General features: G+C 43.9%; 16 protein-coding genes and 1 long non-coding RNA gene across 39 annotated transcripts in view; 9 read left to right on the top strand and 8 right to left on the bottom strand.

Annotated features, from left to right (window-relative positions):
- CERS4 (ceramide synthase 4) overlaps window positions 1-7,032 on the bottom strand; it is a gene marked incomplete at its 5' end in the record, with an annotated part of 21,058 nt that extends 14,026 nt beyond the window's left edge. The window contains 4 exon segments of the mRNA XM_080633992.1: window positions 1,520-1,693; window positions 2,868-2,909; window positions 6,900-6,960; window positions 6,963-7,032. Of these exon segments, the coding sequence (XP_080490118.1) occupies window positions 1,520-1,693; window positions 2,868-2,909; window positions 6,900-6,960; window positions 6,963-7,032 (347 nt within the window).
- A 9,538-nt stretch (window positions 7,033-16,570) lies between these two features.
- On the bottom strand, window positions 16,571-20,086 carry USE1 (unconventional SNARE in the ER 1). 3 transcript variants are annotated; one of them, XM_080633930.1, is made up of 8 exons: window positions 19,786-20,086; window positions 19,522-19,571; window positions 19,266-19,344; window positions 18,607-18,759; window positions 18,369-18,387; window positions 17,611-17,641; window positions 17,230-17,392; window positions 16,571-17,028 (listed from the first exon to the last, which is right to left on the bottom strand). In XM_080633930.1, the coding sequence occupies exons 1-8, from the start codon at window positions 19,885-19,887 to the stop codon at window positions 16,846-16,848; spliced, it is 780 nt and encodes a 259-aa protein (XP_080490056.1). In that variant the 5' UTR covers window positions 19,888-20,086; the 3' UTR covers window positions 16,571-16,845. The 3 variants fall into 3 exon arrangements, with proteins under 3 accessions (XP_080490056.1, XP_080490057.1, XP_080490058.1); XM_080633931.1 differs by lacking the exon at window positions 18,369-18,387 and having other exon boundaries at window positions 18,612-18,759; XM_080633932.1 differs by lacking the exons at window positions 17,611-17,641; window positions 18,369-18,387 and having other exon boundaries at window positions 17,230-17,416; window positions 18,578-18,759.
- A 339-nt stretch (window positions 20,087-20,425) lies between these two features.
- MYO9B (myosin IXB) lies at window positions 20,426-62,482 on the bottom strand. Of its 3 annotated transcripts, none has more exons than XM_080633903.1 (40): window positions 62,377-62,482; window positions 52,886-53,779; window positions 45,279-45,373; window positions 43,868-43,930; window positions 43,643-43,742; window positions 43,395-43,495; window positions 42,995-43,124; window positions 42,433-42,522; window positions 42,076-42,192; window positions 41,700-41,834; window positions 39,662-39,783; window positions 38,989-39,130; window positions 38,548-38,743; window positions 37,984-38,059; window positions 36,315-36,425; window positions 35,434-35,473; window positions 34,773-34,895; window positions 34,568-34,648; window positions 34,267-34,377; window positions 33,625-33,747; window positions 33,004-33,153; window positions 32,730-32,896; window positions 31,409-32,344; window positions 30,801-30,867; window positions 30,311-30,441; window positions 29,628-29,782; window positions 29,305-29,495; window positions 28,774-28,872; window positions 28,111-28,287; window positions 27,559-27,600; window positions 26,899-27,010; window positions 26,660-26,730; window positions 26,009-26,201; window positions 25,645-25,773; window positions 25,136-25,241; window positions 24,284-24,415; window positions 23,227-23,350; window positions 22,027-22,166; window positions 21,628-21,755; window positions 20,426-21,486 (listed from the first exon to the last, which is right to left on the bottom strand). In XM_080633903.1, the coding sequence occupies exons 2-40, from the start codon at window positions 53,720-53,722 to the stop codon at window positions 21,050-21,052; spliced, it is 6,480 nt and encodes a 2,159-aa protein (XP_080490029.1). In that variant the 5' UTR covers window positions 53,723-53,779; window positions 62,377-62,482; the 3' UTR covers window positions 20,426-21,049. The 3 variants fall into 3 exon arrangements, with proteins under 3 accessions (XP_080490029.1, XP_080490030.1, XP_080490031.1); XM_080633905.1 differs by having other exon boundaries at window positions 21,366-21,486; window positions 21,616-21,755; XM_080633904.1 differs by lacking the exon at window positions 42,433-42,522.
- Window positions 62,483-63,162: 680 nt separating this feature from the next.
- HAUS8 (HAUS augmin like complex subunit 8) lies at window positions 63,163-69,381 on the top strand (the record flags this gene model as incomplete). Its single annotated transcript, XM_080634187.1, has 10 exons — window positions 63,163-63,232; window positions 63,314-63,387; window positions 63,661-63,757; window positions 64,416-64,529; window positions 65,301-65,377; window positions 65,964-66,035; window positions 66,539-66,697; window positions 67,248-67,389; window positions 68,082-68,223; window positions 68,985-69,381. 10 exons carry the CDS (start codon window positions 63,163-63,165, stop codon window positions 69,103-69,105), a joined length of 1,068 nt encoding a protein of 355 aa, XP_080490313.1. The 3' UTR covers window positions 69,106-69,381.
- Window positions 69,382-78,211: 8,830 nt separating this feature from the next.
- On the top strand, window positions 78,212-123,321 carry CPAMD8 (C3 and PZP like alpha-2-macroglobulin domain containing 8; the record flags this gene model as incomplete). The annotated part of the gene is made up of 42 exons (XM_080634104.1): window positions 78,212-78,294; window positions 80,460-80,611; window positions 81,306-81,328; window positions 82,376-82,541; window positions 82,676-82,728; window positions 83,181-83,198; window positions 84,159-84,213; window positions 84,342-84,455; window positions 85,241-85,325; window positions 85,526-85,634; window positions 85,880-86,107; window positions 86,279-86,449; window positions 86,824-86,952; window positions 89,147-89,336; window positions 89,827-89,999; window positions 90,109-90,258; window positions 90,372-90,533; window positions 92,005-92,147; window positions 93,096-93,158; window positions 95,901-96,132; window positions 96,689-96,842; window positions 97,426-97,568; window positions 98,034-98,085; window positions 98,766-99,064; window positions 99,488-99,713; window positions 100,262-100,438; window positions 102,911-102,992; window positions 104,496-104,652; window positions 105,101-105,175; window positions 107,137-107,302; window positions 107,771-107,857; window positions 108,158-108,294; window positions 108,647-108,802; window positions 109,178-109,240; window positions 109,621-109,859; window positions 111,644-111,731; window positions 115,935-116,009; window positions 116,617-116,722; window positions 116,813-116,923; window positions 117,482-117,694; window positions 118,150-118,224; window positions 123,152-123,321. 42 exons carry the CDS (start codon window positions 78,212-78,214, stop codon window positions 123,319-123,321), a joined length of 5,550 nt encoding a protein of 1,849 aa, XP_080490230.1.
- Window positions 123,322-126,243: 2,922 nt separating this feature from the next.
- F2RL3 (F2R like thrombin or trypsin receptor 3) lies at window positions 126,244-129,995 on the bottom strand. Its single transcript, XM_080634008.1, has 2 exons — window positions 129,848-129,995; window positions 126,244-129,254 (listed from the first exon to the last, which is right to left on the bottom strand). The coding sequence occupies exons 1-2, from the start codon at window positions 129,936-129,938 to the stop codon at window positions 128,179-128,181; spliced, it is 1,167 nt and encodes a 388-aa protein (XP_080490134.1). The 5' UTR covers window positions 129,939-129,995; the 3' UTR covers window positions 126,244-128,178.
- Window positions 129,996-133,953: 3,958 nt separating this feature from the next.
- On the bottom strand, window positions 133,954-148,167 carry SIN3B (SIN3 transcription regulator family member B; the record flags this gene model as incomplete). 2 transcript variants are annotated; one of them, XM_080633966.1, is made up of 19 exons in its annotated part: window positions 133,954-136,628; window positions 136,983-137,187; window positions 137,587-137,681; window positions 137,964-138,056; window positions 138,304-138,477; window positions 139,025-139,194; window positions 139,681-140,275; window positions 140,501-140,684; window positions 140,945-141,183; window positions 141,531-141,647; window positions 142,332-142,539; window positions 143,256-143,374; window positions 143,839-143,928; window positions 144,406-144,528; window positions 144,777-144,920; window positions 145,258-145,521; window positions 146,237-146,390; window positions 147,405-147,511; window positions 148,069-148,167. In XM_080633966.1, 19 exons carry the CDS (start codon window positions 148,165-148,167, stop codon window positions 136,398-136,400), a joined length of 3,411 nt encoding a protein of 1,136 aa, XP_080490092.1. In that variant the 3' UTR covers window positions 133,954-136,397. The 2 variants fall into 2 exon arrangements, 1 of the variants encoding a protein (XP_080490092.1); XR_013958456.1 differs by having other exon boundaries at window positions 136,490-136,628; window positions 136,847-137,187.
- Window positions 148,168-148,267: 100 nt separating this feature from the next.
- LOC308229876 lies at window positions 148,268-162,759 on the top strand. Its single transcript, XR_013958479.1, has 4 exons — window positions 148,268-148,380; window positions 156,145-156,216; window positions 161,290-161,412; window positions 162,620-162,759. It is a non-coding gene; the product is annotated as an uncharacterized lncRNA (long non-coding RNA).
- Window positions 159,483-165,781, bottom strand: TMEM38A (transmembrane protein 38A; the record flags this gene model as incomplete). 4 transcript variants are annotated; one of them, XR_013958478.1, is made up of 7 exons in its annotated part: window positions 159,483-159,645; window positions 161,093-161,446; window positions 161,752-161,869; window positions 161,969-162,056; window positions 162,653-162,837; window positions 163,368-163,524; window positions 165,520-165,781. XR_013958478.1 is itself a non-coding variant. In XM_080634192.1 (7 exons), the coding sequence occupies 6 exons, from the start codon at window positions 163,882-163,884 to the stop codon at window positions 161,225-161,227; spliced, it is 837 nt and encodes a 278-aa protein (XP_080490318.1). In that variant the 3' UTR covers window positions 159,483-161,224. The 4 variants fall into 4 exon arrangements, 3 of the variants coding, with proteins under 3 accessions (XP_080490318.1, XP_080490316.1, XP_080490317.1); XM_080634192.1 differs by lacking the exon at window positions 165,520-165,781 and adding exons at window positions 163,818-163,971; window positions 164,343-165,509 and having other exon boundaries at window positions 159,483-161,446; XM_080634190.1 differs by having other exon boundaries at window positions 159,483-161,446.
- SMIM7 (small integral membrane protein 7) lies at window positions 165,680-167,919 on the top strand (the record flags this gene model as incomplete). Of its 2 annotated transcripts, XM_080634193.1 has the most annotated exons (5): window positions 165,725-165,855; window positions 165,938-165,979; window positions 166,069-166,121; window positions 166,739-166,829; window positions 167,280-167,919. In XM_080634193.1, exons 1-5 carry the CDS (start codon window positions 165,830-165,832, stop codon window positions 167,293-167,295), a joined length of 228 nt encoding a protein of 75 aa, XP_080490319.1. In that variant the 5' UTR covers window positions 165,725-165,829. The 2 variants fall into 2 exon arrangements, with proteins under 2 accessions (XP_080490320.1, XP_080490319.1); XM_080634194.1 differs by lacking the exon at window positions 167,280-167,919 and having other exon boundaries at window positions 165,680-165,855; window positions 166,739-166,833.
- A 570-nt stretch (window positions 167,920-168,489) lies between these two features.
- On the top strand, window positions 168,490-188,652 carry MED26 (mediator complex subunit 26). Of its 4 annotated transcripts, none has more exons than XM_080633869.1 (3): window positions 168,490-168,830; window positions 185,085-185,159; window positions 186,492-188,652. In XM_080633869.1, the coding sequence occupies exons 1-3, from the start codon at window positions 168,756-168,758 to the stop codon at window positions 188,184-188,186; spliced, it is 1,845 nt and encodes a 614-aa protein (XP_080489995.1). In that variant the 5' UTR covers window positions 168,490-168,755; the 3' UTR covers window positions 188,187-188,652. The 4 variants fall into 4 exon arrangements, with proteins under 4 accessions (XP_080489995.1, XP_080489996.1, XP_080489997.1 ...); XM_080633870.1 differs by lacking the exon at window positions 168,490-168,830 and adding an exon at window positions 172,614-174,671; XM_080633871.1 differs by lacking the exon at window positions 168,490-168,830 and adding an exon at window positions 174,684-175,006.
- A 2,352-nt stretch (window positions 188,653-191,004) lies between these two features.
- Window positions 191,005-197,855, top strand: SLC35E1 (solute carrier family 35 member E1; the record flags this gene model as incomplete). Of its 2 annotated transcripts, none has more annotated exons than XM_080633846.1 (7): window positions 191,005-191,401; window positions 191,667-191,737; window positions 192,253-192,390; window positions 192,784-192,909; window positions 193,406-193,651; window positions 194,084-194,332; window positions 194,418-197,855. In XM_080633846.1, 6 exons carry the CDS (start codon window positions 191,005-191,007, stop codon window positions 194,315-194,317), a joined length of 1,212 nt encoding a protein of 403 aa, XP_080489972.1. In that variant the 3' UTR covers window positions 194,318-194,332; window positions 194,418-197,855. The 2 variants fall into 2 exon arrangements, with proteins under 2 accessions (XP_080489972.1, XP_080489973.1); XM_080633847.1 differs by having other exon boundaries at window positions 194,402-197,855.
- On the top strand, window positions 194,332-210,819 carry CHERP (calcium homeostasis endoplasmic reticulum protein). 4 transcript variants are annotated; one of them, XM_080633842.1, is made up of 18 exons: window positions 194,332-194,564; window positions 198,419-198,592; window positions 199,076-199,257; window positions 199,893-200,030; window positions 200,244-200,395; window positions 200,737-200,848; window positions 201,200-201,289; window positions 201,914-202,148; window positions 202,491-202,669; window positions 203,070-203,466; window positions 205,258-205,496; window positions 206,327-206,460; window positions 206,751-206,837; window positions 207,029-207,283; window positions 207,399-207,515; window positions 207,928-208,022; window positions 208,563-208,748; window positions 209,495-210,819. In XM_080633842.1, exons 1-18 carry the CDS (start codon window positions 194,492-194,494, stop codon window positions 209,530-209,532), a joined length of 2,883 nt encoding a protein of 960 aa, XP_080489968.1. In that variant the 5' UTR covers window positions 194,332-194,491; the 3' UTR covers window positions 209,533-210,819. The 4 variants fall into 4 exon arrangements, with proteins under 4 accessions (XP_080489968.1, XP_080489970.1, XP_080489969.1 ...); XM_080633843.1 differs by lacking the exon at window positions 194,332-194,564 and adding an exon at window positions 197,974-198,336 and having other exon boundaries at window positions 209,495-210,816; XM_080633845.1 differs by lacking the exon at window positions 194,332-194,564 and adding an exon at window positions 197,974-198,336 and having other exon boundaries at window positions 207,134-207,283; window positions 209,495-210,799.
- A 179-nt stretch (window positions 210,820-210,998) lies between these two features.
- LOC308229869 (uncharacterized protein C19orf44) lies at window positions 210,999-215,655 on the bottom strand (the record flags this gene model as incomplete). The annotated part of the gene is made up of 8 exons (XM_080634186.1): window positions 210,999-211,203; window positions 211,547-211,713; window positions 211,838-211,933; window positions 212,578-213,049; window positions 213,402-213,478; window positions 213,817-214,147; window positions 214,407-215,024; window positions 215,518-215,655. 8 exons carry the CDS (start codon window positions 215,653-215,655, stop codon window positions 211,117-211,119), a joined length of 1,986 nt encoding a protein of 661 aa, XP_080490312.1. The 3' UTR covers window positions 210,999-211,116.
- A 399-nt stretch (window positions 215,656-216,054) lies between these two features.
- Window positions 216,055-220,075, top strand: CALR3 (calreticulin 3). Its single transcript, XM_080633965.1, has 7 exons — window positions 216,055-216,276; window positions 216,831-217,034; window positions 217,743-217,837; window positions 218,324-218,533; window positions 218,846-218,989; window positions 219,335-219,427; window positions 219,540-220,075. The coding sequence occupies exons 1-7, from the start codon at window positions 216,195-216,197 to the stop codon at window positions 219,702-219,704; spliced, it is 993 nt and encodes a 330-aa protein (XP_080490091.1). The 5' UTR covers window positions 216,055-216,194; the 3' UTR covers window positions 219,705-220,075.
- A 1,286-nt stretch (window positions 220,076-221,361) lies between these two features.
- EPS15L1 (epidermal growth factor receptor pathway substrate 15 like 1) lies at window positions 221,362-264,994 on the top strand. 7 transcript variants are annotated; one of them, XM_080634046.1, is made up of 26 exons: window positions 221,362-221,439; window positions 226,428-226,470; window positions 226,689-226,774; window positions 227,127-227,174; window positions 227,880-227,975; window positions 228,525-228,587; window positions 229,512-229,637; window positions 231,181-231,240; window positions 231,577-231,813; window positions 232,543-232,700; window positions 233,158-233,314; window positions 234,263-234,325; window positions 234,726-234,811; window positions 235,277-235,349; window positions 235,888-236,049; window positions 236,871-237,068; window positions 237,333-237,497; window positions 239,024-239,150; window positions 239,273-239,350; window positions 239,694-239,830; window positions 240,893-240,953; window positions 241,301-241,383; window positions 242,735-242,867; window positions 255,069-255,167; window positions 255,243-255,274; window positions 259,647-264,994. In XM_080634046.1, the coding sequence occupies exons 1-26, from the start codon at window positions 221,410-221,412 to the stop codon at window positions 259,791-259,793; spliced, it is 2,748 nt and encodes a 915-aa protein (XP_080490172.1). In that variant the 5' UTR covers window positions 221,362-221,409; the 3' UTR covers window positions 259,794-264,994. The 7 variants fall into 7 exon arrangements, with proteins under 7 accessions (XP_080490172.1, XP_080490170.1, XP_080490169.1 ...); XM_080634044.1 differs by having other exon boundaries at window positions 239,273-239,323; window positions 255,069-255,274; XM_080634043.1 differs by having other exon boundaries at window positions 255,069-255,274.
- Window positions 264,995-271,207: 6,213 nt separating this feature from the next.
- KLF2 (KLF transcription factor 2) lies at window positions 271,208-273,621 on the bottom strand. The gene is made up of 3 exons (XM_080634297.1): window positions 273,525-273,621; window positions 272,478-273,369; window positions 271,208-272,095 (listed from the first exon to the last, which is right to left on the bottom strand). Exons 1-3 carry the CDS (start codon window positions 273,597-273,599, stop codon window positions 271,920-271,922), a joined length of 1,143 nt encoding a protein of 380 aa, XP_080490423.1. The 5' UTR covers window positions 273,600-273,621; the 3' UTR covers window positions 271,208-271,919.
- Window positions 273,622-280,369: the final 6,748 nt, after the last annotated feature.

The raw sequence follows: 280,369 nt of genomic DNA, 5'->3' as shown, positions 1-280,369 counted from the left end.
AACTGGAGAGTCCTGGTCAATGCAGGACACAGGCTTAATCTCCAACTTCACACTGCAAACGTGTCCAAGGCACTGACGGACAGTGAGTACTTGAAGGAGTTCTGGATCCAACCCTGTCTTGTGGACCAGCAAGATAAAAACGTGAGTCACTTGTGTCTTAATGGTTACCCTACAGCACCCTGGTTCCCACATCAGTGGAGGTAACCAAGACATCTCTGTCCTTGGGAAAGAGCATGGTAAAATCCATGGAATTCCTGGAATGAACACTAAACATATTGTTTACAAAGAAGAGATCTGGACTCCAATTTTGTATCAGCATAAAATGATTATTTAAAGAATCATTGACGTATCTGTGTTTACAGAAAAATCCTGGCTCTAATTGGGGTTTTCATTAAAAACATTTTCATCACAACAGAGCTCTGAATCATTTCAGCTTCTACCAACTTTTCCAATCTGTTCCTGATAGCACAGAGAATCTGCAGAAGAAACATCTTCCTAACCTGCAGAGGTGTGCTTCCATCTGTCATCTTTCTTTTTAAATAGATGACACTTTAATTGTCTTGCCTTTTTCTAAGCTTCAAAGCACTGTAGATCTGACTAAACTATTTCAGAGGATTACCTCTTCCATCAGCAGCAAGGAACAGGGATTTTTCAGTCCAGTGAGAATCACTTTGAAGAGTATTCAGGATCATGAAAGGGGACTTACTCTGCAGTCTTCACAATGGCTGACACTATGGTAAATCTCAGTTACCCACCAGCAAATCATATTGTGTTGCAGACACCATGCAAACTATAGACTAAACTGCATAAGGCAATAGCACCAGCTCAGGATCTTACGAAACTCTGGGTCCATGAACCCTGCAGGATTTCTTTGCCATAACCCCCAAATTTTCTGTGCTGAAGAGTAATATGCAAAACACTTAGATGGTTCTGGAAAGAAAGAAGCAGCTACAAATGTCTTTACATGGCACCCCTAAGGGAATGACACTCCTGACTCCAGAGCAGTGGGTCTGTGACATGCACATATTTGTGCGGCTGATCCTGAGGTCAGATGACTCAGCCTAATCTAAGGCATCTTACTGAGGCTTGTCTGTCAGGTGTGATACCCCAGGTCCTCATTACCCACGATAAAGGAGACTTAACTGTATTTGGGTAGTCTAAATATGGTTCCCGCTGCACTCGACCCAGAAACTGCCACTAATATGCAACAAAACACAAAACAGCTTGTCTGCCTTCTAAAACACAAGCATAAAGCTCATTTAGGGCCTATCTGGTTTAACTCACATGGCTCATAATCAGACCTTAAAGGTAGGTTTTGTGTTCTATGTTCAACACACTACTTTAGCCAGTACACATGGCTGAAAAGGAAACGCTGAAAAATGTCCCTCAGCAGACTTTATGAGCTGGAATTTCTGTGGACCTCTTCAGTCATACACTGGCCCAGACACTAAAGTCAGCTTTTGGACCTGAACTGCCAGCATTAACCCTAAAAACCCCCAAAGAGCACTAAATAACTTACCTTTCAAAGACACAGCGAATGACAACCAAGATTAAAGCAAAAGGGATACTGAGCAGGACATCACGAGGCTGAGGGTAATGGACATCTTCAGACTCTTGCATGTCCTCCCAAGTGATTCCTGGGGGCAGCCAGAACTCATGGTGCCAGAGCCACTCATAGAGAGAGTGTGCCATCCTGGAAGGAAGAGAGAGCAGAATGAACTGAGGGCAGCCTTGCACCCAGCAAACCTGTCAGCACAAGCCACTGAAGTAAGGAAGGATTACACAAGCTCGCTGAGCTTGCATCTGGCTGTGAAAGCAGAAGAGGTGTGGATTGCACCAGTGCCCAAAGAACTGATAACCTGCTCCCAGATTTTTTATCAGGTGGCTCGGTGACTCCTGGCACAGAACCAAAAAAGGGCTAAAATGGAGAGAAATGCCTCAGAATTCAACAGGGTCATTCTCAGCAAGGTGTATCTGAAGGTTTTCACTTGAATACTGCAGCTTCTCCAGTTGACAGCTTCCTTTGTAGAGACTGACAGCTTGGTACCATGAGGATGCAGCAAGTCTGCTCCAGGGCTGGCTGCCAGCTGTCCTTTCATATGCACATATCTGTGTTCTTTAGTCTTTGATCTTTTGCATTTGTTTCTATTTATACACTGTGGCTGCCCCATCCCTGGCAGTGTTGAAGGCCAGGTTGGACGGGGCTTGGACCAACCTGCAGGAAGGTGTCCCTGCCCGTGGCAGGGGTTGGAACTGGATCAGCCTGAAGCTCCCATCCAACCCAAACCAGTCTGAGATTCTACGACTGCAGTTCCACTTTGTGTACGTGTGCATGCATTATAACTAATGCTATTCTGAAACTTCACCTTTGAAAAAGAAGGAAAGATCCATCTTTTCCTTGAAATGATTAAGGAAAATACTTCCAGGTAAGAAGTTTTGTGCTACGTGGTAAGCTGGATTTGTAATGCAATTTCAAAGACCATGCCTGAAGGTGGGGTTTACATACATGATCAGAGCAGCATAAAAGGCAGTGGGATGGGTGTAACAAAGAATTCAACATGAAAATACTGCTGTGAGATAATTCTACCCCATACACAAATATGAACTGCACCACCCTCCAACAGAGGCTGCTCATTCTAGCTGATATCAACAAACATCCCAAACACAAGCTCTGAACAGAAGTCAAACAAGGTTTGGGCAGGCATAGAACAAGGAAAGAGGAAACAGGGGAATGAGATGCCACTGAGCTCATCTGAACAGCACACATAAAATGCTACCTTACAAACAAAGGGGAAAAGCATGTAACTCAGATAATGCATGTAATTTAGGTAGCAAGTGTCTGACCTGAATATCACAAAGCATCTCACCTGGTGGAGGCCCAAGCCCTGGTCTGTTTTCTGCCAGGAGAACTGCTTAACAGGCTGGCTGCCGTGCTCAGCCTCAGAGCATGTGAACCATGCTTATAGGATGTCCCCAAATCATCTATAGACTGTGTGAACACAAAGCTCTACAGTTGCAGTGCAGAAAGTACCTATGTCCGAGTAAACTGTGCAAGCATGGGCTTATCCTACAATGAATTCAACACACCAGCACTACGAAGCATGGTGACAGTGTTCCAGAACGGCTCATGCTCATCAGATACATACTGGATATCAGCTTGGAGAAGTCAGGTTCCTACGCAAGGTGCCTGAATTACAAAGAGCTTTTTAAGGCATGAAAGACGCCAACCTCAGAGGTGTTGGTAAACCTTATTACCTGTTAAAAATCTCCGCTCTTGTCAGCAAAAGCATCAGGAACACCTAGAACTGCATTTCCCCCCTGCTTCAGCTCTGCAGGAACCATGTGGTCAGTAGTCCAGGGTTCTCTGCCAGTGCAAAGGCAGCAGGCAGGTTAGGGAAAGCTGCCACAATAGCGAGCTTTGCAATTACACAACCAAGGAGTCTCCCTCCAGAACACGAGATGTCTGGCAGCAGCACAAAAAGCTGCAACACATGCTTGGTAAAGCTGAACTCTGCCAAGGGCTCTCTGTGGGGAAGATATAAAGCAATCCTTCCAATTTGCTTAGGGGAAATATTCTTAGACTCAAAGTGCTAAGGAAGTAAACAGCCATTATCTAATATACTCTCATGTGCTAACTATATATAGCCAGGATCACCTTCCTGGAAGACTTCTTTATGTCTGCAGCTATCTTTACACATGGTGAAAATACAGAGATGGCTTCATATAGTAAGGGCAGAAGTTTCTTTCTGCAATTCACACAGGCCAAGTTCCCAAGTGGAGGCAGCTGGAAAGCTGAAGACAATGGTGTGTCTAAAATGTCCTTTGAGCACTCACAGGAAAGCATCAGCAGGCCCCTTTCTTTCTCCAAAGCTCTTTATGCCTCACAGAGCATCCTGTGTTATTGGTTGGAGCTTTGTAATAATACACAGCACCAAGCCCTCCAGCACTGAATGCAAGTGTAACAGAGACAGCCTCTCACACGGACAAGTTCAGCAGGAACAGAGGGAAAACCCTGTAGTACATGCTCCCCTACTTGACACTGAACACATCAGCATTAGGAGTTCACGCAGTGCTCAAGGCCAGGTTGGAAAGGGCTTGGAGCAACCTGGTCTAGTTGAAGGTGTCCCTGTCTGTGGCAGGGGGGCCCTTCCAGCCCAAACCATTCCATGATTCTATGACAAGGCTAAAAGGATTGAAACAATTGGACTTTGTGCAACCCAGCAGCCCTATCCACATACTTACTTTGTTCATACTTGCCTTTCCTTTGTTTTTAAACTTAGGGGTTTTATCTGAATCCTTAGCGTTACAAAGGTCTCTGCTGACAGGCTGCACTGAGCTGCCCAAGGAAAGCCCGTGGTGGCCGGCAGGAATGCACCTACAGCACCTGCACATTGCAGCAAAGAGCAGCACTGAAAGGCTTCCTGAACCCCGAGCCACAGACAGGAACTGGTACTGAAACCCCTTACGGAGAGATTTATGTCCAGGTTCATTTGCAAAGCACAGCGTCTAGCTAGAAAGGTCACTCTGTGTCTCATAGAGAAAATGGCTAAGCAGGTTTAGCCAGAAAATGTAACTGTGCTGACATGGTCAAAGAGTTATTCTGCTGATTCACTTAGAGAATCAATTCCCAAACTAAACATTAAAATATAGGCACATGAATACTCATGTGGATTTACATATGTGAATATTAGAGATAAGGGTGGAGAAAAAAGAGAGAGCAGACTGACGAGTCTTTGTGGAAAACTGGATAATCACCCTCTCACTTTAATGATGACCTGGTGTAGGTACCTACCCTACAGTTTAGACTCACAGAGTGGTTTGGGTTGAAAGGGACCTTAAAGCTCATCCAGTTCCAACCCCTGCCATGGGCAGGGACACCTTCCAATAGAGCAGCTTGCGATGGTAATTTTGGTCTTTGCTGTAGGAATTCCCACCCCAATAGCACAGAAGATTCAACTTCTCTCCAAATTCCCGCATAGCACTCACTAAGTTGTTTTCTCATCCTTTCTGTCTCAGAAAGCTGTTTATTTTAGGAACGTCCAAGACTTCATTGGGCCACTTTCAGCTGTTTGCTATGACAAGCAACAATGATCCCCTCATTAGGGGTACCAAGCTGTATTAGTGGTGTTTCTGCATCAATTGTTCATACTAGAAAGCTTTTCCTAAGCCCTCTGGTAGGTACATAATAACCCCAATAAAGAATGTGAATGAGAGGAGTGTCTAGCATAAACATCCATGTTTTTAATACAAAGCTCTGCTGTTAGCCCCCAAATACAGAACTTAGCCCACTGTGCTATTTCATTCCTCTTAGTCTGACTATGAAGGCCTTCCAGTTCTTGATGATACCAGAGCTGGTCCATTGTCTGTAGGTGGATTATACAAGGTTTGTGGGTGAACAACGCCACAGGCACAGACAGCTCCAAAGTGGCTCTGGGCCAAGCTTAGGTCTGCCAAGTCTTATTTAGCTTCAGTGCAGCATCATACTAATGACATTGCTGCCAGAACCAGCACAGGTATTCCTGCCAAAGACTTCCTGGTAAAGGCAGTTTCCCAGGACTTAAATAACCACCAGCAGCACAGTGCTGCCACGGGGGAAGTGCTCAGCTGATGTGGAAGCAGCCACATTACTGCTTCATTCAAGTTGGTTTATGTTTGTCATGAGGCTAGGGCTGAGATAATGAAAACCCACAAAGCCACTTAGATCTTGATGTGCTGGAAACCACAACGGAGAGGCTTGTCCTTTCTGTCTTAGAAGAAGCTGGGGTCAAGAAACAGAGTCCTCTGGTTCTGAACACCCTGATCTAGTTGAAGATGTCCCTGCTCATTGCAGGAGGGTTGGACTAGATGACTTTTGAAGGTCCCTTCCAACCCAAACTATTCTATGATTCTATTATATTTATAATGGTTCTCTGCTATTTTAAATTGGAAGAGCCACTGTATTCCAGTCCTACTCTGGTCAATTCTTCCTGAACAGCGTCCAAAGGCCATAGCTGAAATTCATTCAAGAAAAACGGCTCTCTAAGAATGTCCTCCCATGGCAAACAATCAAACCAAACCAAACCACCACCAAACCCACACCACTTTCCTTACAGTTCCAGCCCATGAATCACCACTGACCATCACTCTCGTGGCATGCTCTCTCCTCACTCTGTCCAAATAACTGCCCTACAAACCCACCTCCATTTCTTTGAACATCTTTTGGAGATGATTAGAAGTCTGTTTGCTCTGGCCATAACTGATGCAGAATCCCCAGACACATGGATGGATTCTGGTATGAACCTTGGGTACCGATCTCTCTTTACCTGCATCTAATTCGACTTCGTTTCTCTTCTGCACCCCAGCTTTCTCATCTCTCTCTTGCAATGACCAGTTATCTTCAACTTCCTGGCTTTCAGATGTTCGCCTCACCTAGATCTACCAGCTGACATTTCCTAGTGATCTATTTCATGTCTGCTGCCCACCCATGCATCAATTCATTTTGCTGTTCTTCAACTGCTTCAAGGAACTTCCCACCATTTGCTTACTTCCCCCACCAGTCCACCAGCAGCTTGATTCTTCACTGCTAACTTTAAAAGCAGAAAGGTAAAATTCACCTCCAAACCCCTTTGCCTAAGAAAACATCTCCTTTTAGCCCTCTAAGAGCTGGCTTGCCCTGCCTTGCTTCCTAGACTTCCCAGCTTTTCATCAACATTAACCCTATCTCACACTTTGGTGCATGCTGGACATGTGCTTCCCCGTTCCAAGGCAACAATTTTCATATTCAACCTCTTTTGAGAGATCGTTGCCCCAGAAAAAGCATAAAATGCTCAAACAAATGCTACAAGTTGCAAACAAAAAGCCCAGCAAGCAGGCAAACTTGCTTACCTAGCTCTGCATCTTCCTTAGCCAGCATAAAATACTTACAAACTTCCATACCTTGTGCCCCGCTTAGCAGTTCCTTTGCTGCTGGGTTGCTCTGCCTGCGAGTGTCTGACTCCCGAGCAGATTGCCAGGTCTGACCCACAGCGCAGGTGCCAGGCTGATGTCACCCATTCACATCAGGATGCAAATGAGACAGCTCTACTCATTCCATCATCCCTCACCGAGAGGGATGAGGACAGCTCCCTGGGTTTGCCCAGGAAAAAACAAGTACTGGTTTAACCAGTTAAAAACAAGAAAAGGCACCGAGTGCTTTCTGGCTTCACCATGCCCCTGGTCAGAAGGTATTCAGAGCAGCAGGCCCAAGTTCTCTTACTCTCCCTTTTACTGCCAATGTACTTTCAACAGAAGCCCTTCTGTTTGCCCTCACTCCAGCTAAGGTCTGGCTTTCCTATCTCCATTCATCTACACACAGGCAACACTTCTATATTCCTCCTGGCCGTCCACCCCCACTTCCACCGTCCTGATCCTTCCATTCTGTGTTTGAGCTCAGCTAACAAGTCCATGTTCATCTCTGCTGGTCTCCTACCATTTTGTTTGCCTTCTTGCATGCTGGGATGGACCACACTTGTGCTTAGGTGAGGCTGCCCTGCAAGATCAACCAACTGGCTGGGCCCGTTTGCCTACCACTCTGCCATGAGATCCCACCAAGTAGATGCCAGAACAAGGCAAAACCTACCCTCCTGAAATGTTAGGAAAGTACATCAGCCATGACAAGTGCCCAAGTAAGGCAACTGCGGCATCTGAAGTACCAGCTAGAACACCTCCACGAAGTACATAAAGACATTCCCAGAGCTACGTGTGTACCTTGAGAGAGCACAAATGCAAAATGCAAGAAGGAGGCACCTAGAAAATCCAGATGAGCTACTCAGCAATTGCTCTGGGTATTTTCTTCCATTCTCTCTTCTAATGCCTGCTATTTCCTCCAGTCTTGCTGTAGCCTGACTGCTATCACATGATTTAACTGAGGACGAAAATGAAGTTACAGGTCTCAGGCCACACCGAGCTAATTCAGGCTGGAAAATCACACAAAGCTATCAAGAAGGAGCTTATTTCTACCTGACCTGCCCATGTCTCCTTTCTCTGAATTCATCAGTACCAAACTCAGCAAGAGTCAGGCAGCCCCAGTGAGACCTTCTCCTTCAAACAGTTTTCATAGAATCCTAGATTAATTTGGGTTGGAAGGGACTTTAAAGCCCATGCAGCTCCAACCCCTGCCACGGGCAGGGACCCCTTCCACTGGAGCAGCTTGCTCCAAGCCCCTGTGTCCAACCTGGCCTTGAACACTGCCAGGGATGGGGCAGCCACAGCTTCTCTGGGCACCCTGTGCCAGCGCCTCAGCACCCTCACAGGGAAGAGCTTCTGCCTAAGAGCTCATCTCAGTCTCCCCTCTGGCAGGTTCAAGCCATTCCCCTTGGCCTGTCCCTACAGGCCCTTGTCCCAAGCCCCTCTCCAGGTTTCCTGCAGCCCCTTTAGGCACTGGAGCTGCTCTAAGGTCTCCCCTTCAGGAGCCTTCTCTTCTCCAGGCTGACCCAGCCCAGCTCTCTCAGCCTGGCTCCAGACCAGAGCTGCTCCAGCCCTCGTAGCATCTCAGTTGTGACAAATGAGACAAAAGGGACGAATGCGGGTGACTTCTCTGCCCCAGATTTAGCAAAGAAAGAACAAAGTGGAATTGGATCATCCTGAGCGCCAATGCAGATTAGGAAAGTTCTTTATCAGTTGGGATGCATTTGGGAAGTGGAAGGAGGCATCCTGTACTACAGCCGACTACACCTACACGATGCAGAGCGGGACTTTTCACACAGTCCTCGTTCTCCACCCTCTTGCAGGAAACACACAGGCTTTAATTACTCTGTATGAGCTGGCTGTGAATCTCAGTATCACCACTTCCATCAGTTTCCCAGGTGTTTGTTCCCACAAACTCTCCAGCCTGTTCCAAAGCTTGGAGAAAATAAAAAAAAGGAATTTAATTAATATTTTTTTTAAATGAGTCACTTCCAGCTCTCAAACCAGCACGTCTTCATCATTTTTAATTGCAAAACACAAAACCTTGTTTGAGAATGACATCTACGTTCCCAACTATACCACAAACGCAAAACACATTCAAAAGCATTGAGAAAGAAACAGCCACCAATAGAAAGCTGTGCCTTTCTCCAAGATCAAAAGAACTGTGCCTCCCTTTTCACAATCGGCACTGCTTCATGAGAAATGCAATCTACCAGATGATGATGATTATTGAAAAACAAATCTGGACGTGAATCAGTCTTGATTAGAAAGATAACGTGAAAGCCCTGTAATAGTGTCAGGACCCGCGGGAGCAGGTCTTGGCAAACATGGAGAGCTCATAAAGCAGAGCGTAACAAGCTCTTTCAGCAGGCACTGTCCTCTTCTTTGCTGAAATATTATCTAACATCAAAAGAACCTGTCTCCAACTGTGCTTTACCACTTACATAAATAAATCATGATGGGACAGTATGTTATTTGTCAGGATATTGAAGGCTGCAACCACCCCATGGTTTTTATCCAGCCCCTCTGGCGTTATGGGATGGTCTCTGGATGGGATGTACACTGGGACATCTTCGCAATCGCTCCTGCACCATATCTGTTTCACGCTGGGCCAATCTCTCTCCAATACATGGATTAATCCCTCTGCGCTGCAGGCAGCTGTTTGGCCCTGCCTGAGCTGAGACAATCAGGCCTGCACCAGCTTCAGCCTGGAGTGACAGCCACAGCCATTTGGATCCCCCGCACAAAGTCAGAACCTCTCAGCCCTGGTTCATGCTGGCTGAGCTCAGGGGTTATTTTTAAACCACAAGATACCAAGGATCGCTTTCTCCTTGCTTCAATTGAACACAAAGAACTTGATAAGAAAAATCACACAGAAATTATGATTTTGGGAGTTCTGCCTTTGTGCTTTTACCTCAGCATCATCTCTGAACAGAAAACTTGATCTTCTCTTTTGAAAACATTACACACAAACTTTGACATAACATCTCAAATCCTCTAGAAGGAGGTGACCTTTCTTATATGTATGACAAAGATGAACAACAAGGAAGCAGCTGCCCCAAAAACTCTGATATTTTCACCCAGGAGTGAAAATACCAGCACTTGCTACAAAAACGTAACCTAAGCACAGCCTGCAGTTTATCTCTTTAAAGTTTTATTTGCCTTATGTATTTTGATTTAAAGCCTTGGTGCTTGTGGGGCTGGAAGGCCGTGTCATACATATCATACCTATGTGCTTGGCCATCTGTGCAACAACCTCCCACAGCAAAGTACTTGAAGAACTTCATACACTCACAGACTGGTTTGGGTTGAAGGGACCTTAAAGCTCCTCCAGATGTGTTTCCTTTAAGAGTCTATCAATGGGTGGAGAGATCCACTACAACCCTTCAAATGAAACCGCTGCTCTTTCCAGTGTGAAAGAACTCCCCTGCTGAGACGGGTTCCTTATAACACAGAGCCAGTGTAAACCAACACTGCCATCAAAGACTAGAGCCTGGCCTCCACCCGTTCCTGGCCATCACTCTCACTTCACTGCCGAAACCCCTCTACTCAACACAAGAATGTGTAAGGTTTCACAGAGAACCAGGCTGAAAAAAAGACAATCCTTACAATTTCTTTACTTTGACTTGGGGTTCATTTTACTCCCTGCTGGTTCCTCAATGCAATTCATGACCTGGCTTCAAAATCATTGTGCAGGCTTAATGCAAGGTAAAAGAGAAAAGCACAAGTGGCTGCAGAAATGCAGCTCAAACTCATCAAACTGTTCTGTTGCAGAAAACACCTCCACTGAGCTCCAAGTGTCCAACTGCTACACCATCCATACCTGGAAATATCTAGATTCATAGCTTCAAGTCTTTACTGGCTTCTGCAAAAGGACCCTGAAAACAAAAACCAAAACAAAACACAAAATTCAGCCTAAATATATTATATATGCAGCCCCAGGCATTTTCCGAGTGTATATATGCAATGAAATTGCAGCGACACTTAGCATCACATCACAAAGAATCATAGAATCCCAGAGCAGTTTGGGTTGGAAGGGACCTTCAAGCTCATCCAGTTCCAATCCCTGCCACGGGCAGGGACCCCTTCCACTGGAGCAGCTTGCTCCAAGCCCCTGTGTCCAACCTGGCCTTGAACACTGCCAGGGATGGGGCAGCCACAGCTTCTCTGGGCACCCTGGGCCAGCGCCTCAGCACCCTCACAGGGAAGAGCTTCTGCCTAAGAGCTCATCTCAGTCTCCCCTCTGGCAGGTTAAAGCCATTCCCCTTGCCTGTCCCTACAGGCCCTTGTCAAGAGATCCTCATCAGCTGCCTTTCAGGAAGATTCTCAACTGCAGGAACGATCAATATGGGTGTTTTGGTGTTTACTGACACTGCTGGGTCTATAAAAAATTGGCTGTTGTCATGATCCTGACTCTTCAGAGCTCATGCTCTCCTTCAGACAGACACCACTTCAGTTCTGCACTCAAAAGGATGTCAGAAAAGCCTTTGAAACCACAATAAAAACGTCTTACATCAAGCTGGTGACTCCATGGGGACAAAAGGGACTCCCTCAAGTGGAGAAGTTTCAAAAAGGAGCCTTCCTTAATTCTGCCAAAAAGAGTGCATGGTAAAAATCTGGCCTTTGAAACCTGTGATGATGTCTGCACGAGTACGTACCCTCAGGGCTTCAGAGTTTAGACAGGTCCATGTCCCCAGGTAAACTTGGGAGGTAAGAGCAGAGAATTGACACGTCCAGAAGCAACATCACTTGTTTCTCTTGGTAGGGAAGGGTTTCCCCAGCCACTTAGAACATGATAACAGAGACCTTTCACTTTAATCAGAGCTGAAAGGAGCATTAGCTCCTCAAGCCCAGCCTGTGGAGTTAGCAGCAGGAATCCAGTCTTTGCCATGTGTGAACAGAGAAGCCGAGTTTCTGAATCCCTGGGTGACACTGTACAAATAAACCCAGCTTCTGCAGGTTCAGGTGGTCCATAACAGGAGGGCAATGTAATAACCACTTCTCACTGTGTGTATTTGCTCTCCTTCCTGCCGGGAATGCTATCAATCTGAGAAATTGCCACTTTCTGCTTTATCTCCCTAGTATAACTCTAACATGAGAGGGGAATAAGCTTAGTAAAAATCCACATTTCATAGGAATTTCACAGTTTGCACAAGCTATCAGGGACTCCTCACTCAGCACATAAAAAGCACTGTGGGCTTCACATCTGATGCACTTTTCAGTGTCACCAGCTTCTTCGCTGCTCTGAACACAAGCGTCTTGCAAAGCCTGTTACCTTCCAATATAGAGCCTCCAGTTAACCACACAGCAGCTCTTCCCTATAGATAACAATCACAAACACACAAACCCCCCACATAGAAATGGGGGAAAAGCTCCTCTGCACGTTTCTGTCTCTCGAAGTCTCCTATCTTGATAACCCTGAGCTCGTAAATGCATCAGTCGCCGGCACAGCCTCACATCTCGGAACCAGTCGTCCCTGGTGGCCACAGGAGAGCGGCTCCTTTAGAGGACGAACATCACCACGTCTGTCCTCTCTAAGGCACCTTCCGCCCGACTCCTGCAAAACTTACCTCGAACACTTCGCGTTACACTTGTAAAGCCAGTAATTACCTTTAAATGCTGATAAACGGTGTAGATTAAGCCAGCATTTCCAAGCCCGGCTAATTAAAATCCAGATGCCTGACTTCACAGAGCATCGGTATCTATCCCCGGCACGCTCATGCTCTGATCCCTGATTTTATTCTGACTCTTCTTAAAACCCACCATCCCACCTGGCTTCCAAGGACTCCAGAAGTGCAATTTGCCATGGCGCAGTTGGTTTTCTGGCAACTTTAACGTAAGATAACGATTTTATCTTCATGCTGCCTGAATCGCGACCACGACACAAACCCGTTGTTAAACTATTAAACACGTATCCTTTCAGCCTCGCGGCTTCGCCATCCTGGCAACTGCTTTTGTTACCAGCAAGAAAACGTCCCCCCAAGTTCTTCATGCGAAGGGTTAAGAGCAAAGTATTGAAGTCTCCGCTAAAAGCTACCTCAGGAGGACAGAACGGCTTCCCCTGAAGGACCGCTACGCTCGGGCGCCTGCCCTGACCTTCCTCAGCTCAAAGGCAGCTCGATGGAACCCTTTCCTTCTGCGCTTCTTTCCGTACAACAGCACGAAAGGGTTTTCTTCTCCTCGAGGCTTCCCCAAGAGCCCACCCGGCCGGGCAGGTGAGAGCCGGCTCCCCGCAGCTCTTCCCTCAGTCCCGGCTCAGGACCTCCATGAGGAGCCGGTCCCCGACACCCCCTTCCCACCGTGGTTCCTGCAGGCCGAGTGGGACCCCCCGGCCCCGCCATCCCCTCCCTGCTCAGGCACTGCCCCGTCCGTTCCCCCCCACCCCGGGCACTGCCCGCCCCCTTCCCTCCACTCCCGGCACCACCGGCCCCACGGGCTCCCGCCGTTACTTCACCCGCTCACCTCCAGCCTCCCCCGCCGGGGCGGCGCCGACCCGGTCTCCGCGGAGATCCGCGCCGCGCCCGGCCTCTGCGCGCCCCGGGCGGAGCGAGGAGGTGGCGGCCGCGGGGCGGGGCCGGCCCGGGCTCTGCTCCGGTTCGCTCCGCTCCCCGCTGGCGCCGGCCGGGCCTGGCCTGGCCTCTCCGCCCCCTTCCCGCCCGCGTCCCCCGGCTTAGGGCTGCCTGGCTGCGGGTGGGGCAGCGCTGAGGGCCCCGCGGCCGGGCCTCCCTCAGGCGGGGCCATCAGCGGGGCACCCCTGGGCCTGCTGGAGACGGGCGGGTTGCGGTGACCCGGGGCGCTTGAGCCTGCCCGAGCCGTGCCAGGAGGAACGCACCGGGCCGGTGACAGGGCTCAGAGGGGGTGCTCCGACAGGGAGGGAAACTGGGCCTGGTCCCCTTGCCCCAGAGGGTACGAACACAGAGTGGAGTGGAAGGGAGCTTACACCTCCGCTAAGGCCAGGTTGCCCCAAGCCCCGTTACACCTGGCCTTGAACACTGCCAGGGAAACAAGAGCTGGAAGGTACAGCCCATGCTAGGCCATGAATGAGGTGACAATGCTGACATGGCAGCCCTAATTCAGATGGAGCCCACGCAGAACGTCACCAAAGACTTGATTTTCTGTCCTGTCATTGCAAGGTAATACAGCCCTTTACCCGGTGCCAGTTAGAGCTGCTGAAGTAAGAATGAAGTGGTAATGAACTCAGCGAGCAGTTACTCTATAGGAACCTTTCACGAGTGCAAATAAAACCCCAAAGGAGGTGATTCTTCTTCATGAGAAAGAACCACAGAATGGTTGGGGTTGGAAGGGACCGTCAAAGGTCATTTTGTTCCAGCCCCTCTCCAATGGGCAGGGACATGTTCAACTAGATCAGTTCTGGCTCCTGCTGCAATCCTGCCCCTGCTCTGCTGAACCAGCTTCTGCTCCTTTCCCTCTTGGGCATGCTTCCCCCCTTTTCTTGTGCCTGTGCCCTCTTCTTGTACCACCATTACTCTGCTAAAGCTCTTTACAATAACTCTGCTATTTCCATGCCTGAGCACGTGCTCTATCACTTGTGTAACACCACATTTAAGTACATGTATGAATGCATGCACATGCTCTAAAATCCAAACATCACGCATCAAGCAGGACATAGATCAGCCTATAACCACCTGAGGGGGTAACGCTGGAACCCATTCCTGCAGTTCCTCATTTCACCTTTTGCCAATGATGAATGGCTTTAGTTTAACCCAGGGTTTTCTTCACAAGTGGAGAAAAAGAAGGAAACGAAAACATCAGGTCCTTCAGCAAATGCAGCTGCTCTTTACATGGAAAAGCTGTTAAAGTACTACTTACTAGTTCAGTCAAAACAAGGAGCAAGAGCTAATCCTGTGGACCACAGCTCTGGGATCCCTGCAGCGCAGCTGTGCGGAGTTTAAGCCCAGAAAAGAAGTAAGAATCTCCTTAAGATGATGTATTCCATCCTCCTGCCTTACACAGGCCAGAAAAAATCCTACCCCATCATTCTTGCTTTCAAGCCTCAGGAGGGCAGGTCATGTGTACTATTATTGTTTGTCAGTGTGCAATAATGCTTTCCTGGCGCACTTTAAGACTGTTCTCTCATCTTACTGAAACGCTGTCCATCAGCTCTTTATTTCCAGACTTTTCTAAAGCTGTTAGTCAGCACAGTTATAATAAGCATGGTTATAAATACCTGTGTGGCTAGAAAGGTTAATTTGAAAACAAATACAGTGACTTGTTCAAATTTTCTCGCTTACACGTTTCAGTCTCCACCTTCCTTCCCCATCAAACATTACACAATCAAGCTCGCAGCAGAGTGATGGCTTGAAAGCAGTTTCTGCTTCAATAGCCAGGTTGACACAAACAGATTGGTGTTGTGGCAGATGGATCAGCGACTATAGTTGCTTATGGCTGCTTAGACACCTTCCACTAGAGCAGCTTGCTCCAAGCCCCTGTGTCCAACCTGGCCTTGAGCACTGCCAGGGATAGGGCAGCCACAGCTTCTCTGGGCACCTTGTGCCAGCGCCTCAGCACCCTCCCAGGGAACAGCTTCTGCCTAAGAGCTCATCTCAGTCTCCCCTCTGGCAGGTTAAAGCCATTCCCCTTGGCCTGTCCCTACAGGCACTTCTAAGAAATCCCCCTCCAGATTTCTTGTATGCCCCCTTTAGAGATTCACCAGCACACTGCCCTGCAGCATCAAAGTATAGAATCATAGACTGGCAAGTTGGAAGGGACCGCAAGGATCATCTGGTCCAATCTTTCTATTGAGTTACTATCAAGATACTGGTGTAGTTACTGAGAGCACAGCAGGAAGAGCTTCACCAGGGGTGACCATTCCCCATGAGCTGGAGCAGGACCCCAATACTGTCTCAATGGCACAAGCCTGTAAAGCTCCATCTCAGAATACAAAGCCTTGTTGAAAAGCCCTTAACCATGCCTGTCCTCTGTTGTATAAATCATCAGTTTTGATCTGTGACTGCTGAATATTGCCCCTCACTCCCACAGCCATAAAAGATAAGGTTTTTTGGATATGTACCAAGACATCCAAAAGGGTTTGAAACAAAGATGGACTCAGTCCCTTAAACATCAGGCTTTAAGTTGTTCCCTGAAATAATTAGGATTTTAGGTACTTAATAAAACATCACTTATTTTAGAACATCAGTCTTTGCCAATGGGGACAGCACCCTCGTGTGGAAAACCAAAGCACAGCCAGCCTGGCTTGCTCTTGATCAAACCAATGAACATCTGGTTGTGAGAACATACGCGTAAACAAAAAGGAAAGCAAAGATTGCGACAGCAAGCAACTTCAGCCCTTCTACATTAAGTTTAAACTGCAGAAGACTGTAAAGTCCAAAGTCCAAAATACCCACCTGGGAAAAAGGCGAGAGAATTTGTGTTCCCTACTGATACTCTCAATCTGGCAGCATTCTCTTTCTACCCCCTACAGCTGTGTCTCTACAAAGTGTGGTTAAATATCCTGTTGGCAGCAATGTCTTAGTTCAGTACAGAAAGCTGTAAAGACAGGAAAAGTTCTGTGACTTCAGCTGTTCCTTATATTTGACCGAGTAAATGCCTTTTAGGAGCTGTACCATTTGCTACAGCCACATTAAAAGCAGAACTGTATGGATCCACTAAAGAACTCAATAACAGCTCAGCATAAATTGCCATCTTTATCCCAGTTCTCCCCTGAAGAGGCAACAATATTCACAAGGTAACAAAAAAAAACCAAGTACCCAAGTGTAGAAAGCCCTCCCCACAAAACTCTTCCCCGAATCCAGTAATTGAATAAGAAAGAGATGCAAGGGTAGGCCATGCACAGCCTCTCTGAGGACAGGGTAGGTGGCAAAGACATTGATTGCTGACAGTTATCACAGCAACTGAGCTTTCCAACTGCACTTCTGGCAGTTTTAAGTAAAAAACTAACAGTCATTTTAGTTTGGGGAAAATCCTAATGAAGAGAATCATGCTGATGAAAATAAAGCAAACTACAATTAACATTATCCATAAGAGCCAGTTGACTGATTTCTTTGCGTGCTGTTCCAGGCGGTCAGATTCATCCTTCAGCTTCTCAAAGTTCTGGTCTGCCATCCTCAGAGAATGCGATAGTGTCTGTGGAGCAAAGAGAGCAAATGGTTTCAAACCTAGATGTGGAACTTCTGACCACTATTTCTTCCAGCAGAGGAAAGGTTCATCTCCACTACAGAAGCAGATAGGTACTGCCTCCAAGTCTCCCCCCTCCCATCAAGTTATAGGTAGAGTATTTAACATATTAGCACTTAACCTATGGTTTAGCACTTGCACATGCCCTACCTGGTTATCTTGTTTTATCACGTTCTGTGCAGCCAGAGTGTTGTTTTTGAGACTACGAGCCAAGCTCAGCATTTCTTCAGCTAATTTCTCCTGCATGTCCTGATGATGCTGCAACATAGCATCCAGCTCCACTGCTGACTGCTTCTCATCGGACACAAGCCCTCTGCAAGAGCGTAAGGGGAAGAAACTGGGATTTAGACTTCTTTGAGGGTTGATGTCCAAAGGTGTCCCCAGACTCTGCACCTCTGACAACAAGGACAGATCAGCTGCTAGTTTCTACCTGCAGCATCTCACCCAAATGGAAGCACAACTGGGATTTAAAGGTCATTGGGAAAGCAGTTGCTGAAACACTGAGCATCAGAATGAGGAATTCTGACTTACTTCCGCTTCCTTAGGTTTAACTCCTCAGAATCTGGAGAAAAAAGAAAAAGAAAGAAATTTGTGTTTCAGCATGTTATAAATTCCCATGCAATCACAGGTTGAAGAAATAGGTTTTCTGTAAGGGATTTTCCAATGTCCAAATCCTACTTGGCCCTCTGCCCCAGAAAACATGGATTTCAAAAGCTCACCTGCTGTCCATAGGGAAAAGCCAACACAGAACTTCAAAAGCAGGGTTGAAAGAAGAGAAAGCTCAGATGAATCATATCCCTGAGGGCCTGCTTTAAGCCTATGTGCCTCAGTGTTCCCTTTCAGGACATGTTAGGTTGGCCTAGCTCCAACCACTACAATAGTAGCTACAGAAACTGCGAATTAATTCCTACCAGTTTCCTACATGAATAACATGGCTGTGTATTTGGGAGGAATCAAACAACACCTACTCTAAGCTCCTAAAATCACATGAAACAGCAGCTACAATAAAGATAAATTGTCCTTGCTAATTCTATAATTAGAATGTCTGTTCCTGCATGAGTTCTAGAAAAATGGGCTCCTACAAGGCCCTGCTTACTACAGTGGTAACAACACTTGGGCTTTCATCTGTCAGGGGTTGTAGTTTTGTTTGGTTTTCAAATCTGCCATCTTGAATTGAGCCACTAAATTAAAACTACGTTTTGGCCAATCTCTAATACGTGACCTTTCTCCTTCTCTCCTTGTAAGACTCAGGTTAACTAAAGCTAGAAAAAACAACTGATTAAACTTACCATCTATAGCCAAGGGGTCCTCGGAGGCAAAAGGAGAAACAAAACAGAGTATTATAAAGGGCCAGTGACAACAGACAGTCCTCCAGGCCTAGCATAGTACCTGTGCCCAGTATTTAAACTATCCAAACCAGAAAAAGGTGACTCCCCACCCAGCCTGGGGCACATCTGAGGCACAGCCACCAAAGGCAGCAGAATGCAAAAAGAGCCACTCTAAAGAAGCAGCAGCACCAAAACATACTGTACCAAGCAGCTCACTCCTCATTTTGCCTGTGCAACGAGCTTTTGTTTGCAGATGAACTGTTTTGGTGGCTGGGGTTCTCTCTTTAGTTGTTGTAGGGGTGCGGCCAGGGGCCAGGAACTGGTTTGCCAGAGCCTTTTCAGTTGAGGAAGGCTGTGATAGGAAGAAGCAATGAGAAGTCAATGAATAGCACATTCTGCAGCATGAGGCCAACAGTGGGGTGACCACAAGGATGTGGGGAGCCTGTCTCAGCTGCTGTCCACAGACCAGCGAACTCTGCCTGGCCCTGCACTAACCGCATCAAGGCTTGTTGGCATTTCAGAGCCTGCCTGATGCACGTGGCACCATCCAAACCAGGGGTCAGGCCTCAAGGACAGTACCTGCCCCTGCATCACACATCAAAGAGGTGAGAAGGATGTAGGGAAGATGTACTTTGCTTTCGAAGAGGAGGAAACAAGTTTCTCCTTTCATACCACACCTCCTTTCTACCTAAAGGCAAAAAACCAACCTATTTATTCATGTTTTCACAAGGACTGCCTGCAAAGATTTTATTAAGAGTTACTTTGAAATGTAGAACAAAGGCAAACATAAGAACGAGGCAATAAGGTAACCATAAACAGAGAATACCGGTTTTTACAAGCCAAACTAGTCGATCTTACCAATTTTTCAGCTTCTAAAAGCCCCTTCAGGAAGTCCACTTTGCGAGAGTATTCATTCAGCAGCTCTGGGGCTGGCTTGCTGTCAGCAATGAAAACAGTCACATGAAAACCAAACGTTATCAGGATTTCCTATTGTTCAGGCTACTTTCCCAATAAAATAAATGGAAGAAGAGCCCCTATAAACGGCTCTTAAAGAAGCGTTTTGATAACAAGCCCACAAGAGAACCTCACCCGGCCGGTTCAGAGGGCGGCTCACCTGCTCTGCTTCTTCAGCTCCTGAAGCATGTCCTCAAGAGCAGCCACATACTGGGGAAGAAGAAAGCTTTTAAGCGACGACATTAAGGCGAAATATTCTGTCTGACAAAGGCAGCCACGGCTGAGGGCGAGACCGCGCTTTCATCCCTCCATAGCGCTCACTGCCTCAGTCTGTATCGAGAAGCCGAACCGCGCTGCTACAGGGACAACGCGGCAGGAAGGCCCCCCGGCCGGGCTCCCCCCACCATGCCGGGCCGCACCTCACCTTCTCCAGCCGCCACTCCTCGGGGTCCCGCCGCTCCGCCGCCAGCGCCTCACACCGGCTCAGGAGCCGCATCAGGTTCAGCTCCAGCCGCGTCGCCGCCATCGCGAACGGCCGCTACCGGAAGCGGCCTCAAGCGCTACTTCCAGGCGGCGGGCGCCATTTTGGGGCGGGGCACGGGCAGCGCTGGGCGGGCGCTCAGCACCCTCACAGGGAAGAGCTTCTGCCTAAGAGCTCAGCTCAGTCTCCCCTCGGGCAGGTTCAAGCCATTCCCGTTGTCCCGTCCCTACAGGCCCTTGTCCCAAGCCCCTCTCCAGGTTTCCTGCAGCCCCTTTAGGCACTGGAGCTGCTCTGAGGTCTCCCCTTCAGGAGCCTTCTCTTCTCCAGGCTGCCCCAGCCCAGCTCTCTCAGCCTGGCTCCAGAGCAGAGCTGCTCCAGCCCTCGCAGCATCTCCGTGGCCTCCTCTGGCCTCGCTCCAGCAGCTCCACGTCCCTCTTGTGCTGCTGCCCCAGAGCTGGATCAGGACTGCAGGGGGGTCTCCCCAGAGCGCAGCAGAGGAGCAGGATCCCCTGCCTCAACCTCCCAGTTGCTGGTGTTGGCTCCCAGTACGCTGCTGGCATACTCCAACATGGAGCAGGGTAGACACAATACGGATTTCACACCAGTGCCATGGAGGGCTGGTGCGGAGCCAAAACGCTTTCTGTATGATGGCACCTTGCCCTCAGGGGCTGCACTGCACAGATGCACTTCAAAGCCTCCTTCAGAAGAGATGGTTCATCAGACGAGACAGGCATCAATAACCTAACACGTGTACTTTTAAAAGTGCAATGTATTAATAAACGTTTTTATATAGTTTGGTCTCAGTTAAGACTATTACAACATGAACAGTTCTGTAAACCACACAGAAAGTTGTCATAAAAACATAAAAAAAAGAAGGCAACACACACCGACCCAAACTCACTGCTGGTCCCATTGGAGTCTGTTGTAAGGCAAATGGAAACAGGCACGGCAGCAGAATCAGGGGACTTCTGCTGTACGCTCAACCCATGTATTTTACTCACCGTAAGTTTTATGTTCTACTTTCACTGCAGGGTTTTAATTTAAAAGTGAGGAGTATTCTCTTGAAACAACCTTACTTAACCCTTACAGTACTGCAGATTTCCAGGCCACCTTCCCAGCAGCCATGTAAAACATGAACAAGGTCACAGCCTCCAAAGGGTTAAAGCCAAGGCTGCAGTCAACTTCAAAGAAGTCCAGACAGCATCTTTCACTTCTCTATACAGGGAGTGTGAGAGTACGGGTCCGAAAACCTCCGTTTGACTTTCGCTGTTGGTTCGTATTCATCCAAGAGTTCCTGAGCGTGGGCCACGGCAGACCCTTGTGCAATGTACACCGAGTGGATTTGATCGGTTCGCCTCGCTGGCTGCTCCCTTCGTCTCACCGGTAGCTGAGGCTCTTCGTTAGCTGAAATCCTGCCCTGGGATTCTGTACACTTGAAAAGGCCGGGAGGAAGCTTTATATTTGCTGTTGGTATCACTGGAGTTCGACGGGGCACTTTAAGCCTGGACAGTGTTAAAGATGATCTGTGTCTTGAAGGCAGGGATGCAGAGGGAGAATTTGAAGAGGTTTGTAAAACAGAAGGCACTTTGCAAATGTCTTTGGCAGGCTTACTGGAGCTCTGAGTATGGCAGCGTAATCCAGTAACTGCTTTAAAGAAACAAAATCCTTAGATACCGAAAGCAAGTAAGCTGATGCAAGCAACTGTGACCAGATAGCATCTGGTCACCTGGCTTTATGTGGTGAAAGATGGAGAATAAAAAAAGCACACACTACCTTAATACTGACCTTCGGTATCCATCCGTCCTGTTCGATCTTCAAGCAGGCTCTCTGTGCTCGCTGAGGTCTCAGAGTCTACATTCTCCTCATCAGAGCCTCGCTGATCAAGCTCAGGTAACCGGTAAGTTATATCTTCCCTGCATCAAAACAGAGATTGTAGCACTCTAAAGACAGAGCCTCTGATACGAGCAACTTTGTGCAGCCCATGCTCAGAGGTAAACCTGCCTGCATGCAGTCATTACATATTAATTCTCATGGGTTTTCCTCTCAGCTACTTCTTTGTACTTTCCTTTAAGGCCTATAGACCAAAATTAACTGGATCATTTGGGACAAAAGGTATACTGCTTTACTACCTGTATTACCTCCAAGTGCACAGGGCATGCTCTGCAGAGATAAAGGGTCACTTACTTTTCTTCTTTTATTGACTGTATGCGATCGATGAGAATCTCCTTTTCCCGGTTATCTGCTTCAGAAACGTCCTCCTCTTCATGCAACGAGTCCAGTTCTGAGTTGCCACTGTCACTGCCTTTGACCTGTAAGCTTTTACCCTGCAAGAGAAATTTACATGTAACACTTCTCATAAGTCATAAGAAGCTATAGAAGCTATACAAGTCTTGCCTGTCTACTAGTTGGCAAGGTGGAAGACAAATGAGTAGGCCAAATGAAAAGCTGATGGAATTGATGGGGAGTTGTTAGTTATCCATACAAACACCTCAAAAAGCAACAGAAATTTTTCTGTTCACCTCATTCCTGGGGTTTTGTTCTTTTCAAGCGTAGCAATTTGATTTGCCAGTCTCAGATTAGTTTTAGTAGTCACTTACAAGTAATATTATTACATTGAATACATGTTACATTCAGAATGTCTATGACAGAATAGGTCAGGAGCCCTGCATGCAGGCTGGGGAGAAACTGGCACCAATACATGCAGTCTTGATTGTTCAAGAGCATTTAAAACCAAGTGACAATATATGTAGTAAGTATTTTAGTCATGCAATAGTACCATAAGGAAAAAGACACCCCAACACATGCATTCTTAACACAGGCAGTGTACATACCAGCATCCCCTCATAAGGGGAAGAAAACCCAAGTTTTACAGGCCAGAGCTAGGGAGAGATCAAGACCAAATTCACTATATGAGGCTTCTGATCAGAGTTTGGTTTGGTTTAAATCAATACAACAAAACCAAAAGAAACATAGAATCATAGAATAGTTAGGGTTGGAAAGGACCTTAAGATCATCTAGTTCCAACCCCCCTGCCATGTATCTGCCCTATTAGAACACAGCATATTTTTGTCCACTATCCGCCTGTGGAGTGAAGGATCTCCTTTGCCATGTAAAAAGTTCAGCAATCTGAGTTCTACTGCGTGATTTTGACCACAAGAGCGGATCCCCACCCCTGCACCCTTCATTTACCAAACAGACTACAGTGCAGCTGTGTATTTAGCTCCTACCTACAGCTTTGGGTAAGTCCAAATCCATTTTTTTCTTGCAATTGATCTTTGACTTACTGAATGGGATGGACAGAACAACTAACATATCCCTTCCCAAGAAACTGGTGAGATGCTTTCTGCCGGATGGCGTGGCTTGGTGGTTTGTTTCAACACTTACCATGTTCTGCCGAAGCAAGGAGAGGCGTCGAAAAGCAATGCTCTCAGCTGCTTCCAGCTGATTGATTTCATCCATTTTTATCTTGTACTTCCTTATCTGTTCCTTTATGAGCATCTCTACACACCTGGAGAAAAGGGCAAGAGTTTATTAAGCAGCCTCTTTCTTTAAAGGCTCTGAAGACAATGACAGTGGGATGAGATACCTCTCCAGGCTTGGGGATGTTTGCCACACACGCACACGGATGACATGCAGTCAAAGTGTCCCAATGGCATGGGAACAGGTCGAAGAGACCAACACAGCAAGCAAAACAGGACAGACTGTTGAAGACACTGGCACATGTTCTTCCTGGGCTAACCAGAGCCTCTCATGCTGACTGTACACAACAATGGTAAGTAAACAGGTATTACCATGCCCACTAACTGCTGCTTCTGCCCATCCTTCCTGTGCTGCCACAGACTGGTAGATACAGAATGACCCTGCAATTGCCCTCTTCCACTTCTGTGGCCCCATGGGTCAGGAAGAAGTTACAAAAAGCTGCAGTTTTTCAAACTTTGTTTTCATTGGAGGCAGACACAAGGCCAGCCATGCAGTGAGGATGGTGAGGAGGATTCAGAGAGCCAGAGCTGCTGGAGGGTGAGAGGAGATCAAAGAGGCTCAAGGACTGAACCCTCTTCAATTCAAGGAACAACACAGAAGAAACAATCAGGGGTTTCCAAATATGCAGGAAGGCAGTTTAATTCTACCTCCTGCTGTTTATTATGGCTTGTATATCAGTAAAATACATACGATTAGTGTACAATCCCCACAAAAGATTATCTTGATGTAAAATACAAACCTGCTATTTAAGACTTAAGTTACCCTACTTCATGCTTTGTAAACTTGAGACAGGTGGAAAGACTTTGAGAAGGGCATATAAATGGACAGCACTATCAGAGCCAGAATTTAGCAACTCTTAACCCTGAGTTTCTCAGCTTGATATGAATAAGCTTGCACCAAATACAAATGGCCTTCCATCATATTTCAAAGTACTACTTTGCAGCAGACTGCTAAAACTTACATGGTTGTTTTTGAAACATCTTTCATGCTGGTTAAAGGGTCAGAGGTATCAGGACAACGCAAAAGGCACGGAGCAAAAACAATGGCCAAGGCGTTGGGTGACATCCGGTTGACATCTTCTATCAAAGCCACTCTGAAAGTCAATGTTCAGGGGAAAACCAAAACAAAACAGATTTTAAGCCTTGCTAGGATAGAAGCAAACTGATCAAACTTTGTCAGAGCTCCCAAACAGCATGTATGGAAATCTGTGGGGTACTAAGTATACAGAGCAGTCCAAAGAAGTTTCAACATTAATTCACACCTAGGTATTCAAAGTCTCATACATCAGAGAAAGGAACAGGAGCCATCCAGGCTAAGCTAATCTGGTAACCTCTTAAAGCAACTCTGGTGATTTAATGCCTCCTCCTTAAAAACACCTTTTCTCTCTGTTCAGAAGACCACCTGGAAAATTCTCAAGTTCCTTGGATGAAAGCAGCCCCTTTACCAGTATCACTTATCCCTGCTCCTAAAACTAGTGTTTGTGCAAGCATTTATAATCCCTATGCAGTCCCTACCAAGTACACTGACATCCTCGGTTCACTGTGTACTCATCTGTATAAATCCTGGTGTTCAGGAAAGACTCACCTAGGCTTTCAGATCTACCTTGTCTTCAAAGTTGTTCTTACCTAATTTGATACAAATACACCAGATGGTAGAAGTAAGCACAACTATCAACTTCAATTCTTTCAGTTCTAGACCAGCAGCACAATCACTACACTGACACACTGGGGTTTAAGATTCTAGGAAGCTTCCAAGAGGGACTCAAAAACATCCCATGGAGTTTCTCTCCAAATGAAGTGATTAAATCCATTACTTGACCAGATGGAAGATGAGTCGCTCCAAGGTATTATGATTTGCTTGTGGAAGCTGTTCAAGGACACTGTAAATGGCACTGAGTTGCTCCTGCTTTTCTGGTAGCTCTGCACGAAGGGAGAAAGCACAAGATGATAATTGCTGCGCAACGCCAGTGAGAGGCACTTACTGACATTGTCTCAAACACAGGAGATTAAATTCTTAGAGGTCACACTGCCATGTCATTGTTATAACTGGATATTAAAGTAACCCTCAGGGCACTGCAATTTTCCTGCTTTTTCAGAGCTGCTGTGGCGAGCAATCATCAAGTGACACATCCACACCTCCAACAATATTTAGAATGCCTTAATGAGGAGAAATTCCCTGAAAAGTGTTCTAAGTAAGATGTCTAAAATCATTGCTGCAAGTACACTGTAAGGAAACTCTTGCACCAGCATGAGCACCTTAAAAGTTTATTTCCCAAGGGCATGATAAAGAGAAAACACTGCTTTGAACCATTCTAAGACCTACCTACAGCTCGGAGAAAGTCATTGTACTGGGCAGATGTCATCAGGGGATCCGGTAACTCCCGGAGCCATTGCTTAAGGACACCCGTGATAGTGTGAATAGGATAATTTTCCAGTTTCACCGAGTTTGGATCTGAAAAGAAAAGGTTTTATTTAGAGCAGTTCATTCCTCTGATGTACACAATGGGAACCCCAAAGTAGTAAGATTAGAAATAGTCAGACCTCCTCAGCAAAGAATCCAAGCGGCAATTTGAAAGGAAAAAAAAACCAGTCTGCTGATAGTGATTTATAAGTATTAAGCAGCTTTTTCCATTCAAATGGCAGGGAAAACTGCAAGGAAGTCAAAAGAGCAGACAACATTGCCTGACCTGCTTGCAGCAACTGTTTCAGCTCCTTCATTCGATTTGCTGATCCTGATTTCCTGTAAATGCCTTCTGTGTAGAGGCCGTGCATCTCCACGTACTCTAGCAACTTCTCCATGACAATGGGGACTGAATTTCTCTCACTGGTCAGGGAACTCACACACACTCCAAAATGACGTGGTTCTGTGTCCTGTTCATTCTGGAATTTATACAGGTCAAGCACTGTGAATACCTGTTCCCAAGCTAGAACATTCCATTGCTTCATGCTATAATTAGCTTATGCTTCTAGAAACAAAAGCTAAGTGTTTTATCCTAGTTGGCTATAAGCCTTTGATCACAAGGCAGATTTCCTGAGCTGCAGCAATGAAGAAGCACTGTAGTACACACAGAAGGGTTTCTTTAACAGTTTTGTCCAACACAGCACACACATTCTAAGCAGAAGTTCCCAAATTAGCTCAAGTATCACCTTTTAGAAGAGTGTTCGGTTCCTGCAGCTGCAGGGCCTGCCTCTATGTGCAGACAGAGAAGGGAACTGTTTAAGCAATTTTTAGTCAGTGCCTGGACATTCACTGTTCATTTGCTGAGTTAAAAAAGGCAGCATTTTGCATGTATCACTTACGGTATCAGAGTTTCGCATCCCAAATCTACAGTTCTTACCTTTTTCCCACAGGATGTACAGCTGCTCTGGATTTTGGACATGCATTTCTTGTGACAAGTCAACTTGCAAGCTAGAGGAAGAAGCAATTGTTACAAGCCTTCCAAATCACATTAGAGTATCTTGTGTTATTCACTTACTATATAAACTGCATCTACTGCTCACTCATCTGCACCGGGCAGTTACAAACAATCTGCACATACTGGCAACTAAGTGGCACAAATGAGGTGTTTTAACTTACCACTGCAGAGGCAGGCCTTTTCCATGGGCCAGATGTAGGATGAGCAGTGCTCACACGATTGCCGTATGTTCACTTGGTAGTTTGTGAATACATGGCCACAGTGTTCTACAATCTGGTGGGAGACAGGAAGGAACTTACGGACTTTTTTTTGCCTTTTTAAATTAGAATTCTTCATTTTAATCTATCCTACCTTATATTTTCCAACTTTATTTTACAATTACAGCTGATGGCTTTGACTTGAAAACTATATTTCACCCTATCTTATGGCAGTTGGGTTTGTTGGATTGCTTTGTGATAGATTTCCTGCCTTGGTTAAGTATAATACCTTCATCAGTGCAATACCACAGTATCAGCTACAGTTTGTTATTAATATTTAGTAGTGTTTTCCTTTAACCAGTTCAGAGACTGAGAAAGCCATTAGGTTCAAGGAGATGCTATGGACAAGGAAGGAAATGCTTGAGTAGCACCTGTTATTGCTTAAGCAAGATCTCTGATTTATGGAAACCAGTTTTGCATTACGTCACATCTTTATAAAAAGAGGTAAGTAATTTAGCATGCAAAATAAACAGAACTTCAGTACAACATCAAGCTCTTCCAAGAGTGTTTTTCTGTTCTGAGTGCAGCTGAGGCCTTAGATTATTACAAAAAGAAAGTACTCACTGCACGGTCTTGTTTTCGTTTCTTCTTCTGGGCCTTGGTTTGCTGCAGTGGAACACGGAGCTGGCATTAGCCTTTGAAATTCATACATTCCATTCCTACTTTTTCCTATTTAGTTTCCCAGACGCTACTTCACCTCCAGATATTTGAGACACTATACATAGATATATGTAGATAAGTATATACTTATATACTGCAGCTTGGTATGAGAGTTGTCTGAGCCCAGTGTCACCTTCCTAAAAAATCACCTGAGCTCCTTGCATGATGACAAAGCAATTCCATCCCTAAAACCTTCAGAGAACTCCTAACTTTTCAAAGAAAATGCACAAACACTTTAAGATTCGAGAAATATTAAGACTAAGTCAAATAATGAACAATTCCAAGAGGTGTATCAGCATTCAGAATGTGTTATACACATGATTCGCGTATGAAAGGTGTTTCCCAGTTAATGAAGAATACAATGGAAAAGGTTTCTGAGGTAACACAGGTTCCTTATCCTAGGAGAGTAACTTTGTTTAATCATCCCATAAGCCAGTAACACAGTAAGTTTTATACCTTGGGCTGCTCAGATTCTTCTTTTTTGTTATATCCTCTGATGAATTCATCCAGAAGGGATTGGAAAAGATTCAGAACTAGCTTGACTTCTTTCTCTTCCCTTTTTTTGGCCAGATTTGTAACTAGAAGCTGGTAATTTTCCATTAGATCTTTGTAGCCAACATGGATTTGCCCATTCTAGAGAAGGAAAAAAACATTATTCGGAAGACAGTCTTCTTTTTGGATACCATTGAGGAGGTTTCATGACTTATGTGTCTAAGCTCATAATGAAAAGATAACAGCCCATGACAGAAACGAGTCAGCACACTTCCCTACTACACTGCAGAAAGGCATTTGGCTGAGACAAGGCAGTGTTGGAAGAATACTGGAAAGCTGTTGGCACCTCTCCTTGGTGTTTAAACACAGCAATATTAAGAGGCTGAAGACAGTAAAATCCATCCTTCTCTAAAAATAAGTTACAGCTGAGTGAATGTGAAAAGGGAAACAAAACAGTCTAAAGATTACAGCAGAACTGTGAAATGTTCAAGTCTAACACTCAGCTTTGAATTCTATGCTAAGAGTTGCTGAGTTGCTTTGTTACAGAGCTGTAGGTCAAGCATTTCAACTGCACACAACTCATTTATTTCCTACCAACTTTTCCCTTTATTTGGGCTTACTACTTACAGGAGCAGAATACATGGTTTTGATGTTTCCTCGAAACTTCTCTGTGGCTTCAAAAAACAAGCATTCAACACCAGACTTCTGCGAGCGCAAGTCATTGATCTGGAAGGCAAACACACCTGCATCAAATCTCATTCAAACAGGAATATCCAACCAGTGTTAAGCTTCAGTTGCTGGGCTTAGTCATGCAGGGCCAGTCCTGGTATTTACAACAACATTCCTTAATGCACTGTGATATGATACAAAATAGGAGAGTCAGGTATCTAGGCTCTAGAGAGCTCCATTTCCTTACAGCTTGTGCCTTTTTTAATTCAAGTTTTGCTGCCCACTTGTTTGCAAGCAAGCTAAGAAGTACCATGAACGCCATAAATATTTAACGTAATATTAAGAGACTTCAAGGAATAGGCAGGGCCTTAGTACAGACCCAATTCAGTCAAGCTATCAAATCAATTCCCCTTTCCTTTAAATCATAACATATAGAAAAGCAGTCTTTAGAATTCCACACAAACAGAGAACAGAGACTTGAATTTTCACCTTATTTAGGAGGAACTCATCAAGATGTTTCAGTTCATTGGCGTTTGCAATCTCACGGACCATGGAAGCTCGCCAGTTCTGAGATACACTGGAGATCTTGCTGATCTTTATAGTACGGTTCTTCTTTGTCTTACTGCTCTCTTTTAAATGGCGCTCCCCTGCCTGGGGGCGACTGGGCTGTCCTGAAGAAGCTGGGAAAGACATTAGTTTGTACATTAAAGCAGGACGATTGAATTCTGCAGTATTTGCTTCCTCAGTAGCCACGCAAAACATCACAGGAAAGTTTGTACTAGCAAGCTGAGGATTAAGTCACACAAACTCACCTTCTGAAGCTTTCTGTGTCCCTCCTGTTTCTGGAAAGAGGACACAAGACACAAGGGAGAGGCCTTCTTCATCAATCACATCAGGACTCTCCTTTGGAATTTTCTTGTCTGGCTTTTTGCCCAAAAGTCTACGCAAAGGACTTTTAAAAGCAGACCTGAGCACAAAAGCAGATACGAGTTTGTCACATTAGTAATGGAAGCTGGCTGTACTACAAGAAGAGGTTCTTTTAACAGCAACCCATAATAGGATTAATCTTTATTGTGGTTATTACTCTAAGGTCCAACCTAGAGAAAACAGAGCAGCACAAATAAAAATGGAGAGACAGTCTGAAAGAACACATGGATATTCTGGTGTCTACTAGATTAGAGCACTATCTTCAACATACAACAACAGAGCACACATCAAGACATCATTTCTGGCACACAAAGCTCCAAAGTTGCAGAATGCCAGACACAGGAGCAGGCCAGGGAAACAGCGTTACATGCTTGCTGAGCTCTTCAGCTTCTCTGCTGGGTGTCTGGTTTCTCAACCTGGATGACAGCACACTAACAAACCTTTGATCTGAGCTGGATGGTGGTTCTAAGGTTAACAAGAAACAGTTCAAAAGACAAGCACCCACCAGAGGAAAAGACTCCTCTTTTCAGTTTCTTAAAGGCAGGTCACTCACATACAGAATACATACTTGGCGTCTATTTGCTGACTTGCTGGCTGCATGGAACCGGCTGTGTCCGAGGTAGGCAAGAGGTCACTGGGCCTCTTTTGCATAGGATATTTCTTGTTGCCTTTTTCTTCTTCTACTGCATCTGGTGATTGCTACAGTAGAGAGAAGGAGTCAAAAAACTACATATTGAGTGAAAGAGATTCTTTAAATTGTTTTAAGAAATAGATTAGTAGAAAAAAGTTTGTTTCATCAAGACAAAACCCTTTATCAAATAGATATTTGCTTATTAATGTAAGAGTCAAGTATATATAATGCTTTGATCAAGGTTACTGCAAATTATGTTTTCAAATTGTTGTATAGTATTTGCTAATGAATTATTTTTCTAAGGATATCAAGTCAAAAAACTATGACTTGACAGGAACACAGGCATCACTGGAGCCAGGTATTCACAAACCTTTAATATCTGTAAACAAGGATAAATAAGTATAAATATGCACAATAGCATCAGTACCTGACTCATGACAACACACTGGGCCAGTATTGAAAGATCACTTAATGAAGATGAATTCCCCTTCTTTCTGCAATAGTAGAAGAATTCTGTTTCAGAATACATATTTTACAGAAAACTGTGGCCTCTTCATATTTACCACCTTTAAATAACCCACATCTCAATGTTACATCTAAGAGATAATCCCGATCAACTCTTCAACTCAGTTTTAAATGCCAAATGTACTGGAGAAATAAAGCAAATAATGGGCATGCCAGATTTCCTGCCACATCAGAGGGATGATGCTTGCAAACTGCAAGTCACTAAAACTTTGTTTCCAATGAACAAAACGCATATGGAAATAAACTCCAGACACTAAAGCCCCAACTCTCCATTTGAATTCAGCAAGACAGGCTTTGCATCTTTTGTTAGCTTCTGAAAACATTCTACCCATACAAATTCAACTGCAAGACTGACAGCTGGGAGCCAAGAGAAAGCAGCAGTTGTTCATAGCTGTATTTTCTCCCACCACACGGCCAGAGAGACAGGCTCTCAGGAGCCCTCCATCTATTTTTTAACAGTAAAGATATCTGTTTTCTGACAAAGTCAAATAATTAGGAAGCTGCCCTTACTCTAACTGATCCTGAGGAGACTTATCCACACGCGTTCTTTCATCCAAAGACTGACTCAGCATATCGTTATGACCAGCATCTGACTGTCTCTTTCCTTTCCACTTCTCTCTCTTGTACTTTAGCTTCCCTGGGTCATCCACATATCTCTGGATTGGGGAAGAAGTAGGACTATCCAGATCCTTGGCTGCCTTCTGAACAAGACGTTTGTTTTTATCTGTCCAGCATTCAGATGGAGTTTGAAAGCTCTCAGTAGCAGACAGGGTGTTATGAAGATTCAGTGCAAGATTTGTCGGTCTTTCAGGGCAGTTAAAGCTTTGGCTACCTTTTATCTGGTTATTTTGATTCCCTTGTGTTTTCATTCTATCAACTGCCTTATTTACTTCTGATACAGGTGGCTGCTCAGGGATAGAACTATTTTCTTTTAGCTTGCTTGACAGTGCCATGTCTGAAATAACTTTTTCTTCAATTGGACTTCTCTCCCCCGCCCTGCTTCCTTGAAGAACAGGATCTTCTGCTGTGGATTTCTCCTGCATTGGAACAATTCCCAGGGCCTCTTCAGGAGAGGTCTGTTCCTCGTGGCACAGTGGAGATGGTCCTTCGAGGGAAAGCAGGACATGCTTATTCTGTAACTCGTTATGTTCCAGCCCCCTCTGCCGGCGAGACTCCCGTTTCTCCCGGCTGTTTGTTACTTTCTCAGAGGTCTCTGTCATGTTCTTCTGGGGCAATGTGGCTTTTTCAGACGAGGTTTCGGATTGCTCATTTGGAGTTTGATCTCCATCCCCAACAGCTTGATCCAGCTCTGACTTGTGTGTCTCAGGCAACTCATCTGTTGCTGGCTCACTGTGCTCATCCTTGCTCAGATCATTGCCTTGACCTTCCTGTGTTTCTCCCTGCTTTTCTTCAGCTTTCTGCTTTTCTAGAGCCATTTTATGAAATCTGTTAAGAATTTACAAGATGAAAACACAAACATTGTAATGTCCAGGGGTTAAAAAAAGTACCCAACTGTTTAAATGCAGCCTCAACAGTAATACTGGACGCAAAGTACAACCGCACTTACAGTCCCAGTAGGACTGCATGCAGGTCTACTTGTTAGGACTGGCATGCATCAGTGCAGCTCAGCTGAATCATGCTTGAGTACGAAGCACTAAACCAGCTTTCACACAGCACCAGCCATTTGATACTGACTGCAGCATCACAGGGCAATAACTCTATTTGTTTACTAAGTCAATACATCACACAGAAACTGAGCTTGGCAGGTGAAGCCAAGTAGCACAGCGGTTAAAAAGCATGTTTTCATATCAAATTGCTCCTCTTCCTTTACCTCTTACGCTGTAGATGCCCTCTGACCATGGCTTGCAGGAGACAAATCCTCCTCTTCTGCTGAAGATAGCATTTTCGCTCCCTGTATCTTCGCCACAGTGACTGAATATAAATGGCAGCATTATTCTTCTGCAGTGCCATCCTAACGCATCGGGAACGCCAGCAAGCCTAAGGAAAAAGATTTCTAAAGTAAGGGAGAGGTACTCAAAGAGCGACTGTTACCTGAACGTGTTGGTTGGTTTCTTAGGAAAAGGTGATGCTTGGTTCTCAGATACCTGTAAAACAACGGCTGCCTGCCGTGTTCGGAGAAAGCGTCTCCTTTCTAAAACCATCCTGAGCCAGCTCTGAAGGAGGATGATTTTCCTGATCACTTCCTTGTGTAGTGTATCCTGTAATCTCTGCCGTTCAGCCTCTTTCATGAAAACCTGCTCAGTTAAAGTTCATCAATAAACAGTTAACAAAAGCCTTGCAGCCCCCACTGGAAGTTACTTTGCATGCTAAGTAATGGCTAACGAGAATGCTACTGAACCACGTCTTATCAGCTGACAGCACACCCCAAAAGTCCTTTTGTTTTACCAAACCTCAGTGTTTAGATTCTTAAACATACAACTGTACTTGCAGCCTTCAAATCACAGAACTCTTGTAAATTAAACGCCAATAGCAGCAATTTCCCTAAAGTAATACCCATATAATACAGAATTGTACTGTATTGCAAGATGACAGGTTGGCATCAAAAATAAGGAGGCAACTCCTAATGTCTGCAAGAGTTAATTTGCAAGAGTTAAAAAACCCTAATTTAAATGTAAAATGCAAAGAGCAACACCCATAAATGAACTGCACTAAATTTTGCCAGGTACATCAGGATTTCTTACTGGCTTACAGGAATTTTCACAGACCTTGGTCTTCCCTATTTGATAGTAGTTTTCATCCAGTTTTAGTTTATTCAAATAAACACCAATGTCTTCCTTAGAGGCTTTGGCATTTTTGGGCAGTAACACCTGAAACTGGTCTATGAATTCCTGTGAAAAGCAGAGACAGGAAGAGATCAAAGTTAGAAGGCAATGCACAAGTTCTAGCTTTATTTTAGGAATCTAGGTAAGACATCTAAGCTGTCTGGGTTTGAAAGTATTTATTTCTCACTCCAAATCGAGCTACTTTTTCCTCCCCTGTAAATCATAGGCTTCATTCAGCCTCCACTTAAAGATCACCCGTATGTGATCTATGAAGTTAATTTACAGAAAACTAATTCACATATGGAGACAGTAACGTGCAGCACTGGTTGCTTGTAATTGCTTATAACAGCAGAGTGCTTTCTTTCATTCAACAGAGCAACTTACTGGTACATGACTCACAGGAGATTAGACTACAACTTGTTACCATGCAGGCTCTAAAAATTCACTGTAGTTTTGGCACAGTTCATCCCAAGTTGTCATGAGCTTCATATGAAGAGACACAAAAGATCCTGAGGCAATAGATTTTTTTTTTCCCCCAAACCAGGTATTTCTGATAGCACAATCCACTTCCAGTTCCTCACATACCTGGAATGTGTATTTGGCACTGTAGCCAGATCTTCTGATTCGCACAGTTTCTAGCATGCCAGTGTATCTTAACTGTTGAAGCACCAAGCTTTCATCAAAAAGCATCTCTTTCTGAAAAAGATCAGCAGTCAACAGCTAGTAAATGCCTGAAGAGTCCTATTTCTCTCCAGTACAGAAAGCACATTCTGTTTTCACACCCTAGTTACCTTTCACCTTCATAGAGAATAACAGCAAGCAAGTCAAAAGAGATCTATTACAGGGCTAGAAGACTTGGGTCCTCAGCAGTCAGCTCAGCTCTTACCTTCTCAGCGTTGGAACGGATGCAGCGGATGAAGAATGGCTCAGCTTTACCCAGTGTCTCCAATAACTTATTAAGTGAAGTCTGAAATGAAATATTCAGAAACAGTTTTCTTCTCCAGATATCAGCATTTGACAGCAGTACAGCTTCTTTCTCAGAAATAAGGTTGTTTCAGGTCTGATGGCCATAGAAAATCCTAGTCACCTACCTGGAACTGTGCACTTATGCTAGGGGGTTTCTTCTTTTTGTGTAAGTGCAAGAGGGATTTTGTAGTTCGATCATGCAGAGTCATGCTTACTATGAGCTTCAGAGACTTGGAATCCAGCAAGTTCTAGAAGAAAGTTTTCATAATCAGCAAAGTGCAAGTCTCTTAACTGAAGGGGAAATACTTCTGTCTGCATCAAAATGAGCAAGAAGGAAGCCAACCACCTAGAGCTCCACATTCAATGTCATTCAATTCAATGTTACACTTCTATTTCGGACCAAAGCATCTTCTTTCCACTGCCCCATCCCATGAGTGTAAGGTGGGATTTAAAGAGAATTACATCCTCACTGTGCTTGCCTTCCATGACTTCATTAGAAACACCTTTATGTACTTACAGCACCTCTAGTCCAGTAAACAGATGCCAATTCACACTTTTTTCCTGTTCAGCAATTCTTATAAAGGTGAACATTTACTCATCCTTCAGATAGCCAAAAAGGACGCTTTAGAGGATAAATGATACAACTTTCCTACACTATGAAACAGTATGTTCTGGAGTGCTGTCAATCAAAATGAATGTTCACAATGAGAAAAAAAAAACCCCAAACTCAACAACCAAACCCAAACCAAAACCCAAGAGAATTCTAACTTTATGGAGTAACTGTACCTTAGGAATGATCTGCTTTTGTTTGATACTTCTACTTTTCCTGTTAAAATATGAAAGATCATTTAAGAAAAACAATACACATGATTTTTGGTTATTTCAGCAAGCCAGAAGTTGGTGCAATTTAAAAGGCGAGAGGAAGGATAGAAGCAAATGAGCACAACAGCATCAAGGTGTGTTCATGCACATCTCTTACAAGTGATCAATGCAAGAAATGAAAACTGCTTCGCAACAAGAATTACTCTTAAATCAACTCTGTAGGTGTTGGAAGCTTTCAAAAGTGAAACATTTTCTCTTAAAGCTATTAAATCCTCATTGTTGCATACGCTATTTTGGGGCAGGTTATTCTATGTAGCTAACTGTCCAGTCATTTGGCTCCCATCATAACACTAAGGCACTATCAAATACACAAACACTTGATTCAGAAGTTACTGCTGCTTGGACCAGAACCCCTATGAAAGTACTTAACTGCTCACAGAAGGACAACACATGCCCCAGTACTCCATTGAGGAATTCTGATAGGTCTGAGATCATCCCCAGAGTGATGATCTCAAACTTCGGGCATAGCTCTCATCCACACACAGACCATAAAGCCCTCAGAAACAAGGCTGTGGTTCACACCCTCCTAATCTAAGCATGTTGACTCCATGATGTAAGGCATGTTCCAACTCCATGCCACCCAGTTTACAGTTATGCAACAAAACAACACATTCTCTATTGCCTTTATATTTTTTAGAAGGAGTTCTTTTATTCTTAATCCTCTTGTTTAAGGTTTTGCAGTAGACAACCATCAAACTTGGGACCAGTGTATTTTTTATCGGACTAAAATAACTGCTTGGTTATTGTTGCACTTTCAAAGCAATACCCAGAGCACCAGAACTCACATGAAGTGGGAGCGGTGTTGAAGTCGGCTGAGTGACCGAAGCAGCTTACAAGGATCATCTCCCTGCCAGGGAAGTCCTTTTATACTTGCGATGATTTGTTCATGCATGTCTCTAAAGTGATTCCCAGCAAAACAAAGATGGCAAACAAAGACACAAGCCATGAGAGAGGGGAAAAAACACAAAGGAGTTAAAATCCCAAGAGATCCCATCACCAAAGTGTGCTCAAACAGTGGCAGGTCAATCCCAGACTACTTTTTCCTAAGCATGGATGATTCTGATGTCAAGTGAGCACTTTATACACTGTCAGCATCCTAAAATTTGATGATCAGGGTCTCCTACTAAATTTAACTCTCTAATTCTAGCTTTTAATGTAAATCCTTGGAATTTACAATTCAGAAAACAGAGGGTACTTAATGAGCATGGAATCTTTTTGTTAAGCTAAGTAACCTTCTCAGAAAGATACAACCTTCTTTATAATCAAGCAGTAAATACTTTTAGATATAGATTTGACTACTAAAATGAGGCTGCTTAAGCAGACTCGCATAAGAGAAGTTAAAAACTAGCTATTATAGGAGTACTTGGTGAAATTTTGGTTTTCATTTTCACTTCAAAACTTATTCACACATTTTGCTTTCCAAAGTAAGCCTGGGATGGTCCCTAATGTGCGGCAGAGTCCGTAATTTAAGCATGCACCGTGCTTGTGTTGTGTCTTGGCACAGAACTTACCTTCTTTACTCTCCAGAGAGGCACAAACCAAAAATAACAGAAGCATAAGAATCACTTCCGACTGTCAGATGTTATCACCATTCTGAGCTGCTTGCTGAGGCAGCAACATTATTAGAGGGAGTTGCTTGCTTCCCTTGGTACCTCAGACCATTTCTGAACATCAGGACTTTTTTTTAAGCCATCACAAACATATGTTATGCTATAGCCAATTCTTTCACCCAAATCGTATGTTTAGTTCTTAAGTTGCCACAAGTGACAGAGACTGTTCAGGCTGAAGTAATTATGAACCAGCATGAAGCCACTGCTTTATGTTACTGCTTCATGGCTTCAGTTTTACACAGAGCGTGCTCAGAAGGCCAGTCTGTCCAGGAAATGTGCCTCCCTGGCATGTAGGAGCAAGCCTACTTCTTACTTACTTCTTGTTTTCATATAAAGAAATGATGTCTTCAAAAGCATTTATATCGAAATCCTCAGAACAATCAAATGAGAAATCAAGCACTGAGCAGCTGTAAAAGGAACATGTATAAAACCTAAACACTCCAGAGGAAGGCAAAATGCGCCTGTACAGAGCAACATGAGGAGGCAGTTCTGCAGGGCTTGCCCTGCCTCTTAAAAGGCTGTGGAAAACATCAATGCTCCTACAGATCCTCCAGTGATACAGACTGGTTGCAGAGGAATACACAATGCTAAAAGCAACATATATCATGCACAGACAGACAACTCAAAAACTCAGCGGTAAATGGAACTGGAGCTATGCCACCACCACTTGGAATTGCTGGGTCTTACATTAAATAAGCCAGAGTATTGCTTTTATAGCATTGAAACAAGACAGAAATAAAATTTGCTGTCCTTGTGGAAAGATCAAGTTAACATCTGATATATGAAACTGTGACTTGGCAATTCAGGTTTTTTCCCTGACAGGGCTTAAGTACGTGTTTCTCACCGATAGACTTTTTCTACTGGTGTATTTGACCTCTGGAGTTCTCCAAGGGGAATTCTGGGTCCTTGACGCACCACTCCTGTTATGAAATAATCAACAAGTCGGATTTTGACAAAGATGAGAGCATAACAGACCAAAAGAATCTCAAACCACCAACTGCAACTAGCACAATAGCTATCCAAGGGCCTGGAATCTGGGTCTAGTACTTCAGCTGTCGGGCTAGACCGCTTTGTATCTCAAGCTCCCTACTACTAGAAAGCCAACTTCAAGAAGATCAAAACCAGTGCGAAGACAAGAATCCATGTTAGATCCACTACTGTCTTCCCCAACTTTTACAAACAGGACTTCAAATTTGGCACAACCAGCAGGCTGTGCACTTATTGAAGGAGGAAGCCTGAATGATCTCTGATAAAAGAGTGACAAATCTCTTCGGTGTGTGAATGTTAAGCCATTTTTGAAGTCAGTTTTGTCCTTCATACCAGTTTTGCCATAAATGAGTTCCGTCAACAAGGACTAACCAATTGTATGGGATTTGAAAGTGTTCCCAGAGCATTTTTCATCCAATACCTGCAGTCTTCTGAGCTCTCTGGCGTCCAGCTTCTGCAAAGACAGCCATTGCTTGAATAGCCGCTCGCAGAACAGCCCAGCGGAACACAGCCACGGGGTCCATTCCGATCAGCTCCCGAACGTAAGCGCTGTCACTGCTTCGTAGTAAAGCAACAATATCTGGTCTCATGTAATCCATATTTTTCTCTCTGAAATCCTGCAAAACAGACACATTGAGCCACAAGCTCTCAGAAAAGCTGTGTTTTGACCCAAAAATATATATAATCCACTATTCTGAATAGTTCTCACTGTAGCATTATCCTCCAAAAACCCAAACCCAAAGTGTATCTGAGGACGCATCTGATACATTGCAACCCCAGCAAGTTTTCTACACCCTGGCAAGAACTATCAGAAAACAAAGAATTTTTTTGGTTTTTGGGGCTCATCAGATCTATCACCTACTTTTATCTGGTATTTCACTTTCCCAGCAAAGTGTCGAATAATAAAAGCAGGCTCCATCACTGGGGTTCCAACAAAAAACTTGTTCTCCTCATGCTGCTGTTTGAATTTTGCAAGGAGAGTTTGGTTGGTGGCATGTGGAAAACTAGGAACACAAAACAGAATAAGTCAGCTATTACATTTACTGAGGTGCAAGGTGACAAACACCTATTGATCCTTGGGGAAAGTATGGTATTGTTCAAGGCCTTACACTTTAATGGAGACTTACACCCCTGCTTTGAATCTTAGAGGTGGGCCTAATTTCTGGACCAAAACCAAGCAGCTCCACTCACTGCAGAATATTCTGAGGTTTCAAGTGCGTCAATGCTTCCTCCCACTTCACCAGTCAAGTATGCGTAGTACCACATTAACTATTAACCAAATTTGCTACTTAATGTTCCAAAGACTTACAGACATGCATTTCACTTTAACTGGAATGCCATGGTAAAACACAAAAGTGAACATTTCTAAGTTTGCTTGAGCCAAAGTTCAGTTTTAGCACCAATTTGTATCACCACCATACTGGAGTCATTAAAAACAAACTACAGCATAGGGAATAGTCACAAAAATGACTCTTTGCTTCCCACAACATTCCTCCCCGTCACATGGCTGTTTTCAGAAGACATTTGTTGCTTACTTGCTTTCTTCATCCAGAAGATAGAAGAGGCCAGTGGGCTTCTTGCTGATTAAGTGAATGCAGGCCACATTATCAGTATAGTCAATATTGTGCCAAGTGATCCCTTCACTCTTATATTCCTCCTGTGTAGCTCAAGAGAAGTCCCTCATCAGTACAGTGCCCTGACCTTTCATGTCTTTTTGTCTAAGCAGTTAAAATACATCCTTGGCAAGTTGAATTTGTTAGTTCAGGCAGCAGAAACAAAAACAAGGAAGATTTATAAATAAGAACAGAACAGCAGGAATCCTGGGGCAGATCAAAGGTCCATGGAGGCAGGACACTCAACAGCAGATGCTTGGATTCAAACTATTTAGCAATCAAAACAGCCAAAAGAATGTTTTGCTGTGCCTTCCCAGCAACCAGCAGTCTACAGACTTGGAGGCAACCATTACACCTACATTGTTAAACCATAGGTAGATACATATTGGAGGAATTTAAGTCTATTTTTCTCTTCCATCTTTCTTACATTATGAGAAACAATGAGCATTTAATAGCAAGTTCCAGAATTGCTAAACTGCACTTTCAGACAAAAGAACAGAAGTTTCAAAAGAGGCAGTTCAGCCCCACACAACACAAACAGCAGAACTTCCCTAAGGAAGCAACATGAACTGCTTAGGTTCAAGAAAACTTAGAGCTCTCTTTGAGAAGAGAATATGAAGCTCTTGTGCTGAAATGACAATGCATCAAATGCTTGACAGGACAAGCTTCCCATTATGATATGGAAACAAAATATCTGGTTTTCCTAATGCTGCAAATTCCCATTGGAAAAAGAAAATTATAAGGTACTAATGTAAGAAAAAAAAAAAGTCAGACAGAAAATTAACTAAGTTTTGTGTTTAACAAAAGACAAAGAGCAGCGCTCACTATTCTATATGATGATGATGATAAGAAATAGATTATACAGTCTGCCTAATGACAGGCTGCTCAGTGTGCATGCTGAATTACAGACCCAAAATGCCATTTTCCACACACAAAAAAGCCTTTCTTTAAAAAGATATAGACATCACCCCTGAGGGCCCTCAGGCTGCAAGAGATACAGGAAGTGGATCATTCAGGGATTAAGCTTCTTTGGAAAAAACAGGGCATTAGAAAAAAGAAAACAGTGTCACTATTTATCCTAGTTAGCCTGGATAGCCACTTCTGTCCCAAGTTATAAAACAGGGACCTCAACATTATGTTTACATACCAAGTTTGCATGTTTGGTCATTTTCTCTTCTTTAAAATGCTTGTTTAAAGTTATCTACATGCTGTTGACAAAATACCAGTCGTACAGAATGACTTCCTTCTTTCAGCTGAGTGACCTGAGAAGAACCTTTCAGCCCAAACCAGACAGAAAAACCCGAGTCTAGTGCAAAAAACCCCCAAACCTCAGTCGAGAAACAGGATCTGTTAGAGCCTGCAGCACTCAACAGGCTCTGTAAGAAGATGATACCATCTGCAAGCAACTAAATCAACATCCTCCAGTAGTATCAGGATTTCAGAACTACTGCCAATATCAGCATTCAGTTGCATCCCTTAAACGCAGTCAGGTCAAAGAGGCAACAAAGATATTTAATAACCAGCAATAAATATTTAATAATTAGTTATTAAATATTTAGAAAGTAACAAAAATAAAAGAAATTGTTTCTGGACCATGAAAACAAAACAAAAACCTGGAACCAGCACCTCAGCTACAGTCTTTCAAAGTCTGCAGTTTTATCTGATTTCTGTCTGGTATCATCTGAAGGTCTTTTTAAGTTTCTTACAGTTGGGCAGAAACATCATACTAGCCCTCTGAAGAAAGACCGAGCTGTCATTAGGACATGTAGAGCACTAAATACAGCAAAGCTACAACCTTCAAACAATAATAAGCAGTAATGAAGCAAATTAAAAAGAAGTCTTTTGGAGCTATATTCAAGCAGTTATAAAAATTATGCCTTGTGGTTTTGCAGAACAGTAACTAAGTTTGCATAACATATGATAAAAACCAGGTTTTGTTTCAGCAACTGTTATTTCTTACCTGTTCCAATTTGAAAATGTGCTGATTGAAATAATACTGAAGCTGTTCATTTGCATAATTTATACAGAACTGTTCAAAACTGTTGGTTTCAAAGTCTTCAAATCCAAAAATATCAAGTACACCAATGGACAAACACTGAAAGAAGATGTGGAAACCTAGTTAAACAATCTGTCATGCACTGACTTCACCTGCAGCTACCCATTACAAAAAGCACTTTCGCAGTTATGTCTATGTCAGAACCAGATGATTAGATACAACCATAGACTTCAGAAGAATCAAAGCTTATCCCAGGTATCTGAACACACCATCTATAGCACTGCCTGTTAGCTCCAAGTACACAACTGCCTACAAAGACTGGCTTTTGTGAGAAACTTACTGTAACAGATTCTTCCATGTCCTTTTTATTAAGGAGTGCGTGATTAATTCGCAGGACAATCCAATCAAACAAAGCACTGTATAAGGACTTTGCCATTGAATCACGAGCTGTTATTGCCTGCAAGTGAAACAGTGTTCAGAACTCGGGTTAAAAAAGCATTTCTAGTTGAGACCAGCATCAAATCAAAGGTTGCAGTCCTAACAGAGACAAAGAAAGCCACCATTTTCCTTTAAAGCTAACTTCTAACTTTCCAAATGGCCCTCACTAAATGTGAAAGTGTACCACATTAACTTTTTTTAATCCAAAGATAGCAATTGCAGTTAGTTAAGACCATTTTACTACTGTTCTTTTACTCACCTCGTTGAGACTATATGGCAAAATAAGCTTATCGTTAGCAGTCACAGTTTTTCTTTTTGTTAGCACCTCTACTAGAATTTCCCGTTTAACCTTTAAAATAAGCAAGAACAAGAGTTACTGTCACCCTCAAACTCCCAGTGAGCAATGTGATAGCAACAGTGGACATCCAGTTTCCTCAGAGAAGGCCAAGCCTTTTGACAGCAGCTATGTTTATCATTCATCAATAGCTTTACAAGTCCTTCAACATCTTTAGGTTATTTCTCAGCTTAGATTCATTTAGATGTTTCCCTATGGTGGCAAAGAACACATCTCCACTAAATTCATTCCTGCTCAGCTCTATGATAAGCAAGGAAACAAATTCTATTTCCATGATATGGGCTATATTCCATCCCTAGCCCAAACAAATTGTTTCGTCCATTTCCCCTCCCCATAAGCTTTGTGCAAGTACCATAAACCAGATCTAGATACACCAAACTAGGGACCAATATATCCAAGTAAAATGCTGAGACAGAGCATGATACAAAGGTGGATCAAACATGAGAGCTAGAGAGAAATACTCTACTTTCAAAAGCTGGGAAAGAATGTCCAACACTTCTGGAGGTCCCACTTCCAACCCTTCATCACGACCTGTAGCTTTCTTCTTGTAGGTAACGTTGCCCAAATAAAGAATAGCTGAAAGTATTGCAAAAATCCTAAGGAAGAAAAATTGAATTTCATGAGTGTTTTTCTTATGAGTTCATTACAACAGGTTAGCAGCTTAATTCTGCTTTCAAGAATTTGTCTGCAAGTCCTCAAATATTCAGAATAGTTTGGGTTGGAAAGAACCTTAAGATCATCTAGTTCCAACTCAGCTCACCTTGCTTCCCACTGGACTAAATGTGACCGCAACACATATGTGGTTTATTGCAATTCATGAACATTAACTAGCCAGCAGTAACAAAAGCTTAAACGATTCTACTTACTGTTTTTTTGTTGCTGAAAGGAAGCCAACCATCTCCATGGCTTGTTTTAATCTTTCAAAGTCATGTCGGAGATCTTCCCCATCTTCAATTTTCAAGTTATGCTGGGAAGAGAGGTCCATAATTAAAGGCAAAGAATGAAGCCCAAACATCACAAAGAAAACAAGTACATGTTCTGCTGTCATTCACCCTTAACACGACAGATAGACAACACTTAATCAATGCAGGGGTAAATCCCTGTCACAGATTACCTGATTGAGGTAGAAATAATCTTCAGGTTGCTTGAGGTGAAATTCTTTACGCTCTTCCTCATTGACTCCAAGTAGCAAATAATAAAAGACATGGTAGTTCCTACAAAGACAGTAAATCTCTCTTTCATGAACACAGAATAATTTTTCTTTAATTTATGTACTTCAGATCATCTTAAACTCTTGCATGGATTGTAATTGTGTTAGCAAATTGTCTTGATCTCTTACCTTTCATCTTTTTCTTGAGAAACCAGGCGAGATTTTTCAAGCAGGTATTTTTCAACAACAGCCCTAAAGAGCCACAAAACATGAAAAAGCAGCATGAGGGCAAAAGAAAAGACCTCCCAAAACCTCACACAGCAACTACCAGGAGTTCAAATAATGCAATCTGTGCTAAAGCATACAAGAGAATAGCTCAGTCACTATCTTCAATCTAAACCAAGAATTTCAGTACGCAGAATACTGTAACTGGAACAAAGAGAAACACCCATCTTGGGTACTTGGGTTCAGCAGTCATAACTGGGAAAAGGCAGACAAAGCTAGGAAAGCTCTTGATGAAAAACTAGTTGGAGAAACAAGCATGCAGAATGCTAACAACATGTTGTCTACTCTGAGATTAACAGTTATCTGACAAGGAATGCAAAGACTACGGGACCCCAGAAATATACTGGATAACTGATTCTCCATCTAACAAATGTTAGATGTTTTAGGACAGTATATACGTCAGCCTAAAATGGAAGCCAGCCAGAAACCCTACAGTTTGACAAAGTAATCTCCTAAATGATAATCTAAACTCCTTGACACGGGATACAATGAATGAGGCCAAAGTTGAAGCAGATTTTTCTCAGGCTGAAGACAAAACAAACGTATCCAAATTGTACCTAGTTCAAAGCAAATGTGGTACAGGGTTGCCACTCACTTCTGCTATTGCCATTTGGTAAACTGCAAACACCACGATGACCCAAAGGAAAGACACACCAGAGCACACAAGTCAGTGATAGCTAGTGGCACTCCAGAGTGCAGCAAGCTTCCACTTCAGGCAGAATTCCATACCAATATTAAGTATTACAGCCCTGCACCTGAACTAGCCCAGGTACATCTTGACAGTGGGGTAAAAAACATTAATAGAATTTTAAGACTTAAATGTGACTATCATATATTTAAAAATGAAAGTATAGAATATTTCATGTTTGACCTTCAGAGAGAAGCACACGTTTCAACTAAGTCAAATAAAACCATAATTATATAGTCTCCCTTATAACTGGTGCTGAGATTGTTCTTTACAATGGCTTCCTCAAATCTCTTTCGCTTCTCCCAGGTCCTCTTAAAAATTCAGATCTTCTGTTTTTAATGCAAAATGGAAGTGACAATGGATGTTGTGAAAAAAGCCTTCATTTAGCATGAAGGTAAAGATGCAGCAGCAGCCAACTTCTTAACCTGATATGGTCATACAGCAAGGTAAGAACATTATCCATCACCTGATTATTCCACAACTCGGTTAGAGCCTTGAAAACTCCACAGCAGCAAGCTATTCTCACAAGAGAACCACCTCAACAACACAGCATTTTACATACAACAGTCTTCACCAATTCCTAAATGCACAGAGATTGACCCCAGCACCACTTCAGACTGTACTCACCCTCGGACAATACCATTTTCTAAATAGTTGACTTGAATAAACTTCCCAAAACGACTGGAGTTATTGTTATGTGCTGTTTTTGCATTTCCAAATGCCTGTAATAAAGCAAAAAGACTTAATTTTCAGTTAAGCAAAATATGTTAACACACACCTTTTCTCTTCATTGTTCAGCCTCCTGTTAGCTTGCAGAATAAACATGAAATACTAAGGCAATGGTAGTATACAAATACCAAAAAGGCAGTTTAAGAAGCCTCCACTCCTTACAGCTCTATATACATTTATTATTTGCCCCATGCAATAATATTTGATGGACTGAGGGAGGGGAATAATACATTTAGCTATTTCTCAGAGTACAGGAAAGGTAATCACAGCCGGAATGTGTAAATCACCCTCAATGCTAACAATTATGACCTTAGAGAGGCTATTCAGTAGGAAGATGACAGCACAATTACCATGAAATTGCCTCTCCCAGTCCACAAACTATATCCTATTCCCTAATGTACTGCTCCCACTCAAAAACTTCACAATGAACACAGTTTTTCTTTAAGTGAGAAGGGAACACGAAGATCTCATTTCTAAAGTCCAATGAATTTTCAAAGTTGTGTATTCAAAGAAACAGGAAGAAGACAAACAGAAAGCCTTTGGTTTACAGAACCACGTCACTCACTGGGAAGTTAACTCCGCTATGCGCCACTGAAAAACGGAGTTTCATTATGAGGCATTAGGAAAGGGGAAAAACTAGGGATGGCACAGATCCTAACTGCATCTTTAATACTTCTGCCTGCATCATGAGCCCGCTGATAGTTGCTAGTATATACAATATAATATCCTTTGCATGAGCTGCACTTAAGAACTATAAGGATAACTTACTACATCCAGAAGTCCAGTAGAATTAGTAATTGGGAATGTTCTTAACTTTATAAACTCTTAACTATGCATTCTTAGCTTCAGAGAAACTTGTGATCCTTCTAACATGCACGAGGCAATCCAGCATAATGAGAAGAAAGCCTGTGTAAAATACAATTGTCTGGAAAACTACACTGCTCCGTGCAGACTATCACCAGCAATTCCTGCCACAGATATTTCCTCTTCAAGCTCCAAGCAATGAAGGCCTCCATTAGGAAATCCGCCTCCCCTAATATAGAACATTCATGGAATGATTTCATAAAAATGCCACCCTCTTCCTCCACACACACATCCGGAGAATGATGGACATGAATACTGTACACAACATTGAACTGAACTCTCACACACAGAACTGCCCCATTACGGTGTATATCATGGGGAGAACTGTTTTCATGACAGTCAAATGTCTGTTTATTGAAACCCTCCCCTTTTTTGGGGGGCATTTTGGTTTGTGGGGTTTTCTTTTCAGACTACCTTAAGGGCTGCAGTGTGATCCTGGATCACTATTACTAAAACAGGTTCTCAAAGCTCTACTGGGGGCTGCCCAGTGTTCAGAGAACCTGAGAAACTTCTTACGAACTGGGAGAACGGCCAGAATTCTTCAGACAGCTGCTATTTCTGACTGAGAGGAAAGAGCTAAAGGAGCTCTTCCTGTGCAGGGTGAAAACCCACAGGGTGGTTTTCTGCTGTAACTTCAGGAAAGTCAGTGGGTTTCTAAAGAGACCATTTGTGTCCAGCACTGCTTATAGATGACTGAGGCTCAGTTCAACCTTCTACTTTCTAGAGACCGTGCTACACGTGACATGATCCCCAATCACATTTTCAAAGCATTGACCAGAGTCATCAATATCTTTTTATAGCTACTATCCAGCAAGTTATCAGCCAGATGTGTTTTTCAGAGCCCATTTTGCATACACATGCATATTAATGTATGCATAAAATCCACGTCAATTCCTTACAGTTACCAACCATCACCAAACCAAAAGCGGAAGTCGAGTAACATCAGCCCAGCAAATATTCTGCTTTGCAAATCAAAACCCAGTTCCTCCCAGCTGTGGCTCTCTGGAGAGCACCATCCAACTTCTCAGGTAGTGTGGCAAGAAACCTGTTGTAGTGAACTTTGCCAGGCTGCAGAACAGTGCACTTGCAAAGTGATTCCAGAAAAAGCTTCTTGTTAGAAAGTTGTTTGAACTGAAGGCACCAGTTAACTCTCAGTTTGCTACACATAGCAACCAGTATAGCTAAATTTGCCACATTAGGTTTTAATAATAAACATTTGGCATTATAGAGTTAAGAAATCCCAAGCCCAGGCTTCCTGAAAAACTTTTCTTAGTGATTACTCATGTAACTAATGAATACAGTTTAAAACTAAAGGCTCTTATGATCTCATGTGTCTGGTATTTAGTCAAAGCATACAGCAAATTCTTAAAAGCTGATCTAATATTAGCAGTTTTAGGAAAGTTTTCATGTACTGAATGGTTTTCTCATAAGAGCCTTTGACATCTACAACTCTTTAAAGAACATTCCAAGTTGCTGAACATTTTGGGTGGGGAATTTTTTTGGGGGGTAACATTTAACTTTAAATTCTAATCACTGCTACCACACTCTTCAATACACTTTGAAAAGTTAACCGTATAAGAAGTGACATTCCTGCCTAAAATCGGAAAAGTGCCAAAATTTAATGTGTTAAATGGTTTGGTTTGATAGTGGTTAAATATCTTCACCCTACTGTAGCTTTATCCTACAAGAATAAAAGAATTAGAGATAAGAATGAAGCTCCCATATTACCTAGCTATTGCTCTGCATGCAAAGCATCTTTCACAGCTAATTCTGGCCAGGTACTCTGCATACCTAGTTCAGATTCAAATGGAATATCTCCCTGGTTTGCCTTTACAGAGACACATACGTCTTTACAGAATAAATTCCGAGGATGTGAGGGGACAAGAGAATTTCAGCTAAAGAGAAATAATAATTTCTATAACCAAACCCATTTATTATTTTCCCATGTGAGTCCATGAGGAAACAGGTAAAAATGAGAAGCTATATCTAAATCTCTACATTGCAGAACACTAGGCTTACATGAAAGAGAGTGAATCAAAAATAACAAAGGCCAGCAGGAATAAGAGTTGGGATAGCCTATTCTGGGAGTCAGGAAGTCATCCAACCCATCTCTCTTACCTTGGAATGCAAGAGGCATAAACTGAAGTCTGCTACTTGCAACTCCTACAACAGTGACAGCTTTGAAATTATTCAGGAAAATGCCAAATTCTCCTTTTATTTGCTGTAAAAAGAAAACCCTAAACCACACACATGCTGCTATCATGGAGCTCAGGAACACAACTAAAAATCTCACTCCATTCATTCACAACTGCCAAAATCTGAAAGCCATGAGTTCCTATGCAAACCACCCTAATCCATGGCAGAAAAGCCACTGCATAGCCCAATCTTTCAATGTGCCAAATGACATCCAAGACTCAAATTGCACACCATAGAAGAGGAAATGACTGCTTCAGAGTTGAATTCAGTTTAGTAGTGGTCTTAAACATGCTGCAAAATATCTGCTCATCCACACAGAAGTTGCAGTGTTAAGGGTAATTTTGCAACTCTCTGCATGTTGTACGATGTCCTGGGGAAGTCTGAGCAATACACATGATACAACTGCATTAAGGACAAGGTGATTTTTTTCCCCCCTCCAAGAGATGTGTGCAGCAGGGAGAAGTATGTAACAAATTTCTACCAAAAAAAGCTTAGTAACATCCAACCAACTGGAAAAAGGAAGTTCCATTCCTCCTCTGACTATGATTCTTAAAACAAACGCAGGCAGATAATAGCCTCAAAACAACTACTTTCCCTTAAATAGAACAGACTACACCCACTAAATATATATATGCAGACTTTTATGGTAAATCCAAATGAAAACCAGAGTTGAAGCACCACTCAGCTTAAGTCTATCTTATACCAAAACCGCAAGCACAACGGGACTGTAATAAAGAAAACAGAGCCGACAGCAGATTGCTTTACTCTGTTTTCCACAGAAAGGTAAAGCATAAAGGTTTACTTTCTACAATTTAACAAGCTTTTTATTATGCTGAATGCTAGAAAAACCTCGTCCCCACCTGATTATGCTGACAATATTCAGATTTACAACTGCCTTCTTTAGGAGAACACTTAATGAATGCTTCCTGTTGGACTTTCCATTTTATTTGGGTCTTAATTCTTTCGAAAGAATGGCTCAGTGCCATTAAGAAATCTTTAAGAACATATCCAAAGAGAAAAAAGGAACGCCTATTAAAATACTACATGAAAAGGTACGACAAGTATTTCCACCTGTCCCTCCTCTCCTCAGCTTCCACTGCAGAGGGAAATGAACTTCCAGCACACTAAGAAAGTAACTTCTGTCATAAATTCAGGATACTAAGGGTTACAGTTAACAACAGACAGAAGCCAATAGGAGCTTTGCTGCCAGAAGAGGAAGCTCCAATTCCCTCTTCTATGTCCCTTGCTACATGCTCCCACCCCCTTGCTCCATTTTCAGCCATTTACTACAGTAATTGGTTTGAAGAATCTAATAAATTTAAATCTCCAAAGTAAGTTTAGTCTTCGACTGCACACTCCGCATTTTACACTTGAAACACGCATTTTAAGCCATTTTTCCTTGATGAAAGGAAAATAGAAATTTCTTGGAAACTTCTGAAGTGTGTACGGTAAGGTTCAATTTTCTCATTTGAGACTTCAGAAAACAAAGGTTTGATTCATTATTCCAAATATTAGTTCCCAAATGTAAATTCCTTCTTAGGACTTCAACTGTGAGTAAACTGAACTCAACGGTTAATACCAGAAGGCAAAACTCCAAGTCAGGGAACTTGACTTTAAGCACTAAATTTAGAAGAGGATGAAAAAGTCAAGAGTATCTGAAAACAGTGCCTATCTTTATCTTCCTGCCAGTTTTAAAGCAACTGCTCTTCATTTGAGATGATTTATGTCAACCTGGAGAAACAATTACAACCAAAGTCTGAGCGCAATTTCTATAGAGCCAAGGCAACTGTACATCACATGAACAGTTGAAAACCAGAACAGACTGCACCTGTAGGCTGTGCTGAAGCATTGCTGTTCATGGAACAACCAGCTAAACTATTAACAATGGCTTCTCTTCACGTTACTTACAGATTTGAATACGGATTAGTTGGCCAACTCGGAAACAGGATTCCTTAAGAAATACATTTCTAAGTTCACTACGTGCAGATAAAATTCTAAATCCACCTCCATAATATGCTAATAGTGCTCACCTTTCTGTGCTGGAAGTGTTTGCTTTAGCTACTTGATCTCTTACAAAAGGTCAGCCTATAAGTAGACATACTTTACTTCGGTCTAAGGAAAATAAGAGGTCACTAAAAAGGGGAAGTTCTGAGACAAACTGCAACTGGGTTTTATGATGTAGAAGTCAGGGGAACAGACTTCAGTCAAGAGTAAATTTTCATCTCTCATAAGGTCTCAAAACTTTGGAATGAAACATATCATTCCCCAGCACTTCAGGCACTACAAAACCCTTCATGCAAAAAAACCCCTGAAACATCCATTTAAGAAAAAATCCCTTGTACCACTTTAGTTCCCTTAAGTAAAAACCAGAATGAGTCACCACAGTTGGATTTAGAAGTGACAAAAATCTAACAGAAGAGTTTGTCATCAGTTTGACTTCCACAAAGCAGAGTAAGCTTCCCATGCATCCCTCCCCAAGACTAAGATGTGATTTGGATTTGGCTTTGAAAATTCTACTTAGTGACAGGAATTGCACAGGAGCATCAACACTGGGAAACACGGAAGCTTCCCTGTCAGCTGAATCACTCCACTGTATCCCAAGTGGGATCACTTGATTTCACTCCTCTATGCTCCATCACTTTTTGATGTGCTCTAGTTACGTGAACAGGGAAGTCTCTTCCCACTACCAAATTTCAGAAGAGAGCCTCACACTTTCAACAACATGTACTCCAACAGCCATGTTAGAATTCATCTGGCAAGTTTGAGAGCTAAGCTTTCAATAATCATGCTTTCAGCTAGCAAGACTATTTTCTTATGAAATGCATTACTGAATGCTGAGGGGAAGTCTGAAGAAGTTGCAGGACTTATGACAACCAATCCTACTGTAGAAAAATCACCAGTATCTCTTCATGAACACTCCTAAACATACACAACATAGAATCACAGAATGGTTTGGGTTGGAAAGGACCTTAAAATTATCCAGTTCCAACCCCCCTGCCATGGGCAGGGACACTTCACTCTAGACCATGACACCCAAGGCACTGTCCAACCTGGTCTTGAACACTGCCAGGGACGGAGCATTTACCACTTCTTTTGGCAACCTGTTTCAGCACCCTCAGAGGGAAGAACTTCTTCCTTATATCTAACCCAAACCTTCCCTGTTTCAGTTTAAACCCATTACCCCTTGTTCTGTCTCTACAGTCCCTGATAAAGAGTCCCTCTCTGGCATCCCCAACTTTCTCAGTCTGTCTTTATACATCCAGCCGTTACTCCAGCAAGTTACTAATTTTGATTTTCAATCTGGGGATATGTGCATTTCTCATTCAATGGACAAAATGCAACACAAGTTTTTCTGTCTCTTCCTGGTTTGACACAGCTGTATCACATCCGGAGACTAGGATGTGAAACAGTTAATTTTATCAAGGGCAGAAGGATCAGCTGATCAGTGCTTTCCACAGTGACCCCTTCCTGTTTTCTGTGTAGAACTGCAAACTTGAACTCCAGCAACCAAACCTCAAACAATTTTACTTCTTCTTTCAAGCAGCAGAAAGCAAGGCAAAAAAAGAACTTGCAGGTATTCCTCATTCTTTACAGACATGCTTTCAAATAATTTATAATGTAACACATTTTAAAGTTTAACTTTATTGCTTTTTCACATTTTATCTAAAAACTTAGAAAAAGGTTTTTTTTTTTTTTAATGAAAGTGTTGTAATTTCTACATTTAAATAGTCTAAAATGTGACAAGAGCTGAAGATTTTATTATGGGTGACCATTACATGCTTTCAAGTATTCGGAGTTTTTCCTTTCAGATGAGAGCACAAAAGGGAAAGGCTGAAGTCTACAAGATCAGTCTAAGTCTGTAAACTAATGCAAGACCAGCTGTACCCCCTCCTTCTCACATGTTCAGTTTTGCTTTCTGTTGGAAATGCTGTAGTAATTACAAGCCAAAACCAACTCACATTTTCTTCCCAACTAACAATGTTGCTCTCTTGAAAACAAAGTTGTAGAAAGGAAGTAACTCCCTCAAAAAGTGAGTTCATAAAAATGCTGCAGGACATGCTTGCACATAAAGGCATGACTACACTGAGCAGTTCATGTTCAAGTGGAAACGTTCTTTTTATGAAAACATTTACTTATGATTTGATTCAAATGCCATCAAAACTTTAAGATGGAGAACACAGGTAACCTCTGTCCCAGAATATCAGTTCTTAGTAGTGGAAAGTTAAGTCAAATATAAATTAAAAGCAACAGGAAGTCAAGCGAACGGAAGGATGAATTAAGGAAAATCAATTAGAAGCAGTTGAGCAACACAGCCAAACACCAGTGCAGCCCAGTGATACATAAAGTCTAAACCTTAGGTGACCATCAAACACAGTATTCAACAGCAGCTATTTGAAGTTTTCAAGAAACAATCTTTGCAGAAGGCAATTTTAGCAGAAGTTTACCTCCAGAACTGGCCCAGCTCCTAGAATAGTTCTCTCCACACCACTTGCGTACCCTTTCTGGCTCAGTGCAGTGAGGCAGTGAATTAAGAAGTTTGTGCTTTGAGTTTTCCCAGACCCACTTTCACCCGATATAACTATGCACTGATTAACATGCTTTTTAAGCATTGTGTGATAAGCCACATCAGCAATGGCAAAAATATGAGGCTCCAACTTCCCAAGTTGATGATTCTCATACATCTTGACATATTTAGGATTATAAATGGGCAGGAACTTGAAGGGGTTAATTGCAATCAGGATACTTCCTGCGTAAGTGTAAATCTTGTGTTTTAGAAAGCGGCACTTGAGATCCTCTAGGAGCGTTGTCTCTGTTAGGTTGGGAAGATTACACAAGTCATCAAAGTCCTCCTGATGCCATGGAAGAAATCCCCTTTCAACCAAACGTCGAGCATCTGCCTCCTTGGAAAGCAACTGCATCTGGACATATTTGATGGTCCCATCAGTGTTCCTCTCTTGCAAAAGAAAGTAGTACCCATCCTTTTGTGGATGTTCATCCTGAGCGCGACGAGGCCAAAGTAAAACCCTATGAACTGGAGAATCATTGATATCAAGTACCCATTCTTCACCACCTGATTCTTTCACCTCCACGAGCACATAATGTTTCGAGACATCCAAGTTTAAGATATTAATCACATCCTTGATGACATCTGAAGATGTGCTGTCCTTGGTTGCTGTCACTTTGCAGCAGGGAGCACTTTCTGTTGAGAGTTGGGGGTAAATATGAAGATTGTAGGCTGTCTTTGCCTGGCAAACTGCACTGTCAGCATCTTTTAAACTCATTCTGTCCCCAGATGGGCTTCGGTCTTCTGCCCCTGCTTAATATGCAGTGCCCATTGTCTAAAAAAGAAGAAATAAGAGAGAAAGAGAAAAAAGAAAGTCAGGTGTTTAAAACAAAATGTGTACAAGAGATATTATTTTCTGGAGGATGCAAATGAAGTTACGGAATAGTCAAGTTATTAAAGAATCAATCCACTATTAACACACATCAGTGCTATTGTTTCAGTCTACTTAGCCTGCCTCATAGAACTGACAGCTGCACAAGATCTATGCTCTTTTCACTCTTCCTTCTATTCCCGGGCCATCCCTTCCTCCCAGTTAAGGTAACGCAAGCATTCTTACAGCCACAAAGCAAGCTGAACTGGGTAAGCGTCTAAATTCAAACTTCCTTGTTTTCCCAGGTTAGTTTTAACCCAGGTAATTTCCCTGGCCTGCTTCACTGTATGGCTACACAAACATTTATTTATCCTCCCACATAAACCCTCCCTTAAAGCTGCACAAGCAGCCTGAGGTAGCAACAGGGTTTGATCACTTCTTAAATCAGCAGAGACAGTTCAGAGCAGTCACGAATTATGGCAGAAGGAATAGTGCATAGGTGCAAGGAGAAAGATGGTTCTGACACCAAGATCCACACAGTTTTTCATTTCCCCCAACTGACCTCGTTTCACAAGAGGTACAGACTGGGGACAGGATTTACCCACTCAGCTGTAAGGAAACTGCCTATAGCTGACCAGTGCAAACACTGCCATCAACATCTCCTAACCCCACACACCATAGTGATTTCCTAAACATGCATCATTTACTCAGACAAAAGATTGCTAACTTCACTCGAGTGAACCACATCCTTGCTGCAGAAAGGTTTGAATGCACTTTTTATCTTCCATTTTAGGCAAACAAGTAAAACTGATGCTATTGCGACTACTTTTCAGTTCAACTAACGAGATCCCAAATACCCCACTTCACTTACAACTCTTTCCTCACTGGGTTTCAGTGACCTCATGCATGAGTTTCCAAGATCATTCATTCTGATTTCTTTTTCCTCCTTTCATTCTTGATGCAGGCCAGAAATCTAACATTAACCTCACAGAAGTCAACTTCCTCCTTCCTGCCAAATTAAAAGCCTCTTGACTTCGTAACTCCATGCCTTTGCAAGTGATTTTTCTCTCAACTGAATTTGGTACATCCAGATCACCAGGACTAAGCTTGCTTACATTGCTTTAGCTCAACAGTTTACTAGCTTATCAACAGGGAGTAAACCGAGAAGGATAATGAAGTATCCCCTTTAACAGTCTGTAAAACTTCATACCCAGAATATAAGTTTAATTTTTTGTTCAAGAACAAAGTGTTCTAATTATACACTTACATGCCAAATACATATTAAAAAAGGGGCAGAGAAATGCCAGTGAAGTTGCTTTTTGCCATTAAAAAACTGCACAGGAACTTGCATAAGGCCACAGAGAGCAATCATTTCAAATTAAGATCAGTAGAGTTGGAAGCATTTAGCAGCCACTTCTACTGCAAGTAATGAATCATGGCACAGAAACATATGACATAGTTCTGCCTCATGAAAAGCCTCAGAGTAGAAAACTTTTCTTTAAGGGAACTCTGAATAGTGAGCTTACAGAAGACATTGTTATTCAGGCTGGATCATTTTCAGTGGCTACTCATCAAAAGGAAGGCTGAGCAAGCCACAGACAGCAAGACAAACCACAGCACATCTCTGGGCAAGCTGTATGATCCCTCAGAGAATGAGTTTTTCCTTCGTTACGTTTTATTTGTCATTCATTAAGGAGAGCTTACTCCAAGAACTTGGTCATACAGAAGGAAGGAGCAGTGAGCTCAAAGCCCCTTCTCCATTTCCTGTACTTATCACTGAGCAGTAGGTAAGTCTGAAGGACCTTTGCAATTGTAACCATGCAACTGTAAAGCATTCTTAATCTATAAAAGCTCAAACACCTTAACATACAGTAGGACCTACAGGAGGCTACTGCTCATGGGCAAGGTGAATCTGGAGCAGACAAAAAGAACAGTGACCATTTTCCTTTCAAGTTAGCCAGCCAGTTTAAGGGAGACAGTCTTGTGCAGACTTCCTTTTTTCCTCCCAGCAATTAGTTTCAGCCACACAGTCTGGTACAATAGAGGAAGTCTCCTCAGTGAGCATTTTTGCCAGAATAGCACCCTAAAAAACCCAGCACAAATAAGAGCTGAACATAGGTGCTGACCTCTGACTTTACTAACATGTATTTCCTAACCTCATCTCATGTCATCTACCACAATGTATCTGGTACATTGCTCAAGACTCTCGTATCATGCTTTCCAAAGAGGAAACAGAACACAGATGGCCTCTTCTCTACCAGTGAAAAAAGCCAGGCCAATTACAGCAAGCAACAACATGATGATAGCTGGCAGGGTCTGCTCAGGTGTGCATGACTGAAGAACTAGAAAGAACAAGACCACTTGTCCTGAAGAAGACAGATTTCTGACAAAGCAATATGCAGATGTCACCTTTATGTATTTCTGCTACATACAGATTTCTAAATTACGCAGTCACCATACAACTTCGTGGAAGTTCAACCAGGCATCCATCATTCTATTGCCTACAGTAGAAAGAACTTGCTGACAGTCACAGCAGCAGCAGCCAGCCAGTCAGCATAACACTGCTCCATCTTAACCAGGTATGAAATCCAGACATTACTTGCTTGCTTTCAACACCACTGAGCTTTAAGACTGCTTTCACTCAACAACTTAAATAGATATGCTACTTCAAATCATTTAATACTGAGATTATGAGTCCCAGTATTCAACTAAGGACAGGGTACCATCAAGCAACAGGAGGATTAGATTCTAGCAAAGGTGCATTCCTGGCATCAAAGTAAACATCAGAGAAAAATCAGAGCAAGTAATCAGTTCAATATGGTTATTCTAATATAACACCACAAGCATGACAGTGAGTGTATTCCCCAGATAAATATTGAATTAACATTTTGTTAGGCAGCCCTATTACCCTCATACTTAGAAAGTATGTGACCAATACTGCATCTACAAGATATCTGAAATTCAGTTAAGAACCTGAGATAAGAGCAGCAACAACAGCAACAAATCTGTTGGAAAATACCTTACTGCAAAATACTCTAGAAGCTTTGTCTATGAGAAACACCCAGAGGAGACTGTTATCAGTTTAAGTCCTTGCATAGGGAACCAGAGTTCGGTAACAATCACCAGGCTGGAGGACAAAGCTACAACACAAGCCAGTGGCTGGAATTCAAAACTAGACAAACTCAGGGTAACACAAGACACAAATGTCACCAGAAGGCTCCACTGCACTGCAGAACCTGAACTAACACTGAGGCCTGACTGCTAAAGATCAGTCAGTTCCCAGTTACAGACATGCCTGTAAATCAGAGAAGTGAATCAGGTACCATCCTCTTACTAATGTCAGGAGTGGTCTGAACAGATGATTACAATGATTCCTTCTCAGTTTTATTATCCCTAATAATTTAGAAAACTTTTAAGCCATTGAAATATTTATTCAGTGTAATTTGGCTCATGGAGGAAGCACAAGCCTGACTTCAGGTGCACAGAACAGTGGAAGAAAAAGGAGAAATACAAGAGGAGAAGGTAATAATGAAACCATACTGGTCAGCATGCAAAACATCAAACTTGGGAAAACAGCAGCTTCACCACCACTGTAGACAGAAATTCTGCAAAGTTACTTCCATTTCTTTCTTATAAGAAGCCCCTTTTCAATGCATGCAAAAACACACAGCTGTGCATTAGAGTATTTAACAAGTGGGAGGCAGAAGCTGGCACTAGGTGCACATCAACTAATTTTAGATTTCACATTCAGACTCCTCCCTGGTTTCCTTAAAATGTTTTACTTTCCACAAGCTTTTTGCAGCACAAGCATACATCTTCACAGTACTCAGAATTTATCAAGGACAGCCATCAGCATCTACAAAACACAGCAAAGCATTTTTCACCATAGCCCTACTTTACAGATGCAAAGAGAGTTAGGCAAGCTGGGCAAGCAAAGAAGTCAAAAAAGTTTGACATGCAAAGCTTTTTAAACTTTTATTCAAGAAGTTGCACTGTATTAATTCTGTGGGCATGAGTGGCGACAGCTGCAGGGGATTAGTGTGTTAAAGGATATAGTGATATACGATTTGCACCCTTGAGACAGTGGTTTCTTTGTGCCAGTATAACATACACAATTTAAGATACTTGAACTTCAAGTGAGATTGAAGACAAGTAAATCTGAAATAGCACTAGGCCAACTTAAATACAAGGTATCAGAGGCCACCTTTACTTGACTGTCCTAGAAGGATAATTCCAACAGGACTAGAAAAATGGAAGCAATTCTAACACATCTAAAATCCCTTTTCAGGGTTTTGTTACCTTCCCCTACCCCATCTTTCATAAGATCTACAGCATATTTGTTAATAGCACCAACATAATAAACTTATAAAGGCAACAGTCTAATGACATATTTCTTTTTATATTAAGTATCAATTAATACTTTCATTTGCTTAAGAAAATAAGCAAGTTTTTGCAAGTCTCTATCAAGCCAATTAATTTTTAACATGCATTAAAGCCAACAGCATCCACTTAATAATGTAGTAGAAGTCCAGAAGATAATTTCACCCTAATCAGCACAGGGTATCTGTTTAGTTTAAATAAGGCTATAATTTGAAGCCACATATTTAGTCAATGAATCATAGCAAAGCTAAAAAGGGAAAGCTACCATTACAGCAAAATTGGTGAGGATGAGCTTTAGAATATTCTGGTTCTTCATATCTTCATGTGCATTTCCAGCGCTGCATTCTTCAAACGGAATAATTCAAGCTTCTCCCATTGTTCAAGTCATTTTCAACACAAAAGTAGAAACACATCACAAGTGCCTGATCTAATCTTCTAGTACCTCTAATCTTCTGGAATACCAGAATTGCCTATGACCATCCCTAAAAGAGACCTTGTGTCTGTCAAATTGAAAACTTAGAGCAATTTCAAAAACATTCAGCTGTTAATATCCTTGATTTCCAAAGCAAGGAATTTCCAGCAAAACAGGCTACAGAGACACTGTAAAGTTTTCACAATTAATTACATTATAGGGAAGGCAAAGGCCTCAGCTCTTATCTCCTGTCACAAGGACATACAGTTGCTGTTGAGCACAATTAATGTTATTTCTTTCCTTCTCCAGTATTCCAGACATTAGTGGACACTATCTCAAAATTGCTTAACATTCCGTTAACACTTCAGTATTTTTCTTGGTCATAAAAAGTTCTGTTGGACTGAACTTCAGATCCTTGGTTTAACTAAAAGCTCTTGGCTTTTTCTACGCCAAAAGGAGTGGTTCTGAATGAAGCGTGCAAATTTACAACACATTTGTTACTACTGTTTGTAATCAACCCCACCAGAGAACTTACTGCCACAGACTTCTTAACAAAGGAGAAACTGGACTGCAATGTAAGTAATGCAACGTAACACAGGAAAAAGTCAAAGAAATTACCTTCGTTACAAGGAGTTCCTCTTTACCTTCTTCCTATTCCCTCTGGCCCTTGAGACCCCAAACCCAATATACACCCTTGAACCACCCAAGATACAGACCTCTACTTCCTCTTAATGACTCAGATGCACAATCTAACCTCAAGACAAGGATACCTTATCACGCTTATGGTGACACTAAAGACCTGTAACATGTTATTACCTTACAAAAAGTATGATATCAGAGTTACAGATGTACGCTTGAGTATGATTCAGAGGAAATGAAAATGTAGCTCTGTTGAGAAAACAAGGAATGAAGGGAAAACAACTGAGTGTTAGAGGCTAAGAACATAAGCCAGAAGAACCTTGGAGACTATACTACCGTTTTTTGTAGTTTTCTTAATTTTATCCTTAATAGCATTACAGCCGTCAACAAAGGAAGTAAAAATTTCTCTGGTCTAATGCTGCATTTACACTGATAAGAAATTTTCTTCAGAAGCTTCATGTTGCTCTTTTGTGTGAATTACTAGGGGGCAAAAGGGTTCATTAGCAGAATGTGCGCTTGTCAAAAATAGTTTTAAACACATTTTTATTGTTAAGCCCTGCTGGTGTTTAAAAGAGTAACATATTTTTTCTAGGATCTGCATTGAGTTTCATTTTGTAATCAGATACAAACAACACAATAAAGCCTAGATAAAAGCAACTCTGCAAGCCCCACTCAAGTCATTTGATACATCAAGAAAACACGATATACTACAGACAAAATCTCTGAACTTTCATTTTCTGAAATAAAGACACTCCCGGTCCTTTCAGAAGGCAGATCATCTATTAAAATAGCCACCTATTGAAAAAAACCAAATCCTTATCAGCATTTCAGGCTTTACTCCTCCTTGCTAGTAGGTCTTGTTTCTTAGAAATTTGATTAATAAATGGCTTTCAGCCTTCAAATTCACAAAAAAGTACCGAACCACAAACTTACTTTTGCATCATATTTTTTCACTCTTCTCCTTGACTGCTGAGATAGCTCATACTGTTGCATCTTTCAGGAATGTTTTTTTTTTTTTAAATGCCCCTGATACACAAATCATGGTATTTGACCATCCAGTTAAGGAAATGCCATATTTAGCTGAAGCAATATTGAACTATGTGCATATGAGTCAAACAGTTATGCATACACAGGATTATTCAAGAGGCCTAATGTTTGAATCATTATTTGTCAGAAAACTCAGTCTGTACAAAGCATTAGCTTCTAAGTGAACCTCGTTTCAATTTTTCATCAGCTGCATTTACTCTTCCTAAATTATTCAGTTCTATGTCCATTTTAGGTTCCACCAAACCCCACAAACCTATGGTCTTTTTTCCTACTGATTAGACTATCCATTTGCACAGATAGCTGTCCTGTCACTGCAGAAACTGCAACACTCAACTACTGAAAAAGCTTTTGTTAAGACAAACGTTCAAGCAGGCCAAAACAAATCCAACCCAAACCAACCATCAAACAAATCCCAAACAGCCCAAGTAGTACAGTTCTACAAAAACAATTGTGTCACATTACTGCTTTTAACTCCTGAATTTATGCTAATAAGTAAACACTAATGGTTAAGGAAATGGCCTTAGATGCATCATCCTGGAAAGCACAACGTTACTGGACTTTAAATGCAGAGAAGGTAGAAAATCTCATCATTAGTTCAAAGACACAAAGAACAAAGATTCACTCTTTTCAGAAAAGAGCCTCAATGAGTCTTGAAGCTAATATGAATATATATGTATGTTAGAAGTTCTCCATATTGCTTCCTCTACATCAAGTGGACTTGCTCCTGACAAGACTGAGTAAAAGACACCAAAGACTTACTAAAACTTGAGGCGTGTGACACCAATACACTATACCGGAATGCAGGATTACCTCACTCTGTTACTTTAGGGCAAGTACTTCAGCCATATATTCCAGCTACCAGACCTGGAATCAGAGCTTCTAATTACCCATGACAAACTCTTATTTGCAAACATCTCTGTAGACAAACCGATACCAATCCACCTCTAGGCGTAACGTGGGAGGATGCTGATGACATCTTTGAAAGGCTAATTGTATTTGCCAGAAGCCTGAGATCATCTCCAGCCCTTTGCTACACTGCCACACATTTCTAGAAGGTGAAATCAAAGAATACCGAACTCCTTTACATCCAAGGTACTTCTCACTTTATACAAACAGGACTTGCAAACAAAGCTCTGTAAGAATTTGCCAAAATACTCATGAAGTAATAAAAAACAAGGCTGCGAAGTCATCTTATATTAGGATTACATCTACCTGTATCAACTGTGTGGTCACAACAGTCATGAAGTAGGACAGGACTCTGCTACTTTTAGTCTACCACCGCATTACAAAAAGATGTTCCCAGCTTGCACAAGTTTTACTTTGCAGAGATTGCAAAACCGAACTTACCAAAAAGACGCAGTACTACCAGGACAGAGCTAGAGGCATGTCTCTGTTAGGCAATGATGGTCACCGTGATAAAGAACGACCTCAATGCAGTAGCAACACTGATACTGTCAAGAGTCGCCCAAAGATAAAACAAAGAAACAAAAGAACCCAGCGAGTTTTTTTTGAAAGATGCTGAGATGTCGGTACGAAAGCTCACAGGCTGCTCATACCGAGACTTAGAGACATCACATGAAACAGCAGAACGCTGCATGGTTAAGCCCAGTAACGGGCGATGGAAGTTAACATCGCTCGAGAGACGGGAGGCACGGCGGGCGGCGCGGAGCGCTCCTTCCCTTCGGGCACATCCAGCTCTTCGAACGCATCAGATGCAAAACGAGAGAGCAGCCAAACAGCTGCCCCCCGGCCGTGAGGAGCCCCCTCAGCTCCAGCCCGCGCCTCCCCTGGCCCCAAGCAGCGCCCTCTCCAGCGCCCGCCGCCCCGGGGCACGGCTCCCAGGCTCCTGAAGGAAGCGGCAGAACCCGCCAGACACCTCCCAATCCCTCTCCACACGCACTGGACTCCTCAGCCCGCCCCGGAGCGCCCCGGTTCGCGGTGAGACCCGGTCCCGCTTAAGTGGCACCGCTACAGAGCTCAATCGCCCATAGAGGAGGAGAAAGAGTAAAGGAAGAAAGAAAGGAGAAAGGAAGACGAGAGGACACCCATCAGGGACACAAAGTCGCGCTTCGCCTCCCTTTACCTCAGCCGGTGGGTGAAGCGCTGGCGACCAGCACCGCCTCCCGCCACAGGCCCCGCTCAGCCACTTCCGGGTACAGAGGGAGGCAGGGCGGCTCCCATTCAGCGCCGCGTGCACACAGCGCAAGCGCCGCGCTCAGGGCGGGCCGCGCCGGGGCGGGAAACGCGAAGCGTCGCCGCGGGGCTGAGGTAGTCGGTGCTCGGTTTGGCCCGGCCCCTCCGCCCTGCCTGCCGCTTCCTAGCTCGGAAGCCCGGTGCTCGCCGGGAGCCAGGTATTTTCTGAGGTAGGAAGCGAGGAGCAGGAGTGGGCGGATTTGTATGAAAGCCAAAGAACCGCAGTGCTGGGAGCGTCACCTCACGGTGCTGTGGGGGGTCCCGCTGTGGTGCAGGTGGCGGTTGTGGTGCTCACCGCCTTTCTCCAGCCATTTTTAAGAGCACTGGGGCCGCGCGGACGATCCCCACCTCCGCGCTCATGAAGCTACAGAGAGCAGCCTCCTCCCGCCGAGGGTCTGGGGAAGGTTTGGGGTCCGTCGTGCTGTAGGAGCTGCCGGGGTCCCCCATTTTTTGCTTCACGCCGGCGCTGCAGCAGTCTCGCGGTGAGCCCCCAGCTCGGAGGCTGATTCTGTTCTTCCGCCCCGACAGGGGGCGCGCTGTCTCATCCGAAGCGCGGCCGGCGCTGCTCGCGCGCCACCGTTCGAACGCGGGCCGCGGCTGAGGCGGCGCGAGGCGGAGGCTTCCCGTTGAAGCGTCCCGTTGCCGCTGTTGGCGTCTCCCGCTCTGCCCTTGCAGGATGTCCGCCGAGGCGAGCGGCCCTGAGGCTGCTGCGGCGGGCGGAGAAGAGTCTAAGACAAAGAAGAAAGGTGAGTGAGAGGGTGAGCCCGCTCCGGCTGAGGCGGGAAGCTGAGGCGGGCCCGCCTGAGCTCTCTTTGCTCCTTCTTCAGGAGGAAGAATCGTGAAGTCTCGCTACCTGCAGTACGATAAGAAAGACGCCAAGAGGCATTTGGATTCCTTACATGTGAGCTTAGGTGCTTTTCAGCAAAGGGTGTAGAAACGATGAGGGCGGCTCGGACCTGTGACAGCAAGACTGCTGGGGTTATAAGGGAGTTATGGGGTGATGAGGAGATGCAGACTGGGGTGGGAATTTGGGACAGTACTCAGATGATTTGTAAAGCACTGAACTGCCGTGGGGTTATAGTTGTTTACTGTCAACATTCAAGTAGGGGGCAAAATACAGTGCTGATTGCAGTCACATCTTTCAGTTCAGTCTTATCTGTTTCTTGATTGTCAGGGTGCTTCAGGAAATTCCTTAGCGAAGTCCACTTCTAAACCGTCATCTGCAACTAAACCAAGATCAGCTTCTTCCCAGAAATGTAAAACTCCTGGTGGTAGGTTTTACCGCAATTTCAAAGCTGTTCTTTTGTGAATTTGTATTTGTAACCTGTGAAACTCTTACCAACTCTAAAATGTTGTTAAGAGATCGTATTTTGTATTAATTGTACTGCTGCCAATTATCTGAATTAATTAATTTGGTGTGGGATTAAGAGGTGTAAACTCAAGTGCGTTAAACTCTTGTCTGGATCTGGAATTGCATCATTTGATTGTCTAAAATAAGCATCTCTCATGCTTTCTGGCTATGGCTTTGAACTACTCTTTTACTATGCCCTCACCATTGCTCTGCTTTTTCTTTTAATGTAACATTTTCAATAAACCCAGTGTAAAGGACTGAAAAATTCCTGTCTGCAAAACAGTTTTTATTTCTCTGAATTGCAAAAAGCTTTCTGCAAGACCTTGACTTGAAATATCCTGAAGAAATAACATTATTCCCTTTTAATATCTGAGTGCTGTTGACTTGTGTTTAAGACAATAACAGCCTGAACTAGCTTATCTCTCTGCGTAAGAGAGGGAGTATGCTAATGATGTGTATAAAGTACATCTGTAAAAACTTGTGTAAGGTTGCCACATGTTACTGAAAGAATATGGAACTGTGAACTTGTGCAGAACCTGTTCTAATTCTTTTAGTCTGATAACAGCTTCTTTCTTCAGGTGTTGCCCCCAGCTCATTAAATGAAGGTAGTGTTGAGAAACGTTACTTGCAGTCCACTTTACTAGATGAGGCTAAAACTGACCTACCGGACATAGATCTTTCAGCTGTTAGTGGTAAGCTTCCACTTATGCTCAGTTCCTTGTTTTATCATTTTTGACGTATGTGCTGTAACTTGTGATAAGTAACCCTTGTATTCTTCTATATTCACAAAAAGATTTTGTTAAATAAGACTAATGTTATTTCAAGTGTCGTTAAGTGGAGGTATTAAGACCTTCAGGGCTTAAATTAACTTCAGCTTTAAATATCTTTTGTGTGTCCTTTTTGTTTACAATCAAATACTAAAGGACAAAGTACTCTCAATATTTGTTTCTGTAAGAGATGTGTGTTAGATTATCAGCCCTTCTGAAAATTGTACCACATCTGTCTGTAACTGTCAATTAAAGCTAAATGCTCCTGTGCTCCACATCTTCTCATAACTATCATCAGAGCCAGAAATCGAGCACAAGTCATCTTTACTGCTACACATAATAATTTTGAAATTATCCTTGCCTTTGAAGAACCTGATGGTATGCTGTTGTGGTTTAAACCCAGCTGGTAACTCAGAACCAGGTGTCCTATCTCTTCTTCTTCCTGGCTTCTTGTGCCCCTCATCGCTGGTAGAGCATGAGAGACTGAAAGAGTCCTTGATCAGAATAAGCATTATTTAGCAACAACTAAACCGTTGGTGTGTTATCAGCATTATTCTCAGATTAAAGCTGAAGCATAGCACTGCACCAGCTACTAGGAAGGAGAAAAATAACTGTTACAGCTGAACCCAGGACATTTGTTGACCCACTGTGTATACCTCGGTAGAAGAGAGCAATAACTTTTCTGTTGTGATTCAGATAAAACCATGCACAAAAAGCCTCCTGATTCAGAATCTGCTCACGAAGAAGATGCATGTCAAGACTCTGAAGCAGAGGTGAGTCACTGCTTTCATTTGTTAAGCACACGTATTTTGAAATGCATGAAGTGAAGATTTTTGTCTTTAATTTTGATAACAACTGGGATGATTATCCTGGGATGACCTAAAGTCAGAGAATAAGTCTCTTCTACTGATAGCGATGTTTGCTTTGCTTATAAGTGTTCTAATGCTGACAGAAGCTTTGCTTACATTTCTTGTGCTAAAGAATCTGCTCCAATTGTAGCATCCCCTCAAGTGGATTCTTTTTGTATTCTTGTTATCTTTAAATATTTTCTGACATTTTTGTACAGATCACTAATGTTAATTAAGTCTAATTTGAGGTGTCTTGTTTAGGCATCTCATTCAACATAGCACTGAAATTTCAAGTTCTCTACCAGTGTTAGCTGCTGAAAATGCTTTTAAAAGTGGTGGAATAAAGAGCTGTATTTAATTAACATGTTGTTTAAAAATCCAAGCTTTTTTCACTGAGCTGACGGTTGTTGATGATGATTCTGGGCACAAATTGGACTTTCAGTAATTTATTTGAGTATTTAATTGTTTAAATACCAAAATTGATCTAGTATATTCTGCTCTTTTTTTGAAGGAAAGTGATTCTAATGATGTAGTAGAAGAGCTGGAATCTCAGACACTGCTTTTAACTTACCTAAGGCTAAAGGTGAGAGTCAGTCAAGTATTTGGTATTTCAGGTAGAAGAACTTGATATTGAGGAATTGTTTAATCTCTTGTTTGTGCTTTGGATCCGTAAAAGCTGCATTTTGAGACTTTCTGTGTTGATAGTTGTAAAATTGTGTGACTTGCTTTGGAAACTCTTAGAGCGAATGCAGTGTCAGTTTGTTAAGCTGATGCTGGTTCTTCATGAAGTAGGGATGCACAGAAGTTTTGGGAACACCATGAGAGAGAGTGTTTGGAGTTCAAGGTTGTAGCAGTGACTTTGTTCACTCAGTGCTGTACGTGTGCATTTCTCCTTTACAAAAACCATTTGCAGGGGTGGGGGAAGAAGATGGTGGGGATAATGTACTGTGCTCATTGCATGAAGTCTCCAATTCAGTAACTGAAGCTCTTTGGCCTGGTCTAAGGCTTACATTTGTTTATTTGGCAATGTGCTAATTATCTAGATATAGTATTAATTTAGCTGTGAATATTTTTTGTATGTAATAGGCAGAAAAAAACCTTGCCAAGCTGGAGAAAGAAGCAGAAAAAAACTTGTTAATGTTGTATGAAGAAAAGGAGAGAGAACATAAGAAGCTCTGCGAGTTAAAGCGGGACATTCTACTCCAAGAAAGAGAGCAGAAACTTAATGAGGCGTTAGACAAACAGGTAGACTTTATTACAATTTATGCTTCTCCTGTATTTAAACAAGCTCACTTTTGAGGTGAGCTTTGCTTCGTTTATTCAGGGAAGATTTCTGTGCTTCTGTGGCCTGCTGGGGTACAATTTTATGCATCTTAAACAGAATAAATACCTAATTCCTGTTGTGGCATGTAACGCTTTCTAATAACCTAAGCAAATGCCTTTGTCCTTGTTTTGTTGTGCTTCATGGATAGTCAGGAAGGAGAAGTTAGAACTGTCAGGCATGCAATAGTCAAGCAGTGATTGTCAGAGCAGTCTGCAGTTGGTGCGTAGGAGATGAGAGTATCATAAGCCCCATGAGCATCCTGCAGTTACACAGTTACGTCTAGAGCTGAGGTGCTAGCCCTGAGAAGTGAACATCTTTGTCTTATATTTAGATGTCAGACAGCAGTAGGTCTGGCCTGGTTGTAAAAAAAGCAAATTGCTAATGAATAATGAAGTTCTTTTAAGATTTAATTTTCAAAACTGAACCTGTGTTTGCTTTTGAAGAAATGTTGGTTCCTCACGTCTTTTTCAGATGGATTTACTTTCTTCCCTTCTTCCTGTTTGTGAAGAACTTCAAGAGAAGTATAAAAGATTTGCAGTTTCCCTGGATGCCACTAGACATGAATTACCCATAAAGAATATTCACATAGAAGGAGATATGCAAACATACCTTGGTACGAAAATTTGAGTCATCAAGCTTGCTTTTAACTGTATTCATGGCTTTCCTCCTCCTTTCTTCCAGATGAGTGAGAAAGTTGCCGAAGTACTGTTATCTCTTATTTCTCTGTTAGAGCAGTAGATTTGCACATCTTTCTTGCAGAACTAGTGGTTGAATGCATTGTGTGTTGTCTAGAATCAGAGAATGTTTGTTAATAAATTAGTACTTGTGGTTTGTATTGAAGTCTGGACAAAGAGTTACAGTTTTAAACTGCTGGTCAGTAAGAAAGGAGATTCTTGGCAACAACTTAACTATTGGTTGTGTTATCAGCACTATTCTGAGACTAAAGCCAAAACACAGCACTGCACCACCTACTAGGAAGAAAATTACCTCTACCCCAGATGAAACCAGAGCAGTGAATTTTGAATGTTTAAAACTTGTTCTTTCTCTTGCATTTGTCATAAAAATCTCTGACATACTCTAAATGAGAGCTTGATTAGCCATTTTAATAGCCCCTTGCTGGTCACAACAGCTAAAAATAATTCGGCTTTCACAGTTTTCTCATGTGTTTGTGAAAGGTGAACAAACAGTAGTTTCCATCATCTAATTCACTTGCCTCTGTAGTTACAGGAGCTGTTATGTAATCTTGTATTAACTGATGCCAGTACTTGCATTTTTGAATAGTATCTTTAACATCTCCTGTTGTAGAAGAACTGTGGAAACAGTTAAAGATCTCAGAGGAGCTTCTGACAGAACTTACACCGAGCTACTCAGAAGAAAGTACGAAAGCATTTAGTGTACTGGGAGAGCTTAAAGAAGTGTCTCAGGAACTGGATGAAGAGCTTCAAAGGTATTTACAACAATCAGTTGAAGACTCATTGGCTAAATATTCAGAGGAAAATCTATAAATCTTGCCAATATAGATCAAAACCATGTATTGGGGAAGGATGAATTGAGGGGATAGTAGCACTAAGTTTAATTCTGTTCAGTTCATAGCGGACACTCGTATTTGTGTCCTTACCCTGCCTATGGTTAAAGGTGGTTGTGGTTTTTTGTTTGTGTATTTTAAGCAGACTGCTTTAGTGTGCCCTTCTCTGATACTTTAGCTGAGAATTTTGGTGAATAAGAATAGCCCTGATAAAGTACAAGCATGTAGGAGAGTGGAGAACTGCAGGACACAAGAAAGTGAACTAGAAACACTCTGTCTTAAATAATAACCATGCAAATATATTGTCCATTAGGAGGTGTGAGGAGCGCAGAAAAGGTTGGGGTTTTTGCCCCTCAGATACTGTGTCAACAAATACAAAGTATTGCTGAGAGTGTAAAGAAGAGGTGAAGCATGATAATATTTCCTTTACTTTCTTTGTTGCTTCAGAAAAGATTACAGCTAAAATCTTAGCAGATTGATAGACCATAAAGCCATGCATCCCCCTCCTGCAAACTGCCCCTCCTCTCTTCCAAATTCTAGCCTTTGGGAAGAAAATTCTTGGTTTACATTTTTTCTTCTGGTAGCTCCTTGGTAGAAGAATGATGCAAATGTCCAGGCTTTGGGCTTAAGTAGGAGTTGTTACCCTTCAGAGTAGCTGATTTAGCTTCCTTCATTTGTTCCAGGAGCTTCACAAGAATGCTGAACCTGTACTCTGAAGTTAGTAAAGAAGTTTCTCTGCGTAACCAAAGAAAATGCGAAGAGAAGCATGGACTAGATGTTATGAAGCGCTGGTACTTCAAATAAGTTTGTGTATTGTTTTACTAAGCGGGGGGGTTACTAAGTCAGTGCCAGCAGATTTGTTACCTTTTTACTTCTTGTATGAAGTGTGACTTGTCCAAATTTTCAGTTATACTAGAATACGAAACCAGCAGCACGTGTGCTTACCGATAAGGAAAAAAGGAGTTTTGTTCTATATGCTGTCCCATGAGGAGACTTTGATTTTGAACGTGAATTTCTGTGACCCCTTTCTCATCCCTTTCTGCCGTGACAGTACTGAAAGGTAAAGAATAAGAAACCTTGTTACTGGCAAATATAACCTATGTATTATAAAAGTTCTTGATTTACTTTCTTGTACTGGTTTTGGGAACACTGATTTGCATCTCTTTATAAAGAAGTGTTCCTTACAGGACAACGTATTAGAATCTAGATGTGGAATTGTGTATGTGGTACTGTGCATCTGCTGATCTTATTAGGAGATTCTGTAGGTATGTACAGCATGGTAATTGGTCCCTCCTTGAACAGCTTTTTGGAGGATTGCTTTATTGTCCCTTATTTCTGGATTTGCTGAGAGGAAAAGCTACGTGGGTAGTAAGTAACGAGGCTGATAGTTGAAAGAACTCAAGTTACTTGTAACAAGTGAAAAGTTTTGGTAATTTGTTGCCTAATTGTCTTGGAATCCAATTACTACAATCATAAATGCTTTTGTATTAATCTGACTCCTTCTGTTGAAGGAGTTTATTCTTTTTAATAATAAAGACTATTTTCCACAGCTGCATCAATAGCCTTCATGTTTGAGTATCTTAACTGATCTCCTACAGAAGCTTTTGTTTCTGTCTGGGCTTACATAGGGCTAATGCTACACAATATATGTGGTGATGGACTTACGAGCACTAATGAGCCCCCAGTGGCAAGCCAGGAGCTCCTGGCACCCAAAGTGCTGAGGCCAGAGGACTGTGAATGTTCAGGGAAACCTCAAACCTAACTACTGAGTAAGTGCCTGGGGGTGAGTGGGATCTGTTACGAACATACATGCCAGATGTGTCATATTTTTTCAATGTACTTTACATTTTTGCACATGGAATGCATTTCTCTCTGAAAGACATGCCGTATCCTGTTCTGTTTTGTTGTTTTCATTTTTGGTTTGTTTTTTTTTACCTGTGAAACCTCTTTCTGTGATGGTTTTTCAAAGGCTTTACTTTGCATTGTCTGCAGTGGTACATTTGTGGCTTAAGCTATGTCTAGAAAGCTTTGGGGCCTGCTCAAAAATATTTGGAGCATTCTCTTTGTACTCCTTTAAGTGCTATTCAGGCTTTCTTCCTTGTATTACTGAAGGTCTAACTAGATTCTTGTCTCCTTTTCATAAAAGTTAGGAGTATATTAAGCTATAGTAACTGGATCAGTAAGATGTGCCGTGCACTGTCTGAGAAGCCAATACATACAAGCTATTAAGACCCTCCTTGTATATCAGTGCCTTTTTTGTGGCAGCAGCTTATCCATGAGCTATTAATCTGTCACTTCTTCCTCAAACATGTTTAGATGAGCTGCACCTAATAGTTCCCCTGTGTGCTGCCGTTCAGTGCACGAGTCATAGATGCTGCACCCAGGTCAGGGGTCTGAGCTGCACCTACAGTGTTGGCCGCTGGATGGAGAGCTTTGCTAAGCAGTCAAGTCATAGGTTAGCTGTTTGGTTTTGAGGGATGGAGATCTTGCTTCTATATGGTGAAACTGCTGATCAAACAGCTGGTTTTCCTAGGATATTTCCTATTATATTTCTTTGGATAATATTTGTGTCCTCATGCCTTTAACCTGCTTATGATAAGCTGTCATTCCAAGACTCAGAAAGTTCTGAGGGAGGAGAGATGAAATGAAAATCAAGTCCATAGTCTTGATAATTCTGTCTCTGCATGGACGTAAGTCAGAATGTCTTTCCAAGGATTTCCTGACAGTAGACATTATTGCTGGTCTAAAAAAGATTGTATTTTTTAAGGAAATACTTTTAAATTAAAGCCATCTTCTTCAATTAAGTGATTTTTCTCCCACTGAGTTACTGCTGTATATATGGGGTTGGAGCAACCTGGTATAGTGGAAGGTATCCCTGCCCATGGCAGAGGATTGGAACTGGATGAGCTTTAAGGTCCCTTCCAACCCAAACCAGTCCATGATTTTATGAGATAAATATATATACACACCCCCCAAGTGTTAGTGCTACAAGAGGCAGCAGTAAAAATTTTCACTCTAAAGTCGAGTGGAATGCTGTTAGTTCTCTTCCCTGAAGAAGGGTGATGGAGAAAGGTTCCTCTGGCCATGAATGTTTGGGGCAGTAATTCGTCCTTGCTGCTGCAGGTGGCGGCCGTTGTCTATGCAACAAGCCTAAAGCAAAGTGGGAGTCCTGGAGCTAAAGGCCATCTGCATGTACAAAACAATAAAGAGCCTAGGGACATGCAGTCGCTGGTACAGAAGAAGCATAGGTGTTGCTTTGAGCCTTCTGGCCTTTCTTTTCCTTAAACTGAACACTTGGGTAATTCTTTGTACAAATGGTAAAACAAATGTTAAATAGAACAGCTCAGCCTCTCCAGGAAAAGTTTCTAAGCTATTTTAAACTGAGACTTTTCCATCTTGATTTTCCTGAATGTTCTTTTGAAATGGTTCTGTTTCGGCTTTTTACAGAAGTGTTTTAGGCTCCTCCACCTTGAAATAGCCACAGAATTAGATGCTGCTATATTTAACACTGTACAAACAACAACAAAGAACTGCAGAGTCACTGGAGCAGGAGCTAAGCAGATGTGACACCACTTATTTTGTATTTTCCACTTGTTTTCTGACAATGTCACATGCTCTGAATATCATCCGGAATCCTGAACGTCTTAAAAGGCTCTTTTTATTCAGGTTATCTACCTTTTTTCCTTTTTTTACCTAGAATTAATAATGTTCTCCCTTCTGTAACTTGGATCAATGTAGATTTAATTTTATTCTATGAATTCCTGCTGTATTTATTACGGATGTATTCATCTTTCAGGCCAGAAGTTCTTACTGACCCATTCTTAACATTTGTGTGTCCTTAGATGCTGGGGTTTTTTTGTGGGGGTGGAGGTCTAAAAACAGAAAGCAAATTGTGAAATGAGCCAGTTAGGCCTGAGAATCTGTGAGGGAAGGGGGGAGCACAGAAATGTAAGTACTCATCCACTGTAAAATTCTCTCAGTTGACTAAAAAGCCTTTGGCAAAGATGTTCAACTAGGTTTGCACTGCACAGATTGCCCTGTCTGGATGCTGGTGGGATTGGGGAGCTCTGGCCATGTTCTCTTCAGTTACATGAATGTTGCCTGACTGTTTTGGGCACCAGCTCGGAAGCCTGCAAGAGGGTAAGCAGGGCTGAAGGTGAGGAAGTATCCCTCTTGCCCATGATGTGCTACAGTGGAGCTAAAGCCCAGGAGGCCCATTTTTCTCTTCACCACTACCCCCAACCCTACAGTTCTTTTGTTCACACTAGCTTCAAATGGAGCTGATCCTTTGCTCATCAACAGCAAGTAAGCAGCTCATGACCCCAGCAGATGTTTCTGCATTTTAGGCTAATGAGAACTTATTGGATTACTCCAGTCTTCCCTGCCTCGGAGTAAATACCACTTTGTTGGAGATCCGGAAACTCATACTGAATATGATAAACAAACTGCTGGCTGGACTGTGATTGCCAGGACATGAAAAGAGTTCCACAGCAGCAGAAGATGTAACAGCTCTGAAATGCACAACTGAGCCACACCAATTAAAAGCATTTCCAGTGATTATGTGAGCATTCCTGTTCAACTCACAGAAATGAGTTTAGGTTGTTTCTTCCTCTGCATTTGTGTGTGGTCTGGAAAGCAAGCACAAGGCTGGAGGATGAGCTTTGCAGAATAGTCTTAAATGCCTCTCATCAGTTCCTTTTAAAAACATTTCTGTGATAATGTATATGCAAAGGCCTATTGAGTTTCTTGCTATTTCAAGATCTTAAATTTCAGATGTTAGGGAAGCAAACACAGTTTGCCTCTTGAGACATAACAAATTTTTTGTTTATATAGATAAGATGTTTGGTGATGGCCTGTGGCATATCGAAACTAAATTCCTTGGTTTAGTATCTTCTGTATATGCCTTAATGACAGCCACTTTGGATTAAGTACAGTGCTCTATGCCTGTTCTAAGTCAGCATCTGCCCATAAGAATGACTGAAATAGTAGGAAGAAATAATTTTGTCAGGAATTAAAATGCTGTACTACCACAAAAGATCAGTCTCTCATTCTAGAGATGATTCATAAGCATTTTTGGCAGAACTAGTTAATAATTACATTCTCAAGACGATTTTCCTGTTATATGCTACTCAGATTATGTTCTTATTTTAAATGTGCTCTTTATCCTTTCCTTGTAATTTTACTCTAGATACACTTGTATTCCCGGGAGGCAGGATCAGTCTTGTTCCTACCACTCTGTATCTGGACTGATGTAGTTTCCTCGTTGCTGGTAAGCTTGCAGTAAGTAATGTGGCAGAGCCAATGGGATCCTTGATTTGCAGTTATCAGTTTCTACATTAGATATCTCTGTTTGGCTAACAGAAAGGAGGCTGTCACAGGAACACAAAGGGAGAACAAAACTGGGAGTTAAAGAAATGGGTGTGGGTTTTTTTACCATGAATATAATGCTGTAAAAATTAACTAAGATCTTATTCTTGCTGGCAGTATGTGATGACCAACACGAATGGTTTTCTAATTGGAAGGGGGGTCAAATGATTCTGGCTTCCCTAAGGCTGATGACTTGTCTGGTTTTTATTTTTCACCCACTTTCTACTGAAATCTAGTATGTACAGGACTGAATGCAAAACTAAATGAATAGCCTTGGTTTTACTGCAGCATCTTTTCTTCTGCGCACAACTTACACATGTATTCTCAAAGTGAGGATTACTTCCTGTGCCTTCAGGTCTGGTCATCTGTGTGATGAGTTAGAGAAGTCATGCTGAGGCTGTTCAAAGGGCTAATTATTAATGGTGTGATCCTACCACTTGATTCCTGTGAGTAGCCTTACTGATTTCAATATTGCAGTTGGGAAGGGAAACAAAAGGAGGTACAGCTAACAGTGGCAATACTCAAGAATGTTATTTAGTGCTTACTGTTAATTCTAGGTTTTATTTGGCAAATACCTGTCTGACAATTGTAACATTGCACATAATTTATTTATGAGGCAGATGGGAAGTGTGTTGGGGGGGGACTTCTTTCTTCTGCAGAGTAATGATGAGAATATACAAGAGGTCAGGATGTAACTTACATCTAGTCAGAACCAATATAGATGTATTCACACCTTCCTCTATGAACTGCAGTCCATCACCTTTGACGCACCAGTACAGCCATACCAATCCACTGCACACTTTCAACCTGGACAAGCGCCTTAAGATTCCTAAAATTTCATGAGGAGCAGAATTACGTGTTTTGTAAAGGAAATAAAAATCTGAGCTATGCACAGCGCGGGTGGGTGGGTGAATATGGGCCAAAGATCTGACTGAGGAATAGTTTTTATACATAAGCAGAACTTGCTTTAAACTCCTAACTCTTACCAGATGTGGGTTGCAGGCAGCTGCTGGAATTCCAACACCTGTTGCATCACACTGAATAGGATTCATTTTGGCAAGCACAGAAAATTCCATTTCAGTAACTAAATAGTTTGAAATGATATCTAAAGCTTTTTTTATTTTCCCCCAAACCAAGCTGATTCCAGCCTTATTTACAGGATTTCACATACTTTCATAATTAGAGGATGGCTTGCAGTCTTCAGAAACTGTAATTGCCTGATAGTTCTTGTAGTCAGTAAATATCAAATAGAAAATCTTTCATTTGGAAGAAATCTCTCCTTTAAAAAGAAGTTAATGATGACTTGAAAGGGTTCTGCTCCCCATGATGATCATTGATTTCTGAAATATAGAAGCACACCGGTTTGTGGTCAAAAGGATTCTAGCATTATGCTGGAGATGATGGAGCTTCACCTGCGGGGTGGACTCTCCTGCATTCACCAAGTTCGTTGCTGAATCCTGTTGCTTCCATCCCCAGAGCTTTTCCAAGGGAAAATATGGGTCTTTGCAGAATAGATGTTCAATGGTGTGTTGTGAATTTTTTGGTACCTACCCCATAGATCTCAGGCGTGAGTCTGTGAGGAGCCATTTGGGGGTCTACTCTAGAAAAAGGTACGGGTTAAGTGTAAAGGTAATCCTTTTTTGAAAGCATGATGCTATTTCAGCCAAAACATACCTGGTCTCTGCAGGACTATTACCAGTATCATGGTTTCAATAGGAGAGGTACTGTACATTGGTTATAGGCTTCTGTACCAGGAGAAAGTAGAGGGGTTTAATTTTCATTTTGCCTCCTTATTGTCTTTAATCAAAGGATTCAAACGTGCTCTTAAGTATTCCCCTTAGGAAGGAGCCTAACATCAGTATTGCTGCTTTGCAGACAGGGAAATACCAAGGCATACATACAGGGTTCCATGGATGTGTCCGAGAATATGATGAAGCTGAAACAGAATTTGGAATTACCAGATTTTGTTTTATCTTTGAGTGTTTTGGCTTATCTCGATATTAAAACCCCAAAACATTGCCATTTTAACACACTCTTTCATAAGATGATTTTCATAAAGCCTGGCTGGTGTGCTTGGGAAATTATCTCTATGGTTCTAGAGTTTGAATGAGTTTGAATAAACTGAAGAGGAATGCAGACGTAGGGAAGAATCCGCTCTTTTAAATATAGACACTGCAGCTATTTCCATATCCAGTTCAGTTGCAAAGGCCAAGCTGTGGTATAAAACTGGGTTATTTTAAGAGTGTCATAAACTGTTTGAAGTGAGTCCTAAGTTTGACGGTGTTGGTGCAAGTTAAGGTTAATCTTAACTATGCCATAGTTGCATTTAGTGTGGAGAAAGATACAACTCATGTTCTAGTGAAACATCTATAGCAAAACCCAGCTCTTAACAAACGGAAATGGTAGGCGCTCTGGTTAATTCCATGTAAAACCCATGTGATGGCAACTGAGCTGATGTCACCCCAAAGACTACTAGTGCAGGGTTTGTGGAGAGGGTTCATGTATTTAATTAACATACTCTTAACAAAATGTTCTTATAGACACTGCCTTGCTTATGTCAGCGACCGTTGTAGCTGTTACAGCTCCTAGTACAAGAGTGATAGTACCATTTGAGTACAATTCTACATTTCAGAGGAATAGGAGATCCAAGGAACCACCCTATTTCTTTTAAAGATGGAGAGAAAAGATGCGTTAGGAAGGCCTCTTCTTGACTTCATGCTTTCTTGCATGTGTCTTCAATTTGGGGCGCACGAGAGAGTCCCTTGGTAGATCTCACAGTGTTTTGTCATGTGGAGATGCATGAACGATGAAGTGAGCAAGAGAGGAGCAGTTGTGCCTAACCAGCACACCAGCAGGCAGAATTGATTCAGCTCACAGCTGAAAGCTCCTCCAAGGCATTCTGCAGCTCCTCCCACAGAGGAACTAGAGCTAGAAAAATCCCATTAAAAAGAAATAAAAAGAACCTTCTCTGAGGTGGTGAACAATCTTTAAACCCTCCTCATTCAGTAGGGAGAGCATCATTCTGCTGTTCTTACTGTGCTGAGTAAAGCTCCGTCAGTTCTCCACCCTCATCTTGAGGACTAGAGCAAGTCTTAGAACAGGATCTGTAGACAAGGGTTAGTAGAGGATTATTCACGTAAGGGTGAGTGGTTTAAATAGGTGATTCCTTTAAAGCGTATTAAAAAGCTGCTGATTTCAAGCTGCTGCTTTTGTTTTATTATAATTTTGAAGAGAGGTCCTACTAAAATCACTGTGAGTTTCAAACAAGATGCAAACTGATGCTCTTCTGGTGATGGACTGAGTAGCCTCCGAAGGTGTCAGGGAACCCTCACTCAGAACTGACTGAGTTCTGAGTGCTCACTAGGAATGACATTACTGAAATATGGTGGTGGAAAGAATTTGAAGAGGGAGAAAAAGCAGTTTAGAAGTTTAGCAGCTTTAGCAACTTGATTTGCTGTTTTTCTTGGCAGGAGCTGGAAGAAAGGGCCTTTGGTAAGCTATGGAGTTGACTTCAGGATACAAATCTGTATTTTTGCTCAATAAAACGCTGGGCTCCATATCAGTTATTTTTAGAAGAAATGGATTGAGGTTCGAACAATGGCATTAACCAAGGGGAAAAGTAGGTGTGGGTTTTTTCTTCTTTTTTCCTGTTTTCCCAGTCATTCACCTGAAGCCAGGGCTGTGGGTGGTGGGGAGCATGATTCAAACTACCTATGCTGAGGGTTTTCATTTAGTCCTGAGCTCTGTTCAAGCACGTCAGGGATCAGAGAAATCATTCCTTGATGCTTATATGCATCGCTGTGAGACAGGGAGTTTATTGTCACCTTGAATCTCTGTTATGGCTTTGGAAAAGCTTTTCTCTCGGCTGTGTAAGCGCCACTCGTTGGCTGCACCCTCTTCTTCAGGCCGGTGTAATGCGAGCTCCCCCTCCTGTCCCAAGCCCCTGTAGTAGACACGGACTGGGACAGCGACATGGAGATGAGTGAACGAGAGCTCATGGATGGACTTGGACAGAGTGGTACCAGTCCTGACGTTAGTTAGGGGCTGGAAAGCGGTTCTTTGGCGGTGCTCGGCGGAGTGCCTGGGAGCGCAGGGGCTGTTAGAGCAGATCCCGCAGAGCTGCTGCGCCCCGCTCCGAGCCGGTGGGAGCTTGAGGAAGAGAAGTTCCCGCATGGGTGTGAGCAGGAGGAAAGAGGGGAGCCCGCGCAGGTGCTCTCCCCAGGCCGGCTGGCGGGGCTGCGGGCAGGATGGTGAAGGTGCGGAGGGGCGGCTGGCGCCGGGGGCGGGGGTGCGGGGCCCGGCCCCCTCCCCCGGTGCACGCTGTCAGGAGCGGGCGGGGAGCCGCAGACAAAGAGCCGGGGCCGGAGCCGAGCGGGCACCGGGGCCAGGAGGAGGCGGCCCGGGGGCGGGGACGCGGCAGGGGCGGGGGCCAGAGGCACCGGGGAGCCGAGCCCGGGAGCGGGGCGGCGGGGGAGCTCGGGCTGCGCTCGCCGGGAACAAAAGGCTCCTCCTGCCCGCGGAGAGCGCCGGGGCTCGGAGCACCATGCCCCGCCGGCAGCCCGGCTGCGCCTGGCTGGTGCTCCTGACCCTCTGCAGCCTGAGCGCAGCCCAGCCCCGGGAGCGGCAGTAAGTACCGGGAGGAGCGGCGGGGAACGGGGTCTTGGGAGTGAACCCCTTTGCTCGGTGGGGGCTGCACCGGCCGCTTAACAAAGCCTGGAGGGGCTGGGGTCGGGCAGGCGAGCTGCGACGGGTCCCGAGCCCGGCAGCACGTTTGGACTCGCCGGTGCAAAAGTGCATAGCACAGGGAAAGGGGGAAGCAAGAAAAAAGGCAGCAAGCCTCCTTAGAAATACCTGCCTGTAGCTGCTCCGGCGAGCGGCTGCAAAGCTTTTATCTGCAAACAATTATTTAAGGAATCCAGGGTGTTGCGCAGGGGCTGCTGTTGTGCTTGGGATGGGTGAAGGTAACGTTAGTTGCTCCCGAAGAGCATTCTTGTGGGAAAAATCATCCGGGGAGAAACATTGCACTGCTGGGCAAATCCTCTGGCTTGTAGAAATTGAATCCACAGTGTGCTTAGGTTAACTTTGATTAAGATTTGCTTTGTTCTTTAACCCTAGCTTATTATAGCCCCTCATCATCATGAATATCTGCATTAACCGAGTGCTATGGAGAACATATTTTCACTTGCTTACTAGAAAATATTTCTAGTCCTGCCAAGTTTTGGCATAACCTGGCAGAGCTGTTAGTCAAATGTGCTTAAAGGATCTGTCCAGTCACTGTCAAGTTAACTGTTTAATAGCCAAGTTAAATACTGAGTATTCAAGCACCATTTATTAAGTGATTTAAATGACCATATCAACAGAGCGATACTTCGGAAGGAGCTGCAACAGTTCAGAACAATGTGAATACATGTGCTTCACATATGGCACTGTAGTGCTGTGCTTGTGTGACAGTTTGAATCTAATCAGCTCGTACTGGCTGCAGCTGGTACTTCTTCTCCCTCTGCAACTAGATCAGCTATGTCTGTCTTACCAAGAACTTGCAGGCTAAGTAGTAACTCTTTATTGTTGTTTATTATTGTCCTAATGAATTTTCAAACCTGGCAACCATAAGGTTTTGAATCTGCAAGTACCCCATGCAATTTAAGTCAAATGCCAGAGGGATCTGAACTTCCTTTGGGGGTAATGGGATCTCCATGGCAATGAGGCCTGCTGAGAGAGAAACATGGGCTTGGAATTTGATAAAAGATGACTTGGGGGGCTGTAAAACACCATCATCCTCATCCCAAAGTGATAATTAATCACAAACTAAAGCAACCTGGCTCATGGAACTGTAGAAAGGCAAGGGCTGGGAAAATGGGCTTAAAGAGTCACTTGAGGAATTGCCTCGTCTCGAAAGAAATCCTTTTGGGTAGGAAAAAAACCCAGAAAGGTGTGTCACAAAGAGAATGTAAATGTGTTGCTTCCAGCCCAGCGCATCAAAGAGCTCAGGGGCTGTAATGCTTTTAGTTGACAAGTTCATGGCACAGTGCCATTCAGTACGGAGGAATGGTGCAGATTCCATTCAGAAACACAGGGATTGTAGCATATATGAGAGGTCGTCTGGGGTGGCTTTAAAACTGTGTATTTGTGTGCTTTCTGCCAGGGTTTGTAAACTGGCAGGAGGTAATTGTTTGAATAGAAGAGGTAGTAAAACCGAGAATTTGAGCCCAATCTTGTAACTGCAGCTTCTGGAAGATGAGACACGTATGTATGTGAGCCTGATGTTTGAAAAGTGCCGAGTATCAGCACTGAGAGTCCCTTCTTGTTTTGTATATCAAGTTGAAGCCATGAAGATTAGTTGAGGAAAATGTGAGAAGTCTCTAAACTGCTTCAAAACAAAGTATTATCTACAAAATTCTACTGGAGGTTCAGGTCCCTCCTTATCCTTTCATGAGCTTCAGATTTTCTATGATTAGCTAGTTGCATATTTAGTTTCTTTATATAATACAGGTTTGTTTATAATATATATGCAATAAAGATCAATATTACTCCTTTAAATACTAAATCTATTTAAATACTAAGCATTTATAAGCAACTTAGGCTCTGTTCATTTCTATGTGCATTCCATGTTCATATTATGCCTATTAGATATAGGCCTAGACTGCTGATGGTCACAAGCATTGACCCTACAGGGGCAAACCTGTTGCAGAATAGTCTTTTCTTTTCCTTCTGCTATACATAAAGTGGCTTCTAAATAAAGATCACACTCTTGCTGCTGTTCTTGACCATCTACTTTCAATTTTGCTCTTCAGGGGTTATTTGATCGCAGCACCTTCTGTTTTCCGTTCTGGCGTTGAGGAAGCTATAAGTGTAACCATCTTCAACTCTGTCAAGGAGACAACAGTTCAGATTCAGTTAGTAGTCAAAGGAGAAACTGTGTCACGGGGCCACGGAACAGTCCTGGGTAAGTTCCTGTAATTCTGAACTTGAAAACTAGTTTCTAAGTTGAGGTGTTGTGGAAGCACATCTCCCTTGGAGAGTTGCTTTAGGTGATAACAGAACTAGAAGCAAATTACTGTTTAATTCATTGGCTACTACTAAATGTTCTCGGTTGTGGTGATGGGGTTTTGATGTATGTGATCTCAAATACCCAAGGCTGATAATTTTGGAACACTAAGACGCACAGAAACCCTGGATAACTGATATTCAAGAGTTTCATAATGAATATCTTTCCTTTTGAAACCTGAATGCCTGACACTGAGGAGCTGTATAAAGTGTAAGTTGACTTTAAAGAAAGATACAAAATCTACATCACCATAATTATTTTCTACCCTTATTTTGAGTGCTGGAAATGCAATTTCTGTATCTTCAGGACTGAGTATTGCTGAAAGAGGTGGTATTACTTGTGCATTTGGATAAATGCACAAATCAAAGACAGATACCTCTGTTCTGTGTGGAAAGACAAAAGGTGTTTTAGTTATGTCCAACTTAATACTGAATGAAATTAGTGCAGATGAAGTCCAGTAGTGCTGTTCTACCACTGCTAGTAGTGATGTAAGCTCTAAAGTAGGCAAGATTTGGGCAGTCTGGCTCTTTAACCATCATGTTAGTACCTTAGCTTGAGAAGAATAACGTGCTCTCTCTCTTTCTCATTTTAGATAAAGGAACAATTAAACTGAAGGTGAGTGTCAATTGTTTTAAGATGGTTTTGGTGAAAACATAAGGGACTTGCCTTCAACCACAGCAGTGGAACAGGGAACAGTTCTATTGTATTACTGCAACACAGCATAGATGCTTTCACTGCACCTGCTTGCATCATCCATGTTATTGGCCTGTAAGTAAATTAAAGCCTTTGATTTCCAGACATCTCACAGCTGGGTGATGGTCTGTTGTGACTGATAGGATCTCCTTTGCCTTGATGGTGTACCCCTGAGTTTTCTTTGCCTTTCCTGTAATTACTATACGGCTGTTCTATCCTGCCAGTAGTTAGACTGTCCCTAGGAATTGGGATCTAGAAAGGGTGTGATATTTCCTCACCACTTTACTGTGCTAATATACACTCGTAAGTATCTCTTCTTTTTTTTTTTGAGAAGGTGTAATATAGACCTATGTGGTAGGAAACATCAGCAGTTACACCAAATGCTAGAGATTTCTTTATCCAAAGACACTAGCTTGCTGTTGTGTGAAGTCTGCAGTCTCATTGCTGATTTGGTTTGCTGACCTATTACAATATTTATAATATTGTCAGATATTTTACTTCATAATTTTCAATATAACATAATTTGAAAAGTCATTTATTTCTCTGAGCAACTGGTTGAAAATGTCCCTGTTTGGTTTGGGGTTTTGTGTCTGGTTTTGGGGTTTTTTTTGGGGAGTGGATTTTTATTCCTCTATCAATGGAACTGTGTCTTCTGTAGCATGGTTCATTTCCCCATGTAGCACACCTTCTGTAGCAGAAGCTACACATGTAGATTGAATCTCACTTTGCTCAAGTGCTAAAGAAAGGGGAGAAGAGAATTTCCTGCCATGTTTTTAGCATGACTTAGCCTCCTTTGAAGTTTATACACTGTAAAAGTTCTAGTATGTTCTTCATCTTCTTTTTATGACTAACTCAGTTATACTGAAATGCAGCAGGTGGCTGCTCCTTGCTCACTTCAGTGTCAGTTATATTCCCCAGAAAGCTGAGAGGCTTTTCTGTGTCTTCCTCACCTCATGGTCTGTTTTCTAGGTGCCTTCAGGACTCCGTGGACAGGCACATCTCAAAGTCTGGGGCAACCGGCATCTAGCAGAGGAAGGCTACATTTTCCACAACTATACCACAGTAACCATTGATAGCAAAGGCTCATCAGTGTTCATCCAGACTGATAAACCTGTCTATAAACCCAAGCAGAAAGGTAAGGTGACCGTGGAGAACTTGCCAGATGCTAGGACTGCTTTCAAGCAAAACTCTTTTCAGGGATAGATTTTAGGGTGAGGTACTCTGTTCATTGTTGTGATGACTAATACATTTCTTCTTTTCTTTTTCTAGTGTTGATTAACCTCTTTATGGTGAATTCTGACTTGAGACCAGTCAATGACAGGGTAAAGAAAACTGTTTTCTTTCACACTGTAAAATATGGTGCAATATTTGGCAAGCTGTGTTTTATTCTAATCTACATTTATGCAGACATATAATTGGATTTTTAAAGCTATTTAGCCATATCTTGTGATTTACCTTATAAGTTTATTTCATTTGGCAACATTACTGTTAAAGGAGAATACATGCTTTGTAGTGCTAGCAAATAGGATGTAACTATGCCAAAACAGAAGACATTTCAGAGGTTTCACTCTATTTAGGTAATGCACAGATACACAAAGTATGACTTTTCCAGTTAGATAGGTGAATGAAATGTATGTTTCTCAGCTACTCTTGCCAAAGAAGACATGTTTAAACTTCGTCACTCTGTGCATCACACCTTGCTTCAGCACTTCAGCACAAGAAGCAGAAAAGTAACTTTGTTTCATAAAGCCTTTTATTCTTCTTTTTCTTTCAGGTTGAAGCTTATGTGGTGGTGAGTATCTATCTGTCTGCCAGTCATGTACCATGCATCCTGTAGAGGCACAAGATTCATGTAGCCATAAGAGGAACAAGTCATACATCTGTACCTTTTCAAGTCCATTATGGCCATTCCCAATGTAACCTGTGCAATTATCTCTATCCCTGTGTCTTTAACTGATCTTTGTGTCCTGCTTTTTTGTTATCACCAACAAATATACTTGTTTTCTACTTCAGTTTCAGCAATCCATTCACATTTTTCAGACTGAGAAGAACTGGCTAGATTCATTGGGGTTTATAAATGTAACAGTCCCACTCAATTTCTCCCTTCTTTCCAATGCAGACACACTCCTATCCTTCATCTGGCTGGGCTGATATAGCAGGGCCAATCTCATCTCTGCACCCAAACATTATGATAGTGGACAATAGAAATTCATGGCAAGGAAAGGGTGCTCCTGTCTTCTTCCTTCTGAGGTGAATGAGAGGTTCCTTCTGTGTCTAGTCTTTTATTTTTTTCCCCCATGTGTTTTCCTTAGCTGTCAGCAAGCAGAAGAACTCACCCTCTTCTCTTGTTTGCATTTAGTCACGGATATAATGCTGACAAAACCAATGGGATTAATTTCATCCAACTTTGTCATCTAAAAATTGCTTTGTTAGTTATACAGCTCCCTTTATGAGCAGAAAGTCTTCAGAGGCTGGTTCCTCACGTGCAAAATTGATGTCTTAAGATAGGTGGAAGATCTGCCACTTGACAGTGTTTGCTGTGTGCATTGGTTATACAAGCAGGGTCTAAATGAGTACTGCATTTTAGACAGCAAGTACCCCTGGTAAAGTATCTTCAGAGAAGTTTTTGACAAACATTAGTTACGTGTGCGCTGTTAATGAAGTGTATATATTCTTTGTTGCAAACTGAGTTAAACGTATTAGCGATACTCATTTTCACTGTGACGTTTCTCCTTCCTAAACCGCTCTGCAGGATCCTCGGGGGTCTCGTATGATAGAGTGGAGCAATTTGAAACCATTTTGTTGTGGTGAGTTTCAGGCGTTTTTTTCTTAGTGTATTGTTAGTTGCCTTTGCTCCTGCTGAGTTGTGTTCAGTAAGCCTTGACAAGGGCTGATGAGTGACACAGAGCTCACAGAACGTTGTTTCCTTTTTCAGGTATTGTGAATATGACTTTTCCTCTGTCTGACCAGCCAGTGTTTGGTGAATGGCTCATCTTTGCTGAAATGCAGGGACACACATACAACAAATCCTTTGAAGTTCAGAAATATGGTGAGTTGTATCCAAATCAGCTTTGACTGTAACCCAAGTGCACTGGGAAAAAAAAAGCATTATGAAATGTTTTTACCTGAGATGAAACACCAGGACATCTACAGTGTCATGAGGAAGAATTCTTTAGAGGCTAGAGATGTATGGATATAAATACTTGGCTTATAGGGATACAGATACTTCAGGGATATAGACACAACCAGGCTCTTTGTTCCTGTCCTTCATAAAGTAAAGGACTTGGAGTGTCAAATTGCGCAATTCATTTTGCTTTGGAAAACTCTTGAAGATGCTTTCAGTCTGTCAGTACTCTCCTTCCTTTCCCAGAGCCCTCCTTGGAATTAGGAATTCCTTTTCAGTCTCAGAGTTCCTCTGTTTGGTGCAAGGTGGGCATTGTTACACCCAGCACATAAGCTAGGATATCTGACCTGGTCACACAAGCCTGTTCACAGCCACTGACAACTGCTAATCTCTCGACTCTATTCCCAACACATGATTTAGGAGTCATAGTCCTCTTTACTGTGTATCTAAGAGAAGAAGCTTGGGCTCAAATCCTGGCTGAAGTAAAAAAACCCCTGAAGTAAAAATCTAAGGTGTTTTGCTAAGGGTGTCTTGTTGAAAGAGTCTTGGTTTGCTGCTTCTGTTGCTTCAGTTCTCTGCTGAGTGCTGTCCTGTCTCACATTAGCTACACCGCACTCATCCCACCACCAGCAGTGATCTTGCCAGCGCTTTTGCTGTCATCGGGACAATCAGATCTTGAAAATATTCTGTTGTATTTCTTTTCATTATAGTGTTACCAAAGTTTGAGTTGCTGATTGACCCCCCTCGCTATATTCGTGACCTTTCACTGTGTGAAAAAGGAACTGTCCATGCCAGGTAGGAACATGGCCCAAGGAAAGTTTCCTTACTATGAATTATGGTGCAGCCACTGGAGCTTGGATCTCATCTGCTGCAGGCTTTTCAGACGATTTCTTGTCATGTTTTTCTAGCTGTGCAGCTCACATAGTAGCAGCCTTGACAGACTCAGGAACACAAGAAACAGCTGGCAGTTAGGAATTATCTTCTTTCCATTTCAGATACACGTTTGGAAAACCAGTGACAGGAAAGTTAATTATCAACATGACAATAAATGGCGTAGGGTACTACAGGCATGAGGTGGGACACCCTGTCCTCAAGACCACCCAGGTGAGTGAGACCATTGAGGCAGCTGTGATAAAATGCCTGATTTGTACTCTTTCACGTGAATACCATAGCTCTGTTTGATGCTACTGGTGGGAGATCTGAAAATAAATGGATAAATGCAATAAATATTTTCATTATGCTGGACCAATCACATATTTTTTGTGTGTCTACACGTTAGATTTGGCTTCTAGACCCTTTTGGAATGTGAATGCAAACTTACATTTCCCTGTCCTCAACGCATTTTGCAGATTGATGGCTCTGCTGTCTTCGATGTGTGTGTGAAAGACATGATGCCAGCTGATGTTCCAGAGCATTTCCGAGGCACAGTCAACATCTGGGCCACAGTTATCAGCTCTGATGGGAGCAAGCAGGTTACATTTGATGACTCAACGCCTGTCCAGAAACAGCTGATTGATATCAAGTACTCCAAAGATACTAGAAAACAGTTCAAACCTGGACTGCCTTACAAAGGAAAGGTAAGATTGAAAGTAGAGATGCTGACATGTGACTGATACAAGGTTATACTGACTTGATCCCAGGATGTTATGCCATGTTCTGGTGTGGTTTTTTCCACTTGCTGTTTATGTCATTGACTGGAATTGCCTATAATATAAAACCTGGTGTTCTATAAATGAAACACTGTGTAGGTAGAAGTCACTTACCCTGATGGAAGTCCAGCTGACAGAGTCACTATCCGAATTAAAGCTGAACTCACACCAAAGGACAACGTTTATACAAGTGAACTGGTATCAAGAAATGGCCTGGTGGAGTTTGAAATCCCCTCCATCCCTACAGCTGCCCAATATGTCTGGCTAGAGGTGAGTGAAAGCTCCTTATAGGATTAGTGGGCTTTAATGTAACTAATCTTGTCAAACCTGCACTTTATAAATCAGTGCTACAAACAGAAATCAGTGCCTTTTAGTTTCAGCTTCTTGATTTAAATGCAGCAAACACTTGCTTTATTTCTTGCTGCCAATAGAACTGAGGTTGATGACCATCCTGAAAAGATGCTTCTCCAAATACAGCTTAACATGGTAACAAGGGTCCAATATTTGGAGTACTGTTGCTATGTAAAGATGATGAGAGGTAACTGTTGGAAAGTATAAAGTGGGAGGTGGGGACACCGTGTAAGAAGAGAGTACAAATCAGGCTTTCTATACATGCATAACATTCAGATATAACTTTTGTTAAGACCAAAGTGACAGCGATTGATGGAAAACCATCTGGGGATCAATATCTGCCAAACTACTTGTCCATCAGTAGCTGGTACTCGCCCAGCAAGTGTCACATCCAGCTCCAGGCACCAGATAAACCTTTCCAGGTATGTTGGCGTCGTACTCCATCATAGCAACAACGGCATTTCTTGGCTTAAAGTACTTTGTTCTAATTAAATTTCTAGCCACTTCTGCTTCTGAGATCCTGGACTGTTGTTTCCAGAACAAAGGTTGAAGTAGCTGCACTTCAGCCGCCAAATAACTGTTTAATGTGGGCTTAGGACACGGTGCTAAGCAAAGTACATTTGATGCTTTGCTCAGCATCTCATTCTCCTTTGTGTTGTGGGGACAGGGGAGAGAGGGTGGATGTAGGCACTGAAAAGGTTTTCCTATTTGAATGTATGTTCTGTGCTCCTCCAGTAATGTTCACGTACAGACTGTTTGGTGAAAATGATGTGCTTTAGTTCAAGTTAACAAATGTGGAGAGATTGGAAGTGATGTTGGTGGGAGTAGCTTGATTACTAAAGATCCAAATTAGGGCTCTGGAGTCTAACTAGAACTTCCACTTTAAATCTCAACTGGATTTATTTAGTCTTCCAGTTACAAAACTATGAATTTAGTTGTCTTCTCTTGTAGGAGCTTCTCTAAAAATGCAGTTCTTCCATATGAAAGTTGTTGTGATCTCTCGTAAAGGAGAGATCTGATTTAACCATGATTCCCGTTGCATATTGTTTTACTGAGTTGTTTAGGATTTGTTCTGTACCCAAGAAGATGCTCCAAGGGCCTGCATATTGCTTTTATGGAGCTAAAAAAGTGACACTTAGATTTCTAATATCAGCAGATCAAAAGGTTGGTTTGAGACTCTTTGTATCCAAATAAGAACGTTTCTTTTATCATTGCATTTCATGGAAGTTTAATGGCTAATTCATCTTTTACAAATTTCCTGAAGTATGGAAAGGGGATTATACACTGCTAATCTGAACACCTTGTTCTTATTATAACCTGATTAGAAATAATTCTGCTGTGGGAAAGCTAGGAGGTGGATGACCAGCTGATGTGGGAACTGTTTCCCTGCTTTGCCAGCTCTTACTGGGTGTTCCAATTAGCTACACTCATTTTCTTTTAATGAATTGTTTCATCATTTGCTCTGGGGAATTCTTAATACTTCAAATATTTCATGTCACGAGGCACTTCTTGGACTCTGTGGCATTCTCACTGTATTTAACCCATTAGCAGCTCCTTGTATTCAAGCCCTTGCCAATTTTGTTTGTACCATAAGTACATTCTGGAAAGATATCACTGTTAGTGCTGGGAAAAAAGAGGTTTTTCAAAAGATTTCATTGGGATTTAACTTTGCTCTTCAGCCTTAACAGTCCTAGCTGAGCATTGCTATGCTTTAAATGGCAGGAAGATCAGGTGTGGAAGTCCCACTTAATACAAGTGTTAGCTGCTCCTTGTATCCCAGAAGCAAGAAGGAAAGTTGGTGGCACCACAGAGAGCTTATTACTCAGGCAGACATCACCTAGTCCTAAGCCTGTGACTGAGCACTGATGTCTGTTCTGTTGGGATTGGCAGTATTTGGATCATTTTGTCTCCAGGGTATTCAGTACCTAGTGAGTTCCTCTGAGCATAGGCCTTCAGTGCACAAGAAGTGCAGGAAGTCTGTGCTGCTCTGGAGCCTGTTGCAGCCATCAGAGGAGTTTGCTCAGAAAAAAGAAGCTCTTGTCTTGTTTATTTGTTTGACAGCTCCTTGAGTGCCAGACTTGCAAATTAAGACTTGTGTAATTTGAAAGCATTTTCCCTCAGATCTACTCCCAGGAACTTCATGCCACATTGCTTATGTTTGAATTAGTATTTGCCATATGAAAGTAATCACCACATATAATCTCAGTTAAACTGTGAGGGCACATCCCTTCCCACCCCCAACCCAGCTCTTTCATTTTGGGGTTGGACTACTGAAGGGGTGTCTAAAATTCAACCAATTCTGACAGCTGCTCTGTGCCAAAAGGCTTAACTTTCAGGATTCCAGAGATTCCTTTATTGTTTCATTAATGCATACAACCCCCCAGCCCATTCTCCTGTTAGATTTACAGGGAGTGAAGAGCTCAACACAGGCCCCTTTTTATTGTGAAGAAAGTCAATGAAAACAGTGCTAATGTACTATACTTTTCAATGCAAACATTCCTTAGGAGAAAGGTCACATCTCTTGTGGACTGAAACCCAAATAGATTTTTGTGCTTTATAAATAAAAAGTATGCATTTAATAGACCAAATCTTTTGCTGTTTTGTCTCTGAGTGCAGGTAGGAGAGGAGGCTTGGATTGCAGTGAAGTCCACATGTCCTTGCAATTTCACTCTACATTATGAAGTGGCATCGCGAGGCAACATTGTCCTTTCAGGACTGCAGCCCAGTAATATCACCCAGCAGAGAAGCAAAAGAGCCACCTTTCCCTTTGAGAAGAACATTGATATCACACGCCTCCCAGGAACAGGTAGCTGGCAACAGAAATGCAAACTCACCCTTTACTTTCAGGGGAAAACAACCTTTCCATAAACCTAAATATCCTCTTATTTGAGTTTGTGCTCCTTAAAGGGCATAGAATAATTTTGTGCAGGAGAAATAGTGGTATTTATTGCATACATATAGAAAAAAGATTTCTTTCTCCAAGAGGGAATAAAGTGTGGACTCCTAGTTTGTATAAAGAATAATAGAAAATACAGATCTGATGAATTCAGGGAACAGGAAAAACATTGAGTAGTTGTTCTACCTTCTCCATACTGCTCATTGTGCCATGGCTGCTAATTGCCTGTCAGCATTCCCAAAATCAAAAGGGAAAAGATTCCGAGTTCAAGAAGAATGTAAGCAACAAAAGCACAGGAAGTCCTGGATGGAGAGTTGTGTCTGGCACAGCATTTGGATGGGGCAGGAAGAAAGTGATTTTGATTACTAAAACTGTCCTTTTTCCCGTTTATTTCCGTTAGCACCTCCCAGTGTCCCTGCAGCAGAGGCTGAGGTCTGCAGGACATTCCTCCGGTTCTCAGTAGTTCCCAACATGGCTCCCTTGGGCCGTCTCCTGGTGTATTATGTCAGGGAGAATGGAGAAGGGGTCACAGACAGCCTGCAGTTCACAGTGAAGTCCTCCTTTGAAAATCAGGTATTGGCACTATAGCTAGTGGAGAGGAAGGGCCGGTGTCTTGTTACTCTTTGTAATTTTATGTGCTGATTCTTAGTCGAGACCATGGGATTTAATGTTCAATTCCTAGGTTGCAGTGGTGCTCTCAGCAAATGAGACCAGACCTGGTGATGTTGTGAACATCAAGGTTAGAGCTGCAAAGTCAAGCTGTGTCTGCATTGCCACTGTGGATAAGAGCGTCTATTTGCTGAAGACAGGTTTTCAGCTGACAGCCAGTCAGGTAAAAGGAAACTTAAGATACTGATAACTTTTTCTTACTACAGCTATCTGCATTTCACCTTTGGCAGGTAGCCTTCATACCTAAGGACAGCAGTCTCTTCCCTTTCCCTGCAGGTTTTTCAAGAGCTTGCAGAGTATGATGTATCTGATGCTTTTGGAGCTCCAAAGGAAGAAGGGCACTTCTGGTGGCCAGGCATGTCCTCCCGTAGACGCCGTAGATCTTCTGTCTTTCCCTGGCACTGGGACATCACCAAGGATGCTCGCTTCGCATTCACAGTAGGAAGAATCAGCCTCATTTCTCTATGGAGTGTCTCCTTTACTTTTATGTTTGCAGATAATTTTCAGCTCCATGGGCCATTCTTTTTTTCCCACATCTGAGCTGTTTCTCTGGGGGGGGAGGCTGAAAAGTAATTTCTGAGAACAGGTCATCTGGAGGTTTTAAAAGACACGCTCTCTTTCCATTAGCTTCTTGCTTTCCTTTTGATTAAAATGATTGTTACCTGATGTATTTGCAGGGTTCTGCTTGTTGGCCTCCTTGCCTCCCTATAGTTGCACAGTACAGTCCATCCACCCTTTCAGACTCTGCTGCCACCCCAGCTCTTTGCCTTCCACATGGCTGTAGCAGATAATCTCTGTTCCCTGATTGCCTGAAACTGTAAGGCCATGCCATGTGAAAGGCTTGCTATATATGGTTTATATTCTTTACATAGGCTTCTACTACTTGCCACTCCTAAAGATAGACTGGTCTAGAGAACCAGTGTCACAGGTCTAATATTTTGTGTTCCTTCCATTTTTAAATCCACATAACTGCTAATAATAACAATGATCCTGGCTTCCTTCACATCCTCTGCCTCTTTACTCTTTGTCCTTTCTGCAATTTCGGCTGAATTGTTCTATTATGTTGTCTTAAACCCCATAGACTTCTGCATATTCTCCCAATGCCTCAACATTTTAATCATAAACTAAGCCCCCAACTGTCCACTGCTTCAGTCAATGCTGCTTCTCTCTCTGTCGTCTCCTGGGGTTTTGTTCTGATGAGTTGTTTTCTTTCTTAGAGGCATAAACATGTTCTGCCCATATGTTACTAGCTGGTACGTATGCATTGCTCTACACCTGATCTGTAATAATTGGATGTGTATGTAAAGAGAACAAAGCTCATGCTGCCTTTGGTGTCTGGGAAGTGCTGTCCCTTATGAATAAGTGCATTTAGGGGACAGAGCTGGCAGACAGCTTTCTTAGGAATTCTGTAGTTTTCCTGTGAAGCTCTGTGGACAGTTTCCATTTTGCTTGGCATTCCTGGGAGCGCAGGATTGGTGATGTCTGATGTGAGAGCTGCCTGCTAACTGCAGCAGAACACACTGGAAGCTTTTAAGAAGGATAAAAAGCTGTAATGTAATGTTCTAGGGGGAAAATATGCGTAATAATTTTTCACCTGTAACTGCCTGGCAGTTACACATAGCCAAAAACGTTAGATATTGGTTTAAATGCATTTTCCAAGCAAACAAGAGCTTTCTCATAAGGCTTCTGCCTGTGAAGTGTCCACATATTTTCACATTAACAAACATTTTTATATTAAGTTTTAAATATCCTCGTTTCAATTGAAATTTGCCCTGGAAATGTTGGCACACGCCTGGGGGATTCTCGTCTGAAAAGCTTTTTTTGGCGCATGTTCTAATTCTCTTCTCTTTTTCTTTTCTTTTTTTCCCTTGCTGGTTTTTGTTTTGTGGTCTTCACTTTTACTGTTTAGGAAACTGGCTTGGTTGTAATGACTGATATAGTCAGCTTAAACCACAGACAGAATGGAGGCATGTACACAGATGAGGCCGTCCCAGCTTTTCAGCCGCATACTGGGACATTGGTGGCTACAATGCATTCTAAAATAGCACCAAGGTAACGTTTTTGCTGTAATGCATATGGTTTATGATACTCAGAGCTATTTTTTTTTCTCTATTCTCATCTGTTTTCCACTTCCATGCCCCCAGGAAATTGCTTGGTTTAGACAAGGGAAGGGTGTGGGGAAACTCTGGATAGACCCAACAAAAGTTATAAGTGAGACTACTTCATTAAATTTAAATTAATTATAGAAAAATGCAAAGTAATATTCTTCCAAGTGATCACCTGAATCTCTGTTTTCTGTGGATGAATTGCTGCTTCTCAATATGTGCAAGTTGGCCTTGGTTTTGCAGAGTTGTTCATTGCCCGTGGTTTTGACCATTCACCTGATGGTCAAAAGAACTACAATAGGGGAGTGTGAAGCACTCTGACTGATGCTGCAGCTCCCTTTGGGTTCTGAGCCACCTGGTGGCCTCTCTTAGCAGAGTGAAGTTTGGAGGTTAGTTAAGAAAAAGTTAACGAAGCATCACAGGTGTAGAAAAACAACTGAATTATGAAAATATGAGAGACCAAAACAATTCCAGGAGAAGAAACAGAGGGCACAGAAAGTAGTGGTTGGGGTAACTGCTATTAGTAAGGCCATGTCATGCTCTCATGGGAAGTCACATGCTCTGTATGCTCCCTTTGATTTCTTTTGGTGAAAGAATTTGGATCATGAAACTATTTTTTCTTAAAAACCAAAATAATAACATAATGTTATTGATACTAATTTCTTTAGATTCTTATTGATGTCTCCAGACTGTTTGATGTGTGTGTGCACAGTGGGATCATTAGGAAAGACAATGAAACTTGTGTCACCCATTCACTTTGTAATGAATCTATACTAGCTAGAGTTTGGTTGGGCATGTGAGCTGCATTCAGATGATAACAATGATTTATCAGTTACTGTTAAAACTGTCTTATTAAAAGAATTAATTGCCAAGGACTTATTTCTTGTTCTAGCAGAACAGAGAAGAGAAAAAGAACTTTCTTTCCTGAAACGTGGATTTGGCACTGCCTCAATGTCAGGTATTGACAAGGAGTTCCTTTAATTATATCCAGAGGGTTGCATCCTCTTCAATTACAGAAAACAAAGCTCTTTAAAACCTACTGGAGTTACATTGGCACCCTCTGATACTTCTTTCTTCGTGTTCCTTTTCCTCATTACTGCTTTAATCAATAATCTTTCTTTGTAACACTTCATCTGGTCTTGAAGTGTATTCACTTTCATAGAGTTGAACCTGCCAGTTGTGAATACTCTGCAACCCATGTGTGATTCACCATGGTGTCAAGAGCAGAGGAGTATCTTCAGGGAAGAAAAGGAGCAGTGGTTTGGTTCCACACATTTCCAGGTCTTACTCTCTTATGGAAATGATGTATCAACAAGTTATTGAGCAGCAAGTGGGGATATAAGTTTGCGGTGTGTGAGGAGATGGAGGCAGAATAGCTGCTTCTGTAAATGCTGCTATAGCCTAACCATGCACTGGTGAGTATTCTGTTTTAAATTGCCCAGAGCCCTTCTTTCTCTTCCAGCTGATGTAACCTTAATTTACTGCCTCATAAATCATGGTTTCCACTGGGTTACAATTGGAACTAAAACCAAACTGAATAAAGCAGATAACTAATCTCTTCCAGAAGCAGCACATCAGGATAATTTGAAGCAATTATTAAAAGGCTTCTCCAGGTTTGCAAGTAAACTTCATTCTCAAGGAATGATTATAAATTAAATTTGACAAGAACTTGCGGCAAGTGTATTCAAATATGTTCAATTGAGCATGAAATATGCTTTGTAGAAATACACAGAGAATTCCAGAAGTGCCCGTTTGGGCCTCAGCAAGCTGGGCCAGTTAATTATAAGTGGGCGAGTGTGGAATAAAAAGTTGCAGATTGCATTTTCTCCACTTCATTTCATTAGGAACAACTGAGTTGAGCATTCCTTGATTTCCACTCTTGAACAGGAAGAATTTTTGGGTTTCTTCTACCACTTATAATTATAATATACAATCCTCAAAAAAAAAAACCCAACCCAGAAACAAAAGCCTAATGTCAACTTCCCAAACCAATTCTAAAAATTCCTAGAGCCTGGCTGGAGGGTCTAATGGCTGGAAATGTGTGTGTACTTTGGCCCCCCGCCCAGAAGAGTAAGCGCCCTCATGTGTGAAAATAATGTTAATGCTGGTTATGGGCTGAAATCCCAGTGGAAAGAACATCAGCTGCAACAAATTGTCCGGTTAAACAGACTGGAATACTGCCAGTTCTGGAGCGAGGACACTCTTCTGCTCACTCTTCAGGGCTGAAGTTTATTGCAGATACCAGCTACCTAACTGCAGTTAGGATGAAGACCTAAATATTAAGGAACTAGTGTGCTTCAAAGAAATGAAAATGACTTGGTGCTGTCAAGCCAAGTGCATTTCCCAGGATCTCTGCTTTAGTTTGAGCTGGGGAACCACATTCATGGGCCAAAGTGCTTGGTGAACCTAGCACTGTTCAAAGGCATAGTGATCTCTAGGATTTTATCCAACTACTTATTTTAATCCCTACTGTAATTTCAATGCACAGACCAGCACCTGACATGCTGCCTACTTACTGCTAGTTGCAATAGCTTAAGCTTGTAGAAAATTATAAGCCATTCATTTTAGATTATGAAAGTAAAGATACTTCATTGGTAGCAAAAATGGAAACAACCTTCAGCTGACCAGCTGTGAGATCACAGCCCTGCATTCTGTCCTGGAGATGGATCAGGCTGTATTCCAGGGTTGAAAGACAGAGTGTTATGCTGTGAATGGATGCTCAAAGCTTATTCTGAAGATCTTGCTTTCTTGTTTTCCACACCAACTAAGATGCCCATTAGTCTCAAAAGATTACAGAGCTTGCAGCATGTGTATGAGCTCTGGGGAATAAATAAGAACTTGAAAGAAAGCAACCTTAGGGTATACTCATAACTGCCAGTCCTCCCGCCAGTTAAACCATGAGATAGCTTTTGTTTTTACTTTAGAGGAAATGCTCTCTGTTCCAGGTAAGGCCAAAGCTTCTTTGCAGGAGGGCAATAGCCAAGTCTGCAGAACAAAATTGAGTTTCTATTATTATAAAGCATGGGAGAGGATACCAGGTTTATGATATCCTGTTGTGGTGTGCACAAATTCAAGCTAGATACTCAGGATGGAAATCTGAATTTTAATAATTAGTTTCAATCCTCACTGGAAGAAAATGATGGTTTTGGAAATTTGAGTCGGGCATTCCAAAAACCAACCAACCAACCAAGATGTTCCTGAATCAAAATGTGCTCCCCTGGATAAGCAGTTGCTGAACTTGGTGTCTGCAAAACTTCTTATTTGCCTTTATGTTCAAGCAGTCTGCAGTGTGGCAGTGTCCACAAGGGTATATAATGGGTTCCAACAAAAATCACTTTGATTCACTAGCTGTTAAATAAATGATTGCTGGACTGTTTTTATCCAGGACCCTCTCCTTCTCCTCTCTTGACTTAGTGCAGACATTTGCTTCTAAGAGAAGTGACTCTCTAATGAGGCTGCAAATGCCTGTAAAGCTTTTAATGCAGGAAATATTTGTATGCAGAAGCAACTTCTGGCTGTTCTGCTCCTTATAAATGTGTAGACCAAGCCTTTTCTAAGCTGTTGTTCAAAGCAGATGCTGATGCTATGTTGTAAGTTGGGATCTGGAGGGAACTCCACAAAATGCCTGTGTGTTTTAGCTTCATTCAAAAGCATTTCATGAATCTGATCAACCCAAGTGATTCCCTGTTCTCTTTGGCAGTAATGTGTCTGGAGAAGCACAGCTGCACGTGGAAGTGCCGGACTCCATCACTACCTGGATCACAGAAGCTGTGGGGCTGTCTGAGGAGCAGGGATTGGGCATTGCCACTCAAACAGAACTGAAGACATTTAAACCTTTCTTCATTGAGTTCACGTTGCCGTACCACGTCATCCGGGGGGAACAGACCAAAATCCCACTGACTGTCTACAACTACTTAGCTGTCTGTGTAGAGGTAACAGCCCTCTTTACTCCTGTTGCCAAGTTACTAAATCCTGGTTTATCATCAGAATTTCCTAAAGTGATCTACAAGTTGCAGTAGATAAGGTCTAGGGATAACATAGTGATAAGCGCAGATAAAAATACTGCTTTTAAATATGAATAAATGACAAGCTTTATTTACTTTTAGCTTGACACAACTCTAGTAGTCTGAAGTGTTTTGCAATACTTCAGAAATACAAATATTGAACACTGTAGGGATGACAATTGGGGAGCTTGTCCTGAACTGCAGAGAAGAATGTCCTGCTGAAAGAGGTTTTGTCCAGTAAATCCTGTCTCCGTAGTTGTTTTCTTCTCAAACACGTTATCTGTCTAGCTCTAGTAGTATCAGTCTGAACTACTTGTAGAATTGCAGAGCTGAAAATAACACTTTCAGTCAAACACATTACTGGAAGGGTTGAAGAATGAATAATCAGCGCATATTATGATTTTTCTTAAGCATTTTGTGGGTTTCAGTTTTGGGTTGTGAGTTGGTTTTTGCAGCTGAAATTTGCATTCCAAAATTTCCACAGGTCCACGTGAAGATTTCTGTTCCAAAAGGCATAAAGTTTGTTGGACATCCTGGGAAACACCATCTGACAAGAAAGAAGTGCGTTGCCCCTGGGGAAGCTAAACCCACCTCTATCGTTTTGTCCTTCAATGAGCTTGGACTGAGCAACATCACTGGTAGTATAGATATAAAATTAGCTTGCTGCTTGAAGGAGTTTTACAAGTGTTCCTTTGTATTCCTCTTTCAGAAGAAAACTCTTGTTACCTTTGTACTCCAAAGTGGAATCATTCATTCCACTGACTGCCAACTTTGCTCTTCAACCTCATTTGTTTCTTAGAAACAGCTTCTCTAACTGTAATGAGCTGAAGAGTCTGTCTGAACAAACTTCAGGAGATTCCCTGTTGTGTGATATGTGGTCATGTAAGGTTTGGACCTCTTACCTCTGCCTGAAGAGATCAGTTGCCATTGTTCAAAAGAGAGTAACAATAAATTCTATTTATCTTTCAACCAAATAATCACTGTAAAAACTGTGCAAAACTAAGGTAAGAGTTTCTCTGTTGCCCTGTGACTGTCCAAATAGTGTCCAGTTTTAGATGTGACCATTCAAATATGGAATCAAAGTGATAAAAGAGAGCTGTAATTACAAACCACTCAATATATTGTCAATCAACTGTATCCTAATTCGTTTAGATCATCACCTGAATTGCTGAAGATCTTCCTATCTCAAAATCTCTGCTTCTTTCTCCTTCTGTTTCTTAGCAAAAGCTTTTGCTTACGGTGGAACCAGTTGCTGTCAGGATGGGATGCAGACCTTAAAGAATGGCAAGCATTCGGAGAACAATTATCTGGACAGAAGGACCCCAGTGGCAGTGGATTATGTTCGCAGCAGTGTTATTATTGAGGTAAGAAAACAGGAATTTGTAATAATTCACAAAAACAATTGTAACTGCTTGGGCAAATCATGGAAGTTTTTAGGTAGTCAGTGGTATGTGAACAGGTTTATAGGAATCTACAAGTTGATTTAAGTTTATATTCCTGGAAATGATCAGTTTTAGTGGTGTATTTACAGAAAGAGCCTGTTGGATTCTCAGTTCCTGCCTGTGAATCTTCAGTACTGTTCAGAAGAAAAAGGGATAGAAATTTTCCCAGCTAATCTTGCTCTGTTCACCTAACCAATGTGCTGCAATGTGAGATTTGTGGTTAGCATCTCTCTAGCTAATGGAATCTAGCGTAAGAACTTTTCTATAAAGGATATAAACCACTGTACAGCAGCAGAATATTGTTTCTGTGTTTTGTAAGTAAAACTGAATAGCTGTTACTGCTAATCCAAGCACTGTGTTTTTATGTATGGATTTCTGTCTTTATAGCCAGAGGGACTGTCCAGAGAATACACCTATAGTGTGTTCTTCTGCCCAAATGGTAAGTTCATGATTTGAATGAGATATTAAGTTTGTTTGATTTTAGTTATAAATAGAAATACGTGGCTTCATCTCATGGGGAAAAAATAATAATAAAACCTCTTTGTTTCCATTTCTGTGTGATTGATGAGTTCTGGGGTGTAGAAGGAACTTCTGAATAAAGAGTCTTTCTTCCCTGGCTGGCTAATTATGAATTTGCTCTAACTGCCCAAGTGATTTCTGGAAATGGCCATTGAATTCCTTTGCTTTCGGAACAGGTTCAGCATTCAGCACTGTGGACAGTAACTGTGACTGTGCTGCATTCGCAGTTGATGTGTTAAAATTCAGTTCTGGAATCAAGTATGTGCTTTCTGCCTGAGATTTGGATAGCTCGGAGTTGATTCCAGTAGTTAAACAGAGATGCTTTTGACCACTAGATTAGAACTGAAAAATCACTTACATGCTTCATAAGAATTCCAGCTCAGCAGTTTGAATTGAAGGATCTTCTGTATTAGAAGGGAGTATAAATAGAAGATGGGAAGAAACATCCACGTGTACTTTTATAGTTTGCTTAAGAAAGGATGGAAAAAAGAACATGTACTTAGAAGTCTGTTTAAATTTTAGTAGTTAGGTATGGGTTGATTTTGAAGTATTGAGAGTTAAGCTCTAATTCTTACAATATTCCATTCTTTTTCTGACTAGAGAAAATACACATTTCTACACCTAACAAATATGAGTACCAATACATGCAGAAACCTGCCCAGATGACACACTTTGACATCGCTGTGAAAGCACACAATGATGCTCACCTGGCCTTGTCCTCTGGTCCTCATGACATGGCAGAGATGACAGAGATTGTTATTGGTGGACATCAAAATACTAAAACATGGATTTCTATAAGCAAAATGGGTGAGCCGGTGGCCAGCAGGGACACAGCTGGTATCCTCTCCTGGGATGAATTCCGCAGCTTCTGGATCAGCTGGAAAAATGGAATTATCCAGGTAGTGAATTTATCTCTGAAATGGTCTGGATGTCTCTTGCTTTCTTAAATAGAGTTTGAGCACACGTGTGGCAGATTTCTCTTAGGCTTGCTTAGGAAGGTGAAAGCTGCATTCCTGTTGCTTTTTCTATATTAAGTCTTGATCGGGCTGTTTTAATCAGAACACATCTGCTTGCCAAATGATGTTCTCAGTACCTCAGTCTCTGGTGGTTTTAGTGCTAAGTGTGCTGAACGCTGTGGAGGTCAAGCCTTTGGAATTCTCATTAAAATTCCTTGGATTGTTTTATGGGTGGGAAAGAGAAAGGTACTGATCCATCTACAGTGTTCTCTGGTGCACACATAAGTTACTAGGTCCAAGGATACATGGCACATTGACTTCATACGTGTGGGTTCTTGGAACTGCATGGTTTTTTGTTCCTTTCAGGTTGGCCATGGTACTCGGGTGCTAAATGAGTCTATTATTGTGGAGTGGACAGTCCCCAGACAGCTTGAGGTGAAGTACATTGGCTTTTCCACAGGCTGGGGGTCAATGGGAGAGTTTAAAATCTGGAGAAAAGAAGAGACTGATGAAAACCACAATGAAGCATTTACTCTTGGAGTGCCTCACAACATAATTCCAGGATCAGAAAGAGCTACGGCTTCAATAATAGGTATCAATTACGAGGAGGTATCACTAGGAACCAATTATCAAATATGAAAAGATACTCCAGCTGTTACTTGCTTCTGACCAGTATTTGAGTAATAGACACCAGCTAAGATAGTCATAGGTTGTCACAAAGGTGTATGCTGCTTAATTCTGGGACAAATAATTGTTTGGGGGATTTCTGGTCATTTGTTTGAACCCTGTTTGAGTTGACAGTATCTTAAAGTTGCTACCATCTGAGGGCTTTGCAGAGGCACTGTTAGAATCCATAGTATTCATTTCATAATCAGAAATTGTGCTGTGTTTAAACTCGGAGCCTAAATTGGGGAGTCATGGACAATGAAACTCTGAAATGTGAAATTTCTTTATTCCAGCAAGAGCTTGAAGGGCTAAGACTTAACATTTGAAGGACTTTCAGTTTATGATGTAGTTTCTTTAAGATGACTATCTGTAACTAGTAGAATTTAGTGTAGTCAGGTGGATTTTAATTGTAAGACATCAAAAGGAAGTAAAGCATTTCCTTGCTACTGAACATACTGCCTCTTTTTCCAACAGGAGATGTGATGGGTCCTACCCTGAACAACTTGGACAATCTTTTGCGATTACCATTTGGATGTGGGGAGCAGAACATGATCCATTTTGCTCCTAATGTTTTTGTCCTGAAATACCTGCAGAAAACCAAACAACTCAGTCATGAGGTGGAGAGTGAAGCTACTGATTACCTTGTTCAAGGTAACTTCATTACACTTACAATCACTAGCATCACATTGTACTTTCCAATCAACAATGTCCCAAGTGATAAGGATCCATCTTTTCTTGTAGGATAATCTCACAGATTAACAGATTTTAATGTCAAGATGTTTACCCTTGCTACGTAGCCAGCATTTCCCTTCAATAACTCCTATTTTACATGCTTATTGCTTTATGCTTTATCTTTTTTTTTTTTCCTTGGGCAGCTTATTTCTATGTTTAAACATTCCAGGAAGTCAAGGAGAATTAAATTTAGTAAAAATCTGTATATTTAGAGGAGTTTTCTTATTCATAAGTTGTCTTTCCAATCACTACATGTCTCTTCTCTGAACTTTCCATTTTTTAACAGTATTTTCTTAGTAACAGTATACCCAAAATCAAAACTTAGTATCCAGAGTAGTTAATCTAGAGCCATATAACAAAGGCTTTTATGTGTCCTTTCAGTGCCCTGTCCTACCTCACGAAACAGCTCACAGCTATCTATCTTTTTATGCACTGTTTTTCTCAACATTTGTTTGGGAAGAGCCACATGCAAAATGGTTTTATAACTGAATACAATTCTCAGGACAAGTCAGTGATCATTTGAAAACAAGAATGACCCAAAGGGACAAAGCTGCCTTGTATATGAGTCAGACAATAGTCATGTCATGAAATCAGAGGTGACAGGATTAGGTGGTTCTCCTCTGCAAATATAAATCTTAAGTGTAATGTGTAATCTATTTCTTGTATTCAGCAGCAAAAGCCAAGTGCTGCTTCCTTTGCCTGACTACAGGCATTTCACTTGTCATTTCTTGTGCTTGCTGATAGCAGTAAGACAAAGGGGATTTTTTCCTAGTCCAGGTCAGTGTTTCCTTTGCAATATTATTTGCTTTTATTTCCTTTTGCAAATCTGCAAACCTGCCAGGTTTTTGGCTCCAAACTCTGCCTGGTGATTAACCCTTACAGGAGAAACCCTCAAGAGCTTTAAACTTTTCTGTGTGCATTGGAGCCCTGCCAAGTGTAAGGTTTTAGATGGGAAAGTCTGTTTGCTTACTCTGAAGGCTTTTGTGACTTACCAAGCCAGAACACTTTTTCATCGCTTAGTCATCCATCGTAGAAAGTGCTGCTACCCAACAGTTTCCATATCCTGCTCTTTAGAAGTGGCCTGAGCTAAACTAGGCAGTAAGTTTTCTGCTTTCCCAAATGCAGTTCTACAAAAGCAGGTGAACAGGGGAAATCTAGAAAGCTGAGCCTCTTCAATGAGCCCAAGCAGCTAGGGAAATGCTTAGAACAAGAAGATTTCAGGAATAAGTGAGACATAAAGTCTGTTCCACTACCAACCTAGCAAGCAATGGGGAATAAACATAAGAGCAATGAAGCATAAGTCAACTCAAAATGAGTATTTGAATGAAAGAACAGAGGAAATAAGACTGATACAAAAATATGAGTAGTTAGTTTGTCCATCTGATGCACTGGAAAGGAATACTTAGGAAAAATTTAAGGGGAAAGTGCTCACTAGTAAGTTACATAGAAGAAAAGCAATCTCATGCTTTCTGCCACATACTTGTACGTATTCCACAACCCCCAGACAAAGATGTTTTTACTACAAGAACATCATTAATCTCTAGAGCTCTGTTCCTCCCATTTTTCAAACCGTTCTTTCAGTATTCCCTATGACTATTGGAAGGCTGTAGAGCAACAGGGAAAAGTGTAGGAGTCACGGGCAGCGCTTGCTCAGGGGTTGCCTGTATCTGGAGAGGTCAACAAAGAAACATTCTGGAAATGAAAAAGTAATCCATTCCCATAAAAATGCCATGCAGCGTGGAATAAAACGTCTACTCGTGTCAGAGAATTAAGTGAGCACTAAGTGTCTTTGACACAGTCTTCTTGCAGGTTTGACATATCTCCGTATCAGAAATACCCATTCTGAAGGGTTTGGTTCCAGTGGGCTTTATCAATGGGTTGTTCTGTATTCTTCAATAGAGGAGTTCCCTTTATTACGAGGGGCTGTTCACAGTTGTAGGACAAACAGGTTTGAGAAGCAAATTGTTTTCCTAATAGGAAAAGCATTTTGACTATTTTCAGTCTCAAAAGACATTCCAGTAGAGAGTTCTTCTCTTCAGCATTCAACATGGACAAGAAATGTCCATCTGCACGGTGCTTTCAGGAAACTGGATGGAGAATGGCTGTATGCTTAAATAAAAACCTTTCGTTTAATACTGCATCTTTTCAGAGGGATATCCCATTTTTAACAGGAGTTGTAGTCTTCCAGATGTTTGCCTGAATGGATTTCTGAGTAAGCTACAGTGTATGTACACAGAGCTGGCTCTGTCCCTCACAGCAAAATGAGAGGTTGCCTTGGGCAGCAGAATCCCTTACACTAGTGCCAGATGGTCTGAGTCCTCATTCACTTGAAATACTTGTTTTCCTCTGTGTGAGGATTTTGGACTCCCCTAATTCTTTTGTGACTTCCAGGCTACCAGCGCCAGCTGACCTACAAGAGACAAGATGGTTCATACAGTGCTTTTGGCGAGAGGGACTCCTCGGGGAGCATGTGGTGAGTTGCTATTTAAAACAGAGTTAGAAACTTCAGTGTTTGCTAAATGGGAAAAATACACAATTGGCAAGGAAAGAAGAGTAATTTTCCAGCTTCCATCATGGTATCACACACAGTGCAGAATAGAAATCATACCTGATGACCATAGACTTACTGTTTCAATGCTGCTGAATGTTCATACTACACTAGTAGGTGTATTATAGCTGTTTCAAGACTCAGGGGCAGTTAAGATAATCACATATATTTTATGTCCAGGCTTTAAGGCTTTAGGATCTATTTGATCTGCTGGAATTGGCGTAGCAATACATGGGGCATTTAAGCACCTAATTCCACTAGGGACTGGAGCTTCACCTGAAGCATGTACAGAGAAACTTGTCGTCTCTGGAAGTGGCAGAAGCTTCTACCAGGATAGGAAAAAGAAAACCCACCGCCAAAATCAACCCCAAAGAAGTCTTTCTCCCAAGTGCTTTATATCCCATCATGGGTGAAATGGAATGGCACAGATTTATGCTCTGAGAATTGAGATGCAGAACCTTTCAGAGTCAAACAACATGAAAGCAGGAAACTGAGAAATCAGCTCATCTCACTGATGTCCCCCTTAGGGAACCACAGCCTTTAAGGTTGTACTGCATCATATCAGCGTGTTAGTTGACTGTGATGGCTCAGATGTAGTAGATACTGGTCTTCATTCATTTCCTTGTGCTGTCATTTGTCTTCTCCATCTGCTCTTTATTTTGCTTTAAACTGATTTTCTTCATGAACTCATTCAAGGGGAGGTACCACTTCAATGATGCTGCTGCCTCACTGTTTCTAAGATTGTAAACTTTTATCTCTGATCTGGCATCTCCCGGTCCCTAGAGGTAAAATATGGTGACACAGGATTACTTAACACTTGAAAAATCCCCTGCCAGGCAGCATGCTTTCTACCCTCCCATTCCGCAGAGGCTTGTAAATGGAATGATTCAATTTCCAAAGCTGGCCAGAGTTCACACTTGTTGCATGTCAGAGGTTTAGAATTCCAAAAACACTCCTGTTGCTTTCTTAAGGCTGAATTCTGTATGAAGTCTACCACAGCCTCAGACTTTAGCAATGGGTTGCTTTTCTTTTTAGTTAAGATAGTAACAAAATTGGAAAATTTACTCCTCTCTTTTCAGGTAATTCCATATTTATAAGGAGATTGATTCTTAATTTAAAAGCTGTAATAGTTTGGGTAACAGACGAGCACCTATAAAAGGGAACTGAATTGCAAAGTGTGTCATAACTAAGGCAAATATTCTTCCTGTTACACTTTTCAGTTTAATTTGACCCTTAATCCTGCACTTATCCACAAGTTTGGACAGCGTTCAAGTGCTTTTATTATACCATCAATGGTTTCTAACAGTATTTTGTGTTTCCCCAACAAGACTTTGAACAGTTGTGCTTTCTAAGACTGTTGTCTTCCCTTCACTGATACATTCTTCTAACTTCATTTTCTCAGTAAAGTTGATAAATTCCTATTCACAGGCTCACAGCTTTTGTCCTCAAGTCCTTTGCACAGTCTCGTGGGTTTATTTTCATTGACCCAAAAGAACTAACAGCTGCCAAAGACTGGATCATCCAGCATCAGAAAGAAGATGGTTCTTTTCCTGCTATGGGCAGGATACTAAATAAGGACATTCAGGTAAAAACTATACAGACTCAAAATCATGTAATAGCTGCATTTGTGAAGTTATTATCAAAGCATGAAGTGATGCAGTTTTCTTATGCCTAATGCAAATATTACACTGGAAAGGCTACAATAGTACAGGGAGAACCAGCAGAATTTGGGTATCTGTGTGATGTCCCATGGGAATGGACACCAAGATGTCAATTCTTCTAAAACACTTCAGAGTCATGTCTTGGAGTATGAAGTTCTGTGCATTGGGTGTGTTCTCAGGCTATTCCCAGGGCAGGAAGCTGCAATGTTGGGTTGGGCTCCTAAATGTCATATTCCTTATGTGCAAAGCAAAAGAAGGTCCATGATGCCACAGCTTCCTTTATAACATAATCTTTGTCTTGCTCAAGAGTCCTTTTATCCAGCATCCTTATCTCTCATTTTCACCCAGTGGTTTCTGTTTGTTGCCCTCCAGGGTGGAATCCATGGTAAGATCTCCCTGACAGCTTATGTGGTTGCATCTCTTCTGGAAACAGGTGTAACTTCTGAGGTAACAAAAGCTGCGTTAAAATAGCTCTCATGTTCTACGTATTCTACAAATTCTCTCTTTTTTTAAACTTGATTTTACTGCTGTTCACTTTCAAAGGTTCTGTGCTCACTAGAATGGTAGCATCCAGGTCACAGAGGCTGTTGGAAAGCCTTGAGATTATTCTAAAGTTAAGCAATCTATTCTGGAGTTATTCAGGGTGATCTCCCATCCTTCAGCCATCAGCTCAAGGATCATTCTACCAGAGCAAAACTCTTCCCTGCAACCCCATCCCACAATCTCTCATAGGGATGGCTGCAAAAAGTGTTTTCTGCCTTGTCATTTCAAGGTGGGATTGCAGCCTATGCAGATACTGGTGGCTTGCTTATATATACTCAAAAACTCTAAGTAAGTAGCTGAGTGCTAACAACAGTTTGACCAGGGCTGCACAGGCTTCAGGGATCCAGGAAACTTTTGTGGTCTGCCTTTGCTACAGTGGCCAAAATGCTACTGCTATTAGATTACAGTCTCTTTGGAGAGCTGCACTCCTGTAATGTGCTGGATTGAGGGCTCTGGAGGAAAATGTTTCTTTTCTTTGTAATGAGACAGAATAGGAACACTAGAGAGAAACGAATAGCTACAAAGGAATGTGCAATTACACTGCATCATTTTTGAAGTAGGAAAAAACCAATCATTTCCAGTACAACTGGTGTCATACTAGAGAATCTAGAGATTCCTTCTTAAAAATCATGCTAAAAAGGGCTCCTCTCCTGTTACATTTTTGCCTGCATGCAATTTCACTAGGATGGAGGTGCTCGGGTAACACCATAGTTAAACACTCCCAGTCTCGCTGGGAACATGTCCACTTGCAGATGCACTGAGCACACTATGAACATAGTTCTTCACCAACCAAGGGAAAGAGGGGTGGTGGGCAAGGTCTGCACAGGCAGAGCTGGAGGTGTAATGGATGTTGCAGCATGTCCTAGTGATCTGTAGTCAAACAAAAACATTGCCCATTCAGGCAAAACCCAGTGAGTTCATGGAGCCTTTGAAACAGCCAGTGTAAAGGGCAGGATCTATTTTAAACCCAGTGATAATCTCAGCACTTCTGATGCCTTCCCTCTAGAGCTTGATGAGTGAAACCATACTGCTGCTGCAGGCAGATACCTCCTGATCCCCAGTCCTTGTAGGAGTGGAAGGCCTTCAACCTTATTAAAAATAAATATATATATATATATTCAGAAAATCTTCCAATGCTCATAGAGTAACTTTCTGCATCCCTGTCAGCAGTTTCCCCCCTCTTCTGAGAAGTGATGTGATGCTCTCTCTGGGCTCCTGTGTGTCAAGACAGCCCTAGCATTTTTATTTGCTGGAAGTGCAGTTTATGTGGATCTAATGGTTTTCCTAGAGGAGATTTGCAAGTGTTACTAATGATCTTAGCTAGGAAATGAGGAAGGGGAAGGTTAGTGCCACAGGGAAATCAAAGGAAACTAAATTACATCAAGTCCAATTAAATTGTTTCTATAAATTATCAGAGCCACGTTCCTACATGGTGAGGTCATTGAGGGAGTTAATAAAACATGTTTGTTGGCTGCAGGGACCCCTGGGAACCTTGGCCTTTATTATCCTCTGGCGTCTGCTAGACGCTCCAGAGTGTCAGGAACACAATCAAACATACAGTAGAGAGTTCACTCCTGCTCTGTTCATCTGCTGCCTTGCAGGGGCATGAATTTTCTTCAGCTTTAGGGGAGAATAAATGTGACTCAGATTTAGTCTACATCATTCTTGCTCTGCTGTTTGCTCCTTTTTTCTTGAATTTGTGAAGCATGGCTTTCCTTAGGGAGAGGAAAGAGTTAGCTTCATCCTGCAGAGAGTAAAATGCATCTTTCTTAGTGTGTTTTTGGTTTGTAATGAGAAATAAAGTGATTCTAACTTTTGTCACATAGAGGCTGGTAATATGTCTGGGCTCTTTCCCCTAAATATAGGAAGAAAGAACAGCTGTTGACAAAGCAAAACACTTCTTAGAGTCCAACTTGTATTCAGCAGAAGATCCCTACACTACTGCCCTGACTGCATATGCCCTGACGCTGCTACACAGTCCCTCTGCTGCTGTGGTGCTGCGGAAGATGAACAGCATGGCTATTACACAAGGTACTGTGCTCCTGAGGCCAACCTGGCAATCCCTGAACTGCCAGTCTTCGTAGAGGAACAAGCAAATAGCCCTTGGAACTGGAATGATATGAATTACTGGAGAGGATGAGGTCTTCCTCACAGCACAATTTGGCTTTGTAAGGCAAGAGTTTTCCTGATTCTCTGTAGGAAGGGTACCTTAGTTCCATACATGCAGCTGATGTTGAAGGAAGGCAAATGCACCAGATGCTCTGCAGCATCTTTCCTGTCAGTATGACCACGTTGCATTCCCTGATGCTGTATTTTACTCACTTTTGTAATTGCAAAGGGAGCCTCTTGCCCAGGAGATGCCTGTCTAAAAGTGCAGTTCAGGGCAGGAATCTGTTCTTTGAGTGAATGCAAAAATAGAATTTGATTCTTCCCCTTTACAGAGGCTTAGCTGCACTCCTGCTGTAATAACATACAGATGCCACTGTCCTGTTTTTCTAGATGGCTTTACACACTGGAGCTTGACAGGAACTCTTGTTTCTGATGAAGATACCTTCATGGGATTTAATGACGGGCTCTTGCAATCAGGTACTTGTACTGCAAAGACAGAGATAAGGGATTGGGCTGCAGCAGCAGGGCAATGAGTGCATGTGTTAATATAATTTTATATAATACAAGGGATTCTAAAAATGGCAGCAATCTAGGGATTGTACCCCCACCTTTTATTGGCAGTCACTGGCATTTCAGCTGATTTCCTAGACTTTTAACTATCAAAGCCACAACAACAGGGAATGATGCTATAAATGCCAAGTCACTTAAAGCCATTGACTCTTCTAACACGATATAGATGGTATTTTGATTACTTTCTTTCTCCACCCCTCCTTCCAGTTGTTTCTGCAGAAGTGGAAATGACATCTTATGCCCTTTTGACATACACAGTCCTAGGAGACGTGGCCTCTGCACTCCCAGTCGTAAAATGGCTTTCACAGCAAAGAAATGCACTTGGAGGATTCTCATCTACTCAGGTGGGCTGCCTGCAAAAAAGGAAGCTTTGATGCATGCATAATCAACTGTGGAAATCAATTGATTCAGGAATGTCAATGCACAGTTTCTGTCTAGAGTCTAGGCAGTAACTGTCCATGTCCTGGTAAGAATTTAAGGCTTTCCAGTGCTCTTTACCACTTCTTTCTTGGACTGATAACTTGAAAGGAGCTTAGACTTTGTCCTTACAGATGCCTTTGACAAAAAAATTGAACAAAACCTGCCATTTCTTTTCCTAACTGAATAAATAAGGAAGATTCTGCTACCAGAAGCTAATGACTGTACAGCACAGTGCTTGTTTGTAAGTTTACTATGTTCCTGTACTCTGATCCCTAGGACACGTGTGTAGCCCTGCAGGCTCTGGCTGAATATGCTATCCTTTCTTACGTTGGAGGAGTCAACCTTACCATTTCCTTGGCTTCTACTAATCTAGACTACCAGGAGACGTTTGAGCTTAACAAGATGAATAAAAAAGTCCTCCAGACTGCAGTGGTAGGTGCTTTTGTGTTCATGTAGCCAAATTTCTAAAGCAGTCCATGTGAGCTGGGTTCTGAATGACAACTCGGGTATGTTCAGAAATGGTAAAGGCACAAGTTAAATGCTGAGATCTTGAAACTGTCTGGGGTTTTATGTCTGGCTTGTGAAGCAAAGGAGGCAGCACTCAAAAGGCATTTTTCACCATAACTAATGTCTGATGCTTATTTTGTGCTGCTTCTTGTTTCTACCATTGTTAAACACAGGTGGCTGGAAAGAATAAGCCATACTCACTCCACTTCTGCAGTCTCCTTTATAACTAGAAAGATAGTTTGTACAGAATTGATATTAATTTCTATTCTTGTCTGTGTCTTAACTGTGGATTCTCCCCAGATCCCCAGTATTCCAACGGGACTGTTTGTGAGCGCCAAAGGTGAAGGCTGCTGTCTGATGCAGGTAAAGTTGCCATGGGGCTGGAGAAAGTATGTGAGCAGATGATCTCTGAACTCATAGTCTGTTTGCTACATTTTTAATCTCAGTTTGTTATGAGGAGGAAGTTACACTTTGAATTTCTCTCAGAGTAATTATATTACATGGTGTTGCTTTTAACTCGTAGAAGTAAATGTGATTGTACCAGGGTGAATCTGCTCTGGTGCAGCCTTACCTATATGTAACTGTGTTGTAAAGCCTCTGTTGCCTCTGTGCCCACCATTACCTCTCTCTGAAGAGATCTGGTGTTTATGCTGCTCTTTAGGGAACATTTGTAGATGCTGTGAAATGTTGGGATCTAATAACCTGCCCTGATTTGGTTTTGTTTTCCCTCCTTTTTGCTGCAGATTGATGTCACTTACAATGTACCTGATCCCATTGCCAAACCAGCTTTCCAGCTCCTGGTAAACCTGAAGGAGCCAAAGTCAGAGCAGCACCTTCAAGCTCCAAATCCCCTGCAGTCAGTCTCTCCAGATGAGAATCGCCCTGAAGCCCTGCACAGAGAGAGGGCACTGGTGGATGACGATGACCCAGCTTCAGATCAGGACCATCGGGAATACAAAGTCATACTGGAGACATGCACTAGGTAGGCAATTCGTGTCCTGCCTCTTTCTCAGAGACAGTCTAGTTTGCTGATCAGCACATCTATATTGATACACTCACTGATACAGGAAACATACCAAGTTCTTCTGGCTGTCTATAACACAAAAGCACTTTCTCAGTCTCTTTTCCCTTTGTCTAAGTGCTGCAGCTTGTAGTGGGGAGGTAGGCTTATAAAGTCTTGTCAGTCCCTTGAAGATGCCTGTGACTAAGGAGCTTGCCCTGCATCAACACAACCTTTCTGTTGTTGTTTCTGAAACTTCTGCCCTGGGAATTGCTGGAGCAAAGACAGAAATTTGAGAGGAAGCCCAATCCAAGGAGATTGATTGCTTGGAAAGAAAACAAAAGCAAATGAAATACTCCCTTTCCTTCCCTTCTTGTAATGATGCTCTTTTAACTCCTTCATCATCTTATTTAGGCAATGCAAAGAGAGGAGTGTGTCTAAGGATGACAACTGAAATATTTTGAGCTTGGGGGTGCTCTTCAGAATGTAATTAAGTGTTGTCATGCTCAGTGAAGTCCTTGGGATGCTTTCAAGGACTAAAAGAGAAAACTGGATGGGAAGTAGAAGGCTGAGATATTTAACAGAACAGGGAAAATACAGATACAGGGCTACTATGGGATTTTTTTAGTGTGGTTTGTGGAGTTAGACTGGGATTAACAAGGTTTAATGTCTCTAGGAGACTGTCAGCCCTGAGCTGTCTTACACAAAGCCAACTGGATCTGTCCACAGCTCATCCCATGCTACTGTGTGCATATGGGCTGGGGTGTGGTGTTACACCCAGGCTGGCTCCCTGCAGTGCTTCAGAGAGCTCACACCCACCCTGGCTGTGAGGGCCTCCAAGTAGCCCTGAGGAGCCTGTCCAGCCCTGGCAGATTTGGTGCTGAAAGCTGTGTACTGTGTTTTCTCTGTGATGGGCATGAGCCAAAAACCCCTTCTGGGTCCAAGCTCGTCCTCTTTGTGGTGCAAGTAAACAGTAAAAAGGTAGGGATAGTTCAGAGCTGACTATATGTGAACACAGAGAAAGGGAGAATTGTTCAGGAATCAGCAGGAGCTTCTTTGTACCTTGTAGACTCCTCTGCTATGCTGCAAGAAGTGGAAATCTTTTTGCAGTGGCCCAAATATACTTTCTCTCCACCCCTTCCTGTGTTGTTTTTCTTCAGTGACAAGTCTGAATTGCAGAAGGTTTTGGACTGTCCATTGATATTATAGAGGACAATACAGGCAGTGAATTCTTTTAACTCTAGTAACGTGAGAGTGAGTTCGCTGACCCAATAGCAAAGTGTCAGTTCCATGCTGGAGGGAAATAGCCATTTCCATAACTCCAGGGTTGAATGACTGTGTCTGGGATTGAGAAGTAACATTCCTCTTCCACCACAGTCCATTTACAGCCCTTTGCTTAGGAAAGAACAGAAGTGTTTTCTACTCCAAGGGGTTATTTCCTTTTCTACCAAGTGCATTTTCTCAGTAAGTAATTGAAAAATAAGGCAAGCAGCCCCACAGGAGACTACATCCTCCCTTGTGCTTTTCTGCTGCCATTTGCCTGGACGTCTGCATCTCTGACTGCTGAGAGTTGTGCTGAATTGTTGTTGAATAAAAGCAGAAAAGAGGATTTTGTAAAACCAAGTAGACCATGACTTTCAAGAAGTGCTTCAGAGAAGCGCAGATCCTTTCAATATTTTCCTCTGAAGTCTGTTTCAGTTGTTCATGTACCATTTGTTATCTTGATGCTGAGTTTGTTTTCATTCTTTCTCTCTTTGCATTGGAAGATGGCTGCATTCTGGATCTTCTAACATGGCTGTCTTGGAAGTGCCACTGTTCTCAGGGTTTCGTGCAGACATTGAGAGCTTAGAGCAGGTAAGATGTTGTAGTGAGAGTGCAAGGCATGATCTTGGGCCAGGACCTGGCTCCCTCATTGGTAGGGATTCCCTCTGGGGAGCAATGGAAGCAAATGCCACTGAATGTCAGAGGACTGACTGAAAAGATGCAATTACACTTGGGGGGGCAGGAGATTTGAGATGGCAAAATATTTATCTGAAAGGAGTAAACAGATGCTTTGAGCAACATTAACAAATGTAGCAAACATGGCCAAATGCAGGTTTGTTACTGAGCCCAGTGCACAGTAATTAAACAAGACCCACTGGAAAATGCTGAAGTGAAAATGTGCTCTAACAGGAGCTGTTTATGGCTTCTTAGTGGGCTGTGTTATCTCCAACATCTGGATTCCATTTCTTTGGAGGCTCTGTGTCTTGGAATTTTTTGCCCTTTTCTTTTTTTTCCCCTCTTCTGGGAGAACATCATGTTTATTGCAAACCAAACTGAGGTGGACAGAATGTGCCTCGTACCCAGCCAGCCCTCTAGGGGACAGAGGGCTGCATCTTTAGCTGGGCTTTAGATTTTGTGGAAGCGTTACAGTGTAGCTGGTGGGGGTTCATGGTGCGAATAGTCTTTAATTGAATTGAATTAGAAAGGTGTAAAATCTTTGCATCCTTGAGAACTGGTAAGGAGCTAAAAAGCATTTTACTTCCCAAAGATCTCTTCTGTTGCTAACTTCATCATCCTGGGGGGTGGGAGGAATTAGGGGGGAGAATTTTAAGTAGAATTGTACTGAAGACCAGGCAGTTTAATTTGACATCCTAATGTAAGGAATAGCGCACATTGTTTCGTCTTCTCTAGGATTTCACTTCATTTGGCTCATTCCTAATCTAGACACCACTGCAATTGCTTGGAGAAAATGAGGTTAATGTGTTCCTCTTCAGGGATGTACAATCCATGTCACAAGGGCTGTCACTGAAGCCAGAGAAATCTGTATATTAGTCCCTGGGAAGAGAATTGCATCCTTTCAGCATTAGGGAGCTGTGCTGAAATACTTGTACAGAGATGTGTGGTGATCAGATATGAAATTATTCCCATATAGAGCAATATCAAATCACTTTGCATGTTGAGAATTCTGTTTTCAAATGCATGCTTGTAAAACTTACCCCTTTTTTATTTGCCTGTTAACCTTTGAGTCTGATGATGTTCTCTCTCACATGCATCAAATGGTGCAACAAACTGAATATGGCCATCCAAATGAGGCAGGACCAGCAGTATCCCTGTGGTAAGAGAAAGGAGGAATATTAGCTGAGGGTTTGGGGAGTGCCTTTTGATTGCTATGTGATCTCGTCCCAAGGTGCTCGAATGACAGTTGTTTATTCTGCTTTCAAATAAGTTCTTTTTCATAGTAATTTACACCAATAATGGCAGAAAAAGTATGTATGGAAACCTGGCTCAGGACCAGAGAACTCAAAATGGGACAGCAAGAGAACAACAGGATATCTTTATGGTGTTAAGCCCATGGAATGTTTTATCAGCAGAGGGAAAGAGTTGAGGCAAAGAGTGGGAAGGGAAGACCAGAAAAATTGTTGGAAATAAATCCCTGTACTCTGTTTTTCCTGAAATGGACTGAGATATTACAGAAACAGGAGCTCCCATTGCCCAGGCTCTCCTGGGTGAGTATTTCCTTTACCAGTTTCAGTGGGGAACAGAGTTAAGAGTCCTGAGATGGTCCCATGTGCTCTTGTGGTGCTGCTGCCCAAGGGTTATTCTGTAAGCTGAAAGAGCTCTCCAGCACATTTTCTCTAGCACTAAGCAGATCAATTGGTTGTGCTTTCCCTTGTGGCATCTGGTTGCCTGTCTGAAACCCACGTTCCTGCCTTTATGGGTAGAGAAGCAACAGAATCCCAGTGTAGCCCCATCTGCTAGGGGCTCTGGGCATGGAATGGTAGGTGGTTTGTTTTCCTTTCTTCCCCTGTCTTAATGGGAAAAGGAGCCAAATCTCTTAACTAAGGCTGAGCTCCTGCAGCACAGAGCTGATCCAAGTTAAGTCCTTGCAAGTCTCAAAGGATGTCAGCTACTTCATGCAATGCACAAAGATGCAGACACAACCCCTATGATTTCTTCATGGCTATCAAACGCGTATCCAAATCACGCTGACAAAACCGGAATTCTACTGGAAGCCCACTACTAGTTTTGGGATGTGTTTTGGACACCACCTCCAGCAGAGGCAAGCCCTGCCAGTCCCACTGCTGCATTTTCTTGCTAGCCCAGCCTTTCCCTCTCCTCCTGGTGAGGAGGGGCAGGGCTGTAAATCACTTTGCCTCGCCTGTTGTTTGCCCTCACAAGGGAGCAGTGTGCGCGGAGCGGACCCCCGCGCAGCGCCGGGGCAGTGATGGTTAATGAATGCTCTGTTGAGGGCAGCCCCCCTGGCTGTGCAGCCACAAATCCTTCTAATAATGCTGGGTGTCGACAAGGTCAGGAGGTCACCACAGGCTGGTATATATCAAGCTTCACCAGAAAAATGCAACTTTAGCTGAGCTGAGCATTTCCCGGTGGCGCCAGCCTCTCCAGGCCCTCATAAAAGGACTGTCTGCAGCCATCTACTGCTGAGTAATAACAGCCACCATCAGGCCTCTAAAATTATAAGGACAAATTAAATTGGCCCTTTCCATATTGTGTGGCACCTAAACACATGTTTCTTTGCTTGTTACAGTAATAGCAGGAAGCTGTGTGCAGGGTTTTACAAGTAGAAGCAGTATGCTGAAGAAATTCACAGTTAAAGCTGTTGGTAACAGGTTTGGGTAAATTTCACTAGGAATGCTTTTTGCTTCGTGTCGTTCTTTCTAATACATCATCATAATAATGCTTTGTTCTCCTTTCCACAGAGTGTTTGTTCTGAGATCTCACTATCACTTGGGAATATTAATGAAAAACAAGGATATATTATCCTGATGTCCCACATGGGACTGTCTGACAGAGAGGTTAAAGCAATAGGACAGTTTGGAGAATAGAATTTAGGTATCTGCTCTGGTCCTTACTCTACTTCCCAGACTGGGATTAAAACATAAGCTTCCATCATCCTCCCCACCTCCTGGATTAAATGTTTTTCACATGATAGATGTGCTTCAAGTGCAGTTTGTCAAAACAGTAATGATTGATTGACTGATCGAGTACACACAGCATCATAGGCCTTATAGTATTGGGATGTTAGTATTCCAAATAGGGAAACAGGAGTTACATAGGAGTAATTCTTTCAGGAAGCTTAAAATAAGACTTTGTAGCATCTGTATTTTGGTGGTGATTCATTGGCTTTCTGTACGAGAAAGGTAGTTACTACATTCTTGAGGTGGTACAGTTAATTCCATAAATGAGGGCCTTTGCACTTGCCTCTGAAGACCATGATCATGATACACACAGAGCCCTGGTGTAAGCAGGAGGAGTTGAGTTAGAGTATTTTTACAAGTGGCTGCGTTAGACTAGGGGCAGTAGCACCCCAGCTATGGGGAGTACTCTTAGATTGTGCTCTGATGCTTCTTAGATGTGTCCCAGTAAATCATGAGCAGAAAAGGTAGTCTATAGGCCTGATGGGCACAATGCAAATTACAAATCCCTGGGCCTCAAAGGGAGAGAAGATGAGTAGCAAAAGCCTGGCCTGACCCCGTTCTTCAAGAGGATGCCAAAGGCTCTTTCAAATGGCTGCTCTTTTCAAATGTAAGGATTAATTTTCCTGGCAGAAGAATGTTTTGGATTTTTCAGCCGGTGGGAGAAGAGGACCTTTAATATACCCAAGTGTGATCCAGGAGCCTCATTCTGTGGTGCTCTGAAGGAATGTAAAGAAGAGACTTTATTGAGTATTTGGAGTCTCTGAGGTCTTGCTTGAGCCTTGATACTGAAAACAATCATGGAACTATTCAGTTAGGTTACGGATGAGGTGCCAGGCATAGTCTGAGGGAGATAAACACACCAGGGAGGAGAACTCTAAGCATTAAGCACCTTGCAGGCATTTCTCATCAGGTCACAAAAAGAGCACAGATGCCTTTTTCCCCAGTTGTATGACAGCAATTGCAATCCCCTCTGCATTTCCCTTCTCTTACTGAAACAGACTTTTCCAGCAGAAGAAGTCCATGGGGTTTAGTGTCTGATCAGTTTTCTAAGCAATCTAAAATCATTCTTATTCTCTGATTTCAACCTGTTCTCTATAAAATGAAACTAAACCTGTTGACTTTTTTCCCTCCCTCCCAGTTATTGATGAACAAGCAAATTGGGTTAAAACGATATGAAGTGGATGGAAGAAAAGTCCTTTTTTATTTTGATGAGGTAATGACTTGGTTTCTTATAGTTATATTGCTTTTCCAGGCATAGGTACAGTGTATTGGTGTTGATGGTCCCTCACAGATGAGGATTACCATGCTGCTTTAACTGGCCAGTTGCTTGAGCCTCTGTTGAGGCAGGTAGCTGCTGTGGGTTTGGTTGGAAACCAAAGCATAAGGAAGGCAGGTGATTAGCTTCAGCCCATATGCCCAAAATGCAGTCTAATTTAGACCTCACAGCACATACCTGAGAGTGGAAGATGAGACCTCTCTTGACTTGGTCATCAGCAGTAAACTGTTAGCTAGTTGAATCAGCAAGCTGACTGGTGACAGGAGTGGTGTTAGGTAAAGCTAGGGAATACAGCTTGGGATTCAGCTTTGCCATTGTTGTATGGCAAGTGTGTGCTTTAAGGGCTAGCAAAGTATCATGTTTTAATTCACTCTGTTTGCCTTTTACTCATCTTTGTCTCTATGCCTTGTATTGGAGGTGTCTTCACTCTTCCCAAGTGTCCAGCACAGTGTGTTACATTACGGGCAAATGCTACGTTTGTTTGTCTCTCTCTTCACTTGAAGTGCAGGTTTTGTTACAGAGTCTTTTATGTGATTTCATACAGATTCCTAGCCAGTGCATGACCTGTGTAAAGTTCCAAGCTTTCAGAGAGCATATAGTTGGGAAAACAGCTCCTGTTCCTATTAAAGTGTATGATTACTATGAACCAGGTAGGTGCCTATTTTTACTTTGATGTTTGGCAGCATTAGACCTTTAGGCATAAGGCTCGGTTGTGACTTCTCATTCTTGCTGGCCTGCAGCTTTTGAAGCGACTCGTTTTTACAACGTGAGTGAAAACAGTCCCTTGGCTCGGGAGCTCTGTGATGGACCAACATGCAATGAGGTGGAAAGCTCAGCTAGCCAATGGGTTGGTAAGTTGCATCAAAGCCAAGCAGATTTTAGGGAAAATGGAGCCCACAAACATATTTCCCAGGAGTTCAGAACTTAAAATCCTGTTTAGTAAAATGTTCTATTTCAATAACTGTGTTAGTGGAAGTTTTACAAAACTTTGTGGCATAGCAGCAGTGTTAAACTTCTGACAGCCCAACAGGCCAACGTGCTCTGCTCTTCAAGTCACCACAGTGGCTGTTATTTGCTTCAGGGGCAAGATAGACTGTATAACTCTGGAAGTACTTGCACAAGGTGAGACATTAACAAACATAAAGGTAAAACCCTTTAAAATGCAATTTGGTTTTCTTTCTTGAAAATATCGTGCAATAGAGTTCCACAATGGGACAATTTCACACACAGTGAAAGGAATAACCTTCCCCAAAACCTCTATGTTCCTTTCTGTCCTCTGTGCTGTACAAAATAGTTGCTTCATCCCGTACCTGAAATCTGCTGCAATATGGTTCCTTCAGAAAGACAACAGACCTTTTAATTCTACCAAGTCTGTAAATTGCTATGAGATGTTTCTGTTTGCTTTCCAGGCTTTGTTCACTCTGGACCATGCAATAACATTTTTGGCTGCTTGGAGGATGAGTATTTTGAGCAGTGCATGTGTTCGCGAGACTGCGGCTATGATGGAGAGCCTGTGTGTGGATCAGATGGACAGATTTACCCCAACCATTGCCAGATGGAAGTAGCATCCTGCAGGAATAATACAAGGATAGAACAAATGCCCATGTCTCAATGTTCTGCCTGTAAGTTTCATTTGGTTCCCTTTTCTGTTATGATCTAATTGCAAACCGCCACAAATCCTCATCTAAGCAAATAATTACATATGTGTGATAGAGAAAAGAGAAGAATTCAAAACCTATGTATTATTTTGCCATTCATACTGCAGGAGATTAAGTTATAAGAGCAGCTGCCTTTCTGCTTAGCTGAAAATAACTGGTTTTCTGTCCTCGTGAATGCATGTTTTACCAAGCAGAATGAACTTCAGAGAAAAGTAATGAATAATACGAATCATGCTAATAAATGAAGTGAATAATCCTAGATAAAAGACATCCCTGAAATGTAACATTCTTTGGAGATCCTCCATGGGCTTTCAAGATGTGCAGTGTAGTAACTCAGGGAAGAGTGCATACCACCTCTGGTATATTTTGTAGAGATTCATTAACACATTTTATGATTGATGCTTTTCTTCTATTTATAGCCAAGAATTTGCCAGAAGAAAGGGACACACATTCCCCCGCAGCTGAGCAGCCCAGTGTCCAACAAGCTCCAACAGGTAGTAACAGACCTTTGCATTTATCCAAAGCCTTTTTGTTTAGCAAGGTTAAAGCTTATCCTATCACTGTGTAAAAGTGTGTATGGCTCTCGAGCACATTTAAGTAAAGATGGTGAACTTCTTCATCTTTTAGAACAGACACAACATTCAGAAATCAGAAAAAATGAAGAGGTCAAGGAAACTTAGGATGATCACTATTCAACAGCAGACTAGCTCTTCTAGTCCTTTTCCCATCTGGAGATCCTGCAGGATCTGCTTTATTCAGTGCCCATACAAGGTTTAGGTAATTGTTCGTAGGAGTGGGCAAGGGACCCTCCTATTTTCTCAGCCTTCTTAGGTTTGAACAGCACACATGCCTCTGAGTTTTTCTTCAGTAGGAAGCTGGAAAGATCCCCATTTAAAACCAGGCTGATGTAATGTGTTTCAACAAACAACTGAACAGAACGTGACAACAGACCAAACCATTGCAAGAACTAGAATCCAGGTGGATTAACTTTGTTTGTAGCAGTTCTGTGCAAAACTTGAGCTGGCAGTCTTGATTCTTTCAGAGCTGGTCCTTGGAATAAAGGGCCTTAGTGAGCAAAAATGTTAAGGTCAATAGATGGAGTAGCCAGGAATTTGGCTGCTTATTTTATTTGGTGCTTATATTCATGCACTTTTTTCCAAGACTCATGTTGAACTTGCTCATGGCTCACAGTAAATCTCACCAAGAAGCACTGGAGGGTCAATAGAATAGTTTGTTTCGTGCTGTTTCTAGTAAATAAACTGGACTAGATTTTTCCTGGCTGCTTTCCACTCATTAATTTTCCCCTGGTCTTTAACTCTCCTGACAAACCGTTAAACAACTTAATTCTTGAAGAGAAGACTCAGTCCCTCTCATGTCCTTGTCAGGCACCAGAGCTCAGATTAGCATGTGTCCAACAGGAGGCACAGTCCTGTTCTTTGCTTCTCTGCTGTACAGAAGTTGATGGACTTACTAGGGTGTAAAAGCACAGTGAATATTCCATTGTAACTATTTCTATAGGTCATTCAATCTCACAGTGTTTAATGTCTCTCCTGTTTTCCCTCCCTTTTTTTCTGGACTTACTGTGACTATACAGGAGTCTCTCTCTCTATCAGATTCCTGACTGTTGGAATAGCTGAGATGAATGCTAGTTGCCTTTTATTCTGTGCAAATGTACTCAGCATGGAAACCGTTTGCAATCTGAACCCTGTAAAGCAGCATTCCCGAAGTGCTCTGTAGGGCACTGCTGGCATGCAAGGCCATAGCAAGTGTTTTGCTGCTGGGCTGCAAAATGGGACTGCAACTATATTACATTCAAAGAAAAAAAAGGATAGTAAAAATATGGTTACCTGGAAAAAACTTGTGGAACTTGACAGTAATCCACAATCCAGACCTTTTCAGCACAGTGTTTCTCAATCTGCATCAAAGCGTCTAAGAAAAATAACCCCCTGGTTTCTGTTGGAAACAGGCAATAGCAAGGTTGACTCAGGAGGTTATCAGTAAGAGCAAAAGTGGAAATTCTGAGTTTTATTTTAGTGTGTGTGTGTGTGGCATTTTTATCCAGATATTAGGTTAACAAATGTGGATGCCATAAGGGTATGTTTGTCAAAGCACAAGCATTTAGAGCTGGCTTTGTTCTAGGATCTGTGTGGGTTCGAGCTGGGAGTCTCCTGGAAGGCAGATCCTAAACTGAGCTGTCTGAGCAGCAGGGGCAGAGTGAGCATTCAGAAATTAAACCTGACTAAATCCTGCATCAGGAAAAGTGCCCAGCATGTGATTTGCATTAATCCTCTGGGCTCCTCTCAGGTCAACCACACGGTACATGAATCAAAGTTGAACAAATGAATGAATCCCTCCTGTACACGGGTCTCCTTTGGACTCCCTGGTTTGTTAGCACTGAAGCATGTGATTGGTTTAAGTCTGCTCAGGTGCTCTGGGTTTCTAGTGCAAGTTCTGATGAGCCGTGTCTAAATCTGTCATTTCCTAAAAGGATGCAAAGCTCCAGGTGCCGAATCAAGCTTAAGGCAGGTTGGTGAAACTGCCTCAGTGGGTTAATCTTCAGGAAACAGCGTTTTCTTGGAGGAGCGCGTGGTGTTTGTATTGTCTGAAATCCTTCTGTATTTGCCATATGACTTGTGCAGGCTCAGCTTGGTTTGATGGATGCTTTCATTGTTAGCTCTTGCCTCTGTTACCCCAGCAATGGAAACAATGAGAGCCAGCTTCCTTCCAGAAAACAGTGGGGAACTTCTTCATGGGCTCAGGCTCACCCTGGCAAATGCAGCCTTGCAGTGTAGTTCACACACCAGTGAGTTTGCTAGAATAAACAACAGCTTTTGAGTTACGCTATTCAAGGTAAGCAATTGTATAGAGATGGTCCTGAAAAAACAGGATGTAGTGCTGCTTTTAGCACCTAGCTATGTCAAAGCATTTTAAAATGCCTTTCAGCAGTCTGCAGCAGATGTTGCAGCAGAATGGCTGAGGTTTGATCTGTGGCCTTTTTTAGTACACATGGGTAGATCCTCTTTGCATCTTCAGAAGCATTGTCTTGATTGAGAGGGAAGTGTGCAGGGTGATGGGACTCAGCTGAAACAGCTCATGTCTGAATCCCCTTCCTCAGCTGTTCTTTCTTACAGGTGAGTTACTGAGACTGAGAGGGATGGAACAGGGTTTTGATTAGTAGCATGGACCCACCTCTGCCTCTAAGCAATGAAGCTCTGCTAATATGCTCTCACAGCCTGTTGCAGTTATATTTGTTAGGAATAAAAGCTCCTGGAAGAGGATGTTGGTTGGTAACTGGGGTATCAGTATCTTAAGTGCCTTTTTTTGTGGCTTTCCTAAGATCATTGTCACACTTGCCTACAAAAATATGGATAGATTTCAGAGCTTCAGGAATCCTCAGTAGCTCCAGTACCATGTCTCTGATGAACTGGTGCTTCGATTGCTTCCAGAGATCATTAACACTCTTCTGAAACTGTCTAAATCTTCTCTGCTTAAAGTGCTAAATGTATAAACACTGATATTGGAAGACAGTTAATGTTGCTATCACGGTGGTGATGTGATTCTACAAGTATCTGATGGAGAAGCAGCACTTGGCTGGTATTGGTGCTGTTGGTGTGCTGCTCCCTGCTCTGAGCAGGCAGAACCACCAGCTCCATGTTGTCCAGCTCCCAGCTGAAGCCCCATTGTTTACACAGCTCTGCTCTAGCCATTGGAAGGGCCAGAGGCCTGAGGAAAATTCCAGGTGGAATTAGCATCATAGAATCATAGAATGGTTTGGGTTGGAAAGGACCTTAAGATCATCCAGTTCCCACCTCCCTGCCATAGGCAGGGACACCTCACACTAAACCATGCCACACAAGGCTTCGTCCAGCCTGGTCTTGAACCCTGCCAAGGATGGAGCATTCACAACCTCCCTGGGCAACCCATTCCAGTGCCTCAGCACCCTCACAGTAAAGGATGCTTTTATTTATTTAAAAGGAAAAAAAAAGAACTGAAAGGCCATCCCCCATCACTGGCTCCTAACAGGAACATCAAGTGAACTCTGCTCCAGGTGGAGTCCTCTCCCCACACTCCCTGGCAGGCGCATTATTCACAGGCGGCTGCTCTTTGAGGGTTGATTGAACTTGGCCACGGGCCCTTTTTCCTTTCACCCCATCGGTGTTCAGCAAACATTGGCTTAGGCACAAACATTTAGGCGTGGGGGAGTGGTTTGTATGCAACGGGAAATGTCAGCCTTTCATCTTTGCTTTGACTCCAATGCTGCATTCCTGGGAAGAGTGAGGTCTGTGATGTTAATTCTGTCCCTGGTGGACAGCAATCATCCATTCATAGAACATGCTCATGATCTGGCAGGTTCACACATGGAAAAGGCCAAGAAGGAGTGAACACAGAGACTGACTCTGCTTTCAGGCAAGTGTTCCCTGGCCTAAGTCTGTGCCTGTTGCTGGGAGGATGTGAGGGGCGACAGGGAAGAGCCTTCAGATATTTCATTTCTAGAGAACAAACATTTTCAAAGGCTTTGATGAGTGTTCTCCTTAAAGAAAGCCAACTTCGCAGGGGGGAGAAGGGGGCGCTTTTCCTCCCTGCAACAACTGTGTTTCAGTCATTGCTTTGGTTTGGATTAGAGCAGGTATACAGAAAGCAAACAGGAAAGATGGACAGCTGAGCTGACTCAAGGAACAGTTTAGAAAACAGGGACCTATTGATATGCCTAGAAGTTTCATGTTGCAGTGTTACCCTCTCGACGGTGAGCAGTCACCCACCACAGAGAGGCACAGCCTGGTTTGAGTGGGATATGTACCATGTGAGAGACCTGCCAGTGTCTTAGTATAGACTAGAGTGAATGCAAGGAGGATGAATGCCTCCTTCTGCCTGTGATGTGTCTGTTCCTATCCCAATCAATGGAAGTTTCTCAGTGGTATGTGACTGTGCTGAAGCAGATGGATTTCAGCTACTGCTAGTTCAGGCTGAGGGAGAAGTGAATGGCTCTGATGTAGGCTCCTGGTCTATTGTGCCAATATCTTCATTCTTGTTGAGCTCATAAGGAATCTAGCTTCTTACACTGATCTTCATCGTGACATGCAAGTGAACTGCTCCCTCACAGCCACCCTCTGCTTTTGTAACTTCCTTGTGTAAAACAGTGCTTGAGAGAGTGCACACATGAACACATTTCTGCATGGATTAGTCTCTCCTTAACTCAGGTACTTGTCTTGGACCTAGTCAGAGAGTGGTTTTGGGGTGCAGAGTGGGGTGCAGATCTGTGACCTCTGGCATTCCCAAAGATGCCTCTTATCTTACTATACACATAGGTCTCAGGGTGAACTGGTTCCTAACAATGACAATTCCTTTTGCTGTACCTCACTCCCCTTTTCTGTGATGCAATATGTGATGCTGAAATGCTAAAAGCACAACCCTTTCCAGCAGAGGAAGGCCCTCCACCACAGACGGACCTGTCCTACTACTCCTATGAGTACGACCCAGACCCCTACGCATCGGAAGCTGATGTTTTTGAGCTTGGGGCAGAACTGACAACAGCAAGCACGGTAAAAGAAGTGGGCAAGATTCAGGAAGTAGTGACCACAGTAGAATGGTGAGCAGGGGAGCGTAAATCTGATTTGAGAGTCAACCTAGAATGTACTAACTCATGTTTTGGGTCAAATGTATGTCATTCCTCCAAAGGAGCATTCTTACAACTGATTTGCTAAGCTCTTTAGCAAGGAATGGCCAGGAACATGATCTTGCTAGGGCAGCTTTTAAAAGTCTTCATAGCCACATGGTCCCATCAGGAGCAGATTAAAAAGTGACCTTTTAATCTTTTCTGTGCCCAGCCTCAGTGATGTTTCACAAAGATACGTAATGGGAAAGTGACTTTTCTTCCTTGTGTTCTCTTTTCAACAGAAATCTATAATTTAAATAAAGAGAAGAGGCTCAAAATCAACTCCCGTATGAGTTTGATCCTACAGACGACCTGCTGCAGAACAGAAACCCAACGATGACTACTTCCTGATGCACTCAGAACTGTAGGCTTTGCTGCCCCGTGGGGAGGGACCTGGAGCGCTAAGGGGGACACTCAGCATTATTTTTCTGTCAATTTTCCTGCCTTTTGTGCATCCTCTTTGGAGTATTTCCAAGGATGGCAGGAGAACAATATGCTGTGCCCTCTAGGTAAGAAAAACAGGGGCTGGAATTCAAACCTATAGACCATTTCCAAGTGTTTTCTCTACTATCAGGATACTCCCAATGCCATTTCCTAGCTACATTTTAGAAGCTAAGTCCAGGCCGTGTGCTTAGCTGAACTGCTGTTTGAGGAAGGATGGCTGAGAAGTTGTCTCTCAAATGATAATAATAAAAATCAGTGTGTTTTGCTAATTCTGACATAGCAAGAGGCTAATCATCTTCCCCAGGCCCTAAGTCTACTGCACTCACCACAATGTCCCACAGGAGAACATCTTCCCTAGTGGCTCTGTGTTCAGGGAAGTTCTTGGGAGGTACCTTTGACAAGAGGAAACTGAAATCCACTGTCAGGGCTGGAGGACTTTGTCTACCCTCTGACTGTAGGCTTCAGCTGGGGCGTTTGCCAGCTATAGCAGGGACAGGGATTAGGTGGGGGAGCCCTCTTTGTGTTGCACTATGTGCTGATACAGGCTGCTTGCAGCCTTCTCAGCCCTTCCCTCCTTGTAACCCTGGCGTAAAAATAAAGCTGACCCAAGGCACAATCCTTTCAAATGCTTGCCTAACTTCACCAGTCACTTTCATCCTGCTCCCATTGGATCACCATACAACAGTTGTTCTGGATATGGCAATCTGTGTGCAGGCCCTGGGTCATGCTGCCCAGTACCAATGGCTGGTGTCACCGAGGCTCCGTTTGACCTGCCCCGAGCAATGTGGTACAACTAAAACCAAAAGCTTTGTATTTCCAAAAGTGCAAGAGCCAAGGTTTTTTGGTTTCCCTTCCTGCCTGGAGCAGCATTGTTCTCTTTGGAGGAGTTACATGCAATTGCCTGTTGCAAAATAGTGTTAATATTTTATCTTCCCACGTCTATTGTTACCAGGACCCAGAATGGGATGGAAACGCCTTTTGAGGGTGTTTATTGGTGAATGGAAACAGGAAAAAGCTCAGCTCCATTCATTTTTTAGAGCTTGTTTACACAGGAGCCATGACAAGAATACATCCCAGTATAGACATTCCATTCCAGAATAAAGGCAATTTTCTTCCAGAAAGATGTCCACTTGGGGACAAAACAGGAGCTCTCCAACAAGCTGGGTATATGTAGTTTCCAGTCCTTTTTGTCTGGGGCCAGGTATTTGCTGAATGTAGTTGACATGATGAAGATCTGGGTCTTGAAGTTCCCAGAAGTTCCAGAGCTGCTTTGCTGGCCACTTTCCAAACCTTCCTTCTGAGCTCTCCTCACAGGATCTGGACATGGCTGCTGCCCATATGTACCCACTGCTTCTGAGCAGAGGTTTGTGCCACGTGTCTGCGGTGTGCATGAACAGACCATGTCCTCACTGTGCCTGCACAGCAGAAGCACTGGTGGCTGCATTCCTGTCTGGCAGGTAAATAGATGCCTTTAAATTCCATCTCCTGTAAGCAACTGGCCTGGCAGACACTGGCTATTGTGTACACACACAGGCCTGAGTCAATATTTATCCCCTGGGTAAATAACAGACTTCGTGTGAGCTGCAACAAGAGGTTTGGGTTTTTTCTCTTTTAAATATCAAAGCTGCACAATACAAACCCTGCTGTTTGCTGGTTCCAGCCTCAGCTGTTTAATGCTTTGAGTCTGGCAGAATGAGACATTTAGTCACCCTGATAATGCCTGTATGACTGGCTTCCCACAGAAGATGGGACCTATGCTCTGGATTCTTTGGTCTCCTGTCCTTGGTCCCTTTCTGGCTTTACTTCCCTTGTCTCATCCATGTATGCTTCCGGGTAGATGTTTGAAGTCATTTTATGTTGCTTGGTCCTCTCATAGATCCTTGGTCAGTCAGACAGCATCACTACTGGGAAGAAGGAGATGAAGGTAGGGAGTTTGAGCCAAGTATTAAACCTGACTTCCTTCACTTCCCTCAGGCTCTGGTATATGTAATGCACTAATTCGAGATGCAGACATTCCCCTCTTGCTGCCAGCTAAATAATTCCTCCTAGTGGTGCCAGCCCATCAATCATGGCCTTGTTCTGTGGGGTCTCTGCATGCCACTGCACTCATCTGTTTGAGGCTGAGTCTTACCTCTGTTCTACAACTAGAAGAAAAGGCAGAGAGACCTGGACCCTCAGAAGGTGAAAGCAGAGCAGCCGTAGTGTCCTTAAACAGAGACAGTCAGAATAGGACAGTGCATGTGAGGTAATGTGCAGGGGTTCTGGATCCTGCAGCCTGACTTCACCTTGAGTGCTCCTTGCCAGCTTTGGCACTTCCAGGGAGATCACTAGTCTGTCTGCTCTTGGCAGCCCCTGCCTCCACCCACATCTTGCCACCAAACTGGCTCCTTTCAGTAGTAAAACGAAGACCAGCAGCCATAGTTTGGAGAGAAAGGACTGGTCTTTTTCCCAAGGAAGAGACCAATTCAATAGTTGAAAAAGCCAGCAAGGACAGCAGACCTGCCGCTGCTTTGGGCTTTGGCTTGGTTTGGCTTAGAGATGTTTGCCTCCCTCTGTCAGAGAAATGCTTCTCCTTTCCTTTTTTCTGATGGTCCCTCACTGCAAAAGGAGAAAAGTGCCAGTGGGTTTGTGAGACACCAAGTCCTACCTGTATCGAGTTATGTTGCTGAATAGCTGCAGCAGTGCTAGTTATCAGTGATTTTTGCTTGCAATCCTTTCAATGGAATTAATATTTATATATTTGTAACTGTACATTATGCAGAGTAATCATTACCAAGGTATTTATTTTAAAGCAATAGTTCCGCTGTTCTTTCTTGTCCACGTGTCTTGCTCTTGCCTCTTTCCCTCCTCCTTAATCAGCCTCAGTAGAAAACAAACACCAGAAAACTGTTCAGCTTGCTTGAAGAACATCATTGAAACACCAGCGCTTGCTCTGCTGACATCAACTGTTGACATTTAATGCACACTAACCTGGTTTCCATTACTGTTAATAGATCACCTGGTTAAAAAACCTCAGTTTGGGTTTAGTACTTGCTGTTTCTGACTGAGTGCCACCAGCCCTGGCTACCCCAGGTCTCTGTGCTCAGTACCCTCTGCGTGTGCAGTGCTGCACCCATGGGAGCTAGGCTGTAGTTTTTCACCTGCATTTTGCCCCCACATACATGTACACATGAACGGTTTTGTTTTGTTCACACAAATCTTAGCAAGTCTGAGTCCAGAAAAGGGTTTGGTTTAGATTCTGATAAATATTTTATTAAAAACTGATTTTAAAGACAATCTCGTCTGCCTCTTCTTACATTGTAGGCTGTAAGTTCGTTCGCTCAAAGGTTGGGATGAGGACAGAAGTTGTGCCTCTACCAGTAAAACTAAAGCATTCAGGAACTCTTAAGGAGGTTTCTTGCTCATTTTCTACCTTTCTGATTACTGGGATGTGCTTTCTTTATGTCTGAGAGGTGAGCTGCCTGCATCCTGTCAACTTTGTAACAGGGTCCAGTAAGCAACAAGCTTGGTCCCCTGTTTCATAAGAGACAGCTCTCGATTGTGTGTGATATTACACAAAAGAAGGGTAATGTCACAAAAATTACATGAGAAGTGTAATGAGCAAGGGTTCCCTCAACTCCTACTTTACTATTTCCCTATAAGAGACATGATGATTTTTAAAAGCTCACTAGTACTACCTTTGTCCCAAAGAAATGATAGATGCCAAGGCTCATCTACAAAAATAGGGATGGGAGAATGGGATTTTATACTTGTCACCAGCAGTGGGCTGACATTACAGTGGTGTTGCTTACTAATCAAGCCATGAATGTACCTGATAGAAAAGCCAATGTTCTGTATTCTCTTGACAGAGTATTTTCGTTCAGGAGAGCACCTTTCCCACAGGTACCTCCTGATATTATTGATACGTTCAGAAATCTGGTTTTGCAAGTACCTGTTCTTTTTCAGTTCTAGGTGAAGGGAATATGCTTTTAGGGACAGCAAGCAAGTCAGGAGCAGAAAGAGATCCAACACAGATAGCAATCAGCATGCAAGATGCATTAAGAAACCCACACCTAGGTGTAGTGGTAAGAGCATCTCTGGTGATATGTGACCAGAAATGGTTCATGCAGTGTTCGCAGTAACAGATCTATACATATTCATCAGTCCACATCTTGTCTGGACTCCACATCTCTCAAGGAATCCTGAGGCCCAGGTTTATTCAGCCTTAGCTATCCAGACAGGGGAAGGGACTTGTCTCCTGGGAAATACTGCTCACTGCTCTGGATGAAGCTTGTGGAATCCCAGCTTTGTCTTCATCTCATCCCCACTGTATGTTGTGAGTGCCTTGGGAGCCAGGAGCTGGGTTGGAGGCTTACACCAGTGAATCTTTGGAACTTTTTGGAGGGAGTGTTTCCTTGGAGGTTTTTAGGGATGTGGTGTTTTGTTTCCTGTGACTGAAGAACCTTCTTCTCACCTTTTCCCGGAACTCTTCAGAAACATAGTAGTAGACAAAGGGATCAGCACAGCTGTTGAAGGTACTGATGGCCAGGCTGATCATGTAGCTGATATACAGGTTGCCGTAGAGCTTGGAGTCATAGCTGGAGTAATGAACAAGGAGGAGAACATTGCTGGGTGTGTAGAAGGCCACAAGTGTGAACAGCACAAGAGCTGTGAGCTTCATAGAGTAGGAATAGCGCTTCCCACTGTGCAGGAGGGCTCGAAGCACCGAGCAGTAGCTGAACAGCATCACCACCAGCGGAGCGAGGAACGCGCAGGTGATCAGGCAGATGAAGTAGTAGAAGTAATACCCATCATCCTCATGCCTGGGGAGAACATCATGGCAGAGGGTGACATCTGATCCATACAGGGGATATGACTGCTGCTGCAGTGTCAGGGGCAGGGTGAGAACAGCAGCACAGAGCCAGATGGCGGTGCAGGTGCAGACAGCAAAGGCAGAGGTGCTGAAAGAGCGTGAAAAGAAAGGATGCACCACAGCCAGGTACCGATCGACGCTGATGCAGGTGAGCAGCAGCACTGAGCAGTACATGTTGCCATAGAAGAAAGCAGTGGTGAGCCGGCACAGGCCTTCCCCGAAGGGCCAGTTGTTCCCCAGGAAATAGTAGAAAATCTTGAAGGGCAGCACCAATACAAGCAGCAGGTCTGCTGCAGCCAAGTTCATCAGAAAGACAGTGGAGGTCAACTTCTCAGCCCTGGTGGCCAGCACCCACAGGGCCAGCCCATTTGAAGGCAGCCCCACGAGGAAGATGAGGGTGTAGAGGCAGGGGATGAGCCGCACGGTGACCATGCTGCCCAGCTGAGAGCGTGTGGCCTCGTGTATCAGCAGGTAGGTGACGTTGTTGATGGTTGCCTTTTCCCCAGGGATGGCTCGGGGACACGGTGTGATCTCTGGTGTCGTTACCTGCTCGCTGGTGCTGTTCTGAGAGTAATCTGTTGGAGAAATGCAGTCTGTGAGCTGCTGGTTGTGCAGTTGCCCTTGTATACAAAATGCTTCCCCTAAAGGCTATGGATTTGGGGTCACTGGAAGTGAGAGTTCTCTGGGGAATGCTGGTGGCAGAAGTAGGTGTGCAGGAGCAAGCACCGGCAACCTTAAAGCTGACAAGTTACACAACTCCTCTGCCACGTGGTTTCCCACTGCTCTGACTGATTGCTGTGTTGTGCACCCATCAGCAGGCCTGGGAAACCAGGGAGCAATTCCTCTGCCCAGCTTTCAAAAGAATCCCAAGATCTGGGGCCATGCCAGGGTAAAGTCATGGCTGTGGGAGTCTAACTTTTAGCTCAGGAATTGGGGTTCAAGTGCTCTGGTTTACTTCTTTAATTTTTCCTTCTAGTTTCTTTCACCCATTTCTTTCTCTTCCATCATGCCTTCTATCACCTGCTTCAAGCAGAGTATGCACAAAGCTCAATTAGAGTGTTCTCCCATGTGGACTCATGAAACAATGAGTTTTCTGGGGTCTTATAAAGGTACCAAGCGTTCAGTACTTGAAGAAGCAGCAGATTTCCACCCAAAGATATGTACTCACCATCGTAGTCTGAAGAGGCCAGGCAGAGTCCCCAGAGAGCACAGCACAGCAGCAGCCTCTGGGGCAGCCATCCATTCCCAAGGGTCTCCATGCTGGTGCAGGATCCAGTAGTGCCGTGCTGTGCTCAGAGCCGTGTGGGAAAGGCAGGAGTAGAGACCCTGCTTACGCATTTCCTTCTGCTGGTCCTTAACTCACGGAAGCACCAGGCTGATCCCATGAAGGATGAGGCGTTTGGGAGGCTGTTACGACATGCAGTGTGTGCTGCCCGAGCAGACACTTAACTCCAGCGTCAGATGTGGGCCTGGGAGGGGCATCTGTATCCAGATCCAAAGGATATTGGGGCTGCGCTTCATCATCAGAGCCAGACGAGAGCTCGAGTGACTCATTTGGGCCTCCTTCCTGCACCAGAATATGCCTGGAAATAACAATGTGGTCAGATTTGATGCAGTCTAAATTTGGTTTAGAGCATAAACAGAACCCACACACCTCTGACCTCCTGTGGCTGTCCACCCAGAGAGACTCAAATGCCTCTACGTGAGATCCGAGGTCTTTCCCCACACTCAGATGCAGAATACTTTCTGCTAGTGCAAATTGCGAGGGTGTCAGCCCTCACAGAAACAGAAATGAAGTGCAGGAGAGCTGCGGAGCCAGGCAAACCTCCCCAGCTCCCAGGGATTACACCGGGCTCTTGCAGCCCCGTGTTGTGGCAGCCCCTACAGCAGGCTGGGCCTTTGCAAGTTCTCTTGGTTCTGCTCCTGCCCCTGAAGGCAAAGCTCCTGCACCTTCCCTCTTGGTCTCACTGCAGAGGATGATGAAAAGTCCTGTGGGTTGGAGCTATTTGCATTGGAAAGAATCAGCACCAGCCTGGAGCACCATAACATGGGAATGAGAAGTGCCAAGAACCCCGCCAGCTCCCTGGAGACACTGGGCTTCCGCTGATAAACTACCAGGAACAGGGAGAGCTGCTCCTTCCAGCAGGAAAGGGGCCTGCCGAGGGTGCACAGGAAGCCTCTGCTGTTGGGTAGATAATGGTGAGCTGCAGCCCCTTTAGCCCAAAAAGAGCTGGGTTTTTCCAGAGATGTGCGGTCTCCACCCAGCAAACCTTTGCTGCTTGATCCCCCCATCTCTAGCTCCTGGACAGTACAAGTCTCTCCCATGCTCTGCCTCACACAGCGTTGCTGGGAACATCCCAAATCCCCTCCCTTGGCTTGTGTCCGAGCCCCAGTGTGACCACTTCCCCCTGACTGGGGAGGCCAGTGGGGCCAGGAGGTCATAGCCTGAGAAGCTGCTGGGTTTCAGGCTCTCCAGTCCCTGCCTGGCTCTGCAAGGGAGCTCAGACAGAAGCTGGAGTCCGAGCAGTAGGAACTGTAAATTTGGCTTGGCAACCTGAGGAGCAGTTCATTTCTTTCTCCTCAGCTTATGAATGGCCTCTTCTGTGAAGGTTGCAAATCTGAGCCTGGCTGCTGTTTGATGAGATTCTTCTATTCCAAGGAGAAAATGATCCTATTTCCTTTGCTTTCACCGTATTCCCACATCCTTGTGCCGAGCGTGTCGAGAGGTGGAGTTCCACTGGCAGGGACAGGGAAGATGCAATATTAGATGTTTTGCTTTTGTGATTCTCTCAGGATTTATGAACCATTACAGAATGACTCATGTGGCCACATATTTTCCATGCCTCAGCCAGGATCCTTTCCATTCTGTGTATGCAAAAAATTAGACATAATCAGGTTCAGATAGTGTGCGAATCACAGCCCTGCTTCCTATGGCCGGGTCTCTGGAGCGGAGCAGAGAGAGGTTACTTGTTGCTGTGTTCTTCATTTTTCAGATGCTGTGTGATCTTTAGTGACTGCTGTAGATGCAGAACAGCTTGCTTGAGGATTCTGATGCCAGAGGTTTGTCATGCCTTGGTAATATGCCTTGAAGTCGTGTGATCCCTGCCCTGTGGGGTAACAGTTTGGTTTTCAAGTAATTCATTGTGCAATAGATCATTTCCTGGGAGAAAGAGCTCTTTTATTCTGTGGCTCTGATCCCAAAAGATTCACTGCTGGGGAACAGGGGTTTGAAAGCTCAGAGAGAGGGTACAAACACCACCTGGCCCATTCCACACATCTTTAAGGGTTGGAAGAGCAACCTGTAGAAGGCCAATAATGGGTTTTGCTATTTCTGCTCTGTCCCAGCAGCTCCAGAGAGTTTTCAGCTGCAAGCTGAAGGTGTAAAGGCAGGAACCTTGGTGCAGCCAATGCCTGCCCCACACTGAGCTCATGTTTGATGCAGCCATGAGCTGACCACAGGCAGCAGCTCTGCCCCAGCACCAGCAGCGTGCCACGTTTCCAGCAGTGTCAGCACAACCTCACTTTTTCCATGGGTGCAGGGCTGGCTCTGCCTTCCCCAGCTGGTGCAGCACAGAAAGCTTCCATGATGACTGAGAGAGAAATGATGGCCCTTTGGAGCAGGATCCCCTGGTGGAATACTTCTGGGGAGACAGGTTTTTTCCAGACTTACCCTTCTGCTTGCTTGCAGTTTTATTGGCATCACTGCAACCCACTGGATGGTCTGGAATAGCTTCTTCTGGTCCTTTCTCAGCAAGATAAAGACACTGGCATAGGGACTACCTTGCATGAATCAGGCACCATCATCACTTTTCAGCACTGGGTCTCACTGGATTCATCCTTCAGCAAGTGTATAGTTCAGAATTGTTAGACTTTAATTTAGTCTTTAATTATGATGGGTGGGAGGTGAAGGTAACTCCGGGTTCATTAAGGTTGAGTTACTTAGTTCTAATCCAGAAGAATGGCTTAAGTGGGAAGGAAAACTCAAGTCATTTACACATACTTCCAGACCCCCTCTGCCTGGGTCACAGCTCTTTGTGCATCACTGTAACACAGAAAAGTGAGACAGGAAGGCCCTGCCATATCAAATCCTGGCTGCAGGTTCTCCCTTGAGCAATTCTTCATTGAATGTATTAAACCATTAATTCTTACTCCATCTGATAAACCTGAAAGCCATTTCTAAGCTGTCTTTCCTTGTCCTTGCCAAAGCTGTCCACTTGCTGAGACCTCCGACCGCTCTGGGGTGATGTCAGCTCTGGCTGTCCCTCCTCTTGAGCACAGGGCATGTCCTCTTTGTGAGCAGCCCAAGATCTCAGCAAGAAGACTTGTGTGAAGAGCACTGTGTCCTCCGAGACACCACGACCATCATTTTAATCAGACTATCCCATGCAATGTATGCATCAGGGGATTGTTATTAGGAGAACAACAGTTTGTTTCCCTGTGAGCAAGGCACACGCTGCACAGAAAGCAGAGTTGCCTTTTGTTATGGCAACGGAAGTGTTGAGAGAGTGATGTAAAGGAAACTCCTATCAGATCTGGGTCCCATCACTACAGCTTAATTTGCAAGATCTACACGTTCATTTGTTGCAGAGCTCACAGGGAACACAGTTAAACATGTTATTACCCAGGAATTTGGGGAGGTTGAGGGAAAGGCGGGTGGAGGGTTATTTTCATGGTTGCAGTTGTATTGGCTTAACCTGTAGCAGATGTGCTTATGGAGTTCGGAACTGGGATCAGTCACTTCTCTTGAACGTCTGTTGTATTTAGCGTGCGAGTGCTTGGGGCCAAGCATGGACCTTATTTTTATCCCACACTTCTCGTGGCAAAGGTGAAACAAACCAACCCGCATTGCTGGCACGGCCCCACGGTCTCTTTTGAAGCCTCTCTGGATGGAGCAACTGTGCCACCCCATGGCCTCCCCTGCTCTCAGCCAGCCGTGTTGTCTCCTTTCCACGTTAGCGAGTGCATCACACACTTACCCTGCACTAACTTCTCAGTGTGGGCAGGGTTCAAGGTTTGCTGCTGGTGGCAGTGGGTCGGCACGCACCTAAAGCATCACATCCTGGAGCCTGTCAGCACTACCTGAAGGGAAGTTCATCCAATTTTTCTATTGCAAATTCAGTTTCAGGTGCAAGAGAACCGAGTCTGGGGCTGGGCAGGACGTTTCATTTCAGTTTAAATCCATTTAAAGCAGGGAGAGCTGCAGACTTTTAAAATCAATATTTTATTTTACTCGAATGTGCAAATAAATATTAAAAAAAAACTACATTCAAAGAGCTGGCAAAGCAATTACAAGCCCAAAAAAGCAAAGATCCTTCAAAAAAATGGAAGAGCAAACTCTTGAATCAAGGTGGTGCTAAGCAGATACACAGCAGTCGAGCTTAAACCCTCCCAGACATTAGCAAGCCCTTCTCAATCCTGCCCTGCCCACCTCATTCCAGTCCCATCATTGGCTGCTCTTGGTTTTGAGACAATAGAGCTGTCCAGGGCAAAAGTTTTACTTAATCTCTTCAGATTATAAATTAAGGTTTACAAAAGAAAGACCTTAAAACCACCTGAAGTACACTTAAAACCGGGGTGACGGGACAGCAGGGTGCGGAGACGCACCGCACCTTGGGACACTTGGAATCAAACGCAGTTTAAGCCACAGGTTGCAACCTATTTCCTATTAACATTTTTCTGTATCATAAAATGAGACCGTTTGGCACAGTTGTCATCTCCACTGGAAGACAGCAGAGAGGTGAACAGGACTGAGGTGTGTTTTGTTGAGCTCTCTGCAAGCAAGAGGGGAACACTGTGCTTTGCACCAGGCTCATCCGCCTGCTCCTCCAGCCAGCCCCCATCAGCTACATGGGCAGCATCTTCCAGCACTCACTGCAACAAGAGCAGGGGAAGAACCTTCAGATCATTTCAGTAACCAAAACTTAACAGAGACCCAGACACCGAGAACAGGGGCTCTGATGAGAACTCCTCTGCTGGCAGTGGTTGTGCAAGTGGCCACAGATGCCAGAGCCTGGCCTCCCTCCTCCCCTCCTACAGATTATTTTGCAAAACAGACAAAAAGTCAGTACAGTTTTCTATTAAACATACCCCGAAGGCCAATTTTTCTACTGTCAAGTGAGACAATTGCAAAACCCAATGTTGGACAGTGGAAATAACCCAGGACAAATCCTACAGGCTGCTACTTCGGTCTGGCAGAAATTAGAACCTAAAAATCAAAGCCACAGAAAATACCAGGGTGGGGAGGATTATTCCCCCCCAAAAGGCAGGAAAAGGCTGGGAGCAGAGCTGAAAGGAGGCTGGACCTGCCTCAGGACATTCTGTTTGTAACACACTCCATGGACAGTGTGGAGCCCTTGGCTCCTGAGGAACAAGAGCAATGGCACAGTGGGGCTGCAGGACAGACACGGCTGAAGTTTCCTGGTTTATCACTAGATGAAGTCAGGCGGTTGACGTAGTGTTCTGCATGGTTTGGGGTAGGGTTTTGTTGGGTTTCACTGCAAAAAAGCTCAGATAGAAGCACAGATGGTTCAGTGGAAAAGCTTGTCTATGATGGTTGTGGCTGGATCTAATAGTGCCCGTCACAGATTTCCATGTGTCACCGCACACACAGCATCTGTGCTGAGCCAGCAGAAAGAGGGAAGTATCTGGGACAAACCCCAGACCCAGCCCAAACACTGCGCTGCAAGAGCTCCATCTGCTGATGTTACCGAAGTGAGACAACCCAGCAGGACCACGGCGTCGGGGCATGCACAAGGGAAAGAGAAGCGCCCGAGAGCGCGGAGTCTCCAAAGGCTGCTGAGCAACATGCAAAATACCAAAGTAAACTCAAATAAAAGAGGCCAGACCTCGCAGTGGATGTTCCTCCCCTTGCACACGCTCCCAGCAGCTCCGGCTTGGAGAAGACAGAGTCTGCAGCAGACTGGGAGTTCACAAAGCAACACATGGGATCCGGTGTTTGACTGCAGGGGGGTGGCTGATGGGCTAAGGCTGTCTTGCGGCGCACGTCGCTCTCCTGCCCAGCACTGCAGCTCAGAGAGCTTCTTCCCCTTAGATCATGCTCCAAAATACTCAGTTGAGGAGTGGGAGGTGATAAGAGTGTTTAGTTTGCTGTCCACCCTTGTCTCAGGTTTGGCATTTTTCTCACTAGAGCACCAGTAACAAGTGCTGCATCCTTTGCCTTACCAGTACACAAGGAAGCAGCCTGTAGTGAGGTGAGCAGCCTGTGCCGGTGCTCTCAGCCCTGCTGGCACTCAGAGGTTACACTGGAGAGTTCTGCGGGCTCCAAGGTGGCATAAATTCAGGAAGAGAGGGAACATCAATCCCTTTGAAGTGGAAGCAGCTGCCAGCATCTGCGCAAACACCAGCGCAGCTCCACCTCTCCAACAAAGCCACTTGTGGTAGTTTACCCAGAGCCTGACCCCCTCACTCAATACTGGCTGGTGGCAGTGGCCTAAAGCTCAGGAAACTACTAAAAAGTGCGTGGCAATGCCAAGAGCCCTCTTCCCATAAAGCTTTTGTAAGTCTCTTCGTGATGGCTGGAGCATTACACTGCAAGGAGGAAAGTCTATGCCATATGGAAAATACATCATAATCCAAAGTAAAATGCTGTTTGGGTAAATATCATTAATACATACATTGCATTCCCACCACTATTCTCAGAGTAAATGTGTTTCACCAGCAATGCTCCTATGTGCCTTGGTCCCAGGATGAGTCTCTGCTCACGGTGAAGCTGGACGGCGACTGTACTGAACTCTGTATCTGTTCACTGGGACCCCATGGACATTCACCGTCTCACAGGTGGTTTTACAGGGCACCATCTCCTCGTCTTCATCTCCCATTAGCCAGTCTTGCACTACATCAACTGCCTCCATGGTCACGTTCTCTTCTAGCCATCTATTGTGCCACTCTTCAAACTGCTGGTGGTGCTTTAGGAGCACCATTGGCTGTACCTGAAAGCAGGACAGTAAAGATGACTGAGAGCTTTCCGAGCCAAAACCTTCACCTCTTTGCTCGAGATGCGCACGCTTTAGCACACAATGCAAACAGTAAACCAGGAAATCCCATACCTGCATTAAAGATCTCTATTTCCTAATGTATGCCACTCCCCCTTAAAATCTGCCTTGTAAAGAAAAGGCTGCTAAACTAAACCAAAGTACAGAGCATTTACCAGCTCTCCTCCATGTTTCATCTGGGTGTAGTTTGCAGGAATTCAGCCACAAGACTTCTTAGGGGTACCTGTCTTTGGCTCACATCCTCAACCTCTGCTACTGCCCGAGCTGCAGAGAGAGTAATAGGAGATGCACCTGCTTGGCTCGGCAGAGAGCTCCCCGCCTGTACATGTAATCCTCCGAGTTCATGATGAACATCATTTTGTGGGTGTTGAGCTTGAAGCGGCAGTCCACATTGCAGGCACTTTCCACCCCGATCAGCCTCTTCCAGGAGCTCTTCACTTCGCTGCGCAGGGCTCTCACCTGCTTACACTGCCACTTGCGGAACTTCTTCAGGTTTCTAGAACATACCAAGGGTTACAAAGCAGGTGTCCCACTGCATTATCCACTCTCTTAAGCTGACAGCACAAAGAGGAAATGTCTAGTTCCACATTTAGTGGACAGACTTTCTCCAGGATCTTCCTCCATCCACTCTGACAAATATGGAGTGAAATCAGAACAAATTAGACCCCAAATTTCTCCCAGAATCTCCATTCTAAACACAGGTTCATGAACAAACCTCAATGCAGCAGTCATGTATTTTTTCTTCAGCACTCTTACACAGTGCACTGGACTAAACAGCCCCTTTGGACCTCAAGGATGAGTGCATTTCCCTAGAGTTGCCTATGTGGCACATCACCTAAAATCACTGCCAGCTACACAGAGCTGCTGTAGGCGTGACTCAGCAGAGGGAGCTCACCTTTGCAGAAAGACTGGTTTCAGTAAGAAGCCATCATTCTGGTTGTTTGGAGCTCCTTCTACCCCAACGTACTGCTCCATGTAGTTAGCCAGGTGCTGCACAAGAGAGACCGATTTTCAAGTCAAATTTCACTCTCTAGACAAACATCACTGCAAAGAACTCGTTTATTTCCAAGCTGCTCTTTAGGAAGCTGATTTATATTGAAACCCTTTTGCTAACACATCCATTTCTGTCAGTGACCACAGCCCCACATGTAATCTTCCCACCTTCCAGGTGAACTTATCCTCCTGGCAACGTCTCACGGCTTGGAACAAGAAAACAGGAATCCATGTCCTTTGCCTGTGGTAGAGCAGACCCCATGGTCACTGCGGTATTACCTGGACCTCCACAGGATCCTCTGTCTGGGTTTCTTCTGTATCCAGAAGCTCAATGGTCATGATCACCTGTCCTTTCCGCTGAAGAAACATTACCTGTAATTAAGTTACAGGCACAAGATATTGGCCACAATAAAACGCTGTATATTCACAACAAGTCATCTGGACAACAAATAGGAGCTAGAAGAGAAGCAAGCAGTAGGGCTTTTCAGTGTCACTTTACTGTCTAGGCTCTGGTTTTGGTACCTTCTCTCCACACTGCTCTTGCTCACTGTTGTGGCCTTGGAGCTGCCAGCCCCATTTCTCCCAGGTAAAGGCCACCCTCACTTCATGAAGTTCTTACCTTGAAACAGTTCTCATCAGCCATGCACCGTTCAGCCTTCCATTGATAGCTGGTCTCCTTTGCTGCCCGGACACAGCGAGAGGACAGGTTACCTCCAGCAGCACCTCGCTTCCTTTCATTCAAGTAGAGCTCAACCACCTTCAGGCAGATGTCATCGCTCACTAGATGGTGAAGCTTCCATTAAAAAAGGGGGAATTTGGTCAGCAAGTCTGGGCCAAGACTAAACTCTATGTTATGAAAGAAGCACAAAACTCAACGCAGCATCACACCTCCGACAAAACATCACAGTTTGAACTCCAGAGACTTTACACCTTTCACTCCCTTTTTCATTACTTTGCAATAAAAGGAACAGAGAAGAGTGAGGGGCTGAGGTGCCTTAACTGTAACAGAACTACAGTTACAAGACAGATTCAAGTAAAAACGACTTCCTTTATTTTTTTGCCTTAGATGTATTTTTGGGAATGGCAGGATTTTGAAAAGACTGGAACTCAAAACTTGTTGGAAAAGGCCAGGAAGGGTAAATCCCCATAGGTGGTCCCTGTACTGCTGCTGAACTCTCTCACTGAACTTCTCTTTGAGTGTTTCCCCTCCATACTTATCTATGAATCTGCTGTCAGTTTAGTGCATCCTTGCATTACAGGGTACTGTGAGAAACCTGTCTGTCTGTAGAAGGGGGATGCGTGGCCCCCCACATGCACAGCACTGCCACCCAGTTAGTTACCTGGCGGACAATATTCTGCACCAGTTTGTCCATAGTAAAGCCGATGTAGGCGTGGATAGTGAACATCTCCCTCAGGGTGTCCTCATACTGTGTTGGGTCAATATTCCCATCCAGCAGACTCCTCACCATATCCAGGAACGCGGGGTAGTACTCCTCCAGTTCCACCTCACCTGGGCAGGGGAAAAGTGCCATCATTCAATGCATGTAAGAGGCAGAGTGAAGTCAAGAGATGCAAGGGACAACACTGCTTGAGAACCATGACATTCCATATCCAGAACATGCTTACAGAAAGACAGTTTTCCCTAAGGAGTGCTGACAGACTGTAACAGTTTTACCTTGTGTGCTTCCATGACTGCCTTGTGTAGTTAACTGCTTTGCTGGGGGGCCATTTACATTGTAAATTGAGGTAACAGATTCATACAATGAGACACTGCAGAACATTTGCCACAGTGGGCTTGTGTGAAGTCTCTATGAAGTACACACGAAAGCCCTCAGAAGATCAAATACAAACTAGTTACCCTGTCAAAGCAGCTGGATCCACAGATCACAGCCCTCACTCTTTACAGACTTTCCTGCTGGTCTCAGTTCCTCAGGTATCTCTAACCAAGCACTAACTACCAGAGCATTAGGAAGACTATGGCCTGCATTATCCTTACTTGGTTGCTTCAGCCTTAGTTCCATGGCTGGATCGTTGGTTTTCTCCTTTCTTCCCTCACAGAGGAGTTTCTCCCTCTCTTTCTCAGTCCGATATTCTAGAAGCTGCTTCTGAGCTTGACGATAAATCTTTAGGAGCCGCGAGCACAGAGTCTGGTGAAGGCGGAGGAAGAAATACCAGTTATTATTGACAAAGAACAGGCTGTAAACATCATCCAGAGTGTTGTGGGGCTCAGCAGCTGTAACATCACAGAAGGTTGCTTTTGCTTCCAAAGGACTGCTTGGAGGCCCGGGCACATGTTTCTTGCGTAGCTCAGGAGCATCCAGGTTCTGCCCCTGATGGTTTTCTCTGTCCTCATCTGTTGACTCTTCAGAAATACTGTGCTCAGGGGGCTGTGAGAAAAACAGCTCAGGTATGAAGTGATGCACTATCTGCCGGATGGTGGCTTGATCCTCCTTTTGGATAGTAGGCTGCCTTTTTACATAATAGCTGATAAGAGACGCTGCATCTTCCAAAATCTGCTTATCTTCATAGATAAAGATAAGATGAGGCTCATTTGTGGACGAACTTCTCCCCTCTGAATGCTGCTCCTGATGCTGTAATCAAGAGACAAATAGATAAAGATCCTTCCAATCCATGCTCAAGAGCCATTCCTGCCAGAAGAAATAAGGCAGTATTAATGCTCTGCTTGGGACAGTCATTTCTGACTGAGAACTCTTCAGAGCACTACCACTTCAACAAGGTCCTAGGTGCTACATTAACATCTAGATACTACTATACACGAAGGACATCCAGGGTGGATTAGTCACTAGCACACGCACCTCATCATAGACACTCTCAATTTCATTCAGCAAGCTCTTGGAGCGCAAAGCTTTGGTGTCATTCTGTTTGAAGTTGACTGCCTGGTGGTCGAGGGATTTCAGGTAGGCTTTCTCATACTGCTCCCTCCAAATCTTGTTGAAGCCCTGCTGGGCCTCCCTCCATTCCTCCTCCTTTGCTTTCAATCTGCACAAACGTATAATGGACTTCAGTTCAAAGAGACAAGCACAGTAAGACACACACACAAAGTATTTCTAATGTAGCCAACTGTGATGCACTAAAAACTTGTCAGGATTCCTGGAAGCAATAAAGAAAGAAAGAAGTAAAAGCACCAGCACTGAGGATGAGTTATCCTTTGGAAAAACATCTACAGAAAACAGTTGCCTTAAAAATTCTCTATCAGTTTCTTAAAAGAACTCAGATGAACATGGGAGAACAGGAATTACCTCTTAAGAACAACAGGAACGGCAGTAACTGGGTTTTTCTTCAGACTTTCAATGATCTCTGGTGCTTTATCACCATAGATGCGATAGATGGCCCTGCGCTGGATCACTTCTGATGTTCCTCCCAAGCAATCATCCAGTCGAAATTTCTCCTGATCCTCTTGAGTCAGTCGTGACAGTTTCTTCTGCACACTCTCCAGCACACGTATTGTGGCTAAGTTGGTCTCCAAGACAACATCCAACTGTTAAAAGAGTTCACAGAAGACACACTGTAAGAAGAGGCATAGTGGGAAAATGGAGACCAGTGGCACCACAAAGTGGAGCTAAGAAGCATCAGCAAAGGTTTCTTACTGGAAAATATCCCTCTGCCAGTTCTCCCAAAGGTAACATGCTTTACAGAACTGGATTCATGCCTAGAAAGAACTATTAGACTCCAGGAAAGTGGAAAACACCGAACTCTAGCTCAAACCAACAAACACAAGTGGAACTTTCAGCAATTGGCCACCGATTCATTCACTCAAAATCAGAGCTAGAAGTTTCGCGTCCTGAGGAGGAGACAGGCAGAAAAGAGCTCAGTAGTCAGAGGTACCTCAAACCGTTCATCTTCACAGCGGTGCAACTGCTCCTCATAAGGAGTCTTCTTGGAGCTGACAAAAGTGGAGTCTTCAGACCAGGATGGAAATGAAACCCATGTATCATTTAACACCTGCAAGAGTGCAAAGACAGGATGTTGAACAGAGCCTTATGAGCCCAGAGCTGTTCTCACAAGGTCTGATACTTCTCTGGTTTCTTTTTGCACAGTTTCTATTGGATGTTTCAGACCTAGTTCGTAAGTCATGGCAATGACTGCTCCACAGATGATGGGAGCTCTGTGTGGAACTGTGCCAGGGCCCTGCTCAGAAAGCACCTTCGTGATCATCTCACAAACCACAAAGATCACTCTGGAGTAATCAGCAACTGTAAGTAAAGGAGACAGAGTTGCCAGCACCAGCAAGAGGTGGGAGCACCAGCACTGCAGATGTCTGCCCTCGGTGAGAACCGTGCCTGAGTTACTGGCTCACAGTGCTCTTTCAGGAGAGAAACTTCCTAAAGGCCAATTTGTCCACTGCTAGAAAATCAGTCTCAGGCTATTTAACGTTATCTTTTCTGTCTCTAGGAATAATTTGTGTATGCACAATAACTCAAAAAGACACTAAAAACTGAACTTGAGATGGGCTTAGATAAAACTAGTGGATACTCTGATTTCAATGAATTGGATTAATAACTGACGTGAGGTTAAAGCTGGCTAAGAGGGGAATCCATGTGCAGAAGCTGTAGCACTAACAAGCCCAGTTCAATTTATGCAAGTGCAGTGTGTGTATGGGGACTGAAAAGGTCGATCCCAAAGTACCTCCTTGCAAATGGCTGTTCTTCCACTGCACTTCGGCTGCTGATAGGTTTTGGGGAGAGCGCGGTAGCTTGATCCGATGCGTTTGCAGGAAGCATAATCAATCTCCCGACTCATTCCATCCCCAGATCGGTCGCTCAGTGGAGAAGCAAATGAAAGCTCTTTCACACCAAGGAAGGACTTGAACTGTGCAAAGAGTTCTGGGAATTTCCTTCAAAAACACAGGTAAGTGTATTCTGTTATTTCACTCCGACAGTTTTAGAGTGGCTCTTGTGTCTTAAAAGTGAAGGAGAAAATCTAAGCAGCACTGCAGCCAAAAATATTTCAACACCATTTCCCTCTGTTATCATTCTCTCTGAACTATTTTGGTTTTTTTTATTCAAGGCAGGAAAAGAACTTCCTTTCAGAACTTCACAAATATTCCCCTCAACTGACTGGGGAGTCACTGATCCTTGCCATGCCCTCTTCTGTTGGAAGCCAAACAGCACTAGAGGGCTCACATCAGAGCTAGAACTATTTCTCCTTTTCACAGCTTTGTTCTGAGATTTCATGTTAATACCTGTATTATCCTTTGAGAGATTGGAACAAGGAGTGTGAACAGAGACCATCCTCCAGAATTCATGAGATTCTCTGTCCCCAGTGATTTAATACATCAGGTAGTCTGCTGCTTTTGCAGCAGCATTCAACTGGATGCACAGAGGAAAAGATCCTCCTCAAAATGTTCTTTAAGAGTTGTGTAGATACACTAAAAGATTCAGATTTTGTTACTTCTCTTTTTGGATTAGCTTTCAATTTCTTGCCTGCCACCTAGGAGGTATTTCTGAACTTAAATCCAAAACTTCAGTAGCCAAATTCATAGTGTCTACCAAAAAGTAACAGAGTTAAGACCTAAAAAGTACAACACAGAAAAGACAGTCAGTAACTTACCCTAAAAATGGTGTAACTAGCTGGAGCAACTCGGAGCCAGAGACCAGCTCCTGGTTGAAAAGAGCAATGCAACGGAGAAAGTTTTCATAGACTTCCTGACTCTTTAGCACCCTGCGCACCTAGAGCACAGTTTGGAGAGAAATGATCAGATCAGTTGAACTCTACTTCTGTTTAGTCCATATTCTAAGTAGTCTGAAGCAATGACACAAGTACAAAGCTCCTTTATGTATTCTACATACAAACCTCTGTCTACGTTGCAACACGAAAAGAGAGTATGTACAAAAATGCCCAGTTTCAAACAATAACCTTGTAACTACAGATGGTATCATGAGGAAGCTTCATTGAAAAACAGAGAAAAACATGTTTGTAGGAGACAAGCATTCAGGAAAAGGTTAATTATCGGTTTCTGTTCATCCTTCAAACCCACCTATTTTTTCTCTTCCTGGTCTGTCTTTATCTACTACTTGAAGCCAGGCAATTGCTAAGTGCTGACACACAGACTGGACACAAAACCAGCCAAGTAATAACCACATAAGTGGTTGTAAGCAAGCCCACAGAATGGAAGAACAGGCCAGATGCTGACCTTGTCAAAGAAGGAAAACTCTTGTAGTGTTCCATATTTTCCCACCGTTGCTACTGACAGATCTTTGGTACCTCGCAGCTTCATTTTCTTCTGTGAAAACAACAGCAGTTATACTCAAATGCTACCAAATTCCACCCCACTGCCATATACCAGCTCTCTGCAAAGGCTGAAACTCTATTTCCCAAGCTGTGACCTAGCACAGCTGTGTCAAGTCCTCCACAGCAATCTCTATCAAATGACTCCCAGCTAAAGAGAAGAAACAGCAACAAAAAACAACCACTTGAGAATGAATTCCAAAGAGATTTCTTTGTAGAAGCAAGAAATTGTCCCTTTCCAGGGCCAATACAGAAGGTCTTGATACTCAGTATTCAGTGTTCCACACACATTTAAGCATACTTTAAACACTCCCTTTTAATCCAGTAATTCTGATTTTTTAAATAACTTTGACATTTTGTTTCTTGTGCCTAACCCCTCAAGGATGTTACTCATTACAACCCGATCGAAGCCATTACCTAAATACAAGGAGTAACATCAAGTTATCCTAAGTTTTTACTTGCTAAAAGCTACCTTTGCAGGGCCAGAAACAGGACGCAACAGCAGTGGTCTGGATCGCTTTTTGCTGTGTTCCAGATTCTTCTCATGCTCAGTTTTCTGGACACTGTTCACTTCACATGGTCCATTTCCTGTGAACTGAAATGAATAAATAGTGATTTCAATGTTCTTTCTTGATCAGTGCAACTAAAGAACCCTACACATCTCAACAGGACACAAAGCACGTAGTAAGTCACCTGTGCTGCAAAATTCAACAAAAAGGAGCAAAATTGACCTACTGGCTGTATGTTTTCCCATAATGTTTTGCATTCCTAAAGCTCCTTTATGTATTCTACATACAAACAGAGAGTGTTCAATATTCTGCCTTGTTCCAAGCTTACACGTACCAAAGACCTTTTAGCTTCTGGGAGGAACTGTCCAAACTCAGAAAGCAGATCCTCCTGTCCCCTGAAGAGATTTGCCACTTCAGTGAACACTTCTTCCTCTGACATGCCTCGAAAGGGTCGGCCTTTAGTGTTCAGCTGTTCTTTCTGAAAAGGTCCACACAGATGTGAAACAGTCAAAACCAGACCTCACCCTGCAAGAAAACCCCTAACAGCCCAAACCCTCTGTGTTACACACACTTGTAATAACTATCAGAGAGCCCCAGGTTCTTACAGTGCATCCAAGTAGCACTAAATCAACCAAAGAGTAAGACAGATCCAGTTAAGACCCCTTTACACCTCAGACTGTGGAAGGTTCCACAATCTTCTCACTTTTGTCACTTCATGGGGATATCTCTGCCTGTTCAACAGGCAGACATTTCAGTTGACAACAGCTACTCAAACAGCTACAGTGCAAACCCACGTCTTCTATGGAAGAGTTTACCTGGTAAGTATGAAGAATTTCTAAAAAGGATCTGTAAATCTCTGGATGGTCAAGGAAACGTGTTTTGATTTTATTCACATAACTGATAGCATTATTGAACTCTACAGAATCAGATTCCAAAGGAAGCTGGGATTTATCTTCTTTGTATGGAAGCTGCTGCCTGAACTCCTCGGAGCAGTCACTGTGATTGTGGGAGTTCTCCTGGGAGTAATGCAACAACAGCCCGCTGCCAGGGAGAGCGCTGGGAACAGGCTCTGAGGGCACCTAGTGGCATAAGAGACACAAGACAGCGACTTGTACGGAAGCATAGGTGCAAGTTCAACAACCGAGCATCAGTACTTTCAAGCTGCTTAGCTAAAAAAGATGATCACATGAAGAAGAAAGATTTAATTAGCCAATAAATTGCCCTCCCGATTTTATTAACACCATCAGCTTAAAAATATCCCTTAAATCTTACCTTGGTTATGAACCATCTGGCTCATGACCACATTTGACTGTCACTGCGTCATCCCCTACCCTTGAGAGGGTGTCCCAAACACCACACCCCACCGTTTCTGCTACCACTGTCTTATTTCAGAAGAACTGAGCTTTAAGAAACACATTCAAACATAAGGCTTGTGCAGATGACGGATTTCCAAGCAACAGAGAGATCTAAGGGAACAGAGATCTAAAGATCTTTACTCCTACTAATTAAACCACAAGTTTATCAGTAATTTGTTGAAGTAATAGCTCTGTTTCATCCTCCACAACCACACAATAACAACAGAAAAGCAGCAGAGGCCAACATGTATCCATCTGTATTACAGCAGATGTCTTTCACTGCAGGATGACTGCCACTGCCTGGCAATACCCAACGTGTGTTTTCTTCCCAGTTTCTCAGTGGAAGACTGGAAATGTGATTGTTCTAAACCATGCAAGAGATGTGCATAATGACACATATAACAGAATTCATGTAGAGAATATGAGCTCTATAACCTACCTGACTATTCAAAGGTGACTGTATATTTAACTTCCCATTCTTTGGAATTTCTATCCTGTAGCCCAGAGGAAGGAAAGCGTTGAATCCTACAATGAGGTCAGGATGCTCATGGAAAAGCTGTGAAACGCGTCGGATTACTCCAGGTGTGTCAATGCTAAAATTGAGAGGAGTTTGTTACTTGTGTCCCAATCAGAAACACAAGCCTAAGAAATTCCAGAGGTATGCCCAGCATCTGGCTTCTCAGAGATGCACTTTTTAACAAGCAAGTTTGGGAACCTCACACCTAGAAATGAGCCCAAGCAGAGGGAAAGCTCACTGCAGCTGACAGCTACCACCTCGAGGGCTGGCAGGCCGCAGAGAGGCTCTGCCCTCCTGTGTCTTCACTTATATTCAAGATCTTTGCTGCAGACTGGGAAATACAAACAGATTCCCCTTTTCCCCCTGTACTGGGCACTGGTGAGGCCGCATCTCAAGTAATGTGTTCAGTTTTGGGCCTCTCACTGCAAGAGAGACATTGAGGTCCTGGAGTGGGGCCAGAGCAGGGCAATGGAACTGGTGCAGGGCCTGGAGCCCAAGTGTGATGGGGAACGGCTGAGGGACCTGGGGGGTTCAGTCTGGAGAAGAGAAGGCTCAGGGGGGACCTGATGGCTCCCTACAACTGCCTGACAGGAGGATGGAGCCAGGATGGGCTGGGCTCTGCTCCCAAGGAACAAGGGATGGGACAAGAGGAACTGGCCTCAAGCTGCACCAGGGCAGGTTTAGATGGAGCTGAGGAACAATTCCTGCCCCAAAGGGTGCTCAGGCATTGGAACAGGCTGCCCAGGGCAGCGGTGGAATCACCGTCCCTGGAAGTGTTTAAAAACCGTGTAGATGAGGCCCTCAGTTATACGGTTTAGTGGTGGCCTTGGCAGTGCTGGGGTAATGGTTGGACTTGAAGTCTTAAGGGTCTTTTCCAACCTCTTTGATTCTTTGATTCTATTTCTGTGGCTTTTGGCTCTTGAAAACGATAGGATGGACGGAGACCTTCCACCTCCTGTGTCTAGTGACTGCACTACAGGGAGAACAGCCAGCAGGATGGCCCGTGTGTGTCTGTGAGGTGGAAAGGTGGTAGGAGGGCTGGGGGTCCCTGCAAAGGCAGAGGAGCTCCCCAGAGCAGCCGGGGCCTTACCTCTGGCTCTTGAACTCTTTCATGATCTCCAGGAAGCCGTTGTAGGTGGCGGGGTCGCTGCCAAAGCGGATCTTCACCTGGTCCAGGTAGGAAAGCGCATCCTCTACCTGCAGGGTGAGAACATGGGTGAGCCCAGAAAGGGAGAACAGACCCTGGGACACCCCATGGCACTGAGGGAGGTGGGAACAGGCCCTGGGGGGAGCCCCACAGCACTGAGAAAGGAGGAGCAGCCCAGGGAGGGGAACACGGTACCAGACGAGGAGGCCGAGGCAGCGAGGCCCGTACCGGGGGGGGGGCTCACGGCGCTGGAAGAGGATGCAAAGGCACGGAGGGGGACAGGGGAGCGGGTCCCCGGGGGGGGTGAGCGCAGCACCAGAGGAGAACAGGCCCGAGGGGGCGTGGGGGGTGTCACCGTACCGGGGAGGGAGGGCAGGCCCATGGAGACCCTGCGGTACCGGGAGAGGGGGACGTGGGTGCCCCGCAGCACCAGGAGGGAAAGGCCCCGGGACATCGCACGGTACCGTCAGGGGGAGACAGGCACCAGGGGGCGGGCGGGACAGATCACGGCGGGGCGGGCAGGGCCGACCCGAGAGGGAGTCGAGGAGCGGCCCTTCGCGGGGGTGGGGGAAGGAGGGAATCCCAGCGGGGCGGTCTCCGCACTCACATGCACCGGCAGCTTCTCCTGCGCCGCGGCCCGGCCGCCGCCACCGCCGCCCCATCGCGGGGCGCTGCCCCCCCGGCCGCCGCCGCCCCCCGCCGCCATGTTGGGAGTGCGGGCAGGAGCGCGCCCCCCCCCTCCCCTTCCCTACCCTACCCCCGCCGTCAGCGCGTGCGGAGCGCGCCTGCGTCATTGCGCACGGCGCCGCGGCCCGGCCCGGCCCGGCCCGGAACCTTCGCGGCCGCCGTGGGCGCCGCCCGGGCAACGCGCGCTGCTTCCGGCCGTTCAACCGCCATGGCGGGAGCCGCGCCTCCGAGGGTGAGCGGCCTGCGAGGGGGAATCACCGGGGGTCGGGCGGGATGAACGCGTTCCGGGTTGAGGGCTGCCTCCTGCATCCCCGGTGCCCGTGTGCGGGGAACCGGGAAGGGGCGAACCCAGGTGGGGCCTGCTGCGCTTGGCGGGACGCGCCGAGCTCCAGAGCCAGCTCCGGTGTAGCGGGATAAACTGGGGGGTTTAGGGTCGGTGGGTGTTACTGAGGTACGTGACGGCAGCAGTGTTGTGCCGGGGTATCCATGGGCTGAATGACCGCAGCGAGCGAGCTCTCAGCAGTGTTTAATGTTGGAATTCTAAGACACTAAGGCAAAAGGGTAGAAAGAGGAGTCCCCAGGCTCAACCCTGGGTATTTGTGCTGGTTTAGCCTTATCTCTGCTTTTTACACCATTGAGCAGATTTGAGAGCGCTTGCTGGTGTGAATGAGGCTCCCAGAGGAGTTTCCTTGGTTGTACTGTTGCTTGCTTGAGTTTTCCCTGTCTGTTTTCCTGGATTTTACCACGATGGATGTCGCTTGGACGGGGTGGGGCTGATCCTGGGACAGTGACACTTCTCACAAATGATATAACCAACTTCTGTTGCTGCAACAAACCCATCTGCGGTTAGCACCGTGCTGGTGGTGGTTGTGTGTGCACCCTGTACAGCCAGCAAGGCACCTGCAGAAACCCAGCCATAAAGCAGCTCAGAACAGAGCATTTACTGTGGCCCAGAACTGGAGTTTAAACGTGTCACTTCGCTTGTCACCAGGCAACCTGAACTCTGTAAAACCAGGTCATGTGAAGAGCAAGGAGAGGGGTAAGAACTGAGGTGCTGCTTGTTCCTCCTTAGATCATGATAGAGGATTTGCATAACAGAAGCTTGCAGAAACCTTTCTTGCTTTGCGGTTAAACTTGGTGCTGATACTTGAACCTAGAATATGTTTCTCTGCTATGAGCTGGGATACTCTGACTGTAGTCTTGCATTTGCAAGCTCCAGTCACAATGCTGATGTGCTACCTCTAGGTTTGGTGTTTTCACCTCTGTTCCGATGCATGCTGTTGCTGTATGGCATGTTTCCCTTCTTAAAACACGAAGGATGCTACACGCCTGTTTCCTTGTTGTTGCTAGCATTTCACAATTACTCACCACTTGCAACATCTCAGACTAACGGGCTGATCCTGCAACCCAGTATACAAATACTTACTGTCTTTTGAGATGCAAGCACAGCAAATGCCTTTCAGAAGAGCTGTGGGCTGAGAGTGGATGGTCAGGGTTAGATTGTTATGCTGGTAAATGCAGGTTGAAGTGAAGCTGCTTTAGAGTATTCAGTGGTTATTCAGTGCTTAAGAATAGAGGCGATACATGAAGATTTTTACTAGAGTGATCCTGGGAGGAAGATGGGAGGTGTCACAAAATAAAGCCCCTGGCTTGTGAAGTGCTCTATAGCTGTGCAGGAAAGAGAACCCAGTATGACTGTACAAAAGCCATCTGTGGAAAGGAGTAGCTCAGTCCATGGTGTGTTGTTAGGTGAAGGAGACACAGCATTGACACCTTGATAGTGTATCTAGATGTAAGGATGCTTTAAAATACAGCAGCCTTCCAGTGTCTAAAGGGGCTACAGGAAACCTGGAGAGGGGCTTTGGGCAAGGGGCTGTAGGGACAGGCCAAGGGGAATGGCTTGAACCTGCCAGAGGGGAGACTGAGCTGAGCTCTTAGGCAGAAGCTCTTCCCTGTGAGGGTGCTGAGGCGCTGGCCCAGGGTGCCCAGAGAAGCTGTGGCTGCCCCATCCCTGGCAGTGTTCAAGGCCAGGTTGGACACAGGGGCTTGGAGTGATCTGCTCTAGTGGAAGGTGTCCCTGCCCGTGGCAGGGGTTGGAACTGGATGAGCTTTAAGGTCCCTTCCAACACCAACCAGTCTGTGGTTTTATGATAATCAGACCTCGATGCTGAGGATAGCTTGCTGCGTGTTGTTTTAACCAGATGTGCACGGGATTTGGGTATTCTTTCTTATTCCTGGGAATCCTGTCAGGTGGATCCTCCCTGGCAGCTCAAGGCAGTAACTGACTGTTGACACTCTCTTACCACTATAGTACCTTAGAATAGCACATCTCATGTTCCTGCTGACAGAACTCCAAGTCCCAGAGACACTGCAGGGAATCTTCACATCCGCTGAGTGCTCGCTGTTCTCCGTGGCTGCTTTCCAAAGAGGAGATCTGGCTTCTGTGACCTTCCAAAGGAAACACTTGGGAGTGAGGGCAGTCATAAAGGAGTAAGTCCTCACTAGTTGTGCCATAGAGGACTCTGTAACCTGCAAGGGCAGCACTCTGGAAATCAGAGTGCCAGGGATCTCAGTTTTAAGGGTGTAAATGTTGATCACTTGGCATGGATCTGCAGGGATAATATCCAGCATGAGGACTAAATCATCATATGCTATGGCAAGCTGCTTTTCCTGCTTGTTGATTGCTGTGTCCGTGACTGGTTTCGGTGACTCTGGAAGTGGGATGCATGCACACAAAGGGGAGAGGCTGTTCCTGATAGCACAGACAGGAAAGAGGCATTTTGAGGTTGTTACTGTGCTGTGTTTCCCCAGCTGGAACCCCCCTGTACTGTCTGAACCCTAGGGTCTGTGCCCAGAGGAAGATTAGGTTCCCTCAGACATATCTAGGTCAGTGTGCGCTTTTGTTGTCCTGACAACAAAATGACCCACTTTATCCTCATTTGTTAAAGCCAAAGCGAATGGGGCTGGTGCCTGACTGAGCACAAAGGCAAATAGACCTTGAGGAATCCTGCCTTTGTGCAAGCTCACAGGCAAAACCTGATTTCTACAGAAACAGATGTTCTCTCCTCCTTGCTCTGTTTATTTACCATGTTTCTTGGATCTCATTGGTAACAGATGGATGATTAGGTATATTTTGGAGCTGTATCTGTCCCCACAACTAATCCTACCTTTAAGGAACCTGATGAGTGTTGTGTGTAGGGCCCCATAAGGTGGCTGGGGAAATCCACACGGTGGCATGAGAACAGGATGAGGACAGACCTTGCACCAGATCAGGCACTGCTGGCAGAGCCTCCCCATTACCTCTGGGGAAGCAGGCACGAAGAAGAAAACACTTTTCCTCTGGTGGAAGTGTCTTGAGGGCAATCAGGCATAACTTGCACAAATATTTAATTAGTGATTTATTTACCTGTGGCTTCACTTATGCCCCCTGGGGTTGTGTGTTTATTCTCTTTGTTCAGCAGCTTTCTCTTTCTAAACCCAAAACAAGCTGAGGAAGCAACCTGGCACTTCTGCAGGTGTCTCAGCCTCCTCTCCCCTTCTGCAAGGCTTAAAGTTCTGGGTGTGGGTTTCTGTCAGGGGCTTTTACCAAAGTGCTTCAAGGAAGCTGAGGTGGGTTGTGCCGTGGGGAGCTTTCAGGGGTTAGGAGTGATTGGAGGGATTTGAATAGGGCAGAAGCATAGAAGAGACATCAGCCTGCAGTGTGACACCCTGCTTTGTCCCTGGTGGGTGCTATGGCATTTTCATTTCTGGTTCTTTCCATGGGGAATTTGTATTTATTCCTTAGCTACTGAGGAATAAACCTCCGCAGTACTGATGTATTATGCAGGAAGTAAGCTTGGAACAAGAGCTTCTTGCCTTATGTGTTTCTCCATCTGCCTCTTATATCTGCTAGTTAGTACATACAATATTCTGCTCTGAAGAGCCTCTGTGTTCAGGGCTGGACTCTGTGTGTGTGTGCCTGCCAGGGCTCCTTTTGTCTTCTAGGGACTACCAGCAGTTGCTGACATCTCAGCCCCATCAGCTAGCTGATTCCTGAAGCTGCTCGCGCAGGCTGATTTCTTTTGAACACTACCTTTACTTTGTCCAGTGGACTTTCTGAGTGTGTGTGGCCTGCTCTGCACGTCTCACTTTAGCCATAGGGACTGGGTAAGCACTGGGGTGGTAGCACTTACAAAGGTGGAACCAGCCAAAGTTTCTGACAGGCTTCAGTTTCCTCTAGAGAGAGTTGTGTGTTTCTGTGATCAGGGTCTACAAGCTCAGAAATACCCCATCTCAAGTCAATTGCCTGCAGTAAAATATAGTTATAAAGGTTCTCCTTACCTTAACTACTCCTGAAGTATATCCAGAGCAATTTATACATGGAACTTGTTTTACAATCGAATATAGAAACAAAAGGATGATGTAAACCCTCAAGTCCAGGTGCTTGAGGATGAATAGCCACCTAACTCTGCATTGAAATCCATACAACTCAAGCATACAAAATACGTTATCCAAAAGTTGTAGGAAATCAGTACAGCGGTATTTGACTCTGAGGAGGCTTCTAAGCAGATAGAAAACCTATGAGCATTTGGGTGGGTTTTTTTCCTCCATCACACGTATTTTGATGACCTTTGGACAGGATAGAACAGGAAAGGAGTTGATTTACCTCCAAAGTTTCCATATCTGTGCAGGCTTGTGCCCACATTACTGCATTGCCCTTGTTTCAAGGTTCTGTTCTGGCTTGTCACACTCTGGTTTTATTTGCTAATATGAAAACTCTGGATCTGGAAATTTTGGCTTGCATAGTTCTAGAATGCAATACAGCAGCATTGATCCAGAAACATGTATTTCTTGCCTCTTGCTGTGGCAAATCCTCCATCCTATTTTAAGAGCACTCAGCCACGCTGCTTGCTATCTCAGCAGTGATAAATACCCGCAATAAAAGGCAATTCTATCCACAGGGAATCTTTTCATACAGAGTTAAGTCTGTGAAATTTTTATGGCCTCTTCCCCTGCTGTGCTTTTTTCCAAGAGAGATTGCCACTTTCTGGAAGAATCTTTGTGATAGCTTTTAAGTGACATATTCACTGAGTTAAATCAACAGGCGAGGTAAATTGAAGATAAATTCAGAAGACAAAGCAAATAGGAAGAAAAGGGCAAGTATGCACACAAACACTAACACGAGTGCTCGTTCCCAGCACCCACGTGCACTGCTCACTGATACATAGGTCTTGTGTTCATAGATACTTTCCACACCTGCACAATTAAAAGGCACGGGGAGCAAAAAGGGCATTTTACTCCTTACATGTTTTTATCATATGAGTTTATAATTTTTTCAGAACTGGAATATTCTCTTCCCAAAAGTATGTAAACATTTATGGCACTACATAATCATGGGACAAAGCAGTACAAGGGGGGATGCTAAAATCAGGATGGGGAATGGCTCTATCTACCGCTTTCCTTGGGACTGTTCTAAGTGAAAAGTGATCACTAATGAAGTCTGTGCCAGTGTCAGATGAGGAAAGAGCTCCCTTGGGTTAGGAATTATCGTGTCTGCAGTGCTGTCCAGCAGGGAGCAAGCACTCTCACCGTAATACCCCTGGAATAATTCATTAGCTCTCTCCAAGGTTGCAGTAGTTATGGGAAGCCCTTATGCCACTTTACACGCCAGCCCACATGAATTCCAAACCCTACAGGGAGAGAGTGGGTTTAACTTAGAACCTTGTCTTTCGGTGAAAGTCCAGTCCCATGGCGCATCCTCCATCCCACAACTATTCCTGGACGTACAGGAGGTCTACCACAACTTGGACAGGTGCTGTAGGCAGAACCCTTACCACTGCATGCCTACTAATTTCACCTTGTCTGCAGTTCTTGTGCATTCCTTCCAGAAACTGCAGCTCTGGTTGTGTAAATGCTGACCTGTCTGCTGGAATGCTGGAACAAACGGTGTATGCATCATCTTACATCCTACCAGAGGAGATGCTGCAGTGTTTCCTTTCTTTGGAAGGCACTTTCTGTGGAATCAGAGCCTATTGAGCCCATGTTTTCTTATTTAAAATGGAGACAGAGTGAATGCTTTTCAGAAGAAAGGGAAACTGAGTTTTGTAATTCCTGAAAATCTGAGTCATTGCTACCCACTGCCAGTTACCACTTTAGGAGCTCGGTCTGGCAACTGTGTCCCGGTGGGCAGAGGAAGTGGGAAATGTTTGGATATTGTCCAAGGAGAGAAGTTCTTCACAAATATTTCTTGCTGCTACAGTGGTGGATTGCAATCAAATGTGCTTTGCCCAGGGTTTTAAGAAAGCCTTCAAACTTTGCTGTCTTGGTACAGGCTGTCACTGCACCAAGTTATTATTGCACAGTAGCGCCTGAGACTGATTTGGCTTCATTGCAAAAGCCTAAACTAGCATTCTGCTCTCTGACATGTTTGAAGTGCAAATTGGGTGTGACAGAATAAAGCTGTATCTAAACTGCAGCAGGTTATAGGCATCTTCACTTTCAAATGAAGCTCTGAGCTTACAGCCAAGCACAGTAGTCTCACCGCATTGTGGACTCTAGCAGAGAGTGCCTGATACATTCAGCAGCTTCAGGACTTTTCAGCTCATTTACCTGGAAAAACTGAGCTGATGAAGATTCGGACCAGGCTGCAGGGCTGGAAAGGAACCATCTTCCCCCAGCGAAGATCCTGGCATGTGTCTGGACTGAAGCTCATGCTGCTGTCCAGGCTCTCTGAGCTCTCCTCAGCAGAGACTGCTGGTTAGAGGGGAGATGGGTGAAGGCAGTGAAAATCCAATCCCATGGCACATCCTCCATCCCAAAACCAGGCTGTGGTGCCTCTCTCAAGCAAGCTGCCTTGCTCCCTCTTTTTTGAGGAAAGCTTAGGAAAATGTCAGCTGCTTTGAGAGGAACAGTAGGAAATGGTTGACTGTCTGCACTGAGACGCGTGAAACCTGGAGCGATCCATCTGTATTTGAAGAGGACGGATATCTCTATAGCAACCAGTGTGTGTCACTTGAGGAGTATCCCTTGGGTCTCTTTCTAAGGCACTAAATGTGCTCCCTCTCAGGTGCCGTACACCTGAGGTCCCTTTGATTACTGCTTTGCCTAGCTTAGAAATAATTGTCTCTGTATTTTACCATCATGCAAGTCGAATGGTGCTAGTATCATTTATGGTTGAGGTACTCTCAGCCATTTAAAGCAGGTTTATTTATAGCAGGGAATATGCCTATGCCCTGTCACTATTTGCCTTCTATGCAGCTGATTTGCTAAAAGGTGTTTAAACTGTGAACAATAAATACTTCCTCCTCTGTAATGATGTTTGGGCTTCGGTACCATCCCCAAAAGAGTTCAGTACTTGGGGTACCATCCCCAAAAGCCATGGGGAAAGATGGAAAAATTTAATGACAAAGAAACAAGAAATAGGTAGAAATCCAAAGGAGAGAAGACAAAAAGACTTCCCAAGGGATACTCCAGCTAGCAGTAGAACTCCAGTGACACAAGCTGTTTGGGCTTGCTCCTAGTTTTGTGTTGTATAGCGCAGGACAACACCCCTGACCCACTGCGAGGGCCAGTGTGTGCTGCTGCAGAGCTCACCCTCCTGTCAGTTGTTGAGCTCCAAAGCAGGAAACTGCCGCTCTCAACAGAGAACAAGTAGGAAAAGAGCATCTTTGTCCAGATGCCCTTGGAATTCGTAGGGAGAGAAGGTAACTGGTGCAGACATCTCTGCAGAGGCCCTGACAGAATGGGCATCTCCACCTCATGCTCACAGAGCTTTTCAGTGTCTCTTTTCCAGTATTCACAGCACATTACTATTCTCAGTTTGTTTCAAGATGTGTTTCTGTGCATGTTCAGCAGAGCTTTTCCCATAAGAAATGCCGCTGTCTCCATGCCCTGTGGAAACAGAGATGGTGCTCTACCAGCCAAGCAGATTCACTCATGCGGATCCACTGTCTGCTTCCCCATTTTCTCACAGGAGACCATCATCTATTATTTCTGTGGCTTTTTTTGCCTTTTACAGGAAACTGAAGTGAGCATTTCAGAGAAAACCAGTATCAGGCAGAGCAGCTGCTGGGGTTTTTCTGTCTCTCTGGTATGAAATGAGATTTAAGAGGCTGGTGTCTGTCTCTCTCTGTATCCCCTCTGTATCTCGCTGGCACACAGAGGAATAATCAAAGAAAACTTAGTAATCTGCATTTGTGGGCTCCTTTTGCAGACAATTCATGCTTAATCTCCAGTCATCTAGCCAAATAAGAAGAGATTAACCAACATCCTAATCTGTCATAAATCAAACAGGCAGGGGGACAGCACCTTACCTTAAGAGACAAACATCACAGAGATCCTACATTAGGCTTTAGCCTACATTATTCTAAACCTACTTTGAGCCAACGTTAGGGCTGTAAAGCCGTGGATTTCTAGAGTGTTCTTCAAGGCACTGCAATCTGCAATGTGCTCTCTGCACCTCACACTGCATCCACCCCTTGTTGTTGCTGATTACACCAATTCTTGTCATTAATGAAGCATAGAAAATTACCTCCCTCCCTGATTCAAGCACTTGGTTGCGGTGGGACAAGAACGTCTTTGCAGGGGAAGTCAGAATGTGCCAACTCGATTGAGAAGCACCCGGGGCTGGGATAGCTGGAAAAGCAGCAGCTTGGTTTCTGAGGAGCTTGGTGTAATTTACAAATCCAAACCAAACTAAATCAACCAACTCTTTTCCAGGGACATTCTGGATTCCCTCCGGCTATACAAATGCTCAAGCCTCTAAACATATCAGACCTGTTTTCCTGCATTCCACAGCTAGAGACTACGTGTAGCCTAAAGCTAAGATGAAATCACTATCTGACACTGATTCTTCCTAAAAGGTTACATTCAGGAGCTCTCTAAACAATTCCCTTCCCAAATTCTCTTTTGGAACAATAAGGAAACAGACAAGGATCATGATAGAAAATACTCTAAATTGTACTTTTTCTAGGGATAACGTGTAAGATGCAAATGCACAAGTGTGAAAGAAGAGAGACCAGACCCAAAGGTATTAATGAATGGTGATCTTGGCACCATCAGCATCTCCTTCTTGTCAGAGGTGCCGCCCCAGAGGTGAAGTGAGGAGCAGCTGTGACTCAGAGCAGGCTCTGGCATGATGGGGAACTTGTTTTCTCACTGTCTGTCTGTTCCATGAGCCACCAGCCCCTAGCAGCTTGCTCACAGGCTGCTGCCTTTACACCTTTACAGACCACACGAGAGGAGGATTCAACTCTTAGCTGGGAGGCAATTTTGTGGGTGTTTAGGAAGTAAGAACCACACTCTTGGTGTCTGATGACATCCAAACCTCTTTAATTGGTGTTTCCTTACAGTGGATGGACACACACGTCTCCTTGGGGCCAGTGGCAAAAGCATCCTAAAGAGGCAGATATCAGCCCGCTGTGTGTGGAGTGTTTGGCATCAGCAGCCTGTTTTCTCCATTGCTGATAGTTTGCCTTATCATTGTTTTGTCTTCCTAATAGAGATGGAAGAAGCTCCTACTAAATCCAGATGCCTTTGGGAGCTTTCTAGAGTATCTTTTATAGGTATTTATTCTGATTTCTTATTGTTTTGGCAAAGAAGCAAAATACCTTGGGAAAAAATCTTGGCTGCAGCAAAAAGCTGGGGGTCTAAAGAAGGACATGCCATGCTATTCCAGCCTTCCCTTCCGTATAATCGTGTCCTGTGTCTTGCAGTAGCCAGTTAGGTCCTTCATAGAACAGCACAAGGACTGTAGACAATTACAGCGAAGGACCCAAACGAAGATGTGCTGCTGCAAAATGCATAAAGCTGTAATTTTTAATGCTTCTGTGTGTCCTGTGTGCTACTTGGACTGACACTCTCAGCACCAATCTAGTGTTTTATATCTCTGAAGCAGCACACAGCCATGACAATAGGCTGCAGGAAGGAGATGCAGGTGTTTGGCACCTGATCACCTGGCAAGTGTTAGAAGGAACAAGTTCCCTATTGCTCAGGAGATAGCCAAGGTAACAACCATAGCATCGTAGAATGGGTTGGGATGGAAAGGATCTTAAGATCATCCAGTTCCAACCCCTTGCCATGGGCAGGGACCCCTCACACTAGACCATGTCACCCAGGGCTCTCTCTAACCTGGCCTTGAACACTGCCAGGGAAGGAGCATTTCCCTTCTGGGTCTTTCTGCTTATCTGGGTTATAGAATTTGGTTACTCTGGACAAAACGTGGAAGAATGTACATCCTGCCATTAATAGGAAAAGGAAAAGGGGAAAACGAGCACTGGTTGCTCTAGCTTGGCCCTGGATTGTGTTGGCTCTGCCCTTTCTCACATAAGCTCTTCAGTGCAGGAATTCTTTCCTTTGGCCTCCTTTTTTTTTACTTCAGTTCATTTACTATGAAGAATTAATGTTTTCTGTAAACTTCTCCTGTGGCTTTGGGGTTTTTCACACAAACACAGTAAGGGCTGGAGAGCTTTCCCTATCTGCGAAGCTGATCTGCAACGATGGAAAAGCCATGGACACTGCGTTTGGCTCTCTCTATGTAACAGAAAAGGGAAACCTTTCAGTCAGCAAGAAATGCTGAGAGCATCAAGTTCAACACTTTGCTTTTTCCATCAGGCAACCAGGGCCTCTTTGAGGATTAAACTTAGTGCTAAATTTAGCTGCCTCTCACTAGAGTTAGTATCAGAAGTTATCACATCAGAACATCTTTGGAGGGAATGACGTCTGTCCCATGGAAGTCTAAGCCCTGTACTACAGTGGGATTTGGAGCTGGCAACATTCTGCACAGCAGAAACTCTGGAGACATTGTAGGCTTTTTCAAAGCACTTGAGACACCTACGCTGCTCATCCTGCTCGTTTATTGTTCTCTCCAGGTCCTGAGCCCCATTTGGTGGTGACACTGGAGAGGAGAATGGTCAAACCACATGGAACATTCTTACGCCTTTTTTTTATGGCTTTATTTTAAGCATGTATAAGGCTTCCACTGAACTTTTCCATTGGTTGGGTCATACAAAGGCTTTAAGTCCCACACTCCAATGCAACTTCTGTTCTCAACTGTTCTGATCAAGTAAGGAGTATTAATAAACATTTGAAAAGAGTTCGATCTGGGAGGAGACAAGTGAAACCCTCAGAAAATAAACAGCCCTTTGCAGATCCTCATCTAGTGAGCCACATAGATTGACTGTGACACGTTTGCCTCATCACTCCCATCTCTGTGCCATAGAAGTGAGTTACTTCATCCCTTTAGGAAATGGCAAGCTACCATTTCATTCTGGTTGGAGAAGACTCTTAAGGAAGAAGTGTATGTACAGGTAAAGGAGCCCTGCAGAACGTTTCCTCAAGTGCCAGTGGACAGACAGAGTCACTTCACAGGTTTTATTAGTTGGCAGCTTTTATAAAACAAAATTCCTCTTAATCAGACATCTCATAAAGCAGTTCTAGTCTTGTGCATGCCAGTGAGACATCAGGTTTCAGGAGACCAGCAGAACCAGACAGTTGAGTTGTCAGGTGGAATTCCTGTTTTCTACAGGGAGAGAGAAACTCACAAAATTAAGGCACTGTCAAAACCCAGCCCCACAAATCAAAGAATAGAATGGAATCATTTCACCTTTGTCCTGGCTTCCAGCTGGTTGGATTTGTACTCAATTTTTTAATTAACCATCAATTTGCATTTTAACAGGGACACAAAAAACCTCAAACCTGCTTTTCTTCAATCCTATTTCTATTCCCAGTTGCAAAATGACAGCAGCAAAGCTTATTGCTAGGGATAGCACATGCTGCCTAACTGAAAGCTCAGTGCTCTGTCCCCACACGTGCTATTGTCACTGCAGTGATCCCAGCCCTTGGATGATGACACTTCTGAGAACAAAATCAGTGATAAGAACAGCTTAAACCTAGTCTAAAAGCCAGTATTCACTAAGCAGAACTGACAGGTTCCTCCCTGAACAAAGGAGGGCACAAGCTGTTTTCACAAACCAGTAGTTTGGCCAAAACGGACCTACAAGGGATAATCTGCATCTCCAGCAGTCCTTTAAAGCAGTTTCAATCAGCTGGTGTGGAATCCACTTCTTCAGCCTTTATATCTTCACTTAAGAAGATGTAAAGGGTGAAGAGCACACCAAAATCAGTGCTTCAGGCACAAACCAGTGTGTAGCTGTGGGCTTAGGACCACACTTAGAAATATCCAATTCTCTGTAGAAAGATGCACCATTTTAAAAAAGCCACATTCAGGTCCATGAATTAGGTGCCCTGGCAATTATAAATAAATAGTAATAAATACTTATTTACACTCACACCCCCTTCTTGTATCCCACAGGATTACAAACAAACCAGAAACGTGCTTAGTTCAGTATGATCAGGTTTGAGGTGGGACACACTTAACATGCAGCAAGGCTACATAACAGTTTAGAATACTAACAGTACCAGTACATAGCACTCGGAGCATTTCACAGCTTCAAAGCTCTTGCAAACACAGACTTAGGTAAGAAAGTGACAATGTTCTATCCATTGTCAGAGGGAAATTCAGTGGGAGAAACAGAGTTTGGCCAGGACACCAGAGTCAGTGTCCTTACCGCATCTGAAATGTCATATTAATTGGAGATATGGCAGATGTGGGAGCTAGGGAAAATCACATCAGGCTCATGTGAGACTCGTTGCATTTCATTGAGTATAAAATCCAATTTCCACATTGATTGCATCTAAGCAGTTTGTTCTTTTGGTAGACATTAAAAAGGTCGATGAGAACTCAAAGAGATGTAAGAGTTGCGGGAGCACTAACCATCACCTCCATTCATAAATAAACACAGTGAAAGATTTTACATCAGTTGGACGAGCTACATCCTAACTGCTGACAGCTTGAGAACTGGCACCCACTTATCATCCTGGCCCAAACCTACAAGTCCCTGACAATGTGATCAGAATAGAGAGACCGGCAGCAGCACAGAGAGCACAAATGAAATTCAGGGACCCGCCTGGCAGTATCCTGGCTTCCACCTCTCCTGCACTCTGAGAGAGAAGGATTGGAGGATAAAGGAGGTCACAGGTGGCTTAGAGACTCAGTTCTGGAAGAATTTTCCTGGCCTATTTACTGTGTGGTTGCTTCTTTATTCAGCTTTCTTGGCTTTCCGTTTTCTTGTGCCTTCATTTAGCTCTTCTTTTGACTTGGCAGGAGGCGGCGGAGGATGGGAAACCTCATGGGAGGCCCCATGATGATCATGATGGTGACTGCTGTGTCCACTGGAAATGGAGCCGAAGAAAACTGGACAGATGAAGTTTTCCAGCGGAGCAAAAGGTGAGGCGTGAGAGTGAGTTGCCGTCATGAAAACCTGCCATGCAAAAGTGAATACTCAGAGATCCCATACATCAGCTATGAAATATGAGCTAGGAAGGAGTGTTCCACTTAGACCAGGTAGAAGTCCCTATTGCTACATGACTCAGCTGTAGCACAAGGATTTTCTCCCATACTTCTGATAGGATGGAGAATTTAGACGCTAATTTCCTGAGCAAATTTCCTGGTATGTACAGCCAATGCCTTCAGTAGTGGCTTGGGAAGGTGGACACCTCCAGTTGAAGTGTGTACCCTTTCTCTGGTTCTGTCGATTTGTTAGCAGTAGGCCTGCTGTTAACTTACCTTGCAAACTATCATGAACATGGTGAAAAAGAAGATGAGGTTGGCTTCAGAGATAGGGAGCCAGTGAGTCTGTTGCAGAGTGAAGAGGACTGTGCCATACAGACTAGCCTTTGTAGGGCTAGAAGAGAAATAAGTTGTCTAGGTTTGCATCCAGTCCTGAATGGTTCTTAAAATGCCATTTTTAGGCTAACAGAGAGTTTACAGGCTACCTACTTACAAGGACATACGAAGAATTTCATTTGTTTCTGGCTTCCAGACCCCACGAAGCAGTTGCTCAAAGTTAGACATCAAAGCAACACCAGAACCTGTGAAACAGTGAAAATGAACAGCTAGAACTGCCACAGCAGAGGAGAGCTCTGCTGTCTTTCTAAATCCCCAAGGGATGACAACCTAAGGGGAACAAAAGGTTCATGATACTGTTCCCAAGTTAGCCTAAAACAACCGAGCAGGGCAAATGCTTTCTGGATGTGCCATAAAGTGTTACCTGATGAAAAAAGCATTTGCCTCTGTTGCATTTACTGATGGTCAAATGCTTGCTCCAAACACAAGCTAGAGGAAAACTGGGCTGTTCAGCATGATAGAACCCCCCCTGAAAAGATATATGTGAGGCCAGAGACAGTCAGACACATGAGAAAATAAGGAATTCCTGAATTCTACCCCCATATTTCATAGTGACTCCAGTTCTTCATGCCTCCAATAAAGTTAGATGATGACTCAGCTGACAACCATTCTGCAAGGATGAATAAATACCTGTGTTCTAGGGAACATGATTGATGGAAGCCAGCTGACCACATCCACTAACTGCTGGCCAGCACTGGGTGACTTGGTCACCTTCAGCACTCACAGATTCTCCTGTCCCTCCCCACAGGGCTGGGTGCGTTTAGGGTATCTCATCTTTCACCTTTGACCCATCCAATAGCCATCATAATGAACCAGCCGTGGTGGTAGTGGTGGTGAGCGTGGTGGACCCCAGCTGCAATCTTGCGAACTCTGACCACCTCCTTCATTGCCACAAAGATGAGCTTCACGGGCAGAAAGCTGACACACTTGTAGAAGAGGTTCATGGGACAGAAGAATATCAAATACCTGGAACAAAACCACAAAGAATTTGAGACCAACTTGTTTGTCCTGATTTGAGATGTGTAGAGAGGATTGATGAGGTGTACTGTAGTGTTAGCCTGAATTATGTCAGGGAGAAGGAAGTGCTGGTTCTGTCATGCAAGCCATATGCAGTGAGGAAATGAAACGTGGAGTAACTGTGGTTAATTTGTGCACATTTCACTAACATGATGAATAAAATGCCCCCAGATTTCCAGTGTGTGCCACTCCTCTACTATATGTGGTATCTGTAGTGTGTGCTGCTTCTGCGGTAGCTATAAATAGAAATGCCCGATGGCTGGACTGGACCCAACCTGTATTATCGAAGCAGCAGACTATCAGCCAGAGAAACTAGAAACTAGATCTAGGAATACAAAAGACTCAAAGACTCCCTCACCCCACCTCTTTCCTCACTTAATCCAAGGCAGGTTATAGACGTGTGTCACACAAACAGATGCGTTTGGATGCAGCCAGCAGCGTCGCACGCTTAATAAATGAGGTGGAGTGCAGAGACTCACCAGACTGCTGTGGCCAGGATGACACTGGAGTTATTACTAAAGTAATCAATAGGTGATTCTCCAAGTAACAGATCAGCAAGGATGTAGCTTCCAAAGCAGTGGAGCATAGCACACAGCCAGGAGGCAAAAGGGCTCTTGCGAGACATCTCCACAGCTCCTGTGAAGCAAATGCTAAATGAGAAAGTAGATCCAGCAAGTGAGCAGAAACTTCAAGACCTTCTAAGAAGGAGGCTTGTGGTGCATGTTCTCCAACAAAATAAGTCAAAGAAAAGTGCTTGTAAAATAAAATACGAAGATGTGTTTTGGGTGAAACCTGAGCAAGTACCAGATATTGTCAAGAGATACATGTGATTGCAGCTTGCAGGGCCCCCATGAGGTTTCAAGTGAACTGAGTCATTGGAAATGTATGATTTGACTACGAGTTTATCTCCTGGATTTGCTGCTACTTACTGCAATCAGAAAGAACAGTTTTCCCCTTGAAATCAATGTCTTTGTACAGTCTAAAAGTAAGATGCATGCTAGTACCATTCTCTCCATTGCTTCATCCTAGGTGCCCTCTAGAATTCATGAGCAATCTGTTCAGCTCTTTCATTCATAAGATAACCTGTAAAAATGGTACAGTAATTTTTCATTTTCATTTGAAAGAGGAGGATTTGAGGATTCTCCCCTCCTCCTGTACTAGTTTGGAAACACCCTCTAAAAATACAACTAGATATTAAACCAGTGTGACTATTTGGCAATACGTTATGTTCTTTTCCCACAAGCTTCTATTGATTTTTAATTCCTCCATTTGCGGCCACTTCTGTACTTCTTCAAGGAAGCCTCTCAAGAACATCAGTTCTGTAAGACTGTTTCATCACCTTAAACTGTTCTGGAGTCCATCGTGCACCATTTCAGATACCAAGCTCTGTTCAGTAAGCCAGTGACAGGCAATTAAAAGAAAGAATGCTAAAATGTTATGTCAGCATTACTGACCTTAATTAGCAGTATGTGAATCAGCATATGCTAAAACTATGACTGCTCAGCCTCTTCCATCCTCAAAGACATTTGATCCAGCTGAAAACACGGTGGAAACAAGACAGCTGCAACAGCCGTGATGTCAAGCTGGTTCTATAGGAACCTGTAGGCTTAATTTAGTTACACTTGTTTTTCTTTGGCTCCATAAAGCCACGGTGTCTCCAAGGAGGAACCAGGACACTACTGTCCTGACACTGATCTTCAGCAGAGGATTCGTGGGATGCATCTAGTGAAAACAACACCCCAGCTTTACCCAGTCCAAGCAGATTACAGGGCTTACATAGCTGTAAAAGCTATTTTCATAAGGGTTGCCTGTTAACTGCTCCCTTCAGGATTTAATGCTGGCATTAAGTGATCAGGCCTTGATAACCCAGCACTTGTGTTTACATGGAGCATCAACAGAACAGAATGCGGATAGTACAGCACAGAGATCTCACAACCAGAGGACTTAAAACCCCTACCAAAGGGTGTTGTTGGGGTTTTTCCTCCTCAGACATCAGGCAGTTACACTGAGACCATTCAAACCAGCCTGAAGAGTGCACACGCTATCAAAAACACATGGAGAAGACGACGGCATTTGGAAAAGAGCAAGGCACAGCAAGGCTGCAGCAGGGCAGAAAGCGAAAGCTCAGATTACGGCATGGTCTGGCAGGTGGAAAAACCCCAAGGGTTTACTGACAGCCTGCTTGTATATAAATAGGAGGAGATATTGCCACAGGAATAGAGAAGCCAAGCAAGTGGACACAGCCGTAAGGCTAAATCCTGGGGCAGCAGCAGAGAAGTGACTGAACTTGTGTAATTCAATGGGGTTGGAATCCAGTGTGAAATAAAAAACACGACTGATTTTCAAAAATCCCTCGTTCTTGGAGGTTTCTGCTTTAGATTTAGACACGCGGGGCACCTCGGAAGCAGCAGCACAAGGCCCCAGGGCCCGGCTGCGGTGACAGCACAGCCTGGGGGATACTTCATGCCCCAAACGTCAGGTTTATCCCTCGGGAAGCAGGGCAGGAGCGCTGCTGCTGCCCCCACCGCGCACCTACAGCCCCGTGTCACCCACCCCGGCCCGGGCCGGCCCTCCCGGACGGGGCCGTTGCCGCTCCTCCGGGAGCCTCCAAGGGCGCGGCGCCGCGCTCACCTGGCTCGTATTTGAGGTAGAGGACGGAGACGATGAAGTAAGCGGTGTCGAACAGCGGGAACACGGGCAGCGCCGCGAAGGCGGCCGCCAGCTCCCCGAGCGGCAGGGCCGCCGCCAGCTCCATGGCGCCCACCTCAGAGAGACGCCGCGGCCCCGCGTCCAACGGCGCTGCGGAGCAAGGCCGAGGCGCCGCTCGCTTCCCCGCCGCCACCGGCTGACGGTGTCCGGACGCGCAGCCTCCGCCCCGGTGCCACTCCTCCATCGAGCGGCAGCGCCCGCCCCTTCCGCTTCCGCCGCCGGAGCTGCCGCCATGATCGGGGACCTGCTGCTCTGCGGGTACCGGGCGCGGGGGGCCGGGCGCGGCCTGGCTGGGCCCGGTTGGGCCGCGCCTGACGCTCGGTCTCTGTCTCTCCCTTAGGACGCTGCTGGTGAACGCCGGGGCCGTGCTCAACTTCAGGCTGTGAGCGCAGAGGGAGGGAATAAGGGAGGGAGGTGGCGGTGCGGGGGGAGGCTGTCACCCTGCCTCAAACCCGCCCTTGCTCTCCGCAGGAGGAAGAGGGACACGGAGGGGTTCGGCGAGGAGTCGAGGGAACCCACGACCGGTAACGGAGGGGAAGCGGGCGAGGGGCCTGGGTGCGTCCCCCCCCCCCCATGGCGCCGCCTCCCTCGCCAGGGCTGGCTGTGTACAGGAGCGGGCGTTTCCCGAAGGGAATCCGTGATGCAAACGTTTTCGAGGCGCTAGAGTACAAGTTTAACCTTGTTTTCCTCGGATGTGAATTCCTCTGGGCCTGGAGTGCCTGGGTTATTAAACAACAACCGACATTTTTCCTTGGCAATGCTTCCATACAAATGTGCTGATCCCAACTTGGGGATTGGAGAGGAAACGTACAAATTACACATTTTTGTTTGCATTGTTGAGCACAGGTCCCTGTGCTCCAGAGGCAGCCCCGTTTGTGGGTTTTGATGTCAGAAGTCCCAGGGAGGCTGCAAACTCCAGCAAAGAGCTATCATTCCTTTGTAGTGTAACCCCTTTTTATCACTTAGTGTTCATTTTGCCACATGCCCTTACAGGGATGCACTGAACAGGGCACAGATCATTGATACAAAGCTTCCAGGTCTTTGTTTGCCTGACCTTATGCTGGGATTGCTGATGCTTTTCAGGTGGTGTTGAAAACCTGACCTGGCAGTGTCTCAGGTATTTGTCACTCTTGATTTTTAGGTGACAACATCAGAGAGTTCTTGCTGAGTCTCAGGTATTTCCGAATCTTCATTGCCCTCTGGAATATCTTCATGATGTTCTGTATGATTGTGTAAGTAACGCTGTGCAGCATCCTGCCATTCCTTTGGAGGAAGTCCCATATGCTGGGATTTTTCTTGCATATATATGTCTGTTTGAATCTCTTCCTCTGCCACTCTATTGTTCCATAATTGCTTTTCATTTCATGTATTTCACTCATTAAAGAGGTGGTGGTTGACCTCACAGCTTTTTACTAGTGCATGAAAACCTTCTCTGCAGCATGGAAGTCCTTTAGCCTTAGATACAGTGCTCCTTGTTGTGGGTTGCTTAGATAAAACACCATTTAGGTCAGCGTTTTGGGAAGGTTTTCATTTTGGGGTGGGGAGAGGAGGTAAATCCACCCAGTAATAGCATGGAATCAGCCTTGGGAAGAGTCTCTCAACAGGTTTTAGTCCCGATAGTTCAGTTTAGTTCAGTTGTAGCTGGTTCTCATCTCCTCTTTCTTTTCTGTCCCATCCGCTAGGTTATTTGGATCTTGAAGACCATCGCGAACCCATCTGTTGACTTGGAAGAGACTTTTGGCTGGGAACCACTTTTCTATGAAGTACAAGACGACGCTTTCCAAACACAGCCCTGGACCGTGGCCTGTGCGGCGGTGCGAGCTCCTGACGCGCTCACCCCCTCCAGCCCCTCCTGTAACACGGTGTGCGCTGTCTGCTTCCAGCCAGGGGCTGAGCCTTGAGGCCCCTGAGCCAAAACCTTCACAATTGTTTCAACTTTACTGAAATACAGAGAACTCGGAGTCGTTTTGCTCAGCTTAGAGCGTGCAGGGGGAGAACTGGAGGGTCCTGAAACCCTGCGGGGTCAGTGGATGTGTCTCCTGATGTCGCCCTTGCCTGTATCACTTTCAAGTCACGCTTCTCGCTATTCCAGTTCGGTTTGTTGGAGAAATAGAGAAGGCTGATTGAAAAAAATGGGATTCTCAACTTCCACTTTTGGGTTTTTTCCAACAAAATACTTTTTAAATTAAAATTTCAAAGTGAAGATTTGGTTTTTTTCTAAGCAAGGGATAAATAGCAAAATAATTCTGTAAGCCAATGTGAAGGCGTGAATTTTGGAATTATCTTGGATTTGGTTGAATAAAGTTGCTTTATTTAAGGGTATTTATGTGCTTGATGCCATCTTCATTCTATTACAGGAGAAATCTATTTTGTATTGGTGGGGTTTGGGAAACTTAACCCCCCTCCTCATCCTGTCTGGACTTTTGTGTTGGTTTTATTCGACTTAACAGTGTGCCAGCGCCTCAGCACCCTCAAGGGAAGAGCTCCTGCCTAAGAGCTCATCTCGGTCTCCCCTCTGGCAGGTTAAAGCCATTCCCCTTGGCCTGCGCCTACAGGCCCCCGAAGACCCACCGGTTCGGGCCGCGTTCGCTGTTGCCGCAGTTCAAAGCCCAGACTCCGCACACTCAGCACCACGCTGCCTTCCCGCGCACCCCTGCCCCCATGGGCCGAGACGGGCCCGCGGAGCCGCTGACGGGCGGGAAGCTCCGCACATTGGCACCGGGCGCTGGCGCCCGTCCGCTTCCCGCAGCGCGGCCGCGGCCGCCATTGCCCGCCGCACACACTGCGCAGGCGCCCCCCGCAGAGCCGCACTGAGCAGGCGCGATCCGTGCCCGCCGGTGCGTGCGGCGGGGCGTCAGGGGCGCGCCGTGCGTTACGGCGTCGGGCGTATCCCAGGGTGCCCTGCGCGGGGCTGGCTCCTGCCCACAGTTGAGTTCGGCCCCGAGCGGAGCAGTCGGGCCCGGACCGGTCGCTCCGTCGCGGCCTCTCTCCGCGCGCCCGCGCCCCGCGCCGCCGCCTCCCCCGCCTCGCGGGGAGCGAACATGCGACTCCGGCTCCCTGAGGAGGCCGCCGCCGGCGAGTGAGGAGCCGCCGCCCCGGCCCGGCCTGGCCCCGCCGCCCGCCCGCCCCGGCCGCAGCCGCCCCGCTTCGCCCAGGCAATGACAGCGGCTCCGGCCCCCTCCCCGCAGCAGATCAGGGACCGGCTGCTGCAGGCCATCGACCCGCAGAGCAACGTGAGTACAGACCGCCGGGCCCCGGGGCTCCCGGACCGGTAGCGCGGGGACGCCGCCGTGGTCCCCCTCCCCCTCTCCGACCGCCGCCCGGGGCTCCCGCCCCGCCGCCCCCCGCCGCTCCCCGCCGCTTTACGAGAGGCCGCCAGGGCCGCACGTCCGCCGTCACCGCTTCGCCTCCCGCCGGGACCGCGGCCGGCGCTTCCCCGGCTACCGGAAGCCTCCGCTGCGGGCGGTAGCGGGGAGCTCCCCGGTGTCCAGTCCGCCCGGGGTCCCGCTGCCAGTGGCGCCTCGCTGCCCGCACCCGCCCGATCAGGGCACCTCAGGGCTGCCCCGGCGGTGGCACCGGAGGCCGCTTCCCTCCGCCCCGGGAGGCGCGTCCGCCCGCCCGCTGCCGCGCCGCCTCCCGCCACCCCCCGGGGCCCGGCCGGCGCTGCCCGGCCATGCGGCGTGCGGGCCGGCGGCCTCCCGACGCCAGGCCGCGGCTCGGGCGCGGCCTGCAGGGGGCTCTGGGCCGGGCTCCGCCGCGGCTCTCCGGGACCTTCCGGGGCGCCCACCTGTTCCGCGGTGAGGCCTTGGGGCACCCCGGGGCGGCCGGGGGGGCTTCAGCGGTGGCTTCGGGGCTCTGGAGCTGTTCCAGCACCGAGCAGCCTCGGTCTTCGCTTTTATCCTTCCCTGCAGCACGGTAAGGAGCTTATGTGTTCCTCCTGGGATGCAGTGTGAGCGCAGAAGTCGGCGTCTGTTTTACCTGTAAGTGGCCTTGACGTCTGAGGGGCTCTTATCCAACTGTTATTACTCCCTGTAAGGGTGTTTTTGGCACATTCCAGCAGTTCTCCGCTTAGGGTGTTTATTACTGTGAGAGGACTGCAGAGCCTGTGTCTGTCAGCCTTTTGATTCTTAGCTCAATAGTCACCCCAGCAGGATGCAAAGCTGGGTTTGTCTTGGCTATCTGCAGTTTGTGGGGGCAGCTACAGGTGAACATGCACATATACATGTGTGTGGGTTATTCCAGGAGGCTGCGTATGTGAAATGGTGCTTTTGTCCTATTAAAGTCTTACCTACTTCTGTCTGAAAAGCAGGGGTTTCGTTTGCTCCGAGTTCTCTTTTGGCAGCTGCAAATCTTTCACTGTGCCTTAGACCAAGTGTCCACCTATTTCATAAACTTCAGGCAGTTCTGTGAGGCTTTCTCAGTTCAAAACTGTCATCAGCAGTGGATACCCCAGTTCTGGTGGTACTCGCTGAAGCGCTGTGGCTATGCAAAATTAAGCAGCCAGGAGAAGTGGATTGTGTGATGGATCCTTTTCCCTTTCTCCTGAAGTTCATGCTCTGTTAACTCTGTGGAGATGCTTGCACCTTGTTGGTGATGAGAAGGATCAGAAGTAACAAGGCAGCTGCCTGCAAGGGAAGGTTGGAGCATCAGCCAGCAGCTTTCCAGTAGGTCAGTAGCCCCATAAGCTTAGGAGTAATGTATGTTACATTCTAATTCTGCATACTTGATACTTATCCAGGGCAATAATTGGTGGCAGAAAAATCAGCCCATTGTTTAGCAACGCCTGTAGGCAGGGGGCTGTCTTCCGTTTTAACCTTTTCTTCAAGGGAGAGTAGAGGTGGTGGTGTGGAAATTCATGGTGCAGGCCTGGGCCTTTCCCTCCAAAGCACGCAGTAAACCTTCAAACCATTGCACTCTTCTGACAGGCATTCAAAGGTACATTTTGAACGTGCTGAAAAGCAGAGTCTGAATTTAATCGCACTTGGGCAGCAGCATAAAAGGTGTAAGCAACTGTTCTGATATTTCCCTGCAGGGAGCAGTCATTGCAGCCATGAGCTGCTGCGCTTGTGGGTACCCAGGGAAAACTGCCTACTTTCTTCTGGCTTTTAGAATCTTCTCCTGAAAGAAGTGGTTGCATTCGAACTTAGAGTCTTTGTCATTGTGCTTGCCTTCCTTGCTTACCAGGGAAGTCAAGCTTTGAGGCCTGGATTTCATTCAGGCTTTTAACTCTTAGCGTGTTTATGTCCGTGTTTCTGGAGAGGGTGAAAGCTGCACTGATACTGTCATGTATGCAAAAACCAGTCCAGTTCTGTGGGGCTGAGGAGATGGTTCTTTGTAGTGCTGTGCTGTGGGATCTGTGTTGAGTTGTACTGGGCAAAATCACTTCTTTCCCCAAATTCTAGAGCCCTGCTTGCTTTGAGAAGTCCTATTCTGTGATTGTTCATCTTCGTCTGCTCCATGGAGCCATGCTGACTCAGGAGCAGTGGTTTAACTGTACACACACATTTAGGACTGAGACCTCTTCGAGTAATTGCTGCAGAAGATATTTATGATTTGGTTTCCCACCCTTAGCTCAGCGTTTGCACGGGTAACCTCTATTTCAAAGGAGACCTATAAGAAATAAGCTATTTTTGAACAAATTACATCATCTTGGAAGCCTCCCGGGATGTCTGGTGTTATGGCTTCATTTATTCAGCCTTTTCCCCTTGAAAATCCATTGGGACAAGCTACTTCTGCGCTGTGACTTAAACACCGAGTATCAACATCAACTTCTTCCCATTGCTCGCGGGTTAGTACTGAGCAAAGTGGGAGTTCAGTGGTGGCACCACCGCGATGGGTGATGCAGTTGTCTGGCAGGAGAATCCTTCTGGAAGAACCATGTAGTAACTGGAGAAGAGTGTCGAAAACCTGATTGTAGCAGTTGTGAGATCGATCTGGGCAGAAGTATCTGCCTTGATTCTGATAGAAGCAGCACTTCCCCTTGTCAGACTCAGTGTGCTGAGAAACCCCCTCTTCCACTGAGCAGAACAACACCTTTGCCTTATTAAACTGTGCTCTTCAGGGAATTGATTACCTGATGTCTGGACTAATGAGATCCCTTCGTTTTGGCTCTGTGGGAAAACCTGTCCTTTCCTAGCAGCTGTTGGAATTGTGCTTGCAATTAAATGGGTCCTCATCCTGAATATGTAGCAATCTTTTCCCCGGTTTGAAGATTAGACAATAATTTACTGCTTTGTCATTAATAGCTCTCTGCCATGCAAACCCAGCTCTGGTTTGAATAACAACCCACTGTATGCTCCCTGAGTGGTTGGAGCAGGTTGTGAATCAGGCTGCCATTCGCATGGTATCTCACTTGGTTTTGCTGCTCAGGCCTTCAGGAGAGGTCTGAGAGACACATTGTTAATAAGAAATCAGTCCTTGGGGTTGTAACTGGATGATCTTTAAGGTCCCTTCCACCCGAGACCATTCTATGGCTGTATGTAGTGGATTGGCCTGGAGTGGTCTTCCAGTTGATGGCATGGTTTTGGCTAGTGAAAGATGCTTCCACGGCTGTTTTCTGTATTGATTACTTTATCAATATCTAGAAAGAAAAGCCTCCATCGTCATGGATAAATACACCTCCTAGAAGGGAGTTTGCTTCACGGGGGTGATTTAAAAACTACACTGAGAGCAATGGGTGGGGGAACTTTCAAGCATTGGGATACACACTTACCAAAGGCCACCTGGTTGGTCAACACCAGAGGATCTGCCAACAGGGCTGGCCCAGCACAGTCAGAACTTTTACATATTGTAGAGGGGGACAAAGTTCCTGTGGTGCACGTGAAGAATTTGCTGGGGAAGACAGTCTGGGTTATTCCTGCTTCAGGTAAAGGCAAACCCACTTGTGGGATTGCTTTTGCTCAGGGACCTGGATATACTTGGTGGGTAATGCGGGAAGATGGGGAAGTCCGATGCGTACCTCAAGGGGATTTGATTTTAGGGGAAAACAGACAATGAACTCAATTGTATGCTGTTGCCTGCTATAGCCCATCAACTAGAAGTCTGCAGGGCACCAGCGACTGGCTCTGACTTCCCTCTGACCATCATCCCAACAGAGAATGAACTTTGATAGAACCGGACGAGTTCTACAGTAAAGGAATGATCAGCATCAGCAGGCAACGATCCAACACTGCACACAGCTTCTTCTGCCCTGAAAGACTGTTTCAAGAGATGGAGCCCAACATCATGAACCGAATGGACTCAGTAGCTTTATAGGAATTGGTCTGTGCACTAAGCTAACAGTGCACCGAGATGAGAGTGAGTGCTGCGGGTGTCCCCGTCTCCTTCGCCCGCGGGGTAGAACCTGGCGATTTTCAGAGGGGTGATTTCTTGGCTGCAGGGAAGTGTTACGTGTGGGCGAAAGACTAGGAATGGCTTTTGCTTTAGCTTTATCCTTTTCTGTGCGGCCTTAATAAGCTTACTGGTTTTGAGGAAGCTGCAGTGCACAGAGAGGCTGGGACCTGGTTTATCTCTCACTGGTTTTGTTCGTTTCCTTGATGTAGCTTGTCTTGGTTCAAGTACTATTGTGGTTTGTGCATCGAGGCAGTGGGTTGTGCTTCAGATGCGTGGGGCAATATAAGGGGGGTTGTGGCATTCCCTAATGTGTAGGGTCTGAAGCATCGTTACCATGCCAGTTTTGGGTTCTGGATATGGGTTTAGGTCTGATGTAGTCAGTCTCATTGTATTCAGTTTATCGTTTCACATACCCTTACCTGAGGAGGACTGCTTCATGGACACAGACACTGAGTTTAACCGGTGTGGCTGTCAGGGTCAGTACCTGTCTAGCCCTGGTCGGTTTGGGGTTGGTGATAACACAGCCGACTACTACTTGAGAGGTTTTCTTCTCTTGTTTCAGACTTCTCATTTGCACAGTGCCCTCTCATTTGCAGTAACCAGACCAGGAGAAAGTGTGAGGCTGCCGGGACAAAATCAGAGCAAACAAAGGTAGCAGGAGTTTGGATTGAGGGGTCAAAGCAAGGGGAATGCCAGATTGCCTTTCTGTTGTTAATTCCTTGAAGCTGCCCGGGTTGCAGTGGTGATGGCAGTAGTCATTTGCTCTGGAGCTGTAATTTGAGTGTTTGTTTCGGCAGCAGTGACAATTTAAATAACACCCACTTCTGATTCCTGCTACACGCCCATTTTATGTGTGCGGTGTAGCTGCTTGCAGGATCAGGTGGTGAACTGAACTGGGGAATTGATCAGAGTTTAGGAAGGAAAAGGCAGCAGGTATCGTTTAATGTAGCTCAATTACCTGATAAACCTCCTGTGATGCAGTAAGGGAGGGCCTTGGCCTGTGTTCCTGGGATAAACGCTGGGAAGCTTCTTTATGGATAGCTCGTGAGTAGTGACTGATGAGGGAGCTTTGCAAGTGAAGAGTAAACCACCTCACGCAGTGCGGCTGATGCTCCACATCATCAGAAGTGGAACTGATTTGGCTCCAGCCACTGTTTGAGAAGTCCAGAGCTAGGAGAGAAACTCCAATTTGGCCTCTTGGGTTTTGTGCAGGGGGCTCAGGGTGAGCCTGACCCTAACCTGTTGGTTGTTGCCCCTTTAGGGTTTTTGGTACAGCAAACCACCCAACAGCGCTGCCATTCTGGCACCTTTGGCTCCTCATCTAAGTGGTGTCAGAGCAGCTTTTTCTCCCAGTATCCTGTGTGAGGAAATCTCTTCCCAGTTTCTTCCAGGAGCAGCTGCAGTTGACGAGTTACCTTTTTTCAGCATCCATGGAAGTTTCAGGATAGGGGCAGAGGAATCGATTCTGCCTGCTGTGGAAGTAGAATGTTAGGAAAGAAGCACTTCTTTTAAGGCATAGGTACTCCAATGTGTTAGATTTGGACTTAAAATGAATGTCAGTGCAGTTTTTATACATTAACCCCCCATGTCTGTTTTGGCTGATAAGGCTCCTATCTCAGCTCACCCAGTTTGTGCCTGGTGATAACTTCAAATAAACTTTCTTGGGTAGCAGATGCAGTGTAAATAAGGTAATGCTGTGGCCCCACTTACACGTTTGGTCTTTAAAGAAGTCTAAGGTAAAGGTAAGCCCATCACGTTCAGGTCGATGTAAATGTAGGTTGGCTTCTGTTTTACTGAACAAAGCTACAAAGGGTTTTCTAACGTAGCAGCTGGGGAGGAAAGGAATCCTACGTCCAAGCGTGTCTGTAGTATTCAGCAGCATGCTCAACTGGGTCTATTTTGAAACTGTGTGCTGTGAAGATGACTGCAGAGGTGGAAGCCTTGTCTAAGAGTGACAGCCAGCACTTGTGGAGCTGCTTTCTCGCTTGCTGTTTTCATGTAGCATCGGCTTGCAGAGTACCACGATTATCCTACAGGTCTGAATGGATTTACTTCTTTAAGGAGCACAGAACAGAAGGTATAGGAGCATGTTTCTGCCCAGGGTAGTGCTGCACTTCCATAACTTGTTTGAGAGCAAACTTTCACCACATCTACACCTGTGCTGAGCTTCTGTAACTGGAGCTGTCGCTTAAGTGGGGCATTTTGTGCTAGCAGCATGGTCAGTAGGAGCACTCTGTGCTGTGTAAGGTAATTGCATGAGGAGGAATCTTTGTGTCTGTAGGGATGTTGTCATCCTGAAACTTCCAGGAAAAACTGTATCCCAATATTATAGCTTATCTTTGGAAGAAACTGCAGTTGATTCTGGAATAGAGTTGAGCACAGCGAGACGGAAGAGAAGACACAAGAGGTGATGTTGCAGATCTATATGTAAAAGTGGGGTGCCTGCAGCCTGTGTGCTCGAGGGCTGCATACACCACTGAAGAGCCTGACTGCATCTGAAAACTTGGTCTCTGTTGTCATGTAGTAAGAGTTTCACTCTATCAAAATAGGAGCTCTTGGGTTTTGACTTTATCTAGTATTTTCTTCGCTAGGCTGGGCTTAAGTGTCACTGGGGCTTTCTTAAGTGGAAATCATGAAGTTTTTTGCTGCTGAGTTAGAAATAACTAGCGCCAGGTTGCAGCTTTCCCCAGTGTCCTGTGTTTAAATGTAAATAAAATGCTAATGGAGTGCTGGGTTCTTTTGTCCTGTCATGATCACATTGGGCAATTGGCTTTGCAGTGGAGCTGCCCCTAAAGTAAAGTAGCCCTCGGACTTGTAAGCCTGGAGATGGAAGGTGCTGTGCTTACTGTCCTCTGCGGGAAGAGTTCTTCTTTGTTCCTAGTCAAAGGCAGCAAAGGTGTTTTGTTTCTAAATAGCTGCTAATGCTTGTGCCACTGAGCAGAATGGCCAAGCATTCCCGACTGATTGTCGGAGGGAGGTCTTTGCTTTGCACAGGTTGTATTCTGCTGAGGACCTGCACAGTCTGCAGAGAGCGCAGGGATTTGAAAGCGGGTGACTGGCAGCAGGACTTTATCTCCCATTTGGTGAGCGGTAATTCTAGGAGCTGGGTAAAGCGATTTAACTTTTGCATATCCGTAACACATCGCTATGGTAGGTGCTGATGGAAACTGTGTGTTAGTAACTGCTGCTGGAAGGGTGCAGCGGCTTCTCGCCCCTTTGGAAGACTCATTCTCAGCTTTTGGCAGCAAGGGTGCCATGCTCAAATGCTTGTGAGCAGCCATGCGAGCCTATTGCACTTCAGTGTAGGGAAGGAATAAATTCCCCCATGCAGGATGTTCATCAGGCTCTTGCCTCAGTCTCCTTTAGCGTTTTGGGAACCAGCTGAGAAGCTTCCTTAGCATTTTGGGGAAAAGTTGCCCTGCTGCATTTAAAAGTCACCAGTTTATCACCAATACAGTGACTGGTGGCTTTGTATTGTAAGAGGAGAGTGAAAACTCTTCATTGTGGCGACATTACCAGGGCTTTTCTGTATTACATTCAGCTATAAACTGCTCTGTCTTAACAGCTCTGGGTAGATACTCTGTGATGGGTAACATAATCTTTAGGAACTTCAGCGAGCTCTTGACCCTTAGGGGCCATTCTCAGCAGGTCCTTCAATGCGTGTTGCATGATTTTAAATCTCTGCTAGGTCTCTGGAGTGCATTAAGATCAAGCAGGTGATTGCAGAATGATTCTCTCCGGGTCATTCTCCTCATCTAGTTTGGTATCTGACTTTGCTCTTACCATAACACAGGTAGATAAAAGCAATGAGAAGCAGAGGCCTGGGACTTGCCTGTCGTGCATTAACTCCCAGTGTTGGTTTTTCAATTCCCCAAAGAGCTGCAGTCCAAGTACAGGCTTCTGGCTGCATGAATGGATGTTTCCTTACCATAGAAAGCACCAAGATCATGATAAATCAGAAGGGCTGCATTTTAGGGCTGAATTTTCCGTATATTCTGTGTTCTGCCCCCATAGTCACCAAACTGTTTCTCTCTTGGTGAAGCAGGACCAGTTGTTCTCTGACTTTGATTGCACTTCAGTTCATGGCTTATACTAAATAGTAACTACCAAGATTCAACCGGCTTAAGTTTCTGGGGAGGTGGAAGAGGAGGAAAAACTGTTTCATGTGTCCAGTGAAACTGTATCACAGTTAGATGTCCTGAGGACCAGGTAGTGTTTGGGGTTTTAGGGCTCCTGTCTTCACAGCGTGTTCTATGGATGTTATTTATTGTGCTGAAATGATGTGTAGCAATTGCTGCACCCAGGGGTGGACACCTTGCAGCATCTCCTACTCTGCTTGTGCAGCTCCCCATTTGTGGAGGCTGGGTCTGTCAGATGTGCTACGTTGTTCCACTGAGTGCTAGCCTCACTTGTAGCTGGCAGCCTCATCAGGAGTGTTTGTACAGCAGGCAATGGATGTATCAGGCTGGGGCAAACCTTGGTGCCTGTGGTCCTTCTTTCGGCAGGCACCTGCTGGTTTAGGAACGTGCTGAGGTGTTGGGATGTAGTGTAGAAGGGGTGGGCATGAGGTGGTTGAATGGCGATAGAAGTAAGTGCAGAGCCCGAGGGGTGATGAGCCACCCAGGAAGGCTTGCACAGCCTTGGGCAATGGTCCCTCAGGGCAGTTGAGGCTGCCAGAGAGGCCTGGGGTTTGGAAGTGTTGAATTTTGCGTGTCCTTTATAATATGAACTCCTTCAGCCAATTCCCTGGGTGTGTTTCTGGGAGGACAGGATTTAGAATTGCTATTTTGAGCTCAGTTTGGACTAGAGGGTGTTCTGGTGCCTTTCCACTACTTGTTTGCTACCTGTTCCCTGGGTGTGACTGATGGGGCTGGGGGGCTGGAAGGGACTTCATGGAGCTACGAGGTCCGTCGCCTTCACTGTGGTAGCATCACCTGCATAAAGCAACTCCCTCCTTGTCTCTCCTCGAACTTGTCTAATCTGTTCTTAAACCTCAGTGGTGGCTATGGAAGCTATTTGACAGCTTAGTTGAGTGCGCTGGTAGTGCTCCGTTTATTCCTCATAGGTAATCAGTGTTTGTCTTCTTGCAGATTAGCCTAGTGAACATGAGAAAGGTTGATCACCATTTTCTGTATTATGACTAATAACACAGGAAGGCTTAGTTCAAGATTTATGGGTCTCCTCCCTATTTTTTTTTCAATACTGTGTGAATTAAGTACTTTAAACCCGTTCTTCCTAACCATAGTTTCAAACCCTCCCATCACGGCTCCCCTCTGAGCTCTTTGTATGCATTCTCTTGAACTGTGGCACCTCGAGATGACCATGTAATTCCAGCTGGATTTGCTTCCTATGCCATTCCTTAGCAGCATGATGTTGGGTGGAAAACAGCACTAAAAATGCTCCAGATACCATTGAGCCTGTGTTCTGCCAGGCTTTGGGGCCTGCAGTACCCAACTTCTTGTATTCATCTTGAATTTGTGCCACACGCATCTTCCCAATTTAATAGTATTTCACCTCAACTGCTGGGCTTTTCAAATCCGGCGAATAAATTTGATCCCCAAAAAGGTTTTGCCCAGCTTTATGATCTGGTGGGATGTTTTGGGGGTGGCTTCTTTTGTGGGGGCTGGAAAAAGAAAAGGAGTGGGGCCATGTTCCAGTGAGTCGTCCATGTTTCATGTTTAACTGAGGGGTAGGCACCACAGGTATGGTTCGTACGGTGTTATACAAAATGAGTAGCGAATGTTGACGTTGACAGTGATTGCTCTCGGTAGTCACAAGAATGCTTCAAGTGTTGGCTAATAAATATGGTGAAAAGTTGACTTTGTTCTGTTTGCCTTCAAGACCTCTTCCTGTAGAGCAGGGAGGCATTCCCCAGAGTGCCGCTGCTGCTCCGCGTGCGCATCTTGCCTCCGTCATCTGTATTTTACTACCTCTTATCTTCTAAAGACTCCACCAATGGATACTACTTTTGTTGGGTGGTTTCTCCTGCCTTGTCAAAGTGTGGTGTGTTTTCCTGCTGTGCCAAGGGCTTAGACATCTTCTTTGGAATGGAGTGGACGGTGTAGAGAACAGCTGAAGTGCTGATGGCACTTCCCAACTGCTGCGTATTTGCGTCTTGAGGCTGTTTGTAAGTGCTGGGGTTAAAGCGTGTTCTCTGCTGGCAGACTCCTCGTAATCTCTTGGCTGTCCTGGTGCCTCTGCACCTCACTGCTGTGCGTTACCTGCTGCCAACACTTACTGGAGGGCTGAACTGTTGTCTCACTCAAGGGGAATATTTCAGGTCTGCCCATTTCTTCGCAATGCGGTATTTTGCCCGAGTCTGACCTTACTCTTGTTTGATGGTCCTGGCTTTGTGAAGTACATATGGGAAGGTATTTGATGATGTTCTCTTGCTGTTAAATAAAGCCCAAGTATAAATACAATACATGCAGATTGTTTTGACTCTTTAGATGTGGAAACTTTCAATGCAGAGATAGGGGGACGTGCTTGCTGTGCCTGGCCACTTTCTTGCCTGTTGGCAGTCAAGGAGTAGTTCTTCTACCTGTTGTTTTGCAGCACAAATTCCTGATCAGCTTTCAAAGCACGGACTCAGATGAATGTCTCTGTCCTAGAAGACACTCTCAGTGGATGGATGACTTTGAACCCCAATAATTGATTCCTTCATGTTTAAATATCTGCTTTACTAAATACTATTAGAGAACTCACTGCTTTTAAGACTAGCTCTTGTGTACTGGTGAGTATTTGCTCTCCACTTAGGAAACTTGACTTTCAAAGCTTTTCAGTAATTATGAACCAAAGTAGTGCATGGTCATCTTCTTGGCATGTCGTTTCTGTGAATAGCATCTCGTGGACCCTATCTTTAGACAACATCATGTCACATTGTCGGGAGGGGAAACTGTTAATAGATCAGTTGCAAGGGAACTGAACTAAATACCAGCAGGTTGTAACCTGAATTCTCACTCTGTTTAGTCTGTATCTCTGCAAAAATGACATTGTGATTTACTGTTCATGAGATGTATTGTTAGTGTCTGGTATCTGAAGCATCCTATGTGAAGTGCTAAATAAATGCTGTGCTGCTGTATTTCCACTGCTGCATTTAAATAAAGCCTCCTATGAATAGGAACGTTTCTCCTCTTACTTCTTCTTCCAATTTTTGGATTATTATGCAATGAAGCAGCTTTTATACAAATGCAGTGCTGGGGGCAAGATGTGGCACTGTTTAGATACCCCAGCCTGGGGCAGGAATTGGTGCCTCCAGTGCAGGTCATCACTGCTTTGAAGAAGATAAATGTGAGTGGATGGCATTGCTCATAGTGCTGTTGCTCTGCCTCCTTCTGAATCAGCTCTGCCTTCCTGGCAGCTCCAGCAATACTGACCTTCAACCTGGGATTTTCCTGGGCTACCTAAGGATATGATCCTATGATCTACATGGCCCATAGATATAGGACAGGTTTTATAACTCCCCGATAAAATGCTGTTGTCCATAAGAGCAGGGGAAGACAATAAAAACTGATACAGATGTGACCTTCTGTATGGACCATGCTGATTCCTGATGCTGCCAACAGAAAACACCCAACTTGGCAGTTGAAGTCTGGATTTGTACGTGTAGAAAAGAGAGCTCTGGCCAGTGTTCCATGGTGGGTGCACTTCTCTGCTTCCTTTGGTAAACTTGCTTTGGTGCTACAGGTGGGCAAAGGTTACAGAAGTACTTTGAAACTTGAATACTTTGAGTACTTTGAATATTGAGCATTTAATATAATGTGAGGAGGTTGCAGTGTGCTGACAAGCCCGTTCTCTCAAAGGCAGTGTCTTCTGATCTAGCTCCATAATCTGTTTCAAAATGCCTGCAATGGAGTCAGCCTGATTATTCTAACCTGTGCTTTGGGGAGGACAGTAGTGTTACACTTTAGACAAGTTTCTATGATTAGGCACTCTATAGACATATTAGGCCAAGTTTAATCACTCTTTACAAGTACTAATGCGACCCATATGGATGATGGTCCTGTGTCAACAGATGCCTTTTAGCACTGTTCTGTGAACTTGATGCAAGTGATTAAAAAGAGCTTTTCCAGCCAGAATTTCTGGCTGTATCAGCAGTTTCGCTGCACTTTCTTTTGTAACTGGGTACCTAGTGCTCAGGTTTTTGAGTTACAAGGAAATAGCTTCTCCTCCTACTCCAGGCCTGTGCAATGCTCAGCATCATCTGTGCTAACTCAGATCTGGTTTGTCATCTGTCACGGTCCAGTCACGCATGTAGAGATCTTCAGGAACATCCCTATGAAACATCAAACACCCAACCAAGAAACCAGAATTGCTTTATTCAAGTGACTGCACTCGAGCGTCTGTACGAGCTGTTTCTGAGGTCGCAGTGGGGTGAGATGCAGGTTGCCCTGTGCAGAGGCAGTCCTGAGGAAGAATGGGAGGTGTACCATTGAGGTTAATACCTGGGCTGGTCTAGTACCTGTGGATGACGGAAGAGGATCAAAGCTCAACATGTGAGCATGCTAGTCCAGTGTAAACCCCATCCCAGCACGTGGGAGCGGTGCTACCAGCTCCTGGGGGTGCTGAGCTTGCTGCTGTTTTCAAATCAGCCGGGAAGGAGGCAGTAGGAGGTGGCAGGGAAGGGCTGTACCTTAAACCTCCACCCCCAACCCCCTTCTCCTTTAGACCTGCCGTGGAACACTTACCCTGAAGTTAGTTACGGAATTGGTCTTGATTTGTAAAAGCTAAAATAGGATTAAGGCGTCAGTTAAATAAAAAGGAAAGGAAGCCTCTTGATCTCTTCCAGTGTGTGCAGAAACCCCGTGCTTTGTCTGAGGCTGCAGTAAAAACACACAGTGCTTTACTTGGAAGAGATCTCAGATACCAGTAGTAAGCTCCAGAGCGTGGCTGAATGACTTAAGGAGGCTTGCATGGAAAAAATAAGGTTTGCTTTCTGCTGGAGAGGATTATTGTACATGACTCAAAGCAGATGTTCTCCAGTAAACTTGGAGTGGCTTGGTCTGTGTGCCAGGCAGCGGGAATAGCACGGGATAATTCAAAATGCCATATGAGTTGTTCTTATCTGTTTTCTGCAAGCTGCTAAATGCGAAGCCCTGGGGTTGCTTCATGGAGGTTCTTGGTTTGGGGGGGGTGGTAATGGGTTGCAGCAGAGCTAAATAAAGGCAAATAGAGCCTAAAATGATGTGCACGTCCATGAGACCCTGACTTGTGCAGTCACAGTCTGAACCGGCTCCCTTGTCCCGCTCTGCTTCAGGTCACTTTGTCTGCTGTGTAGCCAAGAAGCATTTTAATAGCAACTTGCATTGTAAATTATCACTTCTGGTGCTGCTCAGAGCAGGAGGATGTCCTGGCAGGCTTCGTAACTGCAGGCTCATGTCAGTTATGTGACAATGTATTTGTTTTATTAAGCCAATAACAGATGGTTTAAGGTAAAGATACTGGTGCACAATACTCATGTGCTGCTGTTAATTAACAAAACAGGTGTCTTCACGTGGACTAGGTGATACTTGAGGTGTTTTGGGAGGTTGCCTTGTTTTCATCATAGTGTTTAACTGCACTATAGGAACTCTCATAGGCTGTGTTAGTTTGAAATGGGCGAGTATGATTTTTATTACACGTGTAATATTACACTGATTATAATGTATATAATTGTATGAGTATATAATACATATAATACTTATATAATTTTATACAGAATATTAAATTATTGCCCTTTCTGGCAGTTTGGATGAAGCATATCAAGAAAACAACACAAAACTATTGGGGCAGGATAGAGAAGTTGTTGAACATGGTACTTTTTTAGAAGAACCCTGCTTCCCTGCAGGTCAAAGAGAGGAGAAAAGGAGAAGAGCTTCTTGCAGTTGATCTTGAGCGTGAGCCTTCATGCGCCTTGCAGTGACTGCTCCAATGTGACAATGTGTTTTCCATTGGTTCCAATTGTGTGAAGAATCTGCAGTGGGCGAGTTGTGTTCTACCAGGAGCTGAGTGAAGAGCACAGATTTGGTGGCGTAAGGCTGTTTTCACTGCCTTTAATAGGCACCATGTGTCCCTCAAAGGAGGGATGAAGGAACAGTCTTACCAGCTGTGGTACAGCCCTGGTCCCTGGTAGGTGATGGAGCAGCCGGGGGTATCCATGTACGTGTATTGGGGTGCATTGAACAAAGGCAAAGCTGCTGCTGGAAACTCCCTGAGCAGTTTCATCTTCCTGCAGGTGTGTGTACACATGAGCATATCACTTTCCCCATGTTGACCTTTTGATAGACTTAATCCTTTTTTTGCCATCAGTTTCTCATTTAGATAATGAATATTTGGGGATTACCAGCAACTGCCCAAACAGTTGTGCCAGTTATTGGTCTGTGCAAGGCACAGAACCTTTTGCACCCTGGTAATTTGTAGTTTAAACCATGTGTTGGGAAGGAGAGCCTCATACTGTGCAAGTCTAAAAATGTTGGGAAACTCACAGAATTGAGCTCTTCTAGGTACTCATGTTCTAGAAAGTGGAAAATCCCCCATGCTGTTATCTATTACTTAAGCTGTGGTGCTGAGTTGGTCTTTTTAGGCATTGAGGGCAGCATGAGGAAGAAATATGGAAGAAAGTGTGTTAAGAATTGCTTAAGCGGAGCTTTACCAGGCCTGACTGAATGGTAAGGCTTGAATTTATGCAGAGGCAGTGTAGTTTGGTGAAGAAAGAACCATGGCAAATTAATTCGGCTTTGTTCTGAAGCTGGCTTTACAACCTGTAGGAGTTACAATCATTCAAAGCCTCTATAGGATTTAAACCTAAGCTTGAGTAAAGCTAATCTAAACATCAGGCCCAGTGTTCCATTGCTGACAGCTTTATCCAAGTCTCTGCAACATGAAGCAATCCTGTTCTGGTGGAAAAAACATTGTCCATGACCAAGGTTTTCTGCACAGAAGAGATTTCAGCTCCCAATTCTCTTGTATCTTGAAAGGGGTGGAATTGACTTGGAAAAGCTGATTCTTACAAACTTGGCAGTCTTAACATGAAGGCTTTTGCTGTGGAGCGTGTAGCTGGGAGGGCAGAGCTATGTGAGTACATTCCTGGTGAGACTTTAGGGTAACGTGGGCTCCCTGCAGAGAGTCTTGCTGAGAGATGTTTCTCAGATCAGTTCACATTCACTTGAGTCACAAACGCAATTAAGCAATAAGTGAGGCTGTGATTCAGGTTTTCCTTTGCTTATCTTTTAAATCTGTCTATAAAGGTGGATTAGGAATTGTCGGGTTTTCAGTGCTCTTAACACCAGGGAATGGGCATGGGGCTGGATCTCTGTAGCCTGGGGGTTCTCCTAGAAACTACTAAAATCCCACTTCACAGTATCACAGTATCACAGTATGTTAGAGATTGGAAAGGACCTCAAAAGATCATCTAGTCCAATCCCCAATCCACTTGTGCTTAGATGTACCGATTGTGGCAACAGCTTTAGTGCGGCGCTTACCCATGCGGGCAGAAACGTGGCAGCGAAGCCTATCAGACAACCGGACACTTGTTCTAACGTCACGGGCATCTCTGCAGTGGCTCCTCACCATCTTCCATGTAGGGATGCTGCTGGGTTTGGAGGTGGCCCAGCCTGGTCCTGCGCAGGGTGGGGGGCTGAGGACACCTACTGGGCACAGCGTTTGCTTCATCCGCTCTGGAATGTGGAGCGCTTGGAGCTGGGGTTTTGGACTCGTGGTGGATGGCTGCAGGAAGCGGCAGTGTTCTGACAGCATCCTAGGACGCTGACTCGGGTACATCCAGAGCAGTGCCCGAAGGGGTAAATGTGGGACTTCCAATGCAACTCGTGTCTTGGACCACGTGGCACTGATGCTTCCAGTTAGGCTGGAGGACAATTCATGAAGCCCTTGGCTGGGGGTCTCACAGGAGCCTCAGACTTTGCTGGCAAGTGACACTGGTTTCACTGCCTCTAGTTTTACATAAAAGTGTGTGTGTTACAGTTCCTGCAGTTCCCAACTAGGTCAGCGAAGTGTCCTTGTCCCTGTTCCTTGGACAGTCAGCTCCCTAAAGCCAGACAGTGTGATAGCAATTTTGTGATTAATGCTTCCAGCAATTATGAAGTGGAAGGTCTTAAATTACATTTGATAACGAAGACCTGTGCATGAAAGATGAAGTGACTTTGTCTTCCTTGTTGCAGATCCATAACATGGTGGCAGTGCTGGAAGTGATCTCCAGCCTGGAGAAATACCCCATTACCAAAGAGGCACTTGAGGTATGTCACCCTCTGAACATGACTTGATTTTTGTGTGTATAAAAGGACTTTCTTTGCCTGTCTAATTTCCATACGAGCTTTTCTTGCAACAATAGATTGATTGCAAAGGATTCACAATTAAGATACTATTTTGTCCCTCTCGGACTGCTTCTGACCCCTGAGCACAGACACAGTGATTCTTTCTGGGTTGGGATCAGTATTCTGTGCAGCACAGTTCCTGTTTGTGTAGGGCACTACATTAACCATCACTTGCTTCTGATGAATCCTGTTGCATTCAGCCCCATCACTGCTTGCTGAAGGAGTGCTGCCTTTTTTGATGTTTGACCAACCACAAAGGCTCTGAAATAGGAACAGAGTTACTCTGTGTCTGTGAAATTCATCTGTGATTCAGGCAAGCAGGTTTCGATGCCTGATGTAGATGAGAAGAGGTAAAAGCTGGAGTCTCGGGTGGGATTGCTGCAGTCTCGCTGCCCACTCCTAGAAACAGCCCAAAGATGGTTTTATGACTAAATTACAGTGCTTTTCACTCTTTCTACCAAAATTCCTGTGCTAGAGGTTCTGAACTCTTGCTTAATTGCAGCTCCAGCTGTATCTCAGCATACCTATCAGAGCGTGGTGCAGATTTCTCTCACAGCCTGGTTGATGTTTCCCTTTGAGGTGCTTTTCTTAAGTAATCTGGCTTGTGGAACAGTTCTTTGTTTTCAAACATGCTTTGGGAGCAGTCAAACCTTTCACTTCCTTCCGCTCATGGAACCACTTTGGGATGCCCCAGGAATGCTCGTTTAAATCAGATTTCACACGTTTTCAAGATACTGGGGAGTGCAGGGAGAGGAGAGATGGAGGAAGGAGGCAGAACCTGAGTCGTGCCCTGGCTGGGCAGGGTTGTGACACAGAGACTTTTATTGTAACGGGTGAAGCTTCTGGAGTCTTTTTCTCTCGCCTCTTTCTGTAGATCTTACCCTTTCAGTGGGACCAGGCGCACCTTCTCTGCCTCGGGTGCTGCAGTTCCCCTCAGCTCTGAACTCGCACCTTTATCCTCACCATTCTTGCTGATCAAAGAATTCCTTACGGATGTTTTTCACAGCTCACGGCTCTGGTGCTTCAGCCAGGGCATAAAGACAGGATGGCTTGAAACCCACAGTGGGTTTCACATTGTGTGGCAGAGCACTGGACCAACTGGACTAATCCTTTCCAAAAAGCTCAGTTCAACACGTCAGTATTGAGTGGGTTTTAACTTGGTATTTCCAAGGCTAAACATGACAAAGCAGAAATGTGCCTGAAGGATGTTGTTCAGTGATACCTGGTTGTAAAAGACCTTCTCTTTCTTTATAGGAAACAAGGCTTGGGAGGCTCATCAATGAGGTGAGGAAGAAGACATCCAATGAGGAGCTTGCCAAACGTGCCAAGAAGCTGCTGCGGAATTGGCAGAAGTTGATAGAACCTGTAAGCCAGAATGAAGCGGTGCCGCGGGGGCTGCCCAACCCACCCGGATCAGCAAACGGGGGCGCTCACAACTGCAAAGCAGAAGCGCAACTTCCTGCGGTGGCTGGGTCGAAGCCCATCAGCGAATTGAAAAGCAGGAATGATATCCAGAAACTAAACTCTCCCAAACCCGAGAAGTTAGGGAACCGGAAAAGGAAAGGTGAACACAGGGACGGGCATCAGGGCCCTCCTCCCCCAAAGGTCTCCAAAGCTAGTCATGAAGTATTACAGAACTCTTCGCCCCCTCCAACCAATGGAATTGGAGGCAGTCCTGAGAATTTCCCTAGCCCTGTAGATGTAAACCTACACGCAGGGCCTGAAGGCGGTAGGACAGAACTCAGTGAAAATGATAAACACAATAAAATCCCAGTAAACGCTGTAAAACCTCACACCAGTTCTCCAGGACTTGTAAAACCTTCAAGCACTTCCTCATTATTAAAGACTGCAGTGCTTCAGCAGCATGATAAATCGGAAGAAACCACAGGACCGCACCAGCCCAAGAGTCCTCGCTGTTCCTCCTTTAGCCCTAGAAATGTCAGGCATGATACTTTTGCTCGGCAGCATACGACGTACTCACCAAAGGATTCGATGCCCAGTCCATCTCAAAGGTCTCAGTTCTTAGATACTGCACAGGTGCCATCGCCACCACCATCCTTGATGCAACCTTCAACACCTCCCTTGCCAGCGAAAAGACTGGAGTTCTCTCAGCAGGCGGTAGCTGAGGTGTCTCAGCACTGGCCGGAGCAGCAGGTACCTTCGGAAAGCCAGCACCGGCACCCAGCAGGGACCCTCCAACAGCACACATCTCCCAGCTGCAAAACCAGCTCCCACCCTGGGGAATCTCTCACACCACACACAGGCTTTTCACAGGACACTTCCAAAATGGACAGCGACGATGCTGCGTCAGGTTCCGATAGCAAAAAGAAGAAAAGGTACCGACCCAGGGACTATACCGTCAACTTGGATGGGCACGTGACAGAAGGGGGTGTGAAACCGGTGAGGTTAAAAGAGAGAAAGCTCACTTTTGATCCCATGACAGGACAGATAAAACCTTTAACACAGAAAGATCCTTTGCAGGTAGAAATCCCCGCGCTTACCGAGCAGCACAGGACAGAAACGGAAAAGCAGGAGCAAAAACCCAACCTGCAAAGCCCTTTTGAACAAACGAACTGGAAAGAGTTGTCCAGAAACGAAATCATTCAGTCATATTTAAACAGACAGAGTAGCTTGCTGTCTTCATCAGGAGTACAGACTCCAGGAGCTCACTACTTCATGTCTGAGTATTTAAAGCAGGAGGAAAGCACTAGAAAAGAGGCTAGAAAGACTCACGTTCTAGCTCCTAACAGCAAACCTACAGACTTGCCTGGGGTCACAAGGGAGGTCACAAGTGATGACCTCGACAGAATATGTGAACATCACTGGCCAGGCGTGAACGGTTGTTACGACACACAGGGTAACTGGTATGATTGGACACAGTGCATATCTTTAGATCCACACGGGGATGATGGTAGATTGAACATCCTGCCTTACGTCTGCCTAGACTGAGTTCCAGGTTTGCTAAACACAATGCTTTTTACATCTGCAGTTAGCAAAACCGGCAGGCGCGATGCCACTTCCAGATGGAGAAAGCTCCTGGCCTGGACAACCAGGCCCAACGAGCAGAGGGTGGGAGGGAGCTGGCTCGCTCCAGCTCTGTCCTTTAAATTCTCCTTTTGTGAAATGCTGCTACCAGTTTACTAACAATTGCAAAGGAAGGCATACGAAGGTTGATCCATTGAGTTCCAAACTCTTGATAGCAAGCCAGCTATAAAAAAAGTGTTAGTCCCCGAGAAGGAAGAGGATTTCCAGCACTTTCTGAATGCCGGAATCTGATTACAGGCAGGTACAGAGAAAATTGTGGAAGTTACCTTAACAAAAATATGCATCTATTTATTTGACTTGATTTGGGGTTTTATTTGGCAGTGAGATATTGGAGAGACAATGTGCAAACCCTGTCGTTTCATTTGTCACATCTCTGAACATGATTGCGTTGGGGGGGGGGGGTTTGGTTTTTCCAAGTCACGTGGTACGGAGATTGGGTTTTAAACAGCCGGTGTTGCACTGCAGGCTGGGAGCCCAGCTTCAGCTCAACATTCCATAGGCATCCACATATTTTAGTCTGGTTTCAGTTTAAATCCAGTCTCTGAGAAATGCTGCAAAAAAAAACCAACCTAGATGTTGAATGATATTTTTGATCCCACCACCTCCAGCCAAATATTTTTCCTCCTTTTCCCTTCCTGCAAACTTCCAGGAAAAAGAGAAAAAAAAAAAAAAAAAAAACAAAAAAAAAACCCACCAAAAAAAAAGCCAAAAAAAAGCAAAAAAAAAAAATTTAAAAAAAAAAAAAAAAAAAAAGAAAAATCACCTTTTCTAGAACCTAAATGTAATGAGGGTGCTACAAGTTTGTAACTGTACTGTGAGAGGGAAAAAGGAAGCCTGTTTGTATGCTGGAAATATACTTGTTACCATTCCTTTAGATATTGTTTGCCTTATGGATATCCATCATAAACGCAATTTGCAAAAACAAAGAGCCTTAGTGAATGTACAGTAACCAGACTTCTGTGTTCCTGGGATGCAGAAGGGAGCAACTTTGCTATTTGGTCCTTTAAGTGGACACATTGTGATATAAATGTGGAAATAAAGAAAATTTGCACAAACCACTTTGTGAATTCTTGATGCTCAGCTTTTGGTTTTCCGTCAGTCGGGAGCGGCGCCGAGGAGCTCTTGGAGCGGTGGGATGGGTAGATGGCTGGATGGAATCCCAGGTGACACTGGCAGGGGTGGACCTGGTGTCTTTCGTGGCTGATGGTGGTGTTCAATCACACAGGCTCGATAGAGGTTTATAAGCTCTTGTTGCACCCATGAGACTGAGAACTCGACTGCTTTATGGTCAGCTTTTTCCCTCATAGCTTTTAATGGGTTATTCCTACTTGATAAAATGCTTTTGGAAGCAGCCCTGGCTTGGTACAGAAAGCAAAGAACTGTTAACTGTGATTGCTTTAATATGGGGCTATTTGTCTGCTGCAGTCAGACAGGGAGGCGATGCTGCACCAAAACTACCCTTGGTTTAGCACTGTCCTAACTCCGTTATCCCGGTTGTGCTGGATCCCGCTGCTGTCGAGAGGAGCTTTGCCAAGACTCCCAGAGGAGTCGGGCTCCTGCCCGGTGTCCAGGGGTGTTCCTTGCTGGGTCTATGTGAAGCTGGGTCGTTCTCTGGAACACAGCAGACAAGGTTTGTGTCTCTTGTTCAGACCTGGGTTTGTGACCTGACCATGTTGAAATGTGTGGCTCTTGGAAACGCTGATGTTTTGTCTGCTTCCACTTCTGAAATGGGAGGGTTTGGGAGTGAAAGAAGCAGCAGTTACCAAAAGGCTGTTTCCAAGTGTGCTTTCAGTTTACTTCCAGTGCCCTCCTGTAGCTGATGGGGTGGTTTAGAGCTGCCCCAGAGGTGGATTTGATGGCAGAGGGTTAAAAAGTTAGCCCCTTTTGAAAAGTGCTTGGGGTTTATGTAAAAACTGCATCTTGCTCCTCCTGCCTCCTCCCTCTTCCTCTGCATGGTCCTGCTTAGGAACAGGGTCCTGCTCTGCTGCGTCTTTTCCTCCCCTCCTTACTCTGCTACAAGCCATGGCCCTTGCAGGGCAACTCACTTGGGTGTCATCCATGGTGAGCTGAGGCTTGTCAAACAATCCCTATTGCAGCCGTGACAACAGAACCAGTTCCATGAGCTCCAAAGGACTGAATGAGGTTACAAGGCGCTGCTTTGCCAGTTTTGTAAGCAAGTTCCAAAGACGTTTTACCCCCTGTGCGTGCTCTGTGCTCTCGTTCTTGCCTCAACTCCGGTTCTCTGCTCCTGACTTACACAAGTTGGAACTCAGGTCAATGCCCTGCCCTCTCCTGTCGGTGGCTGACGCCGTTACCGGACGTGTGGGGTTCTCGAGGTGCACAGGCGGCTCCTTACAGAGCCTGTGGAGGAAATGGGCCCTGAACCCCTCACTGCAGGCACCGGAGGTGGCTTTAAAGCCCGGGGTCACCGATTCGTGACCTTTGCTCCTCCGCCGCCCTTTCCGCTTCCACGCGAGGCCTCCACCGTGCTCCAAAGAGAGCAAATCCAGGGCTTTGTGCGTGTCCGGTCCCCCCGCGCCGGCCGGGCCCAGGCTCCGTCCCCCCTGCGCTGAGGCCGCACCGGGAGCGCTGTGGGCCCCGCGGGCCGCGCCGCGTCGGAAGTGACGTCACCCCGGCTGCCGGCACCCGTAGCGCTGAGGCGCGGCCCCGCCCCGGGAAGCGACGCGTTGGCGGCGGTGACGTTCCACCGGCGCGCGCAGCCATGGCGGCCCCGCTGGCGGCTCCGGGCGGAGCCGGGGCGGCGGCGGCGGCGCCGGCGCCGGGGCGGGGGGGGCGCGGGCCGGCGCTGCGGGAGGGGGCGCGGGTGTCGGCGCTGTGCCTGGCCTGGTACGGGCTGAGCGCGGGCGGGAACGTGGTGAACAAGCTGCTGCTGGGCGGCTTCCCGCGGCCCGTCACCGTCTCCTTGTTCCACATCCTGGGGCTCTGCGGGCTCCTGCCGCCGCTGCTGCGCGCATGGCGGGTGCCGCCCGCCGGCCCGGCCCAGCTGCCGCCCCGCGCGTACCCCCGCTACATCCTCCCGCTCGCCTTCGGCAAGTACTTCGCGTCCGTGTCCGCGCACGTCTCGCTCTGGAGGGTCCCGGTCTCCTACGCGCACACAGGTGAGGGCCGGGGGGGCTGTCCCGGTGCAGTCACCTGAGGGCCCGGGTTCATGTGCCTGGGGTGCCCGGTGCAGTGTCCCAGAGCACCAGGAACCGGCCAGCGAGTGCCTGGCACAGCAGCAGGGGGGACACCCAGCTGAGCTTGTGGCTTCTGGGGGACTGAACGCGGGCCCTCCTCCATGCCCAGTGCTCCCCCTCTGCTGATGGGGTTACTGGAGTTGGCCCAAGCTTCGCATCCCCACCAGTGTTCTCTTTCCGTCCCCAGTCAAAGCAACGATGCCGATCTGGGTGGTTCTTCTGTCGCGGATCATTATGAAGGAGAAGCAGACGACGAAGGTGCGGACAGGTTTGCTGTGGGTTCTTCTGGTGGTGCTTGTGGTGTGCTCTGCTGGCTGGGATTGGGAAGCATGGGCCGGGTTTTGTGATTGAAATGAGATAAAGCAGATTTTCCATTCAAAATAAGCTGCGGGAGCCATCTCTACAATCAGAATATCACAGGATCCCAGCCTGGTTTGGGGGGTTGGAAGAGAACTTAAAGCTCCTCCAGCTCCAACCCCTGCCACGGGCAGGGACACCTTCCACTGGAGCAGCTTGCTCCAAGCCCCTGTGTCCAACCTGGCCTTGAACACTGCCAGGGATGGGGCAGCCACAGCTTCTCTGGGCACCCTGTGCCAGCGCCTCAGCACCCTCACAGGGCAGAAATTCCTTGAATTCCAGTAGTATAAAAGTTGACCCCTGGTTCTGTCTCTTTATTCTTCCTTCTCTTTTCCTCCCCACGTCAGCATTCGGTGTAAACTCAGTGGCAATGAAAGTTCGTAGCTGTAAGGCGCTCCTCTCTGTTCCTCTTCCAGGTGTACTTGTCTCTGATCCCCATAATAACCGGTGTCCTGTTGGCCACCGTCACGGAGCTTTCCTTTGACATGTGGGGGCTGATCAGCGCGCTTGCTGCTACACTGTGTTTCTCACTTCAGAACATCTTCTCGAAGAAGGTGAGGGTTTTGCTGTTCATCACATGGGGCAGCAGCCCAGAATGATTGTGTTTTCCAGTCCATATATCCTCTTAAGTTAATTCTGCATCGAAACAGCCCCAAGTAACAGCTGGCTGTTTTGTCTGCCTGTTCTCTACAGCTCTGTAGAACCTCTCAAAGCTGTTATGCTGAAAATAAGGCAGAACTCGGAGCTTCCTGAGCCTTTCCTTTACTCCATGTCTGGTTTTCTTTAGTAATCCTTATAGAAAACTCCTACTGTAACAGTATTTAATTATTTCATTATTTCTCTGTCATCTAAAGCTGTCACTGTTACGTGGCTCCTGAATCTCTGCTGATAACATGGGTGGTAGCTGAGCAAAGGCTAACATCATGTGTAATGACGGTTTTTGTTAGGTGTTAAGAGATTCCCGAATACATCATCTTCGGTTGCTGAACATACTCGGGTGCCATGCTGTGTTCTTCATGATCCCAACGTGGGTTTTGGTAGATCTTTCTTCCTTCTTAGTAGAGAATGACTTGGTAAGTGTTGTATTTGGGGAACTGTTCCCTATTAAGAAAGAAAAGAGGAAAAGCAAACAAAACCAACACACACCATCACTCAACCAGACAAAGTGCCCTTAAGGGCTCCAGTGTAGTTCCTCCTCAGCGTGGAAGGAACTGTTGTGAAACGCTTGTAAACCATTTCACCAAAGACTATTAGAAAATAAGCATTGTGTCCATTGTAAGAATTTGCATTGGGGTGAGAGGCAGCTTACGTTGTGATGTGAATCTCGGGAATCAGTAGCTGGAGAGAGGAACAAATGCACCTGAGTGGGTGTCACAGGGATGTGGAGAGGTTCTTGCGAAGTCAGGAGCTGTGTAATGTGGTGTGCTCAGGTGCCTCTTTAGAGTTAAGTTGCAGACATTCTTCTATCAGTGGCAAGTAAGAAATGACTCAAGTTGTATTTGTGTTTCTTCGTCTCTTATCTGCAACCTGAGATAATTTTTTCCCTTGTAATGTTTGTCTTTATAACAGAGCACGATGTCTCACTGGTCCTGGACCTTGATGCTGCTTATTATCAGTGGATTCTGTAACTTTGCCCAGAATGTCATTGCCTTCAGTATCCTGAACCTGATCAGCCCGCTAAGTTACTCGGTCGCAAATGCCACCAAACGAATCATGGTCATCACAGTGTCCCTTATAATGCTTCGCAATCCGGTTACAAGCACCAACGTCCTTGGGATGATGACAGCCATCCTGGGGGTCTTCTTGTATAACAAGGTAAGGGGGTTTATTCAGGAAACTCACTTGACACAGCCCAGTAGCTTCTTTTTTGTACTACAAGTAACTTGCTAGCAGAACAAACACACAGAATGCGTGGGATAAAACTTCATTGCAAGGAGGTCTGTGTGTCACTGAAGCGAAGTATGCGAGTGTTTGGGTGAGGCCAGCTGCCGGGCCCCTAACAATGTGAATTTTGATCTTCACATTCTCCTGACAAATGCAGATTGTGAAGTAACATACTCCAAGCTCTTCAGCAAAAGAGCAGCTTATTGATTTGGCTTGTGAGAGGAATGAGGGTTTTGTTAGAAGTCACTAGTAGACCCATAACAGGTATAGGTAGTCATGTAATTGTAAAACCAGATGCTTTCTGCTAGGTGTATGAATGTGTTAGGTGGTGCCTGAGGAAAACATTCCTTCTTTCTTTCCTAGACAAAATACGATGCAAACCAAGAAGCAAAGAAGCAGTTACTTCCAGTTACAACTGGAGACCTTGTGAACCTAGACCGGCATCGGAACACTCCCGAGAAGTCTCAGAACGGACTTACTGCATTTGCGCCACACGGAGACTATCAGTACGGTCGAACCAATATCCTAACAGACCACTTCCAGTATAACCGGCAAAACTATCCAACTACCTACAACTTAAATCGTTTTGATATATAGAGTCCTGGCAAACAGGTATAGACTGTGATATCAGCGTGTCCCCAGCATTATCAGAAACTTTTTAGTACATCCATGAATGTAAAGCCATTTTATTGTACAGGTTTTGCGGAAGGGAAGATGCATGTGTAGTGAAAGCGGTACAGACCTTCAACTTCTGCTGAGCAGAGCTTGAACATGAAACAGCTCCATCTGACACTGGAACTAAACACGCAGTGTAGCTCTTGTACAGAGATCCTGGTGAATGCACGTACGTAACTTCAGAGTAAAATACCTGCTGTTGCTGCTCCTTTTCAGAGTCTGTCAACTGATGATTCTTTTGGCAGCTGAATTCTGGCCAGTATTTTCTTTCCATGCTGGTAACGTCACCTTTAATTTGTTCTCTGATATGTTTTAGTGACACTTTTAATGAAACTTTCAAAAAGAAGTGGAACTTCTGGTTAGCAGGATTTGTCTGTTTGAGGAGGATCGACTTAGTTGCAGGTAGGGTAGGCCTGAATTCATCTTGAGCAACTACCAAACTTCATTTGGGTATTAACTACTCCTGCACCTCTGCCTTCTGCTTTTGATGGTGAGCCAGAAGTGTTTCTGAAGGAGTTGACAGTAGAATGATTGATCTCTTCAGAAAGCAGGCCTGAGGCACGGAGAAACAGAATTCTCTAAAATCACGGTTGTCCCACTCACTGTAGATAACAAACAGAGCTTAAATTCATCATTTAAATTCATCCTGAATAATGTCATCCTGTAACTTCAGAACTTGCTCTTGGCAATACAGAAAACGCCTTCACAAATAAAGTGTTTGGAATAAGATGATTTATTTTTTTAATTGCTTCATACCTGTTCTTACAAAACTCCTTTGTTGCTTTAGAAATGGAAAGGTTTAAGGTGTTTTCTTCATGAATTACGTTCTCTTATATGCTGCGTAACAGGGAATAAGGAATAACATGAATTTATTATGAATTATTATGAATGCATTCATTTGAATCATCATTTGAGTTGTTTCTCAAGTCTATTTTTTTAGCCCCTGATTGTTAAGTTCCTTAACTACTGCTGTTGGAGTTGCTGTGTGCATTTAGCCTGACTTCCATTTTCCACGGAAAGAAGTTAAATTGCGTGTCCTGCAACTCCCCTAGCTCAGATAGTAACTTATTAAGAAAAAAGTATTTAAATCAGCATTAAAGAGTTAATTTATGGTTAGGAAGAACTGATTCAGTTAGTAGGAATTAATTAATTCTAGACAAGCTGATTGTTGTGTGTCAGGTACTGCATTTGTGCATGAAAGGAAAGAAAGCAGGTGACTTGGGTTTTAGCAAAAGAAGATTTTAGGGCCTTCTGATCAGAAAAACTCTTGTACAGTGAGAGTTTTGATAGCATTAAGTACTAGAGAGGTATTAGACACCAGTGACAAAATCTAGGGTGTTGTACAGAGCACTCCATCTATTTATTGCTTTTAAAACTTTCATGATGTAAGATGATGATTTGGCTCCCTTCTGGATAATAAAGAATTTATTTTTAAGTGCCGAGTCAACCTGATCTTATTCTTTTGGCTGACTGTGGAGGTAATTGTGGAACCTGCCTTCCACCACACAGTCCAAAAGAGGAAATGATCCTATCTGAAACATCAGAGGCGAGTTAAATATGCTACTAATGTTTGTGAGCAGAACCTCCTTGACTCGATTGGTGTTGAATCTGTTCATGTGAGCTTAGAACTGGAGCTTTTAGTTTAGGAAATCGAAATGAAGTATTCCCTCACCCAGCTTAACAAGGACAGGATAATGAGGAAAAGCATTCTTACAGATTAAACTTCTTTTGCCTGTTCCAGTATTAATTTATATATAATGATTTCTTTTTAATAAGAGGAAGTGCAAAACGTATCTTTCTAAGGCTCACCTCCCAATATTTAAGTGCTTTTGCAGAAGTGCAAAAAGGATTGTATGGACTCAGGGTTTGGATTTGGTTCTGGCTCTGCAAAAGACTGATTTGAGGACAAGATATTTAGGCTGAGGTTTTTAAGAGGGGCTGAAGTTCTCCAACTGCTTGCAAAGGGTGCGAGCTGTAAACTACTGAACTCCTGCAGACACTTAATTGTCTTCTTTGTGCCTCAATTTCCCAGTTGGGAAGTGGAGATGGTTCTTTCCTACTTCACAGTGGGGTGAAATACCAGAAGCAAGGAGCAGTGGGGGGGTCCCAGGGATGTACAGGCATCCTCTGAGTTCATCCGTGCATTTTCTGCTATGTCTGTCGCTGTACTGCCTTCAGACAACTTGAATTGTTAGATGGAATAAAGCTCCATGTACTTTATTCACAGAGCAGAGGCTTTATTAAATACATTTAGGTGACTTCCTGTTGAAAGAACATAACCAGATCTTTTTTGCAGCAGAAAAAGAGAAAGCTTGTACCCACTGCACATGCAGGGCAAAAAGGGACTGACCCAAAATGAGGATATCATCTGTTTAAGGCCTGGAGAGTGAATCTCTTCCCTGGAGCTTGCCTGACGGTGTGCACGCTCTTCTAGTCCAGGTCTGTGGTCAACAGGGATCATTTTGGGTAGAGGAACATGTAATTAAAACGGTTATGTGAATGGGTTACAAGAGGTGGTTTCTTTAGTACCTCAGTCTGAGTCCTTAAGCAATATTGCCCACATCCAGGTGAAGGAAGTTTCTGATACTGTTGTAATATATATTTTAATCCTGGCCCGCTGTGAGATTTTGTTTGGCAAGGTGGAATGTTTGTTTTAACATGGTTTGTAAATTAATGGCGTATTTAACTCTGTACATAGGTCTGTAGAAAGTATGGAAACACTGGAATAAAAAGGGTGTATCTGGACAATGGTGTATAATGACCCTGTTATTAAGTCAAGGTAAAGGGGGTCTGTTTGGGTGTTTCACTTGCAGGAAGCTTTGGGAGTGCCAAATGTTGGTGGTAATGGATTTCGCATGAGAAATCAGATTAATGTCGTGTTGTACCAGTGTGATTCATTACCGGATGGTTCCATAGGCTTGAAACTGCCATGACTTGGATGCCCTATCTAGGACACTAGTCACCAGTATGTATCATTAGAAATGGTTTCATTTCCATGATGAGTCCCTAATGTACGTGTAAATACATTGCAAAAGTGAGAACTTCTTCCTAAACCAGTCCTGGATAGTTCTGGAAATGCCAGTGTGAAAGAAACCGATGTCTCCCCACTGCTTGTGGGTTTGCTGTTGTAAGTACTTGGTGCTCCTTCGAGAGATCTTCAGACCATTTCCCTCACTGATTCTGTTTTGGTACCCAGTAGTGATGAGAGTGTCTCTATCACCTGGCAAAACACTTGTGGTTTTAGTGCTAACTAAAACTGAGGCAACAGCTTTGTAGGTGGACGGTGACTTGTAACAATGGCGTTGGTCATTTGGGGCCGAGTCACGATGATTCCTGATCCTCAATGAGACTTTGTTGCCATTCTTGTGTTGGAACCCGCGTTTCTGATGTAGCATTTTGCAGATGAACCCCTTTGTGATAAAAGGTGCAATGTAAATAAACGGAAGGTTTTGTTTTTCTAGCCATGGTGTCATTTTTAGCAGCTATGTCAGATCGGGAGCATTTTTAGCAGCGATCTTCAAGGTCTTTTCTAACCTCGGTGATTCTTTGTGCACAGGGGATAACCGGGTAAGATGCTGAGGGCCGGCTGGAGGATGCAGTCACGTTATGTGGATGTGCAGGTGGCACAACCACCCATCGTTTGGTTTATTGTTGTTTAAGGCTTAAATACGGTTGCAATGGGCTTTCCCTCAATGTAAAGGACACGTTTAATGCCCAAGGCCCGGACCGCTCCTCCCGCCGCGGCCGCCCCTGTCTGTGTGTGGGAACGGCCGTACGTGAGCCGCGCCGCGCGCCGTTTCCATAGCGCCAGGGCCGTAAAGCGCGGTCGCGCGTACCGCCTGGCGCTTCGCGGCACTTCCGGCCGGTGCGGCCTAGCGGTGGTGGCGGTCCGGCGGCGCCCCGTTGTCCCGCAGCCATGGAGATGCCGCTGCCGCCCGACGGTGAGCGCGGCCTCGGGGGGAGCGGGGGTGCGGGGAGGGGAATGGGCCCGCGGTGGGGGCTGACGGCGCTGTGTCCCCACAGACCAGGAGCTGCGGAATGTCATCGACAAGCTGGCGCAGTTCGTGGCGCGGAACGGGCCCGAGTTCGAGAAGATGACGATGGAGAAGCAGAAGGAGAACCCCAAATTCTCCTTCCTCTTCGGGGGCGACTTCTACGGTTACTACAAGTACAAGCTGGCCCTGGAGCAGCAGCAGCGTGAGTGGGGGCCGCGGCGGGCTCGGCTCCCCCGGTGCCCGGCCCCGGCCGGTGGAGCCGCTTTGTGCCCTCCCCGGCCTCGCTGTGCCTCGCAGCCGCTTCCCGTCCTCTGAGCGCCATGAGGGCGGTTGGCTGAGCCCTGCTCACGGCTCCCGACGCCCCCCGCCTGCGGTGCGGGCCTGGCCGGCCGCGGGCACCGGCTGCGCGGAGAGTTCAGCGCCCGCAGGGCCCTCGAGAGCCGGGTGTTCAGCGCAGCAGCGCCGGGGGCTGCTCGTGTGTTGGAGTCATTCCCCTCGCAGCGCCCGAGGAGTTGCTGATGCTCCTCTTCTGCACTGTCCACCCTCAACTGCACGGTTCTTATTTTGCCTTAAGCAGTTACGTAGAGAGCAAGGGTCTGTTTTGGAACCAGTGCGGTTTTCACGTGGGCTGGTGGTAGCAGGTTTCTCTGCGAGGGTTACTTTACAAGTTTACTTTGTCTGATAGTGTTGTGCAAGCAAAGTCAAGATATTGAGGCCACTGCGCAGATCCAGCCACTGCCACAGCCATCTCTCGCACCGGCTGCACCTATCCCAGCTCCTCAGGGCACTCCTTCCGTGGAGGAGCTTATCCAGCAGAGCCAGTGGAACCTGCAGCAGCAGGAGCAGCATCTCCTTGCGATGAGACAGGTTGGTTGAAGAGAAGCACTCCCCTGGTTCATCCAGGACTGCCAGTGGATGTAGAAATTAGGAGCAAAGGGAGAAAGGAAGGTTTCCTTCTGATTAGTGGTGGCTGCTTCATGTGTTTTGGGAGGAGAAGGAGCATTGCTTTGCTTATTTTTGTTCTGTGGCAGCTACCATCGTCTCCTTGGAACAGATCTATCTCATGTACTAGCAAGAGCCATCTTTGATTAAAGCAGTTTATTTACTGTACAGAAAACCTTGGTGGGTTTGCAAGGTGGAATAAATGGTGACTGCTTTAATCTTTGCTTAATGCTGCAGTTTGCTGGAAACTGCGGGATGTTCCAGCTTGGCGTATTCTAAGGTGGATGCTGACGAGGGGTAGGAGGGGACTGCGTGCTTTGAACTAATGGGCTTTTGCAGGAGATGTTCTGCTGTTAAAACTACAGGGTGGGCATGAACTGGACTTTTCCTGAAGAATGAGGAGAATCTTTATTTCTTAAAACCAAGTAACCGACACATTTGTGGTTGTCTTTGAGCTAGCTACATGTGGCTAAGAGGACAGTGACACAGCAGCATAGTTCTTGAAAAGCATATTGGATGGGAGATAATTCCGTCTTACTTTATCCTACTTTTTGTTTCAGGAACAAGTCACATCAGCAGTAGCTCTTGCAATTGAGCAACAAATGCAGAAAGTTTTGGAGGAAACCCAGTTAGATATGAACGAATTTGACAACTTGTTGCAGCCAATAATTGACACTTGTACAAAAGATGCAATCTCAGTAAGTGACCTACATCTGAACAGTCACTGTGGTTGTGGATTAAGTGTAACATGAATTTTGAGGTTGTGTAGTTCATTGTTGTGTTGGGTGGTCGGTGAGATTGTAGCTGTTAACCTGAAAACTTCCCTCTTGCAGTTATATCAGAGTTCTAAGAAGTCTGTATGATGTGAATGCATTCGATTAACTTACAGTATTTACATGTGCTTTTCAAAGGCTGGCAAGAACTGGATGTTCAGTAATGCAAAGTCTCCTGCACACTGCGAACTGATGGCTGGGCACTTGCGGAACCGCATCACGGCAGAGGGAGCTCACTTTGAGCTTCGGTTACATCTCATCTATTTAATCAATGATGTATTGCATCACTGGTAAGACTTAAATTGTGGGTTTCAGTTTGCTGTTGTGATGAATCTGGTGAAACTCTCTGTTAGGTTGTTAGTTTGACCAGTCACTTTTTATATTTCAGCAGCTGTTTTAAGAAGTCCATAGCTGGCACAAAGATCTAGTGCTTTAATAATGGAATTCAGCTTTTGTGTGTGTGTTTTTCCTCCAGACAAGACTTTACAGTAAAAATGTGAAGGAGAGACCTCTCTATTTTATTACTCTGTTACTTTTAGTGCAGCAGGAGCTGAGATGGATTCAGTGTTACGATGCTCTGAGTGTTACAGTGAAAGGCAGTAACTCTTCTCTTCCCATTCCTTTTTTGAAGCCAGCGGAAGCAAGCACGAGATCTCCTGGCTGCTTTGCAGAAGGTGGTAGTGCCTATTTATTGTACAAGTTTCCTAGCAGTGGAAGAGGATAAGCAACAGAAAATTGCCAGGGTGAGTATCTGGGTTTGGTTTAACCATATGCTTTGCTTGGCTAGGTTGGTGCTAGGCACATTCACAAATACGAGGGTGAAAGAGGACCCCTGAGATTTTTCTAGCCTGATGGCCTTCATAAAGTCTGTTAGAAGATGTGCTTTAATTCATGTTTAAATTAGAACTTGAAAGCACCTAGGCTTTATTTAGAAGTTATCATAATGATGAATGCATCTGAATCCTCAGTGGTTCGGAGACAAGTGCCGATATCTTAGGGCTTTTGACAAAGCTAGAGACATAAAAGTGCTGTGCCTCCATTTTTCTTGTATTGTTCAGCATTTCTCAAAACCTTTCACTCTTGAATTTCTGCAGCTTCTTCAACTATGGGAGAAAAATGGGTACTTTGACGAGTCAATTATTCAGCAGTTACAGAGCCCCGCTCTTGGACTTGGCCAGTACCAGGTTAGCCACAAAAGTAACCCTTTCCTTATTTATGGAGCTATTTTGAAAACAAGTTTAGGAAATGTTTTTCTTTCTTTTTTGAAAGGTAAATATTAATCCCACTCCCCTTGAAGTAATTTACAAGGGATTACAAAAACAATGTAAAATATAACCCTGTTATATCATTCAGTAACCCCTCTGCTGATGCGATCCCAGAAAGTCTGTTTGCATTTCTCACTGCTACAGTCATGTACATCTTTGACAGTGTGTTCTCTTGTTATGGAAATGAATGTTTGGTTAAAAGGAAACTAAAGAAACCATAGCTTCCAGTCGGATGCACTAAGCGTAAAAATTGTGACAGCAGGAACTATTAGTTTTTAGCATTAATAATGAATGTTGTTGATTTTGGCTGTATTTGCAAGTGAGGCACTAGTATAGATGGTGGATTCCAGCCTGCAGAGAGTAGTCTGGAAATCTTCACAGAGTTATGTGGTGTGATTAGGCTCTTCTGCCCGATTATCCTGCATTCTCATGTGCTTCCTGGGAGAGGGGATGGAGGCCAATGTAGGAGACTGTGAATGAGCAGGTAGGATAACTGGTTTATGGTGGTAACTTGTTCCTCCTTACTTGATCTCATTTTATCAGGCAAATTTGATCACTGAATACGCAACAGTCGTACAGCCTGTACAAGTAGCCTTCCAACAGCAGATCCAGAACCTGAAAACTCAACACGAAGAGTTTGTGAACAGTTTAACGCAGCAGCAGCAGCAACAAATACAAATACCACCACTGGAGAATGAGGTAAAATCGACCCCCCCACCTCAAGCCTCTGCAGCACCACCAGCCTCGGCACCATCATCTGCTCCAGTTACACAAGCAGGTACTAACCTACTCCAGAGACCTGTGCAGAAGTCAGTGGGTGGCAATTTGGGGAGATTACTATTCTTTCTTGCTCCTTCTGTAGTACTGAGGTGCTGTGCTGGTTTGGGTCAGGCAAAAGCCTGAAGCTGTTTAGAGGCTTGAGGCTGGTGCAGTCTTCTAGAATATAAAAGAACCAGAGCCACAGATGTTAAATGGATCAGAAATCCTCTCTTCCAGTAATAGATTTGTGTGGAATGCTTACACATCCAGCAGAATTCACGTGGAGCCTGTTGTAGGTGTGCTGGTGTCTTATTAGCTACACGTGACCCGGGTGCTTATAATAGTCTCCAATTTGTTTCAGATGATGTTAAATCTCAGCTGCCTTTAGCCGGTTCTACAGAATATGACACATCAGGGTCTGGAGTGCAGGATCCTGCCTCTGGTGGACCACGTGGCCCAGGATCTCATGATCAGATTCCTCCAAATAAACCACCCTGGTTTGACCAGCCTCACCCTGTTGCACCATGGGGTCAACAACAGGTAAGAAACATAGTTCTGAAACAAGGCCGAAGGTTCAGAGTGATAATCTTGGCTGTGGAAGTTACAAATCCAGATTCAAATTCCAAGCTTTCTCATTCTGAGCTCAGATAAAGGCAAAGTATAAATTGTACTTCACTTTGTCAGCCCTCACGCTTTCCCTATGGACAAGCAGAACAAGAATTACTGTCTTGAGTATGGAACTGTTTGGTTCAGTAACAGTTTGGTCTTTTCCTGTCTCTTCTCTGAAGCTGTGGTTGTTCGGACAGCAAGTTCTTTCACTTATGTGTGTTGCCTACAGGCTGTATTTATTTGTATTTATTATTTAAAAGGGGGAGATTGGTTTTTCTTGCCACCTTAACTTTTGTAGCCTGATGACCAGGCTTCCTTGCTTCCCCACCAGGGACCACCTCATTGTCCTCCGTGGAATAACAACCATGAAGGAATGTGGAACGAGCAGAGAGATCAAGGCTGGAACAATCAGCGAGAGACACCTTGGAACAACCAGCCCGATCCTTCTTGGAACAACCAGTTTGAAGCCCCGTGGAACAACCAGCATGAACAACCTCCATGGGGTGGGGGTCAAAGGGAACCTCCATTTCGAATGCAGCGGCCACCTCACTTCAGAGGCCCATTTCCTCCACATCAGCAACATCCCCAATTCAACCAGCCCCCGCATCCGCATAATTTCAACCGCTTTCCACCTCGCTTCATGCAGGATGATTTTCCACCTCGCCATCCCTTTGAAAGGCCTCCTTATCCTCATCGTTTTGATTACCCCCAGGGGGATTTTCCTCAAGGTAAAGTGTGTACCAGGCCAGGTTTTCTTACCTTGCGATGCTGATTGCCGTTACGAGATTATTCAGTGCTTTGGGGTGACAGCTTATCCTTGGTGGACTGTTGTGGTTTTCCTGAGAAATGCTGAGTTTGGGGGTTTGGGAAGCCATTGCTAACAACTTGGTAGGAAATAAGAGTTGGATGCTTCCTTGCTTTTGGAGTCTTCCTTCCCTAATGGATGCAGATAACTAGAGCCTGTAGTTCAAACTCAAGTCAGCATCTCCACCAGCTGATCATCACCCTTTTGTGACTGTTTCACTTTCAAAGTAGTAAGCTTAAAGGTTGTAAATTCAGCCTCCTGCACATGAGGAAGTCAGGAGGACAGGCTGGGAACAGTTGTTCTTGTGCATACATTCTATGCCCTTCTTTTATTTTCTCTTTATTTTTACTGGAAAGCTCCAATTATCTGCCTTAACATTGTGTGGCTTGGTAGTGGCAGTAAAAACAGTCAGCTCCAGTTCTCCTTCCTTGTTTGGTTTGCTCTCTTGCTAGAACATGGGGTTATAAAGCGTAGTCAGGACACTGCTTGCCTGGCCTGGTCAGCTCTGAGTTGGCAGCAGGCTCCCTTGTGAAGTCCAGTGTAGTTCTGCCCTGATGTAGTTTCTATTTCACACGCAGAAGTTATGATTATTCCAGAATGATCCTCATCAATGTAAAGGCTAAAGATCACTGTGGTTCTGTATAAGGCACTTAAAGAGCAATTCCGTTTCTGTGTAGGAGTTGCTATTGTAAGCTTAAAAGATTCTCGTTTCCTGAAGTCCAGAAAACATGGGAAAACCAATGGATTAGAGCTTATTGTGATTAACTTCTTCAGTAGAGATTGCTCCTTTGGGTTGGTTTGTTTCCTTTTGAGTTTGTTACTTGTTTGAAGAGTTGTGGTCCTGAGTAGGGAGAACAGCTTTTCTTGTCCTGAGCCAATTAACATGGAAGCTCAGAAAAAGATGCTCTGGTTTGGATTGTAGTGGTGATCCAAAACATCGTTGTTTCGTGGAAAGTTGTTGGAGGAGGGGATATACTAACACAGATGTGTAAAATGAGGAGTAAAATGCTCAAGTTCGAATGAAGAGGAGTCACGCAGTGCTGACTCTAGATTGAGCAGTGGCTGTAACAACTTTTCCTAGGAAAACTGTTGGGCCTGCTGCAGAGGGTGTTGATTTTCAGTCTTGCATTTCTCTCTGTGTAGTGCAGGGAGCTCAGCAGGGTATCCTGGCGCTCACGGCAGATGGTTCGTCTATCAGGGACTTCTCTGGTTGTTATCTCTGCCTCTGCTTGAAATGCCTCTTTAAACAAAGTATTTTCTTGTCACCTACTCATGTGAGTTAATTGCTGCCATATTTATTTGGTTTTGTGGGTTCATTTGGCATAAAGACAGAACTGTGGGTCCATGCTAAGCCCTGATTGTGTATTTTGGCTTCAGAAAAAGATCCCACCAGTAGCTGCCCTGCTACATCTGAAACCTTTTGTTCTTGAGCATATCTTTCTTGTGGTACTTCCTGACCACACTATGTCCCTAAGCGAGCAGTGGCTTAGGATTCAAGTATCCTGTTGTCTCGAGAGTGGTAGCTGTGGCCAGGGAGGGAGATGCACTGCAAGATAGTCACAAATGCAGCCCTGTAGCCTCTAGTTCTGCAGCTCTGCTGCTTTTCTGGATCTTCTAAGGGTGTTTTTTAGGATGAATGCACTAATTGAAGTACATCTCTGATTGCTTTCCTTTCCCTATAGCAAAATAAAGCGTTTTAATCCTTCCTCTGCAGAAATTGGACCTCCTCATCATCATCCTGGTCACAGATTGCCTCATCCTGGAATCAGCGAGCATCCTCCCTGGGGAGGGCCGCAGCACCCTGATTTCGGGCCTCCCCCTCATGGCTTTAATGGGCAGCCTCCTCATATGCGGCGACAGGGCCCCCCGCACATGAACCACGATGATCCCAGCCTGGTGCCAAATGTTCCCTACTTTGATCTTCCTGCTGGACTGATGGCTCCACTTGTAAAAGTAAGCGCTTGCAATGGGCCCTGACTACTGGGATTAAAAGATCAAAATCATGTGGTTGGTATTAGGGACAGTTTAATGTGGACATTTATCATTTCAAATCCTTTCATCCAGCATCCATTAGCCAGAGGTCTTGTAGGGGTTACAAGGGCAGGAGCTGAGGGAGAAGGTAGTGAAAATTGTAGTGTTTTCCAGTGGTGTGTGCCAGTGAAAGCTGGTTGAGCTCATGTATGTGAAAGACTTAATTTACCCTTGAAAATCTTATCTCTGTTTTTAGAAAGTAGAAATCCCTGCTGATTTTCAGATGGCCAGAGGGACTTTGCAGTTCTGACATGGCCCCTTGTGTACTAGTTTTTTGGTATTCAGAGTTCTTTCATACAAAGATGTTTGCATTACTGGTGTTATATATGCAAAGAACGACAGAGAACAGGAAATGCGTCTGTGCCAGCATCTTCAGGGATATACATGTTTGTGTTCTGTGTTTGGGATGAACAAGTGGGTCTCTTCCATCACCAACTTCATGTTACTCTCAGCTTCTGCCAGGCTTCCAGCCAGCCACTGTTACACAAAGGTGGATAGATGAGATCTGCGTTTTAGCTACCTGGTGATCCAATTAATGCCGCGACCTGGGCAGTGCTGGCTTTGCTTGTAGAACCCAAAATGGTAGTGATAGCACGAGAAAGCTTGGGTCACCTGCACAATCCTTATTTCTGGACCAGTTTTTATCCCAGTAGTGAAATGTGAGGTCCCTACACAGTTAAATCTATATTTCTCTCTTCAGGTAGCCACCCCATGACACATGACACGAATGTAATTTGTTTTGTTTCCGGCAGCTTGAAGATCATGAGTATAAACCTTTAGATCCTAAAGATATACGTCTTCCACCCCCAATGCCCCCCAGTGAGAGACTGCTGGCTGCGGTTGAGGCATTTTATAGTCCACCATCTCATGACAGGCCTAGAAACAGGTAAGAGTAGGTATAGCTAACAATATGGTAAGGAAAATGCCCTAAGAAGCTGTCTCGAACCACGAAGTGCCTCTCTCTCCCTTTGCCTGTGTCTTGGTTCTTCTAATGCTGAAATGAGTGCTCTCGTTGTGTTGTAACCTGCACACACTGTTTGATCTCACTGAGATTTGTGAGACCTTTTTGCCCAGGCCCTTTGTGCCCTACAAAACCCACTGGACATCCTGAACGTCTGCATTGATGGAGGCAGAATTTGACAGATGTTGGTTCTGTGTGTGGTTGATTTGTTGCAGTGAAGGCTGGGAGCAGAATGGACTGTATGAATTCTTCCGAGCTAAAATGAGAGCGAGGCGGAGGAAAGGTCAGGAGAAGAGAAATAGGTGAGAGATTCCATCTGTTGCCTTGTGCATGCTGTTTGCTTGGGAGGTGCTAGGAATATCTTGGGTTAAATGCAGAGGGAAAGTCTGTTCAGCAACGTGCTGATGGACTAACTGAGCTTCAGCTTGCTGGAATTTCTAATCTGCAGAAGATGGTTTTTGCCACACTCAAGTTTTCATTGGGTTGTCTGCAGAAATCCAGTGCTTGTGTGTCATGTGAATTGGATCGCAAGTGTATTTGAATTTCACGTGCTTCCCCGAGGAGTTTCACTGGGGTTTCTCTGCTTTTATCTGGGCAGTGGGCCGTCTCGGTCTCGCAGTCGGTCTAAGAGCCGTGGTCGCTCGTCCTCCCGGTCCAATTCCCGATCTTCAAAGTCATCTGGCTCCTATTCGAGGTCACGCTCTCGCTCTTGCTCTAGATCACGATCCTATTCCCGCTCGCAGTCCAGGTAGAGTGCAGTGGGTCAATCCTTGGCAACTGGAGGGTAGGACAAACCCCAGCCCTCAGGGTTGGATGTTGCTGGGGTAACTTTTACATCTGATCTTGTGTGCCACCTGTTCCAGGAGCCGGAGCAGGTCCCGCTCCTCTCACAGCCGCTCGCGGTCACGGTCACGATCGAGGTCGAAGTCGTACTCGCCTGGAAGGCGGCGCCGGTCCCGGTCTCGCAGCCCCACTCCTCCGTAAGCTTTTGCTTGTTGATGTCCTGGTTTACCTGGGTTGTTTGGAGAAGTACCAAGGAGGATTCTTTCTCCTAAACTGAGTGTAGTGAGCTTTCAGCAAATGGTAGAAAAGAAGATTGAAAGCAGATACAGAAACAATGTACGTGCTCATAGAGAAAATGTTACTCTGTTGTGATGGCATTATATGCCTTCCTGGGGAGCAGGGGAAGTCCTCTTAGTACTCTCTGCTAGGAAGACTGTAGTGTTTGATTTCACTTGTAGCAAGACACAGGTAGGGTGATTCTGACACCCTTATAACTACATAATCTTTATAAAAGAATAGCTTGTTGGGTGTTAGTATTGAATGTAAGTGGCCCTGCTTTGGGTCAGAACAGTATCGCTTGTTCTTAATTTGTTCTTTTTATTTCCTTAGCTCTTCTGCTGGTTTGGGCTCCAGTTCTGGGCCTACTATTCCAGAATCAAGACTTGGAGAAGAAAATAAAGGCCATCAAATGCTAGTGAAAATGGGTAAGATCCTGTTCTGGACTCTTAACACAAGCCAGGAAACAAAACCAGGCATCACACTCATGGATACAGTTAATTAATGCATGTTCATAAGGAATTATCCCTTGGCATTCCAAACTTCAGCCTGAGGATATTCAAAGATGTAAGTATATGGAACATGGAGCAGTGGTGGTAGTTGCCTTTCTGCAAAGGATCTGGAAGACAAGGACCTGAGTTTGGCATCAGCTAGAACTTGCTACCCAGGGTGTTCCATCTCTGTGAGTGAGTGCAGCTCAGTGGCTGACCAGCAGCTTGGCCTCACACTGAGTCCTCCCTTGCCTTCTTAAAAATGTTTAGGGATAGTGCTGGTGTTCATCAGCTCCCAGAGTCTGTGTATGTTAATGCTTTTGAACCAAATGGGACAGTTCTTGTGTTGTTTCAGGCTCTTTGTTACCATCCTGCTACATCAAATTGATATTCCCTTTAGTTGTTTCCAAAGTATCTGTTTGTCTGTCTTTCAAATTCTAGTAGTTACAGGATTTCAATGTTGTGTCCTTTGTGCAGGATGGAGTGGATCTGGTGGATTGGGAGCCAAGGAACAAGGAATTCAAGATCCAATTAAAGGAGGGGATATCAGAGACAAATGGGATCAATACAAAGGAGTGGGAGTTGCATTAGACGACCCTTATGAAAACTACCGAAGAAATAAAAGTTACTCATTTATCGCTCGCATGAAGGCCCGAGATGAATGTAAGTGATTGTTTCTAAGTTAAAAAACTCTGTGGACTTGATAGTGCTTTTGTCCTGTTGACTGTAGCCTGTAATCCCTAATCCAAGGGTAACTCTTAATTCTTTCTAAGGTAGTGGGTACAATAAAGGTAAGTAGACATAGACTGATTAACTTTTCAGCAGTGGTGTTGTAAGTTCTAACTGTTCATTAATGAGCCTGTTCTGTGTAAGCCCCATCCTCATACAGCCCCAGGAGCCTGCACCTTTGAATGTTCCCCTTCAGACCCCAGGAGCAATGGCAGAGGCAGTGGAGGGAGCCATGCCCCAGGAGGGATGGCTGCCAGAGCAGGAAGGGCTTTGTGGTCGGAATGAAGTTAGACCGGGCTTACCGTTCAGACCAGGCTTTTGGCCCAGCCCAACTCTGAGTTTCCTCCCATTAGCACTGTCTTCTGCTAAAGCCAGAACCAGCAATAAACCCACTGTAGGGCAGGAAGGGTTCAGAGGTGGAGACGATGGCCCAGGTGCTGGATTTTTGCAGAGAGTCTGTTACTAGAACTACACTAACCGATGACTAAAAGGAAAACAATTGGCATGCTAAATGAAAAGTCACTTCTGCCTATGGCTGCAGTAGCCCTGTGTAATAAAATGGGTTCAAAGCAAGCCCAAAAGGAAAAAATCCTTATTAATAGAGCCCTCATTCCATGAAATGTTTCAGAGAGCTTAGGTAACTGCAGAATGCATAAGAACTCTTTTCCCTATTGTTGCAGTGAAGCGTGAAACGCAAGACCCTCCACCACCTGAATAAGACTCTCTGAAGAAAGATGTCTTGCATCTTCTACAAGACATTAAACTTGTATAAATCCGGATTAAAGTCTGGAGGAAGTGACAAATGAATTACTTTTAAAACTATGGTGACAAATGGAAAGCTATGACATGTATTTCAGCACTTGCTGAGTGTTTGGATGAGGCCACTCGTTCCTATGACATGTCTAGCAAGTTAAAGAATTTCCATTTATTTTGCAAAATTTTTTAATTAGCTCCCCATTTTATACTAGAATTAAAGCCCAGCCCAGGTCCCTGGTGTAGGATTGTGGTTCATTCATTCCTGTGGAATAGACATTATCTGATGTGGTTGTATGTTCTCTAGTTCCATAATATATGTTTATTTCTCTCAAAAGGTTAATTCTATTTGAAGTGGAGGGGTGCTGCCTTGGGATCAAGTCAGACTGATGCTGAGCAGTGTATCCTAATGTCTAAATGGGGAATGAAGCATCTAGTTCCAGTACAGGTGACCTATGAGCACTGTGCGAGCTTGTTAGAACCTACCACCCAACTTAACGCCCCTACACACCAGCCGCTGCAGTCACAACTCTGCTCAGAACACAAGGGTTAACTGTGCTCTAAGGGATGGTCAATGCTTTGTAACAGAAGACATTCTTTAAGCTTTTTATATTTTTGTATATACCCTTTAATAAAAGCCAAGTAGCTCAATAGAAGAGAATTCATTTTCTCTGCTCTGCAAGTTTCTGACAATAAAATGTTCTTGGAACCTTCCTTTAATTGAAATGAGAGGAAAAAAACCCAACCATTTTGTAACTGTTTTCAGAGACCACCAGTTGAAGGTGTTAGGTCCTTACACTGCACTTCCACTCCAGAGGTCTGCGTGGTGGTAACCTCTTCCAGAGTCTTTTTGTTTGTATAGCAGAAACCCTCTTGAAACCATTCAGTTAATATGGTGAAATACCCATTTGTTCTAGATCTACTGTAGTTGTGGAACTGTAACTGTCTGTGAATCAGCACACACCACCTCTGTGTTACCAACTTGTGAATTTTGTTTTGCCTTCCAATAAACACATTTTTTTTTTATTAAATAAAAATAAAATGGTGGCTCGTATTTCAGAGTCAGTGGATTCCTGTCCATTGGCTATAAGCCTGCCTTGTATTGAATTTGTTTTCATTTTGCGTGTGTTTGGTCTTGTAGTAATCTGACAAGGCTAATTCTATAGAAACACTGTTTAAATATGGCACTAAAGTCAGGGTATGGTATTTTTCTGCTGTGCTATGCCTTGGGTGCTGTAGTACAGACTTTCACTTCTACCATGATCACAGGATAAAATACATGCTGTGCTATCAGACTTACCACACTCCTTCTGGAGAGAAGTGGGCACTTGGTTTTGGTTTTGCTGAACTCTGACATAGTCTGGCTGAAGGTTCCTGCCTGTCCCTGTATCACCTACATGAGTAAAAAAATCAGATCTATGAAAATAACTTACGTACAGTAACATCTAAGGTAAGCTCTGGCAGGCTTTGTACTAACTGTGTGAGTTGGAAGGGTTTCTTGTGGCAGCTGGAGATCTGTAAATACAAATTTTACTTCAAGTCTGAAGAATCAAAGCAGGTTTTCTTCCTGTGCTTTCTGAACTTCTTCACGTGCTTGCTCAAGTGTTAGAGGTGGGGATTTGTGATTCTTGATGTACTGCAAAAAACAAAACCCAACAACAGTCGCTTACTAGATCTTCGTGTCAAGATCCCTGCACTTTTCTATACTAGCAGCAGAAATTGACCCTTCTGTTGCTGCATTAGAAAGATCCTCATTCATTTAAGGACAGCTAAATGCTACACCTGAAAAGCTGCTTTCAAAATGATGGCCTCTACTAAGCCTTCAGTCTTCTTTTATTACATAAACTGCTAATTTGCTGGTAATACAGGTACAGGAATTATAGTAATATTCTTCTATGAAGGAATTTTATCTGATTAATATGAAGAAAATCTGTTTGCTGTAGCTACTAGAAGCACTGACTCTGGTCTATCATAAATACCTCTTTAGCTTCTTCCAGGGTATGGTAGTGGAACTTCTCATTCTCTAATGACTCCACGAGGGATATGTGAAGGTGATGAATGTTCTCTACAAACTGCTGAGTCAGCATCAAGTGCTGTTTCAACATGGTGTTTAAAGCAAGGGCTGACGGGCTGTATGCTGTCAAGGCTGCAAGACAGAGCGTGTACACATTCGTGATATGTACAGTCAACAGTAAGGGCTGAACAATTCAAGCAGGGGTTAAATGCATAAAATACAGTAAAATAATAGTAAGAAATGTGGTTTTCAGTACCTTCTACTGCATCCATGCTTATGACATGACTGGCAATAGGTATGGGATCGACGTAACTGTTCCCTACAGGTGCGTCGAGTACTGCCGAGGTATTTGCTGTGTATTGGATAAAATCACAATTACTGGGGGTTGGAGGTTTAGCATTAGAACTTGGTTCGTCTTCAGAAGTCTCTTGGGCCATCAGCTGCTGTAGAACTGCCATAGAGCCTAACAGGGAATTCTGTCAGCAAAAAATAAATGCTAAAATAGCTCTAGAATCCCCCCAGCCACCACACAGAATCAGCCAAAGGCACAGCCACCTCCTGAGAATGGGGCCACAGTGCTCTCCCAAGAAGTAAATAGAGTGCAGAAGAGAACTCTGCAAGGGGTGATCACTTCAGTAACAACACAGCAGTATTGCTTACCATAGTAAAGATACAATCAAACCACTGAATTCAATCTATGAATGTTCTTCAGGCTATTGTGAGTTCTGTTGCTAACACCAGTTCATCCACCCAGAGTTCCTGTTGGGTTTGGTTTGGTTTCTTTCATAGCAAAAACCAGTTCCAAGTTCATTAATCTGTTGCCCAATCCCCATCTTTTCTACAGACAGCAGATTCAAGCGTCAGGCTTTAGGAAGTGTTTGAGTTCATGTCAGCTGGGGGCAGCTAGTACTGAACCCAAGAACTCTTAGCAAGGCCAGCCTATAAAATATACAAATGTAAAAATTGCCTGAATTGGGCAATGTCTTGTGAACCTACCCTTTGGCCAGCAGTAGGTGAACAGAGGATCCATTGTCTGAACTGCAGTTTCTCTGACAGTCACTCTGTGTACCTGCTCCTGCCGCGCTCTGGCAAGTCGAGGTGACGATGCTGAAGATGGGTGTTTTCCAGATGATGTGCAGCTCTCTGAGTGTTCCTCTGACATTTTTGCTACAGATTCCCTGTCTGTTGTGGACGGAGACCTTTCAAAGTCTTCAGAATACTCTGAATTAATAGTTCTATCATCATGATCAAGATAATCCTGTTTCTGTCTAGGGAAATCTGCAGAAACTCCACTTAAATGCTCAGAGATTCCAGCTTCAGTCACAGTTTTTTCAACATCTTCATCGGAAAGTTCCTTCACATCAGCTACTGCACTTGTCATTCTAAGAGAACCCTGGTTCTTTTCCACCAGGAATGTATCTTTTTTTGGCTTTCCATTTGATTCCTGACTAATTTGCATGTGTTTCCCCTGTAACACAAACCAGCTGTATGTCAGGAGAAGCAAGAAAATATAACCTAGAATATACCTCCATTATTCTTCATCTGTTCTGCTTCACATCGCTGAGAGTGAGTAACTGAGAGTTTCTACTTTATTAGGAAAGTAAAATGTCACTTTTCTGTGTCACCTAGCAAGCTGTGCAGTGCTGTTACATTGAGTAAGGAAATGCAGATGCTAAGAAAAGAACTTGGTCAGGTTTCAGTAAAATCTTGCTCTAACCTTTACCTGCCCACCTCACCTTATGAGCAGAAGAGCGGTGTTTATTCTAGAATACCCACCAAAGAAAGGCAGAAATGTGGGCTAGGAGGGAAGTCCTACTTACTTGCTGCTTTAATTCTGCTGCCTCACTGGTGATATTTGGTGCCAAATCATCAAGGCTCAGGATATTCAGTCTGAAGTCTGAAATCAAATGACATATTGTCAGGAGAATTTGCATGAAAATTACAGTACACTTTCCCTTAAGCAAGAAAGTGGAAAAAATAAACCAGTACTACAGCCCTACTTTGAAGTATAATACTAAAATGGAATAGCAATCACTCTAAAATTTTAACTTAGTTTTGAAAAACTAAGAAAAAAGAAACAGATTAACATAATTCCTTTGGTGAAGCCTTGGTTTATGTAAAATTACACCAGTAAATCCTTTCAAAGTGAGTATTTGCCCATGCTCATTAGTCAATTTAGCAGTAGTTAGTACAATTCATGCCAAGTCTACTGAGACAGTATGTTAGAAACCTTACCATCAGAGCTGCTGTTAGCTGAATCTTCTGCATCAGCTGCTTTTGAAAACAAGTCATCTAGCGAGGTGATTTCACTTCTGTCTCTTTCCAGGGATTTTTGGCTTTGCTTGGTGTTGCCTGTTCTAGGCAGAGTAATCTTTACAGTATTGTCTTTCATGGAAGATGACAGCAACAGAGATCTCACGTTATGTCGTAGTGATGTGTTTCTGGGTGGTGAACCAGCTCTGCTCTCTGAGTATTTGCTGTGAAGATAAGATGGTTTAGATCCCTCTGTCAGTGAAATTTCCTTGGGAGATGGAGGAGGCATTCCTGATGAAACTGGAGTCTTCCTCTTTTGGAGAACATGAAAAACAGATTTATGTATTACTTCATTTATTATGTGTAGATGACTAAAAAGGAAAACAGATTATAATGGGTAAAAAAAGACCAATTTTAAGATATGAATTGAAGCTAAATCAGATCATGAGCAAGTCACATATGCAATATTAAAATTTTATATCTGGTGTTATCTAAATAAAAAGTGACATACCAATTAAAACAATCCCATAAAAGTAAATAAAAATCCATAATCCAGCTAAGTTTATATTTACCTTTGGAGCCCATTTAGAATCACTTGCAACAACCCTCTGATTCTCATTTACACTTGAACACTCCATCAATTCTCTCATTTCCTCTTCATCACTATCCAAACCAAGTTGTTGTTTAACAGTAACATTCTTTTTAGGGCTTTGGATGCTTTCCTTTTCCTTAGAACAGGCATTATGGAGGGTCATATATCCACTGGCAGTAGCATGCTTCTTTAAGTATCTCTTGCCCCTTGCACTGGGTTTGTGACTGGAAGCAGAGGAGAGGGACTCCTCACCCAAAGGCTTCTGGCCCAAGTTGGTGTTTTGCAATTCCAGCTGTTTTCTTCGATTCATGATTTTGCTTTCCAGTTGTGCCACTCTGCTCAGAGCTGAGCTTGATCGTGTGTGGGAAGCGCTTCCCAGAGCGCTCTTTGCTACAAGGCTGTTTGCTGCCAGCAGAGCGCTTCCCGACATCCAGCGCCACTGGTTTTCATGCGCGTCTTCATTGCGCAGCCCAAGCCTGCTGTGGCAGAACTGTGCTCTCCCAGTTTTCTCTGGGTCAGCCGCAGAGAAGTCACTACAGGAGCGAGGCTGGAGGCTGAGGGTAGCGGTGATGAGTCTTCGGGGATCATCGTGGTGTCTCTGCGAGAAGAGGATGCAAAGAGCCCTCAGAGGCGGCATGGTTAAAATCACAGAAGCAACCAGGTTGGAAAAGACCTTTAAGATCACCAACTCCAACCTCAGGGCCCCAACCCATGGCACTGAGGGCCTCATCTACACGGTGTGTGAGCACTTGCAGGGCCAGTGACTCCAGCCCTGCCCTGGGCAGCCTGTTCCAATGCCTGAGCACCCTTTGGGGCAGGAATTGTTCCTCAGCTCCATCTAAACCTGCCCTGGTGCAGCTTGAGGCCGGTTCCTTTTGTCCTGTCACTCGTTACTTGGGAGCAAAGACTAATCCCCACCTCACCACAACCTCCTTTCAGGTACTTGTAAAGAGCCGGTTCCGCGCCCAGCTCCCCCGACCTTCCCGCTCCCCACAGCGGGGCCCCTTCCCACATCGACCCGGGCCCCGAGACTGCTCAGGTACAGACTGAGCGCAGGGTCGCAGAGGCCGGGCCGGGAGCTACCGCCTCACCTGCCCTCCGCCCGCGGGCTCTCGCTGCACCCGAGCGATCGCAGCCATCCAGAGGAGGCGGAGGCAGCAGCGGCTCCTCCAAGCCGGGGCTGGGCCGTATCCTAGAGACCGCGACACCCAAACATACCGCCTCTTCATTGGCTCTGCGCAGACACACCCAGCCAATCCCAAGAAGGGATACTGAGCTCGTGAGAGCGCTAACTACAAGCCCCGACATGCACTTCGTCATGTGGCTACGTCACGAGGGCCTTAAGCCAATCCTATCCCGGTTTAAAACACGTTAGGAGAGCGCTGCCAATCAGAGCCCGCCATGGGAACGGCGGGGCCGCTGAGGCGCGAAGCTGTCGGCCGCTGTGGTGTGAGGGTGGCGGTTATGAGGGAGGGCGGGCGGAGAGTGCTATTTATCGCCGTGCTGAAGCTGCTCATGCTTCTCGGGGCTGCTCTGGGCTCTGCCCGGGCCACGGTGTATTTCCAGGAGCAGTTTCTGGATGGAGGTCGAGCGAGGGCAGGGGTTAAAGGGTAGAGGGGGCGGTGGGGCAGCTGCCGGTAATAACGGCTGTGTGGACGCTGATGGGGCGGGATCCCCCCCCCTTTTTACCGTCCTGTGCTTACTGACCCTGTTCCTGTGTTGTTGTTGATGCTGACTGCATGGGACAGCCAAGTGGAGGAAGAGGTGGATGAATTCTGAGTACAAACCAGACTTTGGGAAGTTTAAACTCACTGCAGGGAAGTTTTATGGAGATCCAGTGCTAGATAAAGGTATTTGAGTTTCATTCAAAATATGCCATGGGAGTCCTCTCTAGAATCAAGGATATTATAGAATCCCAGACTGTTTTGGATTGGAAGGGACCTTAAAGCTCCTCCAGCTCCAACCCCTGCCACAGGCAGGGACACCTTCCACTGGAGCAGCTTGCTCCAAGCCCCTGTGTCCAACCTGGCCTTGAACACTGCCAGGGATGGAGCAGCCACAGCTTCTCTGGGCACCCTGTGCCAGCGCCTCAGCACCCTCACAGGGAAGAGCTTCTGCCTAAGAGCTCATCTCAGTCTCCCCTCTGGCAGGTTAAAGCCATTCCCCTTTTCCTGTCCCTACAGGCCCTCGTCCAAAGCCTCTCTCCAGGTTTCTTGTAGCCCCTTTAGGCACTGGAGCTGCTCTAAGGTCTCCCTGGAGCCTTCTGTTCTCCAAGTTGAGCAACCCCTTTGTATAAATTTATATGTTTGCCTTTATAGGTGTGCCATGCATGGCAATAAAAGTATTTTTTTCTCTGCAAATGGAGAAAAATGTAAGTTTGACTATTACACTAATGTCTTTGCAGGTCTACAAACCACTGAAAACTCTAAGTTTTATGCTATCTCATCACGATTTAAACCATTCAGTAACAAAGGGAAGTCTCTGGTCATCCAGTACACAGTGAAACATGAGCAGAAGATAGATTGTGGGGGGGGGTATGTTAAGATTTTTCCCTCAAACTTGGACCAGAAGAAGCTCAGCGGAGATTCACATTATTACATCATGTTTGGTGAGTTTAGAGTTACTACTTCGTTACTGAAATACTGTCACTGCTGTTGTGCAGTTCTTCTAAAGATGGTTGTGGAAATGGAGAAAAAATTGTAGAGGAAGGCTGTCTTAAATCAGGATGTTGTGGCTGTAAGGAGTTAGTTCTTCCAGGCTTGAGAGACCTCTAATAACAAAATACATATTAATGCAACCGTTGTGAAACACATATGGCTGCAAACCTTCTGAGCTGATTTGAAGACAAGTGAAAATGATTAGACTGAGCTTAGAATAAAAGTAGTTGTTCAGCAGGATTTAAGACCTTTAACTGAAACATCCTGTATGTAGGCCATTATCTGCCATTTACGTGTGTGTAGTTTCCAGTGACTTAGTGAAATTTGTACATTTGTATGTCCAACTGAAATTTGATATTATCTGATATTATTATATAGTTTTTCACCTTGTTCCATAGATAATCTTTATTTTGCCTGGATTTTTCCTTTCTGGGTTAGTTTCCTGGAACAGAACTAAACCCCAAACTATACAAAATCTAATTCTGAGGTAGATTTAGAGGCTTTGAGTAGAAGCCATGTCATTCCATTAAAAATGGAATGGAATACATCAAAATATGTGGGATGGGAGAGATATCTAGCAGTATTATAAGGAAAAGGGAAACAATCTGTATTTTCTTGCAAAGAAGTTAAGAAATGCAAAGCATATAATCTCTTTGTAGGGCCAGATATTTGTGGATCTGATACAAAGAAAGTCCATGTTATTTTAAATTACAAGAATAAACCCCACCCAATCAAGAAACCGATCAGATGCAAGGTAAATACATATTTCAAGGATATATAAACTTTAAAATAACCAAGTCACAGGGATATGAGGATGAAAAAACAAAAAGCAACTATTGCAAACATGTAATACCTTTGAGTTTCATCGTATCTTAAGTCATATGCATTTTGGGACTTCAGATATTTCTTAGTTGATAATATGTTTGCAATTTAATGATTGCACTTCTAATACCTAATACTGATACAGGATGGAACAGGGTTGCAAGGGTGCTGCATGTTATTAAGAATTGTATGTCACTGAGTGTCTTAACTGCAACTTTAATTCCACATTTCCTAGTGAGAGAGCCCTTTCCTTTGACATGTAGAGACTTTGGGAATGAAGTATTTTTTCTTACTACTCTTTATGAAAAATCCATTAGAAATTAGCAGTATAATTCTGGTGTGAGGCAATTCCCAAGATCTGTATTTAAGGTTCTTAACAAATGTTCTTTCTTTAAAAATTGCATTCTTTAAAACCCAGGTTGATGGCTACACCCATCTCTATACTTTGATTATAAGGCCAGATCAGACTTACAAAGTAAAAATTGATAATGAAATGGTTGCATCTGGCAACTTAGAAGATGATTTAGATTTTTTGCCACCCAAGAAAATTAATGATCCAACAGTGAAGAAACCAATGGACTGGGATGATCGAATCGAAATTGATGATCCAAATGATGTCAAACCTGAGGTAATTTGCTCTCCCTATTCTGCACTGCTGGATGATTTCATTTCTACTGCCTGCATGTTTGATATAGTTGAACTGCACACTAGTTTTGCTTTCTTAATCTTTTTAAAGGATTGGGATGAGCCTGAATACCTCATGGACATGAGTGCTGAGAAACCTGCAGATTGGGATGATGCTGTGAATGGAGAATGGCATTATCCTAGGGTCAAGAATCCTCTATACAGAGTATAAATAATTTTGTCATCCTGGCTACATATAACACTTTATGCAACTTGTATTTGCCTGACTTTATTCAGAACATGTGGTTTATCCTAGGGGGAATGGAAACCAAGGCAGATTGATAATCCAAATTATAGAGGAGTTTGGCCTCATCCACAGATTGACAATCCAAATTATTCACCAGACTACAGCATCTACAGCTTTGAAAATATTAGTGTCATTGGACTTGATATCTGGCAGGTGAGATGCCTATAGTGAAAAATAAAGCAACTTCTCTTTCACCGAGTATATACCAACCTGTTTACGCTTTGTGTAGAAACATTATCTATTGCTTTTGGATCTTAGGGACCTAAGGCTTTACCTTACTTTTATGTAAATGTGTGTACAGAATTGAAAAACCTGTAAAAGACACTGATCTTCTGTTGTAGTTACTCTTTGGATGATAATCAGCCACAGGTAAGTGAGGGGCCTGAAATAATTGGTGTGAATACTGTGAAGTCTGGCTTATTCCATCTGACTTGAGGCGCATAACTGAAGCTTCAAGTAGCTGTTATTCCTTTCTTTCTTTTCCCTATTCCTTCAAAGGTGAGAGCTGGCACAATTTTTGACAACTTCTTGATAACAGATGATGAGGAATATGCAGAAGACTTTGGTGATGAAACATGGGGAGAAACAAAGGTAACACAAACATCTTGGTTCTGTTTTGGTTCTGTATGACCACATTTGAAAAATGCCCTGTTGGGTCTGATCAAGAACCTCTCGGTGCCTAAAAAGGACATCTTAATATTAGGGTCCTGAAAAGGAAATGAACATAAAGCAGATTGAGGAAGAGCAGGCAAGAGAAAGGGCTACAGAAGAAAAGTACTTTGAGCAACAGTTTAAGAAGCTAGAGAGAAAAACACAATCTGGAAGGGACAGAGCAGAGAAGAACGCTGCCACCAAGGCAGAGCTTTAATTGGCATTTGAAAGAAGTTCATATATTTTCACTTAAGTCACTTAGGGATGTTTTCACTGAAGGATTTTGATGTTTGTTAACAGCGTGTTGAAATCTGCACTAGTGGAGTTGTAGCAAAACAGGGTTCTTAAAAAAAAAAGCATTGAATTTTGTGACTAGTTTCCGTTTAATAAAAACCCACCACAATAGAGTTAAATTATCTATAGGAAAGGTTAATTTTTTCTTTTTTTCCTTAACTGCTTATCTTTACACTGCTAAAATGTGCTAGAAACACCTGTAATAAAGCACTATGTTTTGGAACTGAGTTACATGTTAGTGGTTTCATATGAAACGTAAAATTCATGCTCATTGTTTGTTGGGGAAATACCATCATAAGCTTTTTATGGTATTTCATTAGAGGGTTCAGCATGTCAGCTGTGTGAAGCATGTTTCACAGCATACTTCAGCCTAAGGAGGAGATCAGCTCTGCTGAGCTGCCGCAGTCACTGTGCGCCTGTCAGAGTTTCACCCGTCACTGCAGCTGTGAATTCACCGTGGCTGCTCTGCCATGGCTTATCTGCTGACAGAATGTTCTAGTGCTCTGCCGTGGTGTGGGGCTGAGTGACACCAGTCTGTCCATCCCCAAACCTGGCCTTAGGAGTTCAAATATATTCAGACAACTCGTGTATTTCCCCCCAGTTAGGGTGGTGAGGCAGGAAGCTGAAACCATGATGTGTCTTCTTCTGTCTGACCTGCCCTGTAACTCACTTTTGTAACTTGTTCAGTCATTTCCTTCATCCCTTCTTAGGTCCTCCTGCTCTTTTACATTTCCTTTTCCTCCCCTATGACCTAATGCTATAGATTTAGCACAAACTGAGGCCAGGCTTCCAGAGCCTGTGGTTTTGAGTTTACCTCTGGGGTGAGTGAAGTTGTGTGTGGTAAGGAGATAGGGAGTGGGAGGATCTGTAGAAGCCCAGCTGAAGCTGGGTGGGCCTTGCCTGTGGAGCGACTGAGGTCAAATTCTTTCCCTTCTGCTTGTCTGAGGGCTGTCCACTGTACAACAGTTCCAGTGATGCCATGGGTTGAAGAACTTTGACAGCTATTGAAATACACTGCAGTGGTAGTTGCCCTGTGCCTTTTTTGCCCTGAACAAATTCCTGATGATTTATTTTTCATATGGCCACAGTGATTTATACACTTCTGTAAAGGATTTCTTTCTTAATTTTACTGTATGTGATGCTAAAAATGCGATCATGAACCGGAGGGAGCTTAGTTTGAAGTCCGTTTTGACAAGGTTGAGTGAAGTAAAATAACTGGGTTTATCCAGGAGAAAGCTGGATGCAAGTCCATTAGTTACCTGGAAGAACGTTCCACAGGGTCTCCCCTAGACCTACTTTGCCCGTGCCGTAGGTAGGTCACCGCCAGGCAGCTGGAGCAGCGCCGTGCCGGAGAGCGAGGAGGCTGCGGGAGGCAGGGGCTGAGCTTCGGCCGGACGGAGCCGCGGGAGCAGCCCCGGCTTGGCGGGGTGGGGGACGGCTGCCGGGCACAGATAAGCCGCGCTCGCTTTGTTCCTAGGGCAAGAGCGTCTCCGGAGCTAGGCGACGAGCAGCACCGGCCCAGCAGGCCCCAGCCCGGGCCGCGCGGTGCCAGGCGCGGCCGGGGCCTCCCGCCGCCGCTCGCCCCGCCTCCTCCCGCCCCGGCCGCTGCCCGAATCAGTGGGAGGAAGATGGCGGCGCTCATCCCCCTCAGCCAGCAGGTAATCGGCCCCGCCGGACGCTACCGCAGGGGGCGGCTGAGGGGGGGACGCGGTCCGCCAGCCCCGGCGGTTGAGCTCCGATCGAGGAAGAGGGACCGCGCCCGCTCCGGCGCTTCTCCTCCCGCAGGCGGGTGCAGCCGGGGCCGGGTCGGCGCTGGGGCACAGGCCCTGCCTCTCCCTGCAGCCGGGGGGTGGCTCGGCCCGCGGCGGGAGAGGGTCGGTGCGCGGCGGGGAGTGGGCCCCGGGCTGGGGCGAGCAGCCCCCGACTGTCCCCCGCTGTCGGGCCGCGGCTGGGCGCCGGCTGGTTCTGGACGGGCACAAAAGGCGCTGGCGTCCTCCCCTCATGGAGGCCCCGGAGCTGCCCCTTGGGGAGGAGCAGGGCAGCGGCGAGGCTCTCGGATCGTTTCCCCTCCCCGAGCTGCCGCTGCCGGGTTCGAGCTGCGGGGTTCACGCTGGTGGTGGTCGGAGGTCCGGGGCTGGGCGGCAGGAGGGTGGGCTCGCTGTCTGCTGAGCCCCCGGCTTTGGCCTCCTCGTCACCCTGCCTATAACACGGGGTTAAGGCCGCCTTTAGCTGTCATGACTGGGCTTAATGTTTGGGAGGTGCACCAGTAGCACAGCCACAGGCGCGGGCACACCAGCGGAGGAGCCGGTGGGCAGGAATGCAAAGGAGGTTTTCACCAGACAGCAGGAGAATGAGGCTTCTGCAGGGAAGACCCTGAACCTTGGAGGCTCTCCCGCAGGGAGGGTGGCATGCCTCCGGGAGAGGCTGTTCTGAGCTCTGGTTTCATGTTTGGGATCCTTGGGGAGGTTGTTGTTGCTGTTACAAGGCTTCTGACTGATTTCTCGCCCAAATAACTTAAACCTGAGCAGTGTGATCACTGTTCATTCCTTTTTTATGCTCCTGTGAAGACAGCTGACTTATTTCCTTTGAAACAAAAGCAGCAGCACCTCTCCACCCTCCAGTGCCTTGAAATGAAAACTCTTTTCTCCACTGTGGCTAGGCCAGTCAGGAATTCAGAACAACTGCTTTTGGTAGCTCAGATCATTTAAATCTATTTCCTTTTAATAATGGACTTTTATTTGTGATACTCTGAGAGTTTATCTTTCAATGGAGTTATGTGATGGTTGGGCAATATGTAATTTGTCTTATTAAGAGAGCGCACTGGTTTCTAGCTTCTGAATAGCAGTAAGAATCCTGATTAGCATCTGTTGAATTAACATGTTCAGAAACGTCTGAAAACATCCATACACGTGCAAACTGTTATCAAAGTTCTGAAGTGAAGTGATGTGGTGCGCAATATGTATGTGACATAAACTCTGGACTGGAAAGAGTTTTGTTGTTGTGGAACTTAAAGAGTACATTGGTAAAAGTGTATCCAATATTTCTCATGCTGGCATCCTTCTCCTGTGTTGTTTGAATTCCAGTTGATGCTTGAGAGGCTGGCACCAATGGTATTTTCTTTTGTATGACATATTGAGGGAAAAAGGACCACATTCTGTAAATACATAGAATCATAGAATAGTTAGGGTTGGAATCAGTTATTTTGACCTATTATTTTCCAGCTGATTCAATGGAAGCATTCTAGTGTTAAAACTTCTTTTACTATATTGAACTGTCAAGAATAACCTAGTGGTAATGAGGGCAGTAAGCAGGATTTCCCGGGAAATTGATAAACTTCCGCTTTTAATAGCCTCAAATTCATGATTCCTGTAGAGAGATGTGCTAGTTATAATACATGCAAAAAATGGTATTAAAAGGAGTAGGAGAGGTTATGCGTGCTGTAACGTTGAAGTATATTCACTCAGAAATATATTATTATAATATACTATTGATATCAACATATTAGGATTATAGTCAATACAGGTAATTCAAGCATGTGAAAGTGCTTAAAGGTATTTGTGCTCATAAATGAATTTTATTACGCTTCTATTCCTCTATGAGGTTATGTTTTATGTTTTTATATATGAGAATTTAGATGTCTGACAGTTTGCAAACTGTTTAACCTTTCAGCTCTTTATGGACAAAACCAGTTGAAGAGCAAGTGTGTAAGATCAGTTCTTGGAGTTAGATCCCATTTCCATTGTTGTGCCTTTTATAACTATTTCCTTCAACATTTGTTCACCTTATCAGTGGTCTTTCCGCTGTGCCAGGCATGTTCTCCCTACAGCCTTTGGAGTTTTTGGAGAGTTATGTTAGAGGTATTGGGGCAGCACAGATCATTTGGTAGCTCAGTCTCTGAGACAACTCAGGATACTCAGCAGGTAGAGTAAGGGCAAAGGTAATCTGAGGGCAGCAGCAACCTTCTTTTTGCTCTCTTCTTTGTGGAGCACCATGTTTTTCCCCTTTTCACAGAACCTATTTTCATCCATCATATGATGTGACAAGAGTGGCTGAGAGAAAATTGTGAAACAGGAGCACACCAAGAAGAATCATTCATCTGATCCAATGTTCTTTTTTGGCCTGAGGTGACCTCAGGAAAGAGGGCTGGTAGGAACTAACTTTATCAGCTGCTCTGGTGGCAGCAGCTTGCGCCTGCCCTTTCCCCAGATCTGCGTTAAGGGACATGGAGTTGTATCTGTGTGTGTAGTGCGCACCACAAATGCAGCGTACCAGACATACTGTGAGAGTGCAAGTTCAAGACTTGAACTTCAGATCTGTACAGGAAATCAACTTAGATGTCAAACAACAAGGAACCAAGGTTCTGAAGTGTGTCTTTGCGGGACATCATGGAGCGTTGCTCATCGATGCTGCTTTGGCGTGATGGAGTAGGTGTAGAAACCAGAGGGTTGTTAAACTGAACTGCTGTATAAAAGGTTATAGCCTTTGACCACTCATCAGCTACAGACTCTTCAAAATGTTTGTCTCTGCCAGCATTGACAGAATCTTGTGTAGGTTCTTCGTCAGCAGATGTCATCCAATTACAGAATTCTCTTGAATGATAGTGCTGGGTGGGTAGGCAGCTATTTTTATCACTTGAGCCCATTTTGTCTGGTCTGCTTCATCACAGAGATGCAGTCATTTAGGTAAATCGGTCAGAGAGGCTTCATCTTTTTCAAACACTGAGTATCGAATGAGGAAGTGCTTGCCAGCAGCACTTGCATAAATATATCGCTGTAGTAGAAACTTCGCAGCATTTAAACACATCACCCTGGATTCCTGCCACCTCTGTCAGGTAAGTCAGCTGTATGTCACAGCTGACAGCATTGAATGAGGATGACAAGAATGCCTGGTGATGCGATGAGATCATTCAGTACTGCTGATGGAGTGGTATCTTGGTATGAATCCAGTTTCTGTGTGCTCTAGGATACTCACAAATCAGTCACAAGAGCTTGTAGCTGGCCTTTGGCTAGCTTCTCTCAGCTTTCTTTTAAACAAGAGCTATATAATTTGGCTAAAACATACTAGGTTTTATTCAGAGTTGGACATACTATTCCCTACTTTCACCTTTTCTCTTCATGATGTGTTTCCTGGTCTGGATAGGAACTCAGTGCTTATCTATGGTGATCATTTACAAGCCAGCAAAAAGATGAGTCAGGTTAGTGAGTTCTGGTCACAGCTTGCTGCTTCTGAACTGTCCAGCTTCTGGAAGAGCATGAGCTTCTAGAGGGTACTTATTGATGTTGGAGAATGCAGCGGCTTGTTTTGTTGATGAGTATAAGTACGTATAAGATGCTTAGGAAGCTCTTCTGAAAATGCATGGTTTTATTAGCCAAGTAGAACTTTTGATCTTCAAAGAGGTGGTGTTTGCTTGTGTTTGGTTAATAGGGGTTAGTTATTTTGGATAGCCTGTTACATCAAGATTTAGCATGTTCATTGTAAACTTACAGAAAGGTTCCCTTTGTGTAAAATAAAATGTCATGCTCTTCATTGGTCTTTTCTTTCATCATATTTCTGTCTCCCTTCCCCTTGGTGTAGGTAGAATGTCTGGAAATCCATGTGGATGACCATTTGGGAGGTGACATACCAGTCATTAGGATTAGTGCAGAATAATAGTTCGTCAGGTGTCTGACTTATGTCCTGTAGGTGGAGAATAGTTGTCCCAAGCAGTTTCAACATCCCTGCATCTCGCTTATTCAACTGTGTTTATTGGGTTGTTTGCTTGGGTTTTAAGGCCTTTGGCTGCTCTAAGGGGTGACTTGTTTGAGATGGGATTGTAACATTTTTGCTCTTGACATTGAGGCTGGAGAATGGAGGTAGAACGTGCACGTGGCTACAGCTCCTGTGGCAATTGTAGGAGGCAAGTGAGAAGATGGGTGTTCAGGCTTCTGCCTTTCTTGCACTGTCGTTCCCATTTGCTTGGAACTTCAGCAAGAGGGAAAAGGAATCTGCTTGTTTGGTATGCCAGAAAGGCAGGGCCTACCTTTGTGTCTGCTGCTTTGGTGTAATGCAGAGTAATTCTCTAATCCTCGAAAAACATTGTCAGGGAATTGTGACATTCCTTAACTAACCATTCATTCTGTTATGGTGGTTTTACTGTTTCAGTTTAAGATCCTAGTCCTGGAAACACATAAACACAGGCTTATTCTGATACTAGAGCTCTGTCTGTGTGTGTATGTAATTGCCTGCTGAAAATATTCCATCAGTATATATACAATGCAGGAGATAAGTCAGCATTATGTTGAAATCTCTGCCTTTGCCATCAGCAGATCTCAAACTGTCATCTGAAATACCTTGGCAAATAGTTCAAAGCTGCTTTACAAAACCTTACTACCCTTTCGTGTTGTCAATTACAAATGCAAGGATGTTTGAATGCTGTTTAAGAGGTGACAGTAGTCTGTTGGTTGCAGGTTTTGGGGGATCACTGTTGTGCACACTTAGATTTCAGGTATCGAGTTGGGAACACAGCAAATTAACATACCATTTTATATTTTTAATAGAATTAATACAAAGTACTATACACTTTTTTTTCCCCCGTCAGTCCTTAAAGGTGGCTTGTCTGTGATTGCAGTTTATTCTTTGTTTTCTTAACATCTCTCTTGTTTTTCAGTTTACTGGGAGTCCATTATATGAAACTTACTACAAACAGGTAGGTTCTTCTAAAAAACTAAAGTGCAGTTTCCTCTTCCCCCAAATTTCCCTCTCTTTCCTTTCCCCATTGCAATGCCAAGCTTCTGTACGTTCTCTCTGCTGAGTGGTAATGTGTGCTTGTGTAACTCCTTTTGACCTAGAGACAAGACGTTTCATTTCTCGTCTCTGCTTTCATGACAGCCATGCTTCAATTGAATGTGAATTTTTACCTTTCAGGTAGATCCAGCATATACAGGCAGAGTTGGGGCAAGTGAAGCTGCACTGTTCCTGAAAAAATCTGGTCTCTCTGATATTATCCTTGGGAAAGTAAGTTGAGGGAATTAAATAGTGCAGTAATTATCCACACACTTGCTTGAGTGAAGCTAACATTGAGCAGAAGGGGTTTGCAGAAAGGAATTTGGTAGAATGCTAATCAGAGCCATTCAGCATTATGTAAACCACAGATTGGTAATAGCTCCAAGGAATTGTTCTGAGTTTCTTAGGAATCTAAAAGGAAAAGATTGTCTTTTGTGTAACTTTTTACTTGTTAACTTGGGAATTAGATAATTATATATCATAACTTGGAAGCTGCAACAGACACTTGAAGGAGACATGCAGGATGAGCTGCTGAGCTGTTTTATTTTAATATCACAATGGCTTTTATGTTGTATCCCCACAGATATGGGATTTGGCTGACCCAGAGGGTAAAGGATATTTGGATAAACAGGTAAATGGAATGTTCCTGTAGACCTCTTACATTATCTTCTCCAGATTAACCTTGTTTCAAGAAAATCCTGTTACCAGTAGGAGTTATTCTTACCTATTTGTAGGTTTCTGTTTGCAAGGGGAGTTGGGGTTTTCTGTGGCACTGCTCACATCCACATATACTACTTAGTGAGGCTACTGGAGCAGTTTGGATCTGATTTTCTGTCTCTCTTGTTTTCTAAATAATCCATACGTGTGATATATAGATACATAGTCATAGAGTCCCAAATACAAACTATGATTTTAAGATCTGTTTTTTAGAAGTCTTTTTTTTGCATGAAAAAGTATAACTAGCATTAGTAAAAATGGCTTGGAAGTTACTTGTAGATGAAATTGCTACTTGTAGGTGAAATTTTTTAAACACATTATTAGTTTTAAGAAAACTTGTTGCCATTTTTAATGTCAATAATTTAATTATGGGAATGTCCTTAAAATCTACCTTTGAAGCTTTCTGCTCTGTGTTCCATGTTACTGCAAAGCTTTTCCTGAATCATCTTTAAAAGCAGTGGGGTACTTGTCAGTATGCAGTGAACTGAATGAGCCATACATCTGTTGTTTCTCTACTTTACTGAGTTGCACGTGCACAGTGTTAGTAAAAATCATAAATGGTTATTGGAGACTGATTTAGACTGGTTCCTTTTTTAACAGAAACCACTCATTTTTGTAGGGTTTCTATGTCGCGTTGCGCCTTGTAGCGTGTGCACAGAATGGCCATGATGTTAACCTGATCAGTCTGAACTTGACTGTGCCACCTCCTAAATTTGTAAGTAATATGCACCTAAATGTCTGTGTGTATTATAGGAGAACTAAGGCTTCAGTTAGAACCCTGGAATAATCTTCTGTTTCATAAATGCCAAACTGTTCCTTAAAACCATGGCTGCCATAGTCCTGTCACAGCAGAACTGCTGCGAGTTTAACTACAGTCAGCTTGCTCAGGAAGCTGGTGGGGCTAAACTCTACATTTGTGAAAAAAGAAAAGGGGGGGGAAGATGAATTGGGGGGTAAATCAACAGGAGTTTGTAGTAAAGGGCATGACGGCAGCTTTGCCTGTGTAGCTGCTGTGCTACCTCCTTCAGCTTGCTTTAGTTCTGTGTTTGGGTACCTAATGCACCTAATGTCCTTGTTGAAGTGCTGTAATAGTATAGATCAGTATGGCTTATTTTTTTATTCAGGTACATGTGTAGCCTTCTATCTTCAGTGCAGTTAAGCTTCATGTCCATAACCATCTCTTAAAGCAATCAGTGAGGATTAGAGACAGAAGTGTATTTTATATATATACACACACATAAATAAAAACTCCTTTGATTTTTAGCACGACACTAGCAGTCCTTTGCTGATCACCCCACCTTCAACAGAGACTCACTGGGCTGTTAGGGTAAGTGTAAAAGACAACACATTCCATCCATTCTTTAAAAGTAAATATTTCCTTTACCTGTAATTTTCCTAGTGAGAGTATATTGTAGCAAATAAATTTCCCATTTCAGAAGTCCTCCCTTTCTAATGACAGACTTTTGCACGATAGAGAACATTGAGCTGTAGTTTTATATTTGAAATAAGTATTAACCAAGCCTTTGGGAAGCCCTGGTGTGATGTTTCTAAGACACAATGAATTTTAATCTTCTGCCTGGATTTCCTCCGAAATCCTAGAGTAGACACTTTCATATTTGTATAAAGGAACCCCACTGAGAACAGCAAAGCATTTCACCAAATCGATCCTGAAGTATTAATTTAAAGCTTGAGTTTGTATGTTCTAATTAGTAGTCAATGATACACACAATGTATATCATCTTGAAAAAGGGAACTTTTGATACATACATGAGGATATTTGTATTTAGTTAATTTTAAATGCAAGCAATTTCCGAAAGGTAGAAATCTAATAAAATAACTTTAATGCTGCTTTTTTTTTTGCCTTTTTTTTTTTTTCTTATGTAGTTGCATGTTGCGCTTTCAAGTGGGAAGCAAACTCTGTGGGAAGAATGGTTTTTAGCTCTACAGAGCTTGTCAAAGTTTGTTTAAAATGTGGTCAGCAGTGTTTTAATCAGAATGCATTGTCCTTTTAGAACACTATAGAAGCACACTTTCCATGCTGCATGTTAAAATCTCTTAGCTATCATACTCTTAGCTTTGAAATCCAGCTCCATGGGTTTACATTTAAATACAGCATGGTGGCAGTTGCCAGAAAGCTTGGAAAGTTAGAATGAATACTTTACTGACCAGTCTTAATTTCTTGCAAGATCTCATTTTCAACACTCACACAGGCACACTTTTTTACTTATTCAGGCTATTTCTTACCAACTAGGTGGAAGAAAAAGCAAAGTTTGATGGTATTTTTGAAAGCCTTTTGCCAGTAAATGGTTTACTTTCAGGAGACAAAGTAAAACCAGTACTGATGAATTCAAAGCTACCTCTTGATATCCTAGGACGGGTAAGTGTGCTGTTTAGATTTAGCTGTGCTCTATTTAGCTTCTTGCAGCTGCAGTGTTAAATATTTAAATGTAACTTACCAACATGGATCAAGTTTTGGCTGTGGAATTATGCTGAGTGCATGCTATAACGCAATAACAGTAAGTAGGTTTTGAAGTCTTCCACTTAGAAATAGGAATAATAGCATCAATTTGGGCCCTGGAGTAGGTTGACTTCATTATCTCTGTATTCATTTTAAGAGCTGAAAATTTTTACTTAGGTTGTTTCAAAACAAGAAAAAGCTTTCCTAAATCATAATGACTTTTGTATCATATTCCACTGTTTTGTCATTTTTCCAAGTACAAGTTAATAGACATACCATTAAGTCTATCCACTGTTTGTACAGGAGGACACTTTAAAACATTCTAGTTTATTGTAGCTGTCAAATCATCAAGGAGTTTTCTTTTTTCATGTGTATTTATAAATACTTCTGAGATGTGAGTTTAGTGCATCCACTGCATAGTTGCAAAGGAAGCAAACCTTAAAGTATTTTTTTTTTCTTCCATTTAAAATATGTATTCTTTAATGTTTTGCATATTGATAGGACTGAATACATTCTGTTTAAGAGCTGTATCTGTGTATACTTTAATCTTCTCAGGAAGAACTGCCTTTCTCTGTATTATCTACAAAATCTAAATACGACTTGTTGTAATTCTGTACTTGAATATTGTGAAGTACTCGGCCTTGAAAGGCTTCATATTTTATCTTGCTATTGTCATGCTAGAGATTTAGGAAGCTTTTTCCTGTTCCAGAAGAATTTGCAGACAAGACAGGGGACTGAGGAAATGAGCAAAGGACTAATGAGCTAGTTTAAATTTGTACGGGATCCAGAGATAAAGCTGGGAGGAGAGTTCAGATGGTTGAGCCTTGGTCTTAACAATCTGTCCACTCTGCTATATTGTCAACAAGTCATATTGATGATGAAACAGTGCTAGCTGATGGCTGAGTATTCGAGTACCCAAAGTTTTGTATCCTAAATCTCCTGCAAGTTTCATTGACTGTATTTGACCTAATAATGAACTACAGTTGAGAGATGCTTAAATTCTCTGCTGTAAAAAAATCAGGGGGGTGGACAATTTTGTTTAGTTTTGCTTTTAACAAAAATTAAAAATTGAGGAATGGAATGCAAATTAGAAGTGTATTGACTTCTCTAAAACATTTTCATTTTCTTGTAAGATAAATTTGGACAATCTGCTAACCCACACCCGCTGGACCATTCTGAAAGCCACCTCTGGATGTTTTTAATCAGCTTGATGTTTCCTTAAGCGCAGCATAGAAGGATGAAAATCCTGCCTGTGTTGCATCCAGAATTTGTTAGAGCCAGTGTTGATTTACACTGCCAGAAAACTAATCCAGTCTGTTAGCTGGGTCTAATATAACTAATGCAGTCTTCACAAAAACTCTGTTAGGAGTCTTTAGGGAGTATGCTCAGTATGATGATTAGCATCAAAAGCACAAAGTGTAACTTGTTCTCTAAATGATTTCTTTTATCATAATTGCTGTAGGTCTGGGATCTCAGTGATATTGATAAAGATGGTCACCTGGACAAGGATGAATTTGCTGTGGTAGGTTGCTTTACATTCTCCATTCACAGTGTGTCTCAGAGCAGATTGCTCAGTTTTTACTCTCAAGAGCTTTGCAGCTTTCTTTGCTACATTTGGCTGTTCTAATCTAAATTGTTCATGTGGAACTATTAAATGATCTTTCTCAAATCTGTCTGCTGACTCTTGCCTATGTCACCACGGTTAAATTTTTTGGAGTTAAAATCAAAATGATCTGCTCTGGTTTGCATCTCTAATCTTACTGTCTTTGTTTTAGTGAGAGGTAAATGACTGACACTGGAAAATCTTGTAGCTTTTTCTTCTAATTGTCAATGTTATCTGACCTTTTTGCCTTTGCAGGCAATGCATTTGGTATATAGAGCTCTTGAGAAAGAGCCAGTTCCTTCACTATTACCCCCTTCTCTCATACCACCTTCTAAAAGAAAGAAGACGCCCGTCTTTCCTGGTTCTGTTCCTGTTCTTCCTGCAAGTCCTTCACCAAAAGACAGCCGCCGTTCTACCCCATCTCATGGCAGTGTCGACAGTCCGAACAGCACGGAGAGTTTGTCTCCCAAGCACACCATTAAGCAAGCACAGGTACAAATCTTTTTTCTCTTTTAAAATCAGCAAATTGCGGATAAAAATAAACCTGCTTTTTGATTTCTGGGTTCTTGTTGGATAATTTGGGTGGAGGGAATGAAATGAGAATGGAAAGTCTTGGAAGAGTGGAAGAGAAGCAAGTGAAGTTTAGTCAGTGACCGTGAGGTAGCAGATCTTACGGGGAATTTTCACTTTTCATTGAAAGTGAAAACATAGAAAGGTTTCACTTATGTGTCTGCTTTAGTACCAAAGAAATCAGAACCATAGGGTAGTTTGGGTTGGAAAGGACCTTAAGATCATCCAGTTCAAAACCCCTGCCATGGGCAAGGACACCTTCCACTAGACCATGTTGCCCAAGGCTCTGTCCAGCCTGGCCTTAAACACTGCCAGGAATGGAGCATTTACCACTTCTTTGGGCAGTCATTAATCTACCTACTAAAACTCCTGTGTTGTTAGCATGAGGACTTAGTATGCCTAGTTGGGTCCATATTTCCAAAGAATTAATGCTTTCCAAAGCATTCCAGAGCAAGAATGTTTATCAGTATAATTCAGATTAAAAAAGTATAAAGCTAAAGCATTCATAGGAAAAGGGGAAATACGCACTTACCAGTTAGATTGGATTGTGCAAGATGTTCAGCACTTCTGACTCTGAATAATGTCACGTATACTCAGTGTGGTGATAAAGACTGTTTCCCTTCTCTTGAAAGACAAAACTTTGTTTTCCAGTCCTCTGTGAATTGGGTGGTACCAGTGTCTGAAAAGGTGCGATACGATGACATCTTCTTAAAAACAGACACAGACATGGATGGGTTTGTGAGTGGCCAAGAAGTAAAGGACATTTTTATGCATTCAGGTCTCTCTCAGAATCTCCTAGCACATATATGGTAAGAATTCCCTAGTAGCTCTATTTTCATAACCTGCTGATCTGGGAAGTCGGATTATCCAGCCACAATTGTGATCCTGGCATCAAAGAAAACCTCAAAATCCAAACAGAAACCACAGCCTCTTTTAATTGCTCTGTTGCTGTCCTGTGGTATTTGGGCTATATGGAAAAATAAGGGAGACATTATTTCTCACTTTGCTTTTCTGGGAGAGGGGAATAGGTCAGTCTGTGAACTATGATTGTTTTTTTAAGTTCTAGGACTCTGAATAGTTTCTCAGGGTAATGCTGTTCTATTCAGTTAATAACATGGCTAATAAAATACTGCTCTCTTTATGATAATAAGCAAGTTCTGATGGAGCTGAATCAAAAGGAAATTACACGTATATGTGTATTTCAGGCTTCTTGATAGAGTAGAAATAAGCTTTTCTTGTTTATAAGTATGATCTATTTTTTACCAGGGCTTTGGCAGACACAAGACAGATGGGAAAGCTGAGCAAAGATCAGTTTGCATTAGCAATGTATCTCATCCAACAGAAGGTCAGTAAAGGGATTGATCCTCCACAAGTGTTGTCCCCAGAGATGATCCCTCCCTCAGAGAGGAACACTCCCATACAGGCAAGTCATTGATTATTTGTAGATAATACTGAGCTTTTGTGCTTTGAAAGTAATGAGCTTTGAGGTTTTTGTAGTGTTATGGTCAAAATTGCCTTTTTTTTTTCCTTATCTCCTCTTGCAAAATTCTTTAACATATATATACATAAATTTTTGTCAACACAAGACAGTAAGTAAAGAAAAGTGCAGGAGAATATTCTATAAATAAAGGAATCATGGAAAATACTCCTTTGTTATAGAGAAAGGTTGGGGTTTTTTAACTTCAGGGAAGTGTTTAAAGCTGGTTTAGTGAACTGTCCCCTCCTGTAAAATGTAAAATTAAATGGCTACATGAAGAGTGGTGACTTCCTAGTTTTTGGGAATTGGTGGGTGATTCATTCCTTGTAGCGGGATGGCCTGTAGTCCTATATCCTTCACTGTTAATACCATTTTACTGCAGCATCTAATCTTTTACTAAACCCTGCTTTCTTCCTTTCCTCAATAGTGTGTTAGTGTATTTCTGAAACTTAAATGAATAAATCATAGAATCATGGAATGGTTTGGCTTGGAAAAGGACCTTAAGATCATCCAGTTCCAGCCCCCTGCCACAGGCAGGGATACCTCACACTAGAGCAGGTTGCTCCTAGCACCGTCCAACCTGGCCTTGGACCCTGCCAGGGATGGAGCATTCACAGCTTCTCTTGGGCAGCCTGTGCCAGTGCCTCACCACTGTCATAGTAAAGAGTTTCTTCCTTATACCTAACCTAAATCTCCCCTTTTTAAGTTTGAACCCATGACCCCTTGTCCTACTTCTGTCATGTCAATATATTCATCTTTTCTATAAATTATGTAGTATTTCCCTTTACTTTTTTTGCTTTCCCTACCCAGAAAGCTTTTGAGCTTCTAAATATATTTTAATGATTGCTGTTGTTCTGGTCCGTTTAAGGTTTTTCCTGTATCCTTTTTCTACAGACTCTGTCAGGTTACTTGACCTCTGTAGGGACTGAGATCTCAACACTAACAGAAATGCGTCGTGTGAGTAATTGTAATATCCAAAAGAATGCAAATTGGTTTATGTACACTACTTGTAACTTTAAAAAATGTCTTATTTCTACTCCTGCTGTGTCTTTGCTCTTGTGTTCTGTGTCACTTGCTCTTGGCATGACGATAATATCACAGTAGTGTGAAGTTCCCAGTGTTGGCTGTTGAGCTGGTGATACTGCTTCCTTCAACAACTTGAGATGCATTGGTCTGTCAAGAAGTTTTCAGTATTAGCATGTTAAAGCTATTCATGTACTAGTTCATGTACATGTCTCCCAAAGAATTTTGCAGATGCATATAATGAGGATTGTGTCCCACCTTTGTCCTCAGCCTTTCTAAAGGCAAATCTTCTGTAAGAACGTGGTGTTTTAATAGACGATTTCATTCTTAACAGGATAGTTCGAGTTCTGTTGGATCAGGCGAATTTACAGGCGTGAAGGAGCTGGATGATATTAGTCAAGAAATTGCACAGCTGCAGAGGTAATAGGTGTGGCCTATTAAAAGAATCATGGAATAGGAGAAACATAGAATCATAGAATGGGTTGGGTTGGAAAGGTCCTTATGATCATCAACCTCCCATGTGCAGGGATGCCTCACACTAGACCATGTCACTCAAGGCTCTGTGCAGCCTGCCCTTGAACACTGCCAGGGATGGAGCATTTACCACTTCTTTGGGCAACCTGTTCCTGTGTCTCACCACAGTAAAGAATTTGTTCCTTATATCTAACCTGAACTTCCCCTGTTTAAGTTTAAACCCTCACCCCTTGTCCTGTCATAAACATAATTGATTTGTATACACCTTTACTCATTTAAAGAATATATCAGAATATGGGCTGGCATTTTTGGCTGTGTGGTGTTTCCAGAATAATATTTGATTGATGTTTGCATATGCGCGTGTGTGTTGCATTATTTAATCATGAACACATGTGCTTGTTTATCTTACAGAGAAAAATACTCACTAGAGCAGGACATTAGGGAAAAAGAAGAATCAATCAGGCAGAAAACGAACGAAGTCCAGGTAAAAACTCAGGATGGCATTATTATTTCTCATTTTAATCTAAAATGAGATACAGGAAGTTAAGCATTCTTTCTTCCACCTTGCCTTGTGTTCTTCTGGGCGAATCTTTCCTTCTTTCATGGGATTCTCCTTTAACTCACAATGAAATCCTTACTTTCCTGATTTCCATCAGAAATGTTTTCTCCAGATGCTCATTAATGTGAACAGGAGATGTTACATGAACAGTTTGAAATGTCTTTTCTGTTAGTGCTTGACTAACACTAATTTAGGAAACCATTGTTCAAAGAATATTGGTTTTGATAATTAGGACAGTTCCATTACATGTGCTCTGTGTCCCAGTCTCTCTTCCATCTTGTGAGCACTGATTTGTTTCTTGCTGTCTCATAAAAGTTCCCACAGAAACAAAACATGCACATGCAGAGAACAGCCTATATGACATAGAAAATCTTTTACATTTTGCTAGCCTGTTTGTCTGTGGTTGATCATTCCTGTAAGACAACTGCTAAATATAAATTACAAACTGTGGAATTTTCCTCAGGAACTCCAAAATGATTTAGATAGGGAGACAAGCAACTTGCAGGAGCTGGAGGCTCAGAAACAAGATGCTCAAGACCGCCTGGATGAAATGGACCAGCAGAAAGCCAAACTAAAAGATATGCTGAATGATGTAAGGCAGAAATGCCAGGAAGAAACGCAGGTGGTGAGTGTACATTAATTCTGGACATGCTCAAGAGTCTTTTGTTGAAGGAAATTCTATTTAGTGAATAACCTTGCTTGGTTTATTCATTTTTACCATAAATGGCCATTTCAACGCTAACACAGAGGTCCAAGAAAGGATTTTGCTAACCTAAATACCTTTCATAATGGTTATAAATGGGGGGTTGAAGCAGATGATCTCCAGGGGTCCCCTTCTATTTAAATGGTTATTGTTCTGTGAATATGTGAAAGATTTATTCAACCTGATAGGGTAGCTGAGAAGCATTATTGCTGACCTCTGGAACAGTCCATGGGCAGTAGTGCAGATTTTGATCGCTGTGAAACCTCATCAGTGTTCTAAAAGTAGGTTTTCAGGGGGATATAATTGCCAATGTAGATAGTCTGTTTTCTTGATGTAGAAACTTGGTGTATAAGGTCATGTAAGAAAGTGTAGAAGGAGAGTTGTATGCAACTGAGTAATTTTAACTCATCAGAGTTAAAAATCACCTTTATAGTACTCGGTAAATGAGTGGAAAAGGAGCTAAGTTCTGAAAATTATGAAGTAACCATCTAAGAAACACCTTTAAATTACCTTTGTAATCAGGGTGGCATTTCGTGATTTAAAATATTAGTATTTCTTGCTGTTACTGAATGTCCTGTGTGCTTTTATCAAGGATTGCATGCAGTTCTTCATATTACGTTCTTGTTACCTTCCTTAGCCAGGTGATAGGTTGCTTTACAAGTTTCTATTTGTTATAGATTCATAATTTACTGAGTTACATTTGTTTCAAATTTCACTCTGATTTTTGCAACGTTTTGTTTCAGATTTCATCACTAAAAATGCAGATCCAATCTCAGGAATCAGATTTAAAATTACAAGAAGATGACCTTAATAGAGCAAAAGCAGAGCTGAATCGCCTCCAGCAAGAAGAGACTCAGCTAGAGCAGAGTATCCAGGCTGGAAAAGTACAGCTTGAAACAATAATCAAATCCTTAAAATCAACACAGGAAGAAATAAACCAGGTATTCATTGTAGTTTATACTTCTCTTTTTGCTTCTTGAAAGGTTAATTGTTGAGCATCACCTAGAAAGATTAGGAAGAAAAATACTGGTTCATAAAATAAGCCTATTTGGTGCTCAGTAGCTTAATTTCCAGTTTAAGTCAGGGAAAGTTCAGCTCTGGGGGGAGGAGGGAGATGCAACTGTTTGGCAATCAGGTTTAACAAGAATGTGAGAATGACAGTGTTATTGAATGCGTAACAGACTAAAATGGTTTTCATTGCTTAGGCAAGAAGTAAACTTTCTCAACTTCAAGAGAGTCATCAAGAAGTCAATAAGAGTATAGAAGAATATAATGAAGCTCTCAATGGGATTCATGGTGGTAGCCTGACGAATTTGGCAGACATAAGTGAAGGCCTTGGGCAGACAGAAAGAAACAGTTATGGAGCTATGGTAAAAGTATAAAAAACTACTGTTGTTTGGTGTTTTTTACAATAATTAGGTTTGTGACTTGCACCTAATCTGAAATAGTGAAAATGTTTGTTTAGTTGACTTTTCGTATGCTAACAAATACTATGATCCCTGCAAGGCAGCAGTCTTCAGTGCAAGGCAGGGCAAAGATTTTAATGCTGGTGGAAAACCTGACTTTTAAGCTTTGGGTTAGGTCTTATGCTAGGATTTTGTGCCTGTGTGGCTGTAACGGTATGGATATGGAAACAAAAAGAAAAGGTCATGTTAACCCTTGATAAGTAACCTGTCACATCCTTCGTCTCAGGAGGTAGGACTTTGTTTTTACAGAAAAAGTGTAATAAAATGCGCAGCAGAAGAAAAGTAGTCGATTAGAAACAATAATACATTGAGAGACATGGTGTTAAAACACTTGGGTGCTTAGTTTCTGTGCTTGCAGGGCTTGCATAAACATTTATGTTTAATTTCCAGTAGAAACTTCCAGATGTTTCTCTTACTTGCAAAATCTAAGAATCACTTACTGGAAGAAAACTCCAGTACATGTTCATAGTAAATGTTTTAAACCATCATGCCCCCTTCCTGTTTCTTAACTCTTCCTTCCTCTTCCTCCTCTCCCCACCTCCCTCTGCTGTTCTGAGAAGTATTAGACTTCTTCCTTTGCATCTTGTAAAGGGATGAGGAAATACCATGTCTTTCTAGTACTGGGGGCAGTGTAAGCAGATGGTTGTTACTAGGTGTTTGTGTTGGTATTGAATGGCTTTGTCAATGGAGCCCAGTTGTACAGGTGCCACATGCACATATGGCTGCTGTGGCAAGGACTGGTTTCATCAGAGACCCAAACCAAGCAAAAGACAGGGGTATCATGGCAAGTGAATGCAGTGAAGAGGTTTCATAACTTCAGTTTGCTATTTGTTTGTGCAGGCTGTATTTTTGTAACTTGTCAAAGCTGGAGGTTGGCTTCTGCTGACAAACCTCTCATGAAGCGGTGGGAGTGACACTCCTTCTGCCACGTAATACTTTGTACCATGAAATCAGTACTTGGAGCTTTGAGTTCAAGAATGAGCTAACAAGAAGCAATCTTAACTTCTAAGTAGTAATATCTTGTATTTGAAGTCCACAAGTGCTTTGTGTATCCTTTTAAATGACTTTCTTACCCGAAGCTGGGCTGCAAAATAACTGGGAGAGAAAAATCTTTTGATAGTGCAGTGGTTGGGGTTTGGTTTTGGTATTTAAGTATTTGAACATAGTAATACGGTCAACAGTTTAACCTTCTATTGTTGTATGTATTGGCTATACAATACCTTTTGATGTTCTGTGTAGCCTCAGGTCATGTGTTTCTTTCTATGGTGTAATTATTTCTACTTAGAAGCCCCTTACTCAGAAAGTTCTTTAGGAAGTAATTATTAAGATCAGTAAACAGGAACCAAGATATCACAAAATTTCTCCTGAATGGGTAACTGAGCATTTTTATCATGGGAAGTTGCTGTGATGTTTCTCCTCTTATTTTTTAGGATGATCCATTTAAGAATAAAGCCCTGATGTTTACCAATAATACACAAGAACTGCATACAGACCCATTCCAGTCAGAAGATCCTTTCAAATCGGATCCGTTTAAGGGAGCAGACCCTTTCAAAGGCAGTAAGTGACCAGTGGCTCTCCTGAGACCTTGAAGATCAATTTTTGAGTAAACAATCTTTTCAGAAACTTTAATCATCTTGCTAAATAGTGGATAAAACAAGTGATTTTTCTGTTCTGCATAGGTGACCCATTCCAGCATGATCCTTTTGCAGAACAACCACCTGCTCCAGCAGGTAATGGCCCTTTTGACGACAGGACAGGTATGATATAAACAATTTGTAGCCAAACGCAAGGATTTCCAAGGCTTTCCTGGCTTCAGATTTTTGGTTTGCATGTGGGGAACATAGAAACCTGATAGGGTGTGCATGCAAGTGATTCAAGATCAATATCAGTAATGTGCATGTAACTCTTTAGTTCCATAACCTTAATATTAAACATGTAGCTGTTCAAACTTAGTAAATATCCTGTTATCTGGGAGCTTATCAGATTTATCAAATTCTTATCAAAGATAAAATCCCATCAGTGAGTATGAGGTTGAATGTAGAATGATTCATTATGGACGCAGTAGGCGCTGTGTCTATTTACCTTCTCATACACTCCTAGATCCATTTGGAGGTGATCCATTTAAGGAAAGTGACCCATTTCGTAGTTCTGCCCCTGAGGATTTCTTCAAGAAGCAGGTGAAGAGTGACCCATTTACCTCAGATCCATTCACAAAACCCCCCACTTTACCCTCAAAGGTCAGTAATTTCTCAATATACACAAAATAACTGCTTTACTGTTTCCAAGCTTATTGTCTGAAAGGAACAAAATACCACAAAATACTTTTCTCCTAACTGCTGGAGTATCATGAATTCCATCCTTAAAATTGAAGTATGGATTATTAAGGCGATCAGCACTTTGTTCTCTCCAGTTCCATGATAACATTGTCTGTTCACCATGAAGATGCAGTTAGGTGGATATTTCCTTTCTCTGTTGGGAATTTCAAGCTGCCTGCACCCACTCATTCACACCATTACCTCCATTCCGTCGCTGTTTCTGTTTGTGCAGTCACATAGCGAATTGGATCGAGGAACTGAGCTGGCTAAAGGATTACTGAGCCACCAACAGACAATAGAGCCAACAGAGTGGAAGGACTGCATAGAACACGTTTGTCCAATGTATAGTCACAGTTCTTAAGCTGTCCTTATGTGTATGTGTCTGGCTGTTTGGGGGGGTGGGCATGGATTTTTGTTTTGTTGTTTAATTAATCCTTTCCCTCACCCTTCCTTATGGCATTCATTGACTGTTGCTACCCAAGCATTAGAACACTATTGCAGTGTCAGTCAGTGGGAAGTTAGTTTGTCTTCAGTACAGGTTTGTACTTAGATAACAGCAGACTTTTCAAACTGAAGAGCAACTGTAAACACCATCAGTTTAAAAAGAAGTGATATACAGACACTGAATTGACAATAATGTAAATGCCTGACCTGAATATTCAGTCTCTTTTGCTTGAAGACTGAATACTTCTGGGTTTTATTTCTTATTTTGCCCCGGTAGCTGATATCTCTTTTATTTCAGCATGATACACTTTTCACTTTAATGTGTTTTGCTTCGAGGTACTTGGTGTTTTGTTCAAGGCCATCAATAGCCAAATGCACTAATAATGCAAATATCACGTAATCAGTTGATTTTATCCTGTTTATGTGTCCACTTAACAGAGTGGTCTGATATTGGAAATAATGCAAGAGATTTTGATATGCATAACAAGACAAGTGCACAGCACAGCAGAACAATAATTGTGTGTATCTGTTCTTATCTAGCCTGACCCTTTTGAAAGCAGTGATCCTTTTACATCTTCCAGTATCTCTTCAAAAGGTCCAGGTAAGAAGAAAAAATTTCCTCTTGACAATGAATAAAGAGGTATCTCTTTCTGAAAGAAGAATCAAATGTTAAAGTTGAGACTAAAGAAATTGTATTGTGAACAATATCCTTGCAGTCCTTTTATGGATTATGAAGATTAAGTCTTCATATACGCTTCCCCCCCCCACAACTGGTAGAAAACTTATTTTATGGAATTGTCTTGTAACAGCTCATGCCAGGTCAAAATGCAAGTGTTTCTGAATCACCTGCCTAGTTTTGTACTTCATTGGCACCAAGCATTCTTCATAAGTCTTAAATATTATTTTAAATAACTTTTGGTTTTTTTCTTTTTCCTGTATCTGTTTCAGATCCATTTGGAACACTGGATCCATTTGGAAGTGGTACTTTCAGTAGTGGTGAAGGATTTGCAGACTTCAGTCAGATGTCAAAGGTAAAGGTTACATGGAAAGCAGCTGTCCTTTTAAAAATGTATCTACGGATACTTTTTGACTGTAACTTTTCAGCTGACAGCCCACTTCTGTTAAGCTTTTTCCAATCAGCCTCTCCAGTTACTTAGCAAAGCATTTTCCATCCATCTCAAATATGGCAACCAAGACTGATAGATTCAGCAGGGATAAATTAACTTTTCACAAACACTTTCAAATACCAGAGAAACATAACTTCTAGTTTTCACCTGTAAGAAAAAGTGGTTGTTCCAGATATTAATACATCTCAGTGTCCAACCTTCCTCCTGATTTGTTCTTAGACTTCTCCATGAGTACAGGGAACCAGAGGAAGGTGGACAGCATGGTGTGCTGAGCTTTCATGGCTCTGAATAGAATTGCTGTTTCCTTGGCTTCTTGGTATAAAATGAGTATATAGGGTGTTTGAAATAGAACTGAGTCCTTACCCCTCCTCTTCTGGATCAGTCACAGTCTGCTGTTGGCTTTCTGAGATGGAGTTTGGAATTGACAGTTGACGTCAATTGCCCAACTTTTTACACTTGGTTCCACAGTAACACTTGAACATCGTAGGGTAAATGGTAATTAGAAAACAGATTATCACATCCCTTTCACTCATTAAACTTCGTGTATTCTAACGTTTTTCCTGTTTCTGTGGGGGTTTTAGTTCTCCACTAGGTGGCAGCAGCCTTCACAAATATTGATGTGTTTGACTTAAGCTCGTAGTTTTGGCAAAAGTCTTCCTTTCCTTTAGCTTTGCCCACAAAATTCCTCTTTCCGCATTTCAGAGTGCTAAATTTCCTTGCATGGCATAATTTGCTGTGCCTTGTTCAATCAGTAGAAGCCCTTTTGAAGAGCCAGCTGCAGATAGGCAACGTTAAACGTATGGGTTTGGAATTTTCCCTGAGCTTTACAAAAACACAAATAACTGTGTGTAACTTAAGAAAAGCTTGGCAAAAAAACCTATCCATTCTGCATTCTACTGTGTTTTTCCAGTTTCTGTCATGGTTCTGTTTATCAGAGTGAAGGCCAGATTGTAGTATGACTGTTCATTGCCAAAACTACTTTTTACTAAAAGTAGTTTTACTTCCTTTTCTTTTTCTTATCAGTTTTTTGCTAGGACAAAAAGTTCTAGAATTACTTCTGTGAGTAAGAGTGTAAGTACTTGTGAATGTTAATAAAACCCTAACACCGCTCTCAGTGGGCGTTCGTTCTTACACCACTGACACAATTCTGTGCATATGTCCTTATTTTTTGAACTTAATGCTTTTACTTCTGGCTTTCATGAAATAACAAATATCCTACAATGTGCTTACATGCTTTTCTTTTTCTCTCATGTAGTCGGTAGCTTCAGACCCCTTCGCCTCCTCTTTTGGAGGGGTGGGATTCTCAGATGACCCCTTCAAAAGCAAATCAGACACACCAGCATTGCCACCGAAGAAAAATGTCCCTCCACGACCCAAGCCACCCAGTGGTAAGAAGGTTTTCCTTTTTTAAGGCAATTTATCCCAGTTTCTGTATATTGTTGGACATAAGAACAAGTTGACAGTCTTCTACCTCATTATCTTATATTTCAACCATGAAGGGAGGTATGAGAATCAATAAAGTGGCAGAAATTGTCAGTAAACCAAACTGGAACTCTTCAGACTGGAAAACAGATGATATGAGAGTGATAGGACAGATCTGTAAAATCAGTTGTGGCAGAGAAATATGTGAGGGGGGGGAGAAGTGTCTTTATCCAAGTGGGTAAGAAATGAGATTAGTAAGTGGCACCTTCAGAAGGAACAGAGGTTTGGTTTTATACAGTACTCTAAATATAGGATTTTTTTTTTATTCCCCAGAGAATATGGTGAATGCAAAAAAGTTTAAATGGGCTGAAAAATGAACTAGATAATTCTTAGAAGAAAAATCCAACAGAGGCATCAGGGTCTACCAAAAGCCAAAATACTCTTTCTGGATCCTGTGTTGCTGAATGTCTGCACCTGGGCAGGTGCAAGAATAGTCTCAAGTATGGCTGTATCAGTACCTTGTTTTGATGTTCTTCCTGAGGCATTTGCCACTAGATCCTAATAAGAACAGGGTACAGGGCTAGATAGACCTGTCCTGCTCTGTCCAGGTATGATCATTCTTGCATTCATGCATCGCTGCATTAATGAAATACAAAGCAGTTTATGAATATATGGCTTGTTCCTGCTGCAAGTGCATCATGTGTGGAGTTAGGTAGGAATCTCATGAACTGAAAAGAAGATCTCTTTTCATGGAGATTCAACTTCTACTTATTTGCCCTCCCTAGAGTTGATTTTCAAAATATGCACATACCAGTGAAACTGTTTTGAGAACTGAAGCCACTTCGAGCTGTTAGTTTCAAGTCTCCTTTCAGCAAGAGTGGTGTAGTTCAGTAACTAATAGCAGTGAACACTCAGTTCCCTCAGAAAAAAAAAACAACCCCAGTGTGCTGGTCAGCATCCAGTATTCTTATGTATCCAGTGCCAGTGTTAAGAAGCGTAATACAAAGAAAACAGTTCCATTGTTAATGTTTCCCTGTCTAAATGTGTGGATTGTCTACCTTTCTGCTGTTCCATTTTGGAGCAAAGCATGCACCCTGCACCCATCCTGGTAATAAAACTACAGGTATCTGGTTGGTTCTGCAGACCAGTTGTGCTAGAGCTAGCTCCTTGGATAATGTCAAAAATGCTTTCTATTCTGGAGTGTCCTGGCATTAACTATCCCATAGGTTGATCCAGGGTTTGGAATATATTATTTAATACTGTCAACTTAAAAGCAGGTCATTGCAGCAGGATTAGTTTGTTCCTATTATTATGGTTTTACTGCTGATGATGCACACAAAACCCCTGAAATCAAATGCTGAGGTTCTGCATAGGTGAGTATTGATGGAAATTGATCAGGGAATGCTCTAGGATTGTGGAAAAGTTCTTGAAGCCCATCCCCGCCTTGCTTCGTGTAGATAGTTTCTACTCTTGAGATACTAGAGAGCCTTTAGTAATTAAAAAAATGCCTAATATGTAATGTTGGGAAATATCAACTAATAGAACATAAATTAATAAAAGCAGAATTTAAAAGCTGAAGTCTTCTTTGCCACTGTGAATGATGGTTTTCTTTCTTTGGTTTTCAAGGAAAGATGTAAGTGGATCTTTTGAGGAAAAGTCTGCATGAAATAATGTAGTGTTTAAAGGACCTGTATGAAGTTGAATGAGTCAAACAAATACTAAATACACCTATATTATCTCTTTCATGTGGTTTCTTTCTGTTTCTTGTTCGAAACATGATAATTCCTGGCAAATACAGGGTAACAGTAGCAGCAAAGGTGAGAAGTATGTGCTGTAGGATTGACTCCCCTGCAGGGGGGTTTTTTGGATTTATGTCTCTTCGTTCCACTTTGGTACATAGTGAGGAATTTTGGGGAACCTTTGGCTTTACTGATTTGTTTTTCATTTAGACGAGTGCACTCAGCCTTTAATCAGCCTTTTTAAAACACTCCACCTTCCCCTCTTCTGGGAGACACAATATTTGTAAGGTTCCGCTGCTCTACCAAAACCAAATGTTGTTATGATAAAATAGACTAAGGAGGAAACAAAGCAGGGTTTTTTTAAAGCAAATGAGCCTCATGTGCTTATGCAGTTATACTCCTCCCTTCCTTCCACAACTAAAGCAATCTTCAGTGGTTACTTAAAGCATGAGAAATTATATAGTAATACACTGCGATTCTAGCAAGAGATACAGGGGTACAAGTGTACGTTGGAAATAGGAAAGCTGCTCAGAAAACAAACAGCAGACAAGGAACTTCCGTTGTTTCTTACCCTTCTCATTGGCCTGTTTAATTAAAAAACAAGTAGATGATAACGATCTTGCTGAAGGATGAATAAATGCTTAGTACCAGGCAAATCTGTAGTTGGCCTTTCTGTTGGGGGGGATTTTTAATAGTGAAAAGCACTTGAATGGTTTGCTTGCCTTTTGTTAGGGAGGTATGTATATACTCAAGTAGAAAACACTAATAATTTTTTCAGAGCATTGATAGCTGTCTGATTTTCCAAGTTAATTGGGGGGAACTAACAAAATCCACCAGGGATTGTTCCTGATTCATTGCTTTTCTGTTTGCAAAGTTTTTTAGGAGGTACGTGGGAGGCAAGCATTGTCTGATCAAGCCATCAAGGTATCACAGGGTGTCCTGGCTGAGCAGGATGTGCAGGATGGACCCATCTTGCCCATGTGGCTCTGTGTTGTCCAGATGAACCAGGAGGTTTGCATCAGGTCTTGTTTCTTCACAAGGACCAAGGCAGAGCAGGCCTTTGGAACTGAACATGGGGCTGGGGAAACACTTCTGCCAGAGACTGGTTACCATTTAGTGAAGGTCAGATCAAAAGGCCCCTTCAGATGTAGCTTGAAAAACCTCTAAAATGAATACATAGTTCAGATCAGCTGCTCTCATAGAAAGGCTCTGGAGACAGTCTTCATACCATGCTTAAGGGAACTTTTCTGCTACTGCCAGCTTTGTCAGGAGCAGGGTTGCAGTGGGTAACCATAGTCTGGCCTTACAAATCCTGACCTGTTTGCTGGCTGCTTGTGCAGATTGGTTGGTTTGATTTCAGTTGGTGTTTGGCTTTTTCAAAACTTGGACACTGAGAAGCAGCTATGATCTGCTGCCTCTGTGAGCAAATACTTCAGCTCACAGCTCTCTGTGGTTGGTACTCTCTGGCAAAGATAGGCAAACACTTGCTGTGTGGCATGGATTAGACATCCTTGAGATTCATATCTTTCCCTTCTCAAAAACTCAAGGGATGACAATCATGAGGTTATTTCTGTAAAGCTGTATCTTAAGCTGAATCTCAGGCTTATACTTGTCCTGTTCTTCATAAATCATTTTCCTTCTTTCTCATTTGTTTTTGAACCAAAGTCTTTCAAGATCCTTTAGATGTTACAAAGTCTTCAGCTGATCCTTGTTTGGTCCAAGAGAAATTTCATGTCTTTTTCTGATGGGATGCTCCCTTGCAGGTTTGTCAGTGTCACTATTTAAAGGTGAAGTGCATAATCTTTAAAGAGAATTGAAGGAAGGCTAATAAATCAGTTAATAAAAATAGAGAATGACAAGAAGGTGTTTCAGAAGCAGCAAGCCTGGACACCAGTGTACATCAAAGCTCCCATATACCTGTTACATGCAAAGATCTGAAAAATCACTATGTCTGTCCCTTATCCTGGTTTAAGTTTCTCTTTTTAGGTTGAGAAAGATCAGCTAAGAAACGGCTTTTTAGCAGTTCTGCCTAGACTGTGCTAATAAAAATCCCCAAGGGTGTGTGTGCATGTTCTTTCTCTTCAGGAATGCATTCGTAGTCCATGAAGTTCCTAATGGACATCGGGTTTTATACAGCTCCCCTGGGACTTGGCTGAAGTAATCTGATGTTCACCAGGTGGTACTGGAGAACTTGAGGGCTTCTTCAGAGAAAAGTGGGAGGTTTTCTGTATTTATGGATGGTGTATCTTGAATAATGCTCAAAAAGCACCAAAAAGAAAAGAAAATTAGCTATAAACAGGCCTGTACTTTGCATAATGGGCTGTGATAAATAGAAAACAAGACAAAATGAATGAGTTACATTAATGAAACTAATAGTAGTGTATACTGACAGACTTAGGCACAGGTGCCCTGTGGCAGGGATCTCAGTTCCAGTGCAAACAATGTTCTCAAGCTTTCCTAAAACATAGCTAAGCTTTTATAAGTACATTTTCTTCTCTGTCCTAGAGCACCTGTGGTGCTTAGCACTGCTGAACTTCTGCTTGCTTCATATTTCTTGGGGTTTGTAAGACTTCTGTGTCATTCTGAATCAAGAAGCCTGGAAGAGACAACAACACTGAAACCTGTCAGTTAAAATGGGTCCTGTAGGTTCTCACAGGTTAACAATTATGTTTTCAGCCCCGAGCTGCAGATAGAAATCAGTCAGAGCTCACCGCTAACTAGTTTCTAGCTAAAAGTTGTTGATTACAAAAAGAGAGAAACAGATTTTTTTTTTTTTCCTCTTTTTCTTTTTTTTTTTTCTTTTTTTTTTTAAAGTGCAGGAAGTTGCTGTGTGGGTGTCAGTGATTGGGTTATAAGTAAAATTCAATGCTCTAGTGCTTTGATCGTGGGACCTACTGCTTTTGCCCCACCCTTACCACTTCCTTTAAGTGCAGCCCCATGCATTCCACATTGCGGTTATAACAGTACTGTTAACCAGTGATATTAGTGGAAGAACCTTCACCACTAACCAGTGTGTAACCTTCAACCTCTTCTAAATTTTTATTGCTTGCTTATAGCGGTTTTGACCTTTTTAACCTTGAAGGAATAAAAGTCCTAAAAAGCCAAGAAGATGACACCTTCCCCATTGCAGTGTGCTTTCTTCCTGCAGGTTATTTAATAAAACCAGTTATTTTATCACTCCAGCTTTTTATTTTAGCCTGTGCAAATGTTGCAATTTACACTTAAATGTCACAATTTACAATTAAATATGTTGTATATTAGTAGCAAATAGAGGGGGTGGGTATTGTATTTATAGTGAAGTTCTTTAATGCTAACATGCTTTTAAAAATCCAGTTTTTCTTTGGTTTGCTAATAGCTGATGTAGCTTGGAATTGAAAGCACTACATGTTGAATCCAACCTGTATGAGGGAGAAATTAGTGGATTTATTTAGCTGCTGTTCGAAATAGAGGGATTAAAATAAATGCTATGGGGAAATTATTGCAGGCTGCAGGCAGTGAGTTTGTGAAAGAACTTTGGGTTTTGACCTGTTTATTCTGTGCTCCTCTGATGTGCAACTGAATTTACAAACTGGCATTTCAGAGGTTAGAGGTTGACACCTCAGTGTTTGAGTGAAGGACTTCAGTTCCATTCTCACGTTGTTTTTGTGTCTGGTGGTGGTTTTGAAATGTCAGAATACTGGAAGAAGCCTTGAGAAGACAGACAAAGGGATTAACCAGCCTGCCATAAATTAGGAAGCATGATTCCAGTCCCTCAGAGATGCCTGGCCTGGGTGCAGCCCCAGAAGACCTCAGTGCAAGCACAAAGGTTTGCACCTCTGAGTGACTAGAAATTGTTACAAGCTAATAGTAATGATGTTATTGATGATAAATATAACCAGCCAGCGTGTATGGGATCAGTATTTTTACCAAATCACAGATGGCAACACTGCTCCATGTGTTTTGCTGGCCCAGTGAAGTCAGAAGAAGCCCCTATTGACTGAAGCAAAATCTGATCAAGTCCTATTTTTTTCGTCTTGCCACTTGGCAGATAAAGAGAAATGATATCTGAACCTGTTGACTGCTATAAAAAAAAAAAAGAGATCCAGGCATTAAGATCTGTTAAGATCTTCAGGATCTTAATATTTCATTGAAATAATCTGAAAACTTTTAGCTCTGATGCATTTGTAATCCATCATCTACAGAAATAATTGTTCCCTAGTTTTGGATGGGGAGCCTTTGCCCTTTTTTAACAAGTGTGGTTGCAGGAGAATATTGTTGTCAGCCCCGAAGAAGGTAGAAATGCAAGAAAAATTAACAATCAACTCACAGAGCACATTTTCATTCTGTTCATGGATCTTGGAAGGTCAATTTAAGATAGATTTGGCCACTGAAATGCTCACAGTTAAGAATGTATATGAAGACAAGATACTCTGAAGGCAGTTTGACTTCAGAGCCTGAGTGAGTGGATACTTGGTGGGGTATGCACACCCATTCCAGGCTTACCTGGACCAGGATTGCCTAACAAGAAGGTTTTGAGTTAGATTCACTCTGTGGGATGTCTTTTGCACCCCTTGAATTTTTAGGTGCCTCTTGACTACTGTTGTGCATGATTAGATGCTTAATGCTGTCAGCTGCCTCTCTGCTGGCATGAATCAGGAGGTGTTTGTACCAGCCCTGTTCTGCTGCTGTCTTCCTTTGTGTTTGATGCTTCTTCCTCCTGTATATCAATGATAAATATGGCTCTTTTTCATATGTGTTACTTCTCTAAATTTAAGGCATTTTATGGTTTGACTGTTTTGACCATTTTAGATTTATTTTTCATCCATGGAGCAGTGCAAGAGCACTATCAGTTCCCATTGTCCTCATCTTGGTAGTTTTCAGTGGAGGGGGGGAGAAAAAGCATAGATCTCTTTCACTTTTCGAGTTGGACTTGTGTTTGCCTATGCTGTATCTTCAGTGTCTCAGTTAGCTGAAAATGAACAGTTTGTTCAATATTCTGCTTAAAACCCCATGCAAACCAAAGCCCAAGTCTTTTCATGTGTGCATTTACTGATTCCTTTCTTGCAAGCAAATGGTGTCTTAGGAATTCTTAGTGTTTAAACACAGCATATTTTTGTGGCCATTTCTTTTGACCTGTCCAATGTCCCATGGATATGAATTTGCAGGGAAATTTGCTCTGTGTTTTTAATGAGGTCATTTGAAGAAGGAAGAAGCCAGGTTAGGTGTAATAGATGCCATCAGGAGTTGTGACCCAAAGAATTGTGTTCATCAGGAAAAAGGTCAAATCATTCCCTTGGCATTTATTCACGTGGGCATATTCAAGTTGGGGGGGGGTGTCAGTCCTTTGGGCTAGAGGAGAGCAGAGAGTTCTGCTCTTCATTCGTTGAGTGATCACAGGAGTGTTGTTTGTTTCTAACTGGTACCACACCTGTTTCCGTAGAGCTTCTTGGGGACCCGAGTTACTCACAAGTAGCTCAGTGCCTGTTTACCTTTAGTTTTTAACCTCAGCAGCAGCCGAGAGTGAAAGACTCACCCAAAAAGCTTGTGATGGACAGGAAAACATTTTTCTGACTATTTTCCATGCCTTCTAGCAGCCCTGACAGTTGCATTCGAGCACAGGCAGCCCATGTTGTGTAGGGTAAATGACTCATGGGTGGAGCACCTGCCCGGCCACCATCTAAAAATTCCATTCACGCTTTGATTCTGGTGTTTCTGCTGATCTCTCACAGTTGTTTCAGTAGCGATGGTTGAAGGGGGTTGTTGAGCAGCTGTTTCAGGACAGGTTGGTTAGGCTGAAGGTACAACGATTTCTCACCTTTCAAGAAGTTTGTAGTTTTCAGTGTTTCTCTCCAGCTCAGCTTTTCAGAGCTACGGGCTTGCTCAAAGTGCGCATCTTGCAAATATTAAGCAAAACCAGTTTCGAAGGGTTTTTGCATAGGAAAAATTCTTCCTTCTGTTACTAAAAGGGTAGTGATTTTGTGCAAAGGGCATTATCACCAAACAGTTGAAATCCGGTGCAGAAATAGCCCCTGTTGAAGACAAATACCTCTGAGTATTCTGTAGAAAATTTGCCTTAATGTTACTAACTTTCAAACACATTTTGAAAACGAAGAGTAATTTTTCTATGAGTTCCTTACAATTCATGCAAGCTTTATTCTGCCTCAGTGGAAGAGCTGGATAATTTAATGGGATGGTGAAGAGCACGCTGAGTAAGTTAGGAATGACACGTAAATTTGGTGCAGTGACAAGAGGAAGATGTGCTGGGAGGCACCTTACAAAACTGCACAGTCTCCAAAGCTTTTAGAGTAACACTTCCTCTGCCAGGTAGGCAGATGTGAGAGGTGAGAACCCTGGTATTGTATGTCCAAGTATAATCACAGGCATGGATTTAACTCACTCTAGCACTACTTATCCTGTGTAGCACGACTCTGACTTCTTAAAGCGTATTTTTTCACTTCAGAGTGTTTCCTGGAAAAGAGTCCTTGTTTAGTGAAAGTTTGAAGCTGTGTCATCTCAACTCTGCCCTGTTTGCCTGTGAGCATGCTGACTGCAGGCTTCAAACACAGCAAAACACGCTGCTTCCACAGTAAGATCCTCTGCTAAGCAGAAAGTTCAGACCATCGTTGAAACATAAAACACAGAGAAAACTATAAATGTTTCACTTCATTCTTTCATTGCCAATATCTTGCAGTTCAGTAAGAGAAATTCTGTAATTGCATCTTATCATTGAGACTATATTTGCATTGAACTATAGATCTCAACCCTGAAGTTTTTGCTGTGGGGTATGAAATTAGATAAACCCTTCACATGGGTGGAGTTCACTCTTAACTTAACAGCATTTGCTGTGGTAAACCATTTTGTACATCGTCTCTTTTTGCTGAAGTGAGTCCTCGGTGTGGTTTGGGTGCACCACTTGGGTAACTGCTGAAACTGCTGTGGTTTCAGAATAGGACCTGTTTTGCTTTTTTCTGCACTTTTTTCCCCTGAAACTATTAGTAGAAGAATCAAATAAGTAAGGGTTACAACTGTTCGCTTGCACTTTCATACTGCCATGCCTCCAAAACGATGAGCATTCGTGTGTAAAAATGGAACATTTTCCAGTGAATATAAGATTAATGCAATCTCAGCCACTGCTAGGAGTATATTTTGTATTGTTACAATTTTACCAATGTCCTTCAGTTTTCATGTGCTTTGGGTATTTTTGCTTTGCATTGTAGGGTTTGAAATGCACATTCTTGACATACTACACATGGGAATACAGCTCTGTGTACTTCAGTATCCACTTACTGCGCTGGGAGATTCACACTGGGTGTAACCCAGCAAGGATGTCAGAAAGATCATTCTGGTGTCGTTAGTACTAATTCGTGGCTAATAGCTAAGTAAATTTGAACATCTGACTGGACCAAACAAACTTCTGCCAGGCCTCAAACCCATGTTTGCAGAGTGTAGCAGGATAAAACAAACTGTAAGCAGCGTTGAGAGGGTAGTGAAAGAGGGCTCGTTGAGGAGGACACTGTCGTGAGTGCAAGGGGTTGGTGTTTTCAGCATGGGCATAGCCCTGAAAATTGCTCTGCAGAAAATCAACCTGATTTTTGTATTTCACCTTTTCCAAACAATAATAAAATTATAGCCCTCTTCTATTCTTTAACATAGGAAAAAATGAAGAAAATGGCATTTGGGATGTAAAAGGAAAATTTTCAGCAGTATTAGCAGAAACTCTTATGATTTGTGGTGACATTTCCTCTCCAGCGAAGTTATTCTTTGTGATCTGTGTGAGGATGAAGCAGGAGAAACCCCGATGCTCTGTGTGCATCCTGAAACCACCAGGGGCTTCGTGCAAAAACATGAAACACGCCACCTAGAAAAAAACAGGTTTGCTGAGCAAATACGTTGCAAACCTTAGGTTTGTATTAACAGTCACCAGTTCCACAAAGTGGTTTCGGCAGCGGCAGATTTAACCTAAGAAAAGGGCAGTTTGAAATGGGTTATTTTTGCCTCTATCAGTCAAAATTGGTTTGGTGCAGTACAGGGTGAAGGAGACTAGGGGGAATTTGCTTGATAGTAACTGGCAGTAGTGGAAGGAGAAAAATGGAGAGGGCTCTTGTGTTGCCTTGATAAATGCAGAAACTCAGTTCTCTTTGTCATTTAAAATAATTTAAACTAAGTTGCTCTTTTTATCTGAAGATTGCATACAGAATACGGAGTTACTCATCCCTTACCAGGTTTGCTTCGTTCCCTGGCAGTGCCTAGCTGTGGTGAAAGGTGAGATCTCCTGGAGGCTATGGTGATGGCAGGATGTAAAAGCAACATTTTCAGAGGGCAAAGTGTGGCCTCTGTTGATAGGAAAGGCAGTTTGAAACTCAGGTGAAGAAGGGTCCCTGCTTGTGGGCAGAGCAAATGCTGCTGGTATTTCCTTTATGTTTTGTTACTTCCTTCCATCAATGACAAATCCCTGGTCTGATCTGCTGTCTTTAGAAGTCCCACGTGTGGTTGCTAACATGGGTATATCCATAGATCCTTGCCACATCTGATACCCAGAATGGAGCACATACTAAACCGTGAAAAATAGCACTGGAGTGAACTTTTATGGGATCTCATTTATCCTCCAGCTTCAAGGCAGCTCAACCAGTGTGATTTCTAGAACCTTCTGGACGTGATGATGGAATACAACAAGTTCCCTGAGCAGTCTTTTGAGTATGCTTAAGCTTTTAAAATGTTAGAAATTGTCTAATGTAAATCTCTCTTGCTAAAATCTAAATCCATTAGTTTTTCTCTTAATGGAAGACTTGTCTACAGGACTGTGATCCTGTTCTCCTCAAATACTCTTTAAGACTGAACAAATCAGTTTTATCTCTTTCTGTTTGTGTCTTTTCTACATCTCCCTCTGTCTGCTTGTTTAGCTATACTTGCTTCAAACCTTTCCTGAAGCACAGTGCCTGCTGTGGTCACTGCATTGCATCAGGAGCCTGGGTCTGGCTTTAGCACTGCCCAAATGAGATAAGAGTCTGTGATTCCTTCAGCTCCCCTGTAAATCTGTGCCTGGCTGAGCTTGAGGAGTGTGAGCCCCTGCACGCTGTGCACTAACCCTTAAGGGAGGTGTGGGTGAGGAACCTGCTGATGACAAGAGGGGTGTGTGTTCAGCAAGCCAAGTGCCCGGGAAGATGTTCCCTGGGATGGGAGCTGTGATTTAATGGTGATGAAGGCAGGCTGCTGGGTAGGTTATTTATTTAGTGCAGGTTTGCTGATCCTTATTTCTCTTTGGCAAACGAGGATTTCCAAAGATTCAGTCAAATATTATAAAGTTCACGAGCAACTACAAAAATACCTTCTTAAAAGCTGTCAGGCTGTGTCTTAGACATGCCAAGTACATGCTCTGAAATTTGGGGTTCAGCTCCCCATTTCTCTGTGCACTCTTAGTATGTATATCCTGATGTGAATAAATTACAAGATTCCTATTAAGTGATAGTTCAAATAATTGAACTTTTCAAAAAATGTAGCCTTATTAATGCAATTAATGTATGTAACTCAGGTTATTATACAGGAAATCGTAAATACTTGTTTCTTTTAAAGTGTTTCTAGGTTTTTCTTCATCATTTGTTAAGTACACACTATAATCAGGAGGGTTCATCCACGGAGTATTTTCCCTGGAGGCTAGATTGTGTACTTGTCAGGAGCAATCTTCTTTGATTGCTTGTTTGGGGTTGTTTTAATTGGAAAAGGCAAATGTACCTGTATATCTGTTTAGTTATTTGACCTAACAAAACAGTACTGTTTGCAAGGGGAATTAAAAATTAACCACTGAGTTTCTATTTGTAACCAACAAAATATACAGCCATTATTTATGAGCATGTGCAATCGTTCCTGTGATTTCATTTGCTATTGGGGTGGAATAGAAGAACAAGCAGTCACCTGCAAAAGGTGGGTTGTACAGCAAACACCCCACAACAAGGTGATTTCTTAATCAGTCTCTTTTCCCTTGTATGTGCGGTGAAAGAAGGATAAACCAGTTCCAGGATGTGTTCTGTAAAGCCATAGATAAGTTACTATTTAATTCTAGTTAACATGATTAATTATTTATCTTTAGTGATCTGTATTTTTAAGTATTTTGGCTTTTATATAATCTCAAACTTACACTTGAAATATCTCCAGTCCTGGAAAATGACCTAAAGTCATACTTGTCAAATTCTTCTGATCAAATGGCTTTATATTGGGTATTAATACTGCAGTATCTGTAAGTAAGATAATAAATCTATTTCAATAAACAACTGTTTGAGACAATTTGCATTGAGAAATGAGTACCATTATATCTGCTTAAAATTTAAACCATCCCAAGAAGGATGGATGATGCTAAATTGTATCAGCACAGTTTCCTATTTAAGGGCTTGCATTGGCCATGGTAAGTAACTTCTCTTTTTCTCCTTTTGTTTGTTTTTTTCCTAAACTTTCCAGGTAAAAGTACTCCTGTAAGCCACCTTGGGTCTTCAGATTTTCCCAAGCCCCATGATCCATTCCAGCCATTTGGGGCTGACAGCAGTGACCCGTTTCAAAGTAAAAAGGGGTTTGGGGACCCATTTAGTGGAAAAGATCCATTTGCTCCCTCCTCTTCAAGTAAAACTTCTAAAGACTCTTCCTTGGGGTTTGCAGACTTCAGCTCTGTAAGTTAAGTTCATTGTCTCTGAGCAAACCACTTTCTGCTCTGCTTACAGCAATCTATTGGGGTTTTGTTTTAACTGCAAACCTACTGTTCACTGGCTTCTGTCTTTTAGTACCTTCATGCTGTCCTCATTGTTTTTGTATTAATATTTCTGTAATAAAAAGGCATTATTTCAATAAAAACCAAGAAGTTTCATACTAAATTTTAAAGGGTTTACTTGCATTTAAATTATTTTAGTACAGTGTGCCTTTACTCACAAATTCTTTGTAGCAGAATCTGTGTATTGTTTTTGTTGCATGGAGGCTATTTTGTAAACTGAGTTTTGGGAGCCAATGATGTAAAGATTCACAACCAATTGTTGAAAACATTTCTATAGTGATTTCACCATATCCTGGGAAGCAAATCCTGAAAGGGAAAGATTCCATTAAAGTATTTGTAATTGTCTGTGAAAGAAGTTCTGACAATCCTGTCACAATGTTTGCTGTATATGATGGAATGTGGTCATAAAGATGCATATCTGAGACAGAGATTGAAAAGTTAGCTGTTGAATTTTGTTCCCATTACTGATACTGTAGAAAAGCCCTTGTTAGAGAAAGAAAACAAAATTGTTCTGAAGAACCAATACAGAAACATCCATCCTGTATTCTAAAAGACACTGTGAGAAGGTTTGAAAGCAAAGCCATTCATTAACAAACATCAGGCTTTGTTTTCAGTGCTGGCAGGTACCTTACTGAATTGGAAATCACTGTAAATGTAGTAGTAGTGTGGTTCTTACTGCTTCCATGAGTAGATAGAAATCTGTTCCATCCACAGCCTCAGGCTTCTTCCTCCTTTCATACATTTTTGTTCTGTCACATTGCCATGCAGTAAAATTGCCAGCGTAATCTGTTACTTAACTCTGATGAGCACAGTTCAGTGTTCAACAAGTGGAGGTCTTCAAGCTGAATCTTTCAGGTTGTTTATTTTTAATGGTTCCCTCTCCCAGTTAATAGTAAATGTGTTATCACTTTCCTATTTGATATTGTTAGATGAGGTCATCTGTGCATACTTTTAGCTGACCTCAGTGCTTTAATTTATCTATGATACTGAAAACGTCAAAGTTCAAGATACTCTGTATGCTTTACCACAGTTAGTACTAGCCTGTTGAATTTGCACAGTTAAATTCTGTGATTGTATACAAAATGGTGACATTCTTAATAAAAATAAGACGCAAAACTTGCTTTATTTGAAATTTCTTGAGCATCTAATTTCTTCCTTCAATGAAAGACAATGGAATGGAATGACTGTTACCCAGCTCTTGTTGGCTTCCTTTACAGACTGCATTTCTTAAGTTAAAAGTGTGCCTTACACTGGCTGATTGCATTAAATGATTAACCAAAATCACTGATCCCCATCCCAGTGGGTGCTCTAGTGTGAAATTTGCTGTGCCATCAGGTTTTCAGGAGATGAGATTAACTTGAGAAGATAAGGGAAAAATAGGAAAACTGAGATCTTGAGCAGTAGCCGCTTAGAACTGCTGTTAAGTGGCACTTCATTCAATGAATTTGACTGGGGACTTGATCCCTGTTCTTTGCAGTTTGTTGGGGCTTTTCTTTGCTTGCTTATAACACAATTATGTTGCTACACTTGATAATTGCTAATCCTTCTGTACGAAGCCTTAATTGTACCAGTTAACCTTGTTAATCGGCAAGAATATTGCACTGCTCTTTGCCTGACGTTTGGGGAGCTTTGTTCGTAATGGAAATTCAAAGCGCTTTGACTTACAGGAGGCTTTTTGACACAAAGTTTGAGGCCATGGAATCTGAGAACAGAATCAGAGAATCACATAGGTTTGATGTTTTACTTGAAATTCTTCACTGAAGCACAGAAGTAACACGAGAACCTTCACTTGCTTCGAGTAGCACTCTAGAAAATCTGGTGCTTTTTTTTTCTGAGACTCTGGCAAATTCATGCACCCACAGTTGAAGTAAATTCTCCTGGCATTAAATACGGCTCTTTTTTAAAAAACAAAGCCTTTTGGTGGCTCATATTTCAGGTATTTCTAGGTTCCAGCTTCAGTTTGCAGAACAACAAGAAAAGCAATCTTCCTGCCAACAGAGCACTTAGAGCTAAACTTAATTTTCTCTTTTAATATAAGCTGGTGATTTAGTACACAGGAGTCAGTGCAGCTTTTGTGTATTTGATCAGTTCCTCTGCAGTCTGCTCTTTTCCTCCTTTATGCATTGGGTCTAACTGAATGTCCAAAGAAAGAAAAAAGGGGAATTTCAGTGAAATGACAGTTATAGGAGATATATTTACAGACTTCTTAAAGCCTGGATATATGCAAACCAATTGTTATTGTATTGAATGACTTGTAATTCGGTTACATTGCCTTTTTATAGGCCCTGTTGGGTATTCCGCTATCTGATGGCCAGAGTTATGCTCCTGAAAAGTTTCCTTTATGCCTTTCTGCAAACCGCCTGTAACAAGGCACATCCAGATTTGTTGCCAATGAATCACCTATTTTGCCTTTTTTACTCAGCACTTTTAACCACAAAAAATATACAATAAGCAAGTCACAACTGGGACTTTCATAAGCTTTGGAAGACTTCTCTTAAGATGGAAGCTATATAAGTAAGACTCTTTTCTCAACAGAGGGTTTGACCAAAGCTTATTGTATTTCAGAAAGAGTTAACTGTTGTTCTCCATCCCAGCTAATGGGATCTTTTTGAATTACTGGAATGAGCAGAGAAGCCCTGTTTCCATTTGAGTCTGCCTGTACTGTATCTTGAACAAAACTCACCTATTTAAAATCTTCGGGAGCTTTTAAATCTCACCTGTCAGCTGACATGATTTAAATCACTTTAGAAGTCGAACACGGTAAAACGCATGGCACTTCTATTGTATTTCAGTAGCATTGAATGCAAAGGTCCTCATCTAAGTTTTGATGTTGATGAAAGCAGAAGTATTCTTTAAAGTAATTTTAAAATACCTTTTTTTCCCCTTTTCTCTCATCAAATCATGTGAAAGATCATAATAAGAGAAATAAACTGAGGAACTGTGAGCATCCCGAAGCAGGTAGATAAAGCAGAATGTACATTATGAGTAAAGAAGAATTGGGCTTGGGTTGAAAAAAATTGAGAGAGGTGCTTTTATTTAAAAATACAAATTACAGATCCAGTGCAGAGTGGAAAAGGCAGGGCTGGGCTCATCACATAGTGTAGATGTAGTCAGGCATAGGTCTAGCACCGTGTGTTTCAAGCTTGTTGGGGAAGGTGTTGCCCAGGCAGGTAGTGAACGGGTGCGTTTTGCTGCGCCTAGAACTACTGTGTTGTGGCCCGCAGGACAATTTGTGCAGTATACATCCAGCTGCAACTGAACCTATGAATTCCATGGTTTTCTCATCCCCCAAAAAAACCCCAAATAACATGTTTTCCTGACCATTTCGAGAAAAGATGGGCCAAAGCAAATGTTAGAAGTGGGCTGCAATGCAAGCATTTGCATGCAGCTGCGAACGTTTCTGTGCCCGTCACCTTCTTCAGCCCATGCTAAAACTGAACAGTCACGGATTATATTTGAGATTGAAATTGTTATGATTTCAAGACAATATTGTCATTATTTTTGTGCAAAAAGTTCAACCAAGCAAACTTTTTTGCATACTTCAGTGGTAAATCCTGGAATGTAACTTCGGAATAGTTCTGCTGCGGTGCACTGACGTGTTTGGGGCAGCTCAAACAGGCTTAGAAGCTGCATGTTAAAATATGTTCTGTTTCCTTGGTGTTTTCTGCTGAAGTACATTTGATTCTTTTACGTTATTTCTTGCTGGAAAAAGCCCTGCATGGATTTTATGTCCAGTAAGAGAAGCACTTGTTGTAACTATTGAGTTGGTGATGAAACTTCCCACAAATCAGCAGTCTCCAGAGTCATTATTAAAACCCGTCACCCTTAGAGGAAATACTACAAGCAAACTCTCTGCAGAGGGGTTGCACAAGAGTAAATAACTCTTGGTTTTACCAGCTATTTACTGTTCTTCAAAATTAATATAGGTTGCTCTGCTCCCAAACCACTAACTTGCTTTTTTTGTGTTTGTGGGGGTTTTGTTTGGCTCCAGTCCCCTGGCCATTTTCCTACACAGCTGAGACATGGATGCAGGGACGTGCAGCCCAGATGGGTTAGTTTCCTGGTGGGAGGAGGAAGAAATTAAGGAAATAAATTAAAGGATGAAATGAGGAAATCAGTGAGTGGATTTTTATCTTAATTCAGAAGAGCGACCCTAAGACAGCTTGGTATACTTGATTCATCTATTTAATAAGTCTGATTCATTGTATTTTTCACGTAATTTCTTCTAGCTTTTCGGTAACTTCATTAATTCGTTTCCCATTTTCATTTTTTAGTTTGGAAATGAAGAACAGCAGCTGGCGTGGGCAAAGCGTGAGAGTGAAAAAGCAGAGCAAGAAAGACTAGCTCGATTGCGGAGACAAGAACAAGAAGACCTTGAGTTGGCTATTGCACTCAGTAAGGCTGATATGCCAAACTCTTAAGTAGCGGTTCTTTGGCTCCACCCTGTCCAAGTGAAACCTTTAAACGTGGCTTTTATAAAAATACTAAATTCTTGGTTTATGTTGTAAAAATAATTCTAGTCACCTTCAACTCTAAGCAGGACTGGCTGGTTATGTCAAACTGGGCTCTGTGTGGCTTTTCAAGTGCATAATATGCAGGAAACACTGTATAAGCTGTATTATATGTTCTAGATAAAACTTACTGCTTGTAAGAAATGTCATGTATGATCCTAAGATACTGAAAGCAAAGTTTCCTCATCTGGAAGACGATGTTGCATATAGTGACCTGCAGCTTGTGAATCTGGCTTTTTAGTACCTGAATTCCACTGGGGCTTTGAGGCTGCAGTGTGAATTTCAAAGAAAATGTCATAAAATGATAATATTTATAGAGCTAACTTTCACTTGTTACATTTATTTAACAGTTCCTGGTAGGTTAATCAGTACGTCATCTGCATCATCTATGTCAAAGTCTTCAGCATCAATTCATTGTTAGATGGTCCCTTTTTATCCAGGAGATGTGGCTTTTACAAAAGAACCTGGCCATTTATATCTGGTGGATACAGACATAGTGAACTGTGTAAAATGGTATGAATCTCTATCAATGAGAAGTTCTTCTAATTTAAACATTAGTTTGCATTAAGTTGTAATAATTGTGTGTGATGTTGTAAGAGAGGGAGTTCATGCAGTTGTAAATTGGACAGAGAATTTGGCAATTAAATCATTAGGTAAAATCTTGCTTTATCTCATAAGCAAGTGAGATTGTGATACAAGTTTGAGGGCTGCTTTCATTTAAACCCAAGCAATGGAAAACTTACCAAGTCTGAGCAGTGTTCGCTCCTGCAACTCGTTTTACTCTCCTTTGCTCCAACTGTCAGAACATAGACTGTATGATTTGTGGTACCTGAGTGTGTGAGACAGTTCCTACCTCTGCTTATTTCCACCTATCTTATAGTATGGGGTTACAGATCAAACATCATTTAGCTGAAATAAGGCCAAGTTGAAACAGATTTTATTTGCCAAATACATGTTCATACCTAAGTTACAGAAGTACTGGTGGACTGGATTGGCTTTAAAACACAGCTTGCAGAAGTAAGCTCAAGTTGGAACAGATTTTATATGTACCTGTAGAACTTAGTACTTCCACCTGGTAAGGATAACACAGAATGTGTTTTACGTGTCATGTCCTTAAGATAAGTCTGTGAATTATTTACTCACTAAAAATGCCTTTTCTGATGGCAGGAACTCGAAAACTTCAGTTGTCTTTGCCTTGGACTCTTATGTTTAAATAGAGTAGGCAAGTCTTTCCTATCCTTGGCTCTGTAGGAATCCAAAGCTTAACATTCTGTGGTTTTATTGATGCAGCCCTTAAAAATGAAAATGTGGTATTCCTTCATCATCTTGAATGCATTTCTATTCTTATGTCCTTGCTTCCTTTCATTTTTCATACTACAATGATAGTGCCTGTTCACTGAATGAAAACAGTCTTTCCCCATTCTGTTGTAATGGCCTTATTTTGGATGCTTTCCTTAGAGATAAGAATCTGATTAGGTTCGCTTTAATCTTCTTAGTAGTTTTCAGCTCTGAAATGCAGCTAAGATGTGGCATTTGTCATCCCAGGTATTAGTGAGTAGGTGTATGGGTGAGTGCGTGTGTGCATACACACATATGCACATCTGTCCATTCATGTAGCAGCAATATACCTGTCAAAACTGAACTCTTGTATCTCAAAATGCAGTTTTAGGAGTCACGATTCCCTGTTTACTCTGTGTGCAATGATATTACAAATAATGTGAATCATTAGTTCCCCTCAGAATGGGAGAAGATGCATTCTAGTATTAAACCCAACCACATAAAGATATTGAATTCTGTCTTGTTAATGACCTCTGTGGAATGCAGTAGAAGGTATTTCTGATTTCACAGAACCTGATTTGAAATCTCTTCCCATTGTAATGTTTCTCCAAACTGTGTTAGATTAGATGATCAGACATACTAACATGTCAACAACTTCTCTTTTCTGTTGGTGTACAGGACTTGAAGTCCCTCAGAGCAAACTTGGGCCTGTCTGTAGTTAACATGAGATAAATGATTGCTATGAATGAGCAATTTTCCACATGGAATGGCTGCAGGCTTCTCAGTGAAGTTAATCAGATTGTATCTGTGTGTAAGATTCTCCTTTTCCTTTTCATTTGGGCCTAAGTCTTTGTGGTGTCTCTTCTGCTACAATAAACCCCCATTCACATGTAGTGCCTTTTTAGAAAGGAAAATCACTTTTGGACTACTGCTTGGATGAGGTCACTCCAGTGGGACAGGGTGGATGAGCTCAATAGCTTGATTCATCTTCTGAGTTATGTACCATAACAAGACTTTCTGCTACTTTGTCAGTGCTCTGAAATACTGTAATTTATAATGCTTCTAAGGCAGTGAGTCAGTGTTTTCAAGCTGTTCAGCGGGAAGCCAGAAATGTGAATTAACCTAGCATTCCATATAGTGTTAGAACTAATTACTCATTTTCCTATTTCCTTATTGACTCATTCTTCATGTTTGCTTGGACAGTAATAGAAGATCAAGCAAATGAACAAGGACAGAACGTGTTCTCTGTACACAGTGTGTTAGATTTAGTAACCTTAGGTTTGCTGAAACACTCTTGATTCCAAATTTTAGACGCTGCAGTAGAAGACAACTTAGCTGTGACTTCTCCCCATTCTATTTAATGCAGTTTTCCATGCAAAAAGGAGCATTACCCACGTTCTTCCCTTATGCTTGTAACTCAGTGTTTTGTATAATACCTGCACTTGGTCTTCTAAGGCAAAACTTTACGCAAGACATTGATCATCATCTTCCTCCAGAACAGTGAAATTTAAAGCACAAATAGGCCTGTTGCCATTTGGGCAGAGAAAATATGTACAATGCAAGATATAGAAAATGTGAGTATACACAATGCATATACAGTGTACATTGAGATCCGTATTATTTGTGTTTGTGTGTACATATATATATAGTGTATTGTATAATATAATAATAGCGGGTGTATATACTATATACGTCCACATACTATGTCTAGTATAGAGTTACTTGTGCTGTACATAAGATGTGTATATACAATGAATATGTAGAATATGCATATATATTCTATATATTAAAGCTTGTGTGTATGTACGTGTTCTCTAAGCAGAGGTGGATACAGAAATGGAATTTTTACAGGAAGGCAGATTAGATCGTGGCTCTTAGAATTTCAGAGTTCTGGTGAAAGAAAGAAAGAAGGCAAAATGACTACTTTCTGATGAGTTTGTTTCGTGATTACTTTCACTGGCATGAGAAACCGTGTTCAGGACCTGTGCCAAGTGTAGAGAGAAACCTGGCAGCAGGTCAGTGTCATCTGCACTGGATGTGATTTCCCATTGTTTTGAGATTTTAAAGTGTCTCTTTGAAAAGGCTCCCTTTCTGATCTTCTTGCATGGGATGGTCATGTCAGCTTTGCTTTTTTCCCTAGGCTGAGGCAATGGTTTTTCTCCCACATTTGCTTTTGGTTTCACTTTTCTCTCTCTTTTCCCCCTTTTCTTAAAACCCCATTTTGAAGGAGCTATTCCCATACTCACATACACCCCAAACAGTCACACACTGAGGTGGAAAACATGTTTTCCTTGCTTCATTCTAGTTATACAGGTTGCATGTAATTGTCATCTGGATTTAAGCTCTGGTTTTCCTCCTGTTCCACCTAAGCTTTTCCTTCAGGAGGAACAACTATCCGTTGCATTCTTGGCTTTGAGGAGAGAATGGAGGTGATTCTGCTCGAATAAGTTATTAGACTCTGTGGTACATTGAGCAATCACTATGAGTTTAGTAGGCTTTTATGGTGGCACATGTGTGTTTTATACGGAGTATCGTCACTGCTGGAATGACTCATGGAAAACCATGAATTGCGCCCAGCGCCGAGGCACAACAGTTAAAACAGGAAAGACAGACAATGATTCACGTTGAACCTCCGCATGCAAACCTTGAGTGTAGGACGCAGGTATTGAATTACCCACATTAGCCTTTATAGACCAGGATGTTCACATTGGCCTCGAGTGGTTTCCCTACGTTATATTCAGATAGGCTTGTTGTAAAACAGACCAGTCATTTGGCAATAAAAGCAGATGCTCATAAAGCAGTGCTTCAACAGTAATGCTCTATGAAATATTTTCATATTGGCAAGTTTTTCCTTATGAAATCTCTGCCCTATGCGGATCATCAGTCCTTACTCTGTTTAGTTTTTCGTGTGCTGCGCTTTCCAAGCGTAGGAAATTCCAAGCTGTGTCCTCCTGCATAACCTTGTCCTTTTATAATTGCTGCCTGTGAAATCTGTTGTCAGGAATTTTGCAGAAATCCTGTTGTCATCTTAATGCTCAAAGATAATGCACTTTTCTTGATTCGTCTTATAATCCTTTTTGGGTTGCTATTTCTTCTTTAGTGTTTCTCCATTGAGAAGAGTATTTATTCTGTAGAGCCAAGGCCCAAGGGATTTTGGTCCAAGTAGGATTGTTGCTTTCCCTCACATAAGAGTTTGATTTCTCCCTCCTCCTGCATTTTATTCCTCCCTCTCAGGAATTTCATTTCTGTTTAATCCTCGTTTGGAGTTGGAACTCTGTTAAAGTGAATTGATCTGAGCTAATAATGACCTAATTCAAATACCTTTCCACACTGATGGAGCAGCAAAGTTTCTCTTGTTTGTCAGCTGTTGCATCTCCTTAGCCTTCACAACAATCATCTTAGGAAAGGAATTTTGCTTGGAGTATGGTGGAATCATAGAAGGTTTATTTTTAGAGGCAATATGTTAACTATTCTTCATTGACACACCTGTTTTATCAGTTGATATACTGTTCTTTTTACTTGAAAGTTTTATAAATAAAGGCTAATTTGTTATAAAATGGAACTTTCATTTTTCCACCTTCTGCCTTCTCCTTTAAGTTTAACTTCAAAAGGAAAACTCCTAGTGACTATGGTTCTTTCTGTTGCAATTAGAGAGTGCTCTTCTGGTGTCCCTTGTAATACGATGTTCTTTAGTCTGACCTAAAAAAGGTGGAAACAAAGTGGAAACTGCGATGCTGACCTAAATTTTGTCTAATCTCTCCAAATATGTACATTATTGTAGCTATATTTCTCTTTCAAATACTGTAACAAACTGAAAGGTATTTTAGTTTTAACCCATCTCATGTGTTTATTGTTTAATATAATAAGAGAAATGTTATTGTTTAATATAATAAATGAAAAGTTACTTTTTGGAGCTCTGAGACTTCGGCAATCTTTCTTTTCTTTGCTTTTGTCTCAAACGGGTGAACCTTGCTGTGACCAACTGCTTGTTTCCCTGCATTAAGATCTCTTTCCCTTCTGGCCAGTAGCCTCCGCGCACTGTTTTCCCTTCTGGCCTTCCTCTTCTTCCTCGTCCCAGCCGCATTTGGGCTGTCCAGACCAGTCAGAAAATCCAACACCGCACCCTTTCCAAAACAATTCGTGTGCCGCAATGCTGAACATCCCGGCGATTTATCCTGGGAGGGGTTAGGGAGATCACCAGAGACAAACCCTTGCTGCTCGCTGGAAAAACACACCTCACTATCATCCCATTGGACATTATTCACTTTGAGTCATTATTCTCCCATCTGTTTATTTACTCTGCCTCTGCACACGTTGGCATGGGTAACAACGCATTGCCAAGGCAGGTTTCTCTTGAAATTGCTCTCCAGCAATATTTTTAGCACGCTGACGTTTTGAAGCCAGGATTTGACTGTGCTGCGGCATGGACAGGCACAACTTCCTCCCCGGCTTCTCTCGTCCTGTAACACTCCCCTTCCCTTGCAAAAATGGGGGCTGCAGATCCAGGCTTTGCTCCCGCTCAAGGTTTTGGAGTCTAACATACACAGCGTTCATCCTTCCACTGTCCCAAATGCTTGGCTAATCTGTGTTGTCCGTGCTTACTCTAAAAGGACTCTCTGTACGTAGAGGCCAAGAGGCTTGTCATTGGGAAGGGGAGGAAAGAATAGACATCCTGCTCAAGAAGAAACATCTGCAAGTGGGAATTTGAACATGAAGGAACTCAAAGCTACAAGCTCAGCTGTTAAACCTCAAAAACAAACGTTGACAACCTAAATAGAACCCAAAGCCAACTTGCGTTGTGCAAGCCTGAGCTCGCAGATCCCTTCCTGCCATCCCTACCACTGAAACTGGAGTCAGGGTTTTCTTAGGGAGACACTACTAGGGAGAAAAGTGCTGAATCTCCCTTCTGCTGTGCGTGACCATCAGCTTAGTCACCGCACATCTCTCACCTCCTGCCTGGTTAGCATTTCTTTTAATGTAATGGCCACAATTAAGGCTGTTTATTGGTGCTGGTACAGCAGCACTCGCAAATCCTATCGCCTTCCTTCCTGATGAAGCCTCATGATGCTCTTTGCCAGCTGCAAACACACTTCTGCTGTTTAACCTCCCATAAATGTTGTTCTCAGTCACAGCTTTTCAGAAGGAAACTGTACAGAAGAACAAAGCCCTGTGTGCTCTCTGCCCATCCCTTTCACCTGCAGGAAGGGCACCCAGGCATCCTATATCCTTTGTTGTGCAAATGCTTGTGATATAAAATCATTAATATATCAAAACCTGGTGTAAAGAAAGGGGTTGTTGGGATTTGAGGATTGTTTGGTGTTTTGTTTAAGCCTCGGGCTCAATGGCTTCTCACCTAATGCATTAAAAGTCACAGGGGCTGTTCAGTGTGATATTCCAGATATTTCCTGATAACATAATGCTAGCTCAGAACTCCAGGAATGCTCAGAGCTGTAAGAAGTGCAGGAAGCCAAAGGAAAAGTGATTTAAAGGGATCCTGTATCTAATTATAAAGCTGTAACAGGTAGGTTCATCTGCAATTTCTGTATTGCTGAATTTATGCTTACTACAAAGGGCGGAATACTTCTGATTTGCTCCAAGGAGTTATAATTGAAGCAGGTAAAGAAGCAGGCAGCTAATGCTAACTGTGGTTAAAGAGTAAATGAAAATCTTGTTGCTCCTGCTCTCCCTGTGCTTGGAAAGGTGGTTTTACTAAAAGCTAATTCATCTTCATTACATTAAGCATTGCGTATGACTCATCTTTTGTGTCTACATAAAATACTGTAAGATCAAATAATTGTGGCTGAAAAGTCAGACCTCAAAAGATTAAATCAAGCTTAGTCTCTGCCTAACAAGTTGAGGATGAATCCCCGTCTCCTCCACACACTTTTCGAGTATTGTCCCACTGCAGAAGCGATTCCCAATCTCAGCCTAAGTGATGGGGAATTGGTTGTTTGCGATCAAATAGGATGGAGCTTTTAAGGAGTCTCTGGGAAACAATAAGTTGAGCCAGTTACCTCCCGGGCCTGTGAACTGTGCATGGCTACATGCTTTAGATTGCTGGATTTGGCTTGTAAACCTATTCCTTCTCCTCCAAATGTATGGGAAGCACATTTCTGAAGGGAGCGGTGCCTAAAGCCTGGGTCTGCGTGGCCAAGAGGGGTTACTGCAGTGCCAGCGAGTTTCAGGAGCTCCATAGGATGAGCCCTGGGCAGGTGGGACCCGTTACAGACCCAGCTGAGCGTGGCCACCTCCAGGACACGCAGGGATGGGTAAGGTTTGTAGATGCCACCAGGTATATTTCAGATGTTAGCAACGGGGATAGCTTTCTCCCTATTCAATTACACGGTGTTTGGATTGAATTTTCCCCTTTCTGTTTTCCCCCAACACTGCTGGTTACCATAGCGATGGCTACATGACTTTGTTGTAGTTGTTTTATTTAAATATAGCGAAAGAAACCGCTAGAGCTTGGGATTCTGGCTTCGAAAATTCAATTTAAGAAAAGCCTAACAGCTACTCTGCGTTATAGGTGCACAAAATAGCTTTAGAAACCACAGAGCTTCTAGCGCAGAAAACCACAGAACCGCACAATCCTATAATTTGAAGAACGGGCAGACTTTTTTTGGCACTTCTTGTGGACGGAGGACCAACGTTTAGAACCACTCCATGTTTCCAGGTGGCTTGAAAGCGGCTGCAAGTAACCAAGAACTCGCGCAGGCTGAGATCCCCCATCCCTCCTCAAGGGGAGCTTTGGCCAAGATGAAGACTTCAACCCCCCCGGCTGTGATCATCTGGAAAACTGCAGCTCTAAAATGAACTTCCAGCAAAGCCAGAGGGTTCCTAGTCCAGACTTCTGCTTTAGGGCTACGAAAAGGGGATTTGAAAGCGCCCTGCCCGCTCCTCGCAGGCTCTGCCGTGGTGCTGTGCTGCTCTGCAGGGTGCTGCTGAGAGCTGGAAGGCGACCGAGCGACCGCAGCAGGGTGGCAGGAGCCAGTTGTGCTCTGGGTGCTGTTTGAGCAGCAGCAGCCTCTGAGTTACGGTGTTTTCTGCAGATGACTTCCCATGTAGGACAGAGTTAACTGACTCCTCTGAAGTCAGCAGGTGAGAGAAAAACCGTTTTCAGTGTAGTGAAACCCAGCGCTCTGAACCCCGGCGTGGAATGAGCTGACTTTCAGCAGTAACCCCTTTGGATGGCAGCTCAAGTTGAGACATACTGGCTCGAACTTTCACTAGGAACATGGGGCAGGATTTGCTCGGTTCAGTACTTAACGCTCTCGATCTAATCTGGCCATCTATCTTGCAAGTCGAGTGAGCCCATCACTGTGGTATCTTATGAGAATACGTGTGAAAATCTTGTTTACAACGGACTCTGCGTTTCCTCCCATCAGGTTCAAGTACAGCTTCGTTTTTTCCCTTTCCTTCGTGTGGCACAATCAAATCCAGGCTAGGTGCAGATCCCTGGGGGCTTCCCTGGGAGGCAGATGGGGTTCTGGGTCTTTTATGTTAATGACAACAAAACGAAGGTAAAAGATGACGAGCTGAGGGTCTGTGATTAGAGGAGTGATTTCCTGCTGGTTTGGGAGATTGGTGGAATCACATCCATGCACCCTTGGATGCACTAATTTAAAGCAATTAATTAAAAAAAGAAAAAGAGAGTTGCCAATTACTCATAATAGAATGTGAGAAGAATGAGATCAGCATCTCTTTCTGTTACAAGATTATCTCAAGATTCAAGAACCTGCAGTTTCCTGTAAAGACCACACAGAAATTATCAAACGTGCCCTTCTTTAAACCATCAAAATCAAGTTGGTCATGAACTTTTATGAGTGTTCTGTCCTCCCTGTCCCTCCCCACTTTTAGAGGCCTGTATTTCTATATTTTTATATGGATTTTTTATATTTAGACATTTTATATGGGGGTTTTTTATATCCTTATATTTTAGGGGGGGGTATATTTATATAAAGGCTTTTATATCCATATATTGTTATATGGGGGGGATTTGCCCTATTTTCAGATGAGTCACAACAAGTCTAAAAGCTCAGAGGACACAACCTGCTCATCATGACATAGCGAACACCGCAGGGCAGAGTGTATCGTCTGTCTCCACTGTTCATCACCGAGTGTTGTTTGGTAAGACGGGCTCATGCAGATAACAAATGTCTTATCTGAAGACCTTCTGGTGAACAGGAGCAGAGGTTGGGACCCTTCTGGCTAGACCGGTCCCTAGAGCAAAGGGAAGCTCGGATGTTCCCATGGAAAGGTACCAGAGGAGGAGCACCCACTGTGGTGGGTGCTATAAAGGAGCCACGCAAGGGGGGGTTTAGGGTTGGTGGATGCAGTAACACTGATCTCTGCCTGCAGGCATCACCGATGCTTCGTGCTGGTTCACTGGCTGTAGCTGCCTTCCACTCTCGTGATGTGGGAGGACACACAAGTGCTCGAAGCCAAGGGCCAGCAGCCTCTGCAGGGGCAAGAGTGATGGCTGGGGCTGAGCAGAGCTGGAGGAGCAGGTTGTGATGCTTCCCTGCTCCCCTCCACTGCTGGAGAGCTGGGTCTGGAGTCCTTCCTGAGCCAGACATGGGCTGTGCACCCAGGGGTGGCTGTGTCCAACCTCCCTGGCTTTTTCACTGCCTTTCAAAAGAGGGAACAGTTTCAGATCGCACTGTATCACTGAAACCTGGGAATGCTGAAACCCATTCCCAGCTCTTCAGAAAGGCAGGTAAGGGTAAGCCTTAACTTACGACAACCGTGTTCTTAGAGTTATAAACACCAAAGGACATGCTGAAATATGAAGATCTTCAGCTACGGGGAAAGAGAAGGAAATACCTAGAGCTGTTGCAACAATGCATGTGCTAAGTTTAGAACATCTTTAAGCCATCCTCACTTTCTGGAATTAGATTGTGCAATTTATGTTCTTTTCTAGCAAATAAATGAGCTTTGTTTTTAATGAAGAAATGTTAAATCTCCCTTATATTTCACTCTGAAAGAGCTATAAAAGTGAAATGTGGAACTCATTCTTCCATGTCAATGATTAGAAGCCCAAAATACATCTGTTCCACATGAACAACTGCAGACTTTGCTTTCAGAGAAGAATAGCTATATTTGTAGTCACTTTAAATGTATTCCTGTTGATTTCATTCGTGTGTATTCTAACTTCTAAAGTCAGGAAAATGGCACAATCTTGATGAAAATCAAGCTGCAGGTACTCAGATGTTAAGGGAAAACGCTCCCCTATTCAGCTGAATCCGCACAAGTATCCAGGTTCAGCACTAAACCATAGCTGTAAAACCAGAGGGTCCTCATCAGAGTTATTGCATAGATGCACTATTTGGACTTCTGATCTAATTTACAGCTGTGGAAGAGCTTTCTGGGGGCTCAGGTTGACTTGTGGCCACTATTTATTGCAGCATCCATGTGATAGGAAATCAGCTTTCGGAATCTGGATTCCTTTCCTCCAAAACAGTGAATCTCTTTCTTAGCTCTAGAAATCTTAGGTGGGAATATGAATGGTGACAGGGAATTTGTTTGGGGGAGTGAGTTATGAAGGTATTGCAGCCTGTGTTGTGAATTTACATGTGAATTCCACTACTGTTCTATTGGAATTCTGCAGTGAGCTCTTGAGAACAAGGATAATTTATGTACAAGAATGCCTTAAAATAAGCCTCCATAATTACAAAAATGCAGTGTTTAAATTTATAGTAAAAACCCACACACTGCTGGCAAAACTGTAACTGCATCTGGAAAGCATTAAGGATGCTATTAAAATAGTCTAGCATAAACTAGAAATGAGACTGAAATTACAGTGTTGCTTACTTAACCATTTTTAGGAAGTGTATTCTGAATCAGACCCACTTGGCTGTTTCGGTTGTTGCTAGAACCCTGCGCTGGGTCTTGTTTACCACTAAGAACCACGTACGTGCTCTCTTATCTAGTTTAGAACAATCTCTGCTTTGATTTGTAAGCGTCTTCTTGCAGTTGCTGCTCATTTAGGGCATACCCAGGTGGTTGCTGGGAAAGCAGGGAGACCCCAAAGGAGACTAAAAATCACAGCCCTGAAAAAACTGATTTTATTAAAAAGATGAAATGTTTTCAAACATTGAAAAATTACGTTTTTATAAAAACAGAAATAGGCAAAATACCCATTTGTCTTCTATTTACATATACAATATTTCTCATTGTATAAAATTATTTACAATATATAAAAAAATTACAGTAAAATAGGTTATTTTCCCACAAGACATCAAGCCCTGTACTTCTAGTGTAGATCATGGCAAACAAGAATATTATTGCACCTGTGAAACAAACAGTCTAACAATAGGAGTGTTCTCTTAGCCATGCCTTCAACTGAGATCTAAAACAATATCGTTAGCTACAGTAACATTCATTTAATCTCTTCTAGGGTCAACTTCAGGCAGTTTCCATACAAACATTGTCTCGTAAAGCTTAGGACGGGGCACTTAGGACTGGGGGAAAACGTATTTACAGCTTCTTCTGTACGGAGTCTTATTGGAGTTCACCCTTCACAGAAGCTGCATAAATAACCCCTGTTCTCCCGGGCGCACCGGGCAGGTTCACTGATAACAGTCACAGCAAGTTCTCTGCAGGAGATGACCGGCTAAGTCTCCTTGTGTCAAACCCTCCTCAGCGCCCATCGCTCGCGCCTCGGTGCCTCCCTACGTAGTACCAGCTACAGGCTTCTCACACGTCTGCACCTGAGCAGTTAAATAACGTCCGCTGCCGGCAGGTCGCAGTCCCTGAGGGCTACATGTGCCGCTTCATGTGCAAAGCCAGGTGGTCTGACCTGGAGAACGCCCTGTCGCAGAGGTGGCACTGGAAGGGCCGGTGCCCGGTGTGCTTGCGGTAGTGACGGGTGAGCTCGTCGGAGCGCGCGAACTTCCAGCCGCAGCCTTCCCAGTTGCAGTGGTAGGGCTTCTCACCTGGGGAGAGAGCACAGAGAGCGTGACTCAGCGCGGCACTCCCACGCACGGGCAGCATCGCGCGCGGGGCAGCCGTCCCGGCTGAGCTCAGCGTGTCCCTTTATTTGCTACCAAGCCCTTCTACGACGAGATCCGAGCGCTTTTAAGCTGCTCCAGCAACTCCTTTACTAAGCTGTACCTGCAGTAAAACTCCTTTGACAAAGCTGAGAAGCGCTTTGACCTATACACGCGTAGGAAAACACCCAGGCGTTGTAGATCTCAGCACCTGTCACAGCTCAACCATGAATACTCCTCAAGGGTTAAAGCTCAGGCTGCCAACTGTTCTATCACAACCGGCAAGCAGCACATCCCATCTCCCAGTGAAGGAACCAGCTGTATTTACCTGTGTGCGTCCTGAGGTGCGCCTTCAGGTGCGAGCTCTTGGTGTAGGTCTTCCCACAACCCGCATAGGTGCACGTGTGAGTAGCCGTCCTCTTCCGTGGCCAGGACCGACGTCCCCTTTTGGGTTTGGAGTCCAGCAGCTCCAGAGGGGAGGAAGGAGGGGTGAGCATGCCCCTGGGAGCAGAGGGCTGTAAGGGCAGGCTGTCCTCAAAAAGGCCAAACTGGGAGGTGTTCTGGTACTGGAGATGGGTCTGCGGGTGGTGGAAGCTGGAGGCCGGGTGGTAGCTTTGCTGGAAGGACACGGACGAGGGGCACATCATCTGCGTGTGGCAGTCATTGACCATGAGATCGTCGGGGCTCAATGGAGGTGTCTCTGCCCCAGGCATCTGGGGGGAGCTGGCCACCCGGGGCTGCTCATAGGCCATCATGCAGGTAGCATTGCCCTCCTGCTTGATCTTCGGGCAAGCCTGGGGCACCAGACCCAGCACCGGTCCATAATTGTCCATGTCAGGCTCGGGCTTAATGTTCTCAACGAACTGCGGGCCCCCGAAGGAGGGGGTCACGAAGAACCGCCCGTGGACATTGCCAGGAGGGCAGTAGCTGGAGTCCATCTCGGAGTGGACCATCTCCGGCACCATGCCGGCGCTGTAGGGCGGGGGGCTGCCCTGCTCCAGGGCACTGTAGCATCCCGGGGACGGGTTTGTCTGGTAAAAGCCGCCGCTGTCCCCTTGGGCAGGGGCATAGTCCCCACCGGGCGCTCCCTGGCCGTAGCCGTCGCTGCCCATGGAAAGGATAAAATCCAGCACGTTGTTGAGATCTTCATCCTCTTTGCGAGGGGAGAGGCCGCCCCAGGTGCCGGCGGGGGTCTTGGCCTCCTGGTCGCACTTCCATCTCTGGGGGGAAGAAAGAAAAGGGACAGGGTTAGAGGTGGCGTCCGAAGGCGGGGGGGGGGGGGGGGGGGGGGGGATCAGGGAGAAGCGGGGCAGCGGCACCGCTGCCCACCCGGTGGAGCGGAGGAGCGGGGCGGCGGGACGGGGCCGGGACTCACTTCGTGGAGGGCTTTCTCCCGGCAGGGGCTGGCGAAGGTGGCGAAGGAGGGCAGGATGGTGTCGCTGAGCGCCATGGTGCGGCCGGGCGGGACGGCGAGCGGCGCGGCGCGGAGAGCCGCCCTCCCCACCTTATAACGCGGGCGCGGGCGCCCTCAAGCCAATTGCAGGGAGCGGAGGAAACGCGTCCCGGACGGGGCGGGCGGGAGGCAGCGGCTCGGGCGCAGCCTAAATTTAGCCGGTATAAAAGGACGCGGCGACGGCGGTCCCAGCCCGAGCGGGGAGGAGCGGAGCGGGGCCGGCACCGGCACGGCCGGCGGGGCCCCCGGGCTGCCCTCCCCTTAGCAGGGGAGACCTCAGCCTCGGGCTGCTGCTGCTGCTGGAGGGACTCTGAGGGGTCTCTGCCCCGGGGACACGGAGGGGGGTCATGATGAGGGGGTCCCAGTCGCGGGGACACTGAGGGTTCCCCCCTGACGTGAGGGGTCTGTGAGCTGGGAGACACTGGAGGGAGCTGCTGCGGGATGGGGCACACTGAGGGGCTCCTGCCATGGGGACACCAAGGGACCATCATGACGTGAGGAGGCATTGATGGCTCCAGGCTCCAACTGTGAGGGAGCTGCTGCGGGATGGGGCACACTGAGGGGCTCCTGCCATGGGGGCACTGAGGAAGACACCATGAATGAGGGGTCTGGTCCTACCACGTGTCCCAGGGATGAGGTGTGGGGGGACCACAAAACACGGGTGGGAGCAGAAAGTGGAACAAGCACAGCAAGGGAGGCTGATGCCCTGCTCCGCGTGGGTAAATGCATGGGAGGTGGTGATGGAGGCCTCTGGCTCTGGTCACCCAAAGGTCTCAGACCCATCTCAGTACTAAAGGAAAGGTGTTTAATGCCACTCTTGCACGGTCTCCACTGGAGACTTGTGTTTAATGGAAGTTCAGGTCTCAAGCAGAGTTTCCATTTGCCGCACAAAGATTGCCAAAATCAACGTTTCCCTGTGACATTAGGAGAGAGGTAACGCAAGTGGCTTCTGGGATCTCCTCTGCTCAAAGCCAGCTGATGGTCCTGGGCTGGGTTTGTCAGAAGCGAGCACTTCTCCTCCCTTACCTTGGCCTCTAGCTCAGATGCCCGCTCTGAAGGAGCTGTTCTCTTATCAGTTTTGACCACGTGCCCCAGGCTCCTGTTTGTGAGGACCACGGCTGCCTGGCAGGCACCCAGAAGCCAAAGAGCAGAAGTGGCAACTCCTACAGGAGAGGAGAGTTATGATCTATCACAGGAAAGAGACTGATTCTTGAGAGCCTGCGCACAGAAAGAGCCATGCTTGCCCCTTACCTCCTCCGTATTCCCTTTGCAATCACTTCTAAAAGGATTCCTAAGTGAGCTGGGGATCAGAAGAGCAGAGCAGAACAACTCTTACTTTCATGCTCTGTGTGCCCCGTGGGGGGAAAGAGCGACGGCCCTTGATGGACTCTGGTTCTCAGAAGCCTTTTGAGCGCGTTCGCTAGAACAGGCTCGGGGCTGTAGGCTGCCACCTCGGGCAAGCCCGATTGCTAGGCTGAGTGGATGATCTCCTCAATAGCTGCCCGTGTTTTAGACCAACGAACACCTCGTGTTTAACTTTCTCTACTTTTTCTTCTCAGAGTTCACAGGATGGCCAGGAGGAGCAGCCAAACGTCTGTGGCTGGAGCAGAATCAATACACTGAATGCATGGTAACGCAGTACACAAAGATGGGTGACTCATAGCTCTGTAATGTCACACTTGTGTAATCTTTCAATGTAAACTCTTTTCCTCTAATAAAATGTCAGTAAGTGTACGATACGTATATATGGTGCTGTGAGTCAGCCAAGAAAATACACTCTGATGAATTCAGAATGAATGCGAACGTTCCCTTGATAACACACCCTGAATGTCTGTGTCAGTTTATGTGCTTGGGATTTCAGCAACAGCTAGAACAAAATATTTTGTTTCTAGGATATACAACTGGACGTGGAGGTTTCACCGGGAAGCTCCACTCGGATACTGTAGGCACTGCAAGGGCATTTGGTTATAGCCCCGCGCCGACTGTCACCTAACTCTGTTTTTTCTGTGCATCAAGGAAGCGTTTAGCGGGTACTGAGGATGGAAGCCAAAGTAATAAAATCACTGCCTTTCGTTCCCTTTTGTTTTCAAGCAAAGCGGTGAAGCTGGGAACCTGCAGCTACACTGAACCTGGGGAGGCAAACGTGAGGGTTTATTTGTGTAGTGAGTCACTAGTTCTGCATAAATCGAGTACGACTTTGCCATGACCTTCCACTTGCTCTGTGATAACTCTGCTGACATTTTCTGGCTCTTTTTCTACTGTGTGCTACGCTTCTTGTCAGTTCTAAACCCAAGCCCCTGGCACTGCTCTGACTTAGGGCAGCGAAGCTCAGGAGCGATGCCACTGGTGTGTAAATGGGAGGAGTGTGAGATCAGAACGCGTTTCTTAATCTGCTGTGGGTAGAAGAGGACAAAGCGAGGTGTGCGTTGCCTCCCAGCCAACGTAAACACGGGCTCAGCCATTCCTGTGCCTAAGTTGAGTTTTCCAGGTGTTGCTGCTGATCTCGGCTGCTTTTCCACCGAGGGAACCTTTCTGAGGGGCTGCAATCAGGATCCCCCATGCCAAGAGCAGGGTGAAAGCTGGGGCTGTGCCATGAGCTCGGTGGGATGCTGATAAGAATGCCCCCATCACCCGGCTGCTAGAGCCCCGTGAGCCATCAGGGAACCAAAGACACAAGCAGAAAGCTCTTTGCTCATGGGATTGTTCTCAGAAAGTCCTGGTGGCACCTACAGCCCTAAGGACAGCAGCGTAAACGAGCCGAGAACGAGCGCCCCAAGTCCTGCCGCTGGAAATCTCAGTGCTAATAAACACCGTCAACCACTTCGTATTTAAATGAGCCAAGCGTTATCAGAGCGTTTCCCTCCCTGCCTCTCAAATCGCCGTGGTTCTGTGGACTGCACACTTTTTCTTCTCTTTTTTCCTAATTTAAACCCCAGATTCTGAGCCCTTTTTAGAGGCTGCTCTCAAGGAAGTTGGTAAAAGGATGTAAACAACCACATAAAGTGAAATAGGCAGTTTGGGTGGTTTTTTGAGAGGCTTCATTTGGGGAGATGTCTTATTTTAGGGAGAGTGATTTCGTCCTTTCAACCTTTTATCTGGTTAAAGTAAGTAACAGCATGAATTCATTTGCTAAAGGAGCTTTTTTGACCAGACCTTGCGTTGGTTCCCATTCAGGGACTTCAAGACAAAGTGAACCATCTCTCTGATCAGCTGAACTTGAAGGGACTCATGAAGCTTTTAGGACATACTTTCCTTTAGTATTTTTGGTGATTCTCCCCGGAACTATGTGAATATTTGCAGTCATTCTTGAGGTTTGAGTGCTGGAAATGTGGAGCAGCAGACAAATGGGACTCACCCCTGCTTAGCCAAGGTTTTCAATCACGGTATTGCTCTAAAGCTCCCCCATGAGTAAGCGTTCCACCAAGCCCTCCTCTCCCCCAGCTCTTGCATCGCATCTCAGCTTCCCAGTCAAGAGCACCACAACCACATGTACAGGGCCTGCACATCGTGCTGGCTCAGGGGTTTGGGGCTAGGTTTAATTTAAAGCAGAACACATGGAGCATGAGGGGAGAGTGGAAGGTGGAAGGAGCCCTGGGAGGTCTGGTGGGGCCATGGTGCAGGGCTGGGAAGCATCACGGAATGTTTGGAACAGCCAGGAGGAGTCCAGCTTCTTTAGGGCTGCACAGATGGAAGGTAGGGATTGCAAAAAGGTAGCACAGAAAGAGGCATCTGACACTTGCCCCCTCCAGCAGAGCAATGTTATGGCCCCAATTTCTTTTACCCACAGGCCTAAGTAGGAACCTGGTTTTGCCTATGCCAGAATGCAGAGCTGCTTGCATTTTTCATTCCTGGAAGCATGGCCTTAAGCTTGCCTGTGTGGCCATGTGGTGTTTGTCTCTGCCTGGATAGTGCAGTTTTAATGATGCTTTAACAATGGCATGTTCTTCAAACTACGCTGCCCTTCCTTGATCTTTGTCATCTAGGACTTTATCAGCAACAGTTGCTGTTTTCTTCCAGATCATTGTTAACAGCATTGAATGGGAAGCGATGATAAAACCAGATCATGAACTAATAAACCTGCTCGATTAAAGGTTAAATTAGATTTCAAGATGCATCAGCTTGCGTTTGGACTCGTTCGCGTGTGCACACCATACTGATTTATCATGTTCTCATTTCTTACTGTGAAAACCATAGTGTACTGAGGCAAGTCCTTGCAGAGATTTGCTTGTTCCCTCAGCACTGCTGCCTTATCTATAACACCATTGTCATTAACTAAACCATCTTTATTTAGAACTCTTTTTAGGTATCAAGTGCTTCCAATCTCTTGCCCAGGTTCCTATAAGGTTGCCAGGCGTATCTGGGGTGTTCTGTTTACCCTATTGACATAACATTAACATTCTTTGAGTCACCTGGGGCTTCCCCACTGGTCCTGAATTGATTGCTAATAAACTTCAACCATCTGGATAGGTCCTTAGCTGCCGGGGTGTTTTGAAACACTTGCTTATAAGTTACCCAGACCTGGCAACTTCATGTTGTTTGAGATGAGGAGCAGTTGTTTTAACATCCTCCTTAGTTACTGGAATGGAAAGTGTTTCAACATCATTATTGTCTGATCTGAACGCAGCATCTGGCTTTTTCCCAAAGAGAGAACAGAAATACACTTCTGCTTTTTCAGCACCCTTATTGACAGTGCTGTCATTTCCATTCACTGCGATGGCAATCAGAATCCATGTCAGTGAAAGCCTGAGTAACTTCGTTCACCAAGATGAGCAAAACTCCAGCGCTGATACTTTCAGCCACTGCACGCTTTGGCTTGGCAGCCTTCCATCGATGCAAAGGGAAAATAAGCTGCAATTCCATTCCAATAAATAAGTCAAATTACATAAAGAAGACTTTTCTCAGAAATATGCAAGAAAATACTGTTCCTGTCACTGAAGTACGTGAATGGCTCAGTAAATCATGGAAGAAAATCAGCTGTTTAATGAATTTAACCAAGGTAATTATGTATTGTTATTTGAATCTGCTGTGTGCAGAATGGGAGCGTTCAGCTGTAAAGGGGTTTTTGTCATTTTTCATGTGGGGACCCTTCAAACCTAAGCAATTGATGCCAGGTTTTTAATTGCCAGCTCTGATTAGGTATGGAGCTGTGTTTCTGCCAGCTTTGACTGCTGCGTGTGCTGCATGCACACGCGCTGGATTGCAGATGTCCCTCTCAGCTGTCAATTAAAAACACATTTGAGAGAGCTTTGCTTTTCCTTTTGCAGAACTGGGAAGTGAGACCACAGCTTCGAAAGCACGTTTAATGCCATCAGTGAAACGGCTTCAGATATCACTCACTGCTTATGACAAGCAGCTTTCGGTTGTTGCCAAATGCTCTTTGTGACAGAAGTAAACACCTAGTGAAGAAACAGGCAACAAGGGTGTGGAACAATAGGAGCATCAGTCAGAAAGTGCCTATGTGGTTTCATTCAGAAAAATGACTGTTACTATTAATGACCATGTAATAACCTCCATCGGATCATCAGCCCAATAAGGTGAAGCTCATCTAATTCTGGAATACAGTGGGTGAGACGCTGAGATTTCACTTTCCTAGTCTGCATTTTAGGAGAGAGCTTAACTAATCGGTTGAAGATGCCAGGAGAAAAGGTGAAGTGATCTCTTATCTCCTATGTCCGCTCAGGACAATGGGTAATGCTGTAAGAGCTGCAAAGCTAACTGGCTTTAGAAGTGAGAACTGCACTTGGCAATCCGTTAACGCAGGGCAACGTTCTGATGAGGGAGCTCTCTGAGCACTTCTCTCCCTTTCTATCTTGTGAACCCCGTTGCAGTCTGAGTCAGCACAGCAGATGCAGATGGCCTTGACGGCAGGTTTTGTTGTCACTTTGAAGTTCACAGGTTTGAATAGGGGAGGGAAGACCGGACAAAGCTTAAAACCAGCCACGAGAAGAGAATTACTTAGAAGAGGGGAAGGCTTTGGGGTTTTTTCCCTCCTTGATGGGCAGGACACCTCTATAGGTCATGGGTTTATCTGTTAGGTGAAGGTTTATTCTCCCAATATATAGAGTAGAAGTTCGTATAGGGAGGAGGGTGGAAAGCCTTGTTTAAAGCGATGAACGCGCGGGGTTTAGCTCTCATTTATAAAATACCTTCTTTGTACTGCACCTGTATTATTTATTAGTCATATGTCCTGCAGCTGAGTAATGGGAAATACTGGAGCAAGCATTTCATTAACTGTGACACTGTTAATTGGTATTGCTCGCTGCCTGGAATGACTTTCCCTGTTTGAATACATGGAAGTATGAATCAGAGCTTAGTGAATTAGCCAGCGAGAGGAAGACGGGCACCTCTGCCTGACAGGCTGGATGTATAGAGCAGCTAATCTCATTTGTCTTCCTGGCCTGTGAAGTCCTTTTCAGACTTAGATCACTGAAGTATTCAGAAAGGTGTACACTTTTTGCCATGGTCACAACTAGTTATAGCATCATGATTAAGCTCTGAAACTTCAAGTGAGATATTTTGGGACAGACTTTTTCCCATATCCATTGTGACCACTTTTAGTTTTCTTGAGCTATTAATGCCCACCTTTTATGGTATTTATTGATTTAAATTCCTGAGCTTAGGAACAGCGCTGTGTGTCTTGTAGAAAACGCTTTCTATTCAGAAACAAACCTGCAGCTTATGTTTTCACCTGAAAGTACACCGCAAATCGTTCCGCTTGGTATGCCTTCAAGGAATGTCACACTTAGTGCTGGCAATAAGCTCGAGGT

Source organism: Psittacula echo (genome assembly GCF_963264785.1).
Source record: "Psittacula echo genome assembly, chromosome: 24".
Lineage (NCBI taxonomy): Eukaryota > Metazoa > Chordata > Aves > Psittaciformes > Psittacidae > Psittacula > Psittacula echo.
The sequence above is the reverse complement of the archived record's forward strand: the minus strand, read 5'-3'. Positions and strand labels throughout refer to the sequence as shown.

What these genes read in the sequence shown, in the direction of transcription:
- USE1 (XM_080633932.1), bottom strand. Translation starts at nt 19,887, where the DNA reads ATGGCGGCGACGCGGCTGGAGCTGAACCTGATGCGGCTCCTGAGCCGG. An exon ending in AGGAGTGGCGGCTGGAGAAG is followed by an intron (nt 19,572 to 19,785) that starts GTGAGGTGCGGC and finishes CTTCTTCCCCAG; the next exon opens with TATGTGGCTGCTCTTGAGGA. An exon ending in TGATAAAACAAGATAACCAG is followed by an intron (nt 17,029 to 17,229) that starts GTAGGGCATGTG and finishes TTTGCTCCACAG; the next exon opens with ACACTATCGCATTCTCTGAG.
- MYO9B (XM_080633903.1), bottom strand. Translation starts at nt 53,722, where the DNA reads ATGAGTTTAAAAGATGCTGACAGTGCAGTTTGCCAGGCAAAGACAGCC. An exon ending in TGCCATATAGTCTCAACGAG is followed by an intron (nt 42,193 to 42,432) that starts GTGAGTAAAAGA and finishes TTTCACTTGCAG; the next exon opens with GCAATAACAGCTCGTGATTC. An exon ending in ACATGGAAGAATCTGTTACA is followed by an intron (nt 41,835 to 42,075) that starts GTAAGTTTCTCA and finishes ATCTTCTTTCAG; the next exon opens with TGTTTGTCCATTGGTGTACT.
- F2RL3 (XM_080634008.1), bottom strand. Translation starts at nt 129,938, where the DNA reads ATGGAGACCCTTGGGAATGGATGGCTGCCCCAGAGGCTGCTGCTGTGC. An exon ending in GGCCTCTTCAGACTACGATG is followed by an intron (nt 129,255 to 129,847) that starts GTGAGTACATAT and finishes TTTCTCCAACAG; the next exon opens with ATTACTCTCAGAACAGCACC.
- MED26 (XM_080633868.1), top strand. Translation starts at nt 183,044, where the DNA reads ATGGAGCAGCCGGGGGTATCCATGTACGTGTATTGGGGTGCATTGAAC. An exon ending in GCAGTTTCATCTTCCTGCAG is followed by an intron (nt 183,143 to 185,084) that starts GTGTGTGTACAC and finishes TCCTTGTTGCAG; the next exon opens with ATCCATAACATGGTGGCAGT. An exon ending in TTACCAAAGAGGCACTTGAG is followed by an intron (nt 185,160 to 186,491) that starts GTATGTCACCCT and finishes CTTTCTTTATAG; the next exon opens with GAAACAAGGCTTGGGAGGCT.
- CHERP (XM_080633842.1), top strand. Translation starts at nt 194,492, where the DNA reads ATGAAACAGCTCCATCTGACACTGGAACTAAACACGCAGTGTAGCTCT. An exon ending in CCAGGGGGATTTTCCTCAAG is followed by an intron (nt 203,467 to 205,257) that starts GTAAAGTGTGTA and finishes CTTCCTCTGCAG; the next exon opens with AAATTGGACCTCCTCATCAT. An exon ending in TCTCGCAGCCCCACTCCTCC is followed by an intron (nt 207,516 to 207,927) that starts GTAAGCTTTTGC and finishes TTATTTCCTTAG; the next exon opens with CTCTTCTGCTGGTTTGGGCT.
- CALR3 (XM_080633965.1), top strand. Translation starts at nt 216,195, where the DNA reads ATGAATTCTGAGTACAAACCAGACTTTGGGAAGTTTAAACTCACTGCA. An exon ending in AGATCCAGTGCTAGATAAAG is followed by an intron (nt 216,277 to 216,830) that starts GTATTTGAGTTT and finishes ATGTCTTTGCAG; the next exon opens with GTCTACAAACCACTGAAAAC. An exon ending in AAACATGGGGAGAAACAAAG is followed by an intron (nt 219,428 to 219,539) that starts GTAACACAAACA and finishes TCTTAATATTAG; the next exon opens with GGTCCTGAAAAGGAAATGAA.
- EPS15L1 (XM_080634043.1), top strand. Translation starts at nt 221,410, where the DNA reads ATGGCGGCGCTCATCCCCCTCAGCCAGCAG. An exon ending in AGAAAACGAACGAAGTCCAG is followed by an intron (nt 235,350 to 235,887) that starts GTAAAAACTCAG and finishes AATTTTCCTCAG; the next exon opens with GAACTCCAAAATGATTTAGA. An exon ending in CCCCCACTTTACCCTCAAAG is followed by an intron (nt 239,831 to 240,892) that starts GTCAGTAATTTC and finishes GTTCTTATCTAG; the next exon opens with CCTGACCCTTTTGAAAGCAG.
- KLF2 (XM_080634297.1), bottom strand. Translation starts at nt 273,599, where the DNA reads ATGGCGCTCAGCGACACCATCCTGCCCTCCTTCGCCACCTTCGCCAGC. An exon ending in GGGAGAAAGCCCTCCACGAA is followed by an intron (nt 273,370 to 273,524) that starts GTGAGTCCCGGC and finishes TCTTCCCCCCAG; the next exon opens with AGATGGAAGTGCGACCAGGA. An exon ending in GCACCTCAGGACGCACACAG is followed by an intron (nt 272,096 to 272,477) that starts GTAAATACAGCT and finishes CTCTCTCCCCAG; the next exon opens with GTGAGAAGCCCTACCACTGC.